This window comes from Neopsephotus bourkii, unplaced genomic scaffold (assembly GCF_033783945.1).
Source record: "Neopsephotus bourkii isolate Nb327-2 ecotype Australia unplaced genomic scaffold, CSIRO-AGI_Nbou_v1 NB_107, whole genome shotgun sequence".
Classification (NCBI taxonomy): domain Eukaryota; kingdom Metazoa; phylum Chordata; class Aves; order Psittaciformes; family Psittacidae; genus Neopsephotus; species Neopsephotus bourkii.
Window position 1 is genome coordinate 12,665,081 of NW_026900624.1, and position 249,975 is coordinate 12,915,055.

A 249,975-nucleotide genomic window follows, 5' to 3' on the forward strand; every position below is an offset into this window, starting at 1 on the left:
CTAGGACTAGTAGCAGAGGCAGGCAGAGATCTTTTCATCCACATCCCAACTGTAGGGTTGCTCTAGCTGTGACCTGAACTCAGATGGAGACAGCAGAAAAAAGATATTGGGATCCTGTATGCAGTTGTTTGTACCTGCAAATTCATCTCTTCTGCTTCTTAGGGGGCTTGCCCACTACCTTTACTGCTGGTGCCTAAAAATCAGTGTGGGCGAATTCCCTCTGCATAGTCCAACTCCAGCACATGGGAAAATGGCCTTAGTAACTAAAAAGGACCAAAACCTCACTATGTACCCTGGCTGTGAAAGAGAGTGATGGCAGCATCACAGGCTGAGAAAGAATGGGACATACCTTGATAATACTTTAAGGGCTCTGAACAGAGCCATGTAAACCAATCAACAACTGAAAACAAAACCTTAACAAAACTCCCCAAAGCACTGAAGCCCGCAGCAGTGGAAATTCCCTTTACCTGGCTGTTGTGGCCTGACACAGCAACAAACCTTACCCAACCTCTCTCTCCCTCTCTTGGAAGTGGGGAACCTGCAGCAAAGGGGTAGCAATGAAAAGTGGGGAGGAGAGGGGGAATGTAGAAATATAGGATGGGGAAGGGAGACAGGACCCTCTTGGGCTAGTAGACGCATTGAGATGGAGCTCTAGGTGTTGGGGAACTCCCTCCCTCACCTCCTGCCAATGTGGACAGTCCCCTCCTCTCAGAGCCCTGGTTGCCAAGCTGCCCTAAGACCTCTGCCTGGTCTTAGTGTCTTTGCCTTCACCACCACTGTGCACACCTTCTTCCCTCAATTCCCTCCCTCCTGTCTTCGCATAGCACCTTTTCTCCTTCCCTCTATCACCTGCACCAAGGATCCTGTCTTGCTCAGGGTGTCTCTTGCTCTGAGACCTGCTAGCACTTCCATAAAGTCTCCAGCCTGTTCTTGTCAGTGCCTACATGCAGGTAATTATTCCTGGTTGTCCACTTCCCCTTCACACTGCCCTGCTCCTCTGCTGCCCACACTGTGACCCCAAGTCGCAGTCCCCATTGCTCACATGGCCTGCCTAAACTGCTGTCAGACAAAACAGTGTTTGCTGTCCCAAACACTTGTTCTCAAAACAGTCCATGCCTCTTTCAAAATTCTCTGCCTGCCCAAGCATTCTGTCCACTCCTGTATTTCTTTTCTCTTCACTTTAATGGTTTTCAAATCTGTCTTTCCCTCCTTGACCTAACTGGATTATATGCCTCTTTCCCATCTGTGCAAGACCCCTGCTTACTTTTCCTCTTGCTTTCTGTTCTGTTTTTGTCTTCTCTTACTTCACTTGTTACTTTATATTTCTCTGTGTCCCCTTCGGGCAAAGGATTTTTTCACTCATACTGTATCTTTCTGCAGTTGGTGACCTTTTCACTGTCACCTCTCCTTCTGAATTGTAATGGTCCCCTTTTTTGTTTGCTTTGCTTGTGTACTGTAAGTTCAGTCCTACCTACACCTTCTTTACTATTATCTTTTATATCATGCATCACTACCCAATGTTCATCTTTTTCTGTGAACAGTCTCTACATGCGATTTGTAGTACACTTTCTTTCCCACTCCACTTCTTTTTGTTAAAAATGCAGCATGACTGTAACAGGCCCTCCCTGTTTTCTTTTAAGATAATCCTCTCCCTGTCTTGGGCATTGACTTGCATGACCAATTCCCTTACACCTGAATTCAGTTTTCCCATTTCAGCTATCCATGCCCAGACTGTCTGGATGGGTTATTCAGCAGCCTTGGTGGCTGTGCTTGTTTAGACTCTGGCAACGCCCAGTCCTATCGTATTAAGACGTTAACTCAGATGGCCAACCCAGAAAACCTGAAGAACCAAGTGATTCTGTGGACAGCTGATATGAAAAAGAGGACAGGGATGAGTTCAAGCAGAAATATAAAGGAACTGGAAAAGGCCTCCAAGGAGCTTTCCCATAGCATTGCCGCTTCCCAAGATCTCGTGAGAGTCAACAGGTACTGTTCAATGATGCTCTGCCAATGGACAGGAAAGGACAAAGTACGCTCCTACAATCTCCCCGTTGCCTTCCTGGCAAGTTTCTTCCTTGGTATTTGGGCTGGACTGAAGGAGTTTTGTGAGCAAGGTCCTCTAATCTTGTTGAATGTGGTTCAGATAGTGGGGTTACAAATAAAAACTGAAGCCTGTAAGCCAGTCTCTTCTGCCTCTAAATGGACATGTGTCAAGGGTCTGTTTTACAGTTTATATCATCAGATGGCCATGAAATTAGATCTAAATAGAAGGAGTCCCATCAAGACTCTGATGATAGGAAGTCTTGCCACCTTGTATCTGCATGGGTTAGGTAAGTAAGGAAATCAACTGTGTGAAATATGAACACAAACAGATGTTTCTGGGCTACAGTTTCAAATGAGATTGATGTTGTTCAGCTGCATATGAGATGAGCTGAGGAAGCTGACAAAGCAGAGGGCTGAAAAAGAGCTGCTGTATGGGCAAGCTTCCTTAAGAGGCAAATGTGCAGTAGAAGTCAGTGAGGTCTTCACCTCTTGGAGTAAACATTAGGGAATGCAGTAAGTGGCTAGTCTGTGCTGGGTGGGCAATTTGATGCTTGTTCAGTTCTGTTGACTGTAGAAAGGTGCTCACTGTCCTTGGTAACATCCATAGGAAACATCTTCCAGTCCAAGAAAGGAATCTTTGCTATATGTAAGCAAAGGTGGGGTATGAGTAGCTGGAAGATGAGATGTCCAGGAGACTTCCTCCCAATACCTCACTACAACCACTGTGTGGGTCTTGGTTGCCCAGATGGCCTAGAGACAATTAGGGAATTTCCTGAAAAGTTTTGCAACTTCAGACTGCATAAAGAAGGTCCTGAAAAGCATAGTACAGAAGGCAGCTACTAGGCAACCTGGTAACTAGGATCTCAGGTAACAAAGGATTTTCTTCAAAGAAAAGGACTTAAAATGTGTGGGAAGTAGGCCCCTTAAAAGAAGAGGACTGTAAGCACATGAGATGGCCCCAAATTGATTTTGACCTTGTTAGGGTGCTATTATAAAAAACTAAAAGCATATTTATAATCTATACATGAAGAAGAGTTTGTAAAATTAACAGGTAGGGATCCGCTGAAGCACTGGTAAGTCATACACATTTGACGTGTATGGCTTATTTGGGCTGCTGTGGTTATCTGCCAGTACTGTGTAAATAAGACTGAAAGACTTCACTGCTTTTAATGGGTGCAGAAGAATCAGTTTCCTAGGCTTTCACAGAGCCTCTGCAATGGTCATATAGAAAACTGAAAGGAGCCCTCATCCAAAGAAGAGTTAGGACATAGAACAGTTAAGTTGTTACTCTCCATGGGAAGTTGGATACATGGCTGTATCCTGACTCATGCATATTATTACTTGTATGCTCAAGTAACATGCTCCAGTTTGGAAACAGAGCAATGGCTTATGAATCTGCCTTCCTTACTTCTCTGACATTTTGCCCCCCAAACAGGAAAGAAATACAAAACTGCAGAGCTGTTGTTTGCAGTTGTAAAACTTGTTACTGAGGATTGTTGGCAATATACAGAGTCTGAGGTTAATTCCAAACTTTTTTTTTCTCATTTTTGCAGTAAACAATGACCTATATTTGTCTCTTGTAGCTGCAGGACAATAACAGACTTTAAAAGTAGCTACTACTGAGAACCATGTGAGACTCCATGGCTCAATCTGATGATCTCTGTGCAAGGTATGCATACCTGTAGATTCACATGTGATGGCTTGCCAAGTTTCAATCTTATCCGATAGGTTAGTTTTCTACCAAGCTCAAATAGCTTCACTAAGGTTTTTTTTATCAGCCCACATTTAAATCAAAGATATGCAATAGATGAATAAGTAATTTTTAAAGCATTCTTGGATTTCTTTTGTTAACATAATTTGTCTCAATAGAGGCCCTCGAATGTGGCTTACCTTTGACATTCAAAGAGGCTTCTTTCCTTAGAAAAGTCTAAAACTTGTAACTTCTTGTGTTGTACAGTTTGCCACACATTGGGCTTATCCGCACACTCTTTCTTATGTTGACAAACAATATACTTGATACTGTCTTGATCACCAGGCCCAGTAACATTTACAAGTAGACTGATAGGTATCAGCTTCTGCTTGTTGACTTGATTTTCCTTTCATATGCAGTTCACATCTTAAAGGTGGTGTTGAGGAGAAAGGTGCCTTCAGGGTACTTCAGGCAACTGACTCCTGGAGCAGGCTCCTCACAGACAAAGCATTTGGGTCTTCCCATTCTGTGTCCAATTTCCCATTCCCGGCAGGGAGCAGAAAGGTAGTTTGGCATGCATTGACCTGTTGCTTTTTTTGTGAGGGATAGAAAACAAAGATGAGGAGACACATGGTTGCAGCCTCTCTACTTTCTCAGCTTGCAAACTTGGAGAAGCCTTGTAATGATAGGAAGCACAGATTCACACTAAGATCAGTTGTGAATGAAATATCATGTAGAGCAGGGACGTGGGAGAGGTAGTGGTATGTAAAGACCTGTCTGAAATGCGAGGCTGCAGCAGTCAGAGGACTTGGGAACTGGCAGAGTCAAACTTTTGCCCAGAGACGGGACAGAATGGCAACTAGACACTAGGGATGCTGTGACCATCTCCTGCCCGTCTTCTTCCTTCTGGAGATGGTGATCGGCCAGACAGGCCATGGCTAGCAGGAGGTTGTTGAAGAGATTCAGTGATGTGGTGAGGCTGTGGGTGGGCTGGTGTCTATGCGGTGGAAGGTGTATATCAAAAGAAATCTGGGCAGCCTGTAAGAAGTACACTGCAGTTATTGCAGTAAGTGGGATAAATTGCACTTACATGTCCCAGTAAACTGGGAATAATGTCATGCTGTTCTCTGAACAGGAAGACATCCCAGGCTTGAAGGTCAGTCTGAATCAGATTTCTGTTCCCCTTGGACCTCCATGGTGTAGAAAAAAGGCAAATGCAGACACGTCAGGCTAGATGTTTTTATGTGCTTGTACTATATGAATCTGTAATGCACCGGATGCAGCTGTGCTAAGCCGTGATGTTTACTCACACGTGTATGAGTTTCATTTGGTACCAGCGTCTTCCTCCTGTTAAATTAGAAAAACCGTAAACCCAGAACGTGCACTTTTCCTGCAGGGCCACTGAGTGTCACCATCGCTCCGTGGGCTGCTCTCAAGATGCCGTTTCTCCAGCAAAACCCCTTTGTTGAAATAGGTTGGAAAGGAAAAAATATAATTGGAATGAAAATGAGCTGCTTCTTGCTGAGATCTGCACCTAAAATGCGAGTAAGCAGTACTACCTATGGAATGATTCCTGGCTTATATTTAGGCATAGCCCTTGACAGGATTTCAACCAGACCCTATAAGTCAGACTCACAAATTATAGCAGGAACCTCAAGTGACAACAATTATGGGATGGAAAAGTGCTTCATAAGGAAACACTAAAAGGGCCGGGATTCCACGATTTGGTGAGCAGAATGAATGGAATTTGGTGAGGGACTGAGATTTACAAAAATAATGAAGGTGATGCATAAAGTGAATGGAAATCTTTCCATGGCAGACTGGGGGCATGTTTTAAAACACATAAAAAAGGTATTTTACACTATAAGAACCTGCTGCTACAGGAGTTATGGGAGCCAATAATACCAGCAGGTTCAGAAAGCTCATAGACAAACTAATGAAAAACCAGCCTATACCAAAGGAAATAAGTTGTGATCATGTCTCCACCATCCTTACTGCCATGCTTGGATGTGGGAGTAGGACAAGGGGAATGGACTGTAGGTACTGGCCCGATGCTCTTGTTCTGCCTGAGAAGTATTAAAGGCATCCATATCTGGTGGACTGAAAAATCCAGAGCCTGCCTTCCTTCCTTCCTGGGCCCACGGAGATGAGTGGGAGCTTCTTATTTTGTTTCGTATCTCCAGTTGCCCACATTTGTTTGCCTCTGATCCACCTTGATCCCTCCATTTTCCTGCCTGTGATTCTCACCCCAAACAAACCAGTGTAGTCTTCTAAATCCTCAGATTCTATCGATTCCAACATCTCTCCACCCTCCACCCCCACCCTGAAGGCCTCCCCCCCCCTCCCCCGTAAGTCTTAAAGCCTCTTTACTACAGTAGTTCCTCTCCTTTGCATAGATTCCAGAGTTTCCTCCCTTGAATTGCCTTCATTGGGTTTTACAACAGGGACAAATGGCTTAGTCGTTGGTCCAGTCGTTGAGGCTTTTAGAAGTGGTTGATTCACAGGGGTTACATTGGCTGGGCTCCCTGCTTTGTAATTGTTCCTTTAATCACTATCTGGCCTTTTATTTTGAATAGCCTTAAGTATCTTCTATAGCTTTTATTTTTTTGGTATGAAAATCATCCAGTTTTCCACCTGAATTAAAAAAGAATCCCAGAATTTAGAGCCAGTAACAGTCCAAAACCTCTACAGTAGTTCAGACAGCAGCAAATGTTATCCCGTGATTCTAAGTCAATGGGACTGGATCTTCTGTGCATGGATAGTCCAGCACTTTAATTACTGAGCCAGACACAATGTTATTGCCACATGAAGCTCAAACATATCATTTGCAGTAGCAGTTATGATGCTCATAGACTCAGCAATGTTTGAGCTTCTGCACCTTGTATACATACATGGAGCATGATTTTGTTTCTGCTTGCCTTTTGCTCTTTCCCACTCACCCTTGGTACTTGAGCTGTCATCTTTAAAGGAAACTCACCAGCCCTCATCAAGCTGAGCCACTGCTCCGACCCAGTGGGGTATTGTTTTCTTAGAAACAGTTGTGCTGACAATAGTGTTTTAACAACACTATTGTTAAAAAATAACAATAAAAACTCTCAAAAAGCATCAGTTCTTCTGTCAGTTGCCCAGCTTAGGGTAAGAGTGCTTGGTGAAATTTGTTTTACAGAGTAATCAAGGGAAGCAAGGCCCAGGTGCCTGCACAGTGCAGCTTCTCTTCCAAAAGTCAACAAGCTCCAGCACTGCGGTTTCTTCACCCTGTTTACACAGGTTTCCAATGTGCACCTCTGCATGTGCTCTACGTGACCTGGACAGAAAACCTCTCAGGCACCGTTACTACCACTGTGTCTAGCAAAGCTTGTCCCAGGTACCCAGAAAGCATTTTACAGCCTACAGGAAACTACTAACATTTAATGAGGCTAACCAGAAGTCCTGATGGCAGAGGATGTCCCAGCAGAGGACAGCTGCTCTGCACTGGCTGTACAGCCAGGCTGTGAGAATTATCACATCGCAGGATTGCCATGATTATCAGGAAACATTTCTTCATCGAGGGGTGGTCAGGTACTGGGACAGCCTGCCCAGGGCAGTGGTGGAGTCACCGTTGCTGGAAGTGTTCACAAACCATGTACATGAGGCCCTCAGAGGTATGGTTTAGTGGTGGCCTTGGCAATGCTGGGGAACAGTTAGACTTGATGACCTTAAAGCTCTTTTCCAACCGAGATAGTTCTCGAATTCCATCCTCATGCCTTTCTCCCGTTGCCCTGCATGCGCGGCAGGAGGCCGCTGCCGAGCTACCGACCCCGATCCCCGGCAGGGATAGGCGGGGGAGCGGGGCGGGCCTCGGTCCCAGGCAAGGCCCCGGCCCCTACCCATGCCCCGTCCCGGCGGGACTTGAACCCACGGTCCTCCAGCAATACCCTCTGCCTCTCCACCGGCTGCCGTCACCAGGGCAACGGCAAGCGGCGCCCGGGGAAGGGATCACGTGTCCGGAAGCGCCTCGAGGGAGGAAGTGACGGAACGGCGGGAGCCCCGGAGGCCGAGGTTTAAAAAGAAAAAAGAGGAAAAAAAAAGGAAAAAAGGCAAAAACAAAAGCAATAAAAGGGGGGGGAGGGGCGGACACTGTTTTCTCCCCACGCGGCCGCACCAGGCCCTCTCCCCGCCCAGGGCTGACCCTGCCAGGCCGCGGCCGGGCCAGGCCCGCCTGGGACCGCCGAGAGGTAACGCCCTCGGCCCCGCCCTCCCCACCACCGGGGCCCCCCGGGCACCGCCCCGCCCCGCCCCGCCGGGGCCCGGCCTGCTGCCCGCGCGCGGGGGGCGTGTCCGGCGGCGGCCCCGCGGCTCCGGTAGCGCCGGCAGCGCGGGTCCCTGGGGCGGGGGGCGGTGCCCGGTGCCGGTGGTGCGGGAGCGGTGCGGAGCGGAGCGGGGCAGTGCCGTGGCCGTGGTGGTGGTTGTGGCTGCTGCTGCTGCTGCTACTGCAGGTGAGGCCGGGCTCGGGGCGCGGTGGGGAGAGTTCCCCTCGGGGCCGGGGGGGGGCTGGAAGTTGACAGCGGCGGTGGAGCAGCCATTGTCTAACGCGGGCCGGCCCCGCGAGCTGCGGCCGGGAGCAGCTCCCTTTCGTAGCCCCGCTCTCGCCTCCCGGGCAGCCGCCGCTCCCCCTGACGGTGGTCGGGCGTCAAACACGCGCCTTTCTTTGGCTCCCCGCGGCGGGCATCCTGCGGCGGTTCCCCGCCTCCCGCCGCGGCGGGCTGCGTGCAAGGCACATACGTGTGGCGGACAGGGCGCCTGCACGCTCGCTGTCGGCTTAACTTTGCCGCCGGAGTTGCCGGCGGCCTGGGATGCTACCCCCGCGCTGACCCTCGTGTCTGTGTCCCGTCCCTCCTCACCTTGCTCCTGGGTGCCTGGGGCGCTCGGCGGCGAAAGGCGGATGGCAGGGCGCCGTACACCGGGTGAGGAGCAGGTCCCGCGGTGCACGGGAGTCGCAGCGAGTGCCGCTTGCTTCCAGAGCATCCCAGAGCAGAGTTGGCGTGTCCCGGCAGTTTCACGCTTTTACTTGCGTAGTTTGGGGACTGTGTTGTAGAAAACAACAGTAAGAAGTGTACTATAGACTCCTGGTTGCTAATTTTGTTCCCCAAAACCTGTGGACAAACCTGTGCAGATGCTGCTTGTTCCCGAACTTACCTTCTTAAGGATGAAGCAACAAAACCAGTTACAAGGTTAGAAGATGTCCTGCAGGCAGCAGTTACAGGCCAGGGGGAATAGATGGGGTGAGCGAGTGAAACTTTTCTACCTCCTACATTAGTGTTCAGTGACTGGAGTAGGTGCTGGGCCTGGCTCTTCTGCTCTTGCATTTGAGAGAGGTGATAACTTGTAGATGGACAGCCCGTGGTGTGTGCTGAGGCCAGCACTGAGGGTTAGGCTCTGGACTGGCCCATGTTCTTATGCTTGTACGGCTCCCGGAGCTACTTTTCTCCCTTCTCCTTCCCATTCTTTCTCCTGTGGTCTTCCCTGCCGATTCCCATGTTATTCCTGCCATGGTCTTAATAGGCCTTTGTATCCTTCCTTGTCTGCCTAACAGGGGTGCAGTTCTAGCATTTGTTCAAAGGTTAATTTCCAGTAATGGTCCTGTTGTTATTATGTGGGGTTTTTATATTGTTGGGTTTGTTCGGTTTTGTCTTTTTTTTTTTTTTTTTAGGTTCACTACTGCTTATTACATTTTCAAGGTGAGTTGTTTAACTCAAAATAGTTTGGAAAACCCACGGTTTAATCATTTTTAGTAGGTTATCCAGCTTGAGGAGCAGCTATCTCAGTCAACTGATCTGATAGCAGTGATCACTAGTTTTTTTCAGGAGAGGGTGCTGGAAGATGCACTTGGAGGAGGGGGGAGGGTTTAATCCTTGCTATTTTGTGTGGGAATAGCCTGTGTTTGGATCGCATTGCACTTAGATGGAGCTGCTCTGCCTACACAGAAACCAAATTTTTTTGATGCCTTTCATCCCAGAAGATGTTTCAGTAGGATTTTCTTTGTGCTTGGACCTGATTTTAAAATCTAGATCAACGTGGAACTCTCAAATTTGCTGTTAATCTTAACACTCAATGGTGCTGTTTACTGAGGAAACACAGATTGGAGCAGAGCACCGAGTCAGAACTTAGGTTTTGCCTTCAGATGCAACTGTTGAGGGTGGGGGTATGTGTTACAGCTAAGCTGAACCTTCTTAGTTACCTTCTCTTCTCTCTCACTGGCACTTGTAGCATCACAAGTAAACTAATTCAACTGATCTGGCAGGAACTGATGTTTAGAGTAGGTTTTCTGCGAAGTTAACAAGTTGACCTAGTGAGCACCAGCAATGAGGTAAATGCTGGGAGGGACCTGCACAGGGAGGTTGAGCATGGCCAAGGGAACAGAAATCGTCTCCTAATGGTAACTGAGCTATGAGATCACTTGCTGCAGTGTACGTAGCTTCAATGTGACTTGCATTTTAACCCCATTTGAAGTACTTCATTTATCTATCACCGTTTCTTTCTTTCAGAAAGTCTGTATTCTTTCCCTCCTTTATATTTTCAGGCTTCATTTACTTTTTGTGGTGCTGCCCCCTGAGGAAAATCTCTAAGGCAATTGTCTTCTCCAGAGCTTTATGTCCAGCTCTAATATTGTGTGCCTGAAGACAGCAGTGGCCAGTTAGGAGGGCATGTGTCTCAGCTGAGATGATGACTGCAGGGCAGAATTACCCATGGCCACTGCTGAAGCAGTGCAGGAAGCCAGTGTTGGATTAGCAGGGAGATGCCTGCTGGACTTGAGGTCTTAGGTAAAGATGCATGCGGAAAACAGGACTGGAGCAGCAGGTATCTGCTTGTCAGTGATAGAATGTTCCAGATTTTGAGGAGCAAGTTTGGAAAGCATTTACTCTGCAGAGGAAAGCTGACAAAATCAGGGAACTGTAGAACTGTCCTACTGTAAAGTCATCTGCTGCCCTTAACATTCCAGAATTTAAAAACTTGTCTGGTTGAGACTACTGTTGTTCCTCCTTTTCTGCTGTACTGATCTGTTTGCTTGTGCACCTGGAAAAAGTTGTGCTTAGGGAAGGCTGTGAAATTCAGAATCTCTGGGCTTGAAAAGGTCTTAGATAAAGAGGCTGTGTTTGTGATGTCGGATTCTGGAAGCTCATTTAGAGGGTGTCATTTAGAGGTCTCTCAGATACATCACGGGGAGCCAGCAGGTTTTTGGAAACAAATAGGCTGTCAGTGATACTGAGACTATCAGAAGCCTTTTTTTTCCTTCTTTTTTTTCTTTTTTTTAATCTTACATGGAATTATATCCTTCTAAAAAGTCACTTTTTTTCAGTGGAATTCTGTTGAATAGCCACTGTTACACTTTTCTGACTCTCCTTCTACTATTACTCCCTGTATAGTCTTATGTTTCTTGTTGCAGAAAACTCCCTGATCACCCCAAGGTGTCACTTGCTAAGTCTCGCTTTTCTTTCTCTTAGCTGATGAAAGCCTTCTCCAGTCCCTTCTCAGTCCTACGGTTCACTGCAGTGCATTTTGCTGCTACTGAAAGGTCTCTGGCTCTGTATGATGTCTTTAGCAGCTTTCCCCTCACAAGCGTTGCCAGTAAACCCTTCATCCACTCTGCTTCTGACTCCGTTTCTCCTGAAAGCAACTTGCCATCACAGATACCAGCTTCCAGTCTAATACTCAAGTTACAATCTGTCAAGAACAACAGGTAGCTGGAAAGTCTGTGTGATCAGAGAAATAAAGAAGTGGTCCAGGGCTGGGGGTTAAACTGGAAGAAGGAGGGACTGAGTCAGTATATGTGGAGTAGGGCAGTAGAGTTCTGGGATAATTATGCCTCTTTGGGGCTGGAGGAAGAGAGGATCAGAAGTTGCTGAAGTGTAGTGGGAGACTGGAAGCAATTGGCCTCAGTTAACTGGCCTCTTGAAGGAGAGGCAATCAGGTCTGCAGCCAAATGATTGTCTGAATGAGCTGCAGCTGCTCCTTCACTTTGCTGCCTTTTTAAGAATTCAGAATGCTGCAGCTTCCAACTGTAGTGTGGCAATAAAAATATGAGAATATGTGTGTTCTGTTTGTGACTGCAGTAATAAAAGATTTAAACTGAGTATAATTTCTGGGTGATTTCAGAACTCTGGCATCTCCCATGCCCTGTGATGTAGCAAAGCTGTGCAAGGAGCCCGGTACTGGGATATTCCAGTTAAAAAGCTGTGTAATTCAGTGAAATATGGTTTGTTTCTTTCTCTAGCCTGAATTAGTTTCCAATTCTCTTGATGTAGATCTGGATCTGTCTCGTCCCAAGCTCCTGGGATTCTGTCACTATGGAGACTGAAAGTGAGCAGAACTCCAGCTCCACCAGTGGGAGCTCCAGTTCTGGAGGAAGCACCCGTCCTCAAATATCGCAGATGTCTCTCTATGAGCGACAGGCCGTACAGGTGAGATGTGGTCATGTTCTGGGCTGGCATGTGCATCAGTGGAAGGTGGTGGTGAGCCCTTGCATTTTCCTTTGAGTTGTCATGAGTCAAGGTGGGAGCATGCTTGAAGGACTGTCTTGTTTTCAGATTTAGGGATTCCTGTGCTAGGTCAAATGTTTAGATCCTGTGCCCTAATACTGTGCATCGTGTTTTATAGGATATTATTCCAGTGTCCAGCCTCTTAGATTTAATCACTACCTAGATCCAATAGTGATTTTTACCCTGCTGGTTTGGAGCAAGTTATTCAATTTATCACCAGTTTCTCTATGTAGTGTATATACGTACTATACTGGAACACTTGTCACTCTGCTTGAGCATGCATACCTCCAAATTCCTTGGAGTTTATTAAAGTCTTGCAAGTGTGCTTCCCGCTGTCCAGGAATACGGCTGTAATTCAGTCTGTTACAAAATTTGTAGCTATACTATGTATTTCCATGTGCTAATCTAGTGACTTTGCTTTTTCATGGGGTCTAGGGATGGTCTCATGCTTTTTATTTATTTCGTCATTGCTCTTTCTAATCACATTCTAAGGGCATCCTATTTTTGACAATTGGGTTTTCCTCTTTCCCCAGGCCCTGCAGGCACTCCAGAGACAGCCCAATGCAGCCCAGTACTTTCATCAGTTTATGCTCCAGCAGCAGCTTAACAGTGCCCAGCTTCACAGCCTGGCTGCTGTCCAGCAGGTGAGTTGCCAGGGGTCAAAAGGAGAGGAATTGGATTGTTTTCTGGGGAAGATCTACATATTCTCTCTTCATACAGTAACTTACGCACTGGAGTCATCCTGATCCATGGTGAGACAATGGGTCCCTAAACACATTGGTAAAAGCTAATGCAAACATCTAGTAAACTGGAAGCCTGATGCAAAGATGCATTTGGATTTCAGATTCAGAGCAGGGGAAGGTGAAAACTGGCATCCCCATCAGGAAACTTGTACTCCAGAGACCTGTGACTAGCCCCTGCACCATCTTTAAATAAAAAGATGGGTAGTTAAATCAGAAATGGATGCAGTGGTGTTTAAAAATCATATTAAAGTTAACAGTGGATTGTTACTTCTCTGAGAATAAACATGGTCTTGTGTGCATGAAATTTCAGGCAGTATCCTCTGAATTTTCTGTCTTGAAACTTAAAAGCCCATGTTTTCTTTACCAGTTATTTGTAAGAGTGATCTGAGGTAGATCTTGTCCAGCCAAGACAGTGTTTCTTTAAGATAAGTTTATACAAATCAAGATATGATGCACGATTGTTGAGCGATTTTTATTTCTTCTTTAGCAACTTTGCTCCCCTATCAGACTTTATCATCAGTTGAAGACGGATTATATATGATATGAATACAGTTCTGTCTCTGTAACAGTATCTCAGCAGAAGTGCTCCTTAGCTGTTAGTCCAGGATTTAGTTGTTCTCAAAATCCCTATCTGCAGTTTTATAGAATAGAGGGAACAAAATCCTCTCACCAGTTTCACACAAATCTTAGTTATGAACCTAACTAAACTGTACAGTGAAATTCCTGTGGGATCATAGAAAGGTAACCCCACCTGCCAAATTAACAATATTTACATTTCTCCACAAACAATATGTGCTGTAAGCTGAAATTTGTTACTTGGAGTGCTGTCGCAGCACTATGATAAACTGCAGAACCAGCCCAGCAAATGGCTAATATTGAGGGGAATGTCTGGGTGTTAACAGTGAAATGTAGAATCAGGGTGTCGTGGTTTAAACACAGGGTGAGGGTTGCAGTGTGTAGCATGGCAAGCTGGGGCAACAGCAGGGTGTATTCCATGGGTGGAAGGCATGCACTGTAAGGATCAGTTGTCCACTGCTTTGGATAGCGTATAGAACTGAACTGGTTGGGGAAGAGGTACCTTGCTGAGTTGCTGCACCTTATTTGTAGGGCATGGCAGAGAGTTGTAGTGCTTAGATTGTTGTACTCTTCTCAGGAATGGGAGAAGATGATGATGTGACTAGGTGTTTGGACAAAGCCAGTTATTTGGGCTGGATTGAAAAGTTTGTTCCAGGTACTCATGTCTCTGTCAATCTCTCTTGCAGGCTACAATTGCAGCCAGTAGACAGGCCGGCTCCCCCAGCACCAGCACCCCGCAACAGACCACCACCACACAAGCCTCTGTAAGTAATTGTTCCGTCCCACCCCCTGCCTTGTTCTTCCTCCTCTTTGCCTTTTAGGAAGGCAGTCAGCCAGGGAAACACAGCTAAGCTAAGAATGCTGGGAATCCACAAGATGCAGGCAACTTTGAGGAGTTGGTGCTGTTATTGGTGAAGGTTGAGGAAACCAGAGAAAGTTTGTGAGCGGGAGAAGCTTCTTAGCTGGAAAGGTAGACACTGTCTCTGCTGAGGCTTTGGGAATGGACTGTCACATATTAGAGAAGGATCAGGACTTCTAAGAAGTCATGAGCATCTTGAAAGTGAATCCTCTTTTACTTGGGCTAAGCAGTAGTTTGCTAAATGAGAAATTAGAGGAAGTTTGGTTCTGTTGTGAGTATTAAGAAACTGGGATTTATTTAGAGAGTAGATGAGTTGGTAGGGTAGACATCATTTTGTGGTTTTCTTCCTTTATTTGAGAGGCTGGAGAAAATGATGTATTTCTTTTGGTTCTCTTATTGCATTTGCATGCTAACAATGAGTCTCGAGCTCAGCATACAAATGAGATTAGCATCCAGGGCTTTGGCTAGTTTGTATTGCTTAGTCTCTAAGACAAGAACTTTCTCCTTCTTGGTTCCCTGTGGGTTACAGGAAGAAGACTTTAAAATGTCTGTTCTGGCTGTAAAAGTGAATTTGTACTTCTTTGCCTCCACCTCTTCATATATAATTTGGGGCTTTTCTCTGTTTTAAGATCAACCTAGCCACCACATCAGCTGCTCAGCTTATCAGTCGGTCACAGAGTGTGAGTTCCCCCAGCGCCACAACCCTGACACAATCTGTGCTCCTTGGGAACACCACCTCACCACCCCTCAACCAGTCACAGGCCCAGATGTATCTTCGGGTAAGAGATATGTACCCAAAATATGTCCTGAGCATGAACCCAACTTCCTAACCACTTCAGTTTTTCACTGCTGGGGATTACAAGCACCTTTGGACTAACTATCTTTAAGGATAATGCACTATATTTTAAATTCAGATAGGGAAGCTCTTATCCCTGAAATCACAAGTTTGACTCTGGGCTCAGTTTTTGAGGGTAGATGACCGTTGTATTTTATGGCTCAGGTGAGATTAAGAACCATGTTTGTCTCTGCTCTGCATAGACGTTAAAGATCCCATGGCACTTCTCACTAGAGTGTAAATGTGAAATACATGTCCCAGACTTGAATATAGTTCAAAGCTACTCTTCTGGTTCAATGCTGGAAAAGATAAATGGTAAATTACTCTCTTCTAGTACTGCTGAGCTCAGGGCCATAAATCAGAATTCAGGTAAGTCTAGAAACGTAAATCAACCTGACCAAATACGTCATCCTTTTAACCGTTTTGAAGTGCTGATACAACAGAAAACATTAGGCTTGACAATATAGTCAGTCTAGGGTTTGGTTACTTACTTGAAGTATTTTTTCTTTGTCTCAGTTAACTTTAGATACAGATTGTAATCTCTTTCTTTTAAATCAACCCTGGTCTCGGATGTATTTTTTTTTAATCACTGTTTCTCAACCAGTCCCAGATATATACCTGAAAATTCAATTACACCCCATTCTTTTAGCCAGCCTTGGGCAGTCTGTGGGAGTTGGTCTGACCCCACATTTGATAGACGAGGGGTTGTTTTCACAAGGAAGCAGTTCCCAGTTTCGTGCTCCTGAGGGGTATGTTCAGTGTTACAGCACAGGGAGGGTTGGGGGTTTTGCAATGTGTGACATTGCAGCCCGGTGTTGCTTTGTAATCTCTTTGCTTGTGGTTCGCTGTCTTTTTCTCTCTCCTCATCCGTTCGTTTCATTCCACATCACCTGACCTTCCCTCAACAGCCACAGCTGGGGAACCTGTTGCAGGTAAACCGAACCTTGGGCCGCAATGTGCCTCTTGCTTCCCAACTCATCTTGATGCCCAACGGGGCTGTGGCCGCTGTGCAGCAGGAGGTACCACCCACACAGTCTCCTGGGGTCCATGCAGACACAGACCAGGTCAGTGATACCCGCTCCCAAAGTTCTTCCCTTCCCCTGCTCTCCATCACCCCACACTCTGGTCTTTGTCTCCAGCCATCCCTGTATGGCAGATTAGCTCTATTTTATCCCCAGACTATGTCCCCTGTCCAGGCAAGAGATTCTATTCCCTTGCCACCTTTTCTTTTTTGCCTTCAGAGATTGGATTAATTTCTAGGGTGAGCTATAGGCTTCACAGTTTCTCAGTTGTCCTTGTGTGAAAAGAATTGTTGAGTTCTGTATCTAGCTTTCAGTTATTCTGCAGTGAAGAGTCTTTGCCAGTGGTAGTATTCCTTCACACAGTTATTTGTTGTTGTAAAGATGCGAAAGACCAAGCAGGCCACAAGGTCTTAGCTCCTGCATTCATGCACAAGTCATTCTCTAGGTAAGGGAGCTGCCATGGCTTCCCATTTTTCTTGTCCTGTCCCAGTCATTCTTAGGAATTACCATTACTTCATATATTTTTCTTGCCTGGAGCACTTTTTTGGAATGGAAGTCAGCCATGATGAAAATTGAAGATAATGCTGCAGGAGGAGTAAATACAGAGGATGGCAGCACCAGAATGAAGAGGAACTGGTGAAATCAGAAGGGCTGCAGGGCACGAGTAGATCTGTGGGCCTGCTGAGTGGAAAGCCCTGCACAGGAGGAGAAGGCAGGTGGCACAAAATTTGAAAAGGAGTGACTGGTCATTAAAAAGGTATCTCAGCACTTCTAGAGCTGAGCTAAACTGGGTCCTGCCAATGCAAAGGCATGACAAGCAGGTCTGAAGGCTGTCCCATGCCTTGGAGAATGGCAGTGTCCTCATGTGCTGTTCAGAAAGTGCCACGAGATCTTTAACTTCCATCAGAGATGGGGCAGGAGGAAGTTGAGTATCAAGTGCTTCCTGGGGAGGTCCATTCCTGACCTTTGCTCTGCAGTGTTAGCCAGGTCCTCACATGAGATTTGAAACACCAGCTTGGCCTACATCCCAGTAGAGTGTGTCGCGTTCTCCACCAAGCTTCCAGCAGGTAACATAGTAAAGCAAACAGATTCTGTTTTGTATGTGTGTTTCTAGGTGCAGAACTTGGCTGTGAGGAGCCAGCAGACCTCAGCTACCAATGCCCAGCTCCAAGGCTCTGCTCAGAAGGCAGCTCTGGCAGGGAGCTCTCAGGCTTCAGGCTTACCACAGGCCACCAGCACAGGCCAGACCTTGGCAGTGGCTCAGGCCTCCTCTGGCAGCTCAGGCCAGTCCCTCAACTTAAGCCAGGGGGCAGCAGGCAGCAACGGTGTCTCTGGGGGTGTGTTGGCAAGTGGTGGGAGCCAGACCTCAACGGGCTTGAGCCAGACCTCCTCAGCAGGCACTGCTGGCGGTTGCCAAAGGAAAGGCACAGGGGTGGTTCAGCCATTACCAGTGGCAGCTGCCCAGGCTGTGACTGTTAGCCAGGGAAGCCAGACAGAGGCAGAGAATGCAGCTGCAAAGAAGGGTGAAACAGACAGTGGTGGACAGCAAACAGTGGGCATGAACCTGACCAGAACCGCTACACCAGCACCCAGCCAGACACTCATCAGCTCGGGTAAGTGCAGACCTCTTCCTTCTTGTGGGCTTTTTCAGGAGTGCCATTTGACAGCACAGTGGTGACACCTTGTCCTGCATGCTTCCTAGCCCCTGGACTCCTGAAGGCTTGTCTCTAGGGATTATCCCTCTGCATTACCAAAAGAAGTTGATTTTTGTCCTTCATGTCCTTTGCCAATTAGCTGTCAGTCATTTTGGAGTTTAATGACAAGCCATGCAGTGGCTGCCTGCCTTTTGTGGGTTTGTTTTTTCTTCTGTTGTTGTAGTTCCCAGCCGCACTACTGATAACTTGTGTGCTCTCCTTTTCTTCCTCCACTCTGTACAGCCACATACACACAGATACAGCCACACTCGTTGATCCAACAGCAGCAGCAGATCCACCTGCAGAAGCAGGTGGTGATCCAGCAGCAGATTGCCATTCATCACCAGCAGCAGTTCCAGCACCGTCAGTCCCAGCTCCTCCACACAGCCACCCATCTTCAGCTGGCCCAACAGCAGCAGCAACAACAAGCACCATCACTGGCCCAGCAGCAGCAGCAAGCTCAACCTCCACAGCAGCAGGCTCCTCCTCAAAACCAGCAGCAGGCTCAGACCCTTGTGGTGCAACCTATGTTGCAGTCCCAGCCACAGCCTGTGCAGCTCCAGCAGGACAGTCCTTGCCAGCCAGCCACCAAGTCACCTGTTCCAATTCAGTCCAAATCTCTGGTCACCCCCATCAAGCCACCTCAGCTTGGGCCTGCCAAAATGTCAGCAGCGCAGCAACCTCCACCACACATCCCAGTGCAGGTGGTGGGTACTCGGCAGCAGGGATCAGGCCAAGCCCAAGCACTGGGTTTGGCTCAGATTGCTGCAGCAGTGCCGACGTCCCGGGGAATGCCAGCCGTGGTCCAGCCTGTTTCCCAAGCCCTTGCTGCTTCCCCTTCATCATCTTCAGCTCCAGCATCCTCACAGGAAGCTCCCCCTCTCACGACAGGGGTGAATTTGGCACAAGTTCAAGGCACAGCCCACATGGTGAAGAGCCCAGCCTCCTCTCCAGTTGTGGCTCAGATGCCAGCAGCATTCTACATGCAGTCTGTCCAGTTGCCAGTAAGTGATACCACTGAGAAGGAGAATAGTGTATGGATTCTCTTTGTTCATTCCTAGGACACCAGTCGCGGCCCAGGTCAGTGGGATAGCTAAGAGGTTTGGGTAAAGGGACATGGAGACCTTTTCCCCTCGAAAACACTTAATTCCAATCCAGCTGTTGGGGTTACTGACTTCAAGCATTTATCTTCCATGTTATCGCTCGAAGGCATGCATGAATAGATGAGACTTAGATGAGATGAGATGAGATGCCTTAGTTGATGAGGAATGGGTTAAAGACCAGTTGAACAATCTGGACATCCATAAATCCATGGGTCCAGATGGGATGCACGCGCGGGTGCTGAGGGAACTGGCTGAGGTCATTGCTAGACCGCTCTCCATCATCTTTACCAAGTCTTGGGAAATGGGAGAGGTGCCTGAGGACTGGAGGAAAGCAAATGTCACTCCTGTCTTCAAAAAGGGCAAGAAGGAGGACCCGGGTAACTATAGACCGGTTAGCCTCACCTCCATTCCTGGGAAAGTGATGGAACACCTTATCCTTGGTGCCATCTTAAGGCATATCAAGGATAAGAGGGTTATGAGGGGCAGTCAGCATGGCTTCACCAATCTCGTAGCCTTTTATGAGGAAATAACACGGTGGATGGATGATGGCAGAGCGGTGGATGTGGTCTACCTTGACTTCAGCAAAGCGTTTGACACAGTCTCCCACAGCATCCTTGCAGCTAAATTGAGGAAGTGTGGTCTGGATGATCGGGTAGTGAGGTGGACTGTGAACTGGCTGAAGGAGGGAAGCCAGAGAGTTGTAGTCTATGGGGCGGAGTCTAGTTGGAGGCCTGTATCTAGTGGAGTGCCTCAAGGGTCGGTACTGGGACCAGTATTATTTAATATATTCATCAACGATTTAGATGAGGGAATTGAGTGTACTATCAGCAAGTTTGCTGATGACACTAAGCTGGGAGGGGTGGCCGACACGCCAGAAGGCTGTGCTGCCATCCAGCGAGACCTGGACAGGCTGGAGGGTTGGGCGGGGAATAACTTGATGAAATATAACAAGGGAAAGTGTAGAGTCCTGCATCTGGGCAGGAACAACCCCAGGTTCCAGTATAGGTTGGGGAACGACCTGTTAGAGAGCAGTGTAGGGGAGAGGGACCTGGGGGTCCTGGTGGACGACAGGGTGACCATGAGCTGACACTGTGCCCTTGTGGCCAAGAAGGCCAATGGCATCCTGGGGTGTATTAGAAGGGGGGTGGTTAGTAGGTCGAGAGAGGTCCTCCTTCCCCTCTACTCAGCCCTGGTGAGACCTCATCTGGAATATTGTGTCCAGTTCTGGGCCCCTCAGTTTAAAAAGGACAGGGACCTGCTGGAGAGAGTCCAGCGCAGGGCAACTAAGATGATTAAGGGAGTGGAGCATCTCCCTTATGAGGAAAGACTGAGGGAGCTGGGTCTCTTTAGTTTGGAGAAGAGGAGATTGAGGGGTGACCTTATTAGTGTATATAAATATATAAAGGGGGAGTGTCACGAGGATGGAGCCAGGCTCTTCTCAGTGGCAAACAATGAAAGGACAAGGGGTAATGGATACAAATTGGAGCACAAGAGGTTCCACTTAAACCTGAGAAGAAACTTCTTCTCAGTGAGGGTGACGGAACACTGGAACAGGCTGCCCAGGGAGGTTGTGGAATCTCCTTCTTTGTAGACATTCAAAGCCCACCTGGACACGTTCCTGTGTAACCTTATCTAGGTGTTCCTGCTCCGGCAGGGGGATTGGACTAGATGATCTTTTGAGGTCCCTTCCAATCTCTAACATACTGTGATACTGTGAGACTTAGACCCTGACCCAACTGTGGTGTGTGTCCACATTGCATGCTAAAGATCACACTTAACAATGTGATGGGTTGACCATGGCTGGCTGCTGGGTGACTGTCAAGCTGCTCCATCACTCTTTTGCAACAGGACAGGCAGAGAAAAATAGGATGAAAAGCTTGTAGGTTGAGATAAGGGTGGGGAGTTCACTTACCAATTAGCATCATGGGCAAAACAAACTTGATTTAGGCAAATCAATTTAATTTATTGCAAACTAATCAGAGTAGAATAATGAAAAATAAGAGCAAACTAAACATATCTCCCCCTTCTTCATAGGCTCAACTTTGCTCCCAACCCTTCTTACTTCCTCCCCCTGAGCAGTGCAGGATGGAGAATGGGGCTTGTGGTCAGTTCAGAACGTTTTGTCTCTGCTGCTTGTTCTTCCTCATGCTTTTCCCTTGCTGCAGCATGGGATCCCTCCCATGGGAAAATCCTTTATGAACTTCTCCAGCATTGGTCCTTCATACAATTACTTCAGTTTGGTCTTCACAAATCGCTTCAGCGTGGGTCCCTTCCATGGGGACTGCTGCAGTCCTTCAGGAGCAGGCTGTTGCAGCGTGTGTCCTTTCCATGAGTGCAGTCCTTTAGGAACAGGCTGCTCCAGCATGGGTTCTTTCCATGAGGTGCAGCCCTTCAGGCACAGGCCTCCACAGGGCCACAGGTCCTTGCAGGAGCCTGCTCCAGTGTGGGCTTCCCATGGTGTCACAGCCTCTTTTGGGCATCCCTTTCTTAAGCACATTATCTCAGAGGTGCTACCACCGTCACTGATGGCCTCAGCTTTGGCCAGCAGTGGGTCAGTCTTGGAGGCGGCTGGAACTGGCTGTGTCAGGCATGGGGGAAGCTTCTGGTGTCTTCTCACAGAAGCTACCCCTAGAGCCCCGTGCTGCCAAAACCTTGCTACATAAAACCCACTACAAACAATAACTGGCTTCTTTTGTCTCTCTTAGGAGAGAGATGAAAGCTGAGTGGGCTGTGACTGAACTCCCTTCTCCTCACTAGGTGTGTGAATACCTCCATGTCAGAGACCCCATGATGTGTGGTACCAGCCACCAACTCTAGACCTTGGAGGATTCCCTAGCAGCTGTGCAGAGGAAAAAAAAAGATGTCTCATGTACCAGAGGCCTCATCCATGCTGCTTTGAATTGTCCAGCTAGGGACTGTCTAACTCCCTGGGACAAGAGTACTTGTACAGCTCAGATATCCTTAGCCGGTTGCTGAGATTGTTTCTAAATGGGCTGTTTCTTAAGGAACGTGTCACAGAATTTGTCTGTCTTTTAGAGATTCTACTCGCATCCAACATGTGCCCCCTACTCTTTTGACTCTCCTTTGAAACTGATCTGGTTTAGCCACAAGCCCGTTGGGAAACTGCTGGGTGACTGCCATCCCTTTTCTTTCTTTCTGGAATAATCCTTTGAGGTTCACGCAGTGTTTCGGTAGTGAGTCTTCCAAAGTTTTACTCCTTGCTAGGCAAACGCTCCTAACTAGACGTGTGTGCTGTGAGGGAGCTAGAGGCATCCTATGAGAAGGAGTCATGCTAGAAATGAAGTACAGTGGAGCAGGATGGATCTTCCTTTTGCCTTTGGGTTGTCTTGCTCTTTGCTTTGGAGCTCCTCTCTCTGCTTATGTGTTCCTCTTTGTGTATTCACACAGGGTAAATCTCAGACCTTAGCTGTAAAGCGCAAGGCAGAGTCGGAGGAGGAGAAGGAGGAGTCACCCAGTGTCACTGCGCTCCTGCCCGCCAGGTCCTCTCCTGTGACAGACAGCCCCAAAAACGTGGAGGAGAAGAGCGGCCTTGGAGGTGAGGTACAAATGAGAGCTCTGCTTGCGAGTATTAATGATCGAATCCTGTATTCCATCTGAAGCAGTGCAAAAGCAGGAGCAAAAGTAACAGACTGTCGTGACTGTTAATTTTACAGATAAATCTGATTCTGCTGCCACTGCGACCCCAACTACCACTTCGAGTGAAGGAGCATCAGCCGCCCCCACCTCTGCTCCCACCCCAAACCTGGCAATGATGTCACGTCAGGTGGGAGACTCCAAACCCCCACAAGCCATCGTGAAGCCCCAGATCCTTACACACATCATTGAAGGCTTTGTCATCCAAGAAGGAGCAGAGCCCTTTCCGGTAAGGATTCTCTGCTGTGGAGGAAGGAGAGTGGTGGGCTTCAGTCTTTGGACAGGAGCTTCTTTCCCCATGTTCCAACTCAAGCATTTTTACCCTTGAGAGACAGTGAAGAGGAAGGGAAAGGAGGGAGGTGTCATGCTCGAAGCAAGGCATTAAGTGGTGGCATTAAAGGGGAAAGGTTGGAAGAAGTAAAACGAGTGTGATGGGAACTGCTTTCTCCAGTAGTCTCCAAAGCAGTAATGTACAAATTGCAAGAAGGTGGTTCTTTTGGACTTTTAGTAAGGGAAAGATGCACTGTACTTTAAACAAGCAGCAAGTGAAGGGAAAATGCAGTTGCCTGGAATTACAGGATGTTCAAGACAGATAGTACCTGATGATCTTTGAATGAACAGCCAGCCTGGTAAGTCAGGAAGGAGTAATAACTTTGTTTAGCATCTCTTCTCCCCTAGTGGACAGAGGGATTCTTCTGAACTCTAATAACGTGTGAGCAGCAGACATCCTGTGGACGGTGGTGGGCACAGAGAGTCCTTTACTGATGGGCCCAGCTTTTTCTCTTCTTTTCCAGGTGGGTTGTTCTCAGCTGCTGAAAGAATCTGAAAAACCACTGCAGGGAGAGGCTTCTTCTGGCCATAGTGAAAACCTGTCCAGCAATTCTCCAGGAGGGGATAGTGCTTCTATGGGTGAGTCTCAGGATCAGGAAACCTAGCTACTGTTACTGCAAGTTTATGCACTCGGATACTGTATTACCATCAACTGGTGTGTGTATCTCTGTCTCACCAGAGCTTGATAAGAAGGCAAACTTGCTCAAGTGTGAATACTGTGGGAAGTATGCCCCAGCAACCCAGTTCCGTGGCTCCAAAAGGTTTTGTTCCATGACCTGTGCTAAAAGGTAAGACGTTATCTTCCTTTTCTCTGACTGTCCGTTCTTCGGGACTGAGTGTATGCTCTTTCTCCAGGTAGCGTACAACACATCAGTACATCCTATCCTCCCTCCATGGGATGCACTGGCCACAGAGATCCTTTAGGACTCAGTCATTTGTGAACGCTTCTAGGTCTGGAGAGGTGGCTGTGGTGTTGAGTGTAAGCAGGGTTTCTGACTTGCTCAGAAAATGAAGTGGGAATGGGGGAAGTTCTGGGACTCTGAAAAAGCACTCTTCAGTCAAATTATAGATTTGACTGAGTAAACAAATGCATATTGGTAGCTGTCTGCTGCATTAGTACTAGACAAAACCATAAGGGAGCATTGGGAAAGAAGCAGCTGGGGAGAAGTTAGACTAGTCATTGCTGCCTCCTACTGATAGCAGAGTGCTTTTTATGGGTCTTTTTTCCCTTAGAGGAATGACTTAATTGACCCTTCAGATGTTAGATCAAGACTCTGCTGTCCAAATATTGCTTGAGTCAGAAGTCTGGACTGGTTCCTTCCAAGGGTAAGTCTTAGGAGGAGGAGGAACAGAACTTGATGGTAAAGAGGAGATTTATCCCCATCTAGAGCAAGGAGAAGCAGTAGGTTTAGATTGTTGCTGTTCCCTAACTGCTGCTCTGCTTCTACTTACTCGAGGTACAATGTCAGCTGCAGCCATCAATTTCGGCTGCAAAGGAAGAAGATGAAGGAATTCCAGGAAGCCAACTATGCCCGTGTGCGCCGACGGGGCCCTCGGCGCAGCAGCTCTGACATTGCGCGAACAAAGATCCAGGGCAAGCGCCACAGGGTAAGGACATAGTCAAGGCCAGGTCTCAGTGTAAAGCTGTCAGTGTTGGATGCACTGCTTTCTCACAGTGATGTAGACATAAAGGTTGTAAGAGGTACACATTAACACAGTTATTACATGGGGCATAGTGAGCTGTTCTAATCACTCGTCAACCAAAGAAAGTGGATTCACATTTGTACTTGTTCTGTTCACTGTGTTCACTCCTGTGTGTGTCTTGGAGGTCTCAGTGAATGAGATCAGCTTTGGTAGGAAACAGTCCTCTTTTTCCTGTTCGATTAACCATTCTTCCACATGAATGGTTTTAATCAGATTAAAGAAAATCGAAGGAGCTTCAGTGCTCATGTGAGGAAGAGGAATTGACTGGGGAAGGATGGGGAGAAGGGAGGTGAGTCAAGTCTCCCATTTCTGGTATCACTGAGCTCATATGTCAACTGCCCTGAGCAGCAACCTGAGACAGTGACCCAGACTGATGGGACAACTTCTGCTATTCCCAATGCCTTGTTTTGCACATAGTAATTTTGAATTTCCTACAAAACACCTTTTGTTTTCTTTCTTTCCTCTGGGCTTATAGGGCCAGGAAGACTCAAGTCGAGGCTCTGATAACTCCAGCTATGATGAAGCTTTGTCCCCTACATCTCCAGGGCCACTGTCAGTAAGGGCCAGTCATGGAGAGAGGGACCTGCCAAACTCTAGCATGGCCCCACCTACCCCAGATCTACATGGCATCAACCCAGTCTTCCTGTCCAGCAATCCCAGTCGTTGGAGTGTGGAGGAAGTGTATGAGTTCATTGCATCACTGCAAGGTGAAGTTACGATCCCCTCCTGCACTCCTGTGATTCAGTAGCATGGGGATATTTGTTGGGTCTCTTTCTGGAAAGGAGGTGGTGTCAGTGGCGCCTAGTGCTGTTATTGTATTTCTCTACAGGTTTCTGAATGGGAGTGGGTCATACAGATGTACTTCTCAAGTAGGCTGTGTTTTCAGGCAGACTGTGGACTAGAGTGGGGAGGGGGATTGGTTATATTCCTAGCTTGCTTTCTGTACCTGCCTGAGGCCCAAGAGTGGGGATGAGGGGAGTGCCCAGGGAACATATTTTCTCAGTGCTGTTTTCTTTTGGTTTCACAGGGTGCCAGGAGATTGCTGAGGAGTTTCGGTCACAGGAAATAGATGGCCAGGCCCTGTTGCTTCTGAAGGAGGAACACCTCATGAGTGCCATGAACATAAAGCTGGGACCAGCTCTCAAGATATGTGCCAAGATCAACGTCCTCAAGGAGACTTAACAGCTCTGAAGCTTAGGTCTCACTCTTGCTTTGACCCCAGGGCAGCTGCCAGCTTTGGAGCATCCTGCTGGGGCAGGGAAGAATGGGACAGCCCCCTGTGGTCTTGCATTCAAGAATGAGAAGGAATTTAACTGACTAACTGCTGTGGACAGTTAACATGCCCATATCTTGGTCTTTTTAACGGTGCTACAATGGGGAGGAAAACTCCCCCCTGGGGCCTTGAAACATCACTCATTCTTCCTGATTTTTAATATGCCTCTCCTGTATAACACATAAAGACATGAAGGGGAGTTCTTTTTGTCTTAGCAGACTTCTCAAAGGGAAATGTGCTCACCCCTTTTTGTTACAGCAAGTCTGCTATATTTTAGTTTTGAATCTCACTGTGCCAGAACTTGAGGCAAAGGAAGAGCTGGCCCCACATGGGCTTTGGGAGCAGCTGTGCTTGGGGCATTTAGGAAGGGGAACCAGTAAAGTCCAAATGACAAGAGGTGGACAAACAAGAATTTGAATAAAAGGGGCTGCTTCTCTTCCACTGTTAAAAAAATCTAGGCTGCTCATGAACTGGGTTTAATAGCCATTCCAGCATGCATACCAAACTTGAAGGCCTGTGGCAATAGGAGCTGCCAAAGCTTTACTGTCTCATGTAGTGATGCAGAATGAAGACAAAGTGTTGTAGCAGCTATTCACTCCAGATGCTCCTCTCTGAACCAAAGGAGGATTTATCCCGAGTACTTACAAACAAGGTGATTGGAAAATTGAAGGGAAGGGGGACTGTCTTACATTAGGCGCTAGGTTCATCTCCCTGTTGTGCTAGGGCGTAATTTGCAGGTCCAAAGCAGTCTCTAGAAGCGCCAAGGCTCTTCATACAATGGGCTGTGTTTTTGTTTTGGGTTTTTTTTGTGTTCTCTTACCAGTTTGTATTATTTTTATGTCTGTCTTCATTATCCTCAGGAGAGTTTCTGGGACAAAGTTTAAGCTGGCAGGATTGTATCGCCTGCCTCAGGCTGTTTTGTTGTTGTTGCTGGTGTTATAAAACAAATACTTCTCTCAGTTAAAACCAACAACCAACCCTCCAACAACTGAATGCTAATCCTTTAATGCTACTTCTGCCTTATGAAGGGTAGAATTATGTTATAGGCTGTCTCTCTCTTTTAGCCCCTCGAGGTTTGGGATTTGGTTTTAAGGACCAAACGTGGTATTCTTTAGTTTTGTAATCAGGTTGCCAAAGGTGAGAATCTGGGCAGAGTTCTCTTCCAAAAGCACCTCTTCTTCGAACAAAATAGGCAAAAACCCAGAAGAAATTACACAAAGCATGAAGAGGTAAGTGCCCCTTAGAGCTAAATACCTGCAAGCAACATGATTTTATAAACCATGTGTCTCAGCTTTTCTATGAATATGAATAATTGAGTGAAACAGACACTGTGTGGAAAGCTGTAGTTACATGGGATGCCCAATCGCATAGGTAGGAAAACACTAGAGATGTTTGGAATTGGCTCTTTACTGACCCATATTAGAAATGAGAGGGGGGAAATGGCTTAGAAGATGGATAAAATGTGGCAGCAGCTTTCTAGTCTTAAGTGTACTGTTGAATCTCACTCTAATAATGCCTTTGTTCCTGTGAAAGAAAACTTCTGAGGCTTCTTGAATGAAAATGGGCCCAAAAGAAGCTGCACCCTGGTAACACTATTTGGTCTAATATAATTTGGTGGTAGGGAAGAGGGAGGTTAGAAACTCAACACCAATCAGCTGAGGAAGGCTGTCCTTGAAGTATTTTATCCTTAGCAGGCTGGGTATGATAAAAATCCAGTTCAGTTTGACCCTTGGCAGGGTAGGCAGGCAACTAACCTGCCTGCAGTACTACTGCTTCTGAGAACTGGATCTTATTTCAGTCAAATGAGGTTTCATTTTATAGTCAATGTTCTTAATAAAAAAAAAAGAAAAAAAAAAGCTTCTGCAGGCTTTGCAGGTCTGGCTGCTAAAAGTTAATTTCTCTTTTTATTGTTGCAGAAAGATACAGAGCATAGGAACATTTTCCCATCCCTTACTACCTGAGCTCCTAAAGCAATGTATACCACTCCCTCTTAAGCCCTACGAGGTGGCAGCAAAAAACCATGTACTAACAAGAGGCCTGTTCTGGGAAAGAGTAGTTCAGGCACAAGGCACCACCCACTAAGGACCCATCACCTTTGGGTAAGAAGGATGCTCTGGTACCACAGAAAGCTCTTGTTACAGCAGCACAACACTTCACCAGTTTTGGGGTTGTTTGTTCGTTTTGGTTTTGTTTGTTTTTTTATTTATTTTTGAAAGTTGTGTTTTGTACAAAAAAATTACCTTAAACACCACCATGAAGACCAGTAATAACAGACTTAGTGACTTCCTATTTTTCCCATGTTACAAGATTGAGACTGTAACAAAAGTCAAAGAAAGCAGGAGCTGTTTGCCCACTCCAAACCCAGTAAGAAAGCAAGCCCCCCCCCCTTTCCCCTCCATGTCACGGTTCAGACTGCTTTACCAGTATTACAAATATATAAATCTTGTCTGTATTCTGCTGTTAACAGTAGCGGCTTGCTTATTCACAGTCTGTGCCCTCAAGACCGAGAGCAGTTCTTGCCAGTCTAGAATAGGGCAGAATGGGATCACTTAGAGTATAGCCCCTAAAATAAAAAAAAACAATTAAGAATCAAGGTGCCAAGTGCCTGAAGTCTTGCAACTTGGCTGTACCTGCTTTTTACCAGGGCCCCAGGAAGAGGTCTCTCTCACTCCCAGCCAGCAGCAGTATCCAAGTACCATCTGTACCATGCTTGAGGGACAATTTATGAAAGCTGACCCTGGCAGTGCAGGAGTCCCTTACACAGTTTTTTATTACACAAGTACTTCTTATCCTTGGCTTCTATGGTTCCTTTTTTATATTCTGGTAGCTTCCTGGGAAAATCCTCTGCAAAACAAGGAACTTTTGGAAAGCATGTAATCACAGTACTGAAGGTGACTGAGCTGTGTGGGCAGTCACCTCAGAAAGCTTAGAACTTGAGTGGCAGCTGCCAGTTTCATTGTGCCTTCATGTGAGTTTTGGCAAATGTTCCCTTTACTTAGCAGCACGTTATTTCCTTTTGCTTCTCAATGATTTGAGAAAGCCAAGACAATATTGTGACTGAACTGGAAATTCTTGAGACTGTATTTAACTCTTTTTTTAGCATAGCCCCTTCTCAATTGTCTGAGAGGATGGCATGCATCCCTTTGTATCTGTTGAAAGAAACTGGTGTGTACTCTTCTACATACTGCCATTAAGAAAAGAAAATACTGCAGAGGTGCCAATGTCTCCTCCACCCCCCCAGACTCTGGCATAGGGCATGCTGCAGGTTACGCTGGCAGCAGCAGTAGTGCAAAAGCTAGAAAAACTGAAAATGCATTCAAAGAAAAGGAATTCCAGTGTCTTATGGATCCTGTAAACCTTAGGGGTGAGAGGGAAGACGCAAAAGATCCCTCCTACAGTCTCAGCTGTTTTAACCCATGGCCTCCTTCCCCTTTCTGCACCCATCCATGGTTCTTTTTATCTCTTGGTGATTTCTCTCCCATGCTGAACACTCATACTGCTTTCTTACCATCTTCTCTCAACTCTCAGCACTTTCTCCCCTCAGCTCTGCTGCATTTTTATAAACCTAAACCAGCATTATATTCACAAGACATACCACCAGGGACCAGTTCTGTTCACACCCAGAGGCATCCATGGGACTTGGTGCACCAGAGACAGCAAAAGCAAAGAGTGTAAAGAAAATCAGAGTGAGAGAAGGAGAACTGGCTGGGAGATGCCCAGCTAAACTGGGGAGATGGGGAGAAAAGAACTCAGTGTTAAAAGCTGATCACATTGGTAGCAAGTGGTCATCCCTCTCCTCCGACTCCTCTCCCAGCTGGTCGTCACCCACCCCACGGTATGTGGCTGGTGCATTACGAGGCTTGGATCTGCAGACAAAGTCACAGCCATCCTGCAACACAGGATATTGTACCAGAATCAGACTGCAGGCAATTGTCTCAGCACCCAAAGCAAAGCAGCTGCTGCCATTTCTCTGTTGCCTTATGCTGTATGGAACAGGTCCCCAAAATCTGTCTTGACAAGCACACATTACAAGCATCCTACTTGGTCCTGAAAGCTCTAGGCATACTGATGAACAGCACGCAGCAATGTCGGGCTGATCAATGGCACTGCCTACAGTGGCCAAGGAAGTGTTTCAGGTAGCTGGACATAACATTTCAAAGTCCCTAGCTGGAAAGTGTTAACTTCAACTGAGCAAGTTTTCCAGTTCGTTATGTGGTAATTGCAGGATACTGGCAGGGAATCAGTCTTGGCAGTAATTAAGAAATAGAGTACTTCAGAAAAATAAAACATATTCTTCACTCACCGCTACCAAATTGCCCAGATCTTGCCAGAAGGCAAAGTGAGGGAACTGCTCCATGCCCTTTGCTCCCACTACAAGGCGCTGGTACAGGAACCCACCAATGATGTAGACTGCAATCAGTGAAGCAAACCTGGAGAGTATAATTAAAAGTCAAAGCTGAGGAAATTCTATAGACAACCTCTTCTGAGCCACCTTCAAAGTGGTATTTAAGCAAGTAGCTGAGCACCACTCAGTAACAGAGCTGTAAACAGAGACCAGACCAGAGCAGAAAAGGCCCCCAAATTACTGATAATGCTGGTACAAATCTTTCAGCAGCATTACATGAAGTAGTGCCTCTAGTAAGCACAAAGAAAATGAGGCAAGCTGGTCTGCATTCCCAACTCTGGCAAAAAGCTGTTGTACAATTTTAGGAAATCATGTCTTCCATGCTCTTGTCTGTAGAATATGAAGGAGGATGTTGACAGGGAACAAAGCAGCTCTGCAGCATCATGGAATGGTTAAGGTTGGAAAGGACCTTAAGAGCATTGAGTTCCAACCCCCCCAGCTATGGGCAGGGACACCTCAACTAGACCATGTCACCCAAGGCTCTGTCCAGCCTGGCCTTGAACGCTGCCAGGGATGGAGCATTCACTTCTCTGGGCAACCTGTGCCAGTGCCTCACCACCCTCATAGTAAAGAACTTCTTCCTTATATCTAACCTGAACTTCCACAGTTTCAGTTTAAATCCATCACCCCTATCACTACAGTCCCTGATGAAGAGTCCCTCTCCAACATCCTTACAGGCCCTCCATTCAGATACTGGAAGGCTGCTATGAGGTCTCCATGCAGCCTTCTCTCCTCCAGGCTGAACAGACCCAACCTTCTCAGCCTGCCTTTGTATGGGAGGTGCTCCAGCCCCTGATCATCTTGGTGGCCTCCTCTGGGCTTGTTCCAATAGCTCCATGTCCTTCTTATGTTGAGGACACTATCATGCCTTGAGCAAGACCTTTTGTTCAGAAGAATAGTAACATCCAGTGGTGGCTGTGGACAGGTACACTACAATTACCCAGTTTAGTGCAGTATTTGCTGTGTTTCTAAATGGCACTGGGGATTATGGCCCAGACACAAGCAGCTCTTCCAGTGACTCACGTGATCAGTAAAATAGAGCCAACGCTGAGGTGGGAATCTTCAGCTGGACAAGCCACACTGCTGTCCATCTCAAAGAGGTAGAAACACTCCTGCTCCTTTTCCCGCTCTTCAGAAATAATGCTGAATGAGCTCTGCAATTTGGGAAAAGTGAAGTCATGTGAAAATGTGCGCAGGCATGCTGAACTTCACCAGAAGACACTTTCATCACTGTTAGTGCAGCTATACAACAGACACTGGAGGACAGAAGAAAACCTTGCAGCCTCCTCAAAGCCCTTCTGCTTATCAACCATCTGTCTGGCAGCCTCCCGCTCCTCTCCCACCTCATGTGTCACTTACTGCTGTAACTCCCCGCTTGCAAGAAATCATTATCACAGCTCTTCTCTTCTCACCACTGCAGTGCCTGCCATATGAATCACCTCCTTTATAAATCAGCATGATCCAGTCACCTGCCGAAAGAGAAACAATATAGGCTGCAAATCCAGATCAGGAGACAAAAGGCAGATACTGAGTAAGTCAAGTCTTGAGTGGACTCTTACTTCCATTGAAGACCTGAGTTTCATTAATTCTTCCTATCACTGTGGTCTTCCCATTCTGTCTATCTGTTTGCACCAGGCCACCAAAATCGTGTAAGGTGCTGTTGACCTCCCTGCACACTCTGAAATGGTAGACGTAGTTTTCCGTTTTGCCTTTCTCCACAGTCACGTTAAACCTGAGCAGGGAGAGGACAGAACAGACAGCTCACAGGATTACAAGGAACAAGGCCCAGAGCAGTAGACATTTGAGACCTGGAAGCCAGTCACCACCCTTAGTAACAGGGAAGCCCATTCTGCAGTCTGGCTCCAAGTCCTCCCCTCCCATTGGCCTCAGGGAGGCACTGCACAGCTCCAGGGCCTGCAGGGTGTTGTACTGTACCTCATTGGGCTTAGGGGCTCCAGTTTCTTCAGCAGGGCTCTTTCCATTTGTGACTCACTGCTTTCGTCTCCGATCACATCACAACTCCTCTCTTTTGACTGTTCAGCCCCCACAACAGCAAGGGCCATAAAAACTACCAGCACAGCAGAGGTATGGCAAGGTGATGACATCCTGGACATGCACATCACAGAGAAAACAGAGGATTAACTGGTTTAGCCCCCTGCAAACTAACTTCAGGGTCACAGAGTCAGTGACTGGCCACTCCCACAGTCCTCACTGCAAAAAGGAGAAGTCAGAATCTAGAAACAGGTCCCAGAAACTAAATCTCAATCACTTGTGTAGCCAAGCCATTCACTGGGCTGATTTTGGGATTCTCTGCTGAATTTTGCCTCATCAGGCTGAACGCTGGAGTAAGTTTCAGGCACAAGCTATTGTTGGTTACTGCACTGCACTGAGGAACCAGTCAGCAGAAAATGATTAACCAGGCCTCTAATCAAGCCTCTTTGCAGCTCTTTGTGAAGAACTTGGAGGGAAAAGCCACTGCAATTAGTCAGGATCTGTTTGTTCAAGTGCCTTAATCTTAATAAACATGATATCTTTTTACTACTACTTTAGCTGACAATCTGAAAGTGTTTAATAATTGTAAGCTGCAACTTCACAGTACAGTTTTGTTCTGTTTATAAAGGCGAAGAAGGGAAGGAGGACACTGAGACATCAGTTCAACTGAAGAAGCAGTAATGAAGGCACTAGTGGAATCTAGAAATTTGGCCTCCAGCTCACACTAAAAATCACATATGAAACGTTCAGTGATTGCACCAGCAACCACAGTGATGCAACAGATTTCCCTCAGCCCCTCCCGTTGCAGACTTCAGTAAAGCTCCAGATGCTGAGGGTTGACAGACCCGCAAATGAACAAACACATGGCCACAGCAGACAGCGCCTGTCTGCAGCACCTAACAGTGAGCCCCCAGCTCCTGCAGGCCTACTACTACCCAGCCAGCTCTCGGATCGCCACGGAGGTCACAGAGGACAAGGTTAGTTACGCTGAAATGAGGAAGCCCGTGATACAGGAACTCGTGATTCGTCTCGTAAGCCTAAAAGTGGAACCCTGCCCTTGGCACTAGCCGCGGCTGCGCCCGGCACAGCGCTGGCAAACGCTTCCCTCGCACTCAGCCTGAAGTAAAAAGGGATGGATGCGACGACGCTGCTCCCCTGGCCGGTTACCGCTGCCTGAGCCGTGCCCGCCGCTGGGACGGAGCCACCCACCCTGGTCAGGGCGCGGTTTCAGGCCCGCGGCGGCTCCAGGAGCCTCGGTGCCACTCCTCGCCCTCCCCCTCCCATCTGCCGCCGCAGCCCAACCCGCCAACCCCGCACCCACCTGCTGCCGGCCCGGCCCCGGCGCCGCCCGGCCTCCCCCCGCCTCGCACAGGCACGGGCACGGACAAGGCCGCCCGTAGGGAAGAGCGATCCGCCGCTCAAGAGCATCCCATGCTGCACCGCCGGCGGTGACGGGACGGCCCGAGGACCACAGGCGCGGACGGCGCCGGGCTGCACCGACCTCCCCCGTGGCCCCCGCCGGCTCAGCTCGCCCACCCCACCAACCGGAAGCAAGAGGGGCGTGGCGGAAGTGGCACTCTCCGCCAATAGGAACTCGAGTGCCGCCAGATCGCCGCGCTCATTGGCGGTTCTTCAGCGAATGAAGAGAGGCAGTGGAAAGGGGCTACTCCTAAAGCCCGCTCCAGCCTATGACGGGGGGGTGCTGGAGGCCGCTTCCTCTTCTCTATCCAATGGGCGGTGAGAAAAGGCGCGGAGATCCCGCCTCCCCTCGCTTCTCTTCCAATGACCGATGAAGGTCCGTAGAGGGAAGTTCAGCCACGGCAGCCGGCGAACCCCCCACCCGGCAGCTACCTCAGAGCGCGGCTGGAGGCGGCAGCCACTCTCCCAATGGCGGGGGAGCGCTTCTCGCTGCTCGCCCTGCCCCTCGCCGTGATGCGCCGGGAGGTGTGGCTGCGGCCTGCGGAACCGCAGCCTGGGCGTCACCGGGCTCGCAGGGCTGTGGAGCTGCCCGCCGAGCTCCCGCGCTGCCTTTCCAGCGGCAGCCAGCCATTACCGGCTCTTTCCCTGTCGAAGGCAGCAGCAGAACATGGCTGTTCCCCACTAGGCACCGCCAAGCAAGAGACACCACTCCTCATGAAACTGCTTTCTGGCCTCGGTCCTCCTGGGTTCGTCTCCACGTGACAGATGTTCTTTGCCAGAGCTCTGAGGCTGTTTCATCTTTTCATCAAGAAAGAAATGCTGGATTTAGTGAACTTGTTAACATGCTAGAGAAGGCACTTATTTGAGGGGACAGATACATCACTTAAATACCTCCAGGGATGGTGACTCAGCCACTTCCCTGAGCAGCCTGTTCCAGTGTTTGACAGCCCTTTCAGGGGAGAATTTTTTCCTAATATCCAATCTAATCTCCCCTGGCACAGCTTGAATGGTACTCTCCAATGGTCAGTCTTTGCTACTGTCCTGGTTTTGGCTGAGATAGAGTTGATTTTCCTCCCAGTACCTGGTGCAGTGCTGTGGTTTGGCTTTAGTCTGAGATTGATGGTGATAACACACCCATGTTTTAGCTGTTGCTCAGTAGCACTTACCCTGAATCAAGGACTTTTCAGTCTCATACTCTGTCAGTGAGGAGGAGGACAGGAAGCAGGAGGAAGCAGACCCAAACTAGCCAAAGGGGTATTCCATACCACAGCACCTCATGCCCAGTATAGAAACTGGAAAGGACAAATCACTGCTTGGGTCTGGTTGAGCATTGGTCAGCTGGTGGTGAGGAACTGTATTGTGCATCACTCCTGGTTGTTTTTAGTTTTCTCTCTTGTTATTTCCCTTTTCATTATTAGTATTAGTATTTAGTATTATTAGTAGTATTATATTGTATTATTAAACTGTGCTTGTCTCAACCCCTGGGTTTTCACTTTTTCCCAATTCTCCTCCCACCCCACTGTGGGAGGGGGAGAGTGAATGAGCAGCTGCATGATACTTAGTTGCCAGCTGGGTTTAAACCACAACAGCTTCTTCAGAAGAAGGCTAGCCCTTCCTGTTATTGCTGGCCACAGTCATAGAATGAATGAGTTTGGAAGGCTCCTCTCAAGGTCGCCTGGTCCAATGCCCTGCTCAAGCTGGGACATCTATAGCCAGTTGCCCAGGGCCATGTCCAGACAACTGTCCGTGAAGGGAGGCACCATGGTCTTTCTCGCCAGCCCAGTGCCAGTGTCCGGGCACCCTCACAGTAAAAGTGTTTCCTGATGTTCAGAGGGACCCTTCTGTGTTTCAGTTTGTGCACATTGCCTTTTGCCCTGTCACTGGGTACCAGTGGAAAGAGTCTGTCTCTTTGTGTACCCTCCCTTCAGGTATTTATATACATTAACAAGATCCTCCCCAAAACATGTCCAGATTAGACAGTCCCAGTTCCCTCAGCCTTTCCTCATAAGACTGACGTTCCAGTCCTGTTACCGTCTTTGTCACCTATTGCTAGACTCCAGTATGTCCATGTCTGTCTTGTACTGATGCTGTTGAGATGTTGAATCAGAGGATCTGGAGGGATGCCACTTCTCAGTGCCTGCCTGTGCCTCGAGCACATTCATACTGGGTGCTGGGTTTAGATGGAGTTCCCAGTAGAAGTGTCCAAAGCTCACAAGGCTTCCTTCTAAAACTCATGCTGTCCAACTTTACTTCCTTTTTGACAGCAGTTGGGCTGCCAGTTTGCTGTAGCCATCGCTTATGTAATTTTTCACCTTGTACTCTTGCTATTCACCTTTTTAATCTTGTGATCTTGTTATCAGCCTGCTTCTGTCCTGAGAAGGAGCTCTGCAGAGCACAGCACCTTGTCACAGTCACTGCAGCAGTGCCATCACAGCTTCTTGGACTGTCAACAATTAGAATACCCATGAACTTTGTGGTTAATCACCTCTTCCCACTAACGGCTGGTCATAAGATGTCCCTGATCAGGTTAGGAAATAGAAGTTGTTACACTTCCACTGCTCTCCATTCTCTTGTAGATTGGGTTACTTTGAGCAGCTGAAAATAGAGGTTGCATATTCACATTTCTTGTCTTCTGAATGTAGCCTCAGGTTTCCTGTTTCACGGGTGTTGAGCCTTGTCGCTCAACATCTTGTCAATCGAAACATCTTGTCATACGCAGTCTTTGCTTTGGCATGGAGGGAAGCAGATCAGAAACTTCTGCAGCTGAAGAGAATGAGGAAATAATTTATACGTCTGTCAGATTCTCTCAGACTCCTCTGCCTAGGACCAGTGCTGCACGGGAAAAAAGAGGTAAGGAAGCTGTATGAGGTAGGTCAACAAAATACTTTATACTGAGCAAAAGCAATATCTACACTCTGAGCTGGCCACCGATTTTGAGTGCCTGCTTATGATGCTGTTTCTTTGGTTCTAAAACTACCATGAGTATTTTAATGTGACAAAAGCCAGTGGATCAGAGCCCCTTCATTGTTTTCCCTCCCTTTCTCTGTCTGTCCCCTTTTGGTGGCTACTCCAGGACGTTCGACCTAGGCATCCTTTTCTCCAAAAAACACAGTTTTGAAGTTGTCTGCTTGTCATCGAGAAGAGATTGTCAGCTATAGTTCTTTGAAGGGCAGGCGAGATGTGAGTACAGATAAATTAGAGGTGTATGCTAATCAGAGATCAGAGACAGAGGAGGCATATGAGATCATCCAGGCTCTCTCCTGTGGGGCTCTGCAGGATTCTTCTGTGATACATTTTTTCCTCTGTTTTCTCTGTTCTGGTTTCACATACCTCCCAGTGAGCAAATTTCCAGCGTTTGCCTTGAGCCAGTTCTGCAGGGTGTTTTACTATCAGGAAGATTTTCTTAGTGCTTTCCTTCAATTTTCTTTTTCCTTATTTCCACTCCATTCCCCCTGCTCAGGCCTTGCAGATGTCACACTGAGCAATTTCTCTGCCTGCTTAGTTGAGAAATACCACCCTTAGAAGAGTGAGATTTTGCATTGGTGATCATTCCTTGTGTCTCCTCATGAGCTGATTGCTTTCCCTCTAAACGCCTGTGTGCTTTAGACAAGTTGTGTTGCATTAGCTGCAACAGTAATGTTTTACCTCAGCTTTTTTTCCAAGCTGTTATTACCAAGGGGGCTCTCACTGTGGGATACTAGATTCTATGCCCTGATCAGAATGACTACATATATCTGTAGTTGTTAGTGATGCCTGGTCACTTGCTGCACTATGGAAAAAAACCAGCACAGAAATCCCCAGGTTCCTATCTGGTAATCACACTCCATTTGCTTAGAAGGCAGTCTTGTTTTTGCATGCAGCAGAAATGTTGTTTTCTGTTGCATCAGAAGACACAGGGGCATCCCTTCATTACCTGCCATTTGTGTTCACTCCCACCCTGTTGGAGGTGGAGATTACCCAGTGCCATCTTGAGATATTTTACAGTTTTCTTCTTCATATTCCTCCTCTCCAAATTTCTTCATGTACCCTCATCTTTCTGAGCTGAAGTCTTAGGGCATAAAATAAGGAAGCTGATCTTTTAACATACTTTCTGTACATATTATTTGATGATTTCCCAGCTCTCTTCTTCGTGTGAGGAGCCCCTAGGGAGCACAGTTTAAATACCTTTCTTTAGATGATCTTTTTTTCAACTCTGTCCCTGCTTCCATTGTTTTTGAGAAATATGCTCTCAGGTATTTCATCTCTGTTTTCAAATGCACACATTTGCTACCAAGTCGTCCCTGTGATGCAGTATCAGAAGTATATTCACGTGTATAGATCAGTCCTCTGGTCAAACCGAGTCTTTTGGCACTTGTGGACTCCTCAAAAATGAAGAGTTGTTCTGGTTGTCTTCTGTTTGGCTTACAGAGAGCTTTAGATATGCCACACTACCAAAATATCAGTCTAGCAGTCACTTAAGACAATGTTGGCCTGTGTGGCACCCTTGTAGTGACAGCAATAACCAGGTCTGTGCCTTAGCCAAGGACAGGATCCTTGTTTCTCAGATTTTCCTCCCTTGCCCTAGGTAGTCATGCTACTCCCCTGCTGACGTAGGCAGGAGCTGAGGGGAGTGAGCTATTTGGGGCAGTTCATAGATGTTCTTCAGACTGTCCTAGAAGACTTGAATTACAAAATGCTAACAGTTTTCAGATTTTGAACTGAATTTGGATTCCCAAACCTAAAAATACTGGGTCATGCTGCTTGCAGCCTATCACAGTCACTTCTCCAGAGCACTGGGAGACCCAGCATGGAGCTCTGTATACTAGAAAGTTTTAACACTGGTTATTTATGTAAGGTAAAAGGTTCCCTCTCCCTTCCGTTGAGGAGACTTTTCTACAGTTCCTCAGACAACTACATGGAAATATTTCTGGATGCTCTATCCAGTTTTCTCTCTTGTGTTAAGAATTTATCTCAGATACTTCTCCGATCCTCTTCTACAAGAGCTTCACATGTAGTCCTGGGGATGAGGATCAAGCACAGTCCTCTGAACCTGCTTTAAAAAAGGGGAAGTGCAGGGTCTCCCTTCCATAAGGGGTAAAAATCTCGATTTATGGACTTTTTAATTCCACTTTCCTGGATTCCTGGATTCCACTAAAGTTCAAGTGAGGCTTAAGTTCTCCTCAAATACTTCAAAATGATTTTCCCACTTCACTTTTTTCCTCTCCAAATTATCTGGTGGCATATTTTTTCACTTTTAAGGACTGAAGTGAACTCTTCCATTGCTCTGGATGTGGAGGTGCCCTAGGATTTTGTTTTGATGCTGAGTCCAGTCATTTCCTTTTTTTCTGCAATTGGTTTGAAACAATAGAGAGTGAACTGCTCTGTTCTTTGCCAGGAGGCACCAGCCTCAGTGCCCAGTGCTAACATTTAAAGATTAACCCTTTCACTGACTGTCATCCCTGGAAGTAGTTTTCCCTAAAATCATGACCAGCTGTCTGGAGGATGAAGGAAAAAGCTTCTTTGAGAGGCAAGAGAGGAAGGAAAACAGAAGTGCAAATCCTCATAAATGTGATATCAGAACAAAGAATTATGTCTCAAAGGATGTTTATCCTCTTTTGCTTAGTTTTCGGTTGTAATCTGCAGAGAAACAGCTCCACCCTACCTCTTAAACTCAGCCTATCTGCATTCTGCCTACCTGCATTCTCTGAAGGCTTAATCTGATGGCAAAACCCAGGTCATCAGAGACACAAAGGTGACTTTACAAGAGGAAAAGAGTTCAAGTCCTTCAGTTCTCCCATTGTCCGCTTGCATGAAACTGAGGAGTAGGTTGTAGCTGAAAAGTCATCTGTATGTTGCAACTGAAAAGAGATGGGGTTTTGTTCTGTAATAAAGATCAAAAAAGTAAAGTTGCTATTTTTTTAATTACAAGTGGGACAGCTGGAAGATCCTGCAAGTTTCAGGAAGCGTGCCAAAACCTTTACCTTAGAAAAGATCTTTCTACCAGAAGAATGACACAATGAAGCTCCTTCATGCTCTCCCGTGTTACCTTAGAAACTTCTTTTGGCCAAACCTGCAGGTCTAAATGTATTACTATAATCCAGAAACTGGTCTTAAAACCAGTTAAAACCAGGTGAGCCTGCAAACTGTTCTAAGATCATATTACTATAAAACAGAAACTGGTCTTAAAAGTGGTGAACTTGCAAACCACTCTAAGGTCAAACTACATGAATTCGTATTAATTTATTGACCTGGTCTAGTTTCTGTATTTGGACAAAGCTTCCAGTGTTTAAAGGGTTCATTCTTGTTTTCAAGTGAAGTCCCTTCCCCTTCTGTTTTAGCGCTGGCTTTCTTTGTCCTTCCCACAATATTCTTGATACGTGATGTGCATTTGTTTTTAGCCTCCACCTAGAGGTCCTAATAAAAGTCTTTGCTTTTAGTGCTTACAACTATGTTATTCTTTTAGCCATTCCTTTTGATTAATCTCTGACAAACTTCCTCATTTTCCTGGAGTTTTCCATTCTGAAATCATTATACCACAGTGCCTTTTGGTTATTGTTTCTGGATTTTGGCTCTGTTGAATCTCAGTGCATTTGTGTTCACTGTGGCAGAGAAGCTGCTGGATGGAGCAGTGGTGAGCAGGGTGGCCTGAGCACAGCTCAGGGCTGTCACGAGCTGCTTTGCTTTCTGTGGTTCTTGGCTCGCCGCTCTGTGAGGTGCCTATTGACAGTGTCTTAAGCATTCAGTCTCAGCATCATGTCCTGACACGGGATTTGCATAATTTAATGAGATCAATTGACATCTGTCGTCACTGGGCTTCCCTCACAGTTGCTCTGTTGGTTTTTGGTTGTGCTTTTTTTTCTGGTTCATGAGTGCTGTCACCATCCTTGTCTGGCAGCCCATAATATAATTCCAACCCTGTAGTATTCGCTTGGTCTGTGGGGATGCTGTTACTGTTATTTCTTTATGCTGTTAGTTATTTAACTTAATTTGACTGTAATTTGGCTTGAGGAGAGAGCACCCCCATCTGTCTTCCCTGTATATTTCATATCCTATTACTACAGCATGTTGCTCACAGACCTTCTTCCACCAAGTTTTAGATGTACTTGCTGTGGTAGTGTCTTTGGTTAAAGATAGCCTTCCTCTTTGTCCATCTTATTCCTTAGACTCCTAGCCTTTTCTGGGAGGGCAGATATGTTTCTTTGAGTCTTGTGACATGACCGAGAGAGAAGCACCTCAGATTTCATAAGCTTCATGAGGGACTTTGTTGCTGTACTTGGGTAGAAGACTCTGGAGCACAAGAGCAGGATGTTGTAGATAAGCTTAAGGGAGAAGCACAGAGAAATCCTGGGTTCCTCAACATCAGTAACCATTAGCTGCACGTCTGCTGCTTTTTAGAAAGTGCTGTTGTCTGTAGCTCTCATACTGAGATTAATAAAACAGGCGGGGGCTGAGATGTGGCTGACCTGCAGACACATAAGCCTCCTGGGAAGCTCAGGCAAGGAATGATGACTTCTAGCCCAGCTGAAATGGGGCCCTGGTCTGGTGGGCAGGGGTGTGAGTTGCTCCCAGGGAGGTAGGCAGGGACAGTGATGGCAGCAGTGTGCAGAGTGTAGACAGACAGCAGTCTCTAAGTAGTTCAGTTCCTTGTGGAAATGCCCAGGACACAAGCAAACTGTGTAAAGCCATTGTCAGTTTTCATGTTGCTCCTGTTTACTATGGTTTCTTATCTCTTTTACAGCTCCCTGTCTGTGGCCAGAAGTTGTACCAGGCTTGGCTATAGGCTTTGGGATACTGAGCATCTCCCTAGCGATTGCTTTGATATGGAAGATGAGTAAGTGCACAAAGGGGTGCTGAAGATAAGCAACCATCAGCAAAGACCACAGATTCATCTGAACATGGGAGCTCAGATCCTGAATTCCGTATATGGGGTTAAACCAGAAGCTATTCTAGGTTTCTACCAGCCTTAAGTACCAACTGCCTATTCAGAATATTGTGAAGAATATGCTCCTTGTGCAGACCCCAGGCAACCCATTTCAGAACCTGTTGCAAAGAACTGAAAGATACTGAAAGGTTTCTGTAGACTTGTCTGCAGCAATTAGAGTGGTATACTACAGATTAAAGATACAAGGTCTGTAACAATTCTGCATGCATGCAGAAGGTGCCAGACTATGTGGAAGAACCTACTGTTTGTTGCTTAAAATTCGTTCAACCTAAGTGTGATGATCATACTTTACCCATAGAATGATGTAATTTTTTCCCTTTACTTTTTGCACACCCAGAGTGCTGCCTGCTTTCAGATAGCCAATTTTGGTTCTTAGGTACCTTGAGCAGTTCAGAGGAAACCCAGTGGGGCTGGGGCAGGGGGAAGTGGGCAGTGTTGCACCAGCATCAGAGTGCATGTGACTCTTGTACGAATACCTGGAAATTGCACAGAGGATCTGAAGTTCAGTGTTCACACACTGTTATTTTTAGATGCTTTTCCTCACTCGTGTTTTCTGCATTGCAAATATCCAGAAGAGCTGCTTTTCAGCAGATCCTTGCTGACAAGTGTCTTTCTGTTGGTTAATGGTAGAGAAAAGCTGGTACTTGAATTCTTTTACAGGTAACTCTCAGCCACGCTGCCCTGAGCAGTGGGTCGCCTACAGAGGGAGCTGCTACTCCTTCTCCAAGCAAAAGAAGGACTGGCATTCCAGCCGGCAGTCCTGCGGGGCACAGGGAGCTCATCTCCTAGTGATCAGTGATACTTGGGAAATGGTAATGGCTTTCTTACTCTCTGAGGACCTTCAGTTTCCTTGCAGATACCTCAGCGACTGACATCCAAGCAGTACTGTCAATCTGGCAATATTTTGCCTTTAAAGGAGAGGAAGGATTTACGACTGTGATGTTATAGTGCACTTCCAGTTTCAGTGTACACCTTAGATGTTCCCAGCAGACAAAGCAGCAAAATGAAGGGAGAGGTGATGATCACTGTCAGCTACTCAAAATCATCCTATGAAGTATGTTAGCAGACAGCCTTCTCCACCATCCCTCTCCACCTCCCTTCTATCCCCAACATGGGTGTTATGAATGATTACAGGAAAAGACTGTGCAATCACTGTACTCGTTGCCTACAAACGAGTACAGCCACAATCTCCAGAGATCCTCCCTCTGCAATAATGATGCCTTTCTTCCCTGCAGCCACTCCAGCTCCTCCTGCTTAGTGACCTTTGCCATTGTCTGTGTTCATGCATAGATATTTCTTTCTCAGTCTGTTTTCAGTGCTTACTTCCCCTCTCTGCCAAAAGCATTCTTATGGTGGTGAAAGCAGAAACCGTCTGTTACACTGCTCATTTTCTAGTAGGTGCTCACTGAGGGCAGTGGCATGTATGACCACAGAAAAATGGGTAAAGCTGATCATTAGGGAGGTGAGGCACATCTGCCTAAGTAGAGCAGAAGTACCTGACTGGTTTTGTGCAAGCCAGGGCTTATTAGCTCAGGTCCACTGAACGTGGACAGTTTCCAGCCCCTGGACAGAAGTTGCATTGTGTGATGTTCTGTGGGAGCTTACAAAGCCATGTTTCTGCTCAACTGGAACTATGTACCAACCTCTCATGCTTGCTTAGGCAAATCCTGATTCCTTGGGAAATACCTGTCTTCCCCACATTACCCATTTCTCTCCATGAAAAAAGCCTCCCCTGGTCCAGCTGCTTTCTTACTGCTGTCTCTGCTACTAGAGTGTTACCCATTGTCCCTGCTCAGACTTCCCTATGTTAGCAAGACTCTCCTAGGTAGTTACCTCCCTTCATCACGGAAGCAGTCACCTCCAAACCACCAGCAACACTTAAGCATTCCTCAAACTACTCCTATTCCCACCACTTTACCAAGTTTACCACTTTGTTAACGCTTCTGTGTGAAGATGTTTGCTGTGAGGCTTTGTTCGTGGCAGCTGGAGATAAAAGATGGAAGAATGGATCCCAGTCATACACTGAAAGGTTGCTGTTGTTTAGTTCCTTTGCAAATGTGGACAAAGTTCTCTCTTTTGTCTTTATTCCTTTTTATTTTTAAGGAGGGGATTTACTTCAGGGCTGAGTTTCGGTTGCAGGCTTCACCTTTAAACAGTAAGCAGGAGTTAAAGGTTAGGCAAAAGGAAATGAATATTGAAAACACGTAGGAGGAATGTTTGTGTAAAATGTAAAGAGCATTGGTCCTGGGGTTTGTAGACAGATCTGTCAGTGCCTGCACCTCCTGCCCTGACCTGATTTTACCTTTAATTGTTAATACTCTGTATTAGCTTGCTAGCTAGCTGTATGGTAAAGCACCAATAGAAATAGCATATGTTCCTACATAAAGTGTAGGATACTTCAGGAAACTGGGGTGCAGTTGGCTCACATATGTTGCCCTGAGAAATGGCCTTTGAGGAATCGGTCTAGGACCCTTGAAAGCACCATTACTTCCTTGTGAGTGTATACATAGTTTTTATTCCGGTCATGATTTGCGGGGCTGATCTTCCTGATTAGCAGGTGTGGAGAAGCGGTATTGTCAGCCATTTAAGGAATAGTCAGGCAAGGGGGTATATCTTGCTCTCTGTTCTATTTACATCTCTTTACCTTCATTTTCAGGCTGGCTTTCATTAGTCACTTTGTAATTCATCACCATTTCTAGGAGCTGTTTAAGAGTATTCAACCAGAGTGTTTCTGGATTGGACTGAGGAACAGCACAGGCTCTGGATGGATTTGGGAAGATGGCTCTATATTCAGTGGCACCAAGTGAGTTTCATTGTGTTTTAAAAACAAGAGTGCTAATTGCCTGGTGATCCAAAATGCCCAGAGTTCCTGCATCAGATTTCAGTAGCTTTCTTCCTGAGCAGATTTTGTTGTCACCTGTATGGCACTGAACTCAAAAGGGTCTACTTTTTACTGCCCTGCACCTTGTAAAGGCTGTTACAGTACATGTGAAAAGCAGGGCTAATGTTAGTATCTCACTCTCTACTTCACTCCAGCTGCTCAGATCAGTGATCATTTACCTGTACTGCTCACTCAGTTGCTCAGTCAGAAAACCATATGGTCTATCTTGGCTTAACTGGATTTAGTCACTTTGCACCCATTCTGCCAAGTGATGGTGTCACTGGGTGTGAGTATCCAGCCCTTTGCTGCTTTACTGGTGCCAGCCCAAGTCAGAACCTTAATTTTGGCTCAGCTTTGGGCAAAACTCATCATTCTGCATGAGGGAAAGCATTATGATTTCGTCCAGTGACTTTGCCTGGCCCTTTTCCTTTTATGGCAGTGAAGGAAACTAGTTAGTGTCTAACACTTCTCCAGTGGAAAAACTCTCTCAAGATCATTGTCAGTAGGTCGGTAATCCAAGACCTTTGTTTAGTTCCCATCTTAAGTCCAGCTTTCTGTTCTTACAAACTCCTTGGAGATGATCTTTACATGAAACTCTCAGCACTGCCATTCTCATGATGGTGGGTACCACTTTCACTGTCAGGGCATCCTGTCCATATTTGGTTATGATTTCAGTTCCACGGTGGCAAAATTATTTAGGTATGTGATCTCCAAGGTTTTACAGGTTTCTGGGTGCACGTATTGTTTTCTAACAGCTGGAGGTTGGGTTCTTTCACTTCCTCTGGGCTCCACCCTCCAAAAATCTTTCTCACCTCCTGGAGATATCTCAGCATTTTCTCTCAGTCTCATTTTTGTTCCATGTCTCTTGCAGCATCCTCTCTAACAGCCCTGTGCAACATTGTGCTGTCCTGATGAAAGATCATTTCCAGGCCTCCAGCTGTGAATTTGCTGCTCCATGGATCTGTGAGAAGTCTCTTGGATAAATCCCATGTGCATTTTCATCTCATAACTGCCTCCTCAGTGGTACAAGTGGATCATTGTCCTGCAAACCAAAGGTCTACACAAGACCAAGGATTTGCCTCTTTCAAACCCTCACAAAGGTGTTTTGCAGGGATGGGTTTGTTGCCCATAATGGTGAGTTCCCATCAGCAGTAGATCCATTCTCAATCAACATGTGTTGGCTTACTGCTATTTATGACCAGATGAGACCTGGAACATATTCCCTGGCCTAGTCTTTGCCTTGTGTGTCCTATAAGGGCAAACAAAATTTTTGTCACAACAGATGCCGGGTCTTCAGATCTCTGAGGGTGAGCTGGTCATTCCTCCATTCCTGAGCATCAGATTTCATTTCCATTCCCTGCATCTCCGTTGTCTGATGCTAGCAGGACTGGGAAAATGAAGCCTGGTTTCCAGTGCTGAAAACATATAAACAGGCTCTCCTTTTGCATTCCAGTAATATGAGTAGGAGAGAAGAAATGAGACTTCAACTTCTGTAAATCCAGCAGTGAAAATAAACTGCTAGTACTGCATTGGACCAAAAGTATGCACCCATGTCATTACTTTTTGCTGTCAGAAGGAACCAGCTGCACTCCATTCTTTACAGGCCAACTTCAACCAAATGAGTCAAGAGGCTGGAACTTCTGGAGTCAAAGGAACACAGTTAATCGTGTGTTATTATTGAATCGACCAAGAATATGTTTCTCTCACTCTGCAGTTTCATAACTACAGAGAGGGGAAGCAGTGGACAAATCCTTACTACAAGGAGCTTTCAGTTCAAATAGAGCAGAAACAAAGAGTGTGAACATCATAAAACCACAGTGAACATTAAGGGTGGGAGAGTAGGTTGCATTTCTATACACTTGAAAACTCTTAACTCTTTTTTCTAGCCAGAGATTTTGTTCCAACAAAGGAAGACAAATGTTATTAATTTCCAATTTATTCTACTTATGCCAGTATACTATGTTTTAATTTACTATTATCAGTTTAGCCTTGGTCTACATTTGCAGTTTATAGTTTGATGCACTCAGAGCAGTAACTCTGACAGGACTACTTGATGATGCACCGGTGCATGCTGGGCGTGACCCAGATGGAAGGAAGTTTTCCAGAAAAGGACCTGGGTGTCCTAGTGAACACCAAGTTGGACATGAGCCAGTAATGTGCCCTTGCTGCAAAGGGGACAAATGGCATCTTGGGTTGCACTAGACAGAGTAGTGCCAGCAGATTGAGGGAGGTGTGACAGATGTGATCCTTCCCCTCTACTCAGCAGTGGGAAGGCTTCACACTTGAGTACTGTGTCCAGTTCTGGGATCCTCTGTACAAAAGAGGCATGGATATACTGGAAAGTCCAGTGAAGTGCCACAAAGATGATGAAAGGACCGGAACATCTTTCCTATGAGGAGAGGTTGAGACAGCTCTTTCTGAGACAGAAAAGAAGGCTGAGGGGAGATCTTCTTAGTGTGTATATATATAGTGTGTGTGTGTGTGTGTGTGTATATATACACACACTATATATATATAATGCATCTGAAGGGAGGGTACAAAGAGCCAGGCACTGTTCGGTGGTGCCCAATGACAGGACCAGGGGCAATGGGCACAAACTGAAACACAGGAGATTCCCTCTGAACATCAGGGAACACTTTTTTACCGTGAGGGTGACTGAGCACTAGTGCAGGTCCACCAGAGAGATTGTGGGGTTCTCCATCTTCGGAAGTACTCAAAAGCTGTTTGGACATGGTCCTGGGGAGCCAGCTTGAGAAGGGGGGCTGGACCCAGATGGCCTCAAGAGGTCTCTGCCAATCTCAACTACTTTATAATTCTATGAGAGATGTGCTAAAGGTCAGGACAAGGAAGCATGTTAGGTAGAAGGAGGTGGATGGGTAAGAAGGACAGGTCTGCAGAGGTGAGATTGAGGAGGCAGGTGTGGAGAACATACAGAAATTAAGAGATAATGAGAGGAAAGAACTAAGGCAGCATGGTGCGTGGTGGAGAAGGATGAGCCAAGCACTGGAGGTTTAATCTGAAAATGCTACATCAGGGGTTCACGAGGAGGGTTGCAAATAAGTTGGAAGTGATTGTTATTAGGATTGATGCCACATGTAAATAAACACAAAAACCAACTGTGAAATTACAGAGAACACAGAAAATTGTTGTTTCTGCCCAGCAATTTTCTTTTTGAATAATTGAAATTGTCCTTCCATGACCTGGTTGAAAGAAGCAGCTTAATGTTTTTTTCAGCTTATGCAGTTTTGAGCAATCCATTTGTTGCAACGCAACAGCAAATTCCTCACCTGCCATTTATGGAATGCCTTCAATTGCATATCCCTGGTGTGCGAGGCTTGACATTCATAGAGGATGTAACACATGGAAGTATCAGGGCAGATGAAGTCAAAACTGCAGAGCTTAGCATACATGACTAAGCGGATGTCTGCTGAGCTTCATCTAGAGTTCACTGAGCTGGGAATGTTTGAATGAAGAGTCTTCAGGTGGGAATGTTCCCAGCAAGGGTGGGTCTACTTTTCAATAACCATGCCTGCCACAGTTGGACTTGGGGAAAACGTGAGAAGCAAGCATAGTGTTTTAAGCAATTTACTAGGAGCTAAAAGCTTTGAGTTTTCATCTCAGATTGGATTACTTTGGGTTAGTCATTTTGTATGTGCTAGAGTCATAGAATTATAAAATGGTTTGTGTTGGAAAGGACCTTAAGATCATCTAGTTCCAGCCCCTCTGCCATGGGCAGGGACACCTCACACTAGACCATGTCATGTTAAGGCTGTGTCCAAACTGCCCTTGAACAGTGCCAGAGATGGAGCATTTATCACTTCTTTGGGCAACCTGTTCCAGTGCCCCATCACCCTCTGTCGTGGTTTAAGCACAGCTGGTAACTCAGAACCATGCAGCTGCTTGCTTACTCCTGCCTCTTCTTCCACCCCGCTTTCCAGAAGGATGGGGAGGAGAATCGAAAGAATGTAAATCCCATAGGTTGAGATAAGAGCAATCCAGTAACTGTATATAGGTATAATACAATAATATAATAATATACCTGTAAAGGTGTAATGCAAAACTACTACTGCTACCACTAATCATAATAAAGATAAGGGAAATAATAAGGGGAGAGAATATAAAACTAAAAGGGGAAAAGGAAAAGAAAACAATAAACACAAGTGATGGACAGTACAATTGCTCACCACCTGCCAACCCAGGCAGTGATCTGGGCCTTCTGGGTAACTCTTCCCAGTCTATATACTAGGCATGATGTGTGGTGGTATGGAACACCCCTTTAACTTCTGTGAGTCAGGTGTGCTGGCTGTGCATCCTCCCGGCTTCTTGTGCCCCTCCTCACTGGCAGAGCATGAGACTGAAAAGTCCTTGATCAGCGTAAGCATTACATAGCAACAACTAAAAACATCAGTGTGTTATCAGCGTTGATCTCAGACTAAAATCGAAAGTGCAGCACTGCACCAGCTACTAAGGAGAAAAATGACTGCTACAGCCGAACCCAGGCACCCTTACAGTAAAGAACTTCCTTATATCTAACCTGAACTCCCACTGTTTCAATTTAAACCCATCACCCCTTGTCCTATCACGACAGTCCCTGATGTAGAGTCCATCTACAGCATCCTTGTAGGCCCCCTTCAGATACTGGAAGGCTGCTATGAGGTCTCCATGAAGCTTCTCTTCCCCGGGCTGAGCAGTCCCAATTTTCTCAGCCTGTCTTTGTATGGGAGGTGCTCCAGCCCCTGGTCATCCTCGTGGCCTCCTCTGGACCACTCACCTATCAAAATAGGATGCTGTCCTTGATTCCTAGAAAGTTGCCAGGCCATCTGAAATGTTGCTGAAAACCACCTGCTTTGTTAAATTGGTGGTAGCATCTACAGAAGGAAACCTAGAAGGGACTTCACCAGAGAACCCCACTGAAGTAGCAGCTTCTCATGTTATCATGGTGTGCATAGGTGAGGTAACCATGTCTCTGAGCTTGCCTAGTTACCTTGTGAATAGTGCGAAAACTTTGCCTCTCCTAGGATTTTACACTGCAATACATACTAGACTTTTAATTCTTAGCTCTTCAAATATGGCCTCTCAATCACATCCCAAAGAGATGCTCAGGACATGTAAAGTAAGTAAATACATGAGGCTGTCTCAAAAGTTGACTGTTCTTTGAAGGGAAAGAATTTTCATCTGCAGATTTTACTTTCAACAAGGTACTTGGTGCTTCTCTGGGTTCAAGTTTTTACAATACTAAAGGGATCTGAAGCAAATATATTAATTTACATGAAAAGCAGTTAAACAAATATCTTTGGCAGAGCTTTTGATCTTCTGTCTAGAGCATGTCAGTAGAGCTGATTGCTTGGGTTTTCTTGGAATTAATTTCTGTTTGGATGAACTCTGTATGCAGCAATGAATGAACACTGGAGGAGCATGGCTAGCAGATCAAGTTAACTTACAATCCTCATTCTCCATGACATTTATGAGGCTGCACTTGGACTGTGTCTGGTCTGCTGGTCCCCAGTTGAAGAGGAATGGGAAGCAACTGGAGAGGGTGTAATGAAGAACTACCAAATCAATCAGAGTATGGAACACAGGACCCAGTGGGAGTGACAGAGGGAGCTGGGCTTGTTTAGTCTGACCAAGAGGAGGTTGGAGTGATTAAATAACTGCCTATGAATAGTTGAAAAGCAGTCACAAGGATGTTGGAACATGTCCTTTCTTGGTAGGGGCAGAAGATATAACCTGGGGCAATAGCTGCAACTGCAGCTTGTGGAGTTCAGACTTGACATGATGGAAGATGTCTTCACCAGAGATTAGTGCAACACTGGAACGGATAACAGAAGAAATGGTAGGTTCTCCATATGTGGAAATTTTCAAGATTTTATTTGACAAAGTCACACCTGACAGCACTGGCAGCAGGCCTGCTTTAAGTGAAAGGATGGACTAAATAACTTTCAGAGCTCTCTTCCAACCAGCACTTCTGTATAGCTAAAAATGAATGCATCAGGATTCTTGATTCAGGTGCAAGGATACCTAATGCTCATTTTGCACAGTTGGGACACCAAATGTCCCTTTGCATTATCCCAAATAACAGAAGATTCACTAAGAGAAATCCAGGAATGATAATACTAAGACACACTTTCCTCATAGATAGGCCAACACCTTGCAGGAGTTTTGGTGAGGAGCCCAGAGTTAACCACTTCAGATCTAGCCAAAAAGCTCTAGAAAGCGTCTTTGCCTTTTCATTTGTACTCACAGCAGATAGAAATGGCAGGAGAGAGAGAGAGAAAATTCATTGCCACTGCCTTGTCTGTGCCACCTCCTACAAGCTGGATTACATGGACCATACAGAGAACCTTGAAACTAAGCTGCTGGAGCCCCAGGTTGCTATTGGGAATGGGAGAGGCCAAGCAACTTGTGTCAGTTCAGTACCTGGGAACATTAATTGGTACCCACTGGGCTTCTCAAGCCTTTAAAATCTTTCCCTCTTTAGTAGACTGAAAACATTTATCTTCAGTTTTTGGCTACATAGCACATGTTTGACCAAGGTCTTAAGGATTGGGAGCTGACTTGGAAGCAGCATGGGTTGCTTGGCTATTTTAAAAAAAGGGTAGCCCTCTTTTCTTCTGCAGTGTCAGGTCTGCATCTCTTTCCCAAAAGGTTTGTATTCGATGAGTCTGGCTCCCAACCCATTCAAACCAATGTGAAGTATCATCTTAAAAAGCACTTTGACCACCCCATGTGCAAATCCTCTTCTCTGTGGATAAGGCAGATCTTCCTGGGTTAAATTTCTTTTGGGCAGGCAGAGCAACCTTTAGGCATCAGATGGAGAAGGCAAATTATAAGCCTGGGCTGTCTTTGGTACAGTCCCCAAGGACATGCACTATGATCCTCCGCTTTCCCATGCAGGTCACGACAGGGCAGAATGAGGTCTCTGATGAAGGTTTGTTATCAGATTGCAATTGAATTTCTTAACTCCAAAATTCTTGAGCTTACCAGACCTCTGGTGAAGACAGTAATAGTAGTAGAAGAGGGGAAGGTACAGACAGATAATAATTTCATTCTGCATCCTTTAAAATCTGAAATTTATGCTTTACATCCTCTAACATATGGAGTTTGTGTTAGGACCATAAGTAAGACAGGTATTCTACTGCCACTTGCAAGGGTAATAATTACCAGGACTATTGATCCTTCTGCTGCAGACTAAGATAAAGACAGTAAAGACAGTGGTCAAAAAGAAATTTCCCCCTATGATACAGCATTGCCTATCATAGTAGTGCATTACGTGGATTTCCACACGATGAAACTGGTAAGGACTCCGCCAAACAGCAATAGTTTGAATGAGATGTGCCAATAACTTGGCCTGGAACAAGAGTCAGTACGAGGAAAGCAAGACACAGGCCACGTCTGTTCTGCTGCGTTAGGGCAGCTGCTCCTGTGGGGAACTGGTTAATGTGTTACGTGCTGTTAACGGGTTGAACTTTTGGCAGCTTCCATCATGTCACTGTCCCTGTTTCTGCCCAGGTGAAGGCCAGATTATCTTAGACAACATGATTGTCCAGAAACTCCCTGGCAGTTTTCCTGGCATTAGCATTGGTGGGACCAGGAACAGAGAGCACAAGGGCGCAGGTTGGGTGGAGGGGGAAGGTTTTCAGTGTTTGCATTCTGTTTTCAGATCTTGCCTGGAAGTGGGGCTTAGGCACACCACTCTTGTTTCCCAAACTCAGCCCTCTGCTCCCAGTTTGAAGAGCTCCTCCAGCAGCATCCTTAACCAGTGCTGCGGCCAGCTCCATACCCAGAGCCCTGACAGAAATGGAGGCCTTCCCCTTATACCCTGCTTTTAGCCCTTCTTGGTTTTGGCTATGGCCTTTCGCCTTCTGCTGGCTGCCCTGCCCTAAACAAGAGACAGCTCCAGCTTTCTGAACAGTTCCCCTCCCTCTCCCCCCAGCACCTGGCTGCCAGCCCAGACTCAAAGCTGCTGGTTCCAGCTCCTCCTTGTTGCTGCCTCTCCCCACTTCCGGATGGGCCCTGGCCCCCAGCCCTTATCTCCTCCAGCCCCTGGGCTGTTTGCAGAGGAGAGTATAAAGGGGTTGACTTGGAGAGCAGAGAGGGAGTACAGGCAGCACTGGACCAAGCTGGGTGTCTGCTTGACTCACCACAACCTGCTCTGCACCATGGGGAGAGACGGGCTGCTCATCAAACCAAGTGTCTTCCTCCTTCTCCTCTTCTTCCTTCCTGGAGACGCCTTGCCTGCTGCAGAGCCGTAAGCTACACATGTGCAGGGGGGGTCTCTGGGCAGGCAGGAGGCCCGGGTTGTATTGTTCTGTCTGTTGCTTTGTCTCTTACCGTCTTAATTTCCTTCACCCAGGAATAAAGACACCAGTAAAGTGTCTTCTGCAAACAGCAACTCTACTGCTTCAGGGGGACCCAAAGCAGTCTGTGAAATTGAGATATCAGTAAAACTTTAGAAAAGAAAACGGAAAAAATAAAGAGGAAAAGGTCTATGGAACAGCTTTGGCAGCTGCAGTGAGCCAATGTATTGACAGGATTCCAACAAAATTTTCTGAACAAAATCGGTTCTTTTGAAAGGCAACTTTTTATAACTGATTGCACGTTCTCAGAGACAGACTTGTTTGAAAAAGCGTTGAAAGGTTGCATTTTGAGTTGAACTCCCCTACTCCCAGTTTGAATGCCCAGGAGATGGGAGTGATTTTTTGATCAGTAATAACAGATCTGGCCTGACCAGAAATGGCTTTATTTTTTTATTCACATTTTTCAGCTCAGCCAATGGAATGAAAATTCCCTTCTCACCCGTGGTTATGTGGCACTGTAATACTGTGACTGTTAAAGTCTGTGAGGGTATATTGTGCTGCATCCCTTCTTCACCCCTTTCTCCCTGCTTGCATGTGAAGGGAGTGTGTTGTGTGCATGCATGTACGTGTGGCAGGAGCAGTGCACGAAGGGATCCTGATTTCCCAGAAACGTTCTTCTCTGGGTTTTTGGCAATGTCTTTTCATCCCAGCACAACAAGGCTGTGCTGCAGTGCCTTCATCAAATGCAGGATAAACATATGATGGATATAAAGATGTCAGAGCCTCCCTTACCACTAAAAGGAATGCCCTACCTTACTGCTGAGAGTTTGAGCTCTTCTCCCAGCTACTTGCTGCCCAGAGGCCATCAGAAGCCAGTCCTTGCCCACCCAAAAGGGAGCACTGTTGCCATTAGGTGAATCAGGTTTGATTCCTAGATGCAGTTCTGGGCACTGGGATACTACCATCAAGTTCCTTCGCTGAGAGGGAGGCTGTATAGGACTGAGCAGGGTTCCGCTGCTTGGGCTGATACAGACAGGCTTCCTTCCCTGGAAACCTGAAATATGCTCCAGTTGTTTTGCTTAAGGTCTGGCACCACTCTGGCAGTTCTGGGTCTCTGAGAGGAATGAGAGTAAATCTGCAGTTTGCAGTGTGTACTCAATGGCATTTCTTCACTGGGTACTGCAAGTCATTTGGCTCCTGGATCCTAATGGTGTCTAGCAAAGGTGGCAGTTGACTTTTCCACACTGGCATTATTCAGGGTCCCAGGTTGAAATGCTGCTGTTGTGCCAGAACCTGGAAAAACTCATCCCTTCCAGACATTTGCATTGAGGATTTCCTGTGATATTTTACTTTTGACACTGGCCTTCTGCTTTTCCCTTCTTTACAGACATGCTGGAAATTTTGTTACACTCCTAGAAAATGCACCTTACTCCCTGTACATTGAAGGCTGTAGTAATCAGATTGGTTTATTTGTTCTTTCTGTACATCTCTTTTTGCCTGTTCCTGGTTCTTCTGACCTGTCCTTCTCCTCTGTTCCTAGGCAGTATACAGTGTTACTGCCCTTTCTGATCCACACTGAATCTCCTGAGAAAGTCTGTGTTCAGCTGACCCATCTGAATGAGTCTGTGACGCTGAGTGCCACACTTGAGTATCAAGGGGAAAACAGGAGCTTGATTGATGACGTGGTGTCAGAGAAGGATGTATTCACCTGCATCCCTTTCTCTGTGAGTATCTCATCCTTGTTGGCTGGTCTCTTATGCCAAAGGTAAACTGTAAGGGCAAAGACCAGAGTAACACTGTGTAAGTATTTGCTTCCCTCTTGTCCATGCTTATGTCCATTCTCAACACCCTCTCACTGCTGAGATCTCTTTAACATGCTCCCTGATTGGGAAATGCCAAATCCTGAAAAGCCAGCCCTTCTGTAGAACAGGAGAATAAGAGGCCAGGAGAAAGAAGTGGTGAACAGCTTCTTCAAATGGCTCTCCACATCATCCTTCAACAGTTGCAGATTATCACTTGAGTAACTTCAAATTGGGGTAAAGCTTTTGGACCTCAGATTTCTTTTTTTTCCCTTGTGGATATGTATACTGAATTAATGTAAGAACATATTGCTGTGATTGCCTGTGTCTAAAAAAGAGAGGGAAGCAGGATATTCATAGCTTAATATAACTGATAGCCCTAGGGACTATAACAACTAGGACAACTAGGAAAGTTGGTCATCTGGCTCAGAGCATAGATTACGTCTTTAGCCTGAAGGCTGAAGAACTGGTCTGCAGGATACTGAACTTGGCACCTGTGTCAGATATAGGCTGAAGACTGAATTTTGTCAGTTGAAGAGAGATGCAGAGAGATCTGGCATGTCTGGTTTGAAAAATGAAATGTTCTGCAAGTACTAGGGGCATTATCTGAAAGAGACTGGGAATTATTCTGTTGCCTCTGTAAACTCCAAAAGGAAAAGGGTAGAAGGGTTTTGGTTAGGGCAATAAGAATTTCTTAATATTGGGCAGCAGATCTGGGAGTTCTGCTGCACAATCCTTGCACAATCACTTCACAGAAGTAGGAATGAGTAAGGATATGGGACAAGTAAAGATCAGTCCCTTGTTCCTGATGATTATAGTTCCCCTCACCTCTCTGCTGTGTCCATCCGGACTATATTAGATCTCTCATGAAGGCCAGTTTCAGTCTTTGAAGGTGGTTTGTAACATAGTTGCCTTCTTTCTCTCCAGCTTCCAAAATCAAATAGCTGGTCATCAGTCGTGTTTCTCACTGTAACGGTGAAGGGCGCAACACTGCAGTTCAGGAGCCGCAAATCGGTGTTGGTCAAGAATTATGAGAGCTTGGTCTTCATCCAGACAGACAAACCCGTCTACAAGCCTGGACAGACAGGTACCAGGGAAGGGCTGGATGTTTGCATTTGAAACAAAAAATTGCATTAAAACTGCTGGATTGTGCTGGCCAAATGTCCACTGCTTTCAGTGGGGGTCAGAATGGCAACCTCTTGGCTAAGGCTTTTATTTTTAATGCTTAGTGAGGAGAACTATATAAGCCATTTATTTCTTCTGGGCCACTGATTTCCTAATTTTTTCCTGGACGGAAATGAATGTCCTAAAAGAGGCACTAAGTTATCTGTCCATCCAGAGCCAACACAAACTTGCAGCCAAGTGCTGAAATAATTTGCTTGCTTTCATCCTTCCTAAAAAGTCAGTCTAGTTGTAACAAAATTAGAAGACCTATGTGAATTCCAGTGTAAAAATGTGTCTTTGCTAAGTAGACAAAGGCAACTTAAATTTAACTTTGGTCCAAATTAATGAGGTTATAGTCCATGATCAGTAAGATGTTCACACTGCCTTGGACTTGCTCTTAACAACCTCTTATTAATGTAGTTTTTTACATTAGTAGCTTTCTAGTATGTCTTAGCTTTCTAACAAATGGAATTTCTTCAGAAGAGAACAGCTCTGTTCTTTATTGTACCATTTGTTTTTGCAACTGATGCTTTTTGGTTGGTGACTGCACTGTGGAACCTCACTGTCTGCCTTTCTCCATCAGTCCTGTTCAGAATTGTTTCTCTGGATAAAGACTTCCGTCCCTTGAATGAGATGGTAAGGATAATACTTCCTTTTCTCTAGTTATTTGGCCTTAAGTCATCTATGCAAGGCAAGGGAGGAAAGAAGAGTCTTCTCGGGAGAGCTCTCAGTACACTGAGATAATTGTGTAATTCCTGGGTTACCTCAGATCTTAACAGGGTCTGTTCTTCAAATTTCTGTGTAAAGCTGCACTCTGCATTCTTGGAAAGGTCTGACAAACCGCTGATGAATGGTGCTGGTGTAAACACGTCAGCAGTGAGCAAGGCTGCCATTACTAGAGTGCACACCTTCTCTTATTAGTATTGCAGAGCATCCAGAGTCAGTAATGTCAGCTTACTTTTCTGACGGAGACAAGGGATTGTCCCCACTCTTGATGTACCTCAAAATCATATGTTTCTCCATACCAGGAACATTTTTCCTTATCCCATTGGGTGATCAGCTTGTTCCTTGAAACATGGTTGTAGCCCTGGTCATTTGACTGTGTTGCTTGCACTCTGTCTAAACATACTGTTTCCTTTCTTCTTTTTCTAGTTTCCGTTGGTGTATATTGAGGTATGTACAAACATTCAATTCACATTCACATCTATTGCACTCAGCCAGGCCAAAATTGCTTGACCAATTGCTTCAAGATGATTCTTGTCTGGTTTATGTATTAAGTAGGTCCATTTCATTAATTTGAATGCACACAGCTTTAACTCTTATGATGGCAAACGTACTCTGGGCTCAGCTTACAGCTCCTTCTATTGTTCAGTCCTGAACTCACCACACAACTTTGCTAGTGCCCCCCTCTTCTGCCATGCAGCCTCCTAAAACACTGGGGCTATGCCTCCTCTCACAGCTTTGAATCATAGAATCATAGACTGGTTAGGGTTGGTAAGAACCTTCTGGTTGCAGACTTCCAGTGTTCTCACATTCTCCTTGTGATCACATTCTCTCTAGGACCCAAAGCAAAACCGTCTATACCAGTGGACGAAGGCACAGTTAAACATGGGATTAATCGAGCTGTTCTTCAGCCTCACCTCTGAACCTATTCAAGGGACCTACAGAGTGGTGGTACAGAAGGCCTCTGGGAAGACAGTTCGGCATCCTTTCTCTGTGGAAGAGTATGGTAACTGTCATTTCAGTTTCAAGTTCCTATCAGCTAGTCCCATGGGGCATGAGAGCTTGATTGAACAGGGTGGCAGATCTGACCAGGATGTCCAGCATGGCTGGAAAAATGTCTCTGTGTCCTCCCCCTCTCAAGCATCATCCCTTTCTGAGGCATGAAGACTGAAGGGCTTGAGCGACTTTTATCCACTCCTCATTAAGCCCCAAGCTATGAAGTGCATCTCTTCTGACTGCTCACCTCAACAGAGCTCCCATCAGGAGGAGCAATGTGCTGTGAGCCACAAGCCTCACCTCCTTGCAGAGGTGATTTAGGGCTACAGCCTTATCTCTAGTTGGTTACACCCCTGTCAAGTGTCATGCTATAAGTCTGGGTTTCTGCTACCTAAGGCCCGGAGTCCTGACCTTTTGGTGTGGGCTGGGGCTGTCTGTAAATTCAGACTTGCCTTTTCCTCCCCATAAGCTAAGCCTGTAGATCGAATGATGCCTGAGTGCCTTAACCTCTCTCTGGTGCTCTCACCCATGTGCAGTTCTTCTGCTTGGCTAAAAAATGTTGTCTTAATACACACCTGCAGATAGTTGCAACCAACATAGCTTCCCACCCCAGCAAGCAGGCTGCAGATCTCCTTGTGATGTGATCTGACATGATCTGGCTCATGCAGCTGACATGAGTCCTGGAAGATGAATCTGGAAGTCCTTTGACCTCTTTCAATTGCAAGGCTGTTCTGTGCCCTGAATGCCTCCTCATTCTCCCAAAACAGTCACTGTCTACTTCCCCTCCTGCAGTTGGGCTCAGATGTGATTTCACCCTCTGCTAAGTCACTGGGGAAGCTATGGGGTCTTCCTGTTTTGCAGATTAATAAGGTCTACATGCTAGGAAATTCAAAGACCAGGCTGCAGTCCCAGCTCTATATGTTTGTGGGAGACCTTTATTGACTTAATTCTCTTATTTTATTTTATCCAACTGCTGTGGGACTGATAATCCATGTGTTATCTAAGAAGCTGCTGTATTTTAATAGCTGGTGCAATAATTCTGTCTTCTTACCTGGCACAGTGGTTGGTTCAGTGCCTGTGGTTTTCACTGACTTCAGTGGGATTGCAGGTGACAGAAACCTCTAAAATCTGACAATTTAGATGCAAAAGGGTTTCAGGTCATTTTCAAGACTACCTTTGAGCAGCCCTCATGTCTCATTCATATAGTACTCCACAGTACATAGACTGTTTTCCTTTGGTTCTGCTGCAGTGTTGCCAAAATTCGAAGTAACAGTGAAAATGCCCAAGGTGATCACCATTCTTGATGAGAAGCTGAAGGTGACAGTTTGTGGTCTGTAAGTGTCATTCTTTCAAGGCCTTCTTGGTTTCAGTTTTTAATTCAGCTGCTGCTGAAAGTCCAGTTGGGAGACTGCAATATGGTACTTCACCATATTGCTATTCATTTTGGGGTCCTGGGACCAAACAGGCTACATCCACCGTTTGACAAAAGGCAACAAGTATTGCTTGGGGCACTTAGTATGTAGCATGTAGAAACATATTGTTCTTCTAGTTGTTTGGGAGGGTTTTCTAACGTATTTTTTTAGTCATAGAGGATTTCACACCAGCTATAGTGGGGTAGGTACTTGCAACGTGTTCTCCAAGATGAGGGGTTCTCTCAACTAAATCAGCATTAAGGTAAATGAATTCTGAAGACTTATGTGTTATTCCCGTGGATGTAAGCAGTGCACCTGCCTCTGTAGGCAAGCTTGGTCCTAAAATGTTACCAAATCTCTTTCTGTTTTTTATTTCCTGTGATGAGCCTACTGTATCCTGGAGACAGCTCTAGGGAAGAGTTCTGGCTACACTGGGGGTGAGCTAGTAATTTTTCTCCCTCCCTTTTACATTCCTAATGGCTCTGGTTTTCTTTCAATCCTCTTTGCTGGTAGATACACGTTTGGGAAGCCTGTTCCTGGCCTTGTGAGCTTCCGCGTCTGCCGGAAGTTTAAACACCCAGCCATCACCTGCTATGGTGAAGAGGCTAAAGCAGTGTGTGATGAGTTCTCTGAAAAGGTGAGTCGTGATTACTCTGTTGGGTAGAGAGATAGGAGAAAGTATGGTTTATTTCATAAAATCATATGATGGTTTGGGTTGAAAAGGACCTTAAGATCATCTAGTTCCAACCCCCCTGCCATAGGCAGGGATGCTTCACACTAGACTGTGTAACCCAAGGCTCTACACAACCTGGCCTTGAACACTGCCAGGGATGGAGCATTTACCACTTCTCTGAGCAACCTGTGCCAGTGCCTCACCACCCTTAGAGTAAAGAACTTCTTCCTTGTATGTAACCTAACTTCCCCTGCTTAAGTTTGAATCCATCATCCCTTGTCCTGTAGCTACAGTCCCTAATGAAGAGTCCCTTTTCAGCATCCTTGTAGGCCCCCTTCAGATACTGGAAAATTGCTATGAGGTCTCCATGCAGTTTCTCTTCTCCAGGCTGAACAGCCCCCATTTTCTCAGCCTGTCTTTATATGGGAGGTGCTCCCGTCCCCTGATCACCCTCTTGGTTCTCCTTAGGACTTGCTTCATCAGCTCCATGTCCTTCTTATGTTGAGGACAGCAGAACTGCATGCAGTATGCCAAGTGGGGTCTCATGAGGGCAGAGTAGAGGGACAGGATCACTTCCTTCCACCTGCTGGTCACACTGGCTATTTAGCATGCCTTGTAGCCATGTACAGGGTTGCTCTAGTATGTATAATCATAGTGTGAAAAGGGGAGGGAATCCGTGTATTTTAAGGAAGCTTGAAGAAGGAGAGAAGATTGGGTGGAAGATGAAATGTGAAGGTAAAAATAGCAGTAAGGTCAGTATAGTAAGAAAGATGTGTGTAAAGGCAAGAACCTTATAGAGAAAGGAGAGATGGAAGGAAAAAAAAAGGTCATATGAAGTGTAGAGTATAAGGGAGAAGTGGGATAGAAAAAGCGTGAGTGATGAGAACAGAGTTGGGGTTGTCTTACAGTAGAGACTCTGTGGGATCAGAATTGGTGTTAGAAGCAGAAAAGAAGCAGAAATCAGGGGAAAGGTGATGCAGTTTTAAGGAAGGAAAGAAGTATGGCTTTAGCAGCAGTGGTTAATACAAACAGAAAAAAAAATCACTTTCTTCATTCTTCAGACTGACAGGTCTACAAGAGCAAACCTGAATGTTGAGAGCATGGCCAGGTGGAACAGTATGAGTTTAATTGACAGAAGCTGGGGTAACAGGAATTGTGGAAATAGGTCAGGACATGAAAGCAAGCAGAAGACATTCTTGTGATCTTTGGTGTCTGTTACTGTATAGTTCCCACAGTTGTCTCTGCCACTGCTGTTGTTATCTATGTTAAAAGAAAATACGAATGCTCCGGTGCTAACCTCTCTTCCAGACATGCCCTCTTTTTTCTGTGGAGACCTGCCCTGTGCATGAAAATGTTGAAAGGGAGGTGGCAAGCTTTGGAAACATTTTACTAGCTGTCATCTTCTTTCTACATGTGCACAGGCTTTGGTTTATGTATCACTCACACAGCTTGTGTGTTTTCAGTAGCAGCTATATTCCAGTGTGCCTGATGCCTTGCAAATATTTCCCGTCTGGTAGACACATGAGTAATTCCTTATGCTTCTTTATCAAGTGCTTGAAATTTCAAACTTCAGACACATACACAAAACTCTTTGAGGCTGCAAATTCTTTGATCTGATGTTTTTGAAAGTACTTTAAAATGCTCCTTGCCACGTTATTTATGCGCTTTTCCAGTTTTGATAAAAACAACAGAGGGGATGACCTCTGAGGTTATTTGGCTCCACTTCCATTTCATAGCAACACAGTGGCGGATTCATTAAGTTGGATGAACATTATATAAATGAGACTATAATGGTCTTGCTTGTTTTTCTTCAGAAGACAGACAACTATGGCTGCATTTCTGAAGTGGTAAAGACCAAGTTATTCCAGCTCAAGAGAAATGGATATGAGAATAAGCTCCATGTGGAGGCTAAGATTAAAGAGGAGGAGACAGGTATGAATCATCTAAATCAAAGAGCTGTGTGGTAAGCCCACAAGATACCAGCAGAGGGGACTGCCAATTTGGAGTGAGGGAGAAAAGCAGACTCTTGCTTTTCTGGAATCCTGACGTTTTCCTACCTAGAGGTCAGGAACATCAGTATAATTGCTGGTCCAGCAAAGGAGCCTGGGCCAGTAATTCTGGTCAGGCAGAGGCAAATTAATTCTTACATGTTGTTTTTGGTGGGTTTTTTTGTTTTGTTTGTTTGTTTTTTTCCTGCAGGAGTGGAGTTGACTGGAACGAGTTTTTCTGAGATCACAACCACCATTACCAAAATTATCTTTGAGGATTCAGACACCCACTACAAACCTGGAATCCCCTTCTTTGGACAGGTAAGGAAACCATGAGAATGGAATGTCGCGAGTGCCAAACAATCATGCTACTGAACCTCCTGGATAGATACACATGCCCGCTCTGCAAAGATGCTGGACCTCAGTGCTGCTATGCCCTGTGGGCCTCCTCTCCTCTGCAGGCTTTCAAAGTGGGGAGTAGCAGCTGAGAGCACAGACCTTATTGTGCTTACCCCTCTGTCCTCATGCTTCCACTTTCCAGTCAAGTAAAAGTCTGCTTTTCCAGTCACCTGTTTAATAGGACACCTAAGGGTGAGTGCATGTCAGTCTCTACATCCACTCCTCTGACCCGGAGGTGGAGTCAAGAAAGGGCTAAAGAAGTAAGATTCAGTAAGTGTGCAGCTCTCTCTGAAAGAAATGGGTGATGCACATGTAAAGCACGGTGGAGGCTTCCTTGTCTGGCATGAGCCCAACATCCTTAGCTTGGTGGTCTATCAGGCTGCTCAGGTGAGAGGCATTCCTCTCCTTCTATACTGTACTGTTTTTGCTCTTCCAGGTGAAACTAGTGGATGGATCTGGTGCTCCAATTGCCAATGAACTTGTGAGGATTTCTTTACAAGGAGTTGGGGAAAGCAACTACACAACAGATGAAGAGGGCAGGGTGCAGTTTACTGTGAACACTTCCAAGTTAATCTCAGATTCTGTTGGAATTAGGGTAAGTCCTGCGGGCACAGGAGGTGGTGAAGGAAGGAAGCGGAGGGCCTCTGAAGTTTCTACTTCAGTGCAAAAGCACTTAGCTTCTTGTTCCTGTTTGTGCCATCCATGACATCAGTGTAGTGAAAACAGCTGTACAACAAACCATGCCAACTTGTGCTTAGCTTGTATTTGACTTCTGCTTGGCAATAGCAATATAGGATTAGAAGTAATGTCATAAGATCATAATAATCTATTCTGCTCCAAGGGATCGCCAGCCCTACCTAGACAAATCTGTTTCAAGGGTGTGTCTAACTCGCACAGTGGAGTGCTTTGCTGTCTTTTCAATTAAATGATTTCCCAAGTATTTCACCTCAATATCCTTTATGGTCAGCTAAGGCAATCTACATCTCTCAGGGTTTAATTTAACATTCAGAGTTTCTAAGCGGTCCTCATTTTTCTTTTTCTTTTTTTTTTTCCCCCCCCCTTTTTTTTTTTTTTTTTTTTTTTTTTTCCTTCCATAAAGAGGAAAAGAGTATGAACTATTCACAGAAATTCTCTCCCTGGTGTAGAATTAGTTTGTTCATCTGAGAAAAAGAAGTGCTGCTGAGTATCCTTTTTTTTAGTGGTAAATGCCGTATGTGTGTAAAATGCACATTTTGTAATATCTCACCCTGGAATAGGGCAGATTGTCTGGAATTAGTTTTCTCCCTACAGTTCTCTTGTCATAGGTTAGAAACATTAAAAAATATCCAGAAGTTACCACCAGGTGCTTGAAGTTTTCAAAATTTTGCAGGGTAAAGAAAAGGCAAGAATTCCCAAGTATAGTGAGAAAGATAGGAATTAAAGGCACATAAGGCACATTAAATGCTGAAGTAGAACCCTCCTATACGGGAATTATCTTCCTCTTGCTCTAATTTTTAAGAAAAAGCTTTAAATTTTAGGAAAACCTGGACTCTCTCAGCTCCTAAACTTCAGTTCAATTTTGGTTTTGAATTCTTAGGTGAGGACTTTTACTCCTTTTCTGTAGCATCCTTAGCTTGATCTTGTCACTGATAATCTCTGAACTGAACAGCACTAACCCTTCTCCAGCACCAATAATGAGAAGAAAAATGAAAGTCAGATTCTTTTCTCTTTAAACCAACATGATATTAGAGAGGACAAGGTATTATGGCAAAGAGCCCTTGAGGTGATGCAAACAACTGGTATGATTCAGCTTGTTTGAGACAATCTCCAGCCTCCTGGGAGTGAGATCATTCCCAATAATTTGCTAAGGATACCACCACCCTATCTTGCATCTTCCAAACTCATGGTTTTTTGTTTGTTTGTTGGTTTTTTTCCTGTAGACTGCCTTTTTGCTTAAATATGGACTATACCAAACCTTTAATATGAGGCCATGGATTTTGACACCCATTTTTGAGTATCTGTGTGTGTTTTCTCCTTTTTCAGGCAACTCATAAAATACACCCCTACTGCTATGACCATTCCTGGGTTGTTCCATATTATGAAGATGGCTATCTCCAACTAAAGCGCTTTTACTCTCCTAGTAATAGCTACCTCAAAATTGAGCCCAAGTCCAAGACATTAAGCTGTGGCTCTTCTGCAGAGGTCCGGGTGCACTATGTCCTTACTCCAGAGGCCATAGGGGAGCAGAAGAAAATCGTCTTCTACTATCTGGTAAGCTTGTACCTGCCGTACAGTGAGGTTGCCACTGGTAGTTGTAGGGGAACTGGAAATGAAAATCGTGGTTTGTGGCAACAGGCTTGTAATACTTTCCTATCATGCTTCAAATGTTCTTCTCCCACAGAAAGTACGATCTGGGTTAGGAGCAGAAGAGTAAGGATGTCCCAGTGCTGCCTGGGTGAGCACTGGGATAGTGCTACAGGGAGGCAGAGAGCATCTGAGCAGGGTGTGAGGTCTCACACAGCTCAGCTGCTCTCCTCTCAGATTTCCCTTCTTTAGGGTTTGGCTTATGCATAACCTCAGTCACAACAGGGTTTTTCCTTCCATTCAGGTGATGGCCAAAGGAATCATTCAGCAAGCAGGCACCCACGTTCTGGATTTGGACCAGGAAAATGGTGAGTTCCTATCCCTTGCCAAATTGTCAGTTTCCTGGGAGGACAACTGTGCCAAGCATACAGGCTGCTTTCATATAAATGCAGGGATTCACATCTCCATGTCCCCTAAAATATAGGAAGAGTTTGAGCTTTCTTTTCTCTGCCTTTATTTAGGTTTTGCACAGATTTTCTCTAATTCCCTGTGTCAGCTGTCTTTCTTCTGACACTGCATTTCTGGGGCTCTGCTACTCTCAGGAGACACAGGCCGATGGTCTGTATTTAGGAGCTGAATCAAAATTCAGCATACTTATGCACTGGAAAACAGGAATTGAAATGGGCCTTTTCAGTCAGTGAGACTTCCACATTTCTGTGAGCACCAGTTCATCCCACTTGGAGGCCTGGAGTTTCATCTAGGATAAAATTTGGCATGAAGTCAAACCTAGACTTTCGGCTGCTGAAGAAGCAGGTTTCCTGTACTTTAACTTTTTGCTTTTGTTTTTTTTGCCAGCCAATGGGGTCTTCTTGCTACAGCTGCCTGTCCAAGCTGATATTGCTCCAGTGGCTCAAATGTTTGTCTACACTACTTCCCCCAGCAGGGAGTTGATTGCTGATTCAGCAAAGTTCAGCATAGAAAAGTGTTTCAGGAATAAGGTATGTGTCCACTTCTTGAGGGAGTGACCATCAGACTGCATCATGTTCTAGCTCTGTGCCAGACATTTTTCCTAGTGGCAAGATTGCTACAGCCCTTATACTGCCATTTCCTGAGGAATATTGGGTTTCTATTCTCAAAATGATGAGTCCACCCTGGCAGAGGTGGGGGGGGTATCAGCAGAAAGCATGCTGTGGACTGGTTAGGACATGGGGAAGACTGGCAGCTGATGCTGCTTTGTTAGTCAGCCTGTTTATTCTGAGGATGCGTGTTAGAGGAGGGTTTGTACTGCTAAGGAGAGGGAAGATTTATGCAAATCAGCCATCTAATTACAAAGTCATGTGAGATAGTGATGACAACTTCTTCTAGCAACAGCTTCCAGGGCAGAGGTTAGCAGTGAGTTGTTAGAGATGTGAGTTAGGTTCTGGGGAAGGCACACAAGTCTTAACAGGCCTCAGCCAACAGGCCAGTTCCTCAGAATCATTAGCAGGCAATAGATATTGCGATATTGCTCCAGGCCATCACTGTATCTCATGTTACCAAAGCATCTGCTAAGAAAGGTCTTTGCAAGCCTGCTTTCTCTCCACATACAAGATCTGGGTGCAGTACAGAACATGGGATTATCTCATCACATTCACAGTGGCTATAAACCGCAAAACTGCTGTAAAAGTTTGATGTGCAATTGTGATACTTGAAGTTGCCAAGAACTGTTAGTGCTGATTCCTCTGGCACTGCAGGAAGGAAGCTTAGCTCTGCAGTAGCACAAAGGGAGAGAGGTGTGTGTGTGTGCAGATGTGCACTTTGTAGGGTTGGAACTGATGCCTCAACTGGAGGGAAAAGTCCTGCAGGAGCAGGGCATCTCTAACGTAGTTTTCCTCTGGCTACAGGTGGACTTAAGCTTCTCTCCTTCTGAAGGCCTGCCTTCCTCTTATGCTCACTTGCTGTTCAGAGCCTCCCCGAACTCCCTCTGCGCTGTCCGTGCTGTGGACAAGAGCGTTCTCCTGATGAAGCCAGAAGCTGAACTGTCAGCCAGCTCTGTAAGTGGTTAGTCTGTGAATTAAGTTGGAGCCTGGTCAGATTAACCCAGTGCTGGAGTGGAAACAGTGAACAGTCCTTCCTGTTAGTGCTGACTCAGGAAAGCTGCCCTATTCTGTTTCTCATCTTCCTCTGCAGAAGACAGAAAGTTGAGAACTGGGCAACAGCTGTTTCTTAAGGGTTTTGTGTGACTGTAGGGATGGCAATTAGGAAGCTCTTTCAAGGTGACTGCTCCTTTGGGGCAGAGACAAACACTGTTGTGTGTCTGATGATAATTTTTCGGTTACTCTTTCTAGCCATGGGTTAGTTTTCTTAGAGCAGTGTCTGAAAGTGTCAAGGGAGTTTATTCCTCTCATGCCAAGCATCAAATGACAATCCCTGAGCAGGGACAAAGTGATACAGATGGGCTGGCTAGTGTAATTTTTTTATATATTTGAGCCATGATAACCAGAGTAACATGCTGTTCATAACAAAAGTGGCAGTATTTCCAAATCTGGATTTCTTTTCTGACTCCCAAATTCCCATTGTTCCTTACCACAAAGTTGGACCATGGCAATGTGGATGTATGTGCAGATGATGTGACTGTTATGGTGCTTGCATCTAACTACCTCAGTTGTATTTTGTGACAGTGAATACTGAAAATGACAGATACCTTGGCTGTTTCTGCCTAGGTGTATAGCTTGCTACCAGTGACAGAATTGCATGACTATCACCATGGTTCAGATGTGCTCTTGGAGGAGCCCCTGGAGGACTGTGTCCCCGTGAAGAAGATAGTTCTGGATGGGATCACTTATTCTCCAGTAGAGGAGATGAGTGAAGACACTTACAGCATCCTAAAGGTATAGTCTCTTGCATGGTTAGAGAGTGGAGTGAGAGAAGGACTAAGAATGCTTAAGCCATCTGTGGCATGATGTGATGTGATATAATGTAATATAATGTAATAAGGGAAGGGTTTCTGAATCTGAATGATCTGTCACTAATTTTTATCCAGAGTCAAGTTCAGTGATAGTCATAAGCTTCACATGTCTTGCCAGTCTTGCTCCCCCTTGGTGGAAAAGGGATCAGTCTCCAAGTTTTGTTCATACAGGGAAAGCTTCGAGGCTGACTTGAAATGAGGTTCTAATGGGAGGTAAATAATTCTGTGCCATTAGCGTTACCCCAAATAAATCAGTATGTCCTTGAGCTTCATTGTAGCCACAGACATTTCCTTACAGAGAGAAAACTGTGTCTACTCCCTGGCTCATCCTGATCCCTAGGCTGGAATTGGGCTAGAATCAGTGCCCTAGAAACAGAAAGGATGTATCCTTTGGTCTCTCTGAGCCACCCAGGCACCCGTCTGAAGGTCCAATCCACAGACAGTATCAGCTTCTCCTTTTGAGGCAGTAAAATACTAGTGACAGGTCTGCTGTGTAGACCTAAACAGGAATCTGTAACAAAAAACCATGTTGGGTTTCTCTCCCATAGGGAATGGGTTTAAAAGTTTTCACAAATACCAGGGTGAGGAAACCTCGGTATTGCAGCACTGAGAGCTACGTGCCTGCAGGAGTCGCCTTTGGTGCACCTTCACTCATGTCTGGAGCACCTATGCATGCAATGAGGACAAGCGGTAAAGGAATTGGGTTTTGTTATTGCACCTATATTGAATAAGATCCTATCTGTATTTTGGAATGAATCCTGAAACAAGAACTGGGGTTATGAACTGAATCCTTGGAAGCAGTACTAAATTTCAGTTTCTGTGTGAGTGTGGGGATTACCTATTTTGCTGGGTTGTGAAGAGTTACAGACAAACTTTGGTAACTCCACATTTGAATTCAGAAGAACCAGGTAGCTTTCAAAGACCGGCAGAGCAGAAGTTGGGCTTTTTTTTTTTACCAGATTTCACCCCAAATTTAGAATATTTTCTGGGAATAATTTTTTGCATGTGAAATCTTCATTTAGTCAGAAAGTCTATTTTTGCTACTCTCAGATTCCAGGTGCATGTTTTTAGTTTGAGCATCTTCAGCCTAGTTCTTGAGTAGGCCATAGATTTGGCAGGGAGGTGTTTTCTGAGTCACAGTGATCCTACAAAAAACCTGCAACAAAGGGATGTTCCATTGCTAGCTGGCCTGGTAGGATGAAGAAGGATGTCACATTAAGATGGCACCTAAAAGGGAAAAGGCTGCTTGCACAGATGGTCGTAGAATCATAGAATCATTGGATGGTCAGATTTAGAAAGGACCTTAAGATCATCTAGTTCCAACCCCCCTGCCATGGGCAGGGATGCCTCACACTAGACCATGTCACCCAAGGCTCTGTCCAGCCTGGCCTTAAATAACTCTTTGCTCTAACATCCTTGTTGTAACCTAATGAATTACTACCCCTCAAATTTTGAGGTTCACTGGAGACCAGCAGGAAATAATGGAAGGCTAGCTCCTCCTGCTAATAGGCTCTGACCCTGAAACTTCACTGCTGTTGTTACCAGTGCTCATTACAGCCACAGCAAACATCTGCTGCCAGCACAGCTCCTGATTGCCACATAGATTGCCACTTTCTCAAACCAAACCATGATGATAATGTAGATCTCCCTTGTTTGGAATTATCAGTAGTTGATTTCTTTTCCATCTTACTAGATTCAGGCTCTCTGGCAGGTAGGCTTTATCCCACATCAGCCACTCCTGAACTGCTGACGGAAACGGTCCGAAAGTATTTCCCAGAAACCTGGATTTGGATTTTAGTACCTATAAGGTGAGCACGTTGGGTTAGTTCCTTTTTAATAAAACTGGTTTTTTAAGGTGAAATCATGAATTCTCACATATTTACCAAGCCTTTTCAATCCCTAAAAGTCCTTCCTTGTTTGCAGAGCTCACTTGGCAATCCTCTGAGATGAAGTTACCTTCAACCATGATTAGTTTTGTTCAAGTAGTTGTGGGTCTGGAAGAAGGTGGGATAGCCCAAACATTCACACAGGCAGTACTGTTCAGTAGGCGAAAAGGGGTACAGATAGTCACCAAAATGCCATCAAAATAATCCCCTTTTCCTTGCTGTCTGTCTTTCACCAGCTCTGAGGGAAATGCTGGTCTAGGTGTGCCCATCCCTGACACCATCACTGAGTGGAAAGCCAATGCATTCTGCACTTCAGCACAGATGGGCTTTGGCCTGTCCCCAACAGTGACCCTCAGAGCCTTCCAGCCCTTCTTTGTAGAGCTCACCATGCCCTACTCTGTAGTGCGTGGTGAGTCCTTCACGCTGAAAGCCACCGTTTTCAACTACCTGACCACCTGCATCAGGGTAAGGAAGGTTTAAATCCTTCTCTGTACTTGTGTACCTTCTTGTACACCTCTTATCTCTGAATAGCCCTAGACCCCTAAAATTATTATGTTATTCTTCCTATACACTCCAAACGCAGAACCCACAACTCCAGCTCTTTGCTCCTTTGCTACTGCAAAATAGCTAGTGCTATGGTTTCCGAGCTCCCTGTCTCCCATGATCATTGTTCCCTCATTGTGTCTCTCCGGCAGGTCAGTGTGACTCTGGCTCAGTCTACTCATTTCCTGGCTACTCCAGTGGAAAAGGAGGAAGAATCTTATTGTCTCTGTGAGAATGGGAGGAAAACCGTGGCTTGGCTGGTGACTCCTAAATCTCTAGGTAAAGGTCTCAGTAAGCTGAAAACTGCAGGAAGAGTTTCTCTGTGCTGCTCTCCCCATTCAGCATCAGGTGTAAGAGCAACATAGTTTTCTGGGAAGCACTGCAACGAAGTCTCTGTCTTGTCTGGTGTTATGTGGGAGGCAGAGGCTGTTGGACTCTTAGAGTCCAAGGCTGTGTCTGGCACTGCATGCAGTACAGTCAAACCTTACAGCCCATGCAGACCATCTTTGGAAGCCAGAAATATTGCTGGCCCCCAGGAATGCTCTGCCAGCTCCATTTCTCCCAGAGATTAGATGATTCCCCATGGGGTCTTCATGCTTTGTTTTCACTATTGTTGTTATGTCCTGTGGAAGGAGCTGTGGTGTGCATGTGGGGTAGCAATGCGCTGAACAGCTTTGGGGCTGGTGAATCCCACCATTGTGGTGTACTAGGTTCTGGAAAAGAGTCACCAAAATACAGTCACCTTTCAATGGCCATGCAGCTCATGTGCTCCTGGGTGGCTTCTGATATAGGCAGCTATGTTGTTATAGGAAAGAACCAGAGCCCAGGTATGGTCAATGAGCCTGCAAGTTGAAACTCCGGGAAGCAGCAGTGACTTCTATTGCCTGGCACTGCCCAGCAGGGCTGGCTAACCCCTGTCTCCTCCAGGGCAGGTGGAGTTCTCAGTGAGCACTGAGGCCCTGCAGAACAAGCAGCCCTGTGGGAACACCATCGTGGAGACTCCTGAGAAAGGGAGGAAGGACACGGTCATCAGACAGCTGCTGGTGGAGGTATGTGGGCTATAGGAAGGGAGGACTGAGTTTTCCCACAGGCTGTAGGATATGTTGAAATGGAATTGAACAGGATGCTAGATAATCTCATCTAGGCTCCCTTTCCTGTGAAAAGTTGGACCAGATGATCTTTCAAGGTCCCATCTAATCTGGGCTCGGCTATGATTCTATAATTCTATGCAATATGATGCATCATCTTTATAGTTTGGCAGGGCTGAATGAAAACTTCAGCTTAATAATCCTGTGCAATGTGTTTTACAGTACGTGGAACTTTCCCTATCCCCTATTGTAGCAGGACTCGTACTCCAATTCATCCTTCACAACCTGTCACCTGTTTCAATACACCCTATTTACAGCCTTTCTCCTCCTCTTGAGACACCCCCAACTGGTTTGCCAGTCAGCACATGCTGCCTCTCTGATACTGGAGTGGCCAAGCAAACTGCCTCTTAAGCAGTGTTATATAGTTCCACAGTGTTATACAGATACCACGGTCTGTCACTAGGATGAAGGTGGGGAATCCACAAGCACCTATGCGAATTCAATGACTATAGAGAATTCCTCTCAAAACTCCAGATTTTATAAAACTCATTGAAAATGTGTTAAAATGTTATGACTTCTCTGTTTCCTGTGGCAATAAGAGTCACTGATGCTATGTGGTACAGGAGGAACTATTATGTGGGAGTACTGCGTATAGGAAAACGCTAATTTATTATACTGGATGTGTTCATCTGGCAGGTAGATTCTGTTCTTAGCTTTTCTCTGTATCATAAAACCCCCTAATGTTTGCATACCATTTGGTATGGTATCAGTATATTTCTCACCAGATATTATCGTCTTCCCTTTCTACTATTAACTGACATGTTTATTTTTCCTAAAGCATCTGCAGCTTTATGATAAATAGCACTGCAGACATCTTTTCAGGACAGCCCTCTAGAGCTACTGTGTGCTTTTGCTAACAACAGCACTTGTTGTAATGCTGCAGTCCTTTTGTTACAAGGATGTTAAGTGTCTTTCACTGTGTACAGTAGTTGCAGGTCACCAATGTGACAGTCCTGCAGTGTTCTTCTCTCCTTTTCCTGTCCTTACTCCATGTATAACACCAGTCTATTAGGATCATATTACTTTTGCTTGCTTAAATTATTATTTCAGAGCTTTGTATTTCAGAGAGTGTTTGTGACTGCCCCTCCTTCTACAGTTCACTCACTTCTCACATATCCCTTTGTCCTTGTTAAGGATTCCTCTGTTTGTCTGTATTTCCTGTCTCACTAACTTCTCTTGTTTTCCTTCATCTCATCCAAGCCTGAAGGAGTTGAGAAGGAAATGGCCCATAACTCTGTGCTCTGTGTAAAAGGTAAAACCCACTCTCCCCACCCTCTCTGTTTATTCCTGTGTGATTTGATGGGTGGGATATGCCTGGAGGAGGAAGATAGTGCTGCCTCTACCATATTGCAGATAGGCCGATATTTTTGGGTAATCAAAACATGTCCCATCAGTTGGAAGCCTGAGAAATAAGACAGAAGAAAGCCTTAGAGAATGGACCATCCCACCTAAGCACCAGGGAATGAGCTAGGATTCATGAAAGTTTAGCATGAAAGTTTGCATCCCTATTCTCTTATGTGCAGGCACTGGATTAGAAGTGCCATTTTCTATTTTCTAGTGTGCCCAGGCAAAAGCTGTGAGGACAAAATCTATAGTGCCTAACGATGGCTGGGGGTGATTTGTTACAGAGATTGCCTTAGAGCCAGGGAAAAATGAAGCGACTGAAGTCAAATAATTTCTAATACGAAGTGTTCTTGTTTCATTGAGGCTCCCTTCCCTTCAGTTTCTTGGGACTGCATTGAAGCTATTTGGGTCTTGTTTCTCTTTCAGGAGTGCCTGTGAAAGAGGATTTTTTCCTTTTGTTACCCTCAAATGTGGTACAAGACTCAGAAAGAGCATATTTCTCAGTGCTGGGTGAGTGATCAGCCTGACAGAAGAACCACATGGTGTTCCTGCCCTTCTGTTTTGGCCTCCTACCTCACTGCTTTTACTCCTGCTCTCCAACACACCTCACTCCTGTCTTTCATCACTTCCAGTTGTGCTTTTTCTTTCCCCTTTCTGCATGTCCTTTTGTTCAGGGTTCTCTGCCAGTACCCTAACTTTTCTCTCATTATCCTCTTTTTCTCTGCTGTTCTGTGTTTTCTTCCATGATCTTTATCAGTCCAGATTTTCTTTTGTTCCTCTCTGAATCTCCTGCTTCTCTTGTTCCATAGCTCCCTCTGATTATGATAGCCAGCCCTGAGTGTTGTCAATATCCCTCTGGAATCTCCTGCTCTCCAGGTGACATCATGGGCACTGCCATGCAAAACCTGCACCAGCTCCTCCAGATGCCGTTCGGCTGTGGGGAGCAGAACATGGTCCTGTTTGCACCCAACATCTATGTCCTGGACTATCTGAACAAGACAGGGCAGCTGAGTGAGGAGGTCAAATCCAAGGCCATAGGATACCTAGTGAGCGGTGAGCGCACCCAGTGTGTTTTATTTCTGCATTGGCTTTTTTCCAGATCCTGCCTGGGGTGGTTCTGTCAAATGATGGCCAGATGTGGAAAGAGAGCTTCTTTCATACACAGATGGTCTTTGCTGTATGCCCAAGAAGGCCTTCTGCTGCTTTTCCCTTTATTATTTTCTTTTGCTTAAGCATTAGAGTACCTGATCACTTCTCACACTTTGCTCTGCTCCCTAATTGGGTTGCAATGGAGTGCAGAGTTGTCAGGTGAGCTGCTACAGTTACTGGTCAGTTGTTATTAATATGTCCTACCTTCCTCCTGAAGGAGTGCACGGAGGTGGGGATGTACCAGTACTTATTGCCTAGCATGGGACTGATCTATCCTCTTTGCCTTTGCTGATACACCTGTTTTTCTGTTTTCTCATCCCTCAGCAGACTTCCTCTGGCATCTGATTCTTGCTTTAACCCACCATTGCAGGTTATCAGAGGCAGCTGAACTACAAGCACCCAGATGGCTCTTACAGTACCTTCGGACCACGTTATGGCCAACCAGGGAACACCTGGTGAGATGTCAATGTTGCCTATACCTTCCCTGTATGCTTCTCTTTTTCACCTATACATTCATAATAAATGCTGCGTGACAGTAAATTGGAAATGCTGTTGTAGATCAACAGACTTTCCAGATCTGGTGTGGTACCTGTGCTGCCTCCTGCTTGATGAAATAGGCTGCACCATCCAGTTATGTATCTAAAGCACATCCTCCCACCAGCAGCTCTGAGCACGATGACAGACAAGAAGGGAAATGGAGATAAATTGGGGAGGAAGGGAGCAGGGATTTCACATCCCAACTGAGGAAGGCTGAAGAGTTGCAGTGGCAGCTCTTCTAGAACAGCATCTGCTGAGAAGGCTGCTGGGAAAGGTATTTACATATAAGTGAAAAAGATGATAAGCCAAGAGCAGTGCTGTATTTTTTTTCAAAAGCTTTTGTGTTCCTAAGCAAAGACAGCCTTGAGAAGCATGTGTGTTGCCAATGTGTCTGACTGCAAAGTTTTGAGTTACTCCAGCATATTGTTGCCATGCATTTTCAATTTTAGGTAAGGGTAAGAATGCAAGACTTCATCACCTTTTGTTTGCTTTTATTTTCTGAAATGGTACTTGGCTCGTGATCGCATGTCGGCTGCTCACCACCTGCCTGCTTCTGCTCCATAACTGCTTGTAACAACTCTAGCAAAAACTCTTTTAACATGGTTTTGTTTTATTTTACGGTGGAGTTCTGGGAAACCCATGAGGCATGGATTTCCAGGAGAAGAGTCCTGCACTAGAGACCAGACCATGAGCTAGCAGGGACTTAATTACTCTTCCTTGTCATTTTGAGTATTACTGTTATGCAGATGTTTAGCTAACTGTCATGTAATTGCCTACTTTTTCCAAAGAGATATTTTTTTAGATACAGATGAACAACCACTGTCCTTCAACACAAAGGGATCACAAGTTTTTAAGATATAAGTGAGGAACAAGAAATCAAGGTGGGAAGCAGGTTTTTTTGACAGATACTTTTAGAGGTGAAGATACAATATATATGTTCTCTGACTAACTGGCTCAAATTTCCCCAGGCATTCTTTCTTTCTCCAGACATATGATATGCATGTGAGGCCTGTCACCTGAGACACACAATAGGCCAGCTCAAGCCCTTTCAATGCTCTTTCTGCCTTTCAGGCTCACAGCCTTTGTCCTCAAGTCCTTTGCCCAGGCCCGGCCTCATATCTTCATAGATGAGAAGCACATCCAGGATGCTTTGGTCTGGCTGTCATACAAACAGAAGGAGAATGGCTGTTTCCACAGTTCTGGCACACTCCTGAACAATGCTATGAAGGTAACACGTCTGCTTGGTTGGGGTTTTTTTTTTTTTTGTAAGGCTAGAACTTGACCAAAAATCAGATGGGTCTGTTTGAGCTTTTTGAACATACAGGCAGATGGGAAATTCCCATGTCAATGGCAAGGACAGGAAGCCAAATGCCATTCTGTATGATTGTCACAATAGAAGGAAAACGAAGGCTAATCTGCACTTTTAAAGTGGTTTTTGATACCTTCATATTAGCTGCACTGCAGAGGAGGCAAGCTAAAGGTCTAAAATGCAAAATGAAGTACTGCTGCTGGATTGGGAGAGAAGATAGAAGATGAGAAGCTAGGTGGGGTCAGCATCTAACTCTGTGTTTCCCTGCAGGGTGGAGTGGACAATGAGGTCTCACTGACAGCATACATCACTATTGCATTGCTGGAGATTCCTCTGCCTGTAACTGTAAGTGGCCGCACTCTAATTTGCACCAGAATTTGCTCCATATTGGAAAAAGGACTTAGTTGTTAACCTCTGTGATACAAGAATTATATGCTGACCATTTGGGTATTTCTGAAATGCGTGTACCATAAATGTTCCTAAACATCATTCTGGTAGCCCCGTCCTCAAAGCTCACTGGAATGCTGCACTGTTAGTAAGGCAAAAACCTCATTTGTCCCAAGCCACCTAATCACTGGCTATCTCTCCGCAGCACTCTGTGGTACGTAATGCCCTGTTCTGCCTGGAAATGGCAGCAGGTGAGAAAGAAAACCATGTGTATACCAAGGCACTGATGGCATACGCCTTCGCCCTCGCAGGGAAGGAGGAAAAGAGGAAGGCATTGCTCGCCTCACTTGAAAGGGAAGCCGTGAAAAAGGGTGAGTACTTCCTGGTGCGAAATCTCTTTCACTGGCATTACATCATCCCTGGTTCCAGGTGCCCAAGTCTGTGTGAACTTGGAGTCTAGGACAAAGAGGTACCCAGTCTGGGGACTGAGCCTCAGCAGTCTCAGCCTAGTTGCAGCAAGCGAGGAGCTGTCTCACCCTCCCCACTTCATCCTAAATGGCAGATGCTCTGTCCTCCCAACTGGACGGGCAGCAGATCAAGAACTCCCTTGCAGTAACTACTACTAATTGCTTGTTGTCTTGTCTCCATGCTCCGTGCCTCCTGTGAAGATGGGTCTGTTCACTGGCAGCGGCCTGGGAAAGAGCCAGAGGTTGCTCTCCCACACTATCAGCCCCGGGCTCCCTCTGCTGAAGTGGAGATGACGTCCTACGTGCTCCTTGCTCACCTCACCACGCAGCCGGCACCTTCCCAGGAGGAGCTGTCATTCGCAGCTCTCATTGCAAAGTGGATCAGCGCTCAGCAGAACCCCAGTGGGGGCTTCTCCTCCACCCAGGTGAGCTGCTTCCTTCCTGCCAGCTCGCACCTCAGTGGCAGAAGGTGGGAAGTGAAAGAAACCCAGGTGGGAGAACACCAGCGTTTGCCAGGGCAGGGAGCAGCTGTAGCCCTGCAGTATCTCCCTGCACATCCATCATGGTTGCCAATTTGCCAAGAGGCTGAGAGGCAGGTAATGCCTCTGGGAATGACTGATGCCTTGATTAGTGACCTGGTTTTCTTGACACATCGGGGCAGAAGGTTAGGGACACAAGGGATGTGTTTCTCTCCCATTGGAGAGGGCTCCCACTGCAATTGGTACGTGCATGTGAAGTTGCTGCTTCACCCTGTGGCGAGTGAGTGAAGGCTCTGCAGAGCTGTGTGCCAGGTTGCTCAGGCAATACACAGCTGCTGTGCAGAGGGCAAAGGAAGAGAACAGAAACATGTGAAAGCTGCTCTTTTCCTCTGTGTTTTCTGCTGAAGAGTGGAGGAAGTGAAGAATGGGGGGGAGGGTGCCCCCCAGCAGCAAAGGGCAGGCTGTGGGAGGACAGGCTGTGGACAGGCCAATGGCATCTGCCTGAGCGCTGGGACCCATCTCTTTCAGGATACGGTGGTGGCTCTCCAAGCCTTGTCCCTGTACGGAGCTGTCACCTATGCCAAGAGCGGAGCAGCTTCCAAAGTGACCCTGCGATCTGGAGGGGACTTCCAGCAAGATTTCCAAGTGGATCCCAGCAACCGGCTGCTGCTGCAGCGCGTGCCCCTGCCCCGGGTGCCTGGGGAGTACAGCACGGAGGTGTCTGGCGAAGGATGCGTCTACGTGCAGGTGAGGGTGATGGGGGCCCGTGGCACCCTGGGAGGGCAGCGCTGGCCAGGCAGGAGCCAGGCGGAGAGCAGAAGGGACTGGAGGAGAGGAGAGATGGAAGGGAAGGCTCTGGGAGAGGCAAGAGGAGAAGAGCAGAGGTCTGTAGGGGAGAAAGAGTAGGAGGGAAGGATCCTCGGTGTGGAGGAGCTGTGAGAAGGGCAGAAGTGAGGAGACTGCATGGGGAGGGGATGGTCTCTCTCATGTGTTGAGCATGCACACAGGCTCACACAGAGCTCTTGGCTCTCCCCTAGACAAGCCTGAGGTACAATGTGCAGCCCTCACAGGAGGATGCACCCTTCACGCTTCATGTGTACACATTCCCGGAGACATGTGCAGACTCCAAGGCTCACAAGGTCTTTGACATCGGCATAAATGTCAGGTGAGTGCGTTTCGCTCTGAGCCTTCCTGAGCTGCCGTGGGAGCTGGAGGCCTGGTGAGCTGGTCTGGGAGCCCTGGCGGGAAGGACATGTCCTGCAGTGGTGGTACTGTGGGGACAGCCTAGGCCTGGGCTACTGAGAGCATGTGTAGATGGCTGGGAGAGCCTGGCACAGCTGGAGAAGTAGAGGCTGGGTTGGCAGGACATGGTGGGGTGCGAAGTGCAATGGAAAAGGTGGAAACGCTTCCAGCTTTGGCTTGAGGTGCACTGTGCCTTTGTTGCTTGCTTCCTCAGTTACACTGGGGAGCGCAATGGTTCCAACATGGTGATTGTGGATGTGAAGATGCTGTCAGGATTCATCCCCGTGAAGTCCTCAGTGAGGAAGGTAGGAGCCTGCTTGTCAAAGAAACAACATTCAGCTTCTTATCTTCAAGACACATTGCAAGTGTCTGTAGCAATCTAGAGGGCTTCAGGGTTTGAATCAGCTTGATCTCAGCATTGACATCTGCACACTTGCTGTTAATAGCGCTGTCTTCGTACCTGGCATAAGGTCATCAGAAGAGGAGACAAAGTGAGGAATGTAGGAAAAACAGACTAGTGACTTATGATTCTTTTTTGTTGTTGTCTGGTGATTGTTATCATAGTGTCCCTAAATTCGTGTCTGTGCACAGGACATTCATAAGTAGTGCTGTTTCCTTTTTGCCTCTGCTGATCTGACAACCTCTTAGCATTTTAACTTCTTAGGGTTTTGTGTCACTGAGGTGCTGAGCAGGTGCATGGTCTGGAAAGTAAAAGTGATGATAAGATCCTCTAGGACTACCAAGCAGAAGGAATGGATTTGTATTGAATCATTCTATCACTGTGCTTGAACCAACGCTCAGTTCCTGCTGGAGCCAAGCCATACTTGCTCAGCCAGGCTGGCAAAAGGAAGGCCTGGGGACCAAGGAGGCTGTTCCATGCTGCTTACTTAGTTCCCTGAATAACCCCAGTATTTCATCCATAGTACATGCCATCCATAGGGCTGGTCAAAGGGCACAGAGACCACCTTCAATGCAGTAACATCTTGATCTTCTTTCTTCAGCTGGGAGGCCACCCCCTTATTGAACGCACAGAGATCAGTACCAACCATGTCCTAGTGTATGTGGAAAAGGTGAGAACCTGCCTGGGGCGGGGATGTGTCAGAAATGCAGGCATTGAGAAATTTGGCCACACAGGACAAAAGATCTGGGACTCAGAACTACTGTGGCTCTGACAATAGGACTGAATCTCATTGACTTTTGCTGACCCTTCAGGCTTACTGGTGCTTTTATCCCGCCTCCCCAGGCTCTCCCTCCACCCCCACACAGCCTGGTCCCTGACCTCTCCACCAGCCAGAGCCTCCCCCTACTGTGGGGAAAGGCCCCAGAATTTCCCCCGGCCCCTCAGCCCACAGCCCCCACACGGACAGGGCCCAGGGGACAGTGAGGGAGCCTGCGGGCAGTGCACAGGGATTGGGGAACCCAGGTGAGAGACACCCTGAGCCTCCACCACTTCCCTTTGCTTCCCTTCCCTTCCCCAGCTGAGCAGCGAGACCCTCAGCTTCTCCTTCATGGTGGAGCGGGACATCCCTGTGCAGGGCCTGAAGCCGGCTCAGGTGAAGGTCTATGACTACTACGAGACAGGTGAGTGCGGGGCCGGGGTGCCCGTGGGAGTGAGGGCGGGCAGTGGGATGCACGGAGGGGCACAGCTGTCCTGCCCCGAGGGACAGGGCAGGGGAAGCATCCTCCCGGCCCTCCCAGGCGGTGGCAGCAGCCTGCTGTGTGGCCTAGGACAGCGGTCCTTCTGGTACCCATCCCTCTGACAGCCCTCTTGCCCTTCCCTTCTCTTTTCCAGATGAGTTTGCCACACAGGAGTACAGCGCTCCCTGCGCCACAGGTAAGGTGCACAGGAACAACTGAGATGTTCCAGCGTGGGCTATTGCAGGAAGAGTTTTTGCAGATCTTTGGTTTCCTCAGTCTGTGTATTCTCACAGCAGTCTCCACGCACGCCTCAGTACAGACATGAAAAACAATGCTGCCACCTAATGTCCTATTCTGAGATGGGATACAGCTTTCATCCTGTTTCACGAGAATAGGAATGCCAGTGTTACTGCCTTCATTTGCACAGAGGCACTTGTCTTTTCCTCTGTGTGTGTGTCACATTGTACAAGTAAGACTGAAATCTCCCTTGGGGCAGAACACCACACTCTGCCTTTTGTGTGTCTGTCATTTTCAGGGCCACATTTGCCCCACTGCAGATATAGAAGGGTATTGAGGAATTATCTTTCAAACATCTTGGTGAAATTTTGACATTACTCATGTGTTTGGTAGGAACCTTTCAAGCTCTGCCCTGGGTTATTTTTTGCCTTCCTTTGGGAAATCTAGGTGCTGAGAGAGAATGTGTACTACAATAGTTCATACATCTTAAGGATAAACCTGCCTCCCCTCTCTGTAGCATGGATATCTTGAATGTTCCCAGCCATTCCCATTCTGTTATTTGTCTGCAACTGGGCAGTTCAGATGAAACAGTTTCCCAGATTTTAACAGGGCTTGAAGTCATATAGCCACCAGAACACAGAGATGTACACCGCTTCACCAGGATGCTTATCTCACTCTTTTTCCCACCTCCAGCCAGGACTGAACAGGGAAATGCCTGAAAAGCACATCTTGTCCGAGTCTTGCTGGATCAGCTCCCATCACTCCTCCCAGAAGATCTTCTTGTTGAGGGGAACTCTTCAACTGCAAAAAGAAAGTAACATTATAAATAAATTAAGTCTTGATTCTCATCAGATGCATCTGGCCTTATCTTTTATTACTCTGTCTTGTCTCTTGTCCCATCCATAGCTCAGACTGTGTAATAGCCTGAGATAAAAATCCAGAGCCATCCATGGCAAGGTGGTGGTTGGCCACTCCTGAGGAATGCCAGAAGGCAGACAGCTTTTGGCAGTGGGGAGGTTTTTATTCATACTCGCCAGTTCTCCAGGAAGAGAGGAAATCCTACCTGGTCCATTATGCACTGGAAATTTGGCTCCCTGTCTCTAATAGTCAGTGTTTTCTGCAAGATAATCCTTGGACAGAAACCTCTGATCACATATCACCTTTGACCTCACTGTGAAATCACTGCTATGAGTTGGAAGGGCAGTGTGAATCTGTTCAATCTCAGGCCAGATAGAAGTGAAGATCTGTGGACTTTCCCAGTGAAGACAGTGTCTGCTTGTTTCTGCACAGCTGAAGTCAGAGAGGGACTGGAAACTTAGCAGCGTCATTCATAACATCACAGAATTGGTTGGGTTGGAAAAGACGTCTAAGATCATAGAGCCCAGCTGCTAACCTAGCATTGCCAAGGCCACCACTAAACCATGTCCCTAAATGCCACAGGTACAAATACCTCCAGCGATGGTGACTCAACCGCTTCCCTGGGCAGCCTGTTCCAAAGTTTGACAACCCTTTTGGTGAAGAAATTCTTCCTACCATCCAGTCTAAACCTTCCCTGGTGCAACTGGAGGTCATTTATCTTTGTTACTTGGGAGACCCACCTTGCTGCGACCTCCTTTCAGGTGGCTGTAGAGAGCAGTGAGGTCTCTCCTGAGCTTTCTTTTCTCCAGACTAAACAACTGCAGTTCCCTCAAACATTCCTCATCACACTTATGCTCCAGACCCTTCACCAGCTGTTGCCCTTCTCTGGACCTGCTCCAGCACCTCAATGTCTCTCTTGTAGTGAGGGGCCCAGAACTGAACACAGGATTCAAGGTGTGGGCTCACCAGTGCCCATTAGAGGGGGATGGTCACTTCCCAGTCACTTGGCATCTGCTTATATTTATGATACAAACCAGGATGCTACTGGCTGCCTCGGGGGCCTGGGCACATACTGTCTCATGTTCAAGTGACTGTTGACCAACACCCCCAGGTCCCTTTCTGCTGAACAGATTTCCAGCCATTCTTCCCCAAACCTGTGGTGTTGCATGGGGTTGTTGTGACCCAAATGCAGGACTCAACACTTTGTCTTGATAAACCTCATACAATAGGCCTCAGCCCATCAATCCAGCCTGTCCAGATCCTTCTGCAGAGCTTCCTGCCCTCTAGCAAATCAACACTCCCACCCAACTTGGTGTCATCTGCAAAATCATAGAATCATAGAATAGTTAGGGTTGGAAAGGACCTTGAGATCATCAAGTTCCAACCCCCCTGCCATGGGCAGGAACACCTCACACTAAACCATATCACCCAAGGCCTCGTCCAACCTGGCCTTGAACACTGCCAGGGATGGAGCATTCACAACCTCCCTGGACAACCTATTCCAGTGCCTCACCACCCTAACAGGAAAGAATTTCCTCCTTATATCCAATCTAAACTTCCCCTGTTTAAGTTTTAACCCATTACCCCTTGTCCTATCACTACAGTCCCTAATGAAGAGTCCCTCCCCAGCATCCCTATAGGCCCCCTTCAGATACTGGAAGGCTGCTATGAGGTCTCCATGAAGCCTTCTCCAGGCTAAACAGCCCCAACTTTCTCAGCCTATCTTCATATGGGAGGTGCTCCAGTCCCCTGACCATCCTTGTGGCCTCCTCTGGACTTGTTCCAACAGTTCCATGTCCTTTTTATGTTGAGGACACCAGAACTGCACACAATACTCCAAGTGAGGTCCCACGAGAGCAGAGTAGAGGGGCAGGATCACCTCCTTCGACCTGCTGGTCATGCTCCTTTTGATGCAGCCCAGGATACTGTTGGCTTTCTGGACTGCAAGCACACACTGCAGCCAGCTCATGTTCATTTTCTCATCGACCAACACCCCCAAGTCCTTTTCCACAGGGCTGCTCTGAATCTCTTCTCTGCCCTGTAGCTGTGCCTGGGATTGCTCTGACCCAGGTGTAGGACCTTGCACTTGGCATGGTTAAACTTCATGAGGTTGGCATCAGCCCACCTCACAAGTGTGTCAAGGTCCCTCTGGATGGCATTCCTTCCCTCCAGCGTATCAACTGAACCACACAGCTTGGTGTCATCGGCAAACTTGCTGAGGGCGCACTCAATCCCACTGTCCATGTCAGCAACAAAGATGTTGAACAAGACCGGTCCCAACAACGATCCCTGAGGGACACCACTCATTACTGGTCTCCAGCTGGACACTGAGCCATTGACCACAACTCTTTGTGTGCGGCCATCCAGCCAGTTCTTTATCCACCGAGTGGTCCATTCATCAAATTGATGCCTCTCCAATTTAGAGACAAGGATGTCATGTGGGACAGTGTCGAACGCTTTACACAAGTCCAGGTAGATGACATCAACTGCTCTACCACTGTCCATCAGTTCCATAGCCCCATCATAGAAGGCCACCAAATTGGTCAGGCAGGATTTCCCCTTAGTGAAGCCACGCTGGCTGTCACCAAGCACCTTGTTGTTTTTCATGTGCCTTAGCATGCCTTCCAGGAGAATCTGCTCCAAGATTTTGCCAGGCACAGAGGTGAGACTGACTGGTCTGTAATTCCCCGGGTCATGAATTTTCTACCTTCTTGAAAATGGGGGTTATATTTCCCTTTTTCCAGTCGTCTGGAACTTCACCTGACTGCCATCATTTCTCAAATATGATGGCCAGTGGCTTAGCAACTTCATTCGCCAGCTTCATTCCTGAGGGTGCCCTCAATCCTCCCATCCAGTTCATTGGTAAAGATATTAAACAGAACTGCCCCGAATACTGAGCCCTGGGGAACACCATTTGTGACCAGCCACCAGCTGTATTTAACTGCATTCACCAAAACTCTTTGAGCTCAACCATCCAGCCAGTTTTTTACCCAGTGAAGAGTACACCCATCCAAGCCATAAGCAGCCAGTTTCTTCAGGGGAATGCTGTGGGAAACATTGTCAAAATCTTTACTAAAGTCTAAGCAGACAACGTATACAGCTTTTCCCTTGTCCACTAAGTGTGTCACCCTGTCACAGAAGGAGGTCAGGTTGGTCAAGCAGGACCTGTCTTTCATAAACCCATACTTACTGGGTCTGATCGCCTGGTTGTCCTGTACATGCTGTATGATGGCATTCAAAATAATCTTAGTCAGAATTTTAACCAAGAACCACCTTATGAGCCAAACCCCTTGTGTTTTCCATGAGGACTTTATCCTTTTCCCCCCCGTGATGGGTTCAAAAATGCTAGGTCTGCAAACTTGTGCATACAGACACAGGGCTAAAAAAACAGACCCTCTTTCACAGAAGACTGTAGGTGGACAGTAACAGCCTCTTCATTTTAATTTGTTTTCTGGTGAGTACTCTATGCAGCTATGGTGTTTGATTTTTTCTGCCTCATGTGAAACGAAGTCATCGCCATCATGATAATTTAATACAAAAGTCTGTAAAATCACTAGAGTCTGTTCCATTCACAAAATGTGGATAATGGCTGTCTACGATGGAAAGAGTTAACACAATGTTTTGCTGCCACCTGGTTTTAAATTAGACAACACCTGACTGTCACCCCTGGGCAGCCGCCTCATTTGTCATCTGGGGCTCCCTAGCTAGCCTGTATCTATAAAGCAGTTTAACATCTCTCTGCTTTACTAAGCTGTAAATCAAAGTCACAAACTTGCAGGTCCTCCACAGCATAACATGTAGGAAACTACACTGAACATTGAATTCCTATCCCCATGGAACATTCATGGAATGCTTCAAAGGCAAATCACAATGGTCGAAAATCAAACCAGTTTAACTCAGCAACCAAAAGCTGTGTTGCTTTGAGAACTTGGAAAAAATAATTGCCTCATGGTAGGAAATTACATTGTTTTACTATTTCTAAATAAAACCAAAACACAATTAGTAATCATGCTTGATTAGAAAATTTACTCAGCTTTCACTGAATCCAGTTCATTCCATAGACTTCTCTGATGATGAGGTTTCAAAAAGGTTTTGAGTGAGAAAACACCAAATACCACAGGAGACAAAGTGACATAATATTAATATCTAGCAAAATAGATGAAGAACTTTATTTTTTTCTCAATAACACTGGATAGGCGCACTAAAAAAAAAATAATGCACAGAACAACTAGCTGTGCGTACTTTGGATACACGATTAGCCATGGTACCTAACAGTAAGTGTTCTGTGAGTATAAACAGTCACATAGATCTTTCTGCCACTTAAAACCAGATATTAATGGAACAAAAGCAAGAAAAGCGTTCCTGGAGATGTGTAAGAGGACCACAGATGGTTTCACCAAAGCAACTCTATGATTTAAATGAATGTGCATTTGAACTTAGGTAGGTAGGTTACTGGCAAATGCTATTAGCTTCTCCTTGGGAATCTCCCAGAAGCTGCAGGCCCGAGTTTCCACAAGAAGGCCCAAGCTTCAGCTGAAGAGCAGGCCTTTGTAAGTTAGCAGCCAAAGTTGTAATCCATGCACACGTCCTTCCTGCTGCCTCATGCACACTCTAATCTAAGAAGAGGGCAGTCTGTGTATCTCCTCCCACTTCAACAAACAAGGAACAATCCTGGAAGGGGTGTTTGTGGGCTGCATCACAGAGGCTGAATTTCATGCAACGTCAGCTGCCTACTCATGGGAGACACTGATAGGCACCTGCAGAGATTAGCTCTATCAATTCAATCAAGGTTATGCTTTCTAAGCCAGAGAAATTGTTCTTAAGAATAGATAGGATCTCAGGTGACAAGGCAGAGTACATAACAGTGAGATGCATTAGAAAGGCTGATTCCAACTTAATTAATTCCATCCTCTTTTTTCTTTTTTGGTATTTGTCAGCCTTACTGCCCTTTGCACAGCTATGGCTGGGTGGGATGCTCTTTAAGTAAGAGGCTAGGGAGATTAAAGCTGTGAGGGGAGGCTGAGCAGGAAGAAACAAAATTGGGAATAAACTGTTCAAAAATTATTGGTGAATACAGTTAATTTGTTTGTAAAATTCATTTCCCATTCCTTGCAGGCACTATTCATCTGTCACTCCATAGCTGTGGGTGGTAGTGAGGCAGGCAGGTTCCAGCAGCTGCGAGTATTCTTCATGCATTGCCCTGGTCTGCTTCCTCTGCAAGGATGGAAGAAGATGGAGGTGTTACAAGAGTTGAGAGAGATACGCCAGTCCCCTTTCTCAGGCTGAGACAGAGAAAGATGTGGGTTTGGGAAGACTGATTGTCTGTGAACCACAGTACAGGAGAGTGAGTTGCTATTTGACCACGGTTGAGGGACATCCATAGCACTCAACACTCATGTCACCTTCAAAACTATGTATGCCTGATAGAAGGCTGAGACTTTTTCTGAATCACTGGGAGAGATAAGCAGAGTGGGACTTGTCACAACTGCGGTGGTCACAGGAGCACAGTGCAAACAGGCAGGGAGGATGTTTACTCAATGATGAAATATGCTCTTAAAGTGCTCTTATTTCTCTGTAAAGTGGAAGAAATCTGCTGCACCAGTACTATTAAGGGCAGGTAAGGAAGTTTTTAGCTTTGCAGCTGAGATCTGCCTTTTAGTCAGTACAGATCACCTTTGGACACCTAGACCAGTGGATGAACCTCTTAAGTAGTAACTTCCCATCCTCTTTTCCAAGGAAGATAAAATCTCTGCCTTTTAACAGACATGGGGCCAAAAATCTAAACCCTCCCACTATCTTAGGACTTAAGCACAATTTTTTCCATTAAGGAAGGCTATAGATCAAGAATCAGCAGAACACAGCTGTACCTACAGACACAGCCCAGGTTAGCAGGCAGTATGGAGTAAAAGCTTGGGAGTTCGGGCTCTTCTCCAAGATAATAAGACAAAAAAGGGGATAAATTTCACCATTTACCACCAGCAAGAGACAAAATAACTTTTTCTCTGCTTTTAGGTACACAGTCAGGACATGTGAAAAAACACTTCCCAAGGTCACAGTACTCCATATTCCAAACAGCTGAAGCTGATGGGAAGCCAGGCCTGTCAGTCTGCATATATAAGACAGGAGAAGTATCCTTGGTCAGGGCCTTCCACAGAAGCACCTACCTGTGCTCCTAAGCCAAATAAGTAGCTTTGTGCTGCAGAGAACCCCCCAAGAAATCATAGCCTCTCTGTCCTGCCAGCTCAAATTCCAAACCAAAACTGAGGGCTGGCCACCTAGGGTCATGAGGAATACCTTCCTCCTGAAAGGAGCTCCCTCCTGCTTGGGCAGCAAGGTAGCTGTAGTTGCTACCAAAGGCAAACCTGCCATCTCTTGGGATCCAAGGGGAATGACATTGCTTAAAGGCATGCTGCAATGTGCCAGCACTGCTGTGGGCTTTGTCACATACAGTTGCTAAACAGGCTACTGTGCCATATTGGAGAACTATGATCCACAGCTGAGTAATGTATCTGTGTGTACGTGTGGAGGTTTACCACCAGAAGAGATTTTTGTCACCATACCAGAGAGGCAAGCCCAGGTTCCTGTAAGAGCTTCAATAGCAAGGGTTGGGAGGCATTCTTCTGCAATTAGAACTCCCTGCTACTGGTACTGCTTCAGACTTAGAATAGGAAACGAGGGGTTGAGAGCAGCACCAACTTACAACTTCAGTGAAAAAGTATGCTGGGCTTAGGCAGGAGGTTCTGGGGCATGGCATGAAACAATGATAGGTTAGACCATGACATGGTGCTTTTTTGGTTATCTTTTGGTCTTTATTTGCTCTACTGCTCCACACAGAGTGCTTTTGGGGAGAAGCCTGCCAGGTGGTTTGAAAGAACCAAGTCCACTGCACAGCTACACTAGCTGGAGCTTTCAGGAAGGAGCAAAGGATACCTCAAATTTGAGACAACAAGAATGATATGAAAAACTTGAGAAGTCCAAGGGGCACTGACAAAACAGTAAGGACACAACCTTCATTCAGGCCAGGAGAACCTGACTGGAAATCACTCTGAGAATACAGGGATGTTTTGAATGGGACAACAACATTGTGCCTCCTGTGTTCTCAGACTTCTGTACAAAATCTGTGCCTGTGAGTTGGGCCAATCTCATTCGAATTTAAGCAGAAAGAGAAAAGTATTGGCTGGAAGACCAAAGATAAAACGAAAGAGGTGTAGACCTCCAAAGGGTGGGGCTCTTGCTACCTTACCTGTGGCGCAGGGAGCGCTGTACTCCTGTGTGGCAAACTCATCTGGAAAAGAGAAGGGAAGGGCAAGAGGGCTGTCAGAGGGATGGGTACCAGAAGGACCGCTGTCCCAGGCCACACAGCAGGCTGCTGCCACCGCCTGGGACGGCCGGGGGGATGCTTCCTCTGCCCTGTCCCTCGGGGCAGGACAGCTGTGCCCCTCCGTGCATCCCACTGCCCGCCCTCACTCCCACGGGCATCCCGGCCCCGCACTCACCTGTCTCGTAGTAGTCATAGACCTTCACCTGAGCCGGCTTCAGGCCCTGCACAGGGATGTCCCGCTCCACCCTGAAGGAGAAGCTGAGGGTCTCGCTGCTCAGCTGGGGAAGGGAAGGGAAGCAAAGGGAAGTGGTGGAGGCTCAGGGTGTCTCTCACCTGGGCTCCCCGATCCCTGCGCACTGCCCGCAGTCTCCCTCCCTGTCCCCTGGGCCCTGTCCGTGTGGGGGCTGTGGGCTGAGGGAGGCTCTGGCTGGTGGGGAGGTCAGGGACCAGGCTGTGTGTGGGTAGAGGGAGGGGACAGACGTGTCTCCTGTGGGAAAGTGGCACGGTCAGTGGCAGACAGGTTTATGTTTCATGTCTACAAGCTCAGCAATGCCTAGCACACTCTCAATCACTGTGCACGCTGCTCCCAGTGTGCTGGTGAGTTCACTGTGTGTTACCCATGCAGCCCAGTGCCAGTACTCACCTGCTCTATGTACAGGAGAACATGGTTTGTGCTGACTTCTGTCCGCTGTATCTGTTGAAACCAGGTGTCTGAGAGCTGGAAAGAGGAGATGCAGAAGAGGTTGCTGATCTGAAGGGAAGTTAGTCAACCCTTCAACTCACATAAGCTTCCCCTCACCACTGGAAACTCAGCAGGTGAACACTGAGGAGTGAAGCTCAGAGATGGTACTTCCCAAAGGACTCAGCAAGCACTCTTGTGTGAAGCCCTGTATAGTAAGCCTTCTCACAGTTTCCACTATCTCATGCTTTTGCACCTCCTCAACACAAAACTGGAATGAGGCACTAGCACTGTCACAGTTGTTGCACATATCTGAAGGCTCCCAAGTCCCTGAAATCAGACCTGATGCTCTTCCACCTCTTGGTCTCAGGTCCAAACTGCGCATATATTTTGAGCTACTATAAGCTACTACTGAAAATACTTCAGGGGTGGGAAGGAAGTGCTACTGCTGGCACCCCTCAATCACCCCTCTTCCACAGCAGAAGGTTGGAAGCATCAGAATGTTCTCTAACAGGGGAGAAAACACCAGGAAAAGAATTAGATGCTCCTTCAAATATGGAAATAGAAGCCTGGACACATATGTGTGAAGAAAGGTATCATGTGCATTCTACATTCCTCAGAGGTACAAAGCAAGTGTGCAGATGTCAATGCTGAGATCTAGCTGATTCAAACCCTGAAGCCCTCTAGATTGCTACAGACACTTGCAAGGTGTCTTGAAGATAAGAAGCTGAATGTTGGTTCTTTGAAAAGCAGGCTCCTACCTTCCTCACAGAGGACTTCACGGGGATGAATCCCGACAGCATCTTCACATCCACAATCACCATGTTGGAACCATTGCGCTCCCCAGTGTAACTGAGGAAGCAAGCAACAAAGGCACAGTGCACCTCAAGCCAAAGCTGGAAGCGTTTCCACCTTTTCCATTGCACTTCGCACCCGACCATGTCCTGCCAACCCAGCCCCTACTTCTCCAGCTGTGCCAGGCTCTCCCAGCCATCTACACATGCTCTCAGTAGCCCAGCCCTGGGCTGCCCCCACAGTACCACCACTGCAGACATGTCCTTCCCGCCAGGGCTCCCAGACCAGCTCACCAGGCCTCCAGCTCCCACGGCAGCTCAGGAAGGCTCAGACCAAAACGCACTCACCTGACATTTATGCCGATGTCAAAGACCTTGTGAGCCTTGGAGTCTGCACATGTCTCCGGGAATGTGTACACATGAAGCGTGAAGGGTGCATCCTCCTGCGAGGGCTGCACATTGTACCTCAGGCTTGTCTAGGGCAGAGCCAAGAGCTCTGTGTGAGCCTGTGTGCATGCTCAACACATGAGTGAGACCATCCCCTCCCCATGCAGCCTCCTCACTTCTGCCCTTCTCACAGCTCCTCCACACCGAGGATCCTTCCCTCCTACTCTTTCTCCTCTATAGACCTCTGCTCTTCTCCTCTTGCCTCTCCCAGAGCCTTCCCTTCCATTTCTCTTCTCCTCCACTCTCTTCTGCTCTCCGCCTGGCTCCTGCCTGGCCAGGGCTGCCCTCCCAGGGTGCCACGGGCCCCCATCACCCTCACCTGCACGTAGACGCATCCTTCGCCAGACACCTCCGTGCTGTACTCCCCAGGCACCCGGGGCAGGGGCACGCGCTGCAGCAGCAGCCGGTTGCTGGGATCCACTTGGAAATCTTGCTGGAAGTCCCCTCCAGATCGCAGGGTCACTTTGGAAGCTGCTCCGCTCTTGGCATAGGTGACAGCTCCGTACAAGGACAAGGCTTGGAGAGCCACCACCGTGTCCTGAAAGAGATGGGTCCCAGCGCTCAGGCAGATGCCATTGGCCTATCCACAGCCTGTCCTCCCACAGCCTGCCCTTTGCTGCTGGGGGGCACCCTCCCCCCCCATTCTTCACTTCCTCCACTCTTCAGCAGAAAACACAGAGGAAAAGAGCAGCTTTCACATGTTTCTGTTCTCTTCCTTTGCCCTCTGCACAGCAGCTGTGTATTGCCTGAGCAACCTGGCACACAGCTCTGCAGAGCCTTCACTCACTCGCCACAGGGTGAAGCAGCAACTTCACATGCACATACCAATTGCAGTGGGAGCCCTCTCCAATGGGAGAGAAACACATCCCTTGTGTCCCTAACCTTCTGCCCCGATGTGTCAAGAAAACCAGGTCACTAATCAAGGCATCAGTCATTCCCAGAGGCATTACCTGCCTCTTAGCCTCTTGGCAAATTGTCAACCATGATGGATATGCAGGGAGATACTGCAGGGCTACAGCTGCTGCCTGCCCTGGCAAACGCTAGTGTTCTCCCACCTGGGTTTCTTTCACTTCCCACCTTCTGCCACTGAGGTGTGAGCTGGCAGGAAGGAAGCAGCTCACCTGGGTGGAGGAGAAGCCCCCACTGGGGTTCTGCTGAGCGCTGATCCACTTTGCAATGAGAGCTGCGAATGACAGCTCCTCCTGGGAAGGTGCCGGCTGTGTGGTGAGGTGAGCAAGGAGCACGTAGGACGTCATCTCCACTTCAGCAGAGGGAGCCCGGGGCTGATAGTGTGGGAGAGCAACCTCTGGCTCTTTCCCAGGCCGCTGCCAGTGAACAGACCCATCTTCACAGGAGGCACGGAGCATGGAGACAAGACAACAAGCAATTAGTAGTAGTTACTGCAAGGGAGTTCTTGATCTGCTGCCCGTCCAGTTGGGAGGACAGAGCATCTGCCATTTAGGATGAAGTGGGGAGGGTGAGACAGCTCCTCGCTTGCTGCAACTAGGCTGAGACTGCTGAGGCTCAGTCCCCAGACTGGGTACCTCTTTGTCCTAGACTCCAAGTTCACACAGACTTGGGCACCTGGAGAAACCAGGGACCTACGAATGATGACACTCCTTCCCTTTTTGAAGTGGAGAAGCCAGGATTTGGCAGTGACAAGCTCTGTGAGGCAGAACAACCCAAGGAACATGACCAGGCCTTGACAGACACTTCCAGACACTTCAAGGGATGATGTTATGCCAGTGAAAGAGATTTCCCACCAGGAAGTACTCACCCTTTTTCACGGCTTCCCTTTCAAGTGAGGCAAGCAATGCCTTCCTCTTTTCCTCCTTCCCTGCGAGGGCGAAGGCGTATGCCATCAGTGCCTTGGTATACACGTGGTTTTCTTTCTCACCTGCTGCCATTTCCAGGCAGAACAGGGCATTACGTACCACAGAGTGCTGGGGGGACAGAGAGACTGAGCTGGAGCAGCCAGAGGTCACGCTGAGATCCATCTTAGATCAATAGGAATCAGAAGGTACCTATGGACCCTTGATATTCCTACTGTCCTGCTGACAAAGATTGTACTACTGTGTATCCCTTTCCCTTCAGGTCCAATAGCACTGGAACAAACGGGCAGCTGTTATCTTGTTATCTGCTGTTCTTTAATAATCTTCTTGTAATGTTTTTTCCCCATTTTGTTTTTAAAGACTGTGAAACAGGGCTCTAATCTTTCTGCCTTGAGAAGAATTACTGACCTGACTGTGTCTCAGGGCAAGGGGAGTTCTTCGATATACTTCTGTAGATGTACTGGGTACTTGTTTTCCTCCTCTAGCTATCATGCTCAGGCTGTTCTGTGCTTTCACTCTCTGTTCTATCCTTTCCTTTTTATTGCTTAGTTACCCCTTTCCACATCCTTCTGAAAAAAAATCATTTAGCTGGAGCCATAGCTTCTAGTTTGGAGGTAAATTCTTTCTCTGCACAAGAAAGAATATATCCTTTTCTATTTTCTGGAATGTTTTTTGACTTGTAAACATCAACAATGCATGTCTTTTTGAAGCCATCAGCTCAAGTATGGTTTAAGAGCACAATTGCTATAGCAAAGTAAAAGTTGTGTACTTTACACAGTGTGAAGTAACAGACACTGTGACCCCATGACCTTTCAGCAAGATACATGACTATTCCTCTTTTGTGATGGCAAAACTGCTATAAAATTGAAGCAATGACACTGCAGGGGGATCATGCCATGATCTGAAGCCTGACAGCACATTTACAGCTTAATCAATGGTTTAGACAGAAAAGACGAATTTTCCAGTGGCTTTGTACTTTGCCTTCACAGGGTGACTACAGAAAGGTGAAATCTTTTGTGGTAACTTCTGGAGAAGCAATTCAGCTGCTTTTGAGAAAGCAAAGAATAAAAGCAAAATTGGTTCGGTTGTGCCTCCCCTAAGTTGTCCTATGCTTACTAGTGTTCGTAAGGCAAGTGCTGGGTAGGATTTCAGTCTAATGACAGGACATGGCAGTAGATACAGATGCTCAGGATAGTACTAATTTTTTATGAGGGGTCTAATATGGCTCATTTTACTTACAGAAACACTCTGTATTCTTGTCAGTAGCATTAAATGCCTAGAGGCTGTGCTACCCTCAGGGGTTCATGCAGCTTAACTTGAAATGCACGCATATTGCAATCAGATTCTGGCAAACCCCTTCACATTCAGTAGTACTTTTAGGCTTAGGCAGGGAGATGAAAAACATCTTTGTTATCCATTGCAGTTCTGCCTGAAAACTTGCCTTCTAAACACAACACATACAAAAGAAAGGATACCTTTTTCATGAAGTTAATGTAATTCATGTCACCCTGCTGACAAAAGAATTCCTTCTGCTAGTTCTTACTATATATGAAAAAACATCCAATACAAAATAGCTCCTACTACATCTGGAGTGGAGGGATTCCAGCAGCCCATCAGCCATCATGGCTCAGCAGTCCCTCTCCTGAAGTTTGCACCCTGATTTTAGCTGCACCACAGCCTTGTCTCGCAGTGAGGGGATCGCAAACTCAGGGATCAGAATGATCAAACCTACGTTGTTTTTAAGTAAGCCTCAGGATTTTCACAGATGACCTACTATTCTCTGTAAATATACTTTATTTGCTATAGGTGTACCTTATTCCCCAAACATTAAGGATGGGGATTTCCCATAAAATAATAGAGAAGGGGCAGAGAAAATGAGAATGAATCCCTGAGTGTTCCACCTTTTTTTTCTTATATAGACTTGTGCTGTGGTGTCAACATAATTGGCCCATACAAGTGGTTCAACAGAAATGTACTATTCCAAGAAACACAAGGAAATTTTTGTGCATGGAGAAAACCTACTTGGCTGATTTTAGAGACTGAAATATTATTTAGCTCTGCTAATCCAAGCTGTATTATTTTAAAGGGGCAAAAACGTGGCTCTCCACAAAAGAACTCAGGAAAAGTTTAAGTGAATTATGTATATAGGAGGCAGGATTTGGCAGGGGAGGAAAATGGAGGAAAAGTGTTATTCCAGTCTAGACTTGAAAGGAAAGACTATTCACATGGGATTTCTTCTTTCAAAGGTAAAGGGAAATGATAATCTGCAGGTGGAGGGCACTAGTAGGACAGGTTAGTACCATCTGTGGCTCAGGTTAGGGTGCAGACACATACAGTTACAGGCAGAGGAATCTCCAGCAGTGCAATAGTGATGTAGGCTGTCAGCGTGATCTCATCATTCACTCCACCCTGCAAGGAATCACAAAAGTACATGTTGATCCCAGGGAAACAGAAAAGTAGATGTTGATCCCACACAGCTCCACTGCCTTTTCCCTGTGGTACGTATCTACATCCTGCAGTGACAAATCCTTCCTAGCCTCCTTCTCGTGATAAGTCCTTCAGAAGATGCTGTTGGCTTCTTTCTGCTTCTGTGATAGCTCACATATATAACTCCCCCTCCTCCCAACCCCCAAGTGCTGAAATAGCTCTGTTGGTCCCAGAGTGACTAATGATCAAGTTCTATCCTGGCAAAGCCCATGTGGAGCCAACCAAGCAGACGTGTTACCTTCATAGCATTGTTCAGGAGTGTGCCAGAACTGCAGAAACAGCCATTCTCCTTCTGCTTTTGACTGAGCCAGACCAAAGCATCCTGGATGTGCTTCTCATCTATGAAGATATGAGGCCGGGCCTGGGCAAAGGACTTGAGGACAAAGGCTGTGAGCCTGAAAGTGATACAGGGAACTGAAAAATCCTGAGCAAGCCCTATATCCATCAGAGGTCATAGGGCCCATGTGGGCATCACTGTTCTGGAGGAATGGAGTAAATGCTACAGGACTTGATCACAGTGGGCTGGCTAGAAATTGAGAGCAAGCTTAGAGAATCAGCAAGAGAGCGACCAGTGCTAGCTGGAGCCTGTCATTCATAGCCCTGGGGGCTGCAGTGAGGTGGCCAGTGGCACTTTGGAGATTCATCAGCATCTTCTGCTAACAAGAACTAGTTAGAGCATCCTTCAGGTCATCCTCACTTGAGCTGAAGAAAGGTGTTGGGGGGGTAAGTAGATATCAGTGAAGCACTGCAAACCTGAAAGGCCTCTCCCTTAGCATCCTTCCCTCCTCCATTATCCTACATGATTATCCTATGCTGTCATGATTGTAATTTTATCTCCACCTCCATTTCAGCCTCCACAATGATCAGGCACAAGAGAATACTTGGGAAAAGGAGGGCATGAAAAGCAGAAATGAAAAGCCAGTGGTACTGAAGTCTTACCAGGTATTCCCCACTTGCCCATAACGGGGCCCAAAGGTGCTATAAGAACCATCCCAGTGTTTGTACTTCAGTTGCCTCTGATACCCTGAAAAGAGTGGAAGAAAATTTTAATTGCCAGAGTACTTTTCAGGGAGTCCTGCAAAGGAAATGTAGGAGACATAGGACACAGTATCCCTCTTCTAATGGCACAAGCATGAGGTACGCTGCTCAGTGTTATCACGGAAGTTCAGGCAAACACACAGCTCTGACTACTTCCATCCTCTTCCTTAAAATACGTGGGAACTGAGTATCTGAAGTCATTGCTGCTCTCTGCCTAGACTTGATGAGGAGAGGTAAATGTATCCCAGACTTTAGAGAAACAGGAAAATGGTTTCCGGGGCAGAACTGAAAAAAGCTGAGCTCCACACAGGATACAGGTGCAGAAAACAGGACCATTTTCATTGGAGGAAGTGCAATTTTTCTGTGACATAACTGAGTAATACTGGTCCCCTGTTAGTCAGCAGACACCCACTGTGTCCATATGTACTGGTATTGTGTTTGCCAACATGTCCTAGGTAGTGTGTCAAATTTCTGGCCTAGTCAAAGGCAAGTGACACTTTTAAAATCTTAATCCTAAGATTTATGTATGATTATGTAGACCGAGATCTACATAAGCAGCCACCATGATGAATAGTTACAGACTGATTTAAGTATTTTATGCATCCCTTTTCTTATGACTGTCCTGGGTTCAGCAGTAGCAGTCATTTTTTCTCCTTCTTGGTCGCTGGTGCAGTGCTGTGTTTTTTACTTTCAGCCTGGGAACGGTGCTGATACCACTGATGTTTTTAGTTACTGCTCAAATGTTCGGTTTGGCCAAGGACTTTGTGAGCCTCATGCTCTGCCAGGGAGGAGGAGAAGCCGGGAGGAAGCAGAGACAGGACACCTGACCCAAACTGACCAAAGAGGTATTCCATACGTCATGCCCAGGATGTAACTTGAGAGTTACTGGAAGGGCTAGAGGACTGCGGGGTTGGAGGAGGTATCAGTCAGTGCTTGGTTGGGCTGGGGGGGCGAGTTATCGGTCAACTGGTGGTGAGCGGTTGTATGCTCTTCCCTTGTTATTTCCTTTATCATTATTATTGGTGGTAGCAGTAGTGATTTGTGTTATACCTTAGTTACCAAACTCTTCTTATCTGAACCTGGGGGAGTTGCATTCTTTTCGATTCTCCTCTCCATCCCTCTGGGAGTAAGGGGGGTAAAGAAGGGGGGGAGTGAGTGAACGAGCTGTCTGACTGGGTTTTAAAACATGACAACAACGACAACTGCTGAGTTGTTGTCAGTACTGGACATCTATGTTCCTGTTTGGATGCTCTCTCCTCTCACCCTGCACCTCCACCTGAGCACAGGATTCTCGCTTATAGATACTGTATTATATGCACCTGACCTACCACAGTACCATGTTTCCTTCCAGAGAACACACAAGGACAGCCTCCCCCAGATCAGACATGCTAGCAGCCAGTAGTATCTTTATCCAGTCTCCAAGGGAAGGAATGAGCAGACAAGCAAAAGCTCACCGCTTACTAAGTATCCGATAGCCTTGGATTTGACCTCCTCACTCAGCTGCCCTGTCTTGTTCAGGTAGTCCAGGACATAGATGTTGGGTGCAAACAGGACCATGTTCTGCTCCCCACAGCCGAACGGCATCTGGAGGAGCTGGTGCAGGTTCTGCATGGCAGTGCCCATGATGTCACCTGAGGAATGGGACCATTTTCAGTGTAAATCAGCACAGTTCAGGGCCTGCCAGTGGGCTGAGCAAAGCCTGAAGAAACATAGCAGTGTTTAAAAACAGCATGTGACACCCTGAAAATGCTTTGCTTACCTAATACTGAGAAATACGCTCTGGCTGAGCCATCCACCACAGTCTCAGGGAGAACGAGGGAGACTGGCTCTGACGCTGACTTTTCTGCTGTAAAGGGACAGATCAATCTGGTTAAAACTACAGATGTATCTGCATGTCTGAGTAGCAGCTAAGAGGGTGAGACACCATCCCTGCACAGGGCTTTCCTGCCTTCAGCAAATCCCTTTATCTGTGATTTTGTTGTGAAAGCTTCCCATCCTGCTAATTTTGTTTTGGGACTGCAATACCCTCACACACAGACAGTCACGGGCTTCTACATGTCACTATTTCCAGGCCTTGACTGACAAATACCCTTTCTAGCCTGTTTTTCTGGCCTTTTCTGCTTTGGTTTGGAAGCCTGGCTTACTGCGATAACCCTGTTCAGTCACAGATACTCTCTTCCTTTAGGGACCTGGCCAGCCTCAGTTCCTGATATATGTTTTTACCTCTGTAATTGCAGGGACTGTTACAGACTCAGCTCTTCTCCTATAGGAAGAATTATTTTCACTACCAGTTGGACAGACATCTAGTTTGTTCAATTTTATCAGGTCCCTATACCTTTCTTCTCAGAGTGGAGGATTCAAAACCCTTGTCATCTCCCTTCATCTTTAGTCTCTATCTTCACAAAGAAAGTCTTAGAAAACAAAAGGCTCTTACCAGAGGCACACAGCACAGAGTTGTAGGTAGTTTCCACCTCAGTCCCTTCCGGCTTGGGGAAAAAGATAAGAAAAAAACCCAAAATATGTGAAACAACAACAGCAACAGCAAAACCAACCTGAAAGGGACTCTAAGAAAATGAAAATGTTATAAATTCTTCTGTGGTAATAATTCATTATACCAAAAAGTCTTTACAAATGGCTTAATGTTTTTCCTCAGTATGCTAAACTGAGGTTAATTGAAGACTATAACATATTGGCTAATTACAAGCATGAAATTTAATACATGTTATTTCCTTTCTTACTACTGGGAGAGGCCCTGTGATTTCACAGGGTATGATGCAGAGCATGCAACATGCCAGTACCGATGGTGCTAGCAGAGTCACAAGGTGGTCTTCCAAGGTACTACCCACCCTGGCCAAGTCTAGAAGAACACTTCACACTGCAATGACAGCTGAGTGCCTGGGACATCAGCAGAATATGTATGCAAGAGCTTTGACAGTTACCAACTAGAGCACTCCAATGCACTCACAAGTGATACAACACCCAGAATTTGAATACATGCCACAGTCAGCTAGTGATTGTATCCTTCTGTTTCAAAAACTTCTAGACTATTTTTTGAAGTTGGGAAAGAAAGCTAATTTTCTGTTGAGCTGGTTGAAAAACTTCTGCATTAAACTCAGGAGTCAAATATTTACCAGAAAACATACTTTGTCAGAGTTTATGTCAGCTGGATCCCCACATATTATTATTTTTATTTTTTTTTTACTCCAGATAGGAGAGTTCCCATTGTTTCAAAAAATTCTCAGCTTTTGCTAGCTGAATTCTTTTTCCAGCATGTAAACAATGTATTATTACCTTCACTTTCTCACACAGTGAAAATACAATGTAGTCACAGAGAAAGGATTAAAAAGATCCTTTCTAGATCAAACGAGTAAGGCAAAACCAAAAATAAAATTAAAACGGAAAGCTTTTAGAATAAACTATGACAGAACTAAATGTTTTAGTTCAAAAAAGCATCTTTTTGTGTGTTTCAGCATGTCATCCTGAAATGCAACTGAGAAATCCATTGTTTTGTTTGATTTTGAACATTTCAACAGGGGATTAAAACATACAAACTGTAACTATGTGAAAGATTTTCCTTTCTAGCTGAGAAATTCCTGGGTGACAAAACATCCTGTTTCCCAACTAGCTCTCAGCAAGGCTTGATTTCCCAAGGGACAATAGGACACCCCATGGGTTCTTACATACTCCCTTCTCTCTCCCTTGGATGGCAGTGCTTGCTGCAGGGGATGTTATCATCCATGTGTTTGTGACAATACAACTCCAAGCAAGTTACACTGTATCCAATCCTGCTAATTAACTGTTCAGCCTTGGATGCTAATCTCCCATTCTATCCAGTCAAGGCTTGCTGTAGATTAATTACTTCAGTACAATAGCAGGATAAAACTAGTAATCTCTCAGACACCCTAAGAGAAGTCATTTTAATGCTCAGTCAGTTACTTTCACTCCCACGACATCTGGGAGAAAAAACTACAGTTCTTATCTTCCAGTACCATATAATCATAGAATAGTTAGGGTTGGAAAGGACCTTAAGATCATCAAGTTCCAACCCCCTTTCATGGGCAGGGACACCTCGCTCTAAACCATATCACCCAAGGCTCTGTCCAGTACTGCCAGGGATGGAGCATTCACAACATCCTTGGGCAACCTATTCCAGTGCCTCACCACGCTTACAGTAAAGAACTTCTTCCTTATATCTAACCTGAACTTCCCCTTTTCAAGTTTTAACCCATTACCCCTTGTCCTGTCACTATAGTCCCTAATGAAGAGTCCCTCCTGATCATCCTTATAGGTTCCCCTTCAGATACTGGAGGGCTGCTACAAGGTCTCCACGCAGCCTTCTCTTCTCCAGGCTGAACAGCCCCAACTTTCTCAGCCTGTCTTCATACAGGAGGTGCTCCAGTCCCCTGATCATCATCATGGCCCTCCTCTGGACTTGTTCCAACAGTTCCATGTCCTTCATATGTTGAGGACACCAGAACTGAACACTTGAAAGAACAAAATAAACACTCTTTTTTCCTGACAGCATATATGAAATTAGGAAGTTTTCCTGAAATGTTAACATTATTGAAGCCATGATACATGAAATGCACTATACATTCAAATTTATTTGTAAATAAGGGAATAAATAAATAAATAAAAGCCAGACAGATAGGATTGTTCCATCATTACATTCAGATTAGCAAAACTTATTGTGAAGTTATGTGTTACATGAATCCTAGCTCTGCCTTACTGGAAATTGGAATGTCTGGAAGGGAAGTAGAAGTTGCAATGTTATAAATTACTATATTACTCCTGACTTAATTTTATTAAATATGATCATTCCTTCCTGTCATGCAAAAGATTGACAATATTATGGTATGTTGTATTATATAGATTTTGCTAAACTGTGAGCTAGTACTCTTGGTTTGCTATTAATATCACAGGGAGTCTCATACTGTGGATTAATTTTATGACTGGCTATTTATCATGGGAAAAACTGTGGTTTTATCATTGCAAAACACAGCTTAAGGAAAAAAAGGTACAAAAGAATGAAAAAAAAGAAAAAGTTAGTTCATACTGCTTGAAGATTCTTAGGAGTGTAATAAAAACAATTCAGAACAATGATGGTAGTTTTGTTTGGAAATATTAGTAGATTGTGGTGATTGTTCCATGTTCCAGAGTACTGGCCATGTGCTGGAGGAGACGTATAAGGTTTCTGGCAAGTCTTCCATTTACAACCTACCCCTGTGATTTATTACAGGTAAAACCAAGAAGCTCTCATTTATCTCCTAGATGATGTGTCTGGGACAAATCTGTCATTATTGCCTGCCTTATTATTTCTGTCCCACTATGTAATGTAATACCCTGCTTTTACTATGCGATGGCAGCATTAGGAGTTATGGGCTCTCTTGGCCTTTGTGAGATTTATCAATGCTTCTTTTATAAAATTGTGCAGAGCAAGAGTCACACAAGCCATTATTGCTGCTATCATGCATAAAACAGAAAGCCCCTCTCATACAACAACTGTTGCAGTGGAGCATGAAATTATTACTACTTTTCTATGACACCAAACTCAGCAGCCCACATACCTCCACCAGCAGCTGTCTGATGACCGTGTCCTTCCTCCCTTTCTCAGGAGTCTCCACGATGGCACTCCCACAGGGCTGCTTGTTCTGCAGGGCCTCAGTGCTCACTGAGAACTCCACCTGCCCTGGAGGAGACAGGGGTTAGCCAGCCCTGCTGGGCAGTGCCAGGGGCATAGAGGTCTCTGTTTGGGCTGGGCACTCTGGTGAGTTACAGAGAAGCTTTTCCAAGAGGAGAACTAAACTGAAGCCAGTGTTTTATCTTGATCAAGGTGCAGCCTTGCAGGCCACCTCCTTTGTGATGATCACCCCAGCAGGTGCTAATCCATCAAGCAAGAAGAGTAGTGGAGGGGCAGGTCTTGTAAATCAGTCTTGTTCTGTGAGGCTTTAGAGAAAGCAAGCCTTGACTAAAATATTTGAGACCCAGACACACTAAGCTGAGACATTCTGAGCTCCATAACAGGAATGTCTTAGTGCTTTGCACACATTAAGGGAATTTGTAACTTCTATTCAAGCGTTAAAAAAATGATGGCCCATAACTCTTAGATAGTTTGCTTAGCACCTGGATGCAACATCCTAGTGTAGGGTCTCAACCTCAGGGCTGGAATTCTCACTTCTGGCATAGACAAGATCTTTCCAGACAGGTTTGGAGTTACCTAACTCCTCACAGCAAAGATCTGATGCCATCTACACATATTTCATCCCAGCATTTTCTTGTTGTTCAGCTTCTTACCTAGAGATCTTGGTGTTACTGCCCAAGCCACAGTTTTCCTTTCATTCACGCAGATGCAGTAGGATTCTTCCTGCTTCTCTATTAGGGTAGCCAGAAAATGGGTAGATTCAGCCAGAGACACACTGACCTGCCATTTGTACAGAGAGGTGTCATGAAGGCTGGAATTGCAGAGAAGCTGGGGTACAGGACACAGTGCTATACATACATATGTGTAGTGGAGCTGGTTATAGTGTGGGACTGAGAACCTTACTGATCTTGCAGAGCAAGAACTGGGTGATAAAGTGGAAAAAGGCTGAGGTGTGTACAATTGTAAGAGATTGGGCAGGTAAATGCAAAGAACAGGATGTGTATCTTGGAAACGGATTCTGGAAAAATGGAGAGCATGGGCAAGTTGTGTGAGTAAAGGCAAAGCAGTGACTACAAACTCAGCCATGAATTAAACATCCCCCTCATGATTAATCAGGTGAAAAGGTAAAACTCTACCAGTGCAAAACCTAGTAAGGAACAAGGGAGAATGGAATAAGGAAAATTGCAAACAAAACAGGAAAGACAGGGAAATAAATGAGAGTGCATTGGAATGGCTGGATCAGTGCCCCTCCTTGTTTCAGCTTCACTCCTTTCAGAATAAAATCATATTTATAAACAACTGAGCAAAGGCAATTGGTATTTTCTTTGTTTAACCTCCCAACCTCAAAGACTGACCACTTTTTTGTTGGTGAAACAATACAGATAATAATAGTGAAGCTATATAGTTCTCTCTGCTCAGTCTCTTAGGGGCAGATGCAATAAAACACAGTCTACATATTCAAGCAAATATGGTGTGATACTTTGTGAGATGTTTATATGAAATCAGATTGAAGACTGAACACAGGTATTCATACTGGTGAACCTAGAGTTTCTATGTGGGTATGCAATGACTCTGTGGTCTGTGGATAACCCAAGTTTCACACTTCTATAGGACAATCATATTTATCAGTGATGACAAAGCTGGGGGCCTCAGCAGCAAAGCTTTGGGCTCTGAATCAAATGAAGATTTCAAAATGTCAGAAAAACATATTCCCCTTCATTTAATACACCAAGAACACCTACACAAGTACACCTATATGAATTATTGTCAGAAACAAGTCATCTGGCTTGGGAAACTATGTTATAAATTGCCCATTGTAGACTTCCCTAAGCTGTTGGGCTGAGCAAAGTTGTGCATGTGTCTTACCCTGATGCAGGTGGTCAGGTAGTTGAAAACGGTGGCTTTCAGCGTGAAGGACTCTCCACGCACTACAGAGTAGGGCATGGTGAGCTCTACAAAGAAGGGCTGGAAGGCTCTGAGGGTCACTGTCGGGGACAGGCCAAAGCCCGTGTCTGCTGAAATGCAGAATGCATTGGCTTTCCACTCTGTGATGGTGTCGGGAATGGTCACATCTAGACCAGCATTTCCCTCAGAGCTGTTGAGGGGCAGAGAACAAGATTTCAGTTATATTTTGGGGATCATCTTCGTCTTTCTCAGCCTACTGAACAATACCTGCTGACAGCAAACTCCTGACCAGCTCCATATGGGCACTGGCTTTTGCATGCCCCCCCCAAAGCAGTCTGTACTTAGTGACCTTGAAAAATCCCTCTGTCTACTAGAAATACTGCTCCTACTGAAATACTGATACTTCCATTGAGGCTTAAGTATCTCTTGAGGGTTTGCCGCAGTGACCACTCTGCGTTACCATGAACACTTACTTCACTGTAACTATGTCCCATATCCATGTCTCAGGGAAGTACTTCCGGACAGTCTCCACAGGATTGCCAGCAACCATGTGTTCTGTTACTTCGTAGTCCACATCTTCAAGCAGATTCAATGCAGTCACTAGAGTAAATTTTTTCAAGGACAGGAAGAAATAAAAAGACATGTCAGACTCCTTTCTGAATCAGGAGGATACTTTCCTTCCAGGCAGTGGATATTCTTAGCTAAAATCTTAAAATTGAAAGAACAGCTTTGAAAGCTTGGCCAATGGAAACAGATGTATTTCTCTGTTGTCATCTCAATATCTCATTTTTCCTAATGTTGCTGCTGTTCTTACAGAGATTGGATGGGGTTGAGCATTTTCCCCCCACTGCCAGCAAACCCAGCAGTGGCAAAAGAGCCATATATAATGACATTATTGAGGGTACATTTCTATGGCAATATAGGGTCAAATGTGGAACTTACTGACTCCAGATATTGCAGTTGCATATAGTTTATTAAATTTGGTTGAAGAATAGATTGATATACATGGCTAGACACAGAAGTCACACTTAGTCTTCCCCTCCTCTGTTTAAGCTTCTTTTGAGATTAATACGGGTCTTTGCACCTCTGGCCATTAGCAAAGGAACCATGATGCTTTGCCAGCATTGCATAGTGTTGTGCCTTATGAAAGGCTTTCCTTCAGCCTTAGAAGACTTTTACATCTTCTCAAAGCAGCCAGCTGTCTCAGGCCATGCTTTGAAGACAAATCCTGCATTTCAAACCAAAGATCTGATCTGTTATAAATAGAAGGCTAGAAGCTATCACCAGACAAAAAGCTACAAATTTTTAATAGGAGCTGGGACACTGTACCAGGAAAGCCAGTGACTGGAAGTGGCATAGGCAAGTGTTTTATGTGGCCTTTCTCATCTCAGAACTATTCAGATAAAAAAGGTAATATTATTCTATCTTCACAATGATTGAAGTTGCAGAGAAGTGACATGACCTACCCAGACTCTTAGTCATGTGAATGGATAGCGGGGAACAGAGCCAAATTTCTCAGCCTCTGCCCACAGAACTGTACCACCTTCTTATTTGTCTTGGCCCACTTTTGCCCTAGTAGTTCTTTTAGTTATTGCTGGAATGTGACTACCTAGAAATAGAGACTCCTTTCTTAAGGTTTCCATAGCTGGACTCGCATCTGGGAAAAAAAGCCACTACTTGGTGTTGGCAGACTGCTTCAGTGCCTACAGGATTTCTGCTGCAGGGGCTGGCATTGCAGTCACCAAGCACACGTAGTGCCAGCCAGGTACCAGCTGTCTAGCTGTGGATAAGGAGGCAGAGGTGAATCAGTTTCATGTTTCAGGACAGAGTCCGGAAAGAGTGATTCTGAATTAGGTCAACATATCTGAATGTAATCTGATCTGCCTGGTGTAATTAATATTCAAAGAAATAGGAGTCATAAATTTTAGGTAGTTGTGTGGGGGGGTAAAATGAAGAAGGTACTAGAACCACTGTAACTCCTTTCCATCATGTGTCCTGGGTAATGCTGGCAGATTTCAGGCTTATGGATCTTGCTGCTAGTGAAGACTTTTAAGCCCAATTCCTAGTAAACAAAGAGAAAGAAGAACAAAAAATATGCAAGCACGTTTGAAAATAAACTATTATCTAGTATGTCAAGAATAGACATACCTAAGTCTGGTATCAGTCAGAATAACAAAGTCTTGTATATAAATGCCGGATAGACTGGTTCAACCCAGATGTTGAAGCTTTATCATGTTACACTCATCCTAAGACTAAATCCTGGCATGATCAGATGGAAAGCTGAGACCACAAGTCTACCATGGGGACATCTGACAGGGTAAAAATGATGTGTGAAAAGCACCAGATTGAGGGTACCCAAAAATTTTTGTACAGGACTCTTTAGATGGATACAGGTCAGTTTGTGGGTTATCAAAGTAGCTGTCACTTTATTAAAGACCTATCTACACCAGATAGAGAATATTCATGACTGAGGAAGAGTTTCTAATATTATGGTACCAGATGTCACTTTCAGGACTGTTTCCTTACTTGGGTCAATTTGTAGGTATCTCTAATAGCAATGAGGAGACCTTTAAAAGTTTTAATGGTTCAGAGAAGCACTCAGGTACCAGCAGTGGGCTACATAGGTGCAGAGCCTGGGCCTGTTTATTGTCTTGCATACATAAGTTAACAAGCTCACAGCAAAGTTCATTAAAAAGCCTTTCAGGGCAGGTGAGGAGACTGAATTCCAAAAAGGAAAACCAAAGAAATATGAAAGTCTGACACTTACTTTGAGAATGTCATAGGCATCACCTTCACCGTCAGGAGAAATGGGTATGTAGACAAATCCATTTAATAATATGTTGTCAAGTGACACACAAGGATTTATGTTGTCTTCTTCCAGGTAGTAGTCCTTGAAGCTATAACCATGGATTTCCTTCACTGGGAGAAGGTCATACACCTGGGGAAACACAAAGAATCAGGGAAAAATGTTGCAGGTCAGAACTTACAGGTACACAGACACTGCCTAGCACTCCACTGATAAAGGCCAGCTTATAAAAAGAAGTGTAGTAAATGGAGCTATAAACATACATGGCCCCATGTCTATAACGGTGTCAATAGGTACTTTTTTGGTTCTTGTACTTGCTCATTACCAGAAATATCTAAGACTTACAGAGGTGGGAGAAAGCTCATCTTCAGGCTTCATAAGGAGAACACTCTTGTCCACAGCACGGAGTGCGCACAGGGACCTCGGCGAAGTACGGAGTTGCAGGCGTGTGTTAGAGGCAGGAAGACCTTCCTTGGGTACAAAACTCAATCTGACCTGAAATTCCAAAAGGAAGTTAAAGCAGACACATTTCCAGATGCTGTTAGACGCTATTATACTGAAGCATCCAGCCTTGTAAACTGAGCTCTGCTAGTGCCTTGACATTCCAATATATAGTCAGCTTTGATGAATATAATTAATAATGGCCAGTGATTCCTTCTTATTCTTGCTCCACTTTTTATAGTTATGGCTTAGTAACCTATTCTGGAGTTTCTATCCCTAATCCTCAGTCAACATCTGGTCAGACCGTTTCATGAACTGGCTGTGAATTCTGCCTCCATGGAACTCAGGACTGAACTACTGGCCACAAGACATACATGGTTGCATGAACCCTGGCTTATACTTACTTTATTGGGGAGGCAACTTTCGACCTGGAAATCTGATGAACTGGCAATGACTTCCCCACTGGGTGAAGTGGTGTACACAAGCATCCGTGCCAGGGGAGCAATTGCTGCCTCAACAGGGAAGGTCAACTGAAATGTCCCATAACCTAACAGAGAAAAACGGCTAAAGTAATGTACAAGAAGTTTTAGTATGCACATTTGCCCTCCTCAGATAAGTCAAGTTCACTCATGCTGAACATTTTTAAATAACAGGGGCAAGATTACTGACTGATACATGACTAAAGTCTATGGCTGTTGCTGAAGACACCTGCATTCAGATGGTGATCATGTAATAGCCAAACGAAATCAGTCTGATGGGTCTCAACATGCCTTCTAGATTCCCCTAAGTTAACATCTGAAATAATTTCTTGATGTTCCCAGCCCCTTTCTTTTTCTCAGACTCCAAGATCTTCTGTCATCTACAAAACCCACAGAAATAAGGGACTGCTGTAATAAGCAGCATCAGTCAAGGTTGCAGAGTGGCTAAAACCTTTTGAAGTTACTGGTAAGCAAGCATTTAGCTGGAACACCAAACTGTCACTTGAACCACATGGAACATGCCCCTCTGTTTTAGCTGTGCCTGAGCAATCTGAACAAGGTGATAGAACATCTCTTGTTATTCGCCAGAGTGTTAGCTTAGTCACTGCTACTAGTGAGGATGCAGAACTACCTATGAACATGTAACACCCAAGATCTTTTACTTCTATATATTGTTTATACCCACTGTTTATGCACCTTCTCATACACTTCTGAAATATCCATCAGGTCTCATTCATCAAAAGACAAGATGCACCATAGCCAGTCTCAGTTACTGAAATGTGTAACTCTTGGGCATTTATTTGAATAAAATTAAATGTACTGGTTAGAATATAGAGATGTGTGTATTTGCATGCTTACGAGGGTGAAACAAGACCAAAAAAAAGAAGGGTTGGAGAGAAAGAAAAAGAAACATGCTCTTCTGCTCACTGTACATATGAGTCTCACAACACTGGTAAGTATCCACAGTCTGAATAGGGTAAAGTTGGTTTGAAACTTAAAAAAAAATACCAAATATTTAAAAAAATATTTGAAAAATAATCAAAATGTTATGCAGATTTTTTGTTGAATTTTCTAAAATTTTCTTTTCAAAAACATAGGACCTTACAGAACTCAGAGAAAACAAACTTAACCCAAGCCACTTAAAGTTTTAACTCTGAGAATGCATTTCAATTAAAACATAAAATACTTTATACAATCCCCAAAATTCTCATCAAAGATGCTAAAATGCAAAGTTCTGCTCACCGTTTCCAGGATTCACAGCCAGATCATAGGTATCTGCTAATATAATGCCTCCCTTGGCCATCACCTGTGTGACAGAGAAGCCTTTCTGTAATTTTGCTACTGGTGTTGAAGGGAAGAAAAATGAACATTCACTAGGTTAACTGTAGAGTGTGAATATGAATAGTGCTGCTAACTGTGAACAAAACCAAGAAAATACTAAGCAAGTGCCAGACTGGAATTTACTTTGTTTTTGGAGGCAAAAATACTCACTCCTAGGAGGACCAGTGTTACCCCATTGGTCAGACCTCGCTTTACAATTACTTTCCACATAGGATATCTATTCCATAGAACCATATTTTAATTTCAAGATGTGGTGTCCACACCTATGAGAACATAAGTCCCCTCACTATTTTGTTGCATGCCTTATAAATATATTCTTAAAACCAGCTTTCCCAGGTTATAGGGATAAACAGGAACCTTGTGCTTCAATTTATTGTTAGCAGTCTTGAAAATAAGCATATGGACATCTTTAACACACGTTCTATTCTCTTGTTTTGTAATGTCAGCCTGAGCACCGTCCCTGATGCTCTGTACAATCCACCAGAACAGGAGGGTCTGTTCCACTGATTTCTTCTAGCTCTCCAAGGCTGCTCTCATCTCTTCCGCTAGAGTCATTGAAGGGGATAACCACAAAAACAAACTTAGGAGGAAAAGAAGTTCTGTTTGAATATTCACATGGTTCTTCCTGTTCTCCCAAGTGAACTGACAGATCATTGGTCACGGATGAATTAATGTCTCTTTTCTGCCCCTCAAAATGAACCAATTCACAATTCTCAGTGACAGCACATTCTAGCCTGTTCCAATTACCATGGTATTCCAAACTTTCCATCATTGTCTGACATACAGCCTAAGCTCTAAGCTTATTGGGCTTTTCTGTTACGGTAGTTAGAGGTGTTGCTTTAGTTTCAGTAGTCAGATGACTACCAAGGGACAAAACTGAATATGAGACAGCCTTCCTCCTCCTCATCTTTGTTCTTCTTTGTTGTAGGCTGCTGGTTTCTGAGCTATGACCATATATGGACCAGAATTTGGAGTTGGGAAAAACGGAAATGAAGTATTATGAAATGAGCCTTGGATGGTTGTACCCAAGACTGTGCTCTCTCCACCAATATTATCTCTCTCTTATGTTCTTAATAAAACCTGTACACCCTAACCATATCTGTACACTGAAGACAACATGAGAAACATGGAAATGTGTTTAAACCCCCCTGCCACAGGTCACACTTTCTGTTTCAGACTCTCCCTATCATCACTGGCTAAGGACTGACCATATCGCAGTGCTGATAGCTGCATGTGTTGCTATGCTCTCTGTAGCCATAGGTCAAAGTAAGCACAAATAATTCTTACCAAATAGTAAATAGTAATTTTCTTCTGCTCTCCTATGGCCTCTGGTGTGAAGATATAATGCACCTGTATCTCCGTGGGGGAGCCACAACCTAATGTCTCAGGCTTTGGCTCAATTTTGAGGAAACTCTTGCTGGGGGAGTAAAACCGACTTATTCTACGCATGGCATGCTCGTATGAAGGTGTGATCCAGTCGCTGTCATAGCAGTTCAGCTCAGGTTTATGATCAGCCTGATAAAGAAGAACAAATGTTTCTATCTGACGAAAACCATGTAACAAGTCACATGAAAATCCACAGGAAAACTCTGGGTATGTTCTATATTTCCCATTCTAAGACAAAGGTAGAAACATGCACAGGAGACAGAGAGAAGAGAGGTGACATGTGAAGAAACTTGATATATTTTCCAATTAGCAGAAGGAGAGAAACCCATGAGTAGGTATTTCCCCAGCTGATCAGAAATGCATAGTCTTACCCCAGTCCCTCTGCCCTGTCTCTGCCACTCACTCGGATTTCCAGGGAGGCTTGTGTGAAGGTGGTAGTGTCTATGGAAAACCAGGACTGTCCCTGCTCATCTGTAGTGTAATTCCCTTTGTACCTGTCTCCATCCACAGAAATCATGATGGTTTCGTTGGCAATTGGAGCATCAGTGCCGTCTACCAGCTTCACCTAACAGCAAAAACATACTTCAGGTTTTAGACTAAAACCAGCAAACAATTCCCAAGTCCTAAAGCCTCTGCGTCTTCCTTCTTTTCTTCCTTGCCAGGCAGGATGTTTCTTTGCAGAGAAGAACAGAAGACATGAATGTGGACATGTTTGAGGTGAGCGCTGTGTTGTCTGAGGCAGTAACTGAGAAAATTCTCAGTAAAACAACTTTATTGGTCCAAGGTATTTATATGTCTGGGCCCTAAGTTCCTCAGTAGTTTTTAGTTCTGCTGGCCAACCTCATTTGGGACCTCCACCACATATCATCTTTTGGTTCAGGAACTTCAAATTCAGGCATGTGCCTTGCCCCAGTCCTTCACTAAAGCTACACTGGAGGTAGACCTACACCCAGCTCTTTCTCCTGTTGTTCACATCTGGTTTACTGGACTTCCTTGATTGAGCCCAACCCTGACTCATCACCTCACATTGTCTGGTTGTCACTGGACTGTTGGTGGAACCTCTTACTCACACCTCCTCAACTCTGTTTAGTCTGCTTGGGAGCTGTGGGACTGTGCCATTGTTGATGAGTTCACTACGTCTACCTGTGTTGTGGTCACCCTTTTCACCTGGATTATGTTCCCTTGTGGAATAGCCCATGTTTGCCCTTTTCTGATGTTATTCTCATGTGTTAGAACAATGGCCCTTCTAGTCTTTACTAGGCTTACTGCCAGAAGGCTCAAGGCCATGTGTCTGCTAAGAGTGCCCAAACTCTCAGTAGTTCCTCTGCAAGGTGGATCATGTCATCTGCACACACTGCTATTCCATCTAAGGTGATTGTGCATTTGTGAGTTTGCTTTGCCACTCATTGTCCAGGGTTATGTTAAGTTCCCTACCCTCCCAAAGATTGGGATCCCTGGTCTGTACTGAGAGTCCAGAAGGTCAAAGCTGATTTTGCTCATGATGGATGTGATTCCACAGGAGCCTGTTCCAGTCATCTCTATTCCTGAGACAGAGCACAGTAAAGAGTGATTATTATGAATAGCAGCATTTATAGGCAGTTTACTCCACCTTCCTTATCTTTGCCAGGTCCCCCCCTCTTATGGTCTGCTGTCACTTTGCCATCCCTATGTAATACATACCTGTGCCATCTTCTGTGATCTTGCCTTGTACCTCAATGCTCATCTCATATCCCCGGCGTTGGAGTTGAAATATCTTGGTTTTTACTACACCAGAAGTACACCCACGAGCATCTGACTAAACAGGGGATTGGAGAGAAAATTGGAATTCTTTGAACAAATCTGGTGCCTTGTGGGACAGGAACTGATACTCCAAACTTAACATGCTTAACTTCTGTTCAGGAAATCCCAGCCTTATGTTCTAGGGTTGTCTCCAAGATCAGAACTTGCTTACAGCCTGTTTCCTAGTGTTTCATCCACACATTTCCTGTAGTCCCTGAAGTACTTGACACTCAGTTCTACAAGGAATGCACTGGTTTCCTTGTTAACCCCCTCCTACCTTAGTTCTTTGTGTTTCTCCTTTCTCCTGTATTTGACCCATATACAATACCACCTTCTCGCTTTCTCCTTATCCTCTGTGCTCATGCTCCCTGTCAGTTCCTCCTGCAGTTGCAAAATTCTCTCACACATTCTTTTTTCAGTTTGGGGATCCATAGCAGGGACCTCGCAGGTGCTAAGTGGAGATTTGCCATTAGCTTCAGTGGGGTTAGGGTTTCAGCTGTGGGGTTTTCTTCATGGGTTTTGTGTCCAGTTTAATGACTCAACTCTTAAGAATGCCTTCCTCTAAGAACATCTACTTTTCCCCACAGTATTACCTCTGATGTCCTACTGTTTCCCAGCAGTTACAGATTTGGCCTCCTTTAGACAGCACTGTCCATTAACCATAAGAAAGACCCCTTCATTTTAATACTGGGACTCACCTGCCTAGTGAATTCTTCACACACAGCTTCTGCTTCTTTTCCGTAACAATTTGAAGCAGAATGAGAAAATTTCCGGCACACTTGGACATTGATCAAGCCAGGAACAGGTTTTCCATAAGTGTACCTGTAATGACAAAGTGTTAATCAGTCCGAGTCACACTCAGACACATCTCCCGAAACACCTTTGTGGATGACTTCCTGGAATTTCTTTTTGAAGGCTGACTAATGTGATATTTTGATGATTCTAGTGACTACGTTTCTATAATTTCCATGTTGAGATTCTTCCATTATCTATTAGAACCTGCTCCAGGTGAGAGCTCTCTGCAGCAACACAGGAAAACATTGTAGAATATTACTTCAGCCAGGAGCATCCTTAAGTCACAAATTGCTGCGGGTTCACTGAAGAAGCAGAAAACCAACCAGGGGGTCTGGAGGAACAATTTATGAGTTAAAAATGAGAACACTGGGTTTGTACCACCTGTTTAAATGAGTCTGATCTGACATCTCTCAGTATTTGAGGGTTCAGGGTTGGCAGAGAATCTCTAACTGAAGAAATGCAAAGACAGAAAAAGACAGTAAACTGATACGAGAGAGCTGCAGATTTGTTTGGCATCATCTTTCAAGAAACCCAGAGAAGACCTTTCACTTTGATTGTTCAGGCTAAGTAGCAGGCTCAGGATTAATACGGTGGAACAAAGCTGCATGGGATGTCTGGGAAATGCATGAAAACCCTTCCCCAGCTGTCCTTCAGACCTCAGCATAAAGGAGTGAAGGATAAGTGACAGAGACTGTGACTCTTGTGACTCACAGACCACAGACGGACACTGGAAGCTCCTTGTCCTTAAGAGTGATCATCTTGGGCAGCTTCACCAGGACCTCGTACTTAGGCAGCACTAGATGGGAGAAAGTCTCATATGAGAATAGTGAAGGAGAGCCACACAAGCAACCCAAACACAGAGCCAGGATCATCTTAATGTGAACCATCACCTTTCTGGGGTCTTCAGCACAGCCCTGCTACCCCTTCACTAGGTTTTCTTAGCCTTCACCACTGTTTGCATTTAAAGGGAATTAAGGAGTGTTGTAGTCCTTACCTTCTCTTATTTGCATCACATGCTCATGTGATCTCAGACAGGTGTGTAGATCTCTTACATATGCCCATTCAGGACACAGTGGTCCTGTGTATTGTGTCTGTAATTTGCAGCACATTCACTGCCTTTGTAATTTACCACATGGAAACAGCTTGAACCATTGTTTCACTTGGTTGGTTGTTATTGTTCTGGAGATCCCAACAGTAACTGTTACTGTTAGGCTCAGTAATAGGTAGCATGTGAAGCTGTCCTCCACATCCACACCGTACTCATGAATCTAGACACAGACTCTCAGGTCTTTATTTTCAAAGGGTCAAGTCAGAAATAAAGCCTAATATAAAAGGTGGCAAGGAAACGACATATTTTGCTCCTGAGTATTAAATTACATTCCTTCTCCTACACTGCATCCTGCAAACCTAATCCCCCAACTACTCAAGTCCAGGACCTGACTGAGGCATTCAATGGCCTGCTTCCAGGTGGTGAATCTGGTAGATTTTTTTCCAGTGCAAGGAAATAGGAGCAGGGAGGGTACACAATCAGGTCCAGGAACTGGAAAACAACCCTGGGTTATACAGTTTAGACATACATTTGCCTTTAGGATGGGAGGCCAAGCACCATGTTTCAACCCCAGAGCACATTTCCTCAAAAGGCTGTAAGGGAACTAGCAACAGGGGAGATTCATGGGAATAAGACTGAAGAACAAATTAAAGAACAATTAGGTTAGTGTAAGGCTAAGAAAGTAACATGCATCTGTGGTTCTGGGGGACTTTCAGAACGATCTCTGTGGGAGGAGGCACAGCCCACCTGTCAGCATGGCAGGCTGAAGCCTATAATAACTGCATTTGTGTTCAAGTTATTCACCATGTTCATACTAGCCACCAATCCTGATGTAAAGCCAAATAAGATAGCTTCATGGATTTCAGTGGCAATCTTGTTTTGTTTGAACCCTGTGTATTCCAGAAACAGCAGGTCCTGAGCAATGCACTGGGTCATTAGGGCTCCATGTACAGCTGGGGGAAGACTAGGAGTGCAAAGCACAGGCCAACCAGTCTCCTCCAACACAGAGCGTAGCCCGAGTACCCTTCTACAGTGTACTTCTACAGGCAGCACAGTTCTCCTTACTCAGCCTCTACAGCCAGTCTGTTTTCATCCTCTTGTAACATTTGTGGAGTGCTCTTCTTCAAACTGAAGTTTTCTACCAAACATGTTTTCCAAGCTTTTGCAGAAACAAGGGAGAAGAGGAAAAAGACAGAGGACTACAAGTGGAGAAACAGAACTGATGTAGATGATGAGAGGGGCAAAACAGGGTCACCAAAATACTGTCATCTCTTACTCTACATCTAGTAGTGCTTGCAACAAGCTGCTGGACTGAAAAATTACTAAAACAGAGTCAACTGAAATCGGTGGTATAAGCCCTGCAGAGGAAGCCTATTAGACCCTGTACTCCCAAGAGCACTATGAGCAAATACAACCTCAGGCAGGTTGCAGAGATGCCATAAAAAGAGCAACCACCTCTGATACTCAGGACCTACAGGTTCAGCCCCTCTGAACACCATTGCCTGTGTATTCAGTCCTTCCCTTCTCCATGCCATTCCCAGGAAATCCCAAATTGAGAGGTTACAGTATAAGGCATTGCTGTCAGTCCTGCTTGCAGCCCATATCTCGTCTCCTTACCATATTCCTCTACCCTGAAGGAGTGCTCCACATGGGCCGAGAAGCTCTTCTGCACAACTATTTTGTAGGAGCCTTGGTTGGGGTCTGAGGTGAGGGGGAAGGAGAGCTGTGTAAGGCCAGTCTCTAGCTCCACCTCTTGCCACTGGTATACACGGTTCCTCTGGGGATCCTGCAGGTTAGGATAATTCAAGGTCACAAGACAGTACAGGAGGCTCTCAGGGACAGCAGTGGAATGCCCAGTGTGTGTATATATATATCCTGGCTGGGAAATGCCTAGCTGTAATTATCCCATAATCTGTGAGGATCTGTGAGTGCTTACCTCTCAGTTCTGCATAACTAGCATGGAAGAAAGCTTTTTAACCCTGGAGGTTCTGGGTTGTCTCCCCCTCAGGTATACCTGCATGCTTATGAAGGATGAAGCCAGGGGAAAGGGCTGGCAAGGCAAAAAGATGAGAGATGCACAGCATAGGGAATAAAAGGAGCATAGAGAGAAAAGAAGGAAGTTTCAGTCTACTTCACTTCCTATACAGCCTGCTCATTTTTATTTTTTTTCCATGCCTGGAACAGAGACTGGCTGAAAACCAGTGCATAATCTGCTGAATGAGACATCTGATCGATTTATGGGACTGAAAAATATGGAAGAGTCCAAAACTTGGGATGGAGTGGAGACAGGAACAGAGAAAAGTATATCCCACATATGTGCTCTACCTTCCTGTTTCTCCCTGCTCCTAATGCTGGATCTGAAGTCTTATCACTACTACAGCTGAATATTGCTTGCCACGAACCATGATGAGCTCTGCCAATTTGGCTACGCTTCAAATTCATCAGCTCAGCTCCAAACTTCTTGTAGAAGTTACTGAATCAGCATAGTGATGCTGCAAAGTCTGATGCACCTTTTCCTGGCTCCTTAGCAGAATTGTTAATGTTTACAGTCTTTCATTCTCTGCCTGCTCTTTTCATTGTATATTGGCTGTCACCAAGATTCTATTTACTCTAGATAGATATGTGACTCAAGGTATGTGACTGCGTGCATTTACTGCACTAAGATTTTATCTTAGGGCTTAGAGGAAAACGGTTGTGAATGACATCCCCTCATTGGAGGTCACTTGTCAGGGGGCAGAAGAGGCAGCCTTCTTCCTGAGAAGTAACCCAGGAGGTACACAGTTCAGTAAAATGTATCCCACTCTGCTGACCTGACCAAATCCTCTTTATCACCACATTTCAACCCTGCTGAAAACTCAACGCTTACTGTGAGGGACACCACTGGACTTCCTTGGAAGAGGAATTTAAGAAAATATTTACAGCTCGGCTGTATTTATAGGCAAGGCCTGAAAGTTTGTTTGGTTTTCCTCAGAAAGGTTTTTGTGATTTTCTTTTTTAATGACAGAAGCAGTGGGTCAAGGTAGTAGCTCAGAAATAATAGGCTCACACTGACTTCTACCTTTGTGGCTGACTACCATCAAATAGTGACATTAAGGGTATGGACTGACAAACTTTCCTTTCCTTAGCACTGCTGACTTTAAGCTGTCACCTTCCTTCACTCCTGCCACCCTTTCCTTTGGGCCAGTCCAAATTTTGTGCAAGAATGTGGTAAACTGCACTGTCAGATCTGATCTGGCTGAAGGAAAAATACCCTAGAGAACTATGGTGTGTGTGCTGCCAGATGAGTTTCCCATTCTACAAGAGTGCCTGGCAGACATCTGTAAAAGTCAAAGGGCAGTGTTGGACTGAGAAGGAGCACTAAGGGAGAGATGATGGTGAGGATGGAGGAAAAGCCCTACATGAACCAGCTTAAGCAGCATGGACAAACACCATGCATTGCAGGCTGAAGCTGAAAACACAAGATGGCCTTCCTAATGATTTAAAATTGTAGCCTTTTGCGGTACTGAGACAAAAAAAGGATTATGAAATTATTCAGCTTGTTAAGCAAAGGCATGTGGGATTTCTGGAGGAGTGCATATTTAGTTCTTCTTGCTCCTTTCATAAAATCCCTGTCTGGCAACCACATGAGAGAGCCTCAGCAGAAGGTAGTTCTGATGCTCTCCTCCACCTTGTATCCCACATCACATTGCTCTCTTGCTCTTCTTTCTCAAAATAGTCACAGACCATCAGTGGCCCATCAGATCTGCAGCTCTGCTGTGGAAGTTTGCTAAGAGGAAGAGCGACAGCACTCTGATAGGAGGGTAGAAAAGAGGAGCATAGCCTGTGTGTGTCCCACAGAAACATCCTCCTTTTATCTTTTACCTGTCACAGAATTTCAACAGTTAAAAACTCCCAAACAAACCAGACAAAAACCTGATGCTTGGGAAGACAGGGAACCTCCACTTACAGAATTTTGTTCCTTTATTTTTGCTCATTTGTTTAACACGGTTCTGTGTTAAACAGCCACAGCTGGCAGACACAAAGTCTTAGTTCTGTTTGGGAAGAGGAGTAAGCCATTCTGGTACGACCTGTAGGCAAGTGTAATTCTGTTCACACCATGGCTTGCACTGGTTAACTGTTTTGTTCCTACGGCACATTCCCCAGTCAAAGAACCATTGGTGGAACTTACTCTGATACCCGACTACTCAGCCTGCCGTTACACAATGAAAAAGGTCATGTGCCCGTGTCTTTTCTCCTGCACCTCAGCCTGAAAATGCTACTGCTGGAGACTACTACCTCTGTGCCTGTGCATTCCGGTGGAATAATAGACACGTAGTTACTCACTCACCTGAACATAGACAAATGGAAACTGTGGGGAAAGAACAAAATAAAATCAGTGTTAGAAACATTAGTCATACACGGATGGAAGACATTTCCAGATTCGGACCTAGGGGCAGTAGAACAACCTTCCAAAATGTCCTTTGTGTCCTTCCTTTTCTGTATTTGCTCTCTTTCATTAGCTCTTGATGGTTAAGGGAATCTCTTCTTTAATATTTTAGAGCCCCAACTTTTTGTCTCACCACAGTATGAAAATGTGATGAAGTTAGAATTTTCAAAGAACTTGTCTGCATGAGGAACTGATTACCAAATATGTTAAAAGGTGGATTTACACCCCTGACCAGTTCCTTTAAACCAGTTTTTGTCATACTGCTCTGTCTCTAGGCATGTGGTTGCATTCACTGGCAGAAATTACTGCACATCTGTCACTTTCAATGGAAACTTGTCCCACCCATTTGTTTTCATAAGGAGATCCCTGCCTACATGCTTAGCCATATACATTCCTTTGCAAATCTGGTTTTAAAAACCTATATTCCTTTGAAAAATAGCATACATTTCTCAGTCAAGAGACAGGTAGAGTGTGTCCAGGATATGATATGGAATGGGTCAAGGATGGTGTGATCAAGAAAGAAGCATATGCTTTAGAGGCTGTCTTCAGTGGTTCTGGATGATGATAGTGATAGTGTTAATTGGGAATTAAACCTCCTGGCTAACAATGAGGAATTATGGCTCTACCTTCTCATTCAGCGGGTGGAAATCTTTGTCCAGAGAGACGATCCGAAATAGAACTAAGGGTGCAACAGAAAAGAAGGACATTCTACTGTTAGATTTGTAGTGATTACCAGGAAATCTCACTTTTTCAATGATTTATAGCTCAGATTCATTCCATAGATCAACAGGGGCTGAACCGAGATGTCCAAGTAATGGAAGCAATTACTTCAGGCTCCTTCTCTTACAGATGGTGAGAGGCAGATAAATTTAGAAGGATAATCACGTCTTGGCTGACCTGAATTGTCGCTTGTGAGTGCCTGCTCTGATTTGCCGATTCAGGTGCAGCCAAGCGAGACTATGCTTTTAAGTCATCCTAGATTTGTGCGTCTAGTAGTGTAGAATAAATCAGAGCCTGTGCCTAGATCTGGCTGAGATGCTGTGCCTGGAGGGTAGAGAATCATAGAGTCATGGAATCATAAAAGAGTTAGGGTTAGAAAGGACCTTAAGATCATCTAGCTCCAACCCCTCTGCCATAGGCAGGGACACCTCACACCAGACCATGTCACCCAAGGCTCTGTCCAGCCTGGCCTGGAACACTGCCAGGGGTGGTGCATTTACCATTTCTTTGGGCAGCCTGTGCCAGTGCCTCACTACCCTCATAGTAAAGAACTTCTTCCTTATATATAGGATAGGAATGATGAAAGTCCCACATGCCCTAGATCTCAGCTGACAGAAATAAGATTTACTGAGTGCTTTAACTCCCCCCAAGAAGTCTGAAAACTATAATAAAAGTATGGGGCCTCTAGGAAATGAAGCCTGTAGGATTTTCTGCTGTCAGAGTCAGCAACCCAATTCCCCATACCTGTTTGTCCAGGCTTGTAGATAGGTTTGTCTGTCTGGATGAAGACCAAGCTCTCAGAATTCTTGACCAGCACCGACTTGCGGCTCTTGAACTGCAGTGTTGTGCCCTTCACTGTTACGGTGAGAAACGTGACTGATGTGCTATTGGATTTTGGAAGCTAAGGAAAATGAAGAGGATAACTGCTTTACCGATTCGCTCCATTTCACTGAGCCTTTGAAAGACAGTGTATTAGCTAGGTATGGAAGTTGTCTAAGCAGACACCAAAGGCTCAGTGCTAGAAGCAAAAGAAAAACATGATTTTCTGATATGAACTTGGAGAGCCTGTCTCCTCTGTCTCAAGAATATAATTTTCCTTTCAGGAATTTTTGCAATGGTAGATCTCCATTTCCTGGAGTTTTCTCCATGCTGCTTCTTCCTCTGCTTCCAGTGCTAGAAACTTTTTCCCTTCCTTCATTTATATACTTTCCTTAGAGAAATATTGAATCTGATCTTCTTGCATCTTGCAATTTATCAAAATGGAAATCAACTCAGATTCATTATTAGGTGATGGGCCAGTTGGTTGTATTACTCACCAACCAGCCGCCTGCAGGAAAAAATCATGAATAAGCTCCAGAAGAAGACAAATGACCTCATGGACCTCACTATCTTTAACCATTCCCCAGCTTCTATGGTTCTCATTACATTTCACTATTTTTCCTCTGAGGTTTACACAGATCAAACAAATATGGGATATGTTCTGTCTGTTGAGATTCTAGGATGAAGGATCCCCAAAAAATTCTCTAAGCCCTGAATGCACAGAAATATCATGTGGGACACAGCATCTGATAAGGGTAGATAAATATTCCTCATAAGACTACCATAGTTAATTTTCCAAGTCAAATTCATTTTTTTATTTGGCTTAGCTTAGAAGTTTCTGATTGAAGTATGTCTTATTTCTCATTTCAGGACTGTTTAGATATAATATGCCACATCAGTAAACCCAAGGGATCATTCCACAAGGATGAGATACTCACAGAGAAAGGAATGCAGGTGAATACATCCTTCTCTGACACCACGTCATCAATCAAGCTCCTGTTTTCCCCTTGATACTCAAGTGTGGCACTCAGCGTCACAGACTCATTTAGGTGGGTCAGCTGAACACAGACTTTCTCAGGAGCATCTGTGTGTATCAGAAAGGGCAGTAGCACCATATACTGCCTAGGAAGAGAGGGAAACAAGAATCAAGAGGATCAGAAATGTGAAACAGTTTTAAGGAAACAATATTAAGTGAAAAAAAATTAGCAAAGCAGCATGCTTAATCCATTACCTATGAATTGCAGTGCATGTACACATAAGCATTCATTTTATTCTGGGTTTATACGTATTAAACTGCCTAACTAATTAGCTTAAAAGCAGGAGAATGCTTGCAGTGGAAGGAATAATTTCTATGCTAATAGAGAGCCCTTTACAAAGCATGTTTTGTTCAGCTTCACAGCAGGGAGTAAGGATGGTGTGAAAGGTTCCAGGCTGTTCATTATTTTTGTATATCCCCCAATCTCCTATTGAGACTCAAAGGCATTAACTAAAAGAGGCTGAAAATTCAGGAGGGTTAGGGTTGAAAAAAACCACCCACTTGTCTGGTTGCTCCTGTCTTTGCCTATCCAAAGGTTTCCAAATACTTTTCACGCTGAGCAAAAATGTGCGTGCTTGCAGTCTGGGACCTTATTAAGATGAGCACACAAAGGATTTCAGAGAGCAGTGGTTTATTGTAACACAAGTGTACTTGCATCTTCAAAGAGCTTTCAACAAAGACCCCTCACAAAAGACCCTTAAACTAATCTGGCATACAATAAACTGGATAATGTTACTAGTTTTTACTAATAAATCAAATTATTAATCCTGTCTTCAATTAATTGGTTAAAAGATCAGAAACAAAGGGTTAAAAAGGTCAGAACAAACTTTAACTTTTATCAAAGGTTAAAAGATCAGAAACAAAACCAGTGAAAATTTCTGGAGGCTGTGTTGGGACCCCTGTTTTTCAGTAGACTTCTAAATGGTGTGGGAAATACGATTTTCTCATAATTGTCCAGGGGAACTGGACAACTTCTGTATTTGTGGAAACTGACCAACAGATTTGTGGAAAACTTTTGTCATATGGTGGGCCTGTGCAGCAAAAATGGCAAATAAACTGTTCACAGTGGGAAAATAATCAGTAGTTAATAATCTATAGAGGAAGAAAAAGTTTTACCAGCAGGTCAAATGAGGTTTGATCCTGTCCCTCTACTCTGCTCTTTTGAGACCCCACTTGCAGCACTGTGTGCAGTTCTGGTGTCCTCAACATACAAAGGACATGGAACTGCTGGAACAAGTCCAGAGGAGGGCCACAAGGATGATCAGGGGACTGGAGCACCTCCTGTAGAAAGACAAGCTGAGAAAATTGGGGCTGTTCAGCCTGGAGAAGGGAAGCTGCGTGGAGACCTCACAGCAGCCTTCCAGTACCTGAAGGGTAATGATGCTGGAGAGGGACTCTTCATCAGGTACTGGAGCAATAGGAGAAGCGGTAATGGGTTTAAACTGAAACAGGGGAAGTTCAGGTTAGATATAAGGAAGAAGTTCTTTACTGTGAGGGTACTGAGGCACTGGCACAGGTTGCCCAAAGAAGTGGTAAATGCTCCATCCCTGGCAGTGTTCAAGGCCAGGCTGGACAGAGCCTTGGGCAACATGGTCTAGTGTGAGGCGTCCCTGCCCATGGCTGGTGGGTTGGGACTGAATGATCTTAAGGTCCTTTCCAACCCAAACCATTCTATGATTCTATGATTTTTGTTTCTATGAAAAAATTTAGCCCAGCAGTGTATATAGTATCGTGTATACGATGTGTCAGTAAGTGGGCTATTACCACTCAGACATGAGTACTGTTTGTCACTCGTGCAAAATTCTGTTAGTGGTAAGTAACAAATGGACTGTAGGGAAGCATTCAGAAGGGAAAAGAGGACAAACCAGAATGCACTGTTTTGCCATTGTGTAATTGTAAGGTACTTCCACATCTCACACATGTCATGCATTTAAAAAATGGATTTAGAAGAAAATATTCAGCAAAAGATGGATGTGATAATATGAAATCTGGAATGTTTTTCATAAAAGGAGGCACTGCATAGATTAAGACTTCAGCTTGGAAAAAGTCACATCAGAAAGATATAAAGTCATGAGGTGCACACAAGAAAATATGGTTTGTTAATTACCCATGACAACATGGGTAGTAAACACCACCACATGAAAATACTAAGCAGCTGTCTTACAGAAAAGAGCAGAAACATTTTTGTTTATGTACAAATTTAAACTGAGAAACTTCAAGCTACCAGTTGCTGTAAAATCCAAATACACAATTCTGGTGTAGACAGTCAATGGCTCTTGAGCTCCTGAGTCCAAGAAGGGCATTATGCCCAGGCTGCATCAGGTAATAGACAGCAGCCGACTGTCCTTCCCTTCGTGAGGATGAAAAGGATCCAGCAGTTGCCAAGTGGATATTACCCAGTTGGATAATTAGGGCCTTACCTGCATGTCCAGCCAAGTTCAGGCCATTAAAAGAAGCTGTTAATCCCCACCTGCCAGTAATGAAGGCATATGCTTCCTGCCCTATAGCACCAGTTACATAAAATTTGGTATGAGGCTCATAAGGGCAAGAAGATCAGCTACTCCTGATGCAATGTCCTGGGTAAATTAATTGCCCAGAATTGGCTAGAAAACATAGCAGCAGAGGTGTAATCTGTGACACAGAAAAACCTGGAACTTTTGATAGGAGCTCTGTAAGTCTTCAGGAGATGGGAAACTCATTTCCACTGTACTTGCCTTGCTTCTCAGCAAGGTCCCTCAGTACCTACAACTGACCACCAATGCAGACAGGACATTGTACAATACAGAGCCAATGTAGTCCTCTGGTCTGATGGACCATTTTTATGGCCTAGTATTCCTTTTTCTCTGTGAATACACAAGATACCCAGAGAAGAAGGTTCTGATTGAAGTTCAGTCTGCAGAGTATATTAAGCACTGTAAGTGTGGGGCAAAACCTGTGGTCAGGACTGCTTGTACTTTTCCATGGAGAAAGCTAAAGTGCCAGATGGTGGCCAGCCCTGGGGAAACATAGCTATGCCCATCCAGAGCTACCTTATCGCCTGAGATCTGGGCTTTTGGGAAGTCATAATGCTATTGTGGAAGCACTGGGGCCCAGGCAGAACCTCTGTTTCCCTCATCACCAAGCAACAGGATAAAGTGTGGTGAGAAGCCAGATGCAACTCTGGTCATGCTGTTGCAGAAGCAGTGAAATGAGGTAGCTTCAGCCACGCCAGGAGTGACTTAGAGCTTGCGACTCTCTGCTCTAGTGCTCCTCTTCCTCCACAGCCTTTTCACCACATCTTCACCCTGTGACTGCTTCCCCTAATCTGATTTCCCTACCCTCTGTCAGTGGCACTGGCAACTTGACTGTAATGCCCCATCTGCCGAAGGGACAGCGTGACCTAGTTTGTGGGGAGCTTGGCCTCATTCCTCTTCCTGTTCACTGTTCTGCTGAAATTTTGGCCAATGCACAGAGCTTCTCCCTACACAGGCTTCCCTGCATTTGAAAACACGGATATTAACCATGCTGTTTATAGACCTCCCTTTAGCTGTTTTGGGATGTGTTGGTGAAAAGAGATAGATGAATTAAAGTTACATGAGAGCTTTAAATAACTAGGCTCACAAAGTCCACATATAGACATTCCAGGACAAAAAAGCATCTGAGCTGCCAAAAGAGACCTCGGCAGCCTCCCTACATGCAACCAACTGTTCTGACAACAGAGGCAGTGACTCTGTCAGAATCAAGCATCAAGAAACAGTAGGTGACCCAGAGAAAATGCCTGAGGCAAAAATGATGAGTTTGTCTATATAGAGAAGGTAATACTCTAGCTGAAGATGGACTAATGTCTGTATATTGACTCTCAGCAACCTTCTAGAACAAGCACCCAGCCAAAGAAGGCATTGAATTCATCAGCTCCACCAATTCAAATCCATACATGCCAATTCAAGTGCTATCATGACACTGCCTTTCTGACCGTATGCAGTGTATTCCCAGGAATGTCCACTGCATAGTAAAATGACTTGCATGCACAGCCACGTACCAGAACACAGGAATGATACCTCCTGTTGAATCCTTCCAGCACAGACCAGGAGCAAGAAAAAAAGATCATCTTGCTGTCAGTATCTTATAGAATCATGCAATTTCTTGCTTGCAAGGCACCTCTGGGTGTCTCAAGCCCAGCTTGTCTCCTGAACAGGACCATTGCAAAGGGCTCAAGAGATAGAATTTCCACCATTTTTCTTGTGTCACCTGTTCCAGTGCTGGCCTAACTTGGTGAATAAGTTTTTCTAGTATGTAGTCTGAGACTTAACTGTCTCCTGTGCAGCCAGGCACATCTGAGACAGAAATAGCAGCGACTATTGCTCCTTGAAGAAGCAAACTCCTACTTGTGCAGAGAACAGTAAGCAAGTCTCAGTTGGAAGCCTCATTTTGTCTCAGTTCAAGGCTGGCTCCCCTTCTGTACTGTATGCAACATCTGATCTACCCTGCGGCACTTACAACAGAACCACTACCCCCATACTACCTAGAAATTGACTGCTCAGACTCCACTGCCTCCCTATGGGGCTCCTGTCTTCATTCTGTGGATCCCAACTACACCCCTCTCTTCCTCACCTCTTCCTTTCACCTTTCTTCCTTCTCCCCTCCCAAAATGGGGCTCAGGTCAGGGACAAAGACCAGCATGTTGCTCATAGGAGGAGGGGTCTGAGCAAATTCATTCCCTTTCCCTTTGATCTTGGGCAGGTATGAATAAAATAATTAATCATTAATTAATTGCATCAGATCACTGTAGGGACACCAGAGACTTCTGCCTGACCTCAAAGCAGACTTTGATGGCTGACCTGTTCCAGAACCCAGACAGGGCAGATGAGTGAGGGGCTGATGGTACAGTGTGAGTGAAAGGTCCTTCAGCCTGAGTTGGTCACTACATCACCTCTGACCACACAGCAAGCAGCAGCAGTAGTGCTGCACCTCCTGCTACAGCTGCTAGCCCTACTGAAGTGATGCTTGTGGGCATGAAATCCCTGTAGCAAGCATTACAAGAGCTGCAACGGTGGTGGTGAGAGCTGCGCTTCTGCCAGCACAATGCAGCAGGAGGCACAATATGTGACAGCAGCCAGGGTCTGAGGAGGGAGGCTGCTCCTGTCCAGACTACAGGCTTCAGAGCAACCCTCTGTGGTAGGAGAGTCTGAATGGGGAGGCCAGACTCCAGCCAGCCTGTGCCTCCCCAGGCTTCCCCTCTCCTGAGCAGAGCAGGCGCTGCAGCCATGCTGCTGGTCTGCTGAGCCCTGGGGTGGATGACCCAGGGGAGGCTGCCAGTGCCAGGCTCCATGCCGGAAGAGGAGAATCTAGGTCACACATCCTCTTTTGGGAGCAAGTACATCTGATGCTGCCAAGGGAAACAAACTGGCTTGAAAGAAGCAGGAGAAAGGGGAGCAAACTGGCTTGAAAGCAACAAGAGAACAGGGAGAAACAGCCCAGGGATTGAAATAAGGATACTGCAGGGAAGGTCAGTACATGGATTCTAACATCATGTCCACAAAGGTTTCTAGGCAAGAATATACTCAGGAAAAGATGCTGTGAGGAGCCAGAGCTGGACTAGCAGGCAGCTACAGGGTAGGAGTGTGAGCACTGGCAAAGCTGGGGAGGGGATAGGTGTACATGTCCCAGGGCTGAAGAAGCAGGGGTTTGCAGTGTGGGAGTGGGGAGCACTGGCAGAGCTCCCTGTTTAGGAAGCCCAGGACTTGGCTGGTAGTGGTATGCCAGGCAGCAATGGAAGAAACTGGCACCGCTGTTTGACAGAAAGGAAGAAAACTGAAGGGAAAAGCTGCACTAAGACCACCCTTCCCAACCCTTGCACATGTGTTGCTTACGGTTCTGTGGTAGGAGAGCTGTTTCCAGGAAAGAAGAAGAGGAGAAGGAGGAAGATGTTTGGTTTGCTGAGCAGCCCATTCTTCCCCATGGTGCAGAGCAGGTTGTGGTGAGTCAAGCAGATACACTGTCTGATCTGGTGCTGCTGTTTTCCTGCACCTTGTAATTCTGCTCTGCTCTCTGCTCCGTCAGCCTTTTTATAACTGCTTTCTGCAAACAGCCCAGGGGCTGGAGGAGATAAGGGCTGGGGGCCAGGGCCCATCCGGAAGTGGGGAGAGGCAGCAACAAGGAGGAGCTGGAACAGAGGGACAGTATTTGCCCAGAGACTTTCCAAGTGGGGGAAGGGTATTTATTGGATACTGCTTATATGAGAAATCTTTGAATGATTCAAACCCTGCTTCCTTTAACCCACCAAAATCCACAGTGTTGGGGGGAGCTTTGCTCATCTCAAGGCAGCATAATACACAATCTACCTTCTCGTAGGGTAGCTTTATATTAGATGTTAGGGAGAAGCTCTTCCCTGTGAGGGTGGTGAGGCGCTGGCACAGATTACTCAGAGAAGTTGTGGCTGCCCCATCCCTGGCAGTGTTTAAGACCGGATTGGATGGGGCTTGGAGCTAGCTGGTCTAGTGGAAGGGGTACTCCTTCCTATGGCAAGGGGTCAGAACTGGTTGATCTTAAGGTCCTTTCTGACCCAAACTCTTCTATGATTCTTTGAAATTAACTGTGTTCAACATAAGGTAATATTCCCTTTGGGTAGATCATCCAACCACAGCACTCTAATATGGGGTACTGTGATCTTTTGAAGCCCAAAGCCAGGTTTATAAGTATTTTCAGAACAAAATGAAACACACACAGAGAAACACTGACCATGTTATGTTAACAGAATACTGCAGTAGTTTGCTGACAGAGTTGTTAATAAAGTTGCTATGGGTTAGGCAATCTGTCAGGAATATAACCCAAAATGGGGTGGGGTGCTAGTCTAGATATGGAAGTAAGTTCTGCTTCCACTGTGAATATGCACGAATGTTACACCATGTTGCTGGAAGACATCCTTGCTTCCCCAGCATGGTGATCATCTTCCTTTATTTGGTGTTACCAGGAGTGCAGATGTCTCAGGTGTTCCAGGTGGCTCCTCCTTCCCTTTGCCAGATTCAGATCTGTGCTGCTGTGAGTCTTGTTTGTAACAGAAGTCACTCACAAACAGCACTGTTCACTTGACTTGGGTCTTCTGCAAACACCTGCTTGTAGCATCTTACCCAGAAGTGCAATCTGGTGAGAAAAGAAGTTTGCTAAATTCCAGCATGTCATTGAGCAGAAATACTCAGTCCAAACTATGAGGACTCCCTGAGAGCCCTAACTAGGTGGCTGATCTGCAGCAGCCCCCAAAAACTGCAGAATTGCAGCTGTAGGGCTGTCAGCATGCCCTCCAGTGCCTGTGCAGCAAAAGGACTCAGTAACACTATAGAGATTCATGATGCTTGTGAAGAGAAAAAAGCTTAAACATAAACCATCTCTGTGAAGCCGTATTAATAGATGAGGTTCTTTCCTCTGTGCAAGGGATCTTATTAGATCACAACAGCACAAGCAGCCCTATATGATCTTTGTCTGAGGAGTAAGCTTTGAAAAAGGGTGAATGTTAAGAGTGAATGTTAACTATACAGTGTGCCTTGACTCTGATGTAGTAGCTGGAAAAAAACACAAGGAAGAGCAGTGCGGAGGCCCAGGAGAGGTATCCAGGTATAAAAGGAATTTTCAGGATGGTGTTCGAAAATCAGGCACAGGCTCTTGTGGAATAAAATTTAACATCATTTATAAAACACAGAAGTTACGAAAACAGTCGGGAGGCAGGCAGTGTCGGCTGGGGGGAAGTGTTATATCAATGTCATATGGGGAAGGAATGAACACGTATTCACACAAACCAAAAGATTAAGAAGATTATCAGTTAGAGATGGAAATACTGATAAAAAAGTGATTGTGTAACTATGAAGTAATAAACAGACCTTTCTCCAGAAGTGCCTCCTATCGTCTATCCTCTCACTCCCATCTTCGACTTCTCCCCTAAATAACTCATGGAAAATAGCAGTTTTCAAAGCAATGGTGCCCTGGGCAACTCATCCCAAGTTGCCTGTTGTCATTCAGGCTGCTGTAAACTGAAACCAAAAAGTAACCCGAATGGACACATGAAAAATACATTTTAAGGATGAGCATGGAAAACTGAAATAATAGATCTACAGGGTCGCCAAAACCAGTGATTCTGTGGAGATCCTATTCACTATCATCTACTTCCTTCCCCTAAGCTATTTACCATCCATGGGGTGTAAAATACCTGCTTCTCCATCCCCCAGGAACCACTTAGCTCTCTAACTCACTCATGTCCACTTTGCACCACAAGCACTAACTGCCCTTTAGTTTGGGCAGTCAGCTGGTGCTTCAGCTGGTTCCTCCCTCACAAAGCTCAGAACAATTGGTCTGAACTTGTACTTAGTTTGAAAGCTTCTGGGTGCTTTTTCAGACCTGAAGGAGGGATTGTGTGTCTGAAAAACTGGCTACTTCTTCCAACAAGACTAGCTGGACTAATAAAATGTAGCAGTGCTGAAAAGGGCATGCAACATCTTTGCCATACACGGTGATGGCTTCGGTGAATTAACAGTCATGATTTTAACCACAGGAAAGAGATTTCCTCTTATGATAATACTTCATATGTGTCTGAGGTCAGTGTGTACCTGACAGATTAACAGGCAATCTGTGTTTATCTACTATCTTCAGGGACTAGTCCTTTAAGCTTAATCATATTAAGCTGCTACAAAACCTAAGTGAAACATCGTATCTGTTAATCACAAAGAATTCCAATTAAGCCACATCACAATAAATGGTTGATATAGCCAAAATGCCTATATCAAATTTCTTATAACCCTCCAAGCATAGTGGATTTCTATAGTAAAAGACAACAATTAATTTTGATTCATCTTCCTTGAAAGTGAATGGTTACATACATTTACTCTCACTTTTAAAGGCAGCATATCTTTCAGCTATTTCACAGAAGATTTTTGAAACTTCTTTATTTCCAATTCTAAATTGAAACTGTGAAACCATGAAATTACTCTAAAACTTTATTTTGCTCCAAGGAACACTTGAGAAATTACCTTACTTGTAGATAAACCTCAGAAAGGTTACAGTGATTGGTAAGTCGTATATGCTGACGCATCGGATTTCCTTTCCAGGTACTATCATGTTGAAATGGAGCAAGACACCAGGTCAATAAGAAATGGAAGCCATGGAAGCACTTCTACTTTGGCTGCACCATTATGACTATTTTATTTTATTTTATTATTTTCTGGAGCATTTAATTCTCCACAGTATTCCCTTCACAGGTTCCTTTCCACCAGCACTTTAAATTTTACTATTTTGAGCTGCACTGACGGGCACAAAAAGTGCAATTAATAAGCTAATACAGGCCACCATAAATATTGATAAATTCCAGTCACACCAAACCTTATTCTGAAATTTCCTATAAGCCTTACAGTCTTCTCTGCATTGCCTAGCAAAAGTGATAGAAAAATGTCAAGTGTCCTATACCTCCAAGGTTAGGACCGCTATAGAAAACGTATTTTCCCATGAAAATAAAATATTCAGTGTGCAATATTAATTACCTTACCCAAATCTGGCCTATTTTCCTCTGACTTCTTTTCAGTTTCTACAGTTCGCGCTTGTAGATGACAACCAATTGTCCAGTAACAGTGGCTCACCAGCCTCTGCAACTGCAGGAAGAAAAGGTGTCTGTGGTGGTTGTAATACCCTTAATACTATCCCAACACTTTTGTCTACAGGAATCCTTGTCTGCAATCTTAAGCAATTTTGAAACCATTGTCACCAAAGGTAAATAATCTCAAGAAAGACACCTGTTACTTACTATGTCCCTGTTCTGCCTTTTCAAGGACTGTAACACAATGTTCAGCTCTTAAAGCCAAACCAAAACAATAAATTTAACTTCAACCTTTGACTTCCAGTAAGAGGCATGTGTTAAAAGAAAAAAGCTGAGGAAACAGTTCTTTGTAACAGTGGTATTGTGCCTAAGGTGGTCTTTGGACTTTCACACAAGAACCCCTAGTAGAAACTAGATGCTGTAGGAAAAAGAACATCTCTTTTCAGTACCTACATCAGCTTTGCATGGAGACTGGTGAGAAAACAATTACTGTAAAACTGAGATTTACAACTCTGGCTAACACGTTAGGTGCTCAGCTAAAGGCTGAAAAAAATGAAATCAGTATTTTTATTCTAAAGGAAACCTAAGTAATTATATTAGTTTTCCTAGCCGGTGTATCTAAAGCAAAGAATTTCAGTGCAATTTATTTCAAATGACAAAAAAGCATTACGAGAAAAAGTATTTGTATAAATCAATAGGAGTAGCAGCAACACGCAGACAGATAAGTAGGGTGACAGAATATTTCACAGGCCATAGTGAAGAGAAGGTCATCTATCACAAAACCTCAGACAATATGAATGTTTTGCAACTTGCAACATGCAGATAAAGAAAGATACTCAACAAAATGTAAACTTCAAATTAAACTAAAAATAGCAGAGTAAATACAGATTATCCACTTTAGTAGCCTGTTGAAGATCTTAACCAGAGACAAAGAACCTGGTGGCAGATTAACTGTCTTTCCCAGTCACAAAGAGCTGAGCTGCCAAATATAACATATTGCTGGGGTGTCATGTGAACAAATGAGTAAATTGAGGCATGGCAAAGGCATCAATGAATTGCCCTTATTTTAATGCACTTCAGAGATTAAATTGCAAGCTAAATTGGTAGCTGGAATTTATAAATAGTCCTATAGCTATATCTGATGCAAGGCTAGCCATCTGTAGGGTAAGCCCTATACAAAGTAGGGTATATTCAGCTTTCCCAGCTATATTATAACAGACATATATAAGTTTGTGAAGTTTAAGTTTAAGGTTCTTAAGTTCTTAAACTTAATCACATAAACTTCATATAAACATATAAACTTTGTCTTGCCTTAAAAGAAACGTATGCTGTATGTTGCAAAAAATGCTGCAGCCGAGGCTGTTAAGCTTCCAGCATGAGAAATCTGTAGTGTGTCTGTCTGAAACTTAAAATGAATGGTACACACAGAAGATGATCGGTTGTTAGAATCCTACTGTTAAATCTACTAAAAGTAATGGGTGAATGTTACCTAATAATTTTAAAATGCATACAAAATAAACTGGCTGTTCGTATGTTCACAGATACATTGGATATTGGATATTACAGAGAAATTAAGATAATTCCTGGTGTAATAAAAACTAAAACCTATTTTAATTTATACATTTGTATTACTCAGACTGTTGCCAAGGAACGGGAGAGAAAAAGCCAAAACATTTACAAATGTATCTGAAAACAGCACTTGACACAATTAACTATACTCTTTTTGAGTCATATGACTCTTCAGATACAACTTTACCATATAAAAACACATTTTGTAATGCATTTAGACTTTGTGTTTAGCTTTAGCTGTGATTTTATTGCCTGGACTCCCTCTCCCCTCACATTAATACAGGCATCTCGTGAAGGTACTTCAGCTGTTGATATTCAAGGCAGGTGGAACGAAGCTGGAGCCAGGCTCTTCGGAGGGGCACAGTGGCATACAGAGCAATGCCAAGCAGACAGAAGGAAAAAATGCTTCCCCCAGAGGGTGATGAAGCAACTAAAGAGGTGCACAGAGTTGCCATGGTATAGCCATCCCCAGAGACTACCCAAGCTTCATGGCTTGAGGCCATGAGTGAGAGCACCAGTAGGGAAAAAGACAGTACTTACATGGCCTGGGTGTTTCAAAGATTGTTTTTATCTAGATTTGATGTTCATTTTAGCTACAGAAAAGTGAAACCCCAAGTCACTGCCCTCTGAACGGCTTTTCTAGAAGAAGGCAGCAGAAGTCTGTGTCCGTGTCGTCTGCTGGATGGACCACGCTGTACTTCCAACACCAGCTTGTTGTGGTGGCTGTGCAGGGAGGCTCGCTCCTCCAGCCATGCTGGGAGGGGAGCTGGCCTGGCACTGTTGGGGCCTTCGGCACAGAACCTGCTGGCTCATCTGAAGCGGGAGGGAAGGGCTTTACACTTAGCTCAGTTACTGCCTTGCTGGGTAACATCGGATAAGTCCAGGCCCTTCTCTATGTCACAGCTAAGCCAAACGTCATTTGATGCTTGAAGACACGGATCTTCCCCCCATGCAGGGGGAAGCTGGGATTCAGCTGATAGTGTTTGTCTGGGTTTTTGAGATAAAGGATGCTACAGGAAAGCAGAGAATGGCTGGTCGTGTTTGGCTTTTCAGGTCAGGGAAAGGGGTATGAGTCGTAATGCTGTGATGCAGATGGAGGTCATGCCATTTATCAGGACCCCTTTGTACACAGTGTCCTGCTACAGAGCCTGCTTTGGCTGCATTATACCACTGCACTTCCCTCCTGTTTTGGGATACCCTGCTCTGTACATAAGGGAACAGGACAAGAACTTGCTTAAGCAGTGAGGATAGAGCCAGCTGTGCATCCCGCACTCAGTGCACAGGACTTGTCACATGAGCTTTATCATGGCACAGACCCCAGGTCACTGAGTGAGTGCAGACACATGTTGCCTTGACAGGAGAGACAAAAAGTGGAACCAGTGGGGCCTAGAGCTAGTCACTTCTAGTGAAGCAGAAAATACGTGGCATGGTTATGCAATTGCCTCTGGTAATAACCCAGCCTTCACCTCCTCATGGGTACTGAGCCAAACAGAGAAATGTGCAAGGTTAGCACTTTCATAGCACGCACACAGAGCCCTGTCAATACACAGCACGGTGATTTCTTTACTCCCTCCATCTCTGCCTGCCTCTCTCATATTTTGCCTGCTGTCACTCACAGATAAGACATTTTAAGTCTCCCACCTGTTAAGTTATATGCACTGTGTAACAACAAGGGGTCCGGGAGCCCTGCTGAAATCATGTTCTTAAAGGAGGTCCTATTTTGCCCAGCAAGAGCACTGGTGTGGCTGGTGAGTGGAGGACTCCAGGGCAGGATCAAAAGGCATCAGGAGATCAGGTTCTGCCTTTGCAAGAGGATCAGAAACACGAAAACCAAGAAGTTTTCCTGTGTTCTATTTACTGCCTTGCATTTAGGATTTTCTTGACCCTCAATAGGTGACCCTTCAGGTAATTGAGCAGAAAGCTTTCTCTTGCTGTTGAGCTACAGGACTAGCTGACACAACTTTGTTTCTCCACTTGAAACATTTTTGGGGACATTTTTCATTGTTACTATGAAAAGTACATGAGTGATGTTGCTCAAGAAGCCTTTAGCCGATGTTATGCAGTTCTCAGCCAGTGGTGCCATAGATGTGACCATGTTTCTGTGCCACCTGTCTGATGAATCAGACTTTGGGGGTCATTTGTCTGCAGACATGGTCCTCCCTAATTGCCCACCAGGTAGGTGGCAAAAGAACTCATCAAAGAAAGATCAGAAATCAAGGCTGAGGTGTTTCCTCAGGTATTTTGACATCTCACCATTTCTTGATTGAAGAAATTGGCACATTTCTGGCACATTGCAGGTCTTCTCTGATGAGTGAATTGGTTAGTGATAACTCGCGCTTCATATTTGACAGAGGGAGGTTGGTGAGGAGAAGACCTGAACATCAAGTAGGTAACAAGATCTGGAAAATAAAAGAAGTCATAGAGCTGAGGTGTTGCTGTGTCATTGTTTAACAGCTTGGCACTATTACCTGTGATGCTGCAGGGATAGAGGAGGATTTAAGTCTAAAGATGAAGCAACCAAATTCCCTGGATCAAGGACTCCTTTGTCTAATGAGAGTGCTGGCTAAGCAACTGAGGAACCTGAGCAGGAGAATGCTGCTACACTGCAGGATTTTGCATCCTGCTGCCCACATTGTGGATGAGACAACATCTACAGTAAAAAAAAAGCTTATATTCGGTTTCCAGAATGAGTGTAGAACATTGTAATTCTACAACAATTGTGAGTCTTCTTCTTAACTAGGCCATGGCATCAGCCCTTAGCAGATCCTTCAGTGTGAACTCCACATGAGCAGCAAAGCAACTCCCATGACACAAATAAACTCTACAAAGAAGGCTTTAACACAGAGAAGTAAGCTTGACAGAGCAATTTAGTCCAAGATATTCTCATGGGATTATACTCTGCTATCTCTTTTTTTTTATTCACAAGAACCTGAATTTCAGGGTAGCTTTTAATATACTTCTGATGGAGCAATGTACAGAAGGTGCAGAGCTGCAAGGGCACTGGCAGACAACCATAGCAAAGTTTTGAATTTCCCATTTCTCATAGTATTAACTCAGTGCAAGGACCTGCACAACCATTTCAGTGGGTACTTGTATCTGTCTCTGTTAACAGGTAGATTTTTTATCACTTGGGGAAACAGAATTTGCTTAACCTGAACATCTTGCCAAAACTGAAGTAGTTTTGACCATCTAAGACCTAGAACACTCCCTGAGTCTCCAGGATTGAATTGTATGACCCTTCGGGATTATCAGATTACAGAGGAAGAAATGACATTCAGTTTAGTGGGTGTCCCCATCTTGCTCAGTCAACAATAAATAAACTTGACTCAGTTTCAGGTGCACTAAACCTAGAACTGAAATGGGACACACATGTTCCAGAAATCTGGGAGGTATTGGGATGCGGTTTAAGGAATATTGCTATTCTCTGTGGGAGTAGGAGCCAGGGAGAACATGGTTTACATGTAAAAATCTGGAGGAAGAACATAAGCATGGGATGTTCATTAGATCTGCCTGCAAGCAGCAAGTATCTTTTTGAGTTACAAGATGAAATCACATAAAAAACATTACATTTTCAGCCTGCAGAGGAAGAGTCTGCAGTGGGAAATAAGCACTTGATATTTTCATAGTTCAGGTTTGGCCTAAGAGAAAAAGAAAACTCCAAAAGAATGATAAAAATGCAGCTTGCTTTTTTTCAGGACCTTGTTTATTCCCAGAAAATGAGGTTTGGCTGAACAGAATAACATTTGGCCAGACCTTAGGGGGATATTTATGAGTTCCACGTGAGATGCTGAAGCCTTGGTTGATTGGCCTCAAATCCCCCAGAAAGATGAACATCCTGTACCCACATCCACTCAGCCTGCTTTCCTTTTCAGCCTTGATGCTGTAACTACTGATTTCTCTTGCTGTAGTCCAGTCTGATGCTCATTCAAATCCAGATGGTTGCTACAGTTTGATGTGTGTCAGGAAAGCAAAATTCACAGCCTTTCTGGCTTCCCTCCTGCTGCCAGTGAAGTTTCAATTTTGGAACTTAGCATGGGAATCTGCACTCTACCCGAAACAGTTTCATGCCCCACAAATTCCTCATCTGTGTAACTTAATGAAATGGCTTTTTGTAACATCAATATCATGCATATCCTGCATGGCCAGCCCTGTGCAATTCTGAAACTCACACATGGCAAATGGGTGCTGTATTTGGGTACCCTGCTGCCTGTGGAGACTCAGGCATTTAGTTTGTTCATGAGCCAGGCCTCAGCAACTCAGGAACATTGACTCAAATTATTCAGTACCTTTTGCAAAAAAAAAAAAAAAAAAAAAATAAAACCAAACATTTGGGAAGAGGGATATTCTGTGTTGACATGATTTTTCACTGGGAAAAAAGGAAAAAAAACAAGTCCACACACAATTTTAGCAAGTTACCTGGTGATATGGATCCCTTAAAAAAGCATACCATTCCTCAGCATTTGAACAGTTTGCATCTTTGCTTAAACTCTTGTTCATGCCCTTGCATGGCTGGTCCTTCCCCTTCCACCCCATGACAGCTCCGTCCTTTTCTTCCCACTCCTGTGTGATGGATGGCCCCAGTACACTGCAGGTAAGCCAGCATGGAGCTGGACCCCTCTGCCTGTGAGCAATGCTGCTGCAGCTATGGGAGGGGTGAGCAAAGGCTGCTGGCCAGGTTGTTGCTCCTGTGTAAGAGGAACTGCATCCATACTTCTCTCTTGAGCCCTCTTGATGCTGCTCTGCTCCCTTATTTCTAGCCATGCCTCCCTGTCCTTTTGTCCCCTTTGAAAGGGCTCTGGTAGTGCCTGGATTGTGTTCTTCCTACCCATCCACCCACCCACCAACTCTGGCATGCTGCAGCCAAAGAGCATTTGTGTTTGGAGAAACAATCATGATTCCAAGTGTAATGAAGTGGGTGATGACAAGAGGTGCAGGAAAAGAGGGAAGCTTGTTGCTGGTGGCTGGGGCAAGGCATCATGATCCAGGTTCATCATCTCTTTTTGGACAAACTCTGGCCAGTCTCATGAACTGGAGAGCCAGTCAGGGGGCAGATCAAGGGTGTGGGACCAGGTGCTTACCAGGCCTGGACTGAAACCTGATCCTTTCTTCACCCTCTCTTCTACTAACTGTGATGCAGAGTCACTCTATGATGTCCATACGTAAAACCCTACTTTTATGCTACTGGGGACAGGCAGCACCCTGGCAGGGCTGTGTAAAGGTGAGAGGCTGTTCAGCAGCCATGAGCAATGGGTCCTGCTCTCTGGAAGGTGGAGGGACAGAATCTGCTGCATATTGCAGTAGCTGCCAGTGGTTATCAACTGTAGCTGGGAGAGGAGGCCAAGTGGTGCAGGCAGGACAGATATGTTTCTCTGTTCATCTTCTCCAGCCATCAAACATAACATGTGGACTGTCATTAAAATGTCTGTTCTGTGACACTGAAAAAAAGCCAATGTCCAATGTAAAAGGAAGGTTTATTGATGTAAAGGTATACATGATTATGACACGAATCTAAAGAGATGTGCCATGAAAGGAAACAGAGAATCAGACACTAGCTCAAATGATGTCACAGACTCCCACTGTGAATAGTAAGGTGAAATGGCCCTTGCCAGCACTTAATGACAGAAGAAAATAGGTTTCTTGACCACTTGTTCAACGTTTATGATGGTCCTGTAGGGGAAAATCCAAAGGAAAATAACTTCAATGAGAACAAACCAGCAGGATCTACAATATGGTTTCAGGTACAGGGTAATCAGCCTCTTCGGTGCAAAACAGACAAATGCTGGACCAAGGCCTGGCAGAAAACTGTGTGGGTTATGTGGGATATGTGCCCATATTCCTCAGAAACTGCTCGGCAGATAATAGTGAGCATAACTGCTGTGCTGAGCCAGGACAGGCTTTCAAGGATGGCTGTAGGGAGATTATTCCTTGCTAAGTGTGTATGCTTTTGAGGAAATCCTGAAGATATTTCCCAGTCTTTCCTTTATTCTGCACTTTCACTTTCATTCTAGAGGCTGAGCTTTTCCCATGAACAGTAACATGGTCTTCCCCTGGAGTCCACTGAGCATGTGTCAAGGTGACAGGACTTGTGACAGCATGAGACAGGATCTGGCCACTGTCTCTAGCTGCTCTCTGAAAAGCCTGGTGGTGACTTCAGAGTCCATTTCTGCAAGAACAGTTATTGCTCTCTCACCATACCCATCCTTCTGCACATGCTGCTTTATACTTTACCTTCTCACCTGCTTGGGGCTTTTTTCTGGATTTCACTTACCTTCTCTAATCATTAGTCCATTTCTGCAGCAGCCTCTTTGCAAGGTGACGTATACTGAGCAACAGCATACTCTTCTGGAGAAGAAGGAAATAAATGTTCCTATTAGCCTGCAGACTGCTTCTGGTGCCTTTCCCTGGAGGTAGATACACCCCACGCATACTTAAACCAGAGATCCTTGAAATCTCCTTCATTCTGGCATGTGAATTTTTGTACCTTTCTAGTCATGCCCACTTGTCACCTTGAGCATAAGATCACGGAAGTGAAATAAGTCGCTCCCCTGATACCAAATCCAGATCCTGATAAGAGTTCAGAGAAATCTTGGTTCCAGGGGGGGCTGGTTCTGTATCTCCCTTAATGCATGCAATGTTTCTGCTGTCCCTGTCCCTCCCCCAAACTTTGTACTGCTTAGAATCAAAGACTTACCAGTTTCATAGTAATCATAGATCTGCACAGGAGCTGGCTTGGGGTGGGTCACGACAAAGTCCTGTTCAACTGAGAAAGTGATTTTTTTCCCTTTCTTCTGCGAGATCTGTGAATGGAGGGACAAGGATCACATAAGTTTTTTTATTTCTACAACACCACCTGGAGCAGATGAGGGTGGTAACTGATAGATTGTGTATTCCAAATCCCACTGATACCACACATACACATGTGTGACATCCATTATCTGAAATATGTTTGGAGAGTCCACAGTGAAACTGAAGTGAAGAGTTGGAGTTTTCCTATCCTGCTTGTATTACCTGATTCTGTAGTTATTACACATCCTGTTGCCAGAGAGGGAAAAACAGTCCCAAAAGAGTAAGCTTAATTCTCCAGTGGTCAGAAGGATAAAGTCTGGTATTCCAACCCCACCATTTTCAGACATGAGCATTATGTGCCACCAAGAGACTTATGGGAGCCAATGTACATCACTGGGGTATTGACTTTTGTTAGTCAATACTAGCGTAAGAGATGTAATGAAAACCTTTCCAGAGCAGAGCAGTGTTTCATGTCCTGTTGGAAGGACTGAGATTTATGACTTGCCTACCAAGGGGACATACACACAAAGGGACGTCTTTCCTGGTGTTTATCTGCTATTGACTGAAAGGAGAAGGAATTTTGATTAATTTCTATGTACTTTAATTTATTAACTTACAGTTGCTAGCTGGGCAGGCGGCAGCCTGAAACTATTTGGGAGTTTGGGATGTTAAATGCAGTTTGAGGAATAAGTAGCTTAGGTTTTACAGGGGAAAACTGATGAGGGAGGGAACATGGTACATACAATTTATCTAGTATATTCACACTGTAGGTGCATCTATTATATGCTGTTTGCATCCTTTGCAAAATTCAAATAAACAGTGATCAGGACTTACATTTTCCAGATAAAGGAGAACATGGTTTTTCTTGTGTTCTACTTGCATCACTGTATGGCTGTCAACAAGCTTTAAAACAAGGAGTTGGAGATAAACATATTTATAAAACATTAAAAAAAAGTTCTACCTCAGACCTTACCACTGCATGGCTGCAGGATTCTGTTCCTAGCCAGCTATCAAGAGCTAGCAGCTGATAAGAGACCAAGTGTTGCTATATAGATGGAGAAGACTAAGCAATTCCTTCCACTTGACTTTAGCACTTCCCGAGTGCATGAGAGGCATTACAATTAATTTGGAGAATGCTGCCTGACTTTGGTGTTGTATAGTCTGGCAGATTTTCCACCCTTTCCCTACCTGTGTAGTGTCAGCTCCCATTTGCAGCTGCCAGCTGGTCAGGCTCAAGCTGGAACCCTTCCTAGTTTTTAATCTGGGAAGGTCTGTGTAGTCACAGCTCCCTGTAGGGCATTCCCTCCACCCAGTAATGAGAAGTGCAGCCATGCAAACTTCTCACAGGGTTTGTGAACCAGGCTTCTGTTTTCATCAGGATCAGTCTTCTCAGTCCCTGGGGTGACTCATTTAATCTTGCTCCTATAGCTTACCTTATCCAGGGAAGACTTAACAGGAACAAAGCCAGAAAGCATCTTCACATCTATTATGAGCATGTTAGAGCTGCTGCGTTTCCCTGTGTAACTGAAACAGAGGACGCTGTCAGTCTGGACCGTCCTTCTGGCCTCATGCAGCCAGAGGGAGGCACAAGCCCCTAGTATGAAGGGGCCAAGTATGTGCTACCACCATCAGTTACTGTCACAAGGTCTTTTTGGATATTGTGTCTTACAGACTGATATCAGCAACACATTGATCAGTTTATGATTCTTGACTTCATAAGCAGAACTGGATACACACAGCAATCTTCCCTGCATGTCTTGTCTTCTGTGCAGCTGGTTTGTTGATGGCATATTACCTGCTTATGAGGACAATATCAAATTTTCCTGGTCGATCCAGTGGGCAGGAAGCATTTGATGTCTGTACTGATAGAGAAAATCCAAAGGCCCCCTCTGGAAGGTGAATACTGTATCTCAGTACTGCCTGAAAAAGGAAAAAGCCCTTTTATTCAAGCATGCCAAGTTTTTTTCTTTGCATTCCAAAGAACAAGTGTCAGATGTAGTGAAGTTCCCTGGCAATGTCGCCCTTGGTTTTATGTGGAAGATCCTTGTTTACATCAATGACAGACACACCAGACTTGTGCTCATTAACAATGAAGATACTTGTACCTTCCAGAGAGAAACCAGCTGCTGATCAGAAAGGACTCTTTTTTTTTCCTGCTGTGGCTCCACAGGAGTCAGAATGTGGGATGGGAGAAAAAGTTTTAAAACAGTTTACGGCAATCAAATAATTAGGAAAAATAAAGAGAAGTCGGATAGAGAAACATCAAAAACATGGCTGTATCATATGCATGATATGAGGCACAATGAAGGGGAGAGTAGACACCTACTTGCATAAGCACACATCCACTGCCATTCACTGCTAGGCTGTATTTCCCAGAGACCTCTGGAAGGGGAGTCTGTTGCAGCAGGAGCCTGTTTGCATTGTTGACAATAAATACCTTCTCAAATGGCTTTTGGGAAATGATCTTCACTACGTTTTGCATAACAGGACTGTAGGTGGCCCCACCATAAGCAGCGAGGGCTTGAAGAGCAATGACTGTGTCCTGAAGGAAAAGAAAATAATAAAAGCCAATTAGCTACACGGCGTGACCGGTGCAGGGAGGTCAAAGTCATGGTTCCAATATGAAGCAGAGTCACTTCATCATGGCTACAGAAACCCTGAATTTGTGTATCATTCCAGGGTTCTCATATATAAGGAGCCATTTCATTTTGGCATATATGTTTTAGGGTGGAAGAAATCTCTCTACACATACAAAGATCTCACAACAAAATCTGAACAATAGAGTTTTTCATAATGGTGAAGCATGTGTTTTCTAGGGAGCTACAGAGCATTTCTTGGTCATATAAGAGCCAGGACTTGGTGTTTTCTAGGCCCATCCCCAACACAAGTATCTGTATTTGCTGCTAGTCAAATTACTCTTGTATGGCTTTAACCTTTCCATAGTTAAGAAGAAGAGGGGGGAAAGTATTTTGGTCTCTCAACAAGAAAGGTTTGATCTCTGTGTTTGAGGCAGCAGATACAAAGGTAGTCAAACTCCACTGGCATCCTGAACCTGCCTCAGTTCCTGGCATGGCTGGGGAGTAGAAGGGAGTTTTGGCACCTGGGTGGAAGAGAAACCTCCATAGGGATTCTGCTGCCTGATGATCCACTGCACAATCCCTGAGGCATTTGTGAGATCCTCTTGATTCCGGTTGGGTTTATAGAGCAATGCCAACAGCACGTAGCTGGTGATCTCAACTTCAGCTGATGGGGCATGGTCAAGGAAGGAGGGAGATTTTTCTGATGGAGACCTCTTCTCCTGCTCCCAGTGCTGTGAGCCATCTGAACAAAAAGAGGGTGAGGAGCAAGAAAAATGGATTATAGGTGACACTGCTCTATGCTGCCTCAGAGACATACTGTGTCCTGAACTCTTTCTCACAAGTACTCTGTACAGAGCAACAAATGTGCTGTAAATTAACTCCATAGATTATTTGTGGAGGTTGGTTCAAGTGCCTATACTCTTGTTATTGTCAAGGTTAGACCACATACCAGCAGACAGATCTAATCCTTCTTTCCGCTTCCAAAATTCCCAAATAGGCTGAAACTCACCAACTTCCTTTGCTGATTTCTGTAACTCTCTGAGGAATGTTTCACATTTTTCTGCCTTTCCAGCTAAGCAGAAAGCATAGGCCATGAGTGCCTGAGTGTAAACTTCACTGATATTCTTCTCAGATGCAGCCTCCAGACAAAAAAAGGCATTTCGGACTACAGGATACTTTAAAAAAAAGATAACAACAAATAAACAAGTAAAAACACATCGGTGTAATTCAGGACAGTGGTCTTCACCTGATCAAATGTTTATTTTCTTTAAACCTGTTCTTAATCTTGTCACTATCACAGCAATGAGAATGGGACTTTAGTTTGTACAATGATGTCAGGAGAGAGAATGCAGAATTTTATAAGCAGGGATTTTGGAGGAAACATCAGAAAAATCAAGTAGTGTTTCATTGTGTTCTTAAAGGTGACTGTCTATAAACAGAAGACCGTCCTGTTTCTTTCACAGCTAATTCCTTCTGCTTACCTCGGTGATAATTGTAGAATTAATGGAATGGTTAGGGTTGGAAAGACCTTAAGATCATCTAGTTCCAAGCACCCTGCCATGGGCAGGGACACCTCACACTAAGCCATCTCACCCAAGGCTCTGTCAACCTTGAACTCTGTCAGGGGTGAATCATTCAATACTTCTCTGGGCAACCCATTCCAGTGCCCCAGCACTCTCACAGTAAAGAACTTCTTCCTTATATCTAGCCTGAGCTTCCCCTGTTTAAGTTTGAACCCATTACCCCTTGTCCTATCACTATAGTCCCTAACGAAGAGTCCCTCTCCAGTATCCCTATAGCCCCCCTTCAGATACTGGAAGGCTGCTATGAGGTCTCCACGCAGCCTTCTCTTCTCCAGGCTGAACAGCCCCAACTTTCTCAGCCTGTCTTCATATGGGAGGTGCTCCAGTCCCCTGATCATCCTCGTGGCCTCCTCTGGACTTGTTCCAACAGTTCCATGTCCTTTTTATGTTGAGGACACCAGAACTGCACACAATACTCCAAGTGGGGTCTCACAAGAGCAGAGTAGAGGTGCAGGATCACCTCCTTCGACCTGCTGGTCACGCTCCTTTTGATGCAGCCCAGGATATGGTTGACTTATTGGACTAATAATTTACTCAGCATTTTCAAGGTCAAGAGCCTGTTGTCTTGAGCAATTCCAGCCTAGTAATCTCTATCATCAGTGACTCTGGTTTAATTTTAATATAATTCTGTGGAGTCATACTAGGTTTACACCAAGCAAAAAATGTTCACAGTTTGACTCTGTGTCCTCACTAATGCACTAATCGGGAAGGTCCTCAGAAAGAATGTGACAAATTGGAGGCAGAGAAACTCATATACTGAAATCTAACATCTTCTCTGTAGTCTCCTTTGTACTGGCTACTTTTTAGATAAGACAGATAGGCTTTTAACTCTGATGGGCCTTTGTTTTTCCAACATAGCTTTTATTTCCATTTGTAGACTTTATGGATTTGCTTACAATAATTTACTCTCTTGACTGAGCCATGTTTGAGGCTAAGCCACAATGTATGGGTTACTAATCTTTAAATTTTTTTACCAGAAAGTAAAATGTGTCACTCAGAGTCTTGGGGCTCTCAAATAGAAGGTCTAATCCTGATCTGATAATTGGGGTCTGAGTTGAAGTCTGACAATTTCTACATGCACGCTGGTGGTTCTCAAACATCTCTACAGATGGAGAACTTCTCTACCACAGCAACCAGGACAGATACTGAACACAGTCATATTTCCTGCAATTTCTCTCTCTCTTTCTCTCTCTTTACTACCTAGGCAATTTTTTGGAGATGCTGGAGCTAAGTCAACACTGAGGACCAGTTTCAGCTGAATAGCAGCACCTGAAGGTCTCCTTACCGAGCTGGAGTGACCAGCTTCTAGCATGGCAATGGTGATGTAGGCAGAAAGCGACAGCTCATCATTTAGTCCTCCCTGAAAAAGACATGGAGAGAGGAATAAACAATGAACAACATGAGTGAGAAGCTCTTAAATAGCTTTTAAATCAAGAGAAACCTGTTGCTATTTCCTCAAAAAAACATCACTCCCTCAAGTTCCTGCCCTGTAACCCTATCTCAGGTGCTCAAAGGACAGTGTGGGGAAGCTGACTGAGCAGAAGATAGTCATTGTAAAGTGTGGAAAGTTAGCCCTTGGCAGAGGACAGGCGATTCGAGTAAAGCATAATTTTTTACTTTAATGGGAGAGCATGTTCTTAATGAAAAGAGTGTAAGTTTGACCAAGATGTAATTCTCTACAACCTTCAAGGCATTGTTGAAGAGTGTCCCAACACTTCGGAAACAGCCATCTGGCTTCTGCTTGCTTGCCAGCCACATTAGGGTTTGAGCCTGGACATTGTCATCAACATAAATGAAGTGACTAGCTTGTGCAAATGATTTGTACACAAAGGCAGTGAGCCTGCAAGGGAAAGATGAAGCTGTGAGATGAGGATTGGAAATAGGAACAGAAAAAGCCATGCTCCCGTTCATGCAAAAGCATGAAGAGTTTCATCCAGCATGTTGCTGGCTTGCCTTCTTTTTTTGTGCTCCTCCAGGAGACAGTAGCTAAAGGAGTTGTAGCTATACGGGACACAGGAAGGGTGTCCTCTGCTCACTCTGGGGCTGATCCTAGCTACAGATCACTGCAGTGCATTGGGTTTCATGGGAGATAGCAGGAGACCAAACCAAAATGTCAGCTGGGTCATATAAATTCAATGCGAATTTATCTCTGAGTTATTTCTGCTTGCAGTCACTCACCAGGTGTTCCCTTCTTTATCTTTGGTGCCAAAGATACTGTAGGACCCATCAGGATGTTTGTATGACAGCTGCTTCTGGTAGCCTGCAGATACATGGAAGAGGAAATGTTTCCCAAGTTAAAAACAAAACCCTATTCTGTTTACTATCAGATTTACCTGAAACCACAGTAACAAACAGTAGAAAGGCAGTGTATATCTACCAGCCAGTAGTGGATCCCAGTGGGAGCTTTGATGGAAGCATGGGACATCATGTGGGGGAGCACAGAGTCACAGAGTAGGCAGAGCTGTATCAGCTCTGTGCTCTAGCTAAGCTAACAAGATTAGGATATATGCTGTGGCTGGGTGGAAAAGGAGAACGGGACTGAAAGACAGAACTTTAAAGGAAACATAACAGCTGAGCCTCAGAAAAATTAGGATAAGGAAAGAAAGAAGATAATGCAAAAATAAGAAGTGTCTTGATCAGGGCAGATCCTTGGGTCACTGAGCTGTGCTACAGCAGCAGTGTCGTACTACTAGGATAGCCATGCTGCTGCTTCTGCTCACTGGGCCTCCATGGGAACTTCAGCATACAGTGTTAGGGAAGCACAAAGCTCTTACCGCTCACTAGGTATCCTATGGCCTTGGATTTGACCTCCTCACTCAGTTGCCCTATCTTATTCAGATAGTCCAGGACATAGATGTTGGGTGCAAACAGGACCATGTTCTGCTCCCCACAGCCGAATGGCATCTGGAGGAGCTGGTGCACATTCTGCATGGCAGTTCCCATGATGTCTCCTGGGGAAGAGGAGATGCCAGGGATGATTAGTACAACTCATGGCCCCTGAAACAAACAGTAATTTCCATCCTGTAGGCAGAGTCATGGAAAGCCTAGCTCGTGTTATAAGCCTTTCCAACAAGCATGAAGCTGTCAATGCCAAGTGGTTTGTTCTGTTCTGCTTTGCAGTCAGCAAAGAAATGCCTCCCCTGTCTCTCTTTACTTAGTCTAAACTGGCCACATCAGAAATATTATCTATTTTAGTGCCACTTCAAGCAGATACTTATTAGAAATGAAAAGAACTTCCAGAAAACTTCTGTTTCCAGAGGATGGAAGGGGAGCAGCCCGCTAATGCTACAGTGAACCATGTATCGCAGAAGTAACAGCTAATGCTAGAAAGGAACACTGGTTATGTAGATGTATCATAGACAACTTCTAAACTGCTATTTTTAGGAGAGGTAGCACAGACAAAGCAAAAGATTTCTGGAATGACCTGAAATCACCAACATTACAAAGCAGAGATTATATGACTAGTGAGTCATGTAACCAAGTCCAAGTCCTTTTCGGGAAAAGACTGAAAAGATTCCATTAGCATCTCAAATGTGCAGATGGGTGAGTGGAAAAAGGTCATACTGGCATGAGTCTGGCTGATGCAGGCTGAGGTCATAACCCAGAACTGTGCTACTTCAGAGCAAAACATTCAAATGCAATAAATCTAAACAGAAGAGTGAAGAAACCTGTAACTGATATTTAATCTTAATTTCCCTGATACAGCAAGGAACATTCTTGGACAAGATGAGGATCAGTCTCTTTGCTCAGAAGCTTCCAACCACTGAGTGGAAACTCACATTTTGAATCCTGAAAAAGCTTTCATTTTATGTTTTTATATTTTCTCTCTTTTCATGTTTTGTTAATCATATATTTACCAACAACAGAAAAGGAAGCTCTGGCTGATCCTTCCACCACATCTGCAGGTAGACTTAGAGGAACATCTTGAATAACCACATCACCTGTGGAGAAAAATATTCGGTATCTGTGGTTGTTTATATGGGAACATTGGTTATAGCACTGAAATTGCACACAATTGGCAAAAATTACACAGCGCAGAATTGCACACAAGAGACAGCAATAGACAGAAATTCACAGCTGTCACCAAGGACATAAACAGAGAAGGGGGCACAGAAGAAACAAAATTGTGAAAACCAGACCAAATAGTGCAGTAACTGTCATTGTTGAACAGAAACCAGTTGAGCAGGGTAAAGCTGAAGCTCACAGGCCTTAGTGTCTGTGGACTCTGGAGATTTTTTCAGTGAGGCTGTGAGGAGAGGTGGTTGGTGAGGGCCAGGGCTGCTTTTGTGCCTCTTTTAGTCAGAGCTTTAACGGAACCTTGGAAACTGTTTGCTGTCAGTACCAGAGATGGTCTGGAAAGGAGCTTTACATCCCCTCTCCCATTCCCACTAGAAATGGAAAGCTGCAAGCTAAAGTTATCCTTCAAGTGGAGTACAGCAGTCAACATGAGTAAACTGAGTGAGTTTCTGCAAGTGTATGAAACACAGGACAGATTTTGCACAAAAAGATAATCTCCATTTGATAGTCTCATAGCAGCTTTCCTTTAGCATCTCAGCACTGCTGGCTGCAGCACAGACAGTGCCTACATGACAAGCATCAGATCACACAAGAATTTCATGGCAGGGAATTGAACTGCAGCACTCATATATCGGCCATTTGGGCAACTCCTGGAAAAAGGGGAGAAACAGCAACAATTCAAACTCCAACCTTCCTTTCAGTTCCTCTCAGGACAGCTATATATAAGAACTTTACCTTTTGTACACACCAGGTAGTTTTGAGTCTTTTCCCTTCTGATTCCTTCAGGCTGCATGGCCATGGGAAGAAGAGACACAAGCAGTAAGTGAGGACAAAGCATGCACAAGAAATGTAGTGACAGAAGAACCCCCCTTCACCCCATCCTTCTGAATCATAAGATGGCTGGATTGAAGCAACATTTTACATGTTCATACTTGATGTGGCTTCTACTAAAAGGGAGTTCCCATCAGATGGAGTCCCTCATTTCCAGTTTCTCCTCTGCATGAGGGAGACATGCACTTACCAACACCCACTGATCCTCATGGAAGAGGACATCAGATGGGAGTGGACTTGGTCTTAGATTGAACAGCCAGACCCTGTCCCAGACAGATGAAGGTGGAGCCAAATCAAGAGCTCTTTAGGAAACCTGAAAAGCTTTTACTTGCTTTCAGCACTTCCGCTGCAATTTTCTTTCCTCATGGAAGGGAGTACAGGGCAGACAGTAAGAGCTGTCAGGAGTACCTCAACCAACAGTGCTCTGATCTGGGTATCCCTGTAGTCAATACTGCCATTCCTAAGTGCTTCATCTTCACAGGGTTCAACATCCTTGGTCTCTGCAGTAATGCTGAATACTACATTACCTTAAATAGTAGCAGAAAATAAGAAAAAATGGACCTCTATCATGCAGAATGATGGCTAAAGTAAGAAATTTCATCTGGTAACGAATATATACAGATGTTAAGTAGTGCAACATAACGAATGGTTAGCCACTCTAGGTAAGAAGTGGGAAGAGAAATGATCTCTGAAAATGGGAATGATAAAAACACTGCAGATGTGGAGAAGGTCTTTAGCCCAGACAGCTGGAAAGACCAGTAGCAGACCAAGTTCTCCAGGGTAGAAGAGGTTTCAGTTTTTCAGGTGAGGTATAAATTGATTAGTATCAATCTCAGGACGGAGAAAGGGATAAATTCAAACACACTTACCTATTTCTTTGGGAGAAGTATTCCAGATGTAGGTCTTTCTTTGTTTGGCACACACACATCCATCATCCTCTGGGGAGATGAGTTTGGCCTGATAATCAAGGGAATCTGACAGCGAAACATTAACCTGAAAACAGAAAGAGGGATGTGATGGGATGAATATTTTGTACCATAGGCAAATGGTGCTTTACTAGTAGAGTGGGTGAGCTAGTCTCTTTTTAAGTCCAATGTTAGCAGTGTAGAGCAGGTTAAGGCCTGAGATGGTGGTGTTAGATGAATCACTCATTAAATGTAACCTCAACAGGGTGCTTCTCATGACGTTCTCCATTGAGATGTTTAATATCCTATGCTTGCATATGATTCCTGATCAGGATATTGAGTTATAGTCAATTGACCTGGTGCTAATGATCTTGAACTAACTTGCAAAGGAAATCATTGATCAGTGTTTGTTCTTCTGTTATTGTCGAAACACTTGGAAAACAAGGTTAAGAGATGAAAGACTCAAAAACAGAGGTTTGAGGTTTTTTTTCTAGGTTGTTTAAAACACTAAACATTTTTGTTTTGTTAGGTCAAACTGTTTGGAATAAAAAAAGAAATCCTAAATTTTGTCTTGATTTTTACTTTTTTCATGGTGATCTCCTTGTGAGGCTGGAGGGCTAATTTTCAACATTTCAGCAAGCAGAAGAAATTTAGACTCCACACCTGCCTCTTTTTTTTTTTTTTTTTCCAGGATTCCTAGATACAGCATAGGAAACAAGAAGCCAAATAAAAGATCCCTGGTTTTCTTTCTTCAGGTATCCTTTAACCCATGTGGAAGCTTTCTCCATGCAGAATTGCAATGCAGCTGTGCTCTGGAACCAATTTGCCTGGAAAGTACTGAATACTGAGAGTACTGTCCTCCAGCACCTGGGAGCAATAGAACCTTTAGCTGGACTAATACTCTGGAGAGCAAGTACTGGACTTTTGTATGCCCTGTTTCGGTACTTCTGTGAACTTTCGCCCCAGGGAGAAAGGGTTTGTCTGTTCTCCAGTTCCTGCTTGACCCACTCTCTTATGTTTGGCAAGCACAAGCCCTTCATTTCTTCACACTTTCACATACATCCCTAAAGAAAAGACCCCACTACTGCCATTGATGGCATGCATGACTGTGGCTGATGAATGATACTCTGCCAAGCACTTGTTCCTTCCTCTATGGATTGTGAGACAGTTGCTTAGATACCCATCCTAGTCTAAGTTCACACAGGTTTCCCTCTGCTTTGTAGTGGTTTGGCAGGACAAATCAAGTCAGGATAATTTATGGTCAGATACAATGAGCAGCATGCCAATCAAGGGCAGGGACAGATCTAGTCACCTATACTAATCATTTTGCTGCAGCTTCTTTGGAGATGGGGTAAGGTCCAAGTAAGTAGTACATACCTGAATGCAGTGGTCAAGATAGTTGAAGATATTTGCTCTAAGCAGGAAATCTTCTCCTCGGATGATAGAGTACGGCAAGGTCAAGTCCACAAAGAAAGGCTGGAAGGCTTTCAGGGTGGTAGGCACAGCCATACCAAATCCAGCCAACTCTCCCACACAGAAGGCACTGGCCTTCCATTCAGTGATGGTGTCAGGGACAGTATATGAGATGCTGGCTTTTCCAGTAGAGCTGATGGGAATGCATAAAGGATGACTTTAGAAAGGCTAAATTTCATATAACCTGCTTCTTAGTAGAGGCAATGGGGTTTGAAAATCAGCAATTATTCCTGCTCCACCTGCAGAAATCCCACATTCAAGTTCCCCCAGAACTTATCACCCAAGTCTTCTGAGAAAAGCTCATTTGAAAGTTCTTCTGCCCATCATTTCCCTGAGTTTAGAAAGAAAACTCAGAATTCTTGCGGACGGACCCATATTTTAAATAGAGGTGTTCATTTTCTTAGGAAGAGAATATGACTCATGGTACACACATTTGGGAATAGATATCTTTGGGACAGGGTAATTTTATCACGTAAAAGAGGAGGGCAGGTGGTCAGGAGATGATTGACAAATCTGGGTCTTTCAGGCCAGAAGGAAAGAAGAAGTGGCAAGGAATTGCCACCTTGCAGGACATCAGGAGACATATTCAGTTAGTCTGAATAAAAAGGCAAAGAGATGGAAGAAGCAGTACTCACTTGATCAAGACTATATCCCAAATCCAAGTTTCAGGGAAGAATTCCCGAATAGTCTCAAGGGTAAGCCTCTTCCCGCGTTCCTCTCTAGCAATTTCAGCTTTAAGAGATAATGGAAATTTAGTGAAACCTGGGTCATGTAACAAAGACTCATAGAAAAGACAGATTCTGATATGAATGGGCCAGTGTGAAGGATGATTAGCATCTCTCTGAGATTATCAGTAATGCCACACAAATATTGATTACTTTAACTGATGTATCTCTTGAGTAAAGTATAATCTGATATCACAAAGAAAGAAAACATGACTTGAAGTCCTTTGGTCTCCAGATACAAGCAAGGGACCTAGGGCTAGAACTCAGGTCACTTGGCTCTTGTATCTGTTTGCTGTCCACACTGTTGCACTGTCTTTTCAAACAAGCTCTGGTCAGAAGGGAATCAGTGTTAGTTTTATGTGGCACTCAACACTTTTTTTGACACTTTCCAGCATGAAACTGGACATGAATCAGAAAGACGTTTTTGGGTATTGGCCATTATCTTAAGCCACCTCATTTTGTGCTAGACCAATATTAAATATCAATTCCAATATGACCCATGAGTACTGTCCATGTCCATGTCACATGAATACCACTCCATTTAAGGAGAAAGATAAAATCTCTTTCCTGTCACCTATATTACCTGATGATTTGACACGGTGTGTAGAAGCCATGAATGCTGCATTCAAGAAATATGGTGGAGGTCTCACAGACTCACTAGTACACACAACTGGTTGCCGAACCTTTGAGTTGGTAAAAAATTTTATGCCCATATCCTGTAAAAAACACACTTTTGTGTTAGCCATAACCATACTGTAGCTGAGGTTTATTCCATTCCTCCCACTTTCTCATTACTGTTTTTCTGCCATGTCCAGAGACATTTATGCAGTAACATGCTCAGAGACAACTATGCTGAGACTTGTGGGAGGTGTTACATATGCTGGAAAATCACAGTAGGCACCAGCATCGAATGAGAACAGATGTCAATGAGGATAGTTTGTCATGTATGAGCTTTACTAACAGCATTATTCGCAGAAATACCTAAAGCTACTTAAGTGGAAACTCACTTGAATAGATTTGAGTAATGTACAGGACATTTACCCTGAGGAACTGATATACATCTGGTCCTAATCCAGACATTACAGGTGTGTAATACAAGCCTTTGTGAAAGATGTTATCAGATGAGACACAGGGGTCTTTGGGATCATCTTCTAGATTGAGCCCATTGAAGATATAACCTTGAAAGTCTTGCAGAGGATGCAGGCTGTATATCTGTGAGGGGGAAGAAAACGCAAAACTTGTTTGTATGGAAAGATCAGTCCTGATTGCACCACCATATGCTGCAGATTGTCAGAGCTGAGATGTTACCCTGTTTGAAACAGTGCTGTTTCCTGGATTGAAAATTGGCTGAATGGCTGGACCAAGAGGGCAATGATTATTGGCACAAAGTCTAGTTGCAGGCCCAGTAACTAGAGGTGTATCCCAGGGGTCAATGTTGGGTCCAATCCTGTTCAGCATCTTCATTAATGACCTGGATGATGGGGCAGTGTACCCAGACTGGGAAGAGTGGCTAATAACGATTGCTAACAGACTGGTTAAACCAAATTCCACATGAAAGAGGACTTCCAACTGCCAAGAAACAGAAGCTGTGTATTGCCTATTGCAGATGGTTTATGACCAGTACATGCAAAAAAACAGCTGATGTTAACACAGTCTAACAATCTCAAGTGGAGAGACACTGAAATGGAGGAGGAAAAAAAAGAGAATGTGTTTGTTTGAACAGCTTACCATTTCTGCAGACAGCTCTGTCTCGGACTTCAGGAGCAGGACGCTCTGATCCACTGCCCTCACAGCACAGAAGGAGTTGGCAGCAGCTTCAATGGCTAAACTGACATTGGAAGCTGAGTGCATCCGCTTTGCAGAGAATTGCAATTGGACCTGAAATTTATCAAACAGATGTTGGTATGGCTCATCACTACTGCTCAGGGCTGCCCTGTGTCTGTGTCTGTGTCTGTGTGTGTGGAGGGCAAGAAGGAGAGTAAAAGGCTCTTCTGTTAAAGCACAGATAGCCTGCCTGTAGAGCGATGTTTGGTCCCCACTGCCTCTGTTGACCAGGCCTCTGCTATAATGGGGGCTTAGGCAGGAAGCACACTTAAATTCCTGTGATAGCTTCAATAAAGCCTACCTCAAGTGATTTAAACTAAAAATGCGATTCTGTTGCAAACTGCATTTTTCAATAAGAAAAGTGTAAAAGATTAGATGGTGAAGTGGGATAAGGCTAACGTGTGCTCACTGTGCTAAAGAAAAGGCAGCTTAAAGCAAATAGGATGCTAACATAGCTCAAGAGAGGAAGGAACCATCTGGGAATAGTAGGGGTTTCCTAAAAAGTAGGTTTTAATGTTCAAAGGGGCTTTATTATTTGATGATAAGGCCAGGAGGTGGTGATAGAGGAGAGATACAAGGCCAAAGAGAAAAAAAGGGGAATAAAGACAGTAATGTTGAGAGAAGTGGATAAAAACAAGAAATAAAACTGGAAATCTGTTATGAATGTGTGCACAAAGAATTTGTATATTTATCTGGTGGCAGGTATAACTTGCTGTACCTTAGTGTCTCTCACCTTGTTACTGAAACACCTCTCAACTGGAAATCGGACACTGTCTGCCACCAGTTCCTTGTCAGGGTGTAACATATACACCAGCAACCGAATGGCTGGAGCCATTTTCTCACTGACCACAAGTGGGATGGTGAAAGTGCCATTTTGATCTGTTAAGAAAGAGAAAGGGGCCAGTAAGGAGAGAACTGCAAAGACCTGCTGTAGTAGTAGCCATCCTCAACTGGCATATAACTGTACCAGTCAATGGAGAAATCTGTATTTAGACAATAAATTGAAAAATCCTGGATTTGCCATGAAGTGACATGTCTGAGTTTAGATCCAGACACTCTCAGATTTATTGTGGATTTAAATATGTCGCCAGATTCAAACAGCCTTCTAAGGCAGACACTTTGCATTCTTTATGTTATCCATGGGGAAGATCTTTACAGGACACTACTTGGCTCATATAAAATGATCTAGGTGCTGGACTAAATATGACTTTATGGTGATGTTAGTGGTAGTATCACGAACACAGGAATGGATGGAGAGCGATATATCCCTCTGAGTAGCTGCTGTATACATCCAGGGAGTCCTGACTTGGTCCTCAGTTCAACCATCCCTTCTTATTGTTTTTTAATGCAGACACATGGATTGGCAACTTAACTTACTTACCAGCTTGGATATTAACTTTGATTTCCCCTGTAAGGACAATCTTGCCTTTTGCCATGCCCTGTGCAGAGAACAGCAATACGTCTATATGTTGATAGAGGTTGGAGGGAGAAAACAGCAACTGAGTTCAGTGTACGTGGACAGGGCAATCAAAGCATGTACATTGAGATGGTTTCAAATGCTTAAACGTCAGCCTTGGGGCATGCTGGCTGCTGCCACTGCTGCTGCTACTACTGGTACCATCCTCACCAGTCAGGAAGCAAAAGGAAATTGAAGGGAAAGGGGCGGCAGGGAATATCGTAAAGAGTTCCTTGGAGGGAAGGGACAAGAACTCTGGCTTGAGACATTATGAAGGTGGTTCCTTACTATGAGACAGAGTAACATGCCCCCAAATGGGGGTCATTTTCCCTAAGTGAAAAGTTCTGCCAGACCACCTCAGTGCTGTTTCTGTCATTGTGCTGGCTAGAAATCCGAAAGCTGTAAGAATACTCACTGCTGTAATTGCTGTGGATGGACTGTCAGAAAGCTGTCCAGTCATGCAACAAACCATGCAACAGCCTCAAACTCACCACATAGTAGAAGTTTATGGTGTTTATGCCCTTGTATCCCTCTGTGTTCAAAATGTAGTGCACAGTGATCATCTTTTTCTGCCCACAGGTCAGATCTTTCCACAAAGGTTCAATCCTCACAAAACTGCTAGTCCAGGAGTAGAAGCGCGGGATGGAAAGAAACGCATCAGGGTAGGAAGGCTCTATCCAGCCTTCAGAGTAGCACTGGTCACTGGTTTTATAACTTGCCTGAGCAGGAGAGGGAGTGAGGAAGCAAAGGAAAACAAAACACATGTCACTAGAGAAATCATTATCACATACTGAATGATTAGGTGATAGAATGCATCTATTTCAGAATTGCATCTAAAGCCAAATTGGTAAGAGAATAGCAGCACAGTGGTCTTGCAGCCTTGCAACAGCCATTGCATTGCAACAACTCAGTTGTTTTTCTAACTGCTTTTATAGTAATTTTTGAGACCTCTAGAATATGAAATAAGCCAGAGAAAGCTTTATTTTTATTACCAGAATTCAAACCTCATCCCATCTTTTTAGGGTTCAGTTTGAGAGCAGTCATCTCTCTTTTTGTCTCTGTTCAGTCTTATTTGGTACTCACTTTTAGACTGATCTCAGGATCAAACATTTTGGATGTGTCAATGCTAAACTCTGCAATGCCATTATCATCAGTGGTGAAGTTGGCTGTGTTCTTGTTATTGACAAATAGCTGAATAACTTCACTGGAAATAGGAGAGTTGTTTTTGTCTACCAGCTTGATCTGTAGAAGAGAATGTGAGACATGTTTTGTTTGTAGATGCTAATGTTTTCTGTTCCCTTGTTCACCAAACAGAATTGCTTTTTTTAATCCCTTCAAAGCAATACTTAAAAATTAAAATGTCTTTCTTCACATTCTGGCATCTATTTCAGCTATCTTATGAGGTTTGGAGCAGGATCTTATTCAGCATCTGCTGCATCATTGATAAAGTCCTTTGTGGAGCAAGAACTCCTTACATCTCATCACTTTCCTGTTCAGACCCCTCTGGCTACACATTTCCAGCTTAAAGATATACCCCTTTTCCTCCATTTTTATCTTTGCTAGTCTTGAGAGTCTGCTGCTGGTACTTCCAGTATCTGAAGACCTTTCCTCCAGTTCTTTGTTTTAAACTCTTTTCTCATCTTGTCCCTACTGTTTCTGCTGTTCATGTGTTAAACAAACAAATAATAGATATCAGGAACCATCAGATAAATTCTGGGTTGTTAGAACTGAACATTCATTTTAAGTTGGGTTTTTTGTTTCATTTTGTTTTTTTCCCAAAGAAAGATGGCAGAAGTAATAATATATTAATTACAAGCTTAAGACACTGACTATCCTCACTGTCCAGAAACAGCACAGAGACGAATGACCTCTGAAACAAAAATAATGGCAGAGAGCTAACAGTACTCAGGGTGATATTGACTTCAAAGGGACTGAATGCAACAAAAGTAAATGCATACAATATACGTCCATCACACACATTTCACAGAGCAGGGAAAGGCTACGAATCTTATGTGATGGCACCAGGACAGGGACTGGGATATGCTGCATTTTGAGCAAGTATGAGTATTGGTGACTTTGAGACAATAGTTCCCCTAATATGACATTCAGGGGCAGGGTTTTGCACAAAAGGAAAGAAGCTGCCTGAAGCCAGCAGCAGCAGCTTTGTGTCTGAGATGTGACTTTCCAGGCTCCTACTAGATGTCTTTCATCATGTTTAACCTCTAGCACATGCCAGTGCATGTGTTTGAGGAATTCACTGTGGTGCATTACCCCATGGGAGCCTGCTGATCTCCTTCCTCCAGTAAGGGGTGATAAGGTGCACAGCAATCTGAAGATAGGAGTGGGGGCCAAGTGGAAGTTATACAGACACCTTCCAGAGGGGAAAAAAAAGTCCTTGAAAGACAATCTTTTCTCTCCTTTATGTGCTATTGGTAAGATATCCCCTATCCTTTCATCATTGAAAAAAAAAATGAACTGAAGGAGAGAGATTTATCCTTACCCTTTAAGCCCCTGACAGTTATGTGGGATTTGTCACAAAACATAAAATCATGAAAGAGCTTTTTAAGACAGAAGCTGCTGTTATTTCCTTGATTTTTTTTCTTAAATTCCTCTCACTCTTTCTTCCCTTACCCCCAGTGTTTTTACTAATCTCTAGCTGTCATATGATGGTCAGTCCTGAAGGGAGAGGCAGTGATTTATATCAAGCTAAAAATGCAAGTTAGATAAGTGATAGTTATTGGATTGTTTTGATTCAAAGTATTTCTGGCAAAATTAAACTCAGAATATACTAATACTCTTCAGTATTTAGAATTATTAATAGTGCACTGTATGTAAAAAAGGAAACATGGGAAGAACACCACCCACCCCAGACAATGCCCGTAATGTTCCTATTACTGTTGTCATGTGATTGCCTGTCAGACATCTTCGATACAAGCTCTCGACTCCCTTATTTACCTGTCCAAAGTAAGGAATTCCTCTTCTGTAGTGACGATCCACATTCTCAAACTGTATACTGCTCATCACCCGAGTTATGGAAATAGTCTGAGTAGCTGTGAGTTGCACGCCTGTAAGAGATGTCCAAGGGAAGATACATTTTGTCTTTCATACAGCTTCAGAGTTAGAGTTTGCCTGGAGATGGTTACTATGCTTATAAAAATGGATCTTCTTCAGGAAGACATCCTTGTAGTCAGCAGGCAGATGCTGAATATCTCCTACTCCCCTTTTAATCACACCACCATTGCAGCTTCTGACTGTCTAGAAGGTATTACCTGTTCCTTTCTCTGTGACAATAGCTTTCACATCAAGATTCCTCATGTAACCAACGCGATTTAGCTCAAAGATGTTGGTGCTGAAAACCTGGGAGAGGCAGCCAGTCTTCAGCTGGAATAGGAAATAAAAAAATCCTGTCACCAAGGATCACAGCTTGCAAAGAATGCCTGCAATTCACAGGACCCTTCTTTAAAGTGAAGTCTTTTCCTGGTACTTTTAACATGATTTATACTGGACTGATGGAGGTATCACTGTCTACACTTTTCAGATGGGAAACAGCCGTGAAGAAGGAAGATGTCAGACCTCCTTCAGGCCTGCAGGAAACCAAGAAGAGAAATGATGTGCCCAGAGTCCGTAGCAAGATGAGTAGATGAAGTGAAGGATCAAAGAGAGAAAGAAAAGTGTGCTGAACAATGGGAGAGAAGCAAGAAAGCAAGAGGACAAAAAGGAGTAACAATTGTGTATCATACATCTTTGGTAAATGATTGACAAACTGGGCTCTTCTTGCACCTCCCATGAGAATCAAAATTTCTGCACACACTGAGCTGGACCTTCCCTTCAACAGGCTGGTCATAGGTGTACCTATGGGAAAAGGAAATAGGTCCATGAGTGATGATTGAAAAATTGACTTAAGCTAACATATGCAGGAATAGATCCAGGACCAGACGTGAGCTGGGAAGCTAGAGAATGCAATAGTTTCACAGGCTTTTCTTAACTCTCCTCCTGTTACGAAAGATAATACAACTCAGAAGCTGAAATATTAATGAGTTCTACCTCATCCCTAAACATAAATACCTCTATAAGCATGATGGACAGACATGTCTTCCAACCAAATTGTGACTGTCGTATCCACTCTTTAGGTTCAACTGGGTTTCTAGACACAATAAAGTCAAAGCAAAACTCCTCATACCTGCAAGAGGATCAGGATTTCAACCCTGGATTCTATGTTACAAGATCTTAGTGTTACACTAAGCAAGGTCCTTCTGAAGGACTAAGCTTGGAAGGGGTGGTTAAAGACAGGTGGAACCCTAAGACCCCTGCTAGAATTCAGTGGTGCTTTGTTGTATGAAGGTCTCCATCTGAAGTGGGTTACTGGGAGTGGACACATCCTCCTTTATCAGGAGAGACCTTTCAAGAGGTTTATTCAACTCACCAAACACCAGTTGGAAGAGAATACTCTTACAATAAATGAGATGAGCACACAAGAAGTAAATGAAAAGCTCCAACCACCAAGTCAACCCTGACCAACCTCCAACCTCTTCTGAGGCACTATTTATTTTAGTCTTCTGAGTAAGCCCGTCTCTTTCCTCAGTCCTTGGAAAGTTCTTGCTCTTCAGCATATTTCCTAACCACTCTGCACCTGGTACTTACACTCCACAGACTTTCACTGTAAACTCTGAATCCAGGACTGTAAGGCTTTCTGGTGCAGAGATTGTGACATCAAATTTTGGCAACACTAGGACAGAGAATGAAAAGAAAAAAAAACAACACTGACAAATTGCAAAGTTGCAGGCCTTCCTGAAATAAAAGAGAAAATGAGGATAATATCACTAGTGTTAATGCACAGAAGGAATGGGATCTCAGAACTGGGGTGTCAAAATGTTTGACAAGTGGCCTGACCTGCAAAAGCTCACTATACTATTTCTACAAAGCTTTGAAGAGAAAGCAGAGCTTCTGAGGTGAATCCTGTGATGTCCAGATGCCTTACGGAGCTTTGACCAAGAAAGTTCATGGACATGTCTGGAAGAAGGTTAGTTTGTCACAGTGAGTTTTGCAATCAATGTATTGATTTGTTATGCAGATTATTTTCCTGGATGACCCTGTGCAAAATGGTTAATTTCTCTTATTTGGATTTTTGCTGTTTTTTTTTTTTTTTCCCTCTCCAGTTCTTAATGACAAATGATTGAAGTTGCATTTGCCAGGAAGCTGTTTGAAGTTTCAGCAGTCAAAAGGTCTGATTGATAGGGTCTTATATCTAATAATGTTTTCTACTCTAAACAAAACCAATGGGTGGCATTTACCATATTCCTCCACAAGGAATGAGTGATTTGTTTTATCTCCCGACTTCTTTGCTACTATAATTCTGTAGTTTCCCAGGATAGGCTCTTCAGTTAGTGGGAATTCAATTTGGATAATGTACATCTCTGATGTCACATTTTGCCACTGAAAGATCCTGTTGCCCCGTGGATCCTGCAGAAGAAAAACAATACAGATTCTTATCTTTTTTCTTTTTTTTCCTTGGAAATCTTCTGCTACTCACACACAAAACCAGAAACAACAAATGAAGTACGACAAGCTGTTTTAAATCACTCTGGAAATTGCTTAAGGCATGTGTATTGAGATAAATTATGCGTTGGTACTCTAATTGCTAATGTTGCTGGAGTCTTATCTCTTGATCTCAGATTAGGCATCCTCTGCTAGTCTAGGTATTGGTCTCAATCATCAGGTGATGTTGAACAATACTGCTGTTCCCTGCTTCTTAGGACATGTTGCTCTATTTTTGCATCAAGAGGGGAGAGAAAGAAAATCTTTGTGCTCCCACTTCAGGTGAGCTTATCCCACACGAATCTTGCCCCTTTGGCCCCTTTGGCATCCCCAGCTTTTTTCAGCTGCTGTAAGAAGGAAGGAAGCATTTCTTCTGTATTCACTAGGGTGTCATTTACCTTTTAGCATGAGTTATGCTAGTTAGACTAAAGAAAACTCACACCATTTCCCTGAATTCTTTAAAGCATTGGCTGCAGAAAACACACATAGAGCTCAAAATATGTGTGTTCCACTGCAAACAAAGTAATGTCAACTCAGCTTCATGGTATAACATGAAAACTTGCAAGAATACTATCTAGACATGAACTGCAACTGCTATTTTAAAACTCCTTACAAAATGCAACTGAAGTGCTAGCATAACCTATAATTAATGTGATGGTGAGTCACTGACACAGGTTGCCCAAAGAAGTGGAAAATGCTTCATCCCTGACTGTGTTCAAGGCCAGGTTGGGCAGAGGCTTGGGCAACATGGTCTAGTGTGAGGCGTCCCTGCCCATGGCAGGGGTGTTGCAACTGAATGATCTTAAGGTCCTTTCCAACCCTAACTATTCTATGGTTCTGTGATTCTATGAGTTGTATCTACAGCCTATATTTGTTCATAGTTTTCAGAACACTTGATTTCTGAAAAGATAGACCCAAAAATAAGTTGAGAAAACTGGTGGCGGTGGGAGGGAGACAAAGGTGGGCATGAGAACAGTACAACTTTTGACTGCTGAAGTTAGTATAGGTATGTTTTCCATGCTACTGAAGCTCAAACAAGATCCTGGGATTTTGTGGAGTTTCTGCTAATTTTTTGTCAGTGTACCTAGGAACAAGATTTGTCTGAATGTAGACACATACAAACCAATGCAAGCATGTGTGCCCTAGATTTTATTTGTAGATGAATAATACCGTACAAAGATAAAGAATTCTTACCTGAACTTCAATCAAGGGGTACTGAAAAAGGAATAAACAAAGTGGGAGATTAGATGGCTGAACAAACACAAATTATTTTTCACCAGGACTGTGAGGGGTGCATAATCAATAATCAGTATAATGCCATTAATCAGATATCTTCATCGCTTACTTTAATCAGTTTAATAGCAGTTTTACTTCAATAAGAATGTTACATAAAGAGATCAAATGAGAATATCAGGGCAGTTTCTGATCTTACTGAATTTAGTGCAAGCCCAGAGTAGTTGAGTAAATGGAGTTACAAAGATGCATGAAAACCGTGACTAGGGCTTCTTTGATTTTATAACTTAGCTCTGCTTATTGGCATCAGCTCTTTTGGTAACACTGATGTCTTCTGCATTACAACCACATGAAAGGAGGACGGTAAAGACCCTTCTGTCTCTTGGCTTATACACTATGAGCATGAAGGCAGCTTGCTGGCAATGTGAAGAGTGCCTCTGATGAGATAAACAATTGTGGTAACAACTTTCATTTTCATTCCCCATTTCTAAAATGGACAAAGTAGCAGGTGGATGACTTACCAGATTTTGCAAGCAACAATTGCTGTATGGTAATAGCAGAAGACTGAACTGGGCTTTCTTGTCACAGCTAAAATAATGTCTGCTGTGACAAAGTGAAGGGGTTTTGAGCCTCTTCCCCAGAAACAGCGAGAGGTGTTGTGTCTGGAACCCAGCCTACTACACTCATGTTAATTCTTTGGCATTTAGTCTCTGCAACATCTTATTTTATCCACAGCAGCTGTTTACTTAAAACTTGAGAAGCAGCTGTCTCCCAGCAGTTTTAAATACAGGGGAATGTTACTAGTCACTCACCATCTCCTGAACAGGTTTAAAATTGAAATCCATGGCAACAACACGAAACATCACTGAAAAGACAAGGAACAGGCTGTTAACATTAATTGTAGCTTATTTGGCTGAGCACAGTGGTTTACATTCATTAGAACTCCCAGTTTCACTGGATCTTCTAAAAGTCCCACTTGCACAGGATGCAGCTAATAAAATTCACCTGAAGGTTAAAGAATCCTGCAGAGACTTTGCTGAGTGGACTTTTCCCCAGTATCAAGTTCTCACATTTGTTCATGAAAGTTTGCTTAGCCTCAGACAAGAATGGCTGTGCAGGTCAGGCAGTCTTAAGTGACAGCCATAATTCTTTCAGTGACCATCTGCGTGATGCAAGCAAACTTGTTCCTATTCATTTCCCCATCTCTAAAGCAGGGTTTGTTGCTTTGAACAGAAGAAATTCCAATTATTAGTGGAAGTAGATGAGGTGTCAGTTTTTCCTAATGCAGTGTAGTTCCTCTTAGTTCAGTTTGTTCTCATCTTCTACAGGTTTTTTGGTTTGGGTTGGATTTTTTGGGTTTTCTTTTGGGTTTTGTTTGTTTGGTTGGTTGGTTGGTTTGTTTTTTTTGCAAAAGGAACACTAAAAGGAGAGCAAAGAACTACTCCAGTGAGAAGGCTGAAGAGCCAAAAGAAGTTGGGACAGCTGACCTAAATGACCCAAACTGGCCAAAAGGATATGCCATACCATATGACATCATGTTCAGTATATAAACTGTGGGGGAAGCTGGCCAGGGGATTGCTGCTCAGGAAAAGGCTGGCCATCAGTTGGCAAGTAGTGAGCAACTGTAATGTGCATCACTTGTTTTGTGTATTCATTTTTTTAATACTATGATTACCATTATCATTATTATTTTTTTCCTTTTCTGTCCCATTAAGCTGCCTTTACCTCAACCCACGTGTTTTCTCAATGTTACTCTTCCCATTCTCTCCCCCATCCCACTGGGAGGGAGGGTGAGTGCTTAGTTGCCAGCTGGGGTTAAACCACAGCAGCAAAGAAAAGTATAAATGTGTGTTTCCAGAATGTACTTAAAAAGCATTACCTTTCCGTAATTTAATTTAGACCACTGCTTCCCCCACCTCAAAACCAAGACATTTGATAACTAATAAAGCCATGTTTTGCGGACAACTTGGTTGCATCATATTCTTATTGGCAAGCTTTCCTTCAAGCTATGTATCTATGCAGCTAGAACTCATCCCTACGTAAAGCATAACTGATACAAATCTAAGGGCTATATGATCCGGCTGAGATCTGGAAAGGAGTATTATCATAGTGCTTCCTATAGTGTTCTAGCTGTGTGTTAGAAGCCTTAAAGCCTAGGAGTAAATTAAGGAATGAATAAAGATAAATGGCTCTTTTCATACATGGAGCTCTGTTCAACTGCCAGATGAGAAGTATGCATAAGGGAATAGGGTAAGCGCAGGAAAAACAATATAAAGTCCAAAGCCATCAGACCCCAGAAGATAAGTAGCATGATTTTGTCTTTAAAGACATAGAATTAATTTTAAAATAATGGCTTTCACTCTTTGTCTTTAGACTGCCTTTGATGCTGATCAGCATCAAAGGAAGGGCAAATAACATGACAGATACCATGGGCTGCCATGTCTCCTGCCATCCTGAAAGTGACTGAGCTCCGCACTTGTAATGGTCTAAACAGAAACTCTGAAGAAACTGCCTAGACTGTAGCTCAAACTGAGCAGAGAATTTCTGTCTGAAGAAATTGCTTCCTAAGGGACATGTTATAAACTAAATAGATATTCACCATTCTGTCCAGGTTTATAGATGGGTTTGTCTGTCTGCACGAAGACAATGCTTTCCGTGTTCCAGATCATCACTGACCGCCGCCCTTCTAGGCTGACTGTGGTACCCTTAGCAGAGAAGGAAATGAAAGCCAGTGGGGCAGAACTGACAGGAGGAATCTGTAAGGAAACAGAAAAACAAGGGGAAGTTGTTAGTTTTGTAGTAATTTGCTCCAGAACCTATTGAACAGCTATACCTGGGGTCTGGACTCCTAAAAAGAGACACCCATTTCACTTCCATCACCTTCATCACCTTCCAACACTTTTCTTGGGCCTTTCTAAATTTTTGTGTTTATTAAAAATGCCTCCTTGTCTGTCACTATATATCTCTCCTCTGCTTCTGTTTTTCTTCAGTAAGTCTTATTTCACCTCACATTTCTTTTCCACTGGGACATTAATTAAAATTAATTTACCGTGAAGTTGAAGCACTGTAGATCATTACTTGATGTCATGGTTTTCTCAAAAATAGTGGTATTGACAGCACCATATTCTAGGATGACTCTGACGGATATTGTCTCATTGAGGTTAAGGAACTGCAGGCAAACCTGACCTGCAGAGTCAGTTTGGAGGACAGCAGGCACCATCAGGACATACTGCCTATGAGATCCAAACATCAAAGTGATCACACCATAGAAAGAGAAGAAACAGTCTCAAAAAGATGAGAGAAATACAAAGCATTGTTATTCCATACCCACTGATTAGTTCAGGTTAAATATAGGTTGCTGTGCCAGTCCCCCTCACTTTTGCCCTGCAGCTCCCATCTAACCCATCCCTGGGTTCCCCACACAGCTCTGCCAGTGACCCCAGCTCTTGTCTTTCTGTCCTTTACCTGAGTCCTGGACTCACCTGCTTTTAGCAGAATACACTGCTGTTAATACTACTATTGCTCTTTCTGAACATGCTTGTCAGCTTCTGTAGAAGTTCTGCAGAAGGCAGAAGGTGTGCTTCATATTAAATGAGAACCATTCACTTCCCATCTACATTCCAGTTTAACTTAACTCTCCAGATAGAAAAGATTAGTCATGGCAGTATTTATTATTTAAAGTAAAATTATTGGCACTAATTTTAGCACTGTCTTAAAGCCTTATCATAAACACTATCAGCAATAATATGATAGTTCTTACGGCTCAGGTTCCTTTGCAGCTGTTACATGCAGGAGAAGAATAGCCAAAAGAAACTTCAGCCACATTTTTCTCACTGGGAGACACAAGAAAGAGATGAGCTCTCATCCCAAGAAACAATTCATTGCCTACTAGTTAAACAGTTCTGCAACATTCTCACCCAGTGCTCCAGAGGAAAGGAGTCAGCCCTTCAACTCCTCCCTGGCTCGTTCCTTAGATGTTAGTGCCTTTATAAGTACAGCAAGGGGTGGAGATCTTAGTCTATCCTACTACTTGCAAGAACCTCCCCTAACCCTACTGCAAGCTAAACAAACCCAATGTCTTCAGACTGTGACACTACCGCAGTCTCTGAATGTCTGCACAAGATGTCTTTAGTGGTCTTGTTTTCAAGGTGAGGGGCTTTGCTCTTTGCACTGAGGCCTGGCACAGCACAGAAAAACACAAAATGATCTAAATTCTAAATGATCTAAAATCTAAACAGAACAGGCCTGTCAAACCAGATTAATATTTGAAGGTTTTGCCCACCATTGTTGGAATTTATCATCTGGATTGATAGAATGGGTGTAGTAGGCTTTCTATATTTTGACAACTGTTTGTGGTTAAAATAACGTATTGGCCCCTCTTTTCCCTTGTTTTATAGATATTTTGAATATTGATGAAACTGAATGATAGAGAAGCCAGAAACAGAAAAGTTCTTACCTAATTTTACCTTAGCCATTGACCAGTTTACAATGTTACTGATGTTTGGTTAATTTCAGCTTGAAATTAGGCATTTCCTGAGTCCATGTAAATCTGTTAGTGCCCCAGGCTTCTAGTTTTCACACCTGTGTGAAAGCTGCTTGGTTTTCTTCAGGAGAAAAAAAAACATCTGCTTTCATCCTCCTTCTTTTGTTCTCCTGTTCTCTCCAGAGAAAATAAAGCGCACTATGTGCTGCTCCCCATAAACAAAGCAGTGCTAGAAAACAGTTGCTTGATAACTGCAATTAAGTTTTTTATGTTCATATTGGTACCAGATCTGGCTGGAATGAAGTTACGAAGTCAAGTTTCTTCACTTGTATGGTGCTGTGCTTTGCATTTGTGGCTAGAACACTGTTCATAATTCATCAGTGTTTTGCCTATTCCTGACCAGTGCTTGCATGGTGTCAAGGCTTTCTATCTTGCCCACCTCTCATCAAAAATCCAGTACACTGCAAGTGGACAAGAAATTGGGAGGGGACACAGCCAAGACAGCTGACCCAAGTGGACCAGAGGGATGTCCCATACCATACAACATGCACAGCAATAGAGGGTGGGGAATAGGAGGAGTGAGGACATTTGTGGTTATGGCATTTGTCTTCTGAAGCAACCACTACATGTACTGAGGCCCTACTTCTCATTAAGTGGCTGGACATCTGCTTGCCAATGGGAAGCAGCGCATAAATTCATTTTTCTTCTCTTTCATGTTAACCTTCTGTTTTCTTTATTAAACTGTCTTTATCTCAACCCACAAGTCTTTTCACCCTCCTTTTATCCCCCAATCCCTCTGAAAAGGGCAATCAGTGAAAGGCAGGGTGGGTGCTTGGCTGCTGGCTGGGGCAACACACCACTATGTTCATGGTTAAATTTTGTAGACCCAAAGCCAGAGAGATATGGCTTCAAAGGCGGAGTACTTGCATAGGAACATGATTTTCTCTAATGTCCTCATACATTGTGTGACTGTCTCTTCTTGTTTCTTGCTTGTGTGTGTGATAGTAGCACCTGCCACATAGGGCAGCTCTGATACTTTCTTCATTTACATCTTCAAATTTGTCACTGAAATGCCAAACCATACAAAACTGGAACTGGACAGCTGCAGGTGATTCCCAGACTCTCTGGCATGATGTGATTGTTTAGACCAGACACAAGTTCTGCTTTGATGTTCTGCTCTGAAAGACCATCTCCCTGTCATTTCTATTAAAGAGGTTCTCTACCAGCTTCTACAGATTAGGAGCTTCACTAGGGATCAGGCTTGATTTTCTCTGCAATGGAATACCCAGGAGCTATCAAAAAAAGAAAACCACTGATGAAGACTTAAACTTGAGTTGACATTGTAAAAAAAGTAGAAGATCAGTATTTCATGTTCTTGCTCTTTCTGGATTTTTCAGGTAGTTATGAATTTATGGCAACATAATAAAGTATTCATCCCAAAACAGCCAATTTCATAATCATCACAGTCCACATCCTTAGGCAGCAAGAAGCACTCTGAGGCTACTTTTTAAAGTTTAACCAGAAGATCAACTGGGTTAGGTGACATTTAAAGTTTCTATAGATTGAGGACAGTAGTTGTGTATAATCTACTGTTACAATGAGCAGGTTTTTAGACCCAAATATTAATTAGACTGGGGCTTTGGTTAGAAAGTCCACTCTAGTATCTCCAAGAACTGGCACTAGGAATGATATCTTCTGTGCATATATGCCTTCTGAATGGTAACCAGGTGCAGGACAAAAATGACCCATGGATCCCATATCCAAATAACTTATTGCACTAGTTTAATGTCTCCACTAACCAGAATGGAGAAGGTGCACACAAGAAATTATCTGGAATAAAGAAGTTATTGGACTAATACATTTGCATTCAAACAAATACCCTGGATGAAAAACAGCTACACCACCTTATCACAATAAAGGAAACTAGAGGTCATCCCTTCTTCTTGGCTATAACATATAATCATTTGTCTTTCACAGGGAAATCAAAGAACATTCCACTTGACACAACAAAAGGGTTGTTTCCACAATACCATCAATGTTTGGTTTTTGTTAGTTTGTTTGGTTTTGGTTTGGTTTTTTTTTGGGGTGGTTTTGGTTGTGTTTTTGTTTTTTTTTCTGACTGCATCTTCTTGCTCTTCAAATCCTACCCATTTTGTTTAATGTATATGTGCAAGAAGCTTCTGAACATCGCTCTATAGAGAAATCAGAGATGCTACTCCATCACCAGGTCAAGATACTGTATTTGGGGTTCTGTTCTTTCCTCATAGAAGAATTAATTCAGATGACTGGCACCTAAGTTAACCTAAACCTCCTCCCCACACATACCCACATAGAAGGCATGTAAGATTCTCTCCTTGATCCTCTGTCACCAAGATTTCTTAGAGATAGATTTCAAGGCTGCTGTGCTTCGTACCAACGCCATGATTCCTTCCCAGGAGATTCTGGAAAACCTCGTTGAATTTTCTGGGCATATATAAGGAACTATGAAGTAATGTTGGAGAAATATCTGTATACAGGTGGATTTTCTTGCATTCCTGACTCAAAATGTGTTGTTTGTCAGCCTAATTTTGAATGTCACCTAAGCCATAACTTCAGACCTCAGCTAGTCTTGTTCAGTAGCAGCACAGCTTCGCTAGATCTGTGTGTTTGCAGACAGAGAGCAATGAGAGTGACCCTTGACAGTAGTAGAAGCAGCTGATTGATTTAGTTAACTTTGTTAATCTATACCCACCAGCTGAGTATAGATTGTTTTCTGCCACTTAAACAGCCTTGCTGCAGGTGTAGTTAGTCTGTAAAAATTTTGTCCCTACAGCTGTGGTTTGGTTTATTAGAGGCACTAGATACTTTCTATCAGTAAAAGCTTATCTTTACAAAGAAAAGCTGCCTTATTATGATAAACTATAGTAATACTACTCAAGTGGTTTTTTTTGTTTGGTTTTATTCATAGAGAACTGGTCACAGAGATTTCTGTGTCAAGGAATGACCTGACCTCAAATTTCACTCACTATTACTGCAAAGAGCCCAGTTTCTTTCCTGTGGGAGACAAAAAATGGCTCTAAGAAAATTCCAGGATCTTCATGTTTCTTTCTTGCTTTTGCAGTATTTGTACCTATTCACATTTCTTTTAATTATGGTACTACTTCTTAGTCTTGCTGTTTATTGCCATCACCCAACCATTCTTTGTGCTTGACTGGAGCAGTGGAGAAGAGAGTGGCAGTTCTGTGAGAATTTGAACATCCTAGCAGAGCAGCTTTGAACTAACTAGCTGAGCACTGCAGTTGGTAGTGGCATGACCTCTGGCAAAGCCCATTTGAGGAATTCCATGACTGCCTTCTCAGCAGCACCCCAGCTAGCAGTTTGGATATGTCTGGAGACCTATAGCCATGTCTTTGTGGCATAGACACTGACACCTTTCTTGTAAATGGCTTAATTCCTGCATTCAAAGGAGGACCAATGCAAAGAAACATGGTCATTACAGCTACGAAAATTAACTGAAAAGCACTGAAGAGATCCATGACTATGATTACTTCCTATAAAACCTTCTTTAAGCAGATTGGATTGTAACAATTTGTTTAGGCATAGTAAAGGTCGAAATGCTTGGTTTGGCCCAGGTGGTTGGGGAACAATGCTGAAAATGGTAACTACAGGTAAAGTCCTGCTTGGTCAATAGGGTCTCCAGTCAAGCATACAAGATTTCTTTCATTGTTCTAAGACATGGGCCCTGACAAAGTTCTCTAGCAGCTCTGTAAGGTAAAAGGATAGCGAGTTCATTAAAGAAAATAAGTATATCCCTAGAGGAATAGTTACATCTTGCAGTGATTTTGATGAATGATGGAAATCCTTTCAACAAAAGCGTGGGAGAGGGAAGGGAGGGGGCCTAGAAGGGTGCATATTATTTCATCCTTGCATCCAGTTGCAAGGATTGTGTCATTCCAGAGACCCGTGTGAGTGTGGATGGATCAGTCAGAACCTACTTTCAGAGCTGTAACTTTTATCCTTCTGTGTGAAGAGGCTGAGGTCTGAGCAGGAAAAGCTCTGTGTGAGCTAAAGAATTAAGACTCTCTTTGCTGTGCAGTTTTGGTGGCAAATGTGCTGGTCAAAGGCAAGTGAAGCTGGAAACTGACTTTTGTCACTGCACCTGCAAAACCTGGGAGTGGAGGCTGGTGTTCCTAGTTAAACACAGCTCACTCAGTAGAGCTTGGGCCAAGCTATAGCCATAGAGATACAGTTTGGCTACCAAGTTACTCTGCATGTAGTTCCCAAAATATAGCTAGTTAAGCCCTTTCCTCTGGTGGGACAATTAGGCTGGCTACATGCTCCCTCCCTAAACCTCCCATGGTGGAAATCATCTTGTCTATCAAAAGCTAACACTATGCATTTACTCTCCTGGCTACCAGAAAGTCACTGCAGGCTAAACCAGCCATCTCTACCATGCTGAAGACTGCCAAACACATTCTCTGACCTCTCAGCCTCTGAGGAAAATCCTAACTCTTTATTTCTATTTCACAGTTATGCACAACTCTCCTTTCTTCTAAGCCATAACTTCTGCACTCTGTACATAGAAGCATTTGCTTTAAATTTGGGTGACAACTTGTGTCAGTCACATGTAGAAAGAAGTAAGATGTCTGAGGCTTTCACATTGCAGTGGCTTTTCTCTGCTTTAGAGAAACCCTGCTTTTTAATTTAATTCTGCAGAAATGCCTCAAAAATTCATTGTAACACCAAACTTCTAAGTGCATGAGACTCTGTTAGTCCCCCTCATTTTCCTCTCCTTCTCTCCACTAGCTTACAGAGGAGTAGCCTTCGCTAGCTGATTGCCCTTCTTCTCTGGGTTTGAGAGGGGTCATGCAGGATTTTTGCTCCCCTGTGGGATCTCAGCCATCAGACTGTAGAGCCTATGAAGGCTTTGCTGACATAACTGTACTCCTAAAGTCTTTCTATGGAGTTGCAGCCACTCTTGATACGATGGATCTGAATCATGTCTCTAAACAGCAGGTTGGGCTGTCTGTGATAAGGGAACTGTGGCAAAGTAATGCCTTTACATGCTTCTTTGTACATGGTTATATGAATGCACCTTTGTGGTAAGGAACTGGGCCAAATGAAATTTCTCAGACATATTCTTTTGGAAAATGCTGTACGGCTGTTCCAGCTGCTCAGAGAAGGAAAGTGTGGACCTTGGTGTGGCCACTTCAAGGTTGCAAAACAATGTTTTCAGACCCAAGAGTTCATAGAAGGTGAATCCAAGAAATGAGACTTAAATCTTTCAGAGCAGGTGCTACTTCTATAGTCTATGTAGGCATGATATTGTTGGGGCTCAAATGTGAAAAAGAGGACTTAGGAGTCTCTTGCAATAGTTCATAACACCAAATGTTGGAGGCTACAGTCTCTCTGTGTGTATAAGGGCATCGCTTTGAGCCTTTTTCCACTGACCAACATCTCGTTTCTAAATCCCTATTTTTTTCTTTTTGTTGGTGCAAAGGCTTTTTCTTTCCACCATGACATACCAGAAATTGAATGTGTTCCAGACACGTTATGGGAGCCATGCAAATGCTATTCAGAGCCTGCAGCTTTCTCTCCCTTTATCTGTTATTATTATCTACTTGGCAGCACAACAATACTCTTGTGTTACTTGGTATATTAATTGCACTACTTTAAGGATGCCCCCCAGGGAGAGCCTGTTTGTGTCTTCAACCCCTGACCTTATGCCTGAAAAGTTTTTGGATTCATTCTCCACACATAAAGGCTGTTTTTGCTTTGTCTCCAGTGATAATATATTCTACAGCTTTACACTGAACTACTGAGCACTGTACAGAACAAGCTGGAGGATGTGTCCTTGATGAAGAGCTGTCATTCTTTATTACCTTCTATTACATTCCCAAACAGTTGAGACTTCCGAGCCAGCTCAGGGCAAATAAGCTGGCCTCAGGCAAATGGGAAGTCAGAGAAAGTCCTCATTGCAAAGAACTAGGTGTATTTTAAGGCTACGGTGTCATAAACAAACAGTGCTAGGCAAAACTGTCTGTTGTACAGCACTGGATGGAGATGAGGGAGTGACTGGAGCATCACATCCATGTCTAATGTCATCCCTAGTTGCTAGCCTGAGGGGAATGCAAGCACTTTGCTATTATGTGAAGCAGTGGTAGAGTCCTGGCTATTCACACCTCTGAGGAAAGCCTCCAGAGTCTCTCCCGTCACATTCCCACAGACTGCAGCAGATGAATCCCACTGAAACTTATGGAAGAAGTGGAGGCAGATGAGTGACCTTTTCTCACACTGGAAGTTAAAGGGAAGATTTATTTATGGTAGTTTAAGGTCCTCAAGCATCCTTCCAGCTATAGCAATCAGTGTAAGAAAATATGACTCAACTGACTTCTTTCTAAGACAGAGTGTGTCAGTTGGGAATGAAACTTGATGGCATATCTGGCTGTGACACCAGATCCATGGTCCTAACAGTCCTGTGTTCAGCAGACTCCGAATTCTACCAAAACCCAGGGAGGTGGAAAGGAAGATTCACACTGGCTTCAGTAGGATCCAGACGCTAGAAATCAATAGGCACAGCGACCAAAGACCCTGGGGAACAGACAATCTGTGTGATTTGCACTCCAGCTGCATCAGTGGCTGTACCCCAGGAACTGCTCTGAGTTCAGAATGCTCTAACATGGCTTCATTAAAGATACAGTGAGGACAAAAAAGTAAAGTCACAGTGAATCCTCTTTCCTTATCTGACAGAAATAAAATGAAGGAGCAGCTAGATACTATCTCCCATATGTGCTCTCTTTATAGCCTCCCGCATGTAAGGCCTCAGCCTCAACATAACACTTTGCTGGCTTCTTGATTCCACTGGTTCCTCTTTGCTCTGGCTTCCAGTCATTCTTTTTTTTCTTGCAGTATATACCAACAGGTTTATAGTCCTTTCAGCTATTTTGTGAGCCCTCTGCTGACACTGGAAGGACCTTATATTCCTGGAAGAGACAGAAAATATCCAGGTAACCCTATCACACCAGAAGCCTGGAACTAGTTTGAAAATAATTCTTTAAGAAGCCTGCTACTCGTAATTTTCATCCCAGACTGACTGCAAATCATGAAGCATGTTTTCAGAAAAGCAGAAATGTATCTAATGTCAGAACACAGTGACCACCTGTTACTAAAATGATTGAAAAGGTTGGGGTTTTTTTCATAATTTTAGCAATTAATTCCATCACTTTATGTGATGGACTTTCTGTTGGCGACAATGGGATTGAGGGCCCCCCAGCAAGTCTGCCAATGATACCAAGCTGTGTGGTGCAGCTGGAGGGAAATGGTGGGATTCAAAGGGACCTTGACATGCTTCAGAGGTGGCCAATGCCAGCCTCATGAATTTCAACAATGTTAAGTGCAAGGTTCTACATCTGGGTCAGGGCAATTCCAGGTAGAGCTATAGGCTGGGCAGAGAAGTGATTCAGAGCAGCCCTGCAGAGAAGGACTTGGGGGTGTTGGCCAATGACAAACTGAAAGTGAGCCGGCTTTAGTGTGTGCTCACAGCCAGAAAACAACCTTACCCTGGGCTGCATCAAAAGCAGCGTGACCAGCAGGTCAAAGGGGGCGATCCTGTCCTTCTACTCTGCTCTTGTGAGACCCCACTTGAAGCACTTTGTGCAGTCCTAGTGTCCTCAACATAAGAAAGACATGGAACTGTTGGAGTAAGTCCAGATGAGGCCACAGGGATGATCAGGGGACTTGAGCACCTCACATACAAAGACAGGCTGAGAAAACAGGGGCTGTTCAGCCTGGAGAAGAGAAGCTGAGTAGAGACCTCATAGCAGCCTTCCAGTATCTGAAGGGGGACTACAGAGGTGCTGGAGAAGGACTCTTCAGCACGGACTGTAGTGATAGGACAAGGGGTGATGGGTTTAAACTGAAACAGGAGAGATTTGAGTTAGATATAAGGAAAAAGGTCTTTACTGTGAGAGTGGAGGGGCACTGGAACAGGCTGCTCAAAGAAGTGGTAAATGCTTCATCCCTGGCAGTGCTCAAGGCCAGGTTGGAGAGCCTTGGGCAATATGGTCTAGTGTGAGGTGTTCTTGCCCATGGCAGGGGGGTTGGAACTAGATGATCTGAAGTTCCTTTCTAACCCAAACCTGTCTATGATTCTATGTAGGGGTTGGCATCCTCTTATAATCAAAAGTAAGAGTCACATACATCCAAGAAACAAGTAAGAATCTACTGCAACTGATTTTATGTAGTTGTAGTGCTCTATGTCTTCTTCCTAAGTTTCACCTAGTCTTCCTGGGCTACATAACTATGAAAGCTAGGGGCATGTATGATTTCAGTCTTCCCACTGTTTACAGGATCATGTCTCAGATTCTGCTAGTCTGTGTCATCGCTCTTTGTTTGAGGCAACATCAGTAGAAGCATAAGTCAAACAATGCTAAGTCACTGAATCCCCTCCAAGCATTCACACTGAACAAAACTAAGTGTCAACAAGAATGAAAACCATCAAGTGACAACAATGAGAAAAGTCATGATGGATGACTACAGCAAGCAATAAAGGTTAAAAGAAAAAAACCCTGCAGCTTAATTGTTGGTGACAAATTGCAGAAATCAAGAAAAGTGAAACAGAGCTGAATATGCAATAAATATGAATGTGAATATAATGCTGAATATGTTTGCTCTGGGACAGTATTCAGCAGGGCAAATCTATTGGCTGTGAGCTCCACAGAGCCTCCAGCGCTGATCAAGGACTTCCACAAGGTGCTGAAGGTTTCATGCAGATACCATTGAGTTGGAGGCATTTTTTAGTCTTACCTGGCAACCAGATGCTCCTGCTGAATATAATCAGGCTATCACTCAGGCTTTTAAACAGACAGGCCTTTTTAAACAAGGAATTGTTTAAATTAAACAAATTAAACAAATTCCTTTTAAACAAGGAATTGTTTTTACAGAAAATATATGCATACAGAAGTCTAGGGCCTGTCTATAAACTAAAGAATTGAGTGTAAACATACTGCTTTTGGCACCTAATAAAACCACATTTTTGGAGGTCAGAGGCAACCCTTACCATCTGGTTTCATTGATTCACATGATCCTAAAAGCTCAGTATCTGAAGTATCTGTCAATTGTTACATCCTTTCACAGGCAATTTTAACAAGAAAATCCTTTGGCTCAGGTTTTCATGTATTTACTGCAGTTTCAAAGAAAAATGAGGATTTACTACGCCTTCCCAATACTTCAGGTGGATAAAAGGTTTTCAGAGGTATCATTGCATGACACAGACTGCAAAGAACTGGAAAAAGGTTTAAAGGAATTGAGCCTTTTTATTATCTGGCTATGATAGGACCCAAAAGCTGCACCCATTGCTTGTGGCAAAGGATGACATTAACATGGCTATTATTGACATGTCAGAAACATCAAGAGTATAAACCCTCCCACACTCCCAAAGTGCTCTTTCAGGCTTATGTGGCTTTTCTAAAGATTTATTCTGTACTTGCTTTGTCACTTTTGTCTATTCTTCACTTCATGATATGAAGTAAATTTTCACCAGTTCTTTCCACAGGATAGAGTTACCCTTTGGTAAAGTAATGCTAAGAGCAGGGTGGCTCAGCTGTATGGACAAGAAATGAAACACATATGGAAGAAGTTGTAGTGTACAACTGAGTGATTGAACAATAGCAAGATTCATGCTTGTTACTGCATGTGATAGGTTTCTGCTGCAACCTGCTGTGCAACTACTAATTCTTTACATAATTTAAAAATCAAGACTTTCTTATGGAGCTCATAAATAAACTAAGTAAAATTTCTTATATAGAGACATGTAAGGGGGAAGAATGTGAAACAGCATAATACGGAAGCAGCCAAATTTCTCAAATTTACTGCATGAGCTAGAGAAATACATACAAATAAACCACCGTGAACCAAGACCAAATAGCCTCGAAGCTCTATTTTCACTTCTGGCAAATAAATGAAATCGAAATCTCAAAGAAGTGAGAGTGTGGGACATAGTTCAACCTGTCTGACTCGCGTTGAGGTTAAGCAAACTCCTGAGTTCCTGCATCAGCAAATTCAGATGATCAAGCTTCATGAGAAAAAAATTTGGTGACTGATTGTGCTGGATGTAAGAGAGTTACAGAGGTGAAAGTAGGCTATAAAATGCAGATTTTGCTAGATACCGCTGGCATTGTCCCAGCCACTCCCTCTCAGCCTAGTGTTTTTGACATTTATGGCAAAATTTAAATGCTGTACTTTTGAAAGAATCTGCATTTCATATCAGTTTCCATCTGACCAGTCTTGCAGTTGGCCATTCACTGAAATGGCATTAAACAAAGGCTTTTGTTTAGTAGCAGGCTGAGTGTACACAGCTGAAGAAGGTGGATTAAACTAGTCTGACTGATCCCTCTTGAAGCTCACACAGTCTTTTCTGGTGACAGGAATGGGAGAGCAAGGGGAGTTTGGGGTCACTGAAAAACAGCTTGGCACCTTAATATCTTCAGATTCATAGCTAATTCCTCATCGTGTGTCTGTCTACTGCAAAAGTCACTATAAGGTCTCACACAAACATGAAAACATTGCTTTTAGTGTGACTTTGGGTCAACTTGTGCTTAGGGGGTGGTTCTGATGGGACAGAAATGCTGGGGATAGGACCGCTGGGTTTTGAGCAGAACTGGAGGAGGTGAGGGCCACTCCATTATATCCTTTTCTCAGAATGTTTTTTGTTTTTTTTCAAAAGGTAGAAACTCTCATCAATCACCACCAAAACTGTCATGGAAGAAACTATTCTTGCACTTCAATAAAGCAAAGCTTAAATCCAACCCAAAGAAAGCAGAGAGTTCTATTCCCATAGCTGTGTCTATCCTAAGGACAATACCCCAAAATATTGATGGCATGACATGTAATCATAAATGTTGTTTTACACATCAAAGTGTCCTTTCAGGCTTGCCTGCATGCACAGTGCTACTACACAAAAAGCTGCTATGTGCCCAAAGCTTTCAAATGCCAGGTGGTGTGTTTAGAAAGAGATATGTCAGAGCATGGGGTCAGGTTCCTGACGGTGTTAAGGCAGTTGGTTCACATCAGCCAGGTTCTAAATCAACAAAAATTCATAAAGAGACATAGTATCTTATGCCCTGCTCTTCAGCTGTTTAGCATAGCTACCCAGCTACTTCCCAAATAAGTCCTGATGTTGCAAAATTCCTGAAGTCTGCTTTTTTGCCTGGACCCCACTATCACTCTCAGCTGTATACTCTCCTGCTAGCTGATGTGTAGAAACTCTTACCCTATCTCAAGCCTTCTCCAAATGCACATGAAAAGCACCCAGAAAGAGAGTTCTGGGAGTTGTTACACACCTTGTGCCTCAACCTATCCAGTGGTAACGGTGTTTGTCTATTATAGGAATTATTTGTGAAGTCCACTGTCTTTCTGGAGAGAAGACCCAAACCTGTGCGTGACTTGACACAAGAGTCAGAGTAGGTGGTGATGAAGCAGACTATGGACATGCCTTAACAGGCCAGTTAACCTCTAAATTTCAGCTTGTTCATGTCTCCCCCACCCAGATTTGGGCAGAAGGATTTGAATTTATCCACATCCTATAATGCATGACCAAGCTGAGACAGGGAGGACATGCCCAAAGCCATTTTTGGTCAACTTCAGAGGACATATGAGGAAATAGAAATGTATTTCCAAGGAGAAGAAAAGGAAAAACCTTCATCTGACTAGAAATGCCACAGTTCAGACTATTTTTCATTTTAAATAGTATCCGAGATAGTAGCCTGAGAAGAGGTTGGCTCACAAGGGCTATCCAAGAGAATATCAGTCTGATTTTACATCCCCACAACTCCTTTACTTATAGAGACAGCAGACTTTGTAATAAAGGGTATTGCATTTGACTAAACTGAAGACAGCTGTAATAATCCAACTCATATAGGAGCACAGGAACCCTACTGAATGTCTGAACTTGCAGAAAACTCTGAGCAACAAGCCAAGAAATACCTGTACTGGGAGTAACTGATTGATGAATAGGCTCCTTGTCTGTAGGTATGTCTATATGTGTGTATGTTGGTATGTGACTCAGAAGAGAAAAACCCCTGCAGAAAAATATTGCTTCACATGGTGTGGCTGGAAGTTCAGCACAGTCCCTAGCATTGTGCTTTTATTGGTCAGGGACAAGTGGTAGATTATTGTCCTGGATGCAGCAAGAAAGGTGATCTCAGTAAGCCTTTGCCAACCCTCAGGCTTTAGGTTCTGTGATCTTATCTCAGGGGAAATACCTGGTGCTAAATCACTTTACAGTTCTTTTTAAAAACCATGTGAAAGTTGGTCAAAGACATAAAGAATGAAAGAAGTTGTTTTGGGGATGGTAGGTTATATTTTTACAGCTTTCATGTAAAATGTCCTTAATTTCTGTCTCTCCCACCCAATGGGCCTTTCCTTAGGGAACCTCCTGGATGAGTGCCTTTTACAGTGCAATGAGGGACCTATGCATGACTGCTTTTGGCTGCAAGAAGAACTAATACTTACTAAATTGTTCAGAACTAAAAAAGCAATTGCAGTGCAGACTTGATGGACAGGTTTGGGTGTTTTCTGTTACCTGAGTCATGCATCTTGATACACTGCTCACAGTTGTAATTCATTTTAAAGACCTTTCATCTCTCAGGCTTGCACTGAGCTCCTGGGAAGACAATGGATATTCTTCCTTTGCAACTGTCTCCTGCTTTGAGTTTCTGGTTTCTAGCGGGTGGTTCATAGAATAGGAGGTTTCATTTGATGTCCTGCACAGGTCCCTTCTAAGCCATCCTTTATGTGCTTCTACAGCTTCCAAATTTCTTTTGTACCTTTCTGGGATTACATTGAGCATGTTGGTCTCTTTCATGGCCGCCCCTTAACACAAAGGTTCCTGCACACCTCAGTGCAATAGGATTAGTTTCACTTTAGCCATCTCAGGGTAAGCTTTACCACTCTACTGAACAGTGGTCTCAGGGTGTACAAAAGTCTCTTCCTCTGCTACCACTTTGTATTGTGTGGTCTGCCTCACAGTAGGCGCATTGATTTGCATCAAAATCTGCTTTGAGAAGCCCATTTTTATGATAAATAAGCTAGTCTCTTCCAAAACTAGGAATATGTCTACTGCCCTGACTGAAGAAAAAGCAGCACAGTGATATGATTAAATTGGCATATGTCTGCTCAGATTGTTATGGACATGTGATTGGTTTCTGTGGTCCTTACATTAATGTGATCTGGTAAGGACAAAGATAATGACAGTGTGTGTGTGGCTGTCTGCTGTACCTGTTCACTAAATGCAGAAAGCATGACAGGAAATTTCTTGTACTTTGCCATCCCATCATAAGCTCCTCGTGGCTCTCTTCAACTTTCATTCTGTCCACATCTCCTCATTTTTCTCCCTCCACGGGCTCCATGGGGTCCACCATTCCCCCCTACCCACTTTTCAAAGAGTTTCTGTGTCACAGCTCTCAAGTTTCTCCCACTGTTATGCTGAACTAACACACTTTTTCTGGAGTTTCTGGGTAGAAAGCTTCCATCACACAGGCCAGGACCCCAGTTCTGTCTGTGCCACAAGATGTCACTCATGTCAGGATGTCGTCATTGATCAACATGTCCAAGGTACAAAATTTTTATCTTATGAAATACTTTACAGCAACCAGTTCTAGATAAAAGGAGTGGAGACTGGGACAAATAGCATGGACAATCAGAAGGCTTTATTATAAACAGCAGTAAAATATGAGCTGTTAATCTGAAAAAAACTTTCTAAATAGAGGCAAAAACTGCACAAAAGTTGTCTCCCTGTGACTAGAATTCTGACCTCTGTAAACCACTCAGTCCAGTTACTGAAAAAGGTGAGGATCAAAGTAATTTCTGCAGAAACTTCCTTCAGGATAAATGGAAAGACCAAAACGAGTAAAATCCATAGAACATTCAACAGTAGCAGATTATTCTCCTAATCTTGGATTTCTTAAGAGGTATCTGTGACCATGAGTACACATTTCAGGAGTTTACCTTTACACAAAGCTCTCACCAGAATGTATGTCATGGGTTTTCAAAAAGATGAATGGTCAGGGTTAACAATTGCACAGTACCTCCCTTGTTAGGAAAAGCACTTTATCTGGAGTTTCTGATCCACACTGACCCCAAGCTCTTTTGAAGTATGGGCCAGAATGGGTCATTCTGATCTACTGCAGTTTGGGATTTGCTTATTTTTCATTCTTCTATATGATTTTCATTACACTCCCAGAAATATCCAAATCTCTTATCCTCTCCTTCCTCTACAGATGCTTGTCTGATACCTTCTGAACCATTATGTCTTCTGGTACGTATCTAATTTCAGCTGGAAGGTGGGGAGCAGGGTGATTTGTATTCTGCAAGGGCATATTCATCTGGAAAGAAGAAAGGAAGATGACATTTTTATGAGTGAGAAATCATTCTGACCCCAGTTCGTGCGCACTTGTGATTAACGCATTGTGAACCAGAAAACATTTGATAGATGTTGTGGTAGTTTTCCAGTTGTCAAGGCACTCAGTTACAGGGGTGCACAGTCAGAACCCAATGCACTCCTCTGGCTATGCTTGACAGGACACATCATTGCTGAGATCATGAAAGATGTGGATCAGGTGGCAGAACATGCGCTCCAGGGCCAGTTCTCCAGACACTGCTGCTAATCTGTTATGATGCAGGTCCCAAAGGTTGTGCCACACTTGAGAAAAGCACAGGGAAACCTGTCCTGGGTAATGTCTGATAACTGAGTAATGTCTGATGCAGCTGTAATCCTGTGAGGCCACATTGGGAAAAGTGGTCAGACACTTCACTTTCTAGTTAGGTGCTTAAACTCCTTTTGAGTTCAGTGGAACCGTCATTCCTACCTACGTATTTAAACTGCACGAAGGAGGAGTTTCTTGACAGCAGCCTTCTATGGCAACATAAAGCAAAAATATGAGATAACCCACACCAGGAAAGACAGGACCACTGCTGCATTTGAGTTATTGATTTTAACCATAGTGCTCAAGCTGTGGGAAAAAAAGTGGAATCACACTTCTTTATGTATGTAGTTTATAGGAAAACAACTCCTGACATACCACTTTCTAATCTGCTTTATGTTGCAGGTGAAAAATCTGTTTATCTAATCTGTTTATCTGCAGGTGAAAAAGAAAAGACGGGGGCAGAAACTGTGTATGCTCTGCAAACCCTTTGCAATTCAGTAGTCAAAACCTGCAGAATTGCTAACTTGCTCTCCACTTGTCTCTCCTGAGACACAAAGGTGGCAAACGCAGTAAAGGGAAGAGAGGCTTGCACAGACAGAGCAAGGGAAAACACACTGTCCACACCTTGTAAATACTGAGATCAGTACTTTGATTTCACTGGTTTTGCTCAGGCCTACTAAAGTCACCCACCTGTTTCGTAGTAATCATACATATGTACTGGCACTGGTTTGATATCCGAGACAGGCAGGCTTTGCTCCACACTGAAGGAGAAGTTTATTTCCTTCTGGGAAACCTGAAAATGGCAAGACAAGAAAATGCATCAGACTTTTTCTTCTTGTATCTACCCTGAGGCTAAGGTTGAAGAAGGCATTTCTGGGTCAGACTGTGTGACAAAGTGCCATTCTCAGTTCTCTCTAGATAGTAAACTTGATATCAAATCAAGTTAACTGTTTAAAAGCTGTTGCTAAATAAGTTTTGTTGCTAAAATTGTGTGCTCTTTTCTTTCTTTCTCTTTGTACTTCCATTGCCAATTATCCCAGCCATTCCTTGGTTTCTGCAGCTTTCAGCACATCAGCATTCATCTTGTCATTGAAAGTTGCCATTAGTTTCTTGCCTTGCCCTTTCCCAGATAAAATCACCTTCAGCACCTTTATGGATCTTCTTCTCCCTTTTCTTTCTTAAATCACTTTGAGCTCAAGATGTCTGTCCTCCCCTATGGTTCTGTTCCTCAGTCCACACTCTCGCAGCTATATATCCCAAACTTTCCTCTAGCCTCAGCTTCCTCAGCTGCTCAAACTTCCTCTTGTGTATCCCTGCTCTCGTCACCCTTTGTCCTTGTTTTTATCTTGCTGACCACTTTATAGGAATGGAGCCATGGACAAGGGCTCTGGAGAACTTTATGCATCACTGGTGTCCCACTGAGTAAACTTTTCACATCTCAAGATCTCAGCTTCTCTGTGAATTCAGAACACTGACTCAAATCTTCCTTACTAGATTCTTGGAGACCACAAGAATTACTAATAAGAATTACTATTTAAGAGGTAGATACTGTTACTATTTCATTTTGCTTTCTCTCCCCTTCTTGGTGTTTTAAGATCCCCTGTGTTTTGATTTTAATTTTTTTCCTCTCTCATTCCCTTTATCAATGTCATTGATGTGGAAGAACTATTCTTTTCATGCATTAATCTCTCTCAAAGGGAGGGGACAATACTGACTCCCTGTAAAACGCTCTCAGATTAATTGATGAGAAGCATCACTTAGGGGCTGAGCAATATTGTGTGGGCTGGAAACTTTTGCAATATGGACTGCAGCTTAGCTATGTTTGAGAAATGCTATTTAATCATACAGCATTCTTCACAAAAAGCAATAAATGCGTATCACTTCACTGTAGACTACAACTACTTTGTATATATAGATTTAATGTTGGATTGAACGAAAACCCTTTACATCTTTAAGACGTGTATTGCTAATCTGCTATTAATGAGGTATACTTGTTTTAATCTGGGAGCCTGTTTTAAACTTCCAATTTAATGAAATAAAAAAAGAAACCTCCCAAACTTACCTTCTGAAGGTAGAAAAAGATGTGGTTGTTCTTGATGTCTACACGATCCACAACAGAATTCCAGTACTGAAGCTTTAAATAAGGCAAATAATAGCAATGTTAACATAGGAGACTTGCCAAGGACACTTAGAAATAACTATTCCATAGCAAAACACGTTTAAAGTGGCTGACACCCTCCTGCTATGCCATTCTGACATCTCTTGGCCAAAATGAGAAACGCAAGTAAAGCATTTTCACAACAGGCCGAGTGCAAACCAATCACAATGATAAACAGTTTTACCAGTCAGCTTCGGTGCATGTGACTTCAGCATTAACTTGAATGCTCTCATTTCAGTGAGAATTTACACTTACACGACATTTCTGCAGCTCAAGCTGACTCACTTGCTAGTCCACTGTATATGTAAAAATAACCCAAATGTTAAAAAAAAGCATATGAGCAAAATCATTTCCCTATAGAAACACACAACCCCAAAATATTCCAAACTTTAAAACCAGCTGTTTTTTTCCCCAAGTATCTATTAAAAGGAATAGCATGCCAGTGTAACATCCTAATGGAAAAAACCTTGCAAAGTTATGAATCTTACACAGTTCTAGCCAAAAAAAAAAAGGAATTCAGGCCTGAAGGCTGAATGATTACAAGTGTACCAAGCTATGAGCAGACTACAGTGAACTGCATTCTTCTTGTTGACTACTTGAAGTCTTGGCCAAGTACTGAAGATATCAGAGGATCTGATTCAGCTACAGGAGAGACCAGGCCTTGGGAGCAGAAACTGGTCAGGCTACTGGGCTTGACCGACTAGCAGAGACTCCTTTGCGTTTGTTTGGATGTGTGTATGTGTCTGCATCAGGCAACTGGGAGGCCAAGCCCAGCTGCTGCAGAGACTGCATGTTTACTATTTACTGAAGATACATCATGGATATATTAACCATTTACTGGAGAAATACTCATCATGAATATATGTGAGTCCTGGGGGGCACTCTAGATCCTGCCTCTAGAGTACTGCTGCAGCCTTGGGGGTGCATATGTCCAGTTGCCAGCAACTGGGTAGAACAAGGACCAGGGGCAGCTACTGGGCAGATTGGGTGTCTAAGGTCAGCTACCAGGGGGGCCCACATTGTGTATTTGCATGTACATGTACGTACATCTGTATACATTTATATACATATATGTATGTTTATCTTTCCCACAAATGAGCTTTCAGTCTGGTTACCCAGGAAAGGAAACAGAATAAGGTCATTTGTGCTGCAGTTGTGTAAATGCACTCTTTCCTTTCTCTGATGATCTGTGTGGCCAGCCTTGTAGGTATGCAGATATGTGTGTGATGTGCATGTCTGCCTATTGAGAATACACAGACTGCTGTGGGCTGTACCTGGCGAAATGAAGCTGCAGCAGTCTCACATCTATTGGGCTACTGGATTTGGCAGCTCCTAACAGATTTGTCTTCAATAGATTAATAGCTACACATCTGATATACAGAGTATGCGACAGAAGGCTGTACCCAGAGACTTGGCAGAATTCCCATGGGGCTCCAGTTTGCTGACCAGAGACTATTTTTATCTACTTCCTATGTTTTCAGTGTTTGCCATTCACTTTGCTCTCATTCTTTACCTTTTCCAGGGAAGACCTTACAGGAACAAAACCTGAGAGCATCTTCACATCAATAATAGCCATGTTGGAGACACTGCGGTTTCCTGTGTAACTAAAATGAGAAAAGTTCTGTTAGTCTGGTCTGCAAATGGAAAGGAGGCCAGTGAACTGCATTTTCAGCTCCCAATGATCCTTTCTGACTTCCTGCAGCAGCAGCAGTTAACTGCCCATACTTAAATCCTTCCTTTGATGACTTAACAAACTATGAATGTAAAGGGGTTGGTCAATAAGAAGAAGTTACCTGGCAGAGATGACAAGGTCAAACTTTGGTGGGAAGTTGCTTGTGCAAGATACATTGGCAGGCCTTATGGAGAGAGAAAATCCTGCAACTTTTTTTGGTAAATGGATGTTGTATCTCAGTGTGGTCTAAAAGAGATGGGAAGCGCAAGATGGTCACAGGCTTAGAGGCTTTTGTGGCTTTGGCATGAGGTACGGAGAGGAATAAGGTACAGGGCACCGCCTGCTTAGCTCTCAGAGGGGTGGTGCTGAGCTTCCAGCTTGCTTACCTGCAGATAGACACAGCCAGTGCCGTTCACTTCCACACTGTAATTCCCTGGAATAGCGGGTAAGGAAGCCTGCTGCAGTAAGAAGCGGTTCTTGTCATTCACCTGGAAAGTCTTACTGGGGGATTCCATGAGGTTGACTTTGACTGTGTTAAGACTGTTTTTAGAGAAGGTGAGGTATCCATACTGGGCTAAAGCTTGGAGAGCAACAACAGTGTCCTGAAAAGAACAATATGATTCCTAATTAGATACTCAGCTGTAAGATGGCACATGAGATTAGCACAGCTCCTATTTCCCTGCTTTGACAGTGCTCATACATGGAGGGAGACTTTGTAAAGAGCTAAGGAGACATGATACAAGTTTTGGGGCAACCATACCCAGTTGTTACCTGGCTGGAAGAGAAACCACCATATGGGTTCTGCTGTTTGACAAGCCAGTGCACAATGTGAGAAGTGTAAGATAAATCTTCTGGAGTGAGTTTTGCTTTATTGAGCAAAGCCAGGAGCACATAGCTGGTCATTTCAATCTCAGCAGAAGGGGCACGGGAATAGAAAACAGGTAAATGTTCTGCTGGTGGCTTGTTTTCTCTCTGCCAGTGAACTGAAGCACCTGAAAACAGAAGAGTGGGATGTATAAAACAGAAAAATCTCTTGCTGGTTAATTCATAACAGCATCACTTGGGAGATAGGCACACAATTCCCTCTCTGCCTTTACCCTGAAGTTTTTTCAGCCATCAGTGTCCTGAACTGGAAAAGTTTTAGTTCCAGGACTGAAAGCAGAGAGGGATGGAAAAGAAATTAATAAAAGGAGGCTGCATAAGTCAAAGAGTGGTCGAAGTGAAGGCAATGCAGCAGATGATAAAGCAGTAGCAGACTGCAGCACATAACACAGTCAAAGGAACTGGGTTTGTTCAGTGTGTAGAAGAGGCTACTGGAGGAACCAGGCAGTCTTTCACCACCTTGGATTGAGACTTCCAGAAGTCTTTCCCCATATTTCATAATTCTGAGAAAATCAGGCCACAGTTCCATCTTTTGTGAAGCAAAAAAGGAGAGACAGAGAAGTTTCATAGAGATAAATTCAGTAGCAGAGCAGCCATGAAATGGGAGGGGAGCAGCATGAGTGAGAAAACTGTATTCAGACAGCTTATATCATACCACAGGCCATTCCATCAGCTGTTCTGCCTGTATCATGGCCATCCTGTACTTACCATCTCTAGTAGCTGTCTTGTCCAGCTTCTCAAGGAAGAATTGGCATCTTTTCTCTTTGTCAGCTAAGCCATAAGCATAGGCAAAGAGGGCCTGGTTATATAGGTTATGAACTCCATTGCTAAACGCAGTCTCCAAACAGTTCATGCCTTTCTGAACAACAGGATGCTGATAATGCAAAACATAATAGGGTTGTCAGGTACTTGGATTTGTGTCTCAGCTTCTCTTTAAATACTTCCACCACTGCTTAAGCTGCCATAACTGACCCTTCATGCTAAGAATATACATGATCCATGTTATGTTTAAGAGCCTACAATGTGTATCCTATAAAAAAAATTGCCCTTCTAAAAGTATTGCCTTCTTTCTTTGCTTGTTTAAAGGCAGCATGGCCAGACTAACAGAGCACTGGTTCTTTTCGTGAGCTGGATCTGGATGGAGTAAGCAAATACAGTCTGGATTTTGCATCTACATAGACTACCAACTGGATTCCTCAGGGATTTTCCAAGTTAACCCATAGGAACTGATTTGCAACACTCATCAAATACTTACGGCAACTGCGGGGTTCTGGAAATAAATTTCCTCAGATGACCCTAATGTCCAACAATCAGTATTTATCAAGAACAGTTTGTATTGCTCAAGAATATGTGAGAACTATGACTTGCACACTGTGACAACTGCTGACTGGACTAATAGAGCATAACATCATCAAGTACCTACCGCAGCAGAGTGTCCAGCCTCCAGCAATGCTGCAACAACGTAGGCTGTGAGTGAGTATTCACCCTCTTCTCCACCCTGAAGGAAAACCAAGCAAAGCAATGATCAGCACAGAAAGAAATAAAATATTCTTTAATTCATAGTAATTAATTCATAGTAATTAATTCAGATACCAGATAGATTTGAGATCAGATGTAATTTCTGTATCCCTGTGTGCACAGGAACAAGACAGATCAAATTCACTCAGGATAAAGCCAAAAATTATTTCATGTGTTTTTCTGACTTTTGCATGTATGCAATAAAACGCATTATAGCCTGTGGCTGAACACATAACACAATAGTAAAAATAAAACCTGAGACTTCTAACTCAGACAGTTCTACTTGTTTCTATCACATTGTCAATAGCAGACATAAGAATCATTCCCTGCTTGTATATGAAACAAGAGAATAGTACCAGAAAGAGTAAGGGTATGGTCATAAGCTTGTGTCTGGAAGACATGATCCAGATCAATCCCAATGGCAGGACTGGAAGTGTGGGACTACATTAGTCTCAGTTACCTTCAGAGCATTGTTAAAATGTGATCCAGTGTTTTCAAAGCAGCCATCTGACTTCTGCTTGCTTGCCAGCCAGATCAAAGCTTGAGACTGGACTTTGTCATCAATGTAGATGTAGCGTTTGGCTTGTTCAAATGACTTGTACACAAAGGCAGTGAGCCTGTAGATAAATCAAAAACAGAAAGCAGGTAAGGTGTGAACAAGACGAAAAAGGTTTACAAGCAACTGGATATGCATAAAAAATTACATTAAATGAACCCTGTAATGTCTGAGGTAAAAGAAACAAGTGTTTTGTAAATTTAAATAAATAAGATAGTTAAAAATTGACCTGAGGTTTCTCTATCACTGTGCTTGAAACCATTCTTTCAGAACAAGGGTATAGACACAGCTTGATGTTTCATGATAGTAATTTCTAATTTTAAGTAATAGAATTCTGAATTAAACTACGTGTGAAGGTACTTCTGGAAGTCTCCAGTCCAACCACTTGCTTGAACTAGGGACAACCTAGTTCTTTCTTTGATCACATTGAGAAAATCTCCAGAAATAGATATCCATACCCTCTCTAGGCATTTGCCTCAGTGCTTCCCCTTCTCTTGGGGAAAAATGTTTGGTTTCTTTTTTTTTCCTTCTACTCAGTTGGAGCTTTCTCTGTTGCAACTTGAGTAAGGACAAACTCTTGTTCTTACTCTGGGCACCCCTGAAAAGAGTGTGTCTTTCTTTTCTACAGTCCCCATCTAGGTAGCAGAAAGTTTTACCCAGTTTTCCCTTTCCTCTTCTACAGGCTGAACAAACCCAATTCCTTCGGCCTCCCCTTCAATATTATGCATTCTAGCCCAAATCATCTTCCCCTCTTGTTGCACTCTCTCTGGTTTATTAATCTCTCCTTTACTAGGGAATCCGAATTAATTGAGCTTTGTCCATTTGGTCTATTAAAAATAAGAACCAATTAATACTGATCATTTTTCAAAGTCTAAGGATCCTGGGAAATAGGAAACATCATCACTTACCATACACTCCCTTCCTTATCTCGTTTCCCAAAAGAGCTGTAGGATCCATCCCGGTGTTTGTATGATAGCTGTTTTTGGTACCCTAAAAACACAATAAAAAAGACATATTTCTAATCACAGAAAAGAAGTAGTTCTGCTGATCATTCAACTAAAGCAGTAAGACTTTTTAATTTACTACTAAGTAATGTATGTCTGGTGAATAATGTCAGCTACTATGAATACTAGGTGCCTTTGCTGCAGGAAGGATGACGTGCTTCTTTGGGGTGCTGTCATTGCATGCTCCAATGCAATAAATGTACTGCTAGAATTCAGAGATGAGTGTTCATCATTTAGACCTTAAGAGCTTAATGCACACAATCACAACATTAAATGTAAGAATCTGAAACCTTCTCACCTGTAGATAAATATCCAGTACCCTTGACTCTGATCTCTTCAGTCAGCTGCCCAGTCTTATTCAGATAATCCAGGGCATAGATGTTGGGTGTGAACAAAGCCATGTTCTGTTCTCCACAACCATAAGGCATATGGAGGAGGTTCTCCATGTTCCTCAAGGCTGTACCCAAAATGTCTCCTGAATAATGAAAGATGTAAGAAGTCATTTCAGTTCAAATATTTTTTTCTTACACAGCATTATACACCAATACTGTCTCTCATGGGTTCTGAGAAACACCAATGAGCCCTTAAAAGGGTTATATTTTTCCCTGCCCTTTACAACCTGCTTCTCATTTTGTGTGTACATGTGAGAACAACATGTGGGGTATGATGCTGATGGGCTACAGAGGCTGTATTGCACAGTATGTGCACACCTCACACTGACCAAGGCATGAAAAAACCTGTATTTGGAAAGTGATCCAAGTTCAGAACCTCATAAAATTGTCCCTGAAGAGAACTGTCAGGCTTAATAATGACCTTGTGATTAGTAGAGCTGATTGGGACCTGAAAGTCTTGTTCTGTGGGAACTTGGCAACTGATGTGTTTTTCTTTATGCAAAAGCATGAATTTGAAACGAGGCAGTCAGCAAAGTTCTGATGTATTCTTTCCAAGAAATAAAAATATTCTCTTCAAAGAAGTCTGCCTTTTCTATTTTTTCAGCTAAATTACCTGTCTTACTACAGAGAACGGGATATGCTGATATAATCTGAAATGCAATATCGAGTTGAAGTAATTTGAGTATTTTGTCCTCTTTTGATATGACCAAATTGCGAAGTAGGAAACATTTCCTCTAAAATCAAGTATTTCCTCAACTTCCCATTAGTTTTGCACTTGTATACATGATGGCACTTGGTGAAGCACTAGGGAAATGCCATTTACTTTTGGCTTTTAGTCTAAGTACTAAAGTACTTACCAATGACAGAAAAATAAGCTCTGGCTGATCCCTGTACTAGGTTTCTTGGTAGGCTGAGAGACACGGGTGCTGAGATTGTTGTGCCTGCTGAGAAGATGTAACAAGAATAATTTTTAAAATCATCTTTTTTCTAGAGCTCTCTTTGTAAGCATTACTACAGTGACTGTTAAAATCTGCAGCCGGGGTAAAGAAAATGCTGCAGAGACTTGCCCAATGAGTATCTTCCAGAGGTACTCATCGCAAGGTATGTCTGAAAAGCCTGAATTGTAGCCCAGCACCTTGACCCTGAAACCCTCTTTCCTCCTCTGGAAGGGCATCTGGTTTTGTAGGACAAAGCCTGCAAGACAGTGAAGCAGTTCCACTGACTGCCTGGAATGAATGAATGACCTCGCCTTACCTTTTGTACAGACGAGGGAGCTCTGAGTCAATTCCTTTTTAATGCCTTCAGGCTGTTTGATTGCAGGCAATTGGTCAGGAAGAGAAGAAAAACGTAGAACATCACTAAGAAGCCATGATAATTTAACGGTGTAAAGCAGTCTGCCCATGTGGCTATCCAGACAGTGCACCCATGGAGCCCAGTCCTACTCTATCTCCACTAGGATATCTTTTGATCCATGGGTCCCTCTCTATTTTACACAACATTCTGTCCAGAACAACTTCCTTCTTAGGAAGCAGTTATAAAATAGACATTGCCAGCCTATAAGAGCAACTCTGTCCAACTAATCCTATGTGTGTTCTGATTTATGATGCTCAAGATAAACCTTTGTTCTTTTATATCTGCCCTCCACCCGCCTCTACAGTACTAGAGTCACAGGCTAAAGGCATCTTTAGGTAAGGTATAGAATCTCCTCCCTTCTACCTACATCTCTACTGACATCTATGAGGTGTCAGAACATGTATGCTCTGACATATGATCCCAGGAAGGAGACAGTGGCAGGAAGAGAGTGGATGCTACTGATTGTTGTGATTTGCACTCTTATTTTCATGTGAAGCAGCCTACACAGCTCCACCTGTGTCAGCTGACTTGCCTCCTCACACTAGCTAAATGCTTCTAATTCACAGCTATAGGAACTGCACTTCCCACAGAGCAGAAAGCATGTTCAGACTTCCTACTGTACCTCAACAAGCAGAGTTTGAATCAGGGTGTCCCTGCGAATTGTCTCCTCTTCTGGGGATGTGCTGTTTCCAGTACCTCCAGTGTTCAGTTTGGCCTCAGCAGTAATTGTGAATTTCACCTCACCTGGAAAGCCACCCACCAACCCAAGAAAAGAGTTATCTTCCATGGCTACAGCTATCCCTGATTTTCACTGCCTCTTCTAGGCTGATGAACTGTTGAGAAGTGTGTTCCTTCTGAAGGCATCTCAGTAAAAACAAATTTCATGGAGGTTCCACATCTGTCTGCTACTGGCAAGGAGTGGTAGATTGGGGCCCTAGTATGAGGAATGAAATAGGGATGATGCTGGCCAAAAAACTGACAGTACTATCAGTTTCCACCTCTCTTAGCGTTATTGTTTCCTTTGGCCTAGGGCAGTGTTGCAATAGTTATAGCTCTGCTGCATCTTTCCTTCTGGTGGAATTTGTTAACTGAGGGACAACAGCGAGGAGCAGCCTCAGTGCTGCAGCCCTGAGGAGCAACCCTGCAGTGAGCAGCTGTAGAGGTATTGCTCACTTCACCCTTTCAACCATTGCAAACTGGGAATCCAAAGAAGCTTTTTACTTGGAAAAAAATGCATTATCAGAGTTATCAGGGAGAAACAACAGCTTTTTTTTTTTTTTTTCAGCTCTGCAATATTATTTTGCTGCATATCCAGTTTTCATCCCGCTTTAATTTTGTATCTTTCTCAGTGAGTTTGGAGGGAATCACTCACACTGACTTTAGGATTTTAGAAACTACCTTTTAAGGAAAAGGTCCCTCGGTGGTTCATTTTGAGAAGAATCTTTGCTACTTAAAAGCTTTTTGTACTTCAGATTCTGGGGCACTTACACATGCATGCTGTTCTAACTGCTTTTTTAAACAACACTATTGACTTGACTTTACACAATTGTGTAAATTGACACAGCTGTAAAATTGGGGAAGAGCAATGTCCTCTTTGCCTGTTGGGAATCTGATCCAAAATTATAAGCAAATTTTATTCTTACTGAATACAGCTGCTTAGGTGCAAAAATGTCAGCTGAAAGATCATGGGCACATGAAATTCTGCCAGTATTTCATACATAATGTGGGAAGTGAAGAGTTAGTCCTAAAATGGACAGGAAATTAAGTACCAAAAATCAGAAGAGATAAAACATCAGAACAATTCACTGCTCATTCAGTGTGTCTAAGGGAGCTTTAGCAGAGATGCAATACTAAATTCATGGAGCAATAAATGGAGCAGTCCAGAAATGCCTACCTGTGGGGTATTTATACTGCACTAAAAGGCAGGAGTAAGAGAAGAAGAAAGATCAAACAGGGATTTATCAATGTGGTGAAAAGACGAACTTACCAAGTTTTTCAGGGCTAATAGCCCAAATATAGGTTTTTCTTTCATTGGCACACACCTTTGCTGTGTTGCCCTCTGGTGAAAGGATTTCTGCCTTGTAGTCACTCGACTTTGCTAGTGTGGCACTTATCTGAGTCAAAGAAAGGAGAAAGATTACGAATGAAGTAGGCTGCCCCCAAAGCTAGGCTGCAGAGCAAGGGAGACCTCCTAGAGAAACTGTCATCTGAATCTGTGGGATGGTACCAGAACAGAAGGACAGGGCACTTCTCTGAGGAAGCGGCAAAGCTGTCTCTTTCCTGCCCACTATCAGTAACTGTTTCCCAGAAGTATACCAAGGTGTCTGTGCCAATTAGTCAAGTCATTTTACAAGTTACTGCTACATGCAACATACTTAACATATATTTTGTTTTGCATAGCACAGTACCCAAACTCCATGTTCCAGTTCCTCTTTCAGGAGCAAAAAGAAGTAGTAAATTATACAGGGATAAGGATCAAGTTCTTATCTTCTGTGGACCAGTCACAGTTATCATCAGCCACATTTTCTAGGGTTATGACAGAGGCATGTGTCCAGGGAGAGAGAGTGAGAGAGTAATGTATCGGGCTAAAGTGTAAGTTAGACACTTGTTTCTGCATTTCTGGTTCAGGAGAATGCCAGGTTGTCTGAGAAACTGACAAAACATATAGGAAGTAAAAGGGAACGTGATATACCTGGATGCATTTGTTGAGATAATTGAAGACATTGGCTATTAAATTAATTTTTTCCCCTCGAATGACAGAGTATGGCAAGGTGACATCCACAAAGAATGGTTGGAATGCTGTCAATGAAACAGGTGAAGAGATGCCGAAACCAGCATCATCCTGCATGCAGAATGCGCTGGCTTTCCATTCTGTGATGGTGTCAGGAATGGTGTAAAAGACATCTGCTTCTCCTCTGGAACTGAGGGAAACAAGAAAAACAGAATAAGAAGTGATCTTTGGCATTTTAAAGCCAAATTATAGAATTGGCTCCCTACTTGAGTTAGTACGAAAGCGGTTTTGTCTCGCTTTCTACAAGATACCTTTCTATACTTAAAAAAGTTATAAAGCTGGAAGTAAAGATGAAGGTGCTGGTGAACTACATGTTGGAAACACTTGGAAGAATACTCAACTTTTTAAATTTAGAAATACAATTTGTTTAAATACAATAATCCCCAAACATACAGATTAGAACCAATACATTTGGATTAATGTTCTAGAGCAGCCATTGGATGTATTGTTAAGATGGAGATATTCTTATTGCAGATGCTGTGATACCTGGAAAGATAACCAAAATAACCTGAGTTTTTGCTGCTGAACTAAACATTGGATGAAACACAACAAGTTTTGCTCCTGCTCGCTCCAAAACAAATGCTTTTATTTTACTTTTAGCCCTTAGTCTTTCCCCACAGCAGAAGGATGTGGGAAAGCGCACAGAACATGTTATTCACACTTCAAGTAGGTTTAGCACTGCGTACAAGGTTGGGATCTCAACAGTCATTGATCAAGATTAGAGAAGGAGGCCTGAATCTACAAAGTAGACGTATGTTCCATCGTTTCAGCCCAGAATTCATTTCAGCAACATGTATAAACTCAAAACCACACTGTAAGAAGTAAAAACAAAAATACTTACTTGGTATGAAGCAGATCCCAAATCCAGGTCTCAGGGAAGAATTTTCGAACAGTGTTAACTCCAGAAAGAATCCTTGACTCATCTAGAATATTGTCTATGGTTAAAGTATAATAGAAAGGTCAGGCTAGAAGAATCTGAACTGCCGTCAGGCATGCTTAGCACCATAAATGAACACTCAGTATCCTGTTTAAGTATTTTCCCATTCTTTTTCCCATAAAAAGGGAGAATTTTAACAGATACAGGGTATGTGAAGAAACAATTTCTTATCCACTCCCTTTTCCCATGGGAAAATACTAGAAAATTTAGCTGTTTCACAAGACATTTCACTTCATTTCATACTGAAGGGTCTCATCATCCAGTGAGAAAGGTGTGTTCCCCACCCTCTACCACTAGCTCAGTAGAAAACATTGGCCAGCATTGTCACCAAAACTTCTAAGGCTTTACAAACTTTACTCTGAGTACTCAATCATTTTTACCCTGTTCAGTAGTTAAAACTGAATATCCAGTCCATTGGAAAACTACATTTTTCCATACAGTTAAACTACAGGTCTGATATTAGGAACCAAGGTTTGCTTTCCAGTTTTGCCATGGACTCACTTGTAATGTCCAAAAAGTCATTTAGCACGGAGGTACCTCGGAGTTCCTAAGTAACAGAGAATTGACTCTACTGCAACAACTGTTAGAAAGAGATTACTAGAAACAAACTGGGACACAGACTAATTCCAAAAAAAAAAAAAACAAAAAACAAAAAACAAATCCCTCAACACGCTGGTTGCTATCTTATAAAGTAACAGTTTCAAAGAGCAGGAAGACTGGGACTGGAGATGTAGTATGAACCTTCTTTTACCTGAACCATAGCCACCAGCATGGTCAAAATAGACAGGATAATCTTTCATATCTGATTTGTCTTCATTGCACAGAACTGGCTTCCGTAGCACAGAGTTGGTGAAAACCTTCAGGCCCATATCCTGCATGTGAAGGAATCGGCCATATCACTAGCCAGCAGTGAATCCTATCTGGGTTATCATACCTCATCTCTCTCCTCCCTCCTCACATCCCACTCTTGCAAACCTGAACATCACAACTTTCTCTACACTCTCTATGTCTTTCTTATGGAGCAGTGACACCTGGCATTCTGTGAAGATGGGGCTTATGTTAGATCTTAGCCTATAGGGCCAGGGGAAAGTGGAGGCAAGTGTAACAGGAACCAAGTGGCCTACATCACAAATTCAGATATTTACTAGGAATGCCTGAGATTATGAGCCAAGGTCATGGCCATGCTTAGGAAATAAATACTGAAGCATAGTCAGGATCCCAGTGAATCTAGTACTAATTTTCAGGCTTCCTGAAGAGGGAGGGATATGAAGGCAGAAACTGGGAGTTTGGAAAGTTTAGGCAGTTCCAGGCATCAGATGCCTTCTCTTAGTAGTTATAACACCACCTGAGAAAGTTGAAGGCTAATATGCATAAATTCTTCTGGAATACCTCCCACTTAAAAAGCCACGCAAAGCACATACCCTGAAAACCCTGTAGGCATCACCATCACGACTGACATTCACAGGTTCATAGTACAAGCCATCAAAAAAGGTGGTTTTGATTGGGGTACAGGCCTCTGGCTTGTCGTCTTCCAGGTTGAGCCCATTGTAGTAATAGCCATATAAATCACTCACACGAAGCTGGTAGTACACCTGTGAGGTTAGAACAAATAGTATAAACACAAGGAAGGTCCCAGGCAGGTGCAAAAGTACATATATGTGAAGCTTATGATGGCCCCTGCACAATCCTTCACAATGTGGTGGCTTTGCCTAGTGTTGCCTGACTGGAAATGAATAAACAATTTGGCTGGTGATACATAAGAAGGAACTGTACCACCCTCCTTCTGAGCAGCAACAGCTTTGTGGGGTAAACTCGAGCAAAACACACAGGTTTATGTCCCTGAGTTATGCAAACAGGAAGCAGGAGTCCAACAAGACACTAGCTGACACCTACAGCTTTTGTTCTGGGCCCAACGCCTATTTGAGTCATAAAATGGAATTTTGACATAATCACTCCCCAGGGAGGAACTATGCAACTATGCTTTCAAGGACTTACATTAGACATACTCTTGACATATGTCTTACATGGCCATGCTTTCCAAAAGTAAATGTTCCACTATGAGTTTCTTTGAGGTATACAACTGCCATAGACAGTTATTTAATCACCGAGATGTCTGTTTGCTAGGGAAAAGTGAAAATACAAACAGCAGCAAAGACATAGCGGTTGGGAATTAAAAGGTCACTGTGGATGTCCCTAGGTCAAACGAACACAGGACTTGGGATAAGGCTTACTCTCTCGGCAGATAACTCTTGTGCAGGCTGAAGAAGAAGGACGCTCTGGTCTACAGCTCGCAGGGCACAGTAGGAGTTGGCAGCAGCTTTAAGTTGGAGACCGACTTTAGAGCCAGGGAGACCCTGCTTCTCAGAGAACTCGAGCTGGAGCTGGAAATTAATAAATCCAATGCAATCACACAGAAATTAGGAGAATCAGTTTGGCACATAGCCCTAAATCTCACCTTTCACCGGCGCTCACTCTGTGGGGCAAAGCTCCTGCCGCTAGATGGCCCTTCTGAATCCCTGTTCTGTGAAAATTCACAACCTATGTAATCCCAATCACCTCCGTCTCCCCACTCCACTCCGGACTTTTTTCCCTGAGTCTGAGAATACATGTCAATTCCAGGGACAGCTCCTCATGTTCCCAGGCACATCTGTACCTTTTCCATTCCTAAAGGCCATCTCAAGTGCAGGGCTCTTGATGAAGTCATTCCCTTACTGTTCTCGTATTAAAAAGTCAGTTGATAGTTGATAAGAAATTAAAGACTTTTACCTTGTTTTTGAAGCATACATCGCTCTGTATCCAAGTGCTGTCAGCCACTATCTCCCCATGAGGATGCACTGTGTAGAGCAACAGTCTGGCACTGGGGGCAAGCTTCTCTGTGACAGTCAGTGTGATGGAGAATGTACCTCTGGGAGCTGTGGAAGGAACATGGAACATGGGACAAGAAGCCAACAAAAGGGATTAGAAAAACTCAGCTTTGGTGGAAGGGACATATATTTATTCATGAGCTACCAGCATCTTTAAATAATAGGAAAGTTGGATATTGGAAAATTCATCTTGCAGTGGCTGAGAAACAGGTGCCATTAGCAAGACAATAGAAACAAACTGGAAAGTCATGAAAGTAGCGTGCTTTGCAGAGAGGGGTCTGTGCTGAGTAGAAATCTGAGAAGAAAATCTGTCCATGATTGCCTTAGGATCTCAAGCCTAGAATGTCCTACACAAGAGAAGACAGGCCAATCTCCTGAGCTAAGGGAGAGCTCTCTTAACACTAAGAAATACAAAGTTTTTATCTACATGGATGAGAAATACTAGAATAGGGCCAGGAAATTAAGCTTGAGACCAAAAATGGCAAGTACTAAACAAGTTCTGTATATAGAGTGAGGCTTACTTAAGCCACCTAGTGAAGGCTGGACACAGACCAGGTTCTGAAAGAAAATAAGTTTTTAATAATGAAAGAAAGAAGTTCAGTTTGCTGTGATCGGTAGGATCATTGTCATTTGTAGGTATTTGAAGACTTCTGGAAGTGCAATGAATTCCAAGCACTTAACTACTAAATATCCATGTCAAATGGGATACATCTTATTTTCTAACTTTAAAAAGTTTTAAACTTCTAATCTGTGAAGATTAGGATGTCACAGAATAACTGTGAACCTGTAAATATTCTTTGTCAAGAAATAAAAAAAAATAAGGTTATATTCTTTCTGTTAGGTCATAACAAAGGCTTTTACCTTTCAACTAGCAAGATAAATTTGATCATGATACAGGAGACTGGCTAGATGCTGCAGCAAAAGCAAACAATACAGTGAGTGGTGACAGGTGATGAAGTTTAAGAACTAATACCTGATTTAGCTGCAGTTCTCTGCTTTCATCCCTTCTTACAAAACTTACTAATGCTCTAGGGCTCAGAAAGGTGCTCTGAAGTAACGCACTCTAGAACTTACCACCAGTGATGTTCACTTGCTTCTGGCCACTAAGAACAATTTTTCCTTTTGTCATCACCTGCGCATAGAAAATAACTCATGAGACAGGATCAAAAGCACCTTCACCCTTCCCCCATTAAATCACTGATTTTGAGTAGCGTTCTGAGAGGCTTCAAAGGCCATCAAATCAATCTGTGATCTGTAACCACTGTTTGGTCTGGAGATTTCTGCTTTCTATGGTGTTCAGCAGAGCAAGAAGAGAGATGGGAGTCATAGCACTTACCACATAGTAGAAGTTTGTGTGCCCAGCATTCCTGTAGCTCTCTTTGTTCAGGACATATTGAACATTGATCATTTGCTGTTGGCCACAGCTGAGCTTCTCCTTCACTGGCTCAATTTTCACAAAGCTGTTTGTCCGTGAGTAGAAACGCCGGATGAGGAATAAGGCTTGGGGCTCGTCATCGTTCCTCCAGTTGAAGAAGTCTGCACAGTCGTCTGGTGCCTGCCTGACCTACGCAGAGGAATCATATATGAACGATCAACAAAATGGAAAATAAAAAAAACCAGGAGGCAGGTGAGAGGCAAAAGCATCTTCCTGCAAAAATATTCTGTTGGGAAGCTGATTTCTGAGGCCATTTAAGCCAAAAGCATGAGCTGGTGTGAAAAAAATGTGCCTCACCAGTTCGGAACAGGGGACCTTCTGAACACCTTTATGTATCTGGGTACCTATGGCACATTGCAGCAGGGAGGTTTTTTCAGATTCTTGCAGGCTTGGGACAGGTCATATAAGCTGCTTGGACTTACTGTGAGTTAGAATAGCACTGTTCTTTTTCTTGGCTATTCCCATCACACCAGAAAAAAGGCATGATAACATGAGAAGACCATGTGGTAGCAACAAGCATGAGCCTCTCTCTGCCAGCAAAAAAGCAGGGAAGCAGGCAGCAGCAGGGAAAGAGGCTGGTGTCCATCCAGGCTGGGTGGGGAAGACAGGACAGTCTGCGATGAAGGTCCTCTAGTGCACAGAGAAGGAAGAGGGCTGCACAAATTGCTTCTGAGCAAAGGAAATAACAATGAGCTGCTGAAAATCACTGCAGCCCAAATATTCCTAGGGTGCAGTCTGTCAGTTCTGAGGCATTGGTATTTTCTCATATTAGTTTCAGGTGTTGGTAGACTGACTGACTATTTTCCTCATCTGAAAGAATCCTGCCAGCACTTTCCAGGTTGCTTCTAAACCCTCCCTCCAATGAAGTATTTTTTTGCAGGAATTAGACTGAAACCTGTATGTACTTACTCTCAACTTTAAACTGGGATCAAAGAAGTTGGATGTGTCGATGGAAAAAGCAGCAGTGCCATTCTTGTTGGTGGTATAGTTGGCTAGATATTCTTCATTGAGCTCCAGCAGGACAGTCCTACCAGCAATAGGCTTGCCATCCACATCTGTCACAGCGATCTGTACATAAAGAATACCCAAGGGATTGAGAAAAAAAACAATCCAAAACCAAAAACACAATGAGAAAAGTTCTGCTTACCAGAGGAAACTCACTTAAGCACTGAGGACAACTGCAGGGAGAAGAAATCAAGAATCATGTGCATTTAAGAGGCAAATGCTTCTTGAATACTTTGAAGAAACAGTTCTGTGACAGGCGAAGGCAGAGAATTGCCATCAGTGCAAGGACAAACTATATGTAACAGTGAGAGAAGGAACTGTATACATACGTGATCTCATATAACAAATTCTTTTAATGATAAATACTCTTTCTCTTCTGTGACCATTAGTGCTGTGGGCCTTCACATAAGATAAAGGCCATTGAGTGAAAGATGGTGGATGGAACTCTCATCATCCTCACTCTTTCTGAGCAAAGAGAAACAGAAGGACTCCAGAGTTTGTACTCTTTGGAGAGCACTGATTAACAAACCTAAAGCAATTAGGTGACTTCACGGCCACAGGTAATCTGTGGAGTTCAAGAGCACCTCCCAGGTCCTAGGCACCTGTTAATACCCTCTGTCTCAAACTCATATCAGGATGATGCTGTACAGCTCATCCTCCTTTCTCTGCCTGGGTTTTTCCTGCATGTGCAGGCTGCTAAGAAGTCGGAATATGCTTCAACACCTTTTACTTTGCTGCTTTAAGTAAGCATCCATGGGACTGTGTGATACAACACAGGGAAAATTCTACCTTCAGTTTAGGCATAGCTTTTGCTGAAGTAGTTTCTTGCAGACTAAGTTAAAGGCCCATCTGACCTTTCACTTACCCACCTTTTAGGCACTCTCTAAGTATGGCAGAAGAGAGACCCTAACAGTCTAGGTATGATACCATGTTCTTATTTTCTCTAGGAGCATCTAACGTAGCAGGAGAATTATGCAGCAGTCACTGTTATGCAGCATTATGATGCCAATTTGTCAGCAGAGTCAAGGCATACCCATAAATAGGGCAACACAGGGACCATCATGCTGGACCTCAGGGAGTTTTGATTTAAATGTGTCCTTCCAAGCACTCACCTCACCATAGTAAGGAATTCCCCTCTTGTAATAGGAATCCATATTCTTAAACATCACTCTGTCATTTTCTTGGTTGACTGCAACATAATCATTGCTTTTCATCTGGATACCTGTGAGACACAGACAGTATAAAGGGGAGGAAACAGAAATCACTGGCCAGAAAACTGTTTTCTTTGAAAAGCTATATGGAGCAGTGATGCTCTGGAGGGAGAGCTATGAAGAAAATGGTGATTGTTTGCTGCACAGATCAGGATCCAGGAGATTCCTTTCAGAAAGTACCACCTGTTAGCTTTAATCAGCTACTCACAACCTTCACTTGGTATTACCTGTCCCATTTTCAGTGACAATGCTTTCTACATTGAGGCTGGTATACATCCTGGCATAGCTGCGGTAGAGCTGGAATGTTTTGATGGAGATTACAGTGTTGAGGCAGCCATCCTTCCCCAGCTGGAAACAGAACACAAAGGGAAAACCCATTTTTATCAAGGTTTGGAAAATTACTTCTGACTCTGTATTAGTGGGTCTCTGAAGAGCCTCATTGTCTCTGCTCAAATCTTCTTCAGGTCTTCCTTTCTACTTGCTCCCTTCCAACATTACACTTCTCTCTCCCTGGCTCCCTTCCTACATCATTGTTTCAATACCATTTACCTTTGCGCCTGCAAACCTCTCTCCTCATTCCCCCTAGTCCTTTCTTATGCTCATGTTCCTTCTTAAACCCATCTTGCATGATGCCTGGACTCTGATCAGAGCACTTTGATCTAGTGCAGAAATTAATCATTAGTTTAGCATTAAGTTTCCTCAGAGTCTTCCAGTATAGATTAGATTTGGTTAGATTTGGTAATAACACAGCTCCAGTGTTTGAGAAATTATCACAGATTTATATTTTCATAAGCTTCCATCCCCTCTAGTGACTCTTTCTGAGGGAAGAATCGAAGTCTCCTAATAAGCTCATCAGTAAAATCTACTTTCATGGTCTTTCAGCACTGCCTGTGAGACAGTGAGAAAAAGCATGCCTCTGAGATTGTCTCTCTGGTGTTCCCCAGGAAATGAACGAGGCCACCAAATACTCTGCTACATGTTGGGTAGTAAAGTTAACTGGGAAGAAAAGCCTTGCCCTGTATCATACCAGTCCAGTGACTGCTTCACAGGTTTCTTTCTGGTTTTGGTCACATCGTGGACTATAAAAGCGCCGCTGACACACATTGATTCGGGCATTCCCTTGCACTGGTTGGCTGTAAGTATACCTAGGAGAGGAAAAGACACAAGAATCCAATCATGTGGGCTTAGCATGAAATCTGCAAAGATTACAGAGTAATGCAGACTCTAAACCCTTCAGGAGTGCCCATAGCAAGACAGAAGAGCAGGTGGAAATTAGGACGGGTTAGCGCTAGCAGAATTCCCTTCAAGTACTTTTTGGCTGTTTCTGGCATCTTGTTAAAAAAGCCTGTTTTACCATTGTTTTGCTGTAGTCATTCTTCAAGGTCTGAAGCTGGAAAGTGGTGCTGTATTCAGGTTAAGATATTCATTCCCTGCTGCTTGCTTTTTCTTGTTAGTGCCTTATTCAAAGCAGGACATATTGCAAAAAGATCCTTATTCTCCCATTTAGCTCATGCCACCCTGCCCTTTGGCTGTATCACAGCCATCAATCTTAATGACATACACCCCGGTACTATTTCTCTCTTTTTCTGTAATAATAAAAAACAACAGCTAGCAAGTATGTACCGCTTGCTATCTTTAAACTACCAGACACACATAAACTCCCTGAGTTCTAATTTTGCTGTGTAGTGGGAAGAGACTTATATTTCATGTCATGGAAGTCACAGCTAAAGGAACTGTTGTAACCCATACATGGAATCAGCAGCAGCAGGGGCCCTGCTTCCCAGCAAGCACACCATCCTCTAGGCCACATTTCCTGTGCACAGATGTGTTGTTCTCAGCTGTGATACTTACGAAGCACAAACATTGACCCTAATTTCTTCATCAAAGAAAGAAATCCTCTTTGGCACACTGGTTGTCACTTCAAATTTTGGCAGCACTGGAAATGCAATGTGAATAAGACTGATCAGTAGTTATATGCCAGAGGCAGGTGTAATGTGTGGAAGACGGTAAAAAATCCTGAACCAGTTGGCAAAGGCATTTTCATCAAGAAGGGAGAGGAAAAAGTTCAAGGAAAAGTCTACCTAGGAGCTGGCTGTTGGATAATAATCATAGTAATAATAATAACAGGCACAGTAAGAATTGTGAGAAGTCACTAACTGGCTTTACATTTTATTCAAAAGAAAGGTGGAAGTAATGCTGATGTCTTAACCCAATTAAGCCCTGAAGAACAGAAGTTATGCAATCAAGCCCCATTGAACGAGAAAGGCAACAGATTAAGTGAAATAGTAAAATCAAATAGGTCACTGTCACTCTCTTTTTTCAGCTTATCTTCTGTCCCGGGTCACCAGCAATAATGACTACATAGCTGGAAAAGGCCTTATTATCACAAACCTGTACACAGGGGACTGGAAGACATGAAAGAGATCTGAAGGGTAAACAGGAAAGGTGCTTTACTGCTCCTAAAAAAAGCCCAAACAACTGGGAGTTGTCCAAGCCTACTCTGGGGACTACTAAGGAAAGCTGCCAGTATAAGATGAGAAAACTTGTAAGATCGAAACAAATCTAGCAACTTTCTTCATACAGTCTATTCCAGAGAGTAAGCAGATCATTACGTGAGCTTTGGCACCTCAAGTACCCACTATTTTCCATCTTGCATTTCCACTGACTATCCAGCCCCACGAGTAACAACGCAGTACCTGTCATGACATATCTGCTTGACAGATAACATCTTCAGATTTCTCTGCATATTTTAGCCTACTGCTCTTCATAGGGTGATGATCTCAACAACAAAAAAACAGGCAGGCCTGATTCCTCCTTTCAGATGGGGAGTGTAAGGCCTGAGTCACAGGATGTGGATCCCAAAGTCACACAGTGACTTCGTGTCAAGCAGAGAATTCAAAGCACCTAAACTTTTCACAGGCAGCTCCTATTTGAGTTATGCAGAGCAAGCCTCACTGCTGGTTCAGGGCAGTTTACAGCCTTCGCTTACCATATTCTTCCACTGTGAAGGACTGGTCCTCTTTTTCACCTGACTTTTTCTCCACAGTGATGCGATAGGATCCCAGAATAGGCTCTGGAATTAGTGGAAAGGAGAGCTGGACAATTCCATGCTTAGACGAGACCTCCAACCACTGGAAGATCTTGTTTCGCTCTGGATCCTGGAGAGTGGAAGAGATGTACCCTTTTTCTTGTTTTCTTGCCTTCTTTCCAGTTTTGTATCCTAGCATATTGCCTAAGCGCATGATGTGCTCTGACCTTCCCTGGCTGGAAACTAGGTACACTGCAAGATGATCTCAGATCATCTAGGAATAGTACTTGGTTGGGAGTCAGGTTGCTTATCTGTAGCATCTCTAGCATAAGTCTTCCTGCCTCAACTCCTGTAAAACAGGAGTATTGCGCGGGCCTCCTTTAGAAAGTGCAATGTGAAATGTAGTAGAAGACTGGTTCACTGCAAGCCTGTTCCCCAGCAGAACATGACATTTCAGGGAGTTACTATTCTTGTATGAGAATGACTATTTCACCAGACCATTTCCTGTAGTCATAGAATCATAGAATAGTTAGCGTTGGAAAGGACCGTAAGATCATCTAGTTCCAACCTCCCTGCCATGGAGTACTACACCTTTAGTCCTACCAAAGGAATACTACACTAAACTTATTTGAATTCTAATGAAAAACCCAGCAACAACCGCATGCCATCTTCAACTAACATCTCCATTTGTACTGATTTCTTCTCCTCTAGTGTTTGATAATGAATACTGTCACTGTTCAACCTCAAGTTCATTGGCTTTAGATGGTGTCTGGATAAGTCTCCCTCAGCTACTGACACTATAGGGAATGATGAAGCATAGTTCTTCCAAAGCAACACACTGCATCTCTTACCTCAACAGTGATCCGGGGATACTGGAGGAGGAAAAAAGGGAGAAGAAAAAAATAAAAATCAGAACACCAAGAAATTAGCTGTGAAGCTTGAGAAATACTAGAACATAAGGAAGGCTGTGAACCATTTTTTCTGGCTACAGAACACTGGGCCAAGGAAATAATTTCAAGTCATGTCTTTAATTACAGCGATAACTTAAAGAGGATAATCTGTTTGTGAATTTCCCTTTCCTACAAAAACATCCAGTCTTTTTCTACATATGTGGGACAGGTAAAGTGACTACAAAATCTGAGTGCTGTGAGAGATTTCCAGGAGTGCTTTCAGACCCTTTTCCCTCTATAAAGGCAGGGAAAGGATGGAGTGTGAAGTTAAGGAATTATAACTTTTCTCCAGAAACATCAGGAAGCCTTTCCCAGGCCCTTTTTATTCAACTTCTAATTGAGAGAGTCTTAGTGAACAGGTATCTCAAGAGGGTGCTTGAAAAATCTTGACCATCACTCATACTTACTGTCTCCTGAACAGGTCTGAACTGAGTGTCCAAACTGACCACACGAAACATCACTGGAAAAAATACAGGACAAAAAAGGATTCTTTAGCAGTGTTAAGTTACTTTCATCATACAACTGAAACAAAGTTTGCTCAGGCTCTTAGGCAAACTAAAGAGTCCCTAGAGAACCAGAAGAGATTTGATTATCTTAGCTAGTACTGTCATTTAAATATCATGATGGAATCAGCACTCTGAATTAGATTAGCAATTAAGTAGAAAGATCTATTGACAGGAAATTACATGTTTCCTTTATTTTTATATCACACTTATTAATTCCAAGCTTAACCTGTTATCTTCTGTATTTTGAAGGACACTTTTTATGTGACTGACCTCAGGAAACCTGGCAGAACTCAAGATCCTGTAAATGTAATGAACTCAGTAAAAGCACACAAAGTCTACTCATTTGTTGTGATTTTGTGAATTGGTTCTATTTTTCACTGACTTTTGATGAGTCCAAACTCAGATGACAACTATGCACTATCTGAAGGACGGATCATCGCCGTTGCAGTCCATGGGCTTTTATTCCACAAAAGGAAGTCTGTTATTCTAGACCCACCCTTGCAACCAGTTTCTCAGTTCACTAGCTGACTCAAACTCCTCAGCTACCTTTTTGCCCTGGTTTGTAGATAGGTTTGTCCGTCTGGATGAAGACAGTATTATCCACATTCCGAATCGCCACTGATCTTCTCTCAGCTAAGTTGACTGTGGTGCCTTTGGCAGTGAAGGAAATGAATGCTAGGGGGTCAGAATCAGCAGGAGGAACCTGGAGAGAAAGAAAACCCATGAGGAAAACTGGTAAATTACATATATTGAGGTCCTCTGTTGCTCAGGGTTCTTGAGTAAGGTACTGACTGTCAAGTGAATCATAAATAGCTTATGCAAAGTCATAAGAAGATCCATCTTTGCCAGTGAGGTAGTCTCTGGGAATTTCTGTTGTGGAAGTCCCATGATCTGTCACCAATTAAGCTGTGATCTGTACTATGCATTTCCTCTCATGCCTATATGCAGTTTGCCCCAACCATATATCTCAGTTCTGAAATGTTTTCTCCTGCTACATTCTGGAAGACCCAACCTTGGAACTTACTTATCATATCTGTACAGATCTTGCAGAGTCACAGGAAACAGAATGAACATGTCCTAGCTGGGATCTCCAGCTTGGCAATTCTGACAGTCTCATAGGGTGAATGGACCTGGGATCGCAACCAAAAGCTTTTTCCTAATCTCTCTGTCAATGGAGGTTGAAAGTCTTTCTTCAGCTTCCCCCTAGAAGCCATATGTCTTTCTTGGCTGTATCGTCAGCCTTTCCAGGCACTTACAGTTTTTCATCCTATACCCTGCCCACACTCTTCATCTTCTGCCCACCCTGAGAAGGAGAGTTGCACTTGGAAGTTTTTCCAGCTTCTACACCCTTTTCAGTAGTTTCAAAAGAGCAAATACCTTGAACTCGCAGCACTGGAAGAAATCATTCTTTGTCACTGATTTCTCAAAAAGAGTATTCTGCATACTGCCATATTCGAGGACAATGCTCAGAGACAGAGGCTCACTGAGGTTGTGGAACTGCACACAAGCGGTCTGTGGAGCATCGCTCCGCACTACTGTTGGGACCAGCAGTACATACTGACTGTAAGAAAGCAAAACCAGATCAGAAAGTTCAGTCATGAAGGAAAGTCAGAGCAAACAGGAGGGGCAAATGCCACAGAAATGCCATATGTGAGAACAAAGACAAAATCCAAAGCTTGCTTGGATTGGGAGTAATTCCAATTTCAAGTAATTGGAAGGAATTCTGTTACTTTCAACAAGTTTTGGGTAATATGCTAAGAAAGTACAGGTGATAATATTTTGTCCCTCATAGTTCTTTCTAAGCTGAAAGACTGGCATCATGATATGCAGTCTCTTACCCAGCATGATACTGCAGCTTTCCATTCCAGGTATTCACACAACTCCAATCACTAAAAGTGTCTAAACACCTGACAAGCATCTGACAACACCTGCATTTATCCTCCCATGGCCTATATGTATACTTAAACCTCTGGAACCTCCCATAAAGAGGAGTAATATTTAGCTTCTTCTCGAGATCAATAACAAAAATGCTAGCTAATGGTTGCAACAAATTTTTTATTTCTTTTTCTCTAGACATCTTTCCCTTCAGATGACAACTGACATCTGATAAGCCAGTGAGCATAATGCACCAAGAAATCATCTTGCTTTTCCATTCTGCAGAACATTTCAGAGAAAGCTCAATCTAACCTATATGCTGCATTCTGTCTCCATGACTCTCCCTGTGTTGCTTCCTTTGCTTCTTTCTTCTACGGAGCTTGTTTTAGTTATACTGCTCTCTGTAATCAGGGCAGCTTTCCTTCCTCAGATTCTTCCTCTGAAAAACATTCCTTCAGATTTGTCAGATTTGATAAAGGTTCTGTTGCTGGCTGCTGGTTCTCTGTTGCCCAAACTAGTCTTTTCAAATAATGTATGACAGAATTGATGGGTTGGCTCTGCAGCAGCACAACATGAATCACACAATCTTTTCTTAGTAATCTAATCCTTTCTTCTTTTTTCTTTCCCTCCCACAGCTTTGCTTGCATATATTGCCTTTATTGTTACTTTGACTTGCCCAGTTCAGACTGAACAATATTCAAATACCAAAAGTAAAATGACTGAAATGAACTGTGTATCTGAGAAACCTAAACCCGTCTGACTTTCAGTGTTTTCCTTTAAAACTTTTGAGAAATGGATTTAAGCTCTAATGTTGGCATAATTTTTAATATTGTGGCTGAAAACTGTATAGAGCCATGGACACTGACGGTGCTGCATAAGCACAGCAAGTGTAATACTAATACTTCATACTCATTCTTACATTAATACTAATATTAGGATTGCCAGTCAGCATAGTCCCTAATACCAGCCATTATCTGGCCTGTAGCACCTCCTCATACAAACTTGCTCTCTCTGTACTGCTGATGCATATCAATCCTGATCATTAGTATCACTAGCTAGTCTAGTCCTGAACCTCCTCTCCACTTTACCCATTCACTTAAGACTGCAACTATTCCAGTTCTAGGTTTCTGTCATTCAAATCAGATTTAATAGTTTTATGATGGAGAACATCATTCCAAATCATCCTTCAATGCCATCTACTTCCACTTCACACACATTTCAGAACCAAGGTCTCAAACATCCAGTTCATTATATAGCAGTGTCCTAGAAGAAATAAACTAGTGGGAAATATGATAAAATACGTTGTCATAAAGAAACAGAATGTATGATCTCTTACGGTTCAGAAGACACCATGGCAATCCACTTCAAGTACAGAATGCTCAGAAGCAGCCTTGACCACATCTCTGTCCGTGAAGAAAGAAGAGAGAGAGATCTCAAGTGGACAGCCCATCTTCTTTCTGGCTTTTAAACTGGTCTGAGATGGTGCTCCTCCTCCATGGTTTCAGTCATATTCTAACAAAAGATATCTACATAAAATTTGCATAGATTCATCTTCCTCTCTGCTGTCTGTTCTCACACCCCTTGAACTCTGTAACAACAGCTTAGGAAAGCTCTCATATTTCACATAGCGCTGTGAGGCACTGCAAGACAAACCGGTTCCTGCCCATCTGAATGCTTTATTGAAGCCTACCTCTCTGATTATCATCGTCATTGGCTGTTCCTTAATGTTTCAACCTGTTAGCATTTGCCACTCTTTCGGTATTTCCTTGTTCTGTGAAGATCTCCTGTAGATACATCTCACAAAACAGAAGGAATCACAACACACTGCTAATGTATGCCTGAATAGAGGCCTGGGAAGTTATCATACAGCATCAGACTATAGCTGCATTTAGTATGGCACAGAAGGAAATTCCTGATCATAATCTGAATTTCTTACTGCACATAGTAACATTCAGAAGGGAATGCTGTTGGCTAGTTGACTAACATTTTTGCCAGTGGTCAGGATGAACGTATCTCTAGGGGAAGGAATCTGACAGCATTGCTTCATTTGTTCACTTACCTGTCTGTCAGTCTTGCTTTTTGCCTGCATCCTTGCTTTCCTCATCAAGCAACTTGCAACCCTAGAATCATAGAATAGAATCATAGAACAGTTAGGGTTGGAAAGGACCTCAAGATCATCAAGCTCCAACCCCCCTGCCATGGGCAGGGACACCTCGCTCTAAACCATATTACCCAAGGCCTCATCCAACCTGGCCTTGAACACTGCCACGGATGGAGCATTCACAACCTCCCTGGGCAACCTATTCCAGTGCCTCACCACCCTAACAGGAAAGAATTTCCTCCTTATATCCAATCTAAACTTCCCCTGTTTAAGTTTTAACCCATTACCCCTTGTCCTATCACTACAGTCCCTAATGAAGAGTCCCTCCCGAGCATCCTTATAGGCCCCCTTCAGATACTGGAAGGCTGCTATGAGGTCTCCACGCAGCCTTCTCTTCTCCAGGCTGAACAGCCCCAACTTTCTCAGCCGATCTTCATATGGGAGGTGCTCCAGTCCCCTGATCATTCTCGTGGCCCCCCTCTGGACTTGTTCCAACAGATCCATGTCCTTTTTACGTTGAGGACACCAGAACTGCACACAATACTCCAGGTGAGGTCTCACGAGAGCAGAATAAAGGGGCAGGATCACCTCCTTTGACCTGCTGGTCACACTCCTTTTGATGCAGCCTAGGATACGGTTGGCTTTCTGGGCTGCAAGCGCACACTGCAGCCGGCTCGTGTTCATTTTCTCATCGACCAGCACCCCCAAGTGCTTCTCTGCAGGGCTTCTCTGAATCTCTTCTCTGCCCAACCTGTAGCTGTGCCTGGGATTGCTCTGACCCAGGTGTAGGACCTTGCACTTGGCATGGTTAAACTTCATGAGGTTGGCATCAGCCCACCTCACAAGCGTGTCAAGGTCCCTCTGGATGGCATTCCTTCCCTCCAGCGTATCAACCGAACCACACAGCTTGGTGTCATCAGCAAATCCCGTCTGTGAGTATTTAGTAAATCTGACTGAGAAGTAGTTTCAGAATCACGAAGATATAGAATCATAAAATAACCCAGATAGAAAGGGACCTCCTGGCATTATTTGGTCCTATCTCTCCTTTTCGAGCAGGGCTAGCTTCAAAGCTTGTCCAGTCATGTTTTGAATATCTTGAAGGATGGAGAATCAAATCTTGATACAGAATTTCATCTGCAGTCTTACAACCGCTGAATAAATCAGAAATGGAGTCCTTGACATGGTGTCTACACTCTTGGTAATACAGCCTGAACACAGAAGATTAAATAACCTATAGTAGTGGGGGGCTGCATGTTCATATAAGAAAAGAAAAGAAAGAAAAAAAAAACCAAAAACCACCAAAACCCTCCAAAATAAGGAAGCCAATCCCTAAGTAGGTAACCTAGGGGATGTAACAGGCAATTTCCCTTTCTCTTCCTCAAACAGGTTATGAGTGGAAAGTTACAAACAGGTAATGAGTGGAAAGAGGAAGCTGAGTATACTGTAGGAATATTTAGGGACATGAAAGAAAGCTAGGAGCACTGAAAAAGGTGTTAGGCAATGCAGAGTGGACCTGACATTTTCATGGTAAGGGGCATAAGACTGAAATAAGGACTATTATAGTGATGTGGTAGAAATGGATGTGGGACTGTTGAAAGCCAAAGTCTATCAATTTTACTTCTCATGATACAGTATGTTCTTGCTGATGAGTCAGCCATACTGTGATTATTCTTTCTGTCAGCATAGGTGATGACCTAAACTACCTATGCCTAACCACCTTACCTGCCCATCTTTCCCGGAAGCTTTCTGCTGACCAAGTTAAGACATAAAAACCATTGCCCTGGGTGCGGCTGGAACACCTAGGACAGTTTTCCCACTATTCCCACTGAGTCTGCCTATTCTTACCGAGTTAGTGGGTTACTTTGTACTATTGCACAAAGCTTTTCAGAATGTCCTGACACTGAAGTGACAACTCTGCACAGCAGGCAGGTGGTATGCAAACAGGGCAGCTCCACTGTGAAGAAAGCTGCTCCATTAATAGTAATGAGGGCGGAAGACAGCTAAGAATGTGTCTCAGACATGTTTGTATTTGCAGCTTTGAAATGCACCATGTCTTACTTTAACAGGTATTAAATAACAGGCAAAAAATAATTAAGGAGTGAGAAGAAAATAGTATTCAATTCCAAGGCTCTGGTGCAGTCATAAAAAGAAAGTTGGGGCTGTTCAGCCTTGAGAAGAGAAGCTGCATGGCGACCTCACAGGAGTCTCACAGTGTCTGAAGGGGGCCTACAAGGGTGCTGGAGAGGGACTCTTCATGAGGGACAGTAGCAATAGGACAAGGGGTAATGGGTTCAAACTTCAACAGGGAAGTTCAGGTTAGATATAAAGGAAGAAGTTTTTTACTGTGAGGGTGGTGAGGCACTGGAACAGGCTGTCCAAAGAAGTGGTAAATGCCCCATCCCTGGCAGTGTTCAAGGCCAGGTTGAACAGAGCCTTGGGTGACAGCGTGTGAGGCATCCGGGTTGGAACTAGATGATCTTAAGGTCCTTTTCCAACCTAAACCATTTTATGGTTCTATGTTTCAGTGAAACTTATCCAGAAGCTCATCCTGATTTAAGGGCAGCATGCCTTTAGCATAAGAGCGCTTTCTTATTGATACACAGACATGGAAAAGAAAAAAAAATAAAGCATTTTAAAACTGAAATGTTAGAAGACATTATGCTTATATTAATTAAAGCGCATACATTTTTCTGGAAACAACTATTGGATCCATTACTTCAGTGAAATTATTGATCCCAAAGAACTTTTTTGCATTGTAGCAATGTTGAGATAAAAAAGTAAGCTCAGGTCTTTATGCACATCACTACCATGTCAGGGTTACTTCTTAAGAAGACCACAGTGCAATGAAAAAATTGTTCTAGTTGCTTTTGGAAGAAAGGAGAAAGAAGTAGTTTGGGGTTGTCTGATAAAGGAGCTAGGAGCAGGAGGGGATTAATCATCTGGAAACACAAACATCAGGATTTAACATGAGGAAGATACTGAACATCACACTAAGCTGCTGTTAGAAAACAAACACAGAAGGTACATTAATACCGGATGCCATGTAAACTAATCTGTTGACTTTAGACTAGCTCTGCTTTGTACTGACAGGATGAAAGATGTAATTGGAGACCACAGTTTGGCTAGAAAATTGATGAAATGAGGAACAGTGCCAAATGCATGTCAAGACCAAAGCCATGCAAATACACACTTAAGTATGACATACATACTTGGTTTTCAAAATAGAGTTGCATGCATGAACAGCACAGAATCGAGATGTCGTCAGCTAATTCAGTCCAGACTTCAGAATGTCACTGCATTTGCACACTCTTGCGAAGAACTCTTATATGTGCGTATAATTTTTTCCCTCTATTCTTTCTCTAGATGAGTCAGAGGCTTGCACTGCATTGGAAACGTGTTTTTCATAAGTTAGTTTTCTTTCATCAAATAAAGATGAAGTTGCCAATCAATTTTACCCCACCAAATGCACCTGTCCTCCTCTTCTCTTTTACACTGGGCACACATACACGGCATGGCAATGTTTCAAACTAACACTTAATCCCACTCACTTTCTGGGAGCACTTAAGTTCTGTGTTTTGCATGTACACTAGACTCACAACAGAGAATTCTATGATGTGACTAGCCTACCTACGATACTCCAGCTAGCTTTCATAGAGCACCTCAGATTTCCCGAGGCTGTCCCAAAATGCCCAGTATAGCTGTATGTGAAGAATCTCGATACTAGATGCAGTCACAGATTAGAAAAGAAATACAACAAAGAATATCCATTTGCCATGCAGAATCATAGAATCGTTTAGGTTCATTATCTAAATCATGCCTGTTTTCCTTTCTGTCAGAGAAACATCAGGAAGTTCAGTGGAAGCAACACCATTCATTCAGTAGTGAAGCCTTGGATTTTCCAGAAGAATGAGTAATACATAATTACTTGTTTCTCTTCTATAGCTCCACTTGACATTTGCATAACACTTAAGGACTGCAAGTACTTTCTCAGTCATGACCTCACCTCAGATGAAGTACAAACAATCCACCCCACACTGCAATACCTGTTTTATTGTCTGGTTTGTTTTTTTTATCTAAAACAGGTAGATGTGAGGCCAGTGCCCTGGCATCCATTTCACTTAAGCAAATAGCCTCAACAGTCCCAGGCTATTTGCGAGCTTGTGATCTTCTCAGGAAATACTATTGTAATCTGAGAAATTCTCCCCCACAACACATTAAAATCTACTCTGACAAAATATTTTCTTTTAAAAAGCTAACGTATCTTTGAATAGTATCGGGTATGTCTCAGAGTTTGGATACTTTGGTGAATTTGCCTACACAGCTTTCCTCTCTTCCAAGTCATATCCCCCTCTGCAACTTTTAGGTTTGTAAGTAGTGCTATTTCTCAGAATATTTGCTAGAAACAGGCAGCTCGTAGTGCAGTTGGTAGAGGATGCTGGATCATTTCATGTTGAATGGATGGCATGTTTTTCTGATATTGCTCATTTTCTGTAATAACAAAGATGGGCTTATAAGGATGGTGGGGAGGGACACTTCATTAGGGACTGCAGTGATAGGACAAGGGGTAACAGGTTCAAACTTAAGCAGGGGAAGTTTAGATTGGATATAAGGAAGAATTCTTTTACCGTAAGGATGGTGAGGCACTGGCATGGGTTGCCCAAGGAACTTGTGAATGCTCCATCCCTGGTGGTGTTCAAGGCCAGGTTGGACAGAGCCTTGGGTGGCATGGTTTAGTGTGAGGTGTCCCTGCCCATGGCAGGGGGTTGGAACTAGATGATCTAGTTCCTTTCCAACCCAAACTATTCTATGATTCTAATACTGAACATTGTAACACTTATATCAAGAAGAGCAAACAGCACACTGTTCAGTCCCTGCAAGATCTTTTTACAGATAGGCTGATAGCAACTTAACTGGTATGCTGCCAACATCATCTTTCTGGAACACATTTTAGTCCTGCATACAAGAAATAAAGTACGTCAGCCTCATATGGCATGAAACACTTGAAATACCATCCATTTTTCTTCATCTATAAAGTGTAATGTATACAGACATCCTTGAAAAACCCTGCTTTGTCTAAATCATGAAAATAGGAGGACATAAACATATCAAGGAAGACAAAAAAAAGGATTTAAAAAAGACTGGTAAAAAAAATCAAAACTAAGCCCCAATCTTTCTTCATATGCAACAGGAATAGGAAGCCTGCCAGAGAATCCACAGGGACATGTAATGAGAAGGGTAGAAAATGAGGTCAAGAAGAGTGCATGAGCAGAGTAAGCAATAAATATTATTCCCTATTGTTCTAGTTAATCTAATAAGTATTAAATATTACTATATTTAAAGGAACAATTTGATATCAAAATTTAATTTCTCAAAAATTAAAAACCCCAACAATCTATGAACAATGTAATTCCGATACAGTAATTATACTGCCGCCATTCTGAATTAGCTCAAAATCTTGAACCAATGGCATATTGATTTAATTTAAGATTTGGTTATTATGAACCTTTGCCATAAGGGACCATGAACACGTATTTCAGTTAATCACAAAGGACAGAAAAGCGCGTCATGGAGTCTTTTAAAGGGTAAAAATATTTTTTCTTCACTAGAAAGTTTTCCTGTCTTCACTATTTTCCTTGTTCCCTTATTTATATTGTTTTGCTGTGTTAGGTAGAGATAGGCAGTCTGATGCACCGGGCTTTTAAAAAAGCAGGCAGTAATTGAGTTAAAACAAAGAAACATATAGAATCACAGAATCCTAGAATGGTTTGGGCTGCAGGACCTTAAATGCTCATCCACTTCCAACCCCCCTGCTACAGGCGGTGACACCTTCCACTAGACCAGGTTGCTTCAAGCCCTGCCAACCTGGTCATGAACACTGCAGGGATGGGGCAGCCACACCTTCTCTGGGTACCCTGTGCCAGTGTCTTGCCACCATCATAGTGAAGAATGTTTTTTTAACCTTTCTTCTTGAAATATAATATCACCAGATCAGCTTTTAGATTCTATTACAAAGAAAATGAATGAGAATCAGTTACCTTCATATTCAGATTCTAAATAACCTCTCACTCCTTATGGTTAGAAGAGGTCATTTGGGTTTCACATGTAATTTTTTTTGTTTGTTTGTTTTGAGTGGTTTGGGGCTTGGTTTGTTGGTTTTTTTTCTGTTAAAAGAGAACAATACACCAGCCCCCAGACTACCCCAGTCAACAATCTCCCAATTTATGGAGTCCCCTTGTTTTACCCTTTTGGAACATCTAAACTGTGTAATGTACTGCAATCACAGGAAAGCCAAGCTTGGCACTTAAAAACATTCCTGCTTTTTCTTCTCTGGGATGACTGTGAGGATCCTTGCCTATAGACATTTCACAAGGTACATTCAGGTTGAAATTGCAGTTGACCATGAGCCAGGACAGACTCTCACTCTTCACTCTATAGCATCAGTTGGAGCAAAAGCCTAAGAGCAACAGTTCCCCAGCTGCATGGCCCAATGAACTTCTACCAAACAATCATAAACACAAGTGTACTACCAATTGCAGGTAACCAGGAATCTTGATCATTAAACTTCTAACTGAAAACACTACAAAGACCAGTGATCTCATGGATAAGCTGAGAAGTAGTTAATATGGTCTTATTATGGGCTGCCAGTGGTTCAGGAGAATCAGTAGTTTAAAACATGAGCTATATACTGTATAAAGTAATGTTATCCCTCATTACATTTTAAGACCTAATTTTCCCAGTCTTTTGAGCAATGCAAGAATAATGGCTCCACCACATGCTCCATAACCCCAAGGCTTCCATTTAGCACAAGACACTTTTCAGGTGTGTTATTTTGTCTAACAAAGGCTTATGGGCTTCTGAAAACTTCTTACCAGTTATATGAAACAATTGCCATGAAGTTTCTACAAGCACCTGCTATGCTACCCACTGAATTTTGCAAAAGACAGTGCTTGATGAGCTAATATGTAAGCAACAGGAATGCAGAACATAGGATCAACCAGGTTGGACAAGACCTTTAAGATCATCAAACCCAACTGTTACCCCAGGACTGCCAAGGCCACCACTAAACCTTATCACTGAAGGCCTTGTCTACATGGTTTATGAACACTTCCAAGGATGTTGATTCCACCACTGCCCTGGGCAGCCTGTTCCAATGTCTGACCACCCTTTTGGGGAAGAAATTGTTCTTAATATCCAGTCTAAATCTCCCCTGGTGCAGCTTGAGGCTGTTTTCTCTTGTCCTGTCAGCAACCTCCTCTGTCCATCCTCCTTTCAGGTAGTTGTAGAGAGTGACAAGGTGCCCCTGAGCCTTCTTCAGACTAAACCAACTCCATTTCCCTCAGCTGTTCCTCAGCTGTGCTCTAGGATGCTGGAGGAACCTTCAAGAGGGTCTCTTCAGATAGCAAAAGCAAGGCTTTTGCATCTCTCCCCATATAGCCTTTACAGTCAGTCATTCTTGCAGGAATCAGAGACCACAAACTGCAGCTCAAATCACTTTGTGTCTTCACCTCACATTTTTTAACCAGCAAGGTCACCCTGCAGGTCACCCCCTTGAAGAACTCGAATTTTCCAGGAGAAGCACTTTAGCTGCTATAAAACATGGATAGGGGTTTACAACATTTTCAGCTCTGTATGCCTTCACTCAAAACCACTGCCACAGGTGCAGCTCACATGGTCATCCTTGTCTCTTCAGCTAATACCTCATCTTCTGGGCATATCTGCACTATCAGATCACTTGGCTCCCGTGTCCTTGTTCCTAGTTTGTCCATTCTGCATGGCTGTCAGTTCATCACAGGGAACTATTCTGGAATGAACCATCCAGTTCCTTCCAGGAAGAAACCTAGGTATGGTTCTGGAAATAGTTCATGGCAAGGAGCACAACTGATAGTCATGATGGGTTGGACCCCTTTTTTGCTTTGGCAGTAGGCTTTGCACTTTCAGTTACCCCCACATGCCTCCATTGTACATCTCAGGCCATGTGACACTTCATGTTGTGGACTGCTGTGAAGTCCTTATTGTTGCTCCTGTGTTTACAGAGAAGACCTGGGTCTCATACCGTACAATTCAGCCACTCCAAACTGTTCTAGAGCCTTGAGTTGGGGGATACAGTATAGTTAGCATCACATCGTCTTATCAGAGACCCCTCCCTAAAGAGGATGCATTTAGCAGTAGCTATACCGACTCTGTTGTCTCCTTTTGACTGCCCTTTGGTTACAGCAGGAAATACGGGAGCAATATGTGTGATATTCAGGAAGGTTAGTTTTCTCTGCAGCAGTGGGAAGAACCTAGTTACATCCCTTAGTGAAGTCACTCTTTCCTGTAGCCAACCTGAAAAACTGCAGATCATAATGAGTTATTTGAGCTCCGCAGGTCTTCTTGTGGGGTAGTGACCAACAGCAACTAACCAACAATGACCTTAATGGCAAGTGCTTAAATAAGACATGTAAGCTCCGAAGTGTAATATGCTATCCTAATTTTGTTGTCTAAAAGAAAAAAAAATAATCAGCCTATAGAATGGCAAAGTGAAACAGTGAAGTCAAGAGTCTGGATTTGAACAAATTGTCTCAAATATAAAGTGTAAAGCACATCCCTATTTCCACGCTTTCTTTACTAGAATATTCTTTCTTGTTCATCCTGCAGTTGAGACCTAATGTTAGAGGAGCAATAGGCTGCACCACAGCTGATTCATGACAGCAGCAAGATCTTGATTAATAGCTCCCTTTACTAGGTAACAACAGCAGTCCAATGCTGAAACCCATCTGATGTTGGAAGCTGGATATTTTCTCCTTATAAGAGTGATAAGCTACTTTCTGCCAGTGAGAGATGGAACAAGAACTGGATAAAAAGTGAACTTTAAGTCCCAAAGTTAATTTTGGAATTTAGGTATCTTTATGTAGCACATTCAAGCCATGGAGAGCATCATTTATTTGTTTTACCTGACCTGATAATGCTCTGATTTGCAACAGCCCAAATGCTGATGGGATCCACATTGTAGATATACATACGCATATATATCTTTCATTAGTAGACCTATACCCTACTCAGCCAGGGAGAAAAAAAGGAGGGAGGCTGTTGATGCCATTTGTGTTCATGGGAGTGCTCTGCTGTCTCTGTATATCAATGTGGCAGCCATGAATGTATTTATATCTGTGGTGCGTATGTGCATTTGTGTGCGTGTGTCTACCAAGAATAACATGCTCAGCCTCACTACTGGTTGCACCTGAGGGCAAGGAGCTGCAGCAAAATATAAATAATACTAACAATACTACTAATAATATTATCATAATAAATATTAATAGGGAATAACAGAAAATAATACACGAAAAATCAGAAAACAAGTGATGCTCACCACCTGCTGATCAATACCTGCCTGACCACAGCACTTCCCCCCAGTTTATACACTGGGCATGACATGCTGTGGTATGGAATACCCCTTTGGCTACTTTGGGTCAACTGTCTTGTCTATGCTCCCTCCCAGCTTCCCGTGCCCCTCCTCACTGGCAGAGCATAGGAGACTGGAAATTCCTTGATCAGTGTAAGCACTACTGAGCAACAGCTAAAACACGGGTGTGTTATTAGCATTATTCTCAGACAAAAGCCAAAACACAGCACTGCACCAGCTACTAAGAAGAAAAATAACTGTTACAGCTGAAACCATGACACCCTTATCACCTCGGTGACATCAGCCACTGCATGGTTTCCCCATGCTACTGTGAATGTAGATGTATATTCATTGTAACTCTGGATTACACCATTTTGTTGAAGCCTTCTGACCCTTGTTGAGGGTGCACAGGAGAAAATAAAAACAGCAGTTCCTGGGGGAAAACAGGAATGAGGCTTGCCACATAGCTCGGGACTCTCTTTCACAGAGGGGAATGAGGCTCTCTGACCCCTGTCCAGCGCAGAGCTGGAACAGAGATGATACTGCAATGTAGAATTTTCTGCTGGCTCTCTTACCCAACAGTGCCAAACCGCCTTTACAAGATGTGCAGTAATAGTTTTCATTAATACAGGGATGATGACCCAGTAATTAAGGACCAGTCACACACAGCTCTTCAAGCGACACCCTGGGACTGCCAGGAATAGGCAGGCGCAGTCATGGGTGTGGCACGAGGAGCAAAAGCTAGCAATCAGGAAGCAAAGAGACACGAAGTGCACAGACGTGCCTCTGCTAGCCAAACCACCATGGAAACGCAAAGGTGCTGCTAGCAAAGTTACAATACGCCTTTCCCCATTAGTGTGCAAGCAGTGTGTCACATCCAGTATGAAAATGCACTGGCCTCAAAACTAAGCCACCCGTGCACTGCATGGAGGCTGCTTTTGGCTCTCAAAGGGCAAATGCTACAGTTTGGCAGTAATGCAGTGCTGTCTGCTACAGCTTATTTTCTGAATTCAGCAGAAACAATTTCCCATGTTTCTCCTAACTTTCAATTCCATTTTAGATACTCTTTAAGACCCACTCATGGGTCAAACTACTTCTCCTTCACCCATTGCACACTTCAGGGAGCTGAGGCATAATGCAGGGGTGGGCAGCAACCTGTATTGCTGTCACTACAGAGGTTATGCTTGGGACAGCAGCAGCCAATGGTGAAGTATTACTATTCCATTCTCTGTAATCAGTTGCTAAACACCATTGGCCAGACTGGAGAGTTACAAGGGGAGTGTGCACAACTTCTACTGTCTCTTCTCCAGGTCTTTAATTACATCAGATATGCCCCATTTGGGAGTGGTCGGGAGCCCATATTGAGAGACCCAGGTTGTTCTAGATTGTGGTGGTGCAGGGACAGCCTGCAAAAACTTCACACGGGGGGCTTCTGCCTCTCTACATCCAAAACTCCACACCCCGCCATTGTGTCAGTACAATTGCTTGCCTGCCAGTATGTCAAATCCAAATGTATTTTCCCTGTGAGGATTTAGAGCCACTTTCACAGGGGGTCATCCTCTTCTCCCCAGGTAGTGAGAGTTGAGTTTGAGTTAAGAGGTTTTTTTGCTACACCAGCTACCCCCACTATATTTACAACTTTACTTTTGATGGTTTAATTCCTAACTTCTCCATTTGCTGTTTGGGCCCCGTGTCAATTAAAAATTCCAGACTTTGGCCCCATGGGGATATGTCCATAGGGCTCCTTATCTGCGGACCATTGGCAGGTATTCACCTTTCCCAGGGGGCAGCCCGAGCCCCAGATCTCAAAGCTGCGAACTGGTTAATAACATCGTCGCGGGGGGGCGGGGGGGGGCGGGGGAAGTGGGGAGGGAAGGGGAAGGGCGGTCGCATTTGCGTGTGCCTGGGCTCTTAACCCTTCCTGCAGCAGTGCCGGGATGTGACCCATGGGCTGTCCGAGCAGCCCCGCACGGGGTACCCCTCGCAGGAACGCTTTTCGCCAAAGGTCATTTCTGTCACAAACGTGAGGCCGACCCGCTTTGTCGAGGGACGGTCCGAGATCCCAGCGGGGTTCCCCGTCGGACGCTCTCGGGCCGGGCCAACCCATGTCGCGCCGCCCCGTAACTAGCTGTGTGATGCCTCCGCCCGAGTCCAGACGCGCACGGGGTTGCTCAGCGGTTGCCAGCATTCTCTCCCTTAGAGACTGAAAGATCGTTTTCAGAACGTCTGGTGAGCCTTTAGGAGGGGCCTGAGATGCCTGGCACCTACCGCAGGGGCCATCGGTATTCCGCGGAGCTCTCTCATACATCACTTGCGGGCAAGCAGCCGTCTGTACTCCCTGCGATAGCTCTGACAGCCCTTTTGTTTTCACAGTGACAGGCTCTCCTCTCTCCTTGAGGTCCAATAATTCCCCAGCCCAATAAGCCCTCACAAGGTTATTGACTGATAACTTGCGAATCTGTTGCTCAAAAACATTCCTGGATCCCAAACCCACTCCCTTCTTCATCACTGAACAGTACCCAATCACCCTCTGTCAGAGAGACTCCACAAATACTCTGTTTCCTTTTCACCCACCTTGCTAGAAACCTCTATTTGCAATTCCCTGAGCTGAAGTCCTGACCAGGAGCTGTGTGGACCATGGTTTGAGGGTTGCCACCTCGTGGGCCCTTCTGCCTTTCTGTTTTAATTACAGATCACACATTCCTTTCCACCTCTTTGGAACAGCTCTCATCAGAATCTCCCCAGATATCACTGCCCCAGTCCTCCAGGTCTGTGCTCTCAACCAGCTTCTTTGGACAACACTGGGGTGTTTTCTTTTTTCACTCATGCTAGCATAATTTCAATTCTTTGTTCAAAGACACATGTTCATTGTCTTTCTTTTTTCAGTTCCTCTTTTACACAGTCCATCTCCGACTGCTTCTCCAAATCACCCCTCTCCAAGCAGCTCTGTGCCTGTACCAGGCACATGCCCGAGATGGTGCACGCACTGTACCACCTCCATCATATACACCGCAATGCTATATTCTCTCCAGGATTACTCCTGGGTCAATATTCTGCTGACAGGCAGGGTGCTCAACAAAACACCCACACACTAGCTGTATAACATGCACAGTTTATTAAACAAGCACACTAAAGCAAACAAGCACACTAACACAAACTGGGTGTATATATAGTGAATAAGTACAAGAGCAGTAAAGAAAGCTGGTGGGTTTTTTTTTCCCCTTTCCTTTTTAGTTTTATATTCTCCCCCTCTTGTTAATCCCCTTACCATTATTATCATTGGTGGTAGCAGCAGTGGTTTGTGTTATACCTTAGTTACTGGACTGTTCTTATCTCAACCCATGGGAGTTACATTCTTTTGATTGTCCTCCCCATCCCTCAGGGAGCAAGGGAAGAAGGTGGGGAGTGAGCGAGCGGCTGAGTGGTTCCAAGTTACTGGCTGGGCTTAAACCATGACAGACCTTTTTAGTGTCCAGTGTGAGGCACGAGGGGTTGCAATAGTGACAGATCTGACCAGAGTGTGTCTAATCGTATTTGTGATAAGCATTCATTGTTTTGGATTAACAGTCACTCATCACAATGTTTATTTATTTGCTCTCAGAGTTGTTGCACTTGGTCTTTGCACTTGGTGTTGCACTCCAGACCAGCACTCGGTTTGGAGTTTCATTATGTCATTATTTCCGAAGGGCTAACTTTGGCCTGTTCAATCAACTGCTAAGAGAAGTCTCATGGGAAAGGGTACTAGGTGGTAAAGGGGGCTCAAGATAGTTGGTCAGCATTTAAGGACCGCTTCTTCCAAGCTCAGGATCTGAGCGTCCCAATGGTCAGGAAATCAAGTAAGGGAGCTAGGAGACCAGCTTGGTTAAACAAGGAGCTGCTGGGGAAACTCAAGTGGAAAAGGAGAATCTATGGATTATGGAAAGAGGGGCTGGCCACTTGGGAGGAATATAGGACAGTTGTTAGAGGATGTAGGGAGGCAATTAGGACAGCTAAGGCCTCCTTGGAACTTAATCTTGCTAGTCAGGTTAAGGACAATAGAAAGGGCTTCTTCAAATACATAGCAAATAAAACTAACACAAGAGGCAATATAGGCCCACTGCTGAACGAGGTGGGTGCCCTGGAGACAGAGGATATAAAGAAGGCAGAGGTGCTGAATGCCTTCTTTGCCTCTGTCTTTACTCCTGCAGACTCTCCCTGGGGGCCCCAGATTCCTATTGCCCCAGAAGGAGTCAGGACAAAGGAGCAGTTTGCTTTGGTAGATGAGGATTGGGTTAGGGATCAGCTATGCAATCTGGACATATATAAATCGATGGGTCCAGATGGAATGCACCCACGGGTGCTGAGGGAGCTGGCGGAGGTCATTGCTAGGCCACTCTCCATCATCTTTGGTAAGTTGTGGGAAATGGGAGAGGTGCCTGAGGATTGGAGGATGGCAAATGTCACACTGGTCTATAAGAAGGGCAAGAAGGAGGACCCGGGTAGTTATAGACGGGTCAGCTTTACCTCCATCCCTGGAAAGGTGATGGAACAACTTATTCTTGACTCCATTTCTAGGCATATCAAGGATGAGGGGGTTATTAAGAACAGCCAACATGGTTTTACCAAGGGGAAGTCATGTTTGACCAACCTTATAGCCTTCTATGAGGAAGTAACTAGGTGGAGGGATGATGGTAGAGCAGTAGATATGTTTTTTCTTGATTTCAGTAAGGCGTTTGATACTGTCTCCCACAGCATTCTCATAGATAAGCTAAGGAAGTGTGGGCTTGACAATCAGGTAGTGAGGTGGATCAAGAACTGGTTGGAAGGAAGAAGGCAGAGTTGTAGTCAATGGGGCAGAATCAAGCTGGAGGTCTGTGATAAGTGGAGTCCCTCAGGGGTCGGTCGTGGGACCAGTGCTGTTTAATGTTTTCATCAACAACCTGGATGAGGGAACTGAGTGTACTCTCAGCAAGTCTGCTGATGACACTAAACTGGGAGGAATGGCTGACACACCAGAAGGCTGTGTTGCCATTCAGCGAGACCTGGACAGGCTGGAGAATTGGGCGGGGAGAAACTTGATGAAATTCAACAAGGGCAAGTGTAGAGTCTTGCATCTGGGGAAGAACAACCCCATGTACCAGTACAGATTGGGGACTGACCTGCTGGAAAGTAGTGAAGGGGAAAGGGACCTGGGGGTCCTGGTGGATAGGAGGATGACCATGAGCCAGCAATGTACCCTTGTGGCCAGGAAGGCAAATGGCATCCTGGGGTGCATTAGAAAGGGTGTGGTTAGTAGGTCAAGAGAGGTTCTCCTACCCCTCTATTCTGCCCTGGTTAGGCCGCATCTAGAATATTGCGTCCAGTTCTGGGCCCCTCAGTTCAAGAAGGACAGGGAACTGCTTGAAAGAGTCCAGCGCAGAGCCACAAAGATGATTAAGGGAGTGGAGCACCTCCCTTATGAGGAGAGGCTGAAGGAGCTGGGTCTCTTTAGCTTGGAGAACAGGAGACTGAGGGGTGACCTCATCAGTGTTTACAAATATGTAACGGGTGGGTGTCAGGATGATGGAGCTAGGCTTTTTTCAGTGATATCCAGTGATAGGACAAGGGGCAATGGGTGTAAACTGGAGCATAGAAGGTTCCACGTTAACATCAGGAAGAACTTCTTTACTGTGAGTGACAGAGCACTGGAACAGGTTGCCCAGGGGGGTTGTGGAGTCTCCCACATTGGAGATATTCAAGGCCCGCCTGGACAAGTTCCTGTGTGATGTACTCTAGGTTACCCTGCTCTTGCAGGGGGGTTGGACTAGATGGTCTCTTGAGGTCCCTTCCGACCCTTGGGATTCTGTGATTATCTTACTTGGAGCCAGTATTTGTTGTTTTAGTGTTTATTGGCTTTGTGGCCTGGGCTAAGGTTCTTGTTTCATTGTACTTTATGATAATGGCTTGTAATACAATATAATTATTGATTTTAAAACCAGTCTGGTATGTGTTCTCAGCATGGCCATCACCTCTCTACTTTGGGAGTCATGTAATAAGAATTGTTAACAGTTACACCTCTTTTTTCCCCCCTTGCAGGGCCAACCTAAGGAGGAGACATCCTCTCACACCTTCCACTCCCCCACCAGGCTATTTACAGTAGATTTGGGGGATTTTAAAGGATTTGAATGTCCTCTGAATACTTTTGAAACCAGCTTCTCCATTTGCTGGGAATATGCATATTGCTGCCTGTACTGCGTATGTTTTACCTAAGGCCATACCACCCTGAGAATGTCCAAACTCTTCGGATCTTGGAAGCTAAGCAGGGTCAGGTTCGGGTCTAACAACACCACTAGCTATCTAAGAACACCACCAAGAGATCTTCCACAAGGCTGGACATGATTGGCAGGGTGTGTGGGATCGTATGGGCAAGTATCTAGGCCAGTGGGGCCCTCCAGTGCTTTGGAACTTCACCCATTTGAAAAGTGTAAAATCCAGACAAATTAGCAGAACACTTAAGCGAGGTGTGTTGTCGTCCTGGCACGACCAGAGAGGGACAGATCACTGCAATGTGCTGGGGCTTGGCCTATGCCCTGTTCTGTAAGGAGCAGGAAAAAGATGTCTCTGGATCTGATGGCAAAACAACAGACAATGCGGCTGCTCCATCCCCAGGAACAAGCACAACAGATACCCCAGCTCCAACAACAGACACTGCAGCCACTCCAACCCCAGGAGCAGGTCCTGCAGCTGAGCCAAAGGACCAATCTGTGCCACTATCCGTTGCCCCTATAAGCTACATCATGTGTCATTGGACTGGGTGATCTTAAGGGACTCTTCCAACCCAAATGATTCCATGACTCTATCATCAGAAGCAGGCAAGATGCAAGTGGGAAAGAGATGCACAGCCTCTGCTGGTGTCTTCTCAGTAACCAGTCAAGTGAAATTCCAACAGAAATTCCAGCAGACCTCACTAACGCAAGTAAAGTTACTGCCTCCAGCTATTGGCTCCACCCCTCTGCTAGGGATTTCTCCTATGCAGGACATCTGTGAGAAGCTAATGTAGACTCCTCACACCCACTCCAGGAATGGAGCAGCCAAGGATTGTGCTAACAGTGCATGGGAAGCTTCAGCAGAGGGGCACCAACAAAGTGGCAGCTCACGTCCCAGTCCTGCACTTTGTGACCAGTAAACATTACCCTCTGTCCACCAGCAGCAGAATTTTTGCACCATTTGGGTGGTGCCAGGACAGTATACATCACTTATTCTACATAATTGATGTCATGAACAGGTCCCACACTTTCCAATATATTCCAGTTAACCACCATTGCTTTTCATGTCTTTTAATAGGTATACCTACACAGCATATAGATGAGGCCCCTCAGTGATATGGTTCAGTGGTGGTCTTGGCAGTCTTGGGGTAATGGTTGGACTTAATGATCTTAAAGGTCTTTCCCAATCTTGCTGATTCTATGATTCTATGGTTATTCCCTTAGTCATTTTAATTCATGACTGGGCTCTATCTGTTATAACAGTCTCTGGGCAGGAAAGATGGTGTGTGGTGTTGGATTGCTGCATGCTGATCTGACTGCACCACCACTGCACTTCTCCAGTTTTATCCAAGTTCACTCTTCATGAATGTAGTGATCAGAAAGGAGTCAGGTTCAGATTCTCAAATCCAAAGCAGCAAAGACCTAGAAGCACATTTTGGCAGCTGACACAAATCCTCTTCTGTCCTATTTAGGCTTCCAGATGGTCTGACACAGCAGGCCCACTGCACAATGGATGTTTAACTGTTAATACGAAGTTTCAGGCAGATCGAGCACCTTGGCAAAGAGCATGCTGATGTAGAAATAGTGAAACCATCCAAGTAGACATACTCAGAGTCATTCTGTATCTAGAACCTGAAAAAAATCCAGGAAGAAAACAGTGATTGTTAAATAATTTCCACTATTGAGCCAAATATTTTAATCTGCTGTAAAACGAGACTTCTGCTGAAGTAGTTTCCAGTTGACTTTGGTCCCTAGTAATATAGTAGTTTCAGCTGCTAAAAGCAATGTGAGTGATGAATCATGTTATAAAAGCCTGTTTAACTCACACAGTGTTGCATGATTCTATGAACAGTCCATACCAAGTATCATACAGTAACAGAAGGAAAGACGAAAGACAAAAGACTATGATATATCCTGTGTAGAATTACTGAAGTCATAAATGCTCTGGAGAGAACGATAAGGGGAACTGCTATTTGATGGGCCTAAAGCACATACAATTTTTCTTATGAGGCTGCTTAATCTATCTGCAAATTATCATACTCTCATACCTGTCACTTCATTCTCCTTCATCCCTAGAAAATGTATGTATATTTGCTAGGTAATGTGTATTTCAGGAAGATGTGCACAGAGGATAACACTGGAAACCAAAAATTGTCAAAATCTGAAGAGATTGAAATGTTTATACTATATACTGAAAAACATGTATAAATTAAGGTAAACAGGGATGATCAAGAACATTGTCTCGTTGTGCTAAACTACCAAAAAACCCTTCTTGAATCAGGGACTTTTCTACATTGACACTAATGGTGGATAGTTCATTTTCAAAGTCATAGTTATAAATCACGGGGGGGGGGGGGGGGGATCTGATAGAAATAACATTATGCTCTACACCTTAATCCTACATTTTCTTAAGTACATGTTAGACAATTGCAAGGAACTTACAAAGCCTTCTTCAAGGCAGCGCCATTCTCCCAGTGCAAGGTTTCACCTTTCTTGTGCAACCCAATCCAGCAGTTGTCTATTTTCAAACACTTGGCTAACGAATGCTAAGAAAACAAAAAAGGGTATTTTGGATGTTTGTAAACATGAGCCCTCACCATGAGAAGCAAATTCCTCCAGTGACTTTTGAGTAGAACTAGTTCATCACTCTGTCACCTAGAACACTCATAAGCATTTCACTGATATTTTAAAGCTTAATTCTGTCTTTGAATTGACCCTTACAGTATCATAAACTTCAGTGAAGTTGTTCAATTCTATACCGTTGAAAATTATTACTGTTCTCTAAACACAGAAGTACCCAAACATCATCTATTGGTTTGTGTCTGTCTATATGTTTATCAAGCTCTTACATATGCAGCAGCTTAGTCTAAATAGGCTGGTACATACAGGTGTTTCCTGCATTTCAGATGGGCATATCAGGACTCCTCCCCTTCCCAATTATTACTTACATAATTTACATTTAAAGATTTTTATCTGTGGATGTACAAATAAAAGAAAGCAAAAGACAGTTCAGTGCTCCGGAAGTTTTCAACAACCTGTAGCAAACACGGCAAAGAATAGTGGAAGGTAATAGAAACAGCACTTGCAATGGGTTAATGTTATCTCATGAGACAACTATTAGCTGTCAGCATGGCCTCCAATAGACATGGAAAGAGTGCAGCCTTCTACTCCTCCACTCTTCCACAGAAACTTCAGTTCAAACGCAACAAACTTTTTTGATTAAACTAGTTTACCATTGACCCAAAAGACCGCAGATCTGTAAAAGTACTGTACACTTTTAGTACCATGCAGTAGTAAGATGTCACTGGCATTCACTGACTAAGTGCAACTGGACCATAACAGAGGAAAATCAAAGTATGTTAACAAACTTCCTAGCACGAGAAAATGTCCAAACCAGTTGCAGCAGGAATAGGCTCCCATGAGTGGTATAAGCATGCCTCTGTAAAAGGCATATCTGAAGATGCAAGCAGACAAAGATGGACAATTTCTGCTATGCTGAAGAATGGTTTTAAATGTTTGGTTTCTTATAAAACCTTAAGTATCCACTTATTTGTTTGTACTAGATGTTGGACAGATTCATACCTGCTTTGAAGATGAAGGTCAGTCCAGGACAGAAGAGTAAAACTAGGCAAACTGACCCATTCTGAAGAGTTTTTCATAAAGTCAAATCCAGGCACCAAAGTAGAGTGGAGCAGCTGCTACTTCTCCTGCAGCTACTGCAGCCACCTAGCTGTGACAAAGTACTTCCCACTGCCGGAATTCACACTTTTTACTTACTTTATAAGGATTTAAAGGATAACAATGGCATGCAAAATAAACAAACAAACAAATTAATTAATTAATTAATTAATTAACTGAAGGAGAGAGATGCAGAAGTTGCATTCTGGTTTGCTGTTGGGGTGTTTTTCCCATTACCATTTCTTCCTGGGTTTCAAAAGTGGCTAGCATGGATTCATTCTCTGCGCAGAAGGTCTGACTAGATGTCCAGTTTTTCCTTCTCTGAGATGAAATAACATTTATTTTTGAAACCCATCCACCCTCTGGGGCACTGTTCAGGAGGACATTTTCCATGTCCATTTGTCCCTATTTTTTTATTTATGGTAACATTCAATGACATGCTGTTTTTAAGCTTTCTGCAGGATGTTGTTGTGCTGCAGCATGGCAAAATGCTCAGGAATGACAAAGCCATAGCAGAGTTAGGGAGGAAATACTGACTTCTGGGCTCTGGCCTCTAGGGTATTTTTACAGCTGAGTATATTGAACAAACAACACCTGTTTAGGGTCTAATTGCAGCTTCTTCACAGTAGATAACTATCATCTATGTTTGCACTCTTTGTCAAAGACAGCCTCTGCCCTGATGTTTTGCCATAGTTTAAGCTCAGCTGGCAGCTAAGTACCACACAGTGGCTCGCTCACTGCCCCCTTTCCCTAGCCAGTAGAATTGAAAGCATGTAAAAACTGTGGGTTGAGACAAGAGCAGCTTAATAACTGAAATTAAGTAAAATATAATGATAACAGAAATAATACCAACAATAACAATACTGATAATATTCACAGGGAACAATAAAAAGTGAGATACAAAAATTCAGAAAACACAAGTGATGCACCAAATGTTGCTCAGCACCCACTGACCCATACCTGGCCTGATCCAGGCAGTGACCAGTTCCTCCCAGGTGACTTCCCCTAGTTTATATACTGGGGTGACGTGTTATGGGCTGGAATATCCCTTTAGCTAGTGTGGGTCAGATATCCTGTCTGTGCTCTCCCTGCTGGCAGAGCATGAGAGACTGAAAAGTCCTTGATTTAGAGTAAGTGCTACTTAGTAACAACTGAAAACATCCTCTGTTTTCAGAATTATTCTCAAGACTAAAGTCAAATCACAGCACTGCGCCAGATACTGGGAGGAAAATTAGCTCTGTCCTAGCTGAAACTGGGACATGTTTTCTCCTGTGATGTCTCCAGTGAGGAGCCATGCCCTGAGGACTGGCTGTACTACAGAAGAGGTGTCACTGTCACTCAGAAGCCATGGAGATTGGAGCCCTGCTATAGCTACTGGCCTTCCCTTGCAGTGACCGCAACCAAGAACCGATAAGGTGTCCAGTGCCTTGAATTCAGTGCTGTGTCTGCTGCCATAACAGTTTCTGTACTCCATCGCTTACTCCTGGTATAGCTGGAGTGTCCCATGTAGAAGACTTGTTTGCTGCAAGTCAGCACAGCCTACAGACTTGATCAATCAACGCGGTTTGTTCACAAAAACCCACTGTAGGAATTCTGTGATTCCGTTAGAGGGTATTTCAGAAATTTAAAAGGGAAGCTACGTATAAATTAAATTAAAGCCTGAAAGGATATAGAAATGGAGTTGTGAGTCATAGTCACTAATAAAGAAGGTGTGGTTGGGTTTTTTAAACTGGCAATTCATGTGTACATTTTAAGTTAGGCAATTTAGCCTGTCATATCAGCTCACATCCTCTAGATGTTCATTCCCGTTCCAAGATATCCAAAAGTACGGTCAACAGTAATTCCTACACTAAATATAACTGTAAACTAATTCTAAGTTTACAGACCATGGTACACATCTATGTGTTTCTTGATACAGATCTTTTAAACGGTGCTTTCTTTAGCATAACAAATGCTTTAGTTGCCGTATAAGGAGCAAAAATGTGTTGTTAGTTCTGTGCAAAATAGTCAATTTCTCTGTTTCCACAAAAGGCAAAGACTGTCTGTGGCTATATGACGTTGGGACTGATTCGGAGAAAACTCCAGGCACAAACTTGCCAACAAAGTTTTCAAGCTGACAAGCAGGTATTCTTTATTGCGGCGCCGGGAGACACAGGGGATAGCTCCGCCTAACGTGTGTCCCCGTATTGCTATACAAGCCATCCTTATATAGTCCCTGGGCATGCATACATATTTATGAGGCTACATATAGATTACATCATTTTCCAGAGAGTTCCCCGCATGCATTCTTTTCGATTCTCCTCTCCGTCCCTCCAGGAGCAGAGGGAGGGCAAGAACGGGGAGAGTGAGTGAATGAGCTGTCTGACTGGGTTTAAACCATGACAGACGGAGCGGAGAGGAGAATCGAAAAGAATGCAACTCCCACGAGTTGAGATAAGAACAGTCCGGTAACTAAGGTATAACACAAATCACTGCTGCTGCCACCAATAATAGTAATGATAAAGGAAATAATAAGGGAAGAGAATACAACCGCTCACCACCAGCCGACTGATAACTCCCCCCCCCTCCCCCCCCACCTCCCAGCCTGACCAAGCACCGACCGATACCTCCTCCAACCCCGCAGTCCTCTAGCCCTTCTGGGTACCTCCCAGTTCCCCCCCGGGCATGACGTGATGTGGTATGGAATACCTCTTTGGTCAGTTTGGGTCAGGTGTCCTGTCTCTGCTTCCTCCCGGCTTCCCCTCCTCCCTGGCAGAGCATGAGGCTCACAAAGTCCTTGGCCAAACAAAAACATCATTGTTACCAGCTCTGTTCCCAGGCCGAAAGTCAAAACCACAGCACTGCACCAGCTACCAAGAAGGAGAAAAATGACTGCTACTGCTGAACCCAGGACACCATCCCTCCGGGAGTAGGGGGAGGGCAAGAAGGGGGGGGGGGGGGGGAATGAGTGAGCAAGCTGTCTGGCTGGGTTTAAACCACGACACACCTGACATCACCTTCATGATCAATTTAGCCAAAGACCTTGAGATTTGTTCTGTGGACTTTGTCACCCTCCTCCACCTCTGCTACCATCGTCACTAATCAAGGGATATGGATATTGCACATCTCTCTACAATACTGACTCCCACACTCTTGTCTTCCCCATCAGGATTGTTTTAAACTGCTTAAGCTTATGGTTCTATTGGAGGGACACAGTTATATCCCAGTATCTCTCCAATATTTTACTGTGTTGATCTCAGTTTGGAAAAGATTACAGCTAAGTCTTCTGTGCTTCATGAATTTGTAACCAATACACATCTCATCCTCTCATATTTTATCTTCCAGGCTTCATTCTCCTTCACACTCTGGCTATCTCTGACAAGCTATTTTATGCTACTCACATTCTTTTTTTTTAACAAAGGCTATATAAACATAGAAAATGTTATCCAGTTTAAATGTAGTATGATATCTGATTTCTTTTATGGTGCAGTAGAGACATCTAGTGACTATTTTGTGTTATTAAAATGCAAAGGATTAATGTAAGATTGCAAACCCTTGAAATACCCTTCTAGTGATCAGAACTATGCTTACCCACTCCACCAAATCCATGAGAAAAAATCTTTACATGCTCTCTACCAAATCCACTGAGAAAATAATTTTGTCAGTTCTGTGCAACTGGTAATACACAGGATGGAAAACAGTGATCAAACATCACTGCCTTCTGTGCCTCCAGAGTCTCTTTTCTCTTTTCCCTGATGTCTTCAAAAACCTTGGATGCTACAGTAAATATGTTTAGTCTAGGTTTCCATCACTGACACTGAGGGCACAGTTTAGTGCCTAAGTGCCAATACAAATCCCTTCCTCGTGTTATTTTGCTGCAGTAAAGACTCTGCCTCAGGACATCTTGCCTGTAAAGTCATGAAGCAAATGTCTTTTTCATCAGCATCATCCATCTCCTGCCTGCTAAGGGAAGGGGAAGATGTTGCAATTAGAAGGGGAAGGATGTTGGAACTGGAAGGGGCTTGGAACTAGATGATCTTTAAGGTTGCTTCCAACCCAAGCCATTCTATGGTTCCATGTTTCTGCGTTCCTTTGGACAGAAATATTTTAATGCTAAAATTTGCTTACTTTGATGACTACAGGTAGGTGTCTAAATCTAAGCTCTTTACTTTTACTTTCCCATTAGTAGCAAGAAATATGTACCTCCATGCTCCTAGCATCTTCTGAAAGGTCCGAGGAATGTCTCCCAACAGGACAGACTAGGTGAAGGAGGCACCAGGGGGTGCAGTGTCCCTGCAGTGTCCCAAGGGGCTGCTGAAGGGCAGGACATGGCTCCGAGGTAGGCACTTTGAGTGTGACCACTCCATGCTTGTTTTCCGAGGTCAAGCTGATGGTGCTTGTCTCTGTTGCCAGAAACCTCCTTTCTATAAAAGGAAGACTGTCTTGAATCATTAACATGAATCATTAGCTCATGATGGACAGAGCTACTAAAAATGCCTTTAGCAATCGAATTCTTCCATTCCCCTCAGGTTGCTCAAGGATGGCACAATGTCAAATGCCAACTTACCTCCAGTCATCCTATTGCATGAACCCCATGTTGCAACAATCCTAATCAATGGTGCACTATTACAGAGGATGATCAAGAGCAGAGGTAATGTATTTGCTCTGAGTGCTGAGAAAAGCTTGTGGTCTTGGGCAGGGTATTGCACCCAGATAAGGAACAATATGGTAGCACAGCAGTGTCTGTGCACGGCACGGGTGAGTTGTTAGCATGGTACATGCTGGAGAGCCCTGTAGGATGTTACAGCGATTAATATGCAGTGTGAATGTGAGAGGTACTTCCAGAGCGGTTGTCCTTGAATGGTGTAGGCATGCATGCATACAGTCACAGCAGGCAGCTGGAGGCATGGCCTGGGGTGAAAGCTTGTTCTCTGGCACTGAGACATTGAGAGCTTACTCTGTGTTACCATGACATACACATGGATTAAATGCATGTGTATCTACGGAGGCACATGTGCAACAGTTTCCTAAAGATCCCTCAAACAAAAAGTGTTGTATTATGTTCCAGTGCTGTTGTTTTTCTGGCCCCATAGCATATACATAGGTCATGTCTAGGGATGTTCAGTTTCTTCTTTTTGCCTCTGAAATGGCTGATTTCCTGGCTTTTTTTTTTTTTTTAATTTGTGGGAAATCACCTCTGTTGTTATCACTGTTTCTATGATTTGAACTTGACAGTCTTCAGCAAGTCTTCCAGTATGGCTGAGTAGTTTATATCTACTACAAACCATTGCAGTAGAATAAAAAAGAAGTCAATATGCTTTTCCTTAATCTTTCCTCCTTGTCTGTTCAAAGCATATGGTTTGGAAGGCTGCATAAAGAGCTTGGCCTTAGCAGGTAAGACAGACAACAGCAAATTATCTCACGTCAAACTCTTCTCTGGAAGGTGAAGGCATTATAGACAGCTTTTTATTTAACAACACGTAAGCCCATTCTTGAAAGAGTTCAATGATTTAAGCTGAAAAAACAAAGTGTTGTCCACTGTTTCTCCATGTCTGGTCCAAAGAGGGCAGAACACTGCACTTCTTGACTTACAACCATGATAACTCCATTGACTTCATTTTGAACTAACATCCATACTATAAGGGAAAAAAACAACCATGTTGGCCTTTAATGAAGATTTGATGACCAACATGCAGATCATTCACAAATCAGACTCATGCCCCTGGGATATGAGGATTAGCATGTAGTCTGGAGCTGGTTGAAGAGCAGAAATCCTTCTAGGAGAAGAATTCAAAGTTTTGGCATTTTAAGTTACCACACCACACCCCCCCCCCCAAATTAGATACTTCTCTATGGAAATTTTTTCTCTGAAAAAATCTGAAGAAAATAGAAGGCTGGCCTAGTAGTAATGTTTAGTTTCACATTCAACTTTTAAAATTAGTTTTAATCAGTATGAGATAAATGCAAAAATGATTAAAAGTGCAGAACAAAATTATCCCAAATGTCTTGAAATGAACTATTTCAGCAATGTCAGTTATTCCCTCTGTTCCTCCCCTCATCATTGCTTTCCGGTTTCAACCCTGAAGTAATGAAGTTTAGGAGGAAGTGATCTGATAATCCCAAAAGGAAGCTGATCTAATAATCATGATCTGAGTTTTCTGTTAAAATACATTTTAGTGTCAGGTTGGTTTGAAGAGGATATATACATACTCAGAGTGTTGACAGCTCAGGTTCCAAATGAAAATGTGTGGGGTGAAGGTCACAATTTATGAAAAAGTTGATAGAAATTGCAGGTATGCAGTTTTTAGTAGAAGTGCACCAGCAGAAGTGGCCGAGAATTCAGAAATGTTTATCAGAAGCTACAAGGAGAGAATTTACATTAAAAAAAAAAAGAAAAAAGGTGTCTCATTTCCTTCCGGTTTACAGACATCTAAACATTTCTTTGGACCTAATGTGGTATGATGGGTGGGGTGAGGCCAGAAAGGGTGTGATACGAGGTACTACTTCAATGAGTCCATTTTGATTGCAGATCTGAAAGCATCTTTTCAAAATGGCAAGTGAGGTGGTTTATGCAGAGGTATTGCCCAAGGAAAGAGTGCATTTTACTTCACAAACTTCAGATACAGGTAAAAAAATGGGCATCTTAATATTACTTACTTTGCCGTTGCTTGGTGACACATTCTGTAAACTTTAATTTGTTCTTAAATCAAAGCATGAAGTTAAGTCATGCTGAAAGCATTTTCATAACTATTAATCTCCATCTCTGTTTATTATAAATCTATTTGCTTGGCAAATTCATGTTTATTAATAGAAGTAATATTGAATTCTAGCAAAAGTAAGGAATGACCTCTAAAATCCCATTCTGGATTTCAGTAGTATGGCTGAAATGTGCTGTTTCTGAAACACATTAATGATCAGACATTGGAGATATTAATACAGAGTACTGGAAACATTGGCGTTACAGTACACTGATAGCACTGAATGGGCTTCTCTATCCTGCAATACATTTGCATTTTATATTTTAATTCAATTCATTTTCTAAACACCAGAAATATTTTAAATTGTAAAATGATAGTTCTTTCTCTTTTCTTTTTCTTTTCTTTTCTTTTCTTTTCTTTTCTTTTCTTTTCTTTTCTTTTCTTTTCTTTTCTTTTCTTTTCTTTTCTTTTCTTTTCTTTTCCTTTTCTTTTCTTTTCCTTTCTTTTCCTTTCTTTTCCTTTCTTTTCTGTTTTCTCTTTTCTCTCTTTTCTTCTCTTTTTTCTTTTCCTTTCTTTCTCCCTTTCTGCCTTTTTTCCTTTCTCCCTTTCTTCCTTTCTCTCTCTCTCTCTTTCTTTCCTTTCTTCCTTTCTCTCTCTCTTTCTTTCTTTCTTTCTTTCTTTCTTTCTTTCTTTCTTTCTTTCTTTCTTTCTTTCTTTCTTTCTTTCTTTCTTTCTTTCTTTCTTTCTCTCTTTCTTTCTCTCTTTCTCTCTTTTCTTCCTTTTTCTTCCTTTCTTCCTTTCTTTGTTTTTTCTTCTCTCTCTGCTTCTGTCTGCCTCTCCTAGAAGTTCTATGTTGATAAACCTACATATTAGAATCAATAAAGGTTTATATAATTTGTGTGTGACCTACTGATATCTTCAACTATAAAACTGCATTACTTCAAAAATTTATTTTCAAGAAATAAAGCAGAAAATATAACAATTAATGGATATGATTAGGAATACTTCATGTTTTTAAAACAAAGTACCAAGTTTTATTTTTTAAATTCTGGTAAATAAATAGATCTTTGCTAGTTATAAGACAATTAAGTATGGGAAATTTATTTAAAATTATAATGTTCAGAGGTCACAGTATGAAAGGAAAATGTGTCCTGAATATGTTAGCAAAGCAAAATTTATTCTATAAGTTTTGTAGATTCCTCCTTGGGACACGGTACTAAAAGTATAGGTATGACATTCTTGTCTTTCATGTGTTAACTCAGTTTGCCCCTTAGATTGTGTGATCAGTTCATGGTAAAAAAGCAGTACTGCCAGGACAATCTCCATTACCCCAGCGCAGAACTACATCATAAGTACTTACAGAAAAGAACACACATGCCCAGTAAAACTAAACATTTGTACAAAATGATTCAAAATTTCAGAGTATAAAAGTCTGTTCCATATTTTTTATTTTTCTCACCTGAAACTATTCTTTAAACATTGTTGTATTTTATAGTCCCAAGTGCTTTCATGCAGCTTCACAATGAACTTCAATGAATTATGCTTAGAAATGGCTGTTGTAAGTGATCCCGAGAGCCCTCTAACCCAGTTACCTACTTGTGAAAGTCACCAGGATGAGAAGCTTGGAAAGAGAGTGCTTAAAAAAAAAGAATGATGGCCAATTGTGAGGCTAATTCAGTAACCAAATTCCAGGCAAAATGTGTTTCTTGTGCTTTAGAGTGTGACAACATGGTGTTTACCCCTCCATAAGCTTTTGGTAAAACCTTTTCAATTGCAATGACTATATGCTTGTTACTTTGTGAATCTTGCATCCCTTGTGGTGTCCTAAGAAATGCTTTTCTTTAGTAACATCCTAAAGCAATTTCTTCTACCAGCTGATTGTAATATCTTTCATGAAGAAATACTTCGATACTGAATTTTTAAAACTATCAGGGTGTCCTAGTTGTAAAGTAAAAAAACCCCTATCTATATGATTATAGAAATATATAAACATATATAGAATAAAACATAAAATATATAGTATATAATATAAAATACACAGTATATCATATGTACCATATCATATACAATACATAACATATAGCATGTAATCTGTAATCTAGACTATATATTAACTGTATAAAATGCATATATAATTTATTATATATAGTATAAATATATATAACATTAAATGTTTTTGTGTTCTTATATATGTAAATTTCCATTATATATTTTTGTAATATCTTCGATTTCCCCATGTGCTCAATTGCTTTCATAGTTAAGAGCATGAGCTAAGGGAAATTGTAGTCCTCATTGTCTGCCAAACGCTGTTAACTGCTCTGACTCCTTGCCTGCTGCGCAAGCAAGATGCTGCATTCAGCATGGCAGGGATTTGACAATGCTTGGCACTAAAAAAGGTTTAGATTCAGTATTTTTCATAAGCCTAAGGTAGACCTCAGCAGCTTTGACAATCCTTAGGAGGTTGCTTTTCTTCAGGCAACTGCTTGGTCTTTTCTGTGCTACAGTGAGTTCAGAGAGTTAAGTTGGCTGTCATCCACCTGCCTGAAAAAGCTCAAAGGAAGCAGTTGCTGTCTTACTCCATGTGCATTTTACATTAGATCATTGATATAGCAAGACTTGGAAAGGCTAAAGTTGCTCCCGTGAGACAGGAATAGCCTTGGCCAGCAAAGAAAAGGGGTTTCATACTGCCCTGCCTCTGAGCATGTTTTGGAGAGATTTCAGTGTTTGTGCTGTCTTATCTGATTACATAGCTCCCAGTTTAGTCTGCTTCCCCATGCCCGCTATGCCTGTCCCCTGGCTAGTCTGCACCCCGCTTCTCCTCTTCCTTTGGTCCTCTTCTACTTCTGTGATTGTGATGGATGTGGTGGATAGAGTTTAATCTCCACGTTTCTGGGCTTGACCTACATTTTGCACTGCTGAAGTCTGCATTTGCTCCTGTTCCCCATGGCACTTTAGAGTACAATCTGATGTTTCTGTTAAGAAAAAAGCACATCTTCTTTCAGACACTATCAGCAAGCAAATTTGATATAAGTAGCTCTTGGGGAAACAGGCAAAACATGCAAAGCAGGAAACCTACAAGGCAGTGTTGATATAAAAATACAGCTTTTTCTTCCTTCCTTCCTCTGCCACACCTAGCCAAAACTGCTGGGGTCAGTCAGGCATATCCCATAGCATACTGCTTCCCCTCTCCCCCTTACTCTGACAGTTCATCAGCGGATTTAATATCACAAGATGGAGGATAAACTGTGACATTAGGCAGTTCACCACCTCATTAAGTCTCTAATCATCTTCCTTCTCCCAAGAGCTTTTCTATATGATAGCGATGATTTGGGCCAACAGTCCTGCAGACACCCTCTGGGCAATGAGATGTCTTCTGGGAGTACCTTTAAGTTTATAAATTTGAAAGCACTGCCTATGTGATGCAGTTCTTAATAGAGGTCAGGTACTTAAACATCATCTTTGCCTTCACTGAGCTTTACATCTAACACTGGCCACTGAGCTAAACAGTCAAAAGAGGACACTCCTTTTACAGTTATAGCAAAACAGATCTCTTCTGTTATGTAGATGGCCAGTGTAAGCATCCATACATAATAACAGGTAAGTACAGACAAAACCTCCTAAGATAAGGAGAGCAATGCTTAGCTCTTGATGTTAAAGCACAGCAACCTCAGAAATCCACCCATTTTCTCAGGAAAACGGCTGCTGTTGAAAATCCCGTTGCCACTTCCTTTTCCAGCCCAGCTTGCAGTAGTGTTGGCAAAACTGCCCAGGTGACCAAGCACTCCTGAGAGCCTCTCAGATGAAAACTCTCCCTTGTTGAAGCTTGGGTGGGCAGGAAATGTATGGGTTTCCAGGCAATCCCACTCCTGTGGGAAACTGCCCCTGACAACATTTTTAATGCTCTCCCTTGGTTGTAAAACTCCTGTAACACGACTGAAAACATTCTTTTAATGGTTGCATCCGTGCTGGTGGTTACCAGGGCATATGGAGGGTTTGTACTGACTGACCACCAGATACGCAATGGGGAGATCTCCAGCAGCCCCTGGTATGTGCATTGACCTTTGCCCTGTCAAATTTGAAAGCCTAATGTGGGATGGTGTTATAGAAGGTGCTGGAGTGCCTGCCACATGCTCCATGCATAGCAAGAGGCAGTCCTTTTGCATTTGGAAGGCATGTCTCCCAGTAATAGAAAAGCTAAGGCTTATTTTGCCTGAATGTGCTCCGTCTAAAGGCAGACATGTCTTAGCCTGGTATGTGAAATGTGGGTTTCCAAGCCCAGGGGAATGGGTGTCTCAACTCAGTGGAGGATGAAGGCTGCTGCAATTTGAGTGGTGGTGCCAACTGTGCATCAAAGATGGAAAGTTTCCTTTGCAAGTGGCTCTTAGTCATGGAAAGCATGTGTCCAGGGAACTGACAGAGGAGAGGACCTCCTCTGCTGACAAATGAGAATGGTCATGAATTAAGCAAAGCAATAAAGATTCAGATAAGTCTATTGTTAAGTCTTCTCTGGACAAGTTTTTGTGTTCTGTGACTAGCAATGGGAGACGGGGGGGTGGGGGGGTTGGGGGGGGGAAGGAAGTTCTGATGGAAAATTGACTACAAACAAGCCTCCCCTTTTTTAGGAGAAAGCTGAAATAATGGTTTGTACTGAAAATCTGTGCTCTGTCTGCAGTAGTGCTTACCAATGATTAATTAAAACCTCATTTAAATACATAGAAGGATGAATCTGAGGAACAAAAAATCTGTGGATGAAATGGAAATGTTTATATTTTGCATAATATTTTACATCTGGTGGTTTACTCTGAATTGTTAAAAATTCCATTTAATTTGTAAGTGATTGAAAAGCAGCTTGTCTCTGCTCTACGCACATGCATAGTTTTGTTCGTAGTAATTGTGCTCCTCTTATAAAAGAAGACACAGTAGAAAACAGGTGTGCTTCGTACCCATATGCAAGATCTGAATTCACTTGGAAGAAAAAGTTTATTGAGAAGTAAATAGAAAAAACTAATTTAGCCAAAAAAGTTGCCATTGATTGACTACTGATTACAGATTGAACATATACATGCATGTCTAAGATATGGAATACTAAGAAAGAAACTGAACTAATAATAGTATAGTGTGATAACCTACAGTCACTTAAAGGGGTTTTTAATTTTCTAAAATTTAACAAGTTAATAACTTTTGTTATTTATTTGGAAAACTGCACAGCAGGACACTTATTTGCATTACCTTTTCCATGTTTTCCACTTATTTGCATTAACCTCTTGTCACATTCATTCAATGACACACAAATATTATTTGGAAATGAAAGAAAAAAACAACAAACCACAACCTCTCTTGTGTATGCTTGGTCTTCCCACTATCTCAGGGAAGGACTGATGCCATAGGGTACTGGATGCAATGAGAATGGCAAAGGCTGAATTTGGGCAGGTTATCTAATTGTAGCACTTTTTGTCTTTACAGGTGATCCAACCACATACACGGAGGTTAATGTGAAATGGCACAGACCTGAAAGCACACCCAAGACTATACATGGAGGTAATGCAGTACTGCAGGACACTTCACATTTTCTCAGTATGTTTTATCCTCTTTGTATACCATTATAATTACATCTAGTGGAGGAGTTTCGCAGGGCTAGGTGTCTGAAGAGATGCTGGTGTGATCTAAGCAAATTAAAGGACCTTCAAAACCTTTTCCAGCTGGTGGTTTTCCCAATGACTGCCTGATGGCTACTGGTGACTGTGTTCAGTGTCAGCAAGTGGAGTCACAGGCCCCCAGGCTTTCATTAGGCTGAACTTTCTGTGCCTCAGCCCCAGCTAAGGCCATGAGGACCCACAGGGTTGGTGTCCCTTTGCTCTGGGACTCAAGTCAAGTGAGCCTTGGGCTTATTTCTGTGCTACTCATATGAACAGCATCTGGGAGCAAAGGGTGGCCGCAGGGCCGGTTGGTGCAGACAAATTTCCCTCCATAAGCCTCAGTACAAGCCATGCTGGACCAAACCAGTCCCTGGCCACTTTACCTCCTTTGGGCTCCATGAGACCTGTCTGCCAATGCATTCTATTTCAGAAACACCTGTATTTAAAAGGCTGTGTCGTACCTCACCAAAGTGCATGGGTTTTTTTTTTTTTAAAGCACAACATAGACAACATTGCAGTATGCTGCTGGGAGCACAGTAAGAGGTCTCATGTAGATCATGGGAACGTCCACTGGGGCTGTTGCTGGACATCAGTTCTGGGTGTAAAAGAGAGAGTAAAAATCTAGGAGTAAAAACTGTGAGAAAGGAACGGTTCTCAGCAATATGACTTGCTTTCTTCTAAGAAGGGACCAGATGGCTCACCCCAGAAGGATCCCAGAAGAAAATGAACATACACCATGCAGGCAGTGTAGTCCACTGGAGGTCCAGGACCTGGCAGCAGGACAAATTGCCATTACATGCCTCAAGTGAGTTAGACCCACATAAAACACAGCAACTCTCCACCCAGCCAGCAGCACACTTTTCCAGGCATGGGACAGTATCACTTACTATGTTTGCTGCAGGTGATTTTGATCCATTTTTCCTGCTTCCCACTCTTGAGGGATGCTCAGAATATGTGGTTAAAATGCATTTTGCAGTAAAGGCACTTGCTAACTCTTCTGCTCTTTTTAGCGACAATTTCTGTCTATTGTTTTTCATTTCCAAATACATTAGGGTGAATGAACAGGTCAGAAATAATATTTAAAGCACAGAAAATTAGTTACTTTCAGAAAGTGATAGCTAGAAAGCAAAAATTAGGTTTTGAAAAGTTATTTGGCAAGATAAATTGCATCTATCTTTTCTTAAGTAAAAGTCTTAAGATGCCTTAAACCGTTTTCTCAAACTGTGTAACCAATCCTGAAAGTAAATCTGATTATTCAAAGTGAAAAAATATATTGGGCATGAGTTTTAACTCATGAAAAAGAAGAAAAGGAAAGAAAAATTGTGCAATTCATAGGAACAATTAAGATATTTATAGATTAAATGTTAGCAGAAAATGCTAGTGAGAACAAATGTTTCCATTTGTGGCTTAATTTGGCCTTACCACAAGGAAAAAGAAACTGAAAGCTTCTGATGGTCTTTCTGATTAAAAGTAGCAGTCGGGCAGACAAGAGAGTGGGCCAAGTGGAGATCTCAGTCCTGCTGTTACAAAGGCAAAACCAGTTTCTTGCTTTCATTTAAATGTCCTCTGGTTTTATGCCAGTGAAACCAGGACTGGACTGCAGCATGAGAAGTGTTGTCTGTAATGCTGGTTTTGATATATCCCTATCAGCCCACCTGTTAGTTGGCTGCCTTTTTATATCCCAGTTCTCCCTTCCTTCCTTCCTTTCTGTAATTCTGCCTACACTGCCTGTATGTCCAGGTGATCAGAATTTTGTTCAAGGAATTTCACAAGCCACATGATATGTATATGGATAAATGTGATCGGTGAGCCTTGTCCCTTCCCATTCTTCACTGAAATCTCTTTAAAATCACAGAAGTCAGGTGTTTGATCTAATTCTAGATTGTTGGGGGTTTTTACCATACAGATCAGCCTAGAAAGTGTTAAGGAATGGGGATCAAAAGAACACAATGGTCCTGGGCAGGATTACCGTTGGAGCAGAAAATGATGGAGGCAGGAATTTGACTAAATAAACAAGTACTGCTTTGTTATGCTTAAAAAGGGTAATCATCCGGGGAAAGAGTCTCTAGAATTTCAAATTAGCCATAAAACCTTTTGTTAAAGCCTGTGTGTGAACTTCAGGATTTCCTTGTGGGTCTTCAGTTGTGTAACCTCAGAAAAATAGCCCATAGTAGCATGACCCTTGCAAGCTACTCTCCAAGGGAAAGGCAGGGTATATGCAGTGTTGGCAAAGCTGTCCACTGCAACAGAAGGTGAGAGCTCACGTTTCTAAGCATCTTCTCAACAGCTATAATGATAAAAATCAGGACTGGCCCGGAAGAGGTTTCTTCAGACTCTGAAAATGTGATTTTATATATAAACACCCATATATACAAGTTTATATACATGTAAACCTATATACATACATAAATATATAAAGTGATGGGATATATATATTTTTTTTTTTTTACTTACTATCTAAAATGCTGGGACCCATTGCTTTCCAGTTTTCAGGCATTTGGTTTTTGATTAAGAAAAGAATTTCCAAAGCAAGATTTAGCTTCTACAGGTACATTTAGCTAAAAAACTTCAAAAAGTTTTCAGCTGCATTTGCAGCACACTGAGAATATCCTCATGAACTTGCTCTTCAAACAGGTGATAGATCTATAGCACGCAGTGCAACACATTCCTGCTGAAGGCCTACCTACAATGATTTTGTATACTCCCGTAGCTCAGAACAACAGCTGACTTCCTTCTGCCTGTGGTGAGACCCCTCTCCCTTATTCTTTTGGCAGTGACCTGTTTGGAGAACTCACACTGGTGTTATGTTGCTGTCGCCCTATACTTCACTGCAGTGATTCTGCTCATCAGTGTCATCCTCTTGGCAGTGAAATGTCACAACCTCTGAGACAGATGCTGCCATCCTCGTAATGCACAGAGTAAGCCATTTTTATATTTATGTTTTCATACAGTACGGTTGCATCTATCAGAGGAGATGCAAGGAAGTGTCCCAAGCCAAATGCTAAAGTCACCATCACAAATTCAACCAGCCAGCCATTCACAGTGACACTAGATAACATCTAGCTGCTGGTGTATGCTGCAATTAACGGAGCAGCTTCAGCAGAACTGTAGGTATTATTTCTGCTGCTTTTACTGCGAGAAATTTAATCACTTAATCATAGGTGTCTTGCAGCTGTGGAGTGAAATAATGCCTCAGCTCTGCCATGACAAGAAACAAGCACACGGCTGGGTGCAACTGGAGGTGATTCCCGTAACCACTAGGGTTGACAACCAGGATTGACAGTAACCTGGTGAAGGGAGAGGAGACAAGCCACCCATGTTGTTCAGTGTGGGATTTGAAGGAAACCAAGAGAACAGTTGTCTGATTTGGATTAGGTATGTTAGTGAACAGCCCTCCAGAGAAAACCTTCCCATCCACACCTAGTGCTTCCTGTAGAGGTACAAAGCACGTTTAATTAATCCTCCAGGCCGCTCTCTCTGGAAGCCATCACTGACCATGCTGAAGACACCATGCCCCATCCCATGCCAAGACCAGTGTTCCTGTCACTGAGCATCTCACAAGTCATATGTCTGCATGATCATGACTCCATCCCAAGGCATGGCATGTTTTACCATGGTCCTCATGGCAAATGAGTGCCCTCTCTTTACTTGCAGGACACTCACAGGGGATTGAACTTCAGTGAGATACTCTACTTCTGTTGGCTTTTGTCTCTCTTACTTCCAGATAACTCGGCAGAGGAAGGCTCTGTTTCCTCAACAAAACAAGACATAATGCTTGTTTATTTTTACATTATTTTCTCTGAAGAGACCTTTCTGAAAGAAGACAGGCCATCAGTCAGATCACTCTTCAGTTACGCCTTCCAGGGTCTCCATTAAACTTCTAATCTCTCCATATATGGACAAAACATATATTATTACTTGGAATTTGCTTAATCCTGTAATAGAAGCAACCATCCAGTTATAATGGTGCATGCACCAAGGCATGAGGTCAAGCTGCTGCTTTGAAAGTTGAATTTGGATCTTGTCTAGACAACACAACTGACCCTGTGGACCAGTTTGAGACATCACTTTTATTTCACATCTGACTTGATTTTGCAATAAACTTCAATATAAATAAGCTTTTAGATTAGGTATGTGCAAGTGAAAAAATTCATAGATAAAACAGGGAATGTGAAAGGTTGCACTGAACTTTTTCCCGAAGCCTAGGTTTGGATGTGATTTTTCTTCTCCCAACAGCTTTTAGTGGGATTTGTATGAAAGGGGTGTTGAAAGTGCAAGAAACTATTTGCTTAGTAGAGAAGTCTCATTCTCATCCCCCCACTGGCTTGAACAAAATGATTTTGTTCTACTTGTTCAGAAGAGCTTCTCACAGAGATACAATATGTTTCTGTTTTGGGGCAGTAATTCATTCTGTATTTGTTTTGTTTTGGCTTTTTTTTTTCCCAAATCCTATGTCTTCAGTTAGAACAGTCCTGCACTGGAGCTGAGCCACCTTAGGTTTGAGATGCATTTGTCTGTAATTATGATTTTTTATTATTTTTTATATGCACCAGAAATCAATAAATAGATTTAGTAAAGCACTTAATATGCTGGTGGTTGTTCTTAAGTTAGACTAGAAGAAATATAACATTCAGTATTTGTATGGCTGTAACACCTTTGAGCTGTTGTCATAATGCAGGATGCTGCCCTGATAAGTACTAAAGACAGGATCCCTGCCCCATGGAGCAGAGCACCATATGAATAGTAGAACATGTTTTTTTTTCTTCAGATCATCCTTTTGTTTGCCAGATGCTCTGGAATAAATCCAGGTCTTCAAATACCATGGAAAAACTAGTGTTTAAAAAACAAAGATAAGAAAAGAAGAGGTAACATTTTTATCTGAGGTAACATTTTTATCTGAAATGGACCTGCATGTTTTTGTCATTCACTAAATTGATCTGATTTGGCTGGAAGAATCTTAAGATAGGTATCTCACATCAGTCTCCCAGATAACCCCTACAACCAAGTGAATTTCCAGTCCAAGTTAATTACCTCTAGCTTTCTTTAGAAGCAAGAAAAAAGCCATAGTCTTTAAGAGCTAAAGAGATGTGGTTTTCCATACATAACTTGTTCAGTAATAGCAGAGTATTGAAAAGGAACATGGAGCAGCAGTCATTAATTCCTGGCATACAGGCCCTACTAAGCAGAAAGTCATTATTTCAGACCAAGGAGCTGAGCTGAACTGAACACACATCTACACAGATGCTGCATATGCAAATGCAGCGAAGAGAAAGGCGTATCAGGACCAATGACAAATTATCACTGATTATAAACCAGACAGGGACTCACCGGATAACCCAATCTCCAGTTACTGCAGGCAGATCTACAGGAATTTCAGTGGCAAGTCCTAGCATCTCAAAGGCAACCACCTGAATTGTGCAGACAACTGGGTAAGAAGCATACATATACTGCCCAGTGACTCTGAAGGGGGAAAGTACTCTTATTAAAATGAGTTTTAACTAAACCTGAAGTGACTGGGGTTTTTTGCTGGTTACTGAGAATCTGGAACACCAGTCAAAACCTATCATGGTTTTGGCAATCCACTATAGCATTTAAGGCTAGTTTAACAAAGTTAAATATGAGCTTCTTGCTCCATAAATTGTGTTTTCTGAATCTGGGTGGGTTTGTCAATGTTTATAACCTAACTAGCAATGCTGTAACTGGAAGTATTTCCCAGCTGATGACTTTTGGCAGGCAGAAAGCTACACATGGGCAGGTTTGCAGCGGGTTCTTGCAGATCCCTTTGGGCTTCAGTCAACTTTTTGGCCAGCGCAGCCACACCAGTTGATCAGCTCTCTGCTTCATCAGCCTGGTTGCTCTCAGGGACAGCTTGTGATGGTTTCTCATCCTAGCAATACTAGGGATATGGGCAAACAAAATGACTCTCTCCTTGCAACTGTTTAATGCTCACACCCTCCTACTCCGAAACATAAAGGCAAACTCCTTCTTAAACACTGCCTGAGTGAAAAATGCCTTATCTGTTACTGAGTTGTTTAAAACAGTTGCATGGTCATTGGTAATATATATGACATCGCACATACGACACATGATATCTAAAAAATCATATGTGACTATATGGTAAATACGGTGCTAGGGAGTTGTCTCTCTCCTTTGTTTCCTCTCTCTTTCCTTTTCCCTGGAGCTTCCACAATTCCTTATATTGCATTTTTTCTCCCTCTGGCTTCAGACACATCCCAGGGCTATGAGGAACACTCATTCCTGCTGTTCTGGCTTGGCCTCTTTTTTCCTGGCCTTTCAGCCATTCTTTCAGACCTGGCTGATAAGCACCATCCCTTTTATTTGTGGACACAGTAATGCATGCATAAAGACTGAAGGAGATAATGAAAAGAATGCAAACAAGACAAAAAAAGGACAACATTGATTGAACTGCACAGACTAAAGGAAACATTTCAGGACCTTGATGAAGGCAAATATAAAAATGTAAAAAGAACAACTAAAATTCTAAACTAGGGGTAGCTTCAAACCATTTTCTTTGGAAATGCAGCATACTCTTTTTAAAGGCTGCAGTGTGGAAATAGGAGGGACAAGAGCTCACCTGAAGAAGGAGGTACTATCATTCATCTTTTCAACCCTGTACACCTTCTTTCCTAGACATCCAAATTCTGAGCTAGCAGAACACTCAATATTCAGGCTCTGATTAGCAATTCTCACCACTGCATAAATTCCTGAGAGAAATTGTAACGAAGTCTACTTATGTGGAAAGCAACAGAAATGCTGTTGTGGCTAATGGGTGGCATCAAGTCACCAAGTGAGAACTTGGTTAGAAAAAGCTCTCTACCTGCCTATGCAGGAAATTATCCTAGAGCAAAGCCATCTTTACAGGCAGTAGAACCTCAGAGTGGAGATCTGATCCCAGTTGTGTCCTGCTTCCATGCACATGAAAGTTGTAAGACAACTAACTGTGCTTGGGCAGCAAGGGAGTCATGGCACGTCCTAGCAGGTCCTCCAGCAGAAATGCTTGAGAGACTGATGATCTGGTTAGGACCTGTGCTGAGAACATGGAGAAACTTTCATGAGCTGTACTGCTTCATTTTGTACCTTTCATAAGGCTTGCTTGCCTGCAACTGAATGTTTGGTGTGCACATGCTCAAGATGTGTTACTCTTCATAAATAAGTCAAATACTCCACCACTTCCTGGACTTCCAGTGTCTTGGAATGGTAAAACTCACACAGCTCCTCCTAAATGTCAGAATATATCATAGCCTGCTGTCTTTGAAATAAATCAGCTAACCACTTATCTGCACAGCTGGACTCTCCAGTCCACACAGGCAATCTTCCTTATAGGTAGGAGACTTGAATAGTTCACTCTTAAACGTCTTTTCTTTTTGCTACAAGAAGGTTCACTGGGGAGGAGAGCTTTCTTCAAACACATTCAGATCTCTTCCTCTTTACTCTCTGTCTGCCATGGAGGCTTCATTTGAGACAGCAGTAACATTGGAAAAGGTGGTGTTACAAACACAAGGTAACCTTAGCACATTTTGAAGTTCATTGATTTTTCAGAGGAGAGATTTCACCTAGAACCCTTTCTTGCTTCAAGCTAAGAATTGGCTTGCCTACATTCCTGAAGCAGAAAATACAGTGACTGCAACACCTCATGACCAGGTTGTACAAGATGTTCAATGATGGATAACGATGGATAAGAATCAGGCAGCCCTAGATGCCTTACTCATCAAACCTAGGTTTTCTCCCTGAATGAGTTTGTAGTATTAAAATATTGCAGAAGTCTCAAATGTATCTCACATTGCTTCTTGAATCTAAGCCACCCTCTGTCTGTACTGAACAGAAAACTACCTCTGACTCCTGTGGTCTGGACTAGCCCTGAACTCCAAGGGTATTTTCAAAGCCGTACCATCAGAGTATTACAGTTTTGGTCCATTCAGACAGGCTTCTTTTGTTTTCACAGAGGACAAGCTGGGGACCAGCTCTGTGGATATATATGTTCTTCAACAATACATCTGTGTTTGTTTTATTTCTTTTTTCTGATTGCAGTATGCTAGTCTTGTGTCTGGGGTGCAAGTTCAAGTTGATCCTCCTCTGCAAATAAAGTATGCACTCTTGTATGTTACTGTACTCCTCAGGGACTGGGGGAAGGCAGAAGGTCTCCTAGTGCTTTTAGTTCTAATTTTCCCAAATATAGCTGTGACACAAAGGTGCAGAAAACCAACACGTGCCCCTGGCTCCCAGGGATGTGCTAGAGGATGATGAAGTAAATTAGAACATCATACAATTTCACTGTATTCCATTCTGTAATCCCTAATGAATTACGAGCTGAACAGAGCATCGAAGAAGAGAATTATGTTATGGGGAAGAAATATCACCTCATTTTGTATGTTGTGTGCACTTATGCATGAATGTTCCTCATGGTGATTCTGGTATCTTGGAATCTGGAAAACCAAATGGGGACCTTAGTGGAGGAGAAGTGGAATCTAGTTTACGCATGGTCAGCTGGGCTGGCGCACAGTGGACAATCACATGGTAAGTGAATTCTGCTTCTTCACTTCTTCCTGTTACTTTCTTATAGCTTTTCTTTAGTTATTGACCAAAAGATAGACAGCGAGGTCAAATACATCCTCTGTTCAACTCTTTTTTTATTAGGAGAGTTGGAATTTGGTGAAGAAGGGGTGGTTCCCATAGTCAACCACTCCTCAGCCATACATACCCTACCCCAGAGAGTTTGTGAGGACATCAGATGAGAGCTATGCAGGAAAGAGAAATTGTGCTTTGGGTAAAAGTCCATTATTACAGTCATCAGTTTTGCTTCAAGGAGAATAAAGTACTGAATGATCAAACTTTATGTTACAAAGCATTTGGGGCAAAAATGGTGTTCCTCAAAATATTTATTTTCACTACAAATTAAGATGTGCTTTTATTTTAACTGGTTTAGATTTTTGTATTTTCTTTCTCTACTGGAATACAGAAAGACAAGACCACGAGGGATCCTCTAAGACCACCCAAGAGAGTCCAGGCCTCTGCGTACTAAAGGGAGCTCTACCTGAAAGTGCACCACAAGCAACACAAGATCTGTAGTGCTTTAGATGTTTCTGGAACTAAGAAAATACATTTTGAAATGAAAATTTGAAACTGTTTTCCTGAAACTAAGACAGGATATGAATTTCATTCCTTATGACTTAGTAATGCTTTGATGCAAGTATTGGGAGGGATTTTTCCGATCAATCAGAACTTAAATACAGAAAACTATTCCATTAGAAAGTTTCTAGCCAGCACAGCCTAGAAGAACTCCATACATTGGCATTATCCCTTATTAAAATAATTACATGTTTAATCACTGAGTAGTTACTGAGTTCAGCTCTGCTTTTGTTCTTTGCAGGTACATCCAGCATGTCTGAAGAAAACTGGAGTGGATCAGAGAACAGTATTTGAATTCTCTTCTTGGTATCCTACTTTTCTTGAAGAAAATCAAATTGTTTTACCCTTGATATATGTTTCTTATATGAAATACAGGTGCTTTAGATGGGTAATGCATTTATGCTGAATTGCCACTGCAGGCAGTGCAGTTGTTCACTGTATGAAGACAGAATTTTTTAATTGTCTCCAAGTGGTGATTTCTTTGGTAAAATGAAAGTCAGCTTAGATCTAGGTCCAACTTTAGTTGGCAGTTGAATCCATCTGACCTCATCTCACTACTCAATGGTATGGCAACACAGAGAACAACATCCCATGTACTGTTACTTTTAATAGCTGATGCTGTGGTGTCAGCCCATCCTGGAGTTTTGGATATGAGGAGTCAGATGCAGATCACTGCTAGTACCAACACTTTGCCTCTTTATCCTGCAACTTGATTCAATGGGACAACTTATCTCCTAAATATTTATGCTATTAAATATAATCCGTATCGCAGTTCTGCACCTAATCTATTTATCTAGGTTACATCTGAAATACATACCCAAATGTCACCGTGTAATAACATTTTTCAATAATTTTGTCTTTTTTCTCTCCCTCTGTAGTGTATTACACAGCTGTACCACAGTGGAAGTAAACAGCCATTTTCCCAACATTTCATTTATATAAAAGGAAAATTCAAGCTACAACATGAAAAGCATTTCCCCTGATGAATAGAAGCACATAAAGCATTAATAAAAGAGTATTCTTGAATTTGTTAAAATCCTCACGTCTGTGATGATTTTCTTCACCATTTCTTAGAGTGAAAATGTTCATGGAGCATGAGCATGTAATAACAGATCTATTTGATACCTTTCCTTGGTGTGTCAGAGTGACAGTCTAGAGTGATTAATCGTCAACAGCTTTTGTCTGTGCTCACCCTACAGATTCCTCAAAGCTGGAATACGGTGAGCTGGAGACTACCATTTTTTGTGCCTCATCTCGAGGATGGTTTACAGAATGACAGTGACCCTTGTGCTCAGATCCAAATAATGATGAGGCATGTCACTGAGAGCAGAAGTTTGAACAGCAGGACTTCTGTTAGTTCATGACAACTAATGAAAATAACAGTCAGCCCTGTTCTTGGAGCTGTATATGGTCTTGCAGGGGAAGCAGCTGAAGTTTCCACACACTAACTGAAAAAGCCTGGAGCTTTTCTGTAGTGTGGAAGGACTATCAGAGTAGGAATCTACTTCCACCTGAGACAAACTGGATGGGTCCACTGAGACATAACATACAATAATTAAAATATTTTAAGATTTTCCATGCTATTGATCATTCTCCAAAATAAACTCCACTGCTAGATGATATAACAAACATAAGGCACGCTACAAGTTGTGAAGAGTGTTGAAGCTGCCTCTTGTCCAGAGATTGCATATCATTTTTGCCTTCTTCACCTGCTGGGATAAAACTCACACACACAAAAAATGAGGAAGTTATTATTAAAAATGTAACAATGAAACAATTTGTTCACTAGTATATTTCAAAGGGATTCCTGAACTTCCTGTGCTTCTGAACATGACTCATGGCAAAAGGCTGAAGCTCAATTTTCTTGATCCATTTGCCCACAAAGTCCATTTCAGAGCCTTATGTATCTAACTTGCAGGATGATTTTTCCCTATCTGTGAGACTAAAACATCTTTTAATCTACATTAAGAGATAGTCC

General features: G+C 43.7%; 7 protein-coding genes and 4 long non-coding RNA genes across 18 annotated transcripts in view; 6 read left to right on the forward strand and 5 right to left on the reverse strand.

Annotated features, from left to right (window-relative positions):
• Positions 1–2,176: 2,176 nt before the first annotated feature.
• Positions 2,177–7,416, forward strand: LOC133216396 (uncharacterized). Its single transcript, XR_009726632.1, has 3 exons — positions 2,177–2,330; positions 3,627–3,712; positions 7,001–7,416. It is a non-coding gene; the product is annotated as an uncharacterized LOC133216396 (long non-coding RNA).
• A 4,589-nt stretch (positions 7,417–12,005) lies between these two features.
• On the forward strand, positions 12,006–26,977 carry PHC1 (polyhomeotic homolog 1). 2 transcript variants are annotated; one of them, XM_061361046.1, is made up of 14 exons: positions 12,006–12,171; positions 12,783–12,893; positions 14,255–14,332; positions 15,057–15,206; positions 16,171–16,326; positions 17,399–17,897; positions 18,222–18,982; positions 22,490–22,637; positions 22,756–22,964; positions 23,530–23,644; positions 23,745–23,853; positions 24,523–24,673; positions 25,245–25,476; positions 25,797–26,977. In XM_061361046.1, exons 1-14 carry the CDS (start codon positions 12,058–12,060, stop codon positions 25,949–25,951), a joined length of 2,988 nt encoding a protein of 995 aa, XP_061217030.1. In that variant the 5' UTR covers positions 12,006–12,057; the 3' UTR covers positions 25,952–26,977. The 2 variants fall into 2 exon arrangements, with proteins under 2 accessions (XP_061217030.1, XP_061217037.1); XM_061361053.1 differs by lacking the exon at positions 16,171–16,326.
• A 2,123-nt stretch (positions 26,978–29,100) lies between these two features.
• M6PR (mannose-6-phosphate receptor, cation dependent) lies at positions 29,101–34,039 on the reverse strand. Its single transcript, XM_061361069.1, has 7 exons — positions 33,761–34,039; positions 32,383–32,553; positions 32,007–32,179; positions 31,807–31,916; positions 31,471–31,601; positions 30,346–30,472; positions 29,101–29,931 (listed from the first exon to the last, which is right to left on the reverse strand). The coding sequence occupies exons 1-7, from the start codon at positions 33,865–33,867 to the stop codon at positions 29,809–29,811; spliced, it is 942 nt and encodes a 313-aa protein (XP_061217053.1). The 5' UTR covers positions 33,868–34,039; the 3' UTR covers positions 29,101–29,808.
• A 1,634-nt stretch (positions 34,040–35,673) lies between these two features.
• Positions 35,674–46,090, forward strand: LOC133216414 (killer cell lectin-like receptor subfamily G member 1). Of its 3 annotated transcripts, none has more exons than XM_061361102.1 (6): positions 35,674–36,384; positions 36,501–36,708; positions 41,576–41,668; positions 42,440–42,591; positions 44,479–44,582; positions 45,532–46,090. In XM_061361102.1, exons 2-6 carry the CDS (start codon positions 36,591–36,593, stop codon positions 45,641–45,643), a joined length of 579 nt encoding a protein of 192 aa, XP_061217086.1. In that variant the 5' UTR covers positions 35,674–36,384; positions 36,501–36,590; the 3' UTR covers positions 45,644–46,090. The 3 variants fall into 3 exon arrangements, with proteins under 3 accessions (XP_061217086.1, XP_061217067.1, XP_061217077.1); XM_061361083.1 differs by having other exon boundaries at positions 36,578–36,708; XM_061361093.1 differs by lacking the exon at positions 45,532–46,090 and having other exon boundaries at positions 36,578–36,708; positions 44,436–44,572.
• Positions 46,091–52,683: 6,593 nt separating this feature from the next.
• LOC133216424 (alpha-2-macroglobulin-like) lies at positions 52,684–80,555 on the forward strand. Of its 2 annotated transcripts, none has more exons than XM_061361122.1 (36): positions 52,684–52,908; positions 54,498–54,681; positions 55,684–55,843; positions 56,504–56,556; positions 57,073–57,093; positions 57,481–57,649; positions 58,889–58,973; positions 59,565–59,688; positions 61,542–61,656; positions 61,924–62,033; positions 62,548–62,706; positions 64,134–64,361; positions 64,699–64,762; positions 65,250–65,392; positions 66,278–66,427; positions 67,097–67,264; positions 67,890–68,031; positions 69,035–69,149; positions 69,464–69,692; positions 69,923–70,049; positions 70,698–70,819; positions 72,119–72,170; positions 72,689–72,772; positions 73,139–73,315; positions 73,782–73,866; positions 75,020–75,176; positions 75,528–75,602; positions 75,850–76,015; positions 76,313–76,536; positions 77,119–77,337; positions 77,628–77,755; positions 78,047–78,137; positions 78,834–78,902; positions 79,311–79,413; positions 79,625–79,666; positions 80,401–80,555. In XM_061361122.1, exons 1-36 carry the CDS (start codon positions 52,820–52,822, stop codon positions 80,424–80,426), a joined length of 4,455 nt encoding a protein of 1,484 aa, XP_061217106.1. In that variant the 5' UTR covers positions 52,684–52,819; the 3' UTR covers positions 80,427–80,555. The 2 variants fall into 2 exon arrangements, with proteins under 2 accessions (XP_061217106.1, XP_061217100.1); XM_061361116.1 differs by having other exon boundaries at positions 52,685–52,908; positions 61,539–61,656.
• A 4,139-nt stretch (positions 80,556–84,694) lies between these two features.
• On the reverse strand, positions 84,695–125,909 carry LOC133216442 (alpha-2-macroglobulin-like). 2 transcript variants are annotated; one of them, XM_061361143.1, is made up of 36 exons: positions 125,635–125,909; positions 119,688–119,871; positions 118,675–118,831; positions 117,837–117,889; positions 117,112–117,132; positions 114,402–114,570; positions 112,448–112,532; positions 111,640–111,763; positions 110,843–110,957; positions 110,597–110,706; positions 109,566–109,727; positions 109,064–109,291; positions 107,678–107,741; positions 106,361–106,503; positions 105,861–106,010; positions 105,477–105,647; positions 104,687–104,771; positions 103,183–103,309; positions 102,671–102,899; positions 101,458–101,584; positions 100,731–100,852; positions 97,598–97,649; positions 96,923–97,006; positions 96,618–96,794; positions 95,065–95,149; positions 94,364–94,520; positions 93,973–94,047; positions 91,584–91,749; positions 90,928–91,151; positions 90,126–90,344; positions 89,708–89,835; positions 89,327–89,417; positions 88,530–88,604; positions 88,062–88,164; positions 87,809–87,850; positions 84,695–85,779 (listed from the first exon to the last, which is right to left on the reverse strand). In XM_061361143.1, the coding sequence occupies exons 1-36, from the start codon at positions 125,892–125,894 to the stop codon at positions 85,754–85,756; spliced, it is 4,590 nt and encodes a 1,529-aa protein (XP_061217127.1). In that variant the 5' UTR covers positions 125,895–125,909; the 3' UTR covers positions 84,695–85,753. The 2 variants fall into 2 exon arrangements, with proteins under 2 accessions (XP_061217127.1, XP_061217116.1); XM_061361132.1 differs by having other exon boundaries at positions 104,681–104,771.
• On the forward strand, positions 125,636–129,704 carry LOC133216543 (uncharacterized). Its single transcript, XR_009726665.1, has 3 exons — positions 125,636–125,741; positions 128,857–128,889; positions 129,463–129,704. It is a non-coding gene; the product is annotated as an uncharacterized LOC133216543 (long non-coding RNA).
• A 6,338-nt stretch (positions 129,705–136,042) lies between these two features.
• On the reverse strand, positions 136,043–163,736 carry LOC133216499 (ovostatin-like). The gene is given in 36 exon segments (XM_061361254.1): positions 136,043–136,574; positions 137,176–137,249; positions 137,599–137,704; positions 138,528–138,596; positions 139,127–139,217; positions 139,489–139,613; positions 140,020–140,235; positions 140,794–141,014; positions 141,282–141,447; positions 143,141–143,215; positions 143,539–143,695; positions 144,034–144,115; positions 144,630–144,806; positions 145,713–145,796; positions 146,608–146,659; positions 147,112–147,230; positions 147,573–147,696; positions 148,986–149,214; positions 149,717–149,813; positions 150,390–150,522; positions 150,848–151,018; positions 151,535–151,684; positions 152,364–152,509; positions 153,012–153,069; positions 153,578–153,805; positions 154,170–154,328; positions 156,042–156,151; positions 156,356–156,467; positions 156,827–156,938; positions 157,728–157,812; positions 158,378–158,546; positions 159,816–159,836; positions 160,667–160,719; positions 162,454–162,610; positions 162,904–163,087; positions 163,615–163,736. Coding segments are annotated over 35 exon segments (4,422 nt in total). The 3' UTR covers positions 136,043–136,574; positions 137,176–137,187.
• A 14,266-nt stretch (positions 163,737–178,002) lies between these two features.
• On the reverse strand, positions 178,003–206,595 carry LOC133216546 (ovostatin-like). The gene is made up of 35 exons (XM_061361346.1): positions 206,492–206,595; positions 204,658–204,841; positions 203,827–203,983; positions 203,182–203,234; positions 202,676–202,696; positions 201,786–201,954; positions 200,648–200,732; positions 199,824–199,941; positions 199,024–199,144; positions 198,698–198,807; positions 197,490–197,648; positions 196,482–196,709; positions 196,220–196,277; positions 195,048–195,193; positions 194,513–194,662; positions 193,703–193,873; positions 193,033–193,153; positions 192,186–192,279; positions 191,246–191,474; positions 190,541–190,667; positions 189,176–189,297; positions 188,455–188,506; positions 188,058–188,141; positions 187,107–187,283; positions 186,713–186,794; positions 185,709–185,865; positions 185,154–185,228; positions 184,439–184,604; positions 183,620–183,840; positions 183,235–183,450; positions 182,970–183,094; positions 182,690–182,780; positions 181,081–181,152; positions 179,709–179,811; positions 178,003–178,697 (listed from the first exon to the last, which is right to left on the reverse strand). Exons 1-35 carry the CDS (start codon positions 206,554–206,556, stop codon positions 178,645–178,647), a joined length of 4,362 nt encoding a protein of 1,453 aa, XP_061217330.1. The 5' UTR covers positions 206,557–206,595; the 3' UTR covers positions 178,003–178,644.
• A 24,554-nt stretch (positions 206,596–231,149) lies between these two features.
• On the forward strand, positions 231,150–243,435 carry LOC133216553 (uncharacterized). 3 transcript variants are annotated; one of them, XR_009726668.1, is made up of 5 exons: positions 231,150–231,167; positions 233,046–233,142; positions 238,678–238,752; positions 241,625–241,768; positions 242,575–243,435. It is a non-coding gene; the product is annotated as an uncharacterized LOC133216553 (long non-coding RNA). The 3 variants fall into 3 exon arrangements; XR_009726669.1 differs by lacking the exon at positions 231,150–231,167 and having other exon boundaries at positions 232,975–233,142; positions 238,678–238,788; XR_009726667.1 differs by lacking the exon at positions 231,150–231,167 and having other exon boundaries at positions 232,996–233,142.
• Positions 239,342–249,975, reverse strand: part of LOC133216563 (uncharacterized) — a 10,667-nt gene continuing 33 nt past the window's right edge. The window contains exons 1-3 of the long non-coding RNA XR_009726670.1: positions 248,186–249,975; positions 244,179–244,310; positions 239,342–239,620 (exon numbers count right to left, since the gene is read on the reverse strand). The exon at positions 248,186–249,975 is cut by the window's right edge and continues 33 nt beyond it. This is a non-coding gene — a long non-coding RNA (uncharacterized LOC133216563). The remainder of the gene's footprint in view (positions 239,621–244,178; positions 244,311–248,185) is intronic.

What these genes read in the sequence shown, in the direction of transcription:
- PHC1 (XM_061361046.1), top strand. Translation starts at nt 12,058, where the DNA reads ATGGAGACTGAAAGTGAGCAGAACTCCAGCTCCACCAGTGGGAGCTCC. An exon ending in GGAGAAGAGCGGCCTTGGAG is followed by an intron (nt 22,638 to 22,755) that starts GTGAGGTACAAA and finishes TTAATTTTACAG; the next exon opens with ATAAATCTGATTCTGCTGCC. An exon ending in GTTCATTGCATCACTGCAAG is followed by an intron (nt 25,477 to 25,796) that starts GTGAAGTTACGA and finishes TTGGTTTCACAG; the next exon opens with GGTGCCAGGAGATTGCTGAG.
- M6PR (XM_061361069.1), bottom strand. Translation starts at nt 33,867, where the DNA reads ATGCTCTTGAGCGGCGGATCGCTCTTCCCTACGGGCGGCCTTGTCCGT. An exon ending in GAGCCCCTAAGCCCAATGAG is followed by an intron (nt 32,180 to 32,382) that starts GTACAGTACAAC and finishes CTCCCTGCTCAG; the next exon opens with GTTTAACGTGACTGTGGAGA. An exon ending in GGCTCTATTTTACTGATCAC is followed by an intron (nt 30,473 to 31,470) that starts GTGAGTCACTGG and finishes TATACTCTCCAG; the next exon opens with GTTTGCTTCACTGATTGCAG.
- LOC133216414 (XM_061361083.1), top strand. Translation starts at nt 35,954, where the DNA reads ATGTTGAATCAGAGGATCTGGAGGGATGCCACTTCTCAGTGCCTGCCT. An exon ending in TGCTTTGATATGGAAGATGA is followed by an intron (nt 41,669 to 42,439) that starts GTAAGTGCACAA and finishes ATTCTTTTACAG; the next exon opens with GTAACTCTCAGCCACGCTGC. An exon ending in TCAGTGATACTTGGGAAATG is followed by an intron (nt 42,592 to 44,478) that starts GTAATGGCTTTC and finishes CACCATTTCTAG; the next exon opens with GAGCTGTTTAAGAGTATTCA.
- LOC133216424 (XM_061361116.1), top strand. Translation starts at nt 52,820, where the DNA reads ATGGGGAGAGACGGGCTGCTCATCAAACCAAGTGTCTTCCTCCTTCTC. An exon ending in TCCGTCCCTTGAATGAGATG is followed by an intron (nt 56,557 to 57,072) that starts GTAAGGATAATA and finishes TTCTTTTTCTAG; the next exon opens with TTTCCGTTGGTGTATATTGA. An exon ending in CTCTGTGCTCTGTGTAAAAG is followed by an intron (nt 72,171 to 72,688) that starts GTAAAACCCACT and finishes TTTCTCTTTCAG; the next exon opens with GAGTGCCTGTGAAAGAGGAT.
- LOC133216442 (XM_061361132.1), bottom strand. Translation starts at nt 125,894, where the DNA reads ATGGGCCCTGGCCCCCAGCCCTTATCTCCTCCAGCCCCTGGGCTGTTT. An exon ending in GACATCGGCATAAATGTCAG is followed by an intron (nt 89,418 to 89,707) that starts GTGAGTGCGTTT and finishes TTGCTTCCTCAG; the next exon opens with TTACACTGGGGAGCGCAATG. An exon ending in CTATGACTACTACGAGACAG is followed by an intron (nt 87,851 to 88,061) that starts GTGAGTGCGGGG and finishes TCTCTTTTCCAG; the next exon opens with ATGAGTTTGCCACACAGGAG.
- LOC133216546 (XM_061361346.1), bottom strand. Translation starts at nt 206,556, where the DNA reads ATGTGGTCAAGGCTGCTTCTGAGCATTCTGTACTTGAAGTGGATTGCC. An exon ending in TGCTGGTGGCTATGGTTCAG is followed by an intron (nt 192,280 to 193,032) that starts GTAAAAGAAGGT and finishes CTTTAACCATAG; the next exon opens with ACAATATTCTAGATGAGTCA. An exon ending in TCTTTTTCTACCTTCAGAAG is followed by an intron (nt 179,812 to 181,080) that starts GTAAGTTTGGGA and finishes TGCCATTTTCAG; the next exon opens with GTTTCCCAGAAGGAAATAAA.